Here is a 235976-nt window from a genome sequence, read left to right as displayed (position 1 = left end):
GCTTCAAGGAACAAGGCAGCACGGCCATTAAAAGGCAGGCTTCCTTTGAAAAATTGAACCTCCGGAAGTTTAACGCAGCAGGTTAGCATTGGGTGGGTTGTGTTGGTTCCTTCCCTCAACCCAGCAGCTTGCACAAGGGGAGCCGAATTTTTGTTGTTGTTGTTTAGTCGTGTCCGACTCTTCGTGACCCCATGGACCAGAGCACACCAGGCACTCCTGTCTTCCACTGCCTCCCACAGTTTAGTCAAACTCATGCTGGTAGCTTCGAGAACACTGTCCAACCATCTCGTCCTCTGTCGTCCCCTTCTCCTTGTGCCCTCCATCTTTCCCAGCATCAGGGTCTTTTCCAGGGAGCCTTCTCTTCTGATGAGGTGGCCAAAGTATTGGAACCTCAGCTTCAGGATCTGTCCTTCCAGTGAGCACTCAGGGCTGATTTCCTTCAGAATGGATAGGTTTGATCTTCTTGCAGTCCATGGGACTCTCAAGAGTCTCCTCCAGCACCATAATTCAAAAGCATCAATTCTTCGGCGATCAGCCTTGTTTATGGTCCAGCTCTCACTTCCATACATCACTACTGGGAAAACCATAGCTTTAGTACTCTTTTTGAATCTAGCTGTTGGGGCCATGAGAGGGAAGGGCATGGCAGTGCCAGTCAGTTAGATCAGTTTTGCTACTCAATGGCATACTGAATGCAGGGTTCTGTAGAAGGAATTGGCATTCAAATGCAGCAAAGGAGACTTGGGGACTTAATTGGACAATATGTTGCACATTCTCTCTCATGCACACTTGTTCTGTGCCACCCTCACTGCCAAGTGCCAATGGGGATAACTTCTCCCTTCATTCCATGGCGGTCAGTTTGTTTCCCTTTCCTTCTCACTTGGCCCCTGGGCTGTGAGAGTTTATTCACTTCTGGTCCCTCCAGTGCTGTTCCAAGCCAGCCCATTAACTCCATCTAATGGTTTGTCTGGTTCTGCCAATGTGATGTTGTTAAAAGCTCCAAAAGCCCGAATTAGCCTGATCAGTACTTGGGCACGAGTTCTCCCAGGATGTGTGGCGGTACAGAAATGCACTTTACTGATTCAAAATGCTATCTATGTTTTACCACTTTGCGGCCCCAGCACCGTCTCTCTGGCTCACTTTTTTTAAGAGGATGACTCAGTATCACCTGGGCAACCAGCTTCTACCCACAGCATAATGGCACTAGAGAAACTCAGGGGGACCATAGTCTGGCATGAGACAATTCCAGTTTGAGTGGCTGTCCACCTTGGCTGAGCAAGATCTTCCCACAGACGCGTCAATATCGGTTCTTAATTTCCCAAATGAAAGCAATGTATTTCAAAGCCTCTGAGTTGTTCCAAGCACTCCAGGGCAAAACTTGAAGAGCAGAAAACAACACTGAATCCAGTAAATATACCATGGTGTTGAGGCATTGCACACTGAGCCTGCAATCCTGTGCACAATTAAGTCTCACTAGGATTTAACTTCTGACACTGCCACAGAGCTCTTCTCCAGTGCTGGGTGTGAGACTTCCACAACCCCTGCAATTATCTTTGAATACTTTTAGGATGTTGGGTGAGACATCAGTATAGACCACGTTAATAATAATAATAATAATAATAATAATAATAATAATAATAATAATAATTTATTATTTATACCCCACCCATCAGGCTGAGTTTCCCCAGCCACTCTGGGTGGCTCCTAATCAAGTGTTAAAAACAGTACAGCGTTACATATTAAAAACTTCCCTGAACAGGGCTGCCTTAAGATGTCTTCTGAATGTCAGGTAATTGTTTATCTCTTTGACATCTGATGGGAGGGCATTCCACAGGGCGGGCGCCACTACCAAGAAGGCCCTCTGTCTGGTTCCCTGTAGCCTCACTTCTCGCAATGAGGGAACCGCCAGAAGGCCCTCGGCGCTGGATCTCAGTGTCCGGGCTGAACAATGGGGGTGGAGACATTCCTTCAGGTATACATAAAGTTCATAAGTTTTTGTGTTGTTTGTAGGGACTGAATGTGCTGTGAACTAAAGTTATGAAGTCCATAGAAACCCTCAAACCTAGAAGACCTACATCTTACTCCAGTTAAATTATTATTATTATTATTATTATTATTATTATTATTATTATTACCCCACCCATCTGACTGGGTTCCCCCAGCCACTCTGGGCAGCTTACAACATATCTAAAAACATAATAAAAACACCAGTCCTTTAAAACTTTCCTAAACAGGGCTGCTTTCGGATGTCTTCTAAAAGTCAGACAATTGCTTATTTCCTTGACATTTGAAGGGAGCGTGTTCCATGGGGATGGCGCCACTGCTGAAAAGGCCCTGGGCCTGGTTCCCTGTAACTTTGCTTCTCACAGTGAGGGAACCAGCAGAAGTCCCTCAGAGGAGGACCTCACTGTTTGAGCTGAGTGATGGGGGCATTAAAAAGAAAAGGATTTCCCCACTGTAAGGACTAGCAACTGCAGAATATGCTAGTGTTGCAAAGGAGACAGCTACAAAGTTATATGATCCAGGTTCAGGGAAAGAAAAGCTTTCACAGGGCCCTGAGGCAGAGGTGTCCTAAGAGAGACCAAGGCTGAAATCCAAACTCCACTTACATGGGAGTAACCCCCACTGAATTCAATAATGCTTTCTTTTGAGTAGACGTGGTTAGGATTGCGCTGGAAATTGATCCACTCTGGATTGACATTCATGTCTCAGGCCTCTTCTGCCCACTCACATTCTCCCAAGTCCATCCACATTTCACAGATTCCACTTCATGCTTACCAATAGCCACTCCTAATCTCCCTTATCCAGTCTATGCAGAGGAGTGGTGGGAGGCACCAGCTGAGGAACCTCCAAGGGAGAAGGCCCAGAGCCAGGGCATTGGTGGTGGGATGATGACGAGCGGTCAGAGGGAGAAGAGGGAGCAGACTGGGAGGAGGAGGCGGTGTCGGAAGATGAAGGGGCAACAGGATTTCGTGAGAAGGAAGAGGCTGTGGCAGAAGACAGTCCAGAAGCAGAGGCAGAAGCAGAGGAGGCACAGTGGAGGCAGACTGCTGAAGAATCTAGGGAGTCTTTCCCTCCTGTGGCAACCAGCTACCCTTCCTCCTGGTCTCCCAGAACACGAAGAGAAATGAAGAGGGCAGTACAATGAGAGGCAAGAAAACGAAGCCTTAGGCTGCTAGGGAAAGAACCACCCATGGGAGCAATGGGAAGGCAGGGACCTTCAGCCGTCACAACTACCTCATTGGGGTTCCTCAATGACATCCTTTGCTCTCTTTCTAACCAAGTCCCCTTTGAGCAAATCTCTATTGTGCTGGATGGCAATAATGTATTTATTACTGCACGGGTTGCAAAATGAGCCTTGGCTGCAAGTAAGTTGAGAGCTAGGCACCAAGACAAGTATCATAAGGGGGAGTGCGAGACGGGGAGCGCTTAACTCAGGCATGGCCAAACCTGGCCCTCCAGCTGTTTGCGGACTACAATTCCCATCATCCCTGACCACTGGTCCTGTTAGCTAGGGATGATAGGAGTTGTAGGCCTAAAACAGCTGGAGGGCCAAGTTTGGTCATGCCTGGCTTAACTTATGCAAGAGTGATTTTTGCATTTTTGTATGTTCGCTTTGCTGCTGCTGCCGCTGTTCAGTTTTAAATCAATTACAGTGGTACCTCGGGTTAAGTACTTAATTCATTACAGAGGTCCGTTCTTAACCTGAAACTGTTCTTAACCTGAAGCACCTCCTGCTGCCGCTGCACCGCCGGAGCACGATTTCTGTTCTCATCCTGAAGCAAAGTTCTTAACCTGAGGTAATATTTCTGGGTTAGCGGAGGCTGTAACCTGAAGCGTATGTAACCTGAGGTACCACTGTATTTGTGACCAATTGTGATGGCTCATAGCTTTTAGCAATAAAGATTCATTCATTCATACCTCATTGGGGCAAGACTTGCTGTGATCACAGCACTGTTTTAGTTTCTTTGAACAAAGAGTTAACTTCACTGACACCTGTGTTTTTTATTGCTGACCTACTCCTGACTCCAGCTCCTGAAAGCTAACTTTTTTAAGTATGTGGAATTTTAGTAACAAATCAATATAAGTGGGAAAAAGGGCCCATGCATTAGCTTTGCTGAGACCACTGACATCCCAGAACACTTCTGTCTAGTGACCGTTCCACCTGATTATATAACCATCTGAAACATTTGTTACCTGAACCTATTTTCCTTCCCTTCACACACACACACATATATTCTTTTGTAGCATTATTTTAAACCATAAAACACCTTGAGCTATTTGCCAAGAGGTGACGCAGAAACGTAGTAAACTTTTTACAAAGCCTGACCTCCTAGTTAATTATCAGACGGTCTCCAATTTGCCATTTTGAAGCAAGATAGTTGAGAAAGTGGTGGTGACTCAGCTCCAGGCTTTGTTGGATTTTTTCCCATCTGGCCTGGCTTTGGAGTGGAAACTGCTTAGTTGATGCTCTTCACTGAGAATTGGATGATGGCCTGTTACAGGCACTAGACAGTGCAGAGTCCAAACACAGAGGCAGGGTTTGTGAAAGACTAGGTAGTTTGGGGTTTACATGCATCTGAGAGTTGATACACAGACATTATTCCAGCAGTCTGAGGCTAAAATGGAAGGCTTTGAAGCTTGAGCTTTCAGAACGCCATCTAACTCTGCAGGCTACCAGGACCCCAGCAATTTTCCTTTGAGGAGTGGTTTACTCGTGCTTATCCTTTTATCCCTGCAGGATCCTCATTCCTCAGATAGTCAGTTTTGTGTGTCTAGTGGTTGACAGACCCTGCAAGGTATCTGTACTCTCTGGGGCTAAGTGGCCACTTGTCAGGCTTTGGGGAATTGGCTTCCTCCCCCATGGCAGTAAATAAGAAGATCAAATGAAAGGAACGTCTTACCAGTTAGATTCTTTAATATTCACAGTGAGAGAGAGAAAGAACATGTCTCCCTAGAAATGGCGGTGCTCCCAATTAAGTCTCTCTCCATCCCCTCCATCCCTAGTAATCTACTTCACTCTTACGTCTTGTCATCTAAGTTTGGAGCCTCTGTGTTTTCTGTTCTGACACTTTCTGAGCTCTCCTTGTCCTTGGAGAAGGGGAGTAGAACTATCCAAAGACTGCAAATCTGTTAACTGTCTCTCTTTCCTAGTGTTTCTTCTGCTAGCTGTTCCCCATCCAATATTTCCCAGCTTCTGCCTTCTGAACTGTGTCCCTCTGCAAACCACTGTTCCAAATCTATACTGTCTTCCTGCTCCTGGGAAGATTCAGGATCAGGGGGAGGGGGCGGCTCCCACTATTATTCCTCAGTGCAGCCCTCCTCAGCACGGACCCTGACACCACCTGACCTCCAGTTCAGAAAAGAAGTACCGTAATCCATGGCTTGCAAAGGCTCTTCTTATTTAAAAAAGAAACTTCCCATAAAATAGGGAAGAGGCTGGAAATCTGCAGAAGACCCATGCCTGGCACCTACTAGGCTACCCTCAACGATGTCCTGGGCTGAATTTATTGTTTTGATGTGTTTTAATATATATATATATTAAGTCTCATTGAATTTATTTATAAAGAAAACCAGGCAGAAATTCCTGTGTCAGCTATTTAATAAATATCAGAACCCCTGCTTAAAAACCATTATAACTGTTTGGCACAGTCAAAAGTGTCCTCTAATGTTATCAGCTGAGAGATCAAATGCTTCCATCTACATGGTCTTAGCATCTGTGATCACTATTAGCCTCTGGGTATTAGCTCTCAGATTCCTTCTAGGCAAAGCTCCAAAGTGATTGACATGAAAATCTGACCTCTCTATTCACTCAACTATTCACTAAGCTTCCAAAGCACCCTTTTAAGATCTGATACCTCTCTAAGCTAAGATGCACCAAGGGAGAATAATGTCTTCTGATTGACTTTGATGACAGTCCTCCTCTCTAGCCAGAGTAACTTTATTCCTATGCTTTGACAACTCCATATTTATCCGGGGTGGGGGTGTGGGGGTGTGCATGTGCACACACACACACACACACACACACACACACCCTTTCATATTTTCAGAAAGCACAGTATTACAATAGATATGGAACAAAACCAACCAGAGAGCAAGAAATCCACTTCCCCGACAAAACCAGGATTCATAGAACACTTCAAGATCTTAGTCACATTTTGTTTTAGTCAGAGCTGTCAGTAAATAGACATGGAAGATAATTGCTTCTTATCTGAGCAGTTTATTATAAATATAGGAGCAGAAACCAAAGAAGTGATCGGGTTGAGTCTTTCCTCATATGTTTCTTGTCTTCAAGGCAATTTTGTCCACAGCAAAAAGATCCCAAATTCAAGAAAAGCCCCAGCATATTGAAAAACTCTTCCTGCTCTCTCCCCGCCCCCCTTTCATGTCCAGTTGAAATCAGACAGCTTTTGCTGGTTTGGCAAGCTTGCTCATACACATCCAACCCCCCACCCCCAGTTACAGAATCCCAAGTATTGGAAGGAACTCAGGACATCCTACAGCCTGACTGCCCCCACCTTATAATTTATAACAATACTTGCATTCCACTCTGCAGGCCTGACTGGCTTGCAAAAAATGCTCAAAATAAAATCACACTCAAAGCTCGCACAGGAACAAAAATGGCACAGTGTCCATATGGAACCAGGATAATTCAGGCAGCATTTTCCCCCACCCTCTTCCTAGTTCTTCCCTGGTGTCACACAAGGCAACAGCTTCCACCCAAATCATCTCAGGGATGGGAACCGGGCTGAGCAGTTGAATGGAAAGTCTTCCCTTCCTGGTAGCTGGTAGCCTGAAGGACGGTTCACAAACAATATTATTCTGTCCATGTAACTAAACGTGTAGCTGGGCACTTTATTCACAGATAATTCCCAACATGAAACAGAAGTGCTACTGTCTCTTGTGAGGAATGTGTACCATGTCAAAAGTTTACATATGAATCAAATCTAAATTTATTGAAAGACAGATTGCGGGAGACTCCAAATTTAGACCTGGCTAGTTCTGTTTTTATACAAGATGCCATTCTACTGTTCCCATCCAGCCTCAAACTTTCTCTAATTAAAATTAATACATTGAAAGCAATCAAAGTAATTTTCCAAACTTAGCCTATTTACACAATATGGTTCACACTAGGGGTTCCTAAACTGTGGCCTGCAAGCTTAATTCAGGTGGATTTGTGGTTAAATATGTGAGACGGCACATCCATTGTATTAAATATTCATATTGGGATTTAATTGTATGCTACTGCTGTTTTTATTTATTATATATTGCATTTCATTGTATTATTATTTGAATTCTGTGGTGTTGCAACCATTGGAATTCTGTGTAATACAATAAAATACAATATATAGTAAATAAAGTTTAAGAAATAAGACTTCAATTTAAAAGCTTACAGCATCTAGCACAGCACAATACAATTGCTGCAACTGGTAGAAAAATATTTAAGTGCTCCCCAAGAGCCTCAGCAATCTTTGAGTGGTCCGTGGTTAACCACTTGTTTACATATTACAGAGCAATAAATCCTTTCTATCATTCCAGCGCTTGACAAGAACATATGAATCTACACTGCTCTTGCAAATGTAGCTTTCCAGGCTGACAAGTTCCAAACGTTAGAGGTAGATGAAAAGAGCAGACTTGTATTTTGCTTCTTGCATTTCCATATGCTTGTAGGTGTGCAATATTTATAAACTAGGGTTTCGTTTTCTACAGTTTAGTGAGTGCCTTCATCGCCATCAAAGACGGTTCTTTTTTGGGGATGCCAGCAAAGTAGTCACCTAATGAATGAATTTGTCTGCATGATTATTCCTTCTAGCTCTTTTGGCTTCTAGTTAATTCTATCAATTCTAGAGACAAATAAAAAGAACTGTTGGCTTTCATGTTTTCAAAAGCTTAAAAGCTATGTGTCTTGCTTGGGGGGCAAAGCCCACACAGCACACTGGCTCTAGAAGTTTAAGGATGCTCATGCAAGGATGGCGATCACACAGGGTCCCCAGACGTTTCACCGTCTATTGATCCCTGTGCCACCACTTTATTTCTCACTGCCACCACCCAGGCCCTACCTGGTACAATACTGAGTCCAGTCAGGGTTAAATTGGAACATAAACTTCTGTTTATTTATTGCAGTTTAACAAGTGTGTGGTTTCATAAACGGCATCTGTCAGTTACAATCATGGGGTGCCTACCCAGACCTATAACTTCCGCTACCTGCTCTCACTCACTAAACCACCTCTCAGATATTTACTTGTCTTCCTAGCCCCTAACTGTTCCTGACTCAGCTTATTTCGCTACACTAACTCAACCTACCCACAGACAATATCCCAATTCACTCCCACTCCAACCAACCACCCAACTCCCAATGAACTCCTCCCTTCGCCCCTCCCAGAGCTGGTTTTATAATCCCTCTGACTCCACCCCCCTGGGTTCTGATTGGGTAACCTGTTTAACCTCCAGCACTCTCATATGTTAACGTCACAGATGGTTCCAAGGGTGTGATTTGAGTATACATGTTTATACAAACCCGGAAGTGATTGTTCTGTTTTGCGAACATTCTTTTGGAACCCGAACGTCTGACGGGAGCTTCCTGCAGCCAATCAGAAGCCGTGGTTTGGTTTCTCAATGTTTTAGAAGTTGAACGGACCTCTGGAATGGATTCCATTCAATTTCCAAGGTACGACTGTAGTTTGCTAGTTTATGCAATGACAGAAAGTCTATATTTTGTATATAGTTTTTCTCTGTTCGTTTTTATCACTGTTTTTCCCACTCTGGGATTGGAAATATTTAGTGAAGAGTGTGCTACAAATATTGTAAGTAAGTAAGTAAGTAAGTAAGTAAATAAATAAATAAATAAGCAAGCAAACTTAGTTCCATGGGAGTAACCCCAGTGAAATCAGTTTAACTTCTGAGTAGATCACATGTAGGATTGTACTGTAACCTATAAATTATGTCTGTTTAAGCTACTCTGGGTTAAGCAGGTTGTGGCAGTATTTGTGGCAGGTTTCAAAGACTATTGGAAGAATATTGAGAACATTCTGTGAGTATAAAATGTCCTCCATTTGGTTCTTTTTCTTCTTGCAGCAGAGGAAAGATGTATACCCTTTAAATAATACTCATTTTTTAAAAACTAAGATTAAAACGTATTTTATGTGGGAAGATGTTCTGTAGCTTAGTACAATCTAATTTATTTTCCCGTAAATCATAGCTATTGTTTGCTAGGATTACCATTTACTCAAAGACTAAATGGCAGTAAGGGGAATTCTGTAATGGATTCAAGAAGAGACATTTCATTTGTTATGGCTCACAGAACTTCTACTTGGTATTTTCCATTGTTTGACCTGTAATGCTAAACATTTCTTCATATAATAGTTTCTCCATTACTAATGGATGTTTCATGTCTGTTCTCTGGGACATTTAAAATAAGACTGAGGGAAGAATTTCAATTATAACTCATTTTGAGAGTACGCTATTAGCAGGGTAGAGTATTGGGAACGGGACGTTTTAATATATGAAGTTATCAAAGCTATAGCCTCATCATGCAGCCAATAATCTTTCTGCGAGGCAATTGTTGTCACAGACTGGGATGAATGACTAAGCTTTTGCATACATGAGGCTAAAATAGGCATTTAAGCTTCTCTTGCGCTATTTATGTCAATGTATGATCATTGTGCGTGCAGAAGAGACAGCCAAAGAGAGGCATTTGTAATGCCACGAGCACTCTGACCACTGCAAGTTTTACATTTTCATTATAAGCCAATTGGAGGAGGGGCAGGAAAACCACATTAAGCATCAAAACTGGAAATTCCCCAAGAACCATTATTTATGTCTGCCAATCATATCAATGATTTAGGCTGCAATCCTGTATGTGGTTTCTGAGGTGTAAGCCCCAATGAACTCAATGTACAGGATTAGACAACCATCTTGTTATGCTTTCAGCTTATTACTCTGATACCTGGGGAACAGAGGCAGTGAGCAAGACAGCCAAGAATCAGCCATTAGAGTTCTGTTTTTCTTTTTTTAAAGAGGTGGTGGAATTTTGTACCATTGAGTACCGCTAGAAAAAAAAGCACTGCCATCTACACACAAGCAACTGACTTTATCAACAAATACAGAACACCTTTTTTCAAAAGTCTGTGAAATATTTGAGGCCGACATTCCCCCATTCCACCAAATCCACACGCAATAAGCTCCACATGTTTCAACGTTTCCTTATTGTTCCATGACAATACAGGATTCTTAGGAAGCGTGCCTCATTTCAGAATATTCCTAATCCATATAGTAAACAAATATCACCCAATATGTCCCACAGACCAGGTGGGCTTTATGAAAGCATGCTCTCTTAGTCTTAGAAACTCTGCCCAAAGACCTTTCTTTCACACAAAGATCCAGAGTATTCCACAAAAGCCCTGAATCACTGGTAGTAAATATTAAGGATTAGAATATTAATAAAGGAGAAGAGGTTAGTAAATGAAAGGAGTTAGTACTATTAGTAATATGAACTTGGAGAACTGTTATAAAGGTGATATAATGAAATTCAGTTAGCGGGGATTTGAGGAAGTCAGTCATCAATGTGATGAAAGTTGAATATTTGAAGAGATAATCTCTCTTTTTTTTCTTGTGTGTTTAGTTTATTGCAGTGTGGTGTGTTTTTTTTCTTTTTTTTCTTTCTTTGTTGTGTATTTTGTTATGTTATTGTTGTGATAAATGTTGAAAAGCAGTAAAAAAAAATTGGGGGGGGGGAGCCCTGAATCACTGCAATATTTATTGAAGGTGGCAGCCTGTCCTTACATCTCATTGCAAGGATAGGGTTGCCATATTCTGAAGAGCAAAAAAGAGAGGACACATCTGCCAACTTCTAAACTATGGATCGCTACGACGACTCTACCCATGCAAAAAAGAGGACATGTCCTGGAAAAAGAGGACATATGGCAATCCTAAATGTAGAAAGCTTGCCCCCTAGGTTGCAGCTCTTGGCATGACACATGGCATCAATGTACCCACCGAGAAATTCCGCAAAAGGGGAGGAGTCAAGCTGCAGAAGAAAATTACTAGCTAACATCTTGATGTGTAGGTGGATTGTGTATATAGGTGGATTGTGCAATTTTCAAGCAAACTGCAAACCAAACAAGGCCCTCCTTGTAATCCTTCAAATGCCAGAGAAAGCAAACAATGGTCAACTGTTCCCCTTGGCCTTTTGGCATGTTTGCACGTGCATGCAACATTTTAGCTTGCTTCTTCTCAAACTAAAGAGGCAGACACATATGCAAAGCATGGACATCTGTGCATTTCTTATAGATGACAAACCTCTAATCAGCCAAAGGGCAAAAGTGTGGATAGCCACTAAGAGAGGAATGAGATAGTTGGCACCTGCAGGCCCATTTACCTCAGGCTGGCGATTAAGGTCTACAGGCAGCATGGTGTACATGAGTCAAAGGAGAAAATGCACATTGGTGTGTCTGTTTATGGTAAGTGGTTCCCAGGTCTGTGGCAACTTGGCCGGAGGGAAAAGTGAGTGAGCTGAGCAAGCACATCCCCTGTGGTTTGCACAAAACACCTAATACATTTAGAAATAGCTCAGTTTCATCAAGTTTGATAATAAACCCCTGCAAAAACAAGTGTTTTTTTCCCTTTTTCCCTCTGTAGAAGAGTTTGGATTTGATATCCTGCTTTATCACTACCCAAAGGAGCCTCAAAGTGGCTAACATTCTCCTTTTCCCTTCCTCCCTCACAACAAACACTCTGTGAGGTGAATGGGGCTGAGAGACTTCAGAGAAGTGTGACTGGCCCAAGGTCACCCAGCAGCTGCTCGTGGAGGAGCAGAGACGCAAACCTGGTTCACCAGATTACAAGTCTAACGCTCTTAACCACTATATCACACTGGCTCTCAGACTGGTCTGTAGACTTTGCAATGCTGTGTTTTTATACTATCCACATTCAAAGCATATTTAATGCCAGAGGCATCTTCACCTACCACTTAGGAGCAAGTGTGAGGCCCATGGCCTTTTCGGTTGTGTACTGCTGATGGCAGCTTATGGAAGAACACTTTACAACATGTCCCCCTCCACCATACCCTCCACCATTTCTCCGATAAAAATAGGAACATTCTATTCCATCGTGATAATTTTGCTATTTATACCCACACATCTTACTGGGTTGCCACTCTGGGCAGCTTCCAACATATATAAAAACATAATAAAACATTAAACATAAAAAACTTCCCTATACAGTGGTACCTCAGGTTACAGAACTTCAGGTTACAGATGCTTCAGGTTACAGACTCTGCTAACCTGGAAGTAGTACCTCGGGTTAAGAACTTTACTTCAGGATGAGAACAGAAATCGTGCAGCGGCAGCGGGAGGCCCCATTAGCTAAAGCTGTACCTCAGGTTAAGAACAGTTTCAGCTTAAGAATGGACCTCCATAATGAATTAAGTTCTTAACCCGAGGTACCACTGTACAGGATTGCCTTCAGATTGTTCAGGGGTCAGATAATGCCAACATTCCTCCAACATCTCTCCAATGAAAATAGGGACAGTGGTGTAGTGGTTAAGAGCAGTAGACTCCTAATCTGGGGAACTGGGTTCGCGTCTCTGCTCTTCCACATGCAGCTGCTGGGTGACCTTGGGCTAGTCACACTTCTCTGAAGTCTCTCAGCCCCACTCACCTCACAGAGTGTTTGTTGTGGGGGAGGAGAATGTTAGCTGCTTTGAGACTCCTTCGGGTAGTGATAAAGCAGGATATCAAATCCAAACTCTTCTTCTAAGTCAGGGATGTCCCTGGAAAATAAGGACACTTAGAGGGTCTGCATACACACTACCCAATAAATCGACTGTCTTCTCCTTGGCTGGTATACATACCTACAGCGTGACCAGGAAAAAGTCCCTCTGTCTAGAATCAATACCCACTGTATATATGGCAGACTACATTTATAACAGAGTTTAAAAGCTAGTGATGCATGACTGTTACATTTTTTGCAGTCTAAGCAATGTGAATTGGCAACATGCCCCTTTCATAGCGTATCCTCTGAAGAGGCACACAGGGGAGTCACGCTGTTGAAAGAAAACAATACTAGTTTGTAAGGAGCTATGAAACTTATTATTTTTGCTACAAGAGACTAACACAGCTACTCTTCTGGAAAATGTTCTAACTTAAATGTGGTGGGATTTCTGGTTTGTTTGTTTGTTTGTTTGTTTTTTCTGGTTCTTTCCCATAGGCTGTAGTCCTCAACGTGCTTTAGTTTAGTGAGACTTGCTCCTGAACAAAGATGAATAGGACTGGGTTTCATCTATCCCATCTCTGCGTGGAAGATTGTAATAGTCTTGCTGAGACATTAATTCTGCAAATGGCCTCCACAAATCTAATTAATCCCTTTGGCACTGATTGTAAATGGCACGAAAGTGTTATGTTGCCCTTTTGGACAGATTGGGATTTAATAGTCAATGGCAGCGAGGGAAGCAATGATTAAGCATTACTGGATGTGAGCCAACTAAAGTTAAGCATTGGTAATTTCCATTGATTTGAATGTGAAATCATTGATACTTAGTGGTCCATAGCTTTAGATGGACTATAACTAATGTTAACAAATATTTATTAATCAACTGCATCTCCTGCTGTTGCATGGACCTTCCTGTGGGTCTCTCACCCAGATTACTGATCAGGTCTGATGTTGTTCCCAGATTCTCATGCCCGTGGTTCAGTGCTGGGCAAGACCTTGTACACACTGATTTATTTATTGATTAGCTCAATTTCTAATTGCCATTGGTTGCTTATGATCCCAGGGTGGTTTACCATTCAAACCGACACAATAAAATTAAGTTGCTGAGAATTGCAGGTGGGTAGAGGACAAGGGATGTGGGTGGCGCTGTGGTCTAAACCACTGAGCCTTGGGCTTGCTGATCAAAAGGTCGGTGGTTCAAATTCCAGCGACAGGTTGAGCTCCTGTTGCTCGGTCCCAGCTCCTGCCAACCTAGGAGTTTGAAAGCACACCAAAAGTGCATGTAGATAAATAGGTACCGCTCCAGCAGGAAGGTAAATGGAGTTTCCGTGCGCTGATCTGGTGTCAGTGTTCCGTTGCGCCAGAAGCGGCTTAGTCATGCTGGCCACTTGACCCGGAAAAACTATCTGCAGAAGGGACAAACGCAGGCTCCCTTGACCTGTAAAGTGAGATGAGCCCAAAGTCTTTCGCGACTGGACTTAACTGTCAGGGGTCCCTTTACCTTTACCTAGAGAACAATATATTGGCCTAGATAGGCCATTGGCCTGATGCAGCAGGTTCAATAAGCAATTTAAAATCAATTGCAGCAAGTGGACACCATTTTGAACAACCTCCTCCCAAGCCCTGTGTGCAAAGCTACATTTTTAACTGGCTCCAAAAACCAAATGTTGAAGGTACCAGTTGTACCTCTGAGCAAAGGCAGTATACATGGGGTGCCACCACAGAGAAGGTCCTGTTTTGTGTCATCTTACAGTGGCTGATGTACACAGTCATGAGACAACTACTAACTTTCCTGGTAAATAATATATTGAACATTTAAAGACTCCAGATATTTATGAGTGGAACAGCACTTACACAGTTTCATGAAGCCTCTCAGCTGGTTTCTGGCTGAGGAATGAATGGTAATATATATCTGATAATTTTCAAATTATCAGCCATGTTCTATACCAGATCCATTCTTATTTGCAATTCACAGCCCTCTTTTCTTCTTTTTAAACAATATTTTATTTGGTGTCCACTTTAGGCTGTGTGTGCCCTAAAATTACCCAGTTGTAATTTTCTTACTTAGTAGGGAAAATATATATTGTAATGATTCCATATCTATGCAAAGCGCAAACGGACATAATGAAAAAGAAAAAAATTAAAACAATGAACTATTCATATATCATTTATTGTCATGCTTTGTCCGTAGATTTTAACAAAAACAGAGGAATATATTTATAGAACCCATGAGTCAAATCCTTTAAGCAAATGTTTAAAGATATTTTTTTTTAAAACAATTTGTTACATATAATTTGCTACATCATTATAATTGCACAGGGACTATAATAGAACACCCACATAATATAAGCACAGCACAAACTGAGATAAGGCTTAACTTCACATAATACAACCACTGACTGGGTTACTTTAATAGGGTAAAATTACAATTCCTGACCCCTGTTAGTGGTTCATATTTTAATAAAGTGCTGATTTCCCCCTTTAATCTGAATTTTAATTGTTTTTCTAATATGCCCTGAAGTGATAATGAATAGGTATGATTTAGCCAAATTATAGAGAGTAAAGAATGTGTGAACATGTGAAGAAATATAAGTGCTATGTGAATTATATGCTTAGTCCAAAGAGTGAATTTGCTCAGGACGACAGCAGGAAAGAAAAGAGTTCAGTTCACCCCTCTATGCCTGCTGTGAACATCATAGTTATCTGCCACCCTCAGCTGATTTTACCTGTAGGCTCTTTTTTTTATATTTAAAAAAAGGAGTCCAAGGCACTAAACAGCAAAACAGCCATGCAATACAAATTAAAAGGAATTAAAAGCAATTCGAAACATTTGAAAACAATAGAATAAGGGCAAAATCTGGCATTAAGCCCAAGCGGGAAAAGGGGCAGGTGTCTGACAGTGTGAGGTGGTGGCCTCAGGCAGCGAGCGGTGGAGGGGCAGAAGCAGCAGGGAGGTAAAGGAGCATCTCCACCCCCATCGTTCAACCCGGACACGGAGGTCCAGCTCCAAGGGCCTTTTGGCAGTTCCCTCACTGTGAGAAGCGAAGCTACAGGCAGAGGGCCTTCTTGGTAGCGGTGCCCGCCCTGTGGAACACCCTCCCATCAGATGTCAAAGAGAAAAACAACTATCTGATGTTTAGAAGACATCTGAAGGCAGCCTTGTTTAGGGAAGTTTTTAATGACTGATGTTTTAATGCATTTTTAATCTTTTGTTGGAAGCCGCCCAGAGTGGTTGGGGAAACCCAGCCAGATGGGTGGGGTATAAATACTAAATTATTTGTTTGTTTGTTTGTTTTGAAGAGCAGGGCTGCATGTGTGTGCACCATGTGGCCTCAGGTGAAGGCTGCTGTCATAACACAAATGTTGAAATAAAATTTGACTGCCAGTCCATTTGGAACTGGAACTGTAAGTGGAAATGGGGAGGACCAACTTGTTATTTCCTGCAGGCAGCAAAATGGCTTCTGCTGGCCCTGGGTGGGAAATTGCATTTGACTCCATAATCTTTTGTGGCTGCTGTGTGAGGCAATAGGTACAACAGCATCCTGTCCTCTTTTCTTTTACTAAACAGTTTTCTGACTCAACCGTTTTCCAAGCAGCATGACACCCACTTTGGGTGGACCCACTGAGAGGTTCCAGACAGGCACTGCGCACTCATCCTTTTCATATCACGGTAATTGTATGGGACTTAATATTATTGGGAATAATTCAATGTCACTTTTATAGTCCCATCAATGCAAGCATTTAAACCTGCTAGATCCCCCTCCTCTGGCACACTGTTCTTGGACTTCTCCTGACCCGCCCCCCAAGCTAATTTTGAGGAGTGCTGGAAGTTGGGGGCAGCCCCATTGCTCAAACAGAAGTAATAATAATAATAATAATTTATTATTTATACCCTGCCCATCTGGCTGGGTTTCCCCAGCCACTCTAGGTGGCTTCCAACAAAACACTAAACTAAAATAACCTATTAAACATTAAAAGCTTCCCTAAACAGAGCTGCCTTCAGATGTCTTCTAAAAGTTTGGTAGTTATTTATCTCTTTGACATCTGGTGGGAGCGCGTTCCACAGGGCAGGCGCCACTACCGAGAAGGCCCTCTGCCTGGTTCCCTGTAACTTGGCTTCTCGTAGCGAGGGAACCACCAGAAGGCCCTCGGCGCTGGACCTCAGTGTCCGGGCAGAATGATGGAGGTGGAGACGCTCCTTCAGGTATACTGGACCGAGGCCGTTTAAGGCTTTAAAGGTCAGCACCAACACTTTGAATTGTGCCCAGAAACATACTGGGAGCCAGTGTAGGTCTTTCAAGACCAGTGTTATATGGTCTCGGTGGCCACTCCCAGTCACCAGTCTAGCTGCTGCATTCTGGATTAGTTGTAGTTTCTGGGTCACCTTCAAAGGTAGCCCCACATAGAGTGCATTGCAGTAGTCCAAGCGAGAGATAACCAGACTCAGCATGCACCACTCTGGTGAGTCAGTCTGTGGGCAGGTAGGGTCTTAGCCTGCGTACCAGATGGAGCCGGTAAACAGCTGCCCTGGACACAGAATTGACCTGTGCCTCCATGGGCAGCTGTGAGTCCAGAATGACTCCCAGGCTGTGCACCTGGTCCTTCAGGGGCACAGTTACCCCATTCAGGACCAGGGAATCCTCCACACCTGCCCGCCTCCTGTCCCCCCAAAACAGTACTTCTGTCTTGTCAGGATTCAACCTCAGTCTGTTAGCCGCCATCCACCCTTGCACAGGGCTACCGCTGATGGGATTTATTAGGTCAGCCTCATCCATCATGCCCTTGCTTGAACATGCCTGGACCCTGAGTTCATCATCGGACACCCTTCTCCAAGTACCTCTTGTGAAATACATTTGGAGAGGGGGTGACCAAGGAGAGGGCCTTTTCGATTGCATCCTCAGCAAGGCCTACGTGGTACACTTTGGATGTCAGGTTAAGTTGCACCTCTTCTCCCTGGCTTTGAAGGGATTATAATAATCATGTTTATTGCTGTTTGTGTGTATGGAGTGTGCTGTTTTATTGTTAAACTTGATGGTTGCTTTTATAATTTGTCTATGAGTCATCTAGATATGTTTTGTATTAGGCTACAAATAAAACAACTCCCCCAACCCGCACTTTGACTACTAAGTCTAACAGTTGCATTGCAGTGTAACAAATGACGTTTGCCAGAGTAGGGTTACATGGTTACTACGTATGTCCCTGCAGAGGCTTCCTTGCTACCCACAGTCTTGAAATAATCATTCCTTTGTAGCCTTTTGAATTGGCTGCAATGTGTGTGTGGCCGAAGGGGGTTGTGTACGGTGCTCACAACAGTTTAGCTGGTTTGCAAATGTGTGCCCACTGGCCAGAAAAGCTTGAGGATCTGTGTTAAATAAAAGGAAAATACTTTACAACAGTGGGGAATAGCGAGTCATTGGAATAGGAAAAAGGCATCCACTTAAAAAATAAACAATTCCTTATGGATCGCTGCTATGACGGTTGCAAAAGCACTCACTCCCCAAACTGCTGCTGCTTCCCAATCTATCTGGATGTTGTTAGACTACAACTCACATCAGCCCAACTTTGTTAATGTTGGGGAGGTGGGCTTCTGCTGTCTAACACAAGCAGCGGCCATCAATAACATAATGATAATAATAATTTATTTATTGTACACACAGCTCATCTAACTGGGTTGCCCCAGCCACTCTGGGCAGCTTCCAACAGAATACAACAGAACAAACCTGAGAGACCATAGGAGCCAACTCCTGGGGGCCGAGGTATCTTTGCCCTCCTTAAAATATTTGATGGGCAGGACCCCCCCCCAAAAAAGTTGAAGAGCATTGCCATTCAAATAGTGTGTGTGACCATATCTTGTGATGAATTGTGCAGGGTGGGGCTTACCTGGCCACCCCAATATCTCATTCAAGTTGGCACCCCTGTGACAGGCCCGCCCAAGGAGAAGGAGTGTGAATTTCTCTGAGCCAACACAAGCGGTGGAGGAGCCACAGGGGTGCCAATTTGAATAAAATATTGGGGAGGGGGGGCAGGTTAGCCCCGCCCTGCATAATTGATCACATGGCCGGGCACACCCACACTATTTGAATGGTTGTTGTTATTTAGTCGTTTCTGACTCTTCGTGACCCCATGGACCAGAGCACGCCAGGCACTCCTGTCTTCCACTGTCTCTCGCAGTTTGGTCAAACTCATGCTGGTAGCTTCAAGAACACTATCCAACCATCTCGTCCTCTGTCGTCCCCTTCTCCTTGTGCCCTCCATCTTTCCCAACATCAGGGTCTTTTCCAGGGAGCCTTCTCTTCTCATGAGGTGGCCAAAGTATTGGAGCCTCAGCTTCAGGATCTGTCCTTCCAGTGAGCACTCAGGGCTGATTTCCTTCAGAATGGAGAGGTTTGATCTTCTTGCAGTCCATGGGACTCTCAAGAGTCTCCTCCAGCACCATAATTCAAAAGCATCAATTCTTCGGTGATCAGCCTTTATGGTCCAGCTCTCACTTCCATACATCACTACTGGGAAAACCATAGCTTTTACTATACGGACCTTTGTTGACAAAGTGATGTCTCTGCTTTTTAAGATGCTGTCTAGGTTTGCCATCGCTTTTCTCCCAAGAAGCAGGCGTCTTTTAATTTCGTGGCTGCTGTCACCATCTGCAGTGATCATGGAGCCCAAGAAAGTAAAATCTCTCACTGCCTCCATTTCTCCCCCTTCTATTCAGTGGCGTAGCGTGGGTTGTCAGCACCCGGGGCAAGGCAAGTAATTTGCGCCCCCTAACCCATGGATTTGCGCCCCCTAACCCGTGGATTTGCGCCCCCTAACCCGTGGATTTGCCCTAACCCCAGATGTTGCGCCCGGTGCGGCCGGCCCCCCTTGCACCCCCCCACTATGCCACTGCTTCTATTTGCCAGGAGGTGATGGGCCCAGTGGCCATGACCTTCGGTTTTTTTGATGTTGAGCTTCAGACAATATTTTGCGCTCTCCTCTTTCACCCTCATTAAAAGGTTCTTTAATTCCTCCTCACTTTCTTCCATCAATGTTGTGTCATCTGCATACCTGAAGTTGTTGATATTTCGTCCTGCAATCTTAATTCTGGTTTGGGATTCATCCAGCCCAGACTTTCGCATGATGAATTCATGGTATTGCCCATCAACTGTGGTGGTGGTGGTGAGTTCCAGCCCCCTCAAATATTTTCTGGGGGACGACGAGGAAGGGACCTCGGCGCGTAGGAATTGGCTCCTTTGCTGGGATCTCTGGGCTCCTGCTGGATTTTAGAAGGGAAAAAAGGCCCTTTAGAATTAAGCAAGCTGCGCGCTCTGGGCGCTGCTTTCCCCTATGTAAGAACGGGGATTCCATGCGCGGAGTCTCCTGAGTGAGACTCGCGGCTGCCCTTGTCGACCCAGCGGATTGTTTGCAGTCCCGGCCTTTTTGCTGAGGACCGACTTGTCGGTCCCACCTCGGCTCCTCCTCCCGCCTAGAGACCTTTCTAGACGCGGGAGCAGCGGGGTGTTTTTAGCCGCCTTCGCGTTCAAACTCGGAAAGAGAAACTGTGGCCCGCCGTGTGTGTGTGTGTGTGTGTGTGTGTGTGTGTGTGTGTGTGTGAGGGAGAAGAGGGCGCAGTACTCCGGCTGCTGCCTTTTCTCCGACCCCTTCCGTTCGCCTCAGCCCTGAAGGCGGGAATCCCCGCAGCCCAGTCGCTCCCACCCACGTGAGGAGGGGCCGCCGCCTGGTCGTGTCAGGAACCGGTCTGTCGGTGCCCTGGTCTGAGAGGAAGGAAGGGTGAAGCAACAGGTTCCCGCGCGCCGGGCGGGGGCCGAGTGCTGTTCTCGACGCCGCGCTCAGCGGCAAAGCTGAAGGCAGCTTTGGCTGTGCCAGTGCCACCACCTTCGAGGAACGGCTCCTTGTGCCCCGGCTGGCATTATATCCGGGCATTGCGAGGCGCAGAGGGGTCTCCCCGCAGTCTCGGAAGCGAGGAGCGGAGCTCGCGCGCCAACAAGGCTTGTGCCTCGCTCACGCGAGGCGACGCTTCCTTGCCCGACTCGGTGTGGCAATAGGTATACACGGAGGTGTGGTCCGCGCAACGTGAAAGCTCAATCCCTCGTGGCACGTGAACACGAGTTGGCCAAGGACAGTTCGGAGTCCACCCCGCGGATTTCTCTCCCCTCCCCAGCCTGGCTGGCAAACAATCCCAAACGAAACCGGCTGGAAGCGATGCGTTCCTCCGGGAAGCCGTGGTGGCACCTTTTGGGCCCGATCAGCGCGCTGAGGAGCCGGGAGGGGAGTCGAGAAATGGGCAGGGCGGCGGGCCCATTTCTTTTGAGTGCCTTTCAACGTGAGGGAATAAGGGTCCGGCGCGTGACTTTTTTCTTCTCCACGTGTGGCAAAAAAGTCTCTTAAGCGCCACGTCGACGACGCGCACACACGCAAGCGCGTTATTTTGAAAAACTGAAGCGATCCGAGGTGCGGCTGCTTGAGCGCCGAATGCAACAGGTGCTGAGCAGGGCGCTCGCTCGCAGGGCGCTGCTGAGGGGAGGCGCCGCGCGAAGCAATGAAGAGGGCCCTTTTCGGCGCGCGCCATCCTCCTCCCTCCCCCTCTCTCTCCACCCCTCCTCCTCCTCCCTCCTCCCTCCCCCCCCCCGGAGTTGGGGGAGTCGCCCACACGCCGCCTTGTTGCCCTAGAGACGGGCTTCCCCGGCTCTCGCTCTGTCTCTCCGGCGCTCGCTGGCCCTCCCCCTTCTGGTGGCCCCTCCCCCCCGCCGCAGGGGGTCCAGTGAGCGCGCGGGCGGGCGGAGCCGTCGGGGGCTGGCCCGGGGAAAGGGATCCTCCCCCCCCCCGCCTGCCTGCTGCGCGTGGCTCAGACGTCAGGAGGAGCCCGAGCGGGCAGGAGGCAGCGCCTGTCTCCGCCGCTGCCAGAGTGTCGGCGGCTGCCGGACGGGGCAGAGGGAGAGAAGTGGGAGGGAAGGAGGCGCTTCCTGGCTGAGGCGAAGTCAAAAGTCGACGCGGCGCGGCAAGCAAGGAGCGAAGGAGCGAGCGTGGGGCGGGGGCGCGCGCCATGGCCGACGTCTTCCCCAACCCGGAGCCCGGCGCGGGTCCCGACGCGGCGCGGGGCTTCGCCCGCAAAGGGGCCCTCCGGCAGAAGAACGTGCACGAGGTCCGCGACCACAAATTCATCGCGCGCTTCTTCAAGCAGCCCACCTTCTGCAGCCACTGCACCGACTTCATCTGGTAAGGAGCGAGCGCGGCCTCAACCCCCCACCCCCCCCAACCCCCCGTCCGAGAACCGGGCGCTGCGCTGCGGTGGCTGCAGAGGAGGAACTCCAGCGGCACTCCCTCGCCGCCTTGCCTTTCCTCCAGCCGGGAGCCTCGCAGTCTTCCACTCGCGGAGAGGCGGGCGGGCGGGCGGGCGGGTAGGCAGGCAGGCAGGCTGGCTGGCTCTCTCCCCGCGCCGCCTCAGCGCTGTTAGTCATCTCCTTCCCTTCAGCCGCTCGGCAGACTTCACAGGTGAAGGACTTGGGGCAGCAAGAGAGACACTCTCTCTCTCTCCACCGGCAGGAGGAAGCGCTTGAGGTTCGCCGTCTCTCCGGGGGCTCCGTCGGTTCGATGAGACCCCAGCGCACTCCTTCCCCGCTGACAGGAGCTCGTTTCCCCGCCCCATGCAGTCGCATGTATGGGAGGCGTCTCTCCTTCTTACTTTCCTCCTACGGAGAGGAGAGGGAGGGAGGGAGGGAGGGAGGCACCACCCCTGTGTGGGGTGGTTCATGTGGCGCTGCATTTTTCATCGGGGCACACAAACACTTCTGGGCCAGGCTGACCCAATGGACTTAGTTTTCCTGCACTCCAACTTGCCAGAAAGGATCTTTCTACTTTAAGGCTCTTGGGAGATGTAGTGCGGCACCTTACTCCCTCCCACCCCACAAATACGTCAACCCATTTATGCACATCTGGGAAAAAAACCCCAACACCAGTCCTTCTGTCCATTTCACCGCTCCACTGACCACATCTGGGGGGGATTAGTGCCTTTAGATAGACCTTCTGTACCACACATGCATGCACACCCCATAAAAGCCCATTTGATTTCATACAGTAAAAGACTTCCACCCCCACGCAGTACCGTGCTCTCAGAACCAAAAACTTCTCCTACGACGCAACCCATTTTGCTGGGATCCTGGAACAACACTCTTTTTTAAAGGGAAAGGCTCTGTAGCCCCCTCCTTCTCAGCCGCCACACTTTTGTGCTGAAGAGAGAGCCACACCAGCTGTATCTTCCAGAGGAAGCTGGTTGTATCCAGAACTCCGTTCATCACTCCCACTGATATGAATGCAACTCCAATACAAGTCTTCCTGTGCAGACCAGCACACACACACTCTCTCTCTTCCATCTACAATCCTCTTCTTGCTCCTTGAGCCGGCTTCCTTCTGAAACAGTCTCACCCTGTCCCCCTCTGGACACTTAAAATTCATTTGCACTGATGCAGATGCAGACCAGGCTCTACACCAGCGGTGATAGGAAATGGTTGGCTGTCAGCTTTTGTTAGAGAGCAACTCCCATAATCTCTGGCCATTAGCCATGCTGTTTGGAGTGACCCATCTTTTCCAAGTTGTTTGGGAAGTGCAGATTTTCTCAACTCTAGCATGACAAGCTGCCAATTTTCTCACTCTGCATCTCTCAAAGTTCCCTCTTCTTTGCAACTATTAGAGACACAGAAACCTTGTCCTCTGCATCTCATTGTTGTTTCCATATGAGATCCCGGTTTTTGTTCCTGGCACCTCCAGGTAGCACTTGGAATGTTGCCTGCTTGAGCTCGTAGAGGGCTGCTGCCAGTTAGTGCGGACAGTATTGAGCTAGATGGATCACAAGTCTAACTGTGTAAGGCTGCTCTTTTGCTATTTCATTATTTTGTGTGAGATTCTTTCCCACTGTTGCACCACAATAAGTACTCTTCTATCCTTCACCTCCCACCCCAGATCAGGAAGTCAAGGAACTGGTGCTAACTGGGGAGCAACACCGTCATAGATTGGATTGCACACTGTATAACTCTCCCAACATCACAGCAGAAACATCTGGAGTGATATTTGTCATCCCCACACTGAAAGTGTTATATGCAAACAACACCAACAACATCTGCTTAAGGGATCGTTCTAAATACCATTCCGCCACAGGGGGCAACTTCCGTAAGCAGCTGCATGGTGTAGTGGTTAGAGTGTCAGACTAAGACCTGGGAGTTCAGGGTTCAAATCCCCACTTGGCCGTTAAGCTAACTGGGTGATTTTGGGTCAGTCGCTGCCTCTCAGTGGGGATTAGTTGAGGAGGGGGAGAATTGTGTACTCTGCATTGAGCTGCTTGGACAAAAAGATGGGATATACCATATTTTTCTGTGTATAAGACTAGGTTTCCCCCCTAATTAGGGGGATGTCTTATGCACGGATATATCTCCCCCCCTTTCTTAAATCTGAGTCCCCCCAAATGGGGGGCATTTTATACCTGGGGGTGTCTTATAGAAGGAAAAATATGGTAAATGCAACAACAACAACAACAATACAAAACAGATGCAAGACACCCTCTTCCTCCATCACCCTCAACGGTCCTTTTTCTATGTCTCATCTTTGCAAAACGGCTTTTTGGAGTTTCCTCTTTCCATACACAAAGTTTCTTTGTTGCACAGACCATAGATACAAGATTTTGTATCTTACCATAGGACGTTGTAGGATGCTGCCTTGTACCGAGTTAGACCAATGGTCCATCTAGCTCAGTTTTGTTCATCCTGTCTGCTAGCAGCTCTCCAGGGCTTCAGACAGATTTCTCTCCCATTCCTACCTGGGGATTGAAAAAATCTTATACATTATTGTACTCTGTACTGCACCAGCTTTATCTAGTGAGACTTCCAACTGCATTTCACTTGAGATAAAGAGAACCCTTCTTCAAATTTCTTAAACTCACTGATGGAAATTCCCTGTAGTGATGCTGTGGGCTATCAGTTGCCTTGTGTTTTCCTAACATTAAACTCCAGAAAAGGCTGGAATGCACAAGTAGGCTTTTAAGAAGTGCTAAAATATATTTGCAGTTGTCAGAGCTCTGAGGGGAGGCGATTCTGTAAGAAGGGGGCTACCACTGAGAAGGCCCTTCATGCTAGTTGCCCAACCCAGACAAACTCTGCAGCTGAGCAGAATATTCAGGAAGAGAGAGTGGCTCCTGCAGGTATCCTGGTTGGCAGACATTGAAACCTTGAACTTAGCCCTGTAGTTTATGGGCAGCCCATGCAGCTCCTTAAGTACTGGTGTAATATGTGTGTGGTAGGATACTCCACTGAGGAACCTTGTTACACAGTTGCAGCATTCTGCAGCAGCCCTGGCTTTGGGACCAACCTCAAGCAAAGTCTCAGATGATGGAGCAGATTCACACTATCCAGTCTAGAGGAATGTTCACAGCGGCCAGGCTATTCTGATCCGGAAACAGACATTGTAGGTGTACCTGCCAAAGGTGGCATTCACTTATAGCTACCACTGCCACCTGAGTTTCTGTGGATAAATACGAATCAAAGACTACACCTAAACTGTGCTATTACCTGTTTCTGGAACCAAGAGCCACCCATCTCTCCACAGGACCTCCCAATGCCAGGTCTGAATTACAGTGGTACCTCTGGTTATGTACTTAATTCGTTCCAGAGGTCCATTCTTAACCTCAAACTGTTCTTAACCTGAAGCACCACTTTAGCTAATGGGGCCTCCTACTGCTGCCGCGTGATTTCTGTTCTCATCCTAAAGTAAAGTTCTTAACCCAAGGTACTATTTATGGGTTAGCAGAGTCTGTAACCTGAAGCGTATGCAACCCGAGGTACCACTGTACAGTTTTTGGCCCTCATCTTAGCATCTTCCAACACTCATACACTTGTTCAGGAGCTGCCATAAGATGCCAGTGAACTCATAACAGAGTGCATTCTCTTTAACTGCAGCATAAGTTGTCCTACCCATTGAATTCATTTAGTTTTTCTTTCTCCTATATATATTCCCCTTTAGCACCTGGGTTATGTCATGTACACCGTGCTTGCATGCAGCTGTTCCACTTAACCTTGATTCTGTAACCACTTCATGCGTATAAGCATTTGTGTGCATGCTGCCCTTCTTCTTACACAGCCCTGCCACTTTACAAACTCTTATGATTCTGCAGTTGCTTAGGACGAGATTGCTTGGATCTCTTGCACTGAGTTTGGTGTTTCCCTTTTTTGTGTTTCCTGTTGCTGCCTCTGGTGGGCAAGGGGATTTGAAAATACTTTTGCAGATTGCACCTCTTAGATGTGCATACTCATAAATAAGATTTATGTGCATAGCCGATACGGAGGAAACTAATAAAAACCACTCAGGAGCCACAAGGGGATAAAGCAGTGCTTTCTTTCCTCGAGACAATGCCAGGCTGTTACAATGCCAGCTAGCTGAAGTGGTGTTGTACGTCGTTTGCATGCACATATCTGGCTGTGGTTTAGACTGTGAATGGTTGTGCACCTTGGGCTCATCTTTAATGAAGAAAAACGAGTGTTCATGTTGTCTTATTGTGAATTGCTTGCATCCAAATACATCCATTTTATTCGCATGCTGCAATTTATTTGTCTGAGAGCCCTTGGTATGGACTGGATACTCAACCATTCCCAAAGTATCAGCTATGAGAGAACCTTAGGACTTCTGGGTTGCAGGTCTATCCTCACAGGCAACCCTCCCTTTTACACACATTCAACATGTGTATGCGCATCATGCTGAGCCAGAAGTGAATTTAAAAATGGCCAAAATGGCCCCAGAAGAGGCACGAAGAAGCCAGAAAAGGCGCAGGAACAGCACCTACCAATCCCATGGGCCTTCACAATTGCAGTTCCAAGAGCCCTTGCGCCAAGGATTGAGGAATTGGAAGTTGTGGACTGTTTAGCAGGCAGCATGAGCATGTGTGCTGTGGCATGCAAGTTTGGCAGGAAAGAATCCAGATTAAGTGCCGTTAAGATACGGGAGAAGAAAATCCAGGCATTGGAGGCAGCGAGTGCATGTACAACTACAGCTGCCAAGGTTGCCAGCCATGTGCAGGATGAGGCCCTGTTGAAGGCACACGAGGCACTGAATCTGTGGCTAGAGGCCATGAACCGCCAGCATATCCCCATTGATGGCAGCACCTTGCGCAAGAAGACTCTCATATTGTATATGCACTTCAGGCAGCCTGAGAAGGAGTTCTGAGCCAGTTCTGGCTTGCTGGCCCTCTTCAAACAATGCTTCGATTTGAAGAACATTGGCACCTGTGTTGAAACTGCATCCATGGACCATGAGGCTGCCCAAAAATGTCCTGACCAACTGAAGAGACAGAAGCGCCAGCTGCTCATCATCATGTTCCTCCTCAAGACACCATCAGCTCCACCAAGTGAGTCTCACCCACAGCCAAGCACTTTGGGGGTACCGGTCCACCCTGCTTGTCATTGTTTGCAAATCATCCTTCAGCAATAAGGAAGACAGTGCCTCCATTGCCACCATTCTTACCCTGTCTGGTAGGGCTGCTGGTTTGTAAAAGGGTTTTTCTAGGATTCCCAGAGGTTCAGAGGGTGTTTGCAGGATGCTTAAATTATACGCAAGGTGACTCGGAACGTAACCCCCCCCCAATAAATGGTGGGTTGCCTGTACTTTGGAGGAAGCCCTACTGAAGAAAGCATTCTGCTTGTCAGATGATACTTCGGATCCAGTGTTTGTTACTAAATATTTTTGTATTGCCTTGGTTAGGAAGAGCACAAGAGTAGCTTCCAGTGTCTCCCTTTAAAATACACACAAGCAAAAGCTGAGAACTTTCTGTTGCATGTGCATTAAAGGAAAATGTATGGATTGTGAATGCATGAACCCTTAATACTTTAGATATTTTGTGTTTGTTTTGTGCTGTAGTATCAGACTTTGAGTACTAAGTGTTGTCTAAGAAGTGCCAAAACAAAAGTTTTCTTGGCCTTGACATCCTATCACAGGGGAAAGCCTTTTTCTAAACCTATGCCCACTTACTTGTGGTAAGTTCTGCTTAATACAGTGGGGCTTATTTCCAAGTAAACATATATGTTTGCATTTACAGCCCTTCATGATATTTATCCCAAGGCGGTTTACAATATAATTGAAATAAAACAATAATATACAATAAATAAGTTAAATGATGTGATTACATAATTAATGCAACACACACTTAAAATATCAGTTGAAGCAGTCAAGTTAAGAAGCATTCAATTCCAGTGATTTAAAAGCATCCCAATACTATTTTGGAAGACAAACCCAATTAAAATGGATAGGATTGTCCTATGGGTCTACTGCATATCATTCCACTTCTCTGTACTTGTTGAGAAATTCATCATATTGGCATGCAAAACTTTGGAGAGAGAAATGAGGAGGTGATAAAAGTGATATAGCTGTTTACATTTTAAAAATAATGCTCAATTTACTTAATGTAATTAGAAGAGGAAAATAATTGGGGGGGGGGAAATGAAACAAAAAGAAGAGTAGAGTTATATAGATATAAAATTGAAATTGCTGTAGGCCCCATTTAATCATGTTTATAATGATAGCGAATACAGTTTAAAACTGCATTGATAAAAGGCACTTAATCACAGGGTGTATTTGAATGGGGAAACATATCCTGTGGCTGGCAGGTGACAAGAAAAGTTGTGTTCTACTGCCTTTTCCAGCTAGGAAGGATTTTTAATATTCTTCAGAGACAGCATGCAGTAACCTTTTTCTGCTTCAGAGATAAAATATAGGCGCCTTTTTAATGAGAGTCTGGGAAACTTCAGAAAACCTGTGAATTGTAAATACAAAATTTGGGTAGCTGTTCTCTAAAGGGGCAGCACTGTTAACACCATTGTCACCCAATCAATTCTTTTTTTTTTTAATGTTGCATTTTTTCCCCATACGCTTGTAAGCAGAATCTAAGCTTTAAAAAAATGTTTAATTGTAGAGTGTTTGCAGTGAGAGAGAGAGAGAGCCTAGTGGAGGAACCACCACTTTTTGGTCCCCTTCAATGAAGGATCAGAAAAAAGTCTGTACCACTCAACTTCAATTTATTACTAATATATATATAAAGAGAGGGAGGGAGAAATTGCAGCCTTTACCCTTTCCTGCTTTGCTTCTGTGTTTTCAATACAGTAAGCCCGCAACTTACACAGGGGTTACATTCCAGGAAGAGCACCTAAAGCCAAAATTGTGTATAGTCAAAACACATTGGGTGCAATAGAGGGTGGGATTGCCAAAGTATTTTTTTTTCTGTACACCTGCCTGCTTTCCATTCCATTTTATTTATTTGCCAAGTTCGTAAAATTGAATTAGCACCAGCTAAATGTATGTAGGTTGCAAGTGTACTGCACTTATCTTTAAGTGTGTTAAAAATCAATAAATCAGAGATAAAGTAATCTGTTATGTGGCATCATTTGATTACTCATTTTATTTAGAAGTTAGTTCTGTCAAGTATAGAAACTTTTAAAAACATGAAAAAGGGATGCTCTGATTACGTATTAGTAACTTTCAGTGGCATCAATTTAGTTGTTAATTTAGCATTATTGCTTATATTGCATTTGACCTCAACAATCCGGCTATCTTGAGACAGTTGCAGCAGTGGCATGTATATAAAAAAATGGTGGTTAAAATAAACACCCGTCAATATCAGGACGGTTTTCACAAACAACATTGTTAAGCTTTGTTTGAATTCCTCTGTGTGTTTAATTTTATTCCCACAGATTTCTGCATATAAACAAAGTAAATGTGTGTGTGTGTTTGAAGTCTCCACTTCACTGTGGAAAAAACTTGTGTGTGTGCCATCCTACAGTGTTGCAGGCTGCTCCTAGCAAGTAGATTTGAGTAGTATAAACTAAGTATCTGTATATAAACACCTATGAGGAAAGTATTTGTATATGAGCTCCTTAATGTAGCCCCCCCCCCGAAATGCATGTTAGCAAAATAAATAACAGAGGTTCATGTTTGTGTTTTGTCAACTGGTAGAAATTCCGTCTGTCTTGCATCCTTATATATAAGGCCAAGCTATCTTTTTGTGAGTGTGTATGTGTTAGTTTTTCACTTAGATTCTCTTAAAAGAAGAAAAGGCAGGAACCACAACAAAGGGGGTAGGGGGACTATCAAGGCCATCCAGACAGTTTTGAGAAGGTGAATAACTAGAATCTTGCAGCTCTAGTATTCTCACTGAATCCAACAAATCCTGGGAGATTAGGTGTTTTGGCCCACTTACTAACAAATGTATCTCACTTGCCAGTTTATCACACACACCCCACCTGATATTCTCCTGCATCGCAAGTATATTTTGGACAGTAAAACAAGCCAAGGCAATTTATTCCTTTATTAGTGTTGCTGCATACAAAGTTGTGGGCTGCATCCATCAAGAGCCATAATAGTATTAATGATATGAACCCTTACATTGTGAATATAATGCATAAATTGTATCAGTAGGTAATCTTTGCAAGTTAATTGTTCAGAATTTTTTTTTTGGTTGAGTGTAAAGAGGCTGAGAGCAGAACCCTGTACAGGTCTACTCATAAGTAAGCGCTATTAGAAGAGTTTGGATTTGATATCCCGCCTTTCACTCCCCTTCAGGAGTCTCAAAGCGGCTAACATTCTCCTTTCCCTTCCTCCCCCACAACAAACACTCTGTGAGGTGAGTGGGGCTGAGAGACTTCAAAGAAGTGTGACTGGCCCAAGGTCACCCAGCAGCTGCATGTGGAGGAGTGGAGACACGAACCTGGTTCCCCAGATTACGAGACTACCGCTCTTAACCACTACACCACACTGGCTCTCAATTAAACTCAGTGGGACTTATTAAACTCAGTGGGACTTACTCCATAAGCAGAAGTTAAGAAAACTTATTCCTTTGACAGGAAATAATATTGCTGCTGCATATTACGACAACAAAAAAAGGTAACTTTGTCTTTCTCCCTCTTTTTCCTTGCCTAGGGGGTTTGGAAAACAAGGATTTCAGTGTCAAGGTAAGTAAGTAATAATGGCTTCCATTTCTGCTTTAATCATGAAATCTAGGTGAAATATACCTCAAGAAGGAATTAATTATGCTAGAAAGAAAGAAAAGTATTAAATTATCTAAAAGGATGTGTATTATTTAATCATTTATTATCTCATGAACTGTGAATCATGCACAGAAGAGTTTCATTTCAGCAGAGTTTCCTAAAATTAAATGTCATGTAATCTGCATATAGAGCACTCTTTAATTTTTCATGAAAAGAATCTTTGTGGTTTATTTTTGTAGAGAACATTTTTCTTGTCGGGAGCTGCTGTCTCTGTGTGGGTGTTCTGAATAGTGGATTCGCTCTCCATTGGGCTCCCTTTAATGCTCTAATCCATCTTTTCTCTCCCATAGTAATTTACATGGGTTTCATGAATACATTTAGGTGGACCTTTGGTCTTTATTTTAATCTGTTTATTCAACTGAATGGAGTAAAATACAGTAAACATTTTTATTGTGAATGAACTTCAATTCAATGTCAATTGTTCAGTGTTAAAATCTTGGGACAGGAAGTAACTTTATTTACATGAATTGCCATATTGGATAATATTGCTGTATTTTTGTTCAGTGCTTATTTTCACTAAACTGTAGGATATGTACAGAACACGAAACACTCAAAGCTGTCTTATGTGAAATTAAACTATTGGTCTCCCTAGCCCAGCATAGTCTATGTTGAGACAACAGCTCTCCAATTACTCAAAAGAGATGCACTGCTCCCAGATATTATTTTGATTGGCTATGCCCAGGATTAAACTGGGAACGTCTGCATGGAAAAACCTACAACTGAAATTTGCCCTTTCCTCATATTCTTAGGTCCATAGCCTGATTTTCTAAGGTCTGTAGGTTGATCACCATTTCAGGTTATCAATATATTTCTCACTTCAGCAACCTCCCTCGTCATAACTCATCAGCGTTCTTGTTTGCTAATTGTATATGTTAAGTTTTCCTACCATGGAGACAGGTTTGATTAAGTGAGAATAGCATTTGGTCTGATGATTTCATAGATTTTAGGGCAGCTGACAGTGGCAGCTGGTGAATTTTGGAGTTGATGTGACACTTGCAGGTTAACCCCCCCCAAAAAAAAACCTGTTGTCTTTTGATCTGCTTATACACCGTATAGCAGGGGTCAGCAAACTTTTTCAGCAGGGGGCTGGTCCACTGTCCCTCAGACCTTGGGGGGGGGGGGCGGACTATATGTTGAAAAAATATATATGAATGAATTCCTATGCCCCACAAATAACCCAGAGATACATTTTAAATAAAAGGACACATTCTACCCATGTAAAAACATGCTGATTCCTGAACCATCCGCAGGCCGGATTTAGAAGGCGATTGGGCTGGATCCGGCCCCTGGGCCTTAGTTTGCCTACCCATGCTGTATAGGCATGTTTTGCTAGCATGGCTGGGAGATACACATGAGTTAAGTGTGTTGTGGTGACTAAGATTTTTGTACAGTGAGCCAGGAATTTTTATTTGAGGAAGATGCTAAAGGGGGAATTAGCATATTGGCTACAAAAGGCAAAAAAGCGCACTTCTCCCTATGTTACAGTTTCAAAAGCAGGCATGGTGTGGTGGCTGAGAGTATGCGCTGGGACAACTCTAGTCCACATTGTAGCTCAGCCATGTATCCACTGGGTGACCTAACCCAGCAAACTATTTTTCACTCTCACCTCCCCTGTACCTGTTTCCAGGAGAGGGATGAAGAATACTTTAGAGATAATATATGTGAAGTACTTGGAATTCCTTGAACAACTGTATCAGTGCTGTGTAGTATTTTCTATATACAGTGGTACCTCTGGTTACATACACTTCAGGTTACATACGCTTCAGGTTACAGACTCCGCTAACCCAGAAATATTACCTCGGGTTAAGAACTTTGCTTCAGGATGAGAACAGAAATCGTGTTCTGGTGGCACGGCGGCAGAGGGAGGCCCCATTAGGTAAAGTGGTGCTTCAGGTTAAGAACAGTTTCAGGTTAAGAACGGACCTCCAGAATGAATTAAGTTCTTAACCTGAGGTACTACTGTACTAGCCCAAAATTTGCAAAGATTAAGCTTCTACCCCTCACAATGCCCTGTAATGAGAGCATACTGAAAGCCACATCTTCTCACCTGGTGTTCTTTAGTTTTTCCAGGGATACTAAAATGTGAATACATGCAGAGGCGTAGGAAGGTCAGGTGGTACCTAGTGTGGAAAATTTCTTGTCACCCCCCCCCCATTGATTTATTTATTTTTCGCCTGCAAAAATGGTTTTACCTTATTTCATATTTTCTTACAAAGGAATGTGTATTCTGGGCCCCTGATAACAAGTAGGCGACTGTGGACAGATACTTAAATCTACAGGATGGATTGTGTTTTGGCTCCACTGAATTGAAATTTCAGCCTTCACGACATATGAAAATGGCCAAATAAACAGTTATGTTCATGGAGGAGGGTCAAGATATTAACTGATATGCATGAAATTTCAGATATAGCTATATAATCCCTAGTGTAGTAAGATAAGACTTTTGGAGCAGGCATTTTTTTAAAAAAAAGTTTTTTATGAATCTCCCTAGTAGGGCAGTAATTGTTCATTGATAATTTGTCACCCCCCCTCCATGATGGGACCCAGGGCGGACCGCCCCCCGCCCCCTCGTCCTACACCCCTGAATACATGGCCTCCAACCTCTCGTCAAAGCATGGCGACCACAAGACCAGAGTCTGTGTGCTTGAGGCTGCCTTACCTTTTACAGACACACCTATAGGAAACTCAAGGGATGCAAGAATCTAGAGTGAAAAGCAAGCAGGAGCTATGGTTTTAAAAATTACATAGTTTCCTCCTGTCTTTATACTGGTTTCGCTGAAGGGGATTTATGCTGCTATATGGACTCTTCTCAAAATGGGCTATGGTGGCCTTCCAGAACTTGGTGCCCTCCAGGTATTTCAGGCTGCAACTCCTTGTCACCCCTGACCATTGGCCATGCTGGCTGGAGCCCAACAATACCTGGAGATTAATGGGTTACAGAAGGCCAGCCTTTATATGGCTTTATGGTTGAGTTGTGGCATTCTGCCCTGCCCAGAAATGACCAAGGATTCCACCTTTGTACAGTAATACCTTGGGTTAAGTACTTAATTCGTTTTGGAGGTCCGTTCTTAACCTGAAACTGTTCTTAACCTGAAGCACCACTTTACCTAATGGGGCCTCCCTCTGCCGCTGCGCCGCCGGAACATGATTTCTGTTCTCATCCTGAAGCAAAGTAAGTCTAGGGGTGGCCTTGACTAACAAATTACAATCAAATGGCCATCTGTCATGGATGCCTTAGTTGAGATTCGTGCATTGCAGGGGTTGACCCTCAGGGTCCTTTCCAACTCTACAATTCTTTGAGTCTATGATTCTATGAAGCGTCATCAATAATTGTACAAATCAAGATGTATAACTAGCATCTCTCCTGTCTTGTCTATTAGCCCTCATCCATCCAACTACAGTTGTCCACTGCTGGTTAAAAGGACAGAGATGGCTGCTTCTGGACCATGTCAGACAACATCTTAGGTGTCACAGTTGTTAAAAACAGACCTGGTCTCATCAATTTGTTGATGATAGGTAAAGGTAAAGGGACCCCTGACCATCAGGTCCAGTCGTGGCCGACTCTGGGGTTGTGGCGCTCATCTCGCTTTACTGGCCGAGGGAGCCGGCATACAGCTTCCGGGTCATGTGGCCAGCATGACTAAGCCGCTTCTGGCGAACCAGAGCAGCACATGGAAACACCGTTTACCTTCCCGCTGGAGCGGTACTTATTTATTTACTTGCACTTTGATGTGCTTTTGAACTGCTAGGTTGGCAGGAGCAGGGCCCAAGCAACGGGAGCTCACCCCGTTTCGGGGATTCGAACCGCCGACCTTCTGATCAACAAGCCCTAGGCCCAGTGGTTTAACCCACAGCGCCACCCGCGTTGTGGGTACTAGACTCCCCTAAATTCTTGGATCCAGTAAATGTTAAAATATAAGCCAGGCCAGTTTCCTGACCAGGAAATTGCCTGGGGTGTAGGCTGTTAGGAGAACAAATGGAAGGTGATGAGTCATTAAGAAAGTCATTAAGAAAGCAAAGGCTCTGTGCCAGACTGCAAGTGGGTGGGGCCCCTCCTCCAGATCTGAGTTAGTTAGAACGCAAAGGCAGAGTTTGAGGTAGAGTGTTTTGGGCTGACTGGGATGGAGGGGAAAGGTTTCAGTCTGGTAAAAGTGGTTGGGGAGAAGGCCAGAGTACAAGGGTTGATTTCTGTTTGAATCCATGGCTGCAGCTATGGGAGCAGCAAGACCCACTTGGAGTGTTAATGTTGTGAGCCCCTCCATCCTACGATGGAGGTTGTATATCTGTGTAAATAAACCATATATCATAAAGATACCACACTTTCCACTGTGCCTCATTTCCAAAAGGAAACACAGACCCTGGGCGAGTGCCTGGGACCCCTGGAATCTCACACTGCTCAGACATAGGAGTGGCATGTTACAATATTTTAATAGGTTTTTGTTTATCAGAATATTGTACTTGGCTTATATTCATAACAATGAAAGATTTTTTTTTAATAAGAAATTTTGTTAAATTTCAGTGAGTGGAATTCTGCTGATAGGATGCTGCTAGCTGAAGGGGGAAGCGTTTTTTTGCCCTGCAGCCCCCTCATTCTCCCTGACAAGTTGTGTTGGGAGACCCTCTAGAATAGTGGCAGTGGAGGAAGGCTGCAAGGGAAGGGGGAACTGGCAAGAATTTTCTGCCTTCTTCTGCCAGAGGGAGCTTCTACTGGACCAGAGGCCCACCGGTGAACGTCCAAGTCGAGCTCAATCCAGAAGGTGAATTGATAAAGAGGAAGATACTGCTATGATGCTTAATTAGTCTGTAAAAGAAAAACAAAAAGAGATGTAGTTTGGTGGTGGTGAGTGAGTGAAAAAGAACGCTTAAAACACAGTAGGTGGAAGATAACTAATGAACATCTTATTCAAACTCTTAAAAAAGGAGAGAGGAAAAGGTGGCTGTACAGCTACTTCAATACTATCCTAAATCCAAGCGCCTTCCAACAGTGATTCCCCCCCCCCTTGGGTGTCTTAACTGTCCAGTTCTAAAAATGCTTCCTGGTTAAATATACTTTGGATTGCAGCTCTGGTAAGGTCACTGTGAGGTGATACATTCGAAATAGTGTTAGTAGCAGATAAGAACCGACTTGCAAAGTCATGCATAATACAACTTGAGACAGTTCAAAGCTTTGGGTGGTGTTCAGCTAAGTTTTACTCTGAGGAGACCGCTTAAAATTAATATGGGCCTAACTTGGTCATGGTCATTAATTTCAATGTATCTATTCTGATTAATACGTAGTTGAATGCCACACGTTTTCTTGGAGTGCACATTCTCTCCAGCCACTAGGTAAAGCTGCCGTATTCAGTTTCCATTGATATTTTCCCCCAACCTGGTACACTACCTAAGATTGATCTCTGCTTTGTGCATAGCATATATGCTTATATATATATATATATATATATATATATATATATATATATATATATTGCTGTTTCATACCACCAATAACTTCTGTAGTTTGTATAAGCCTGGAGACAGAGCTAGTGAACTACTGTACTGGGTTTTATATTTTTAAAAAGGGGAATCGGGCACTTCTCCATCCCAGTGCCCCTAGGTGTAACTCGAAACCTAATCTATTATGCCTGATCCCTCTTCCCACTCCCTATCTTAAGAGAGATACTAGTACATTTTATGGCTTCAACCCTCTGCCCCCTGCCCCTCCCACTTCCTGTTTTGCATAACAAACAGGCCTGATGAAGATTTCTGGAGAACTCAGAGACACTTGCTCCCTGTTTTGTGACAGTTTGGTTTTTCTAACGAAAGTATTGTCATACTATGGATTCTAGAAGGCATTTTTTGGGTACATTATCTCTGTAATCCTTGCGGTAATCTGGTAAAAGAGGTCAGCGTTGTTATCATCGTATTGTGGAGGGGGAGGGGGATGGAGGAACTGGGACAGAAAGAGAAATTGAGGGAACCACGCTTAAAGCCATCTGCAGTTCATGGCTGTTTGAACAGGGAACTTTGCAGCTCACACTTGCCCACTAAAACTACATGAGCCGTACATGACATGCTGCCAACAATCAGTACAGGTTGGACTGAACAAATTAATTGTTTTGCTCCTTTCCTTCCCCCGTTCCCATTCCAACGAACTTGGCTTTCTTCAATGGTTTACTTGTCTGCTGCTTTTCTATGGTAGGCTCCCCTCTGCAAAGCACTTCGTAACGATAGGCTTCAATTTCAAGATAATTCACTAAGAATTCGCAAGAGAGCCCAGCAAATTTAAATAGCCATAAAAACAACATTTCCAATAAGCCCCAAACATCTCCTATTAATAGTCACTGTTACACTAAGATTAAACAATCGGCTAATAATTCATACTGAATCCTAACAATAAAAAATAAGGGGGCGGAATCTGTACACTCGCCAAAATAGTGGGCATGCTATGCAAAACTTAATATTGTGTCCATCAGGAACTTCTAAACAAGTCTACTGCTGTCCTAGGCAGGGGGGATTGGACCAAGGAGAAAAACTGGTCAGTGAGCTTTCCTGTTGCTGCTTTTCCTCACACTGGCAGCCCTGTTTTACTACCCCTCCAGAGCTGTAGACCCTTGTTGGGCCAAAGATGGCATTCAGGAGCTGCCAGCAAATCACTTCTACTTTGGACATAGCTATGATTATTTCTGGCTGGCCGGTTATGTTAGACATGGCACCCCACAGAGTACGATCATCAGGGTACTTTTTATTTTAGCTGTGTCTGTTAACAGCATAATTTCCTTTAGGCAGATTTCAATTGCCAACCCATAACACTTCTCTAGGTTCACGGATTATAGACATTACAACATTCTTTAGGTTTGTCTTCCAACAAGTGCAGTTTCTTGTGGAATAATGTTAGAGCAAGCCATAAATTGTTAAGCAAGCTTCTAACAGACTTCTTTGATTAGGCAAGTGGCGGCGGGGGGTGGTCAGGGGAGGGAAGCTACATTTTGTCTGCTTTGAAAAGTAACAATCTTCTTAAAAATAATTAACCTTGCTTAGGTGAATGTTTTGATACCTGAGGGACTGAGGTTGAGCCCTGAGGCTGCATGCTCTGAGCCTTTGTAGCTGGCCAGAAATATCCTCCTTCCCCTTCTCTGCACACTTTCTGTTGCATTATTATAGGCATAGGCAAACTCAGCCCTCCGGATGTTTTTGGCCTGCAACTCCCATGATCCCTAGCTAACAGGACCAGTGGTCAGGGATGGTGGGAATTGTAGTCCCAAAACATCTGAAGGGCCGAGTTTGCCTATGCCTGCATTATTACCAGCCAATCTGCCAATTAATTAAGGAGTTTCTACAATATGGATATCCTTGAACCGCTACAGCTAAAACTGCACAGACTCTAGGAGCACCTCACATTCATACTGCTCTTTAAAAAAAGAAACTGTGAACAGGATATTATAATTCGGTTATAAGGTCATACTTTCAAGATCTAAAATGCTCTTAACTTGCAATAACTTAGGTACTTGAGAGTGACCTATAAATGCATGTCAAGTTTTCATCAGGCAGTTTGTGTCTTCTTTTTCTTTTTCTTTCTGTGGTTTATTTGTCACTTTTGGGCATTCGAAACTGTCGGCCTCATTTGGTCATAAGTCTCCATTTGTGACATTTGCTTCTGTCATGCAGTAAATGCTCAGTTTAAGAGCAGGGTGTATTTAAGAGTCCTTTGAAATTCTCACTTTCTTTATGCAAGTGTTAGGAACTGTTATATTACAGTTTCCTTGCTGGATAGCGTATATTTTCATCGGCTGGTATCCAAAGGCTGTGGATTTTGTGCAAGCCTAGGAAGGCATTTCTGAGGATAGGTGAACCCCTCTGAAATGGTATGTACTGGGATGCAGCAGGATGAAACTGGGGGATAACTTAGCCCCCATTCTCATGTGTAATGAAGTTCTTGTTGCTCATGCATGGGATCTGGGCTATTGTGCTGTGGACACAAATGCTTGTGGCAGGTATTTCCCTGTTTAATGTAACTGTATTGGTGGTCTTTCAGCTGTTGTAAACTAGTATCATTTATGTATACCCAGACTATTTGTTATTAGGGGAAACTTTTTTTTTCTTTGGAAAACCGAAGTTTCTCATTTGTTACGGAAAAAGAAAGAAAGACTCCAACCCTGTTTTTTTGCACTGAAAGCATAAGTTTAAAATTAACACGCATTCTGGCAGTTTATTTTGCAGAGCAAGCAGGAGAACACACTGACTATGAAATTAATGGCATTTATTCTAATACAAATTATGTGAAGGCATGACAAGGAAATTACTGGAAATTAGACAAATCTGTCTGTCTATATATATATTCTCGAATATGAATGCTCCCTGTGTTAAGGAAATTAAGGGAAGATAAGCACCGTGCTTTGCTCCTTTTCATTAACTGTACAAACTATTTCTGTATGAAGCATTGGCCCTTCTTTCTCCTGGCTCTTCCTTTTGAAGAAATTATTTTCTTGAGGAGCAGCTTATAATTACTTCAGGGAAGGAGAGTGGAGCTCGTTGGAGAATTGAGAGGCCAGGAGGCATTCATAGCACACGCTTCTCTGCTTGTAACCTAAATAGTGGTGTTAATGGAATAACTGTTAGGAGCCTTGGTTCCATTAGAGCAAGCATTTTTCACCCACATTAATTATTACATACAGGTACAGGTACCCCTGCCCGTACGGGCCAGTCTTGACAGACTCTGGGGTTGTGCGCCCATCTCACTTAAGAGGCCAGGGGCCAGCGCTGTCCGGAGACACTTCCGGGTCACGTGGCCAGCGTGACATCGCTGCTCTGGCCAGAGCCAGAGCCGCACACGGAAACGCCGTTTACCTTCCCGCTGGTAAGCGGTCCCTATTTATCTACTTGCACCCGGGGGTGCTTTTGAACTGCTAGGTTGGCAGGCGCTGGGACCGAGCAGCGGGAGCGCACCCCGCCGCGGGGATTCGAACCGCCAACCTTCCGATCGGCAAGCCCTAGGCGCTGAGGCTTTTACCCACAGCGCCACCCGCGTCCTAATTATTACATAAACAGTGCTTTATGGTGTGTTCAAACTTTCCTCAACATTTCAGTGCTTAGAATAGGTGATAACCAAGTAGGGTCTCCAACTACATTACTTAAAGTTTGTTTAAATGTGGTTTTGGTTCTTCGTCTTCCATTTGCCAGCTTTCTGGGGGAAGAGTTGTATGGTGGGAGCAGCCCTGTTGTCTTGCTGTGTACACACTATAAGTCTGTGTGCATGGTTGTGCACACATGCTTTGGGGGAGGCCTTGATCTTTGCTTCACTGCCATGGCCAAAAAAGCCAGAATTTGAGTAGACACCAGTCTCAAAGCGAAGTAGTCATTTTTGTCCTAGACTGGAAGATTTGCATGCACTCAAAACGTTCATCAATGACTCTTCATCAAATGTTGAGAAGCTAGATGTGCACAACACTAGCACACGTCTGTGGCAGCGACTGGGAACAGCAGTAAGCAGAAAGTGAAAACTACGCATCCCTTGAAGCTTTTTTTTTTAAAAAAATCAATCTGTTTTGTTTTGTTTTAAAAAGTCATTTAAATTATTTTAAGGTGACTTTTATGGGCAACTGCCTGCCTAAACAAGGAAAACAAAAGACGAAAAACAGTACAGAATGCAAAACATGAGCATACTGCACAGCAGCATTTAAGGTACAAGACACAGAATACACAACCAGAGAGAATGTAATTGAGCAAGACCATCTTCTAGCTAACAAGCTTCATAGCTGGAAGTCCCATTGAAAAATAAGTCTTCAGAGCCTTTCAAAAAGTCTGCAGCATAAAGATTTGTCATGGGCTTAGTGGGAGGGACTTCTGTACCTGTGGGTTCAATACAGAGAAGGAGCTCTCCATGGTCGGCACCCATCCTGAAAGTTGAGTGTCTCTCTGTTGCAGTTCTAGTAGCAAGCACTATATATTTTTGTTTTACTATATTTGGAACGTGAGATCTTTTGAGAACGTTATAGAGACCATTTCAAATTGCTCCATGTAGCATTTCAGTCAGGTGCAACCAGAGGCCGAACTTCATGCTCCAGCACCGGGGTGGGGGTGGAGAGCAGGCGGGGCGGGTGGGCAGGTGGGGCAGCTGCGATGGCACCCCACCGGGATCGCACTGCGGTGCACTCCCCCCGCATTCCTCTTCCTCCGCCACTGTGTGCAGCAGCTCCTCAGTGGACTAAGACAGTTTCTACTGTGCCACAAACATTTTATTTTTATTTCACTTAGTTGAATTTGTGTAGAGAAGGTCACTGAATTTGTCTTCACACAATTTGATTGCCATGCAGAAAGTTTCTGCAGAGAACAGTTTTGAAGTGGCCTTCATGTGGCAACTTTGATTTAGGAACTAGAACTAACAGAAGCAGTTTGTAGCTCAGGGAACAGCATATCCAACAAGACCTAGCCAGGGACTGGTTTTCTGAGCTTTTCCTATTTCAGATTAGTCAGCAAGGCTACAGTCTACCAAAGGGTAACTCCATTTAAAGAGATTTGGGATCTCTTTGTTTCTTTGTGTCCAACGAAGGAACACAATTGTTAAGAATATTTTGGTACATTTTTTGTCAGATAACAGTGCATATTATGCACTTTAATAGTTTAGGGAATTCTTGCCTAACTCACTTAATGGGTACACAAAAGATATTGCTGCAGCCATAACTTAATGTTCCCTTCTCTGCTTCAGGCTTAATGAGAAATGATGTTACTTATTAATTTTGAATGTTTTATTCCTTGATTGTATCTGCCTTTCCTTTGCCCTCCTCAGCCAAGCAGGAATTGCATTGCCAATAAAAGGCCTAAATCCGCTCGCTTCCTTAAGGTTCGCATGAGAATGATGGGCACATTGCTCAATTATGAAAAACACTTTATCATAAATACATCTTTGTGTCAAGCAGAACGAAAATCATTTGCTATTAACAATACTTCGTTCTGTGGATTGCTGTGCAAACTGATCTGTGTGCGGGGCTTTTCTTCCACCACCTCTGCTTAAATTCATTTCAATTCTCACTTTCACCAAATGGTATAAGTTTCTCAACTTACGTTTTCTAATGTGTTTCTAATGTAGCTCGCCACCCTGATTTCTTTTCATAAAGGGCAATATATAAACTGAATAATAATAACAATAATAACTTGGAAGTGGTGTATAGAACCACTTAGGGCTATATAACTTGATATTTTAATTTCCCACAATGCTCTTCCATGATGTTACATCCAGTATATTTTTCTGGGACTTTAACAAGATTCCTAGACCTAACTTGGAGCACTAACTGGATTCCCCCCCCCCTTTTTATAATAAGACACCTCATTCATGGTCACTCTTCTTATTTAACATTAGTAACTCCCATTTTAAATGTCCGGTTTTAAAATAAAGGGGCATATGTAGAAATAGAACAAATTAGGTAGCCTCATCTTGAAGAAATTCAGCAAGGCACCAAAGTCAGTCTAATGTGTTTCTAATACACAGCTTTTCACAGGAAGTTCCAGATGCTGCCAACTGCATAACCCATAAATATTAGCCTCTCCCTTTTCCCTTCTATTTAATTAGGGAAGCTGGACTATGTAGAGGGAAGTTTCAAACCCTAGTTCTGTTTGGGAAAACTTGCTGGATTATGTCAGCCAGGAAGTTGGATTTATTCATGTTTGTTTTTCTAACATTCAAAGGGTGGTGGATACCCCTACAAGTATTCTGAAAAGAAAACCTGGAATCACAATAAGGCAGAGCTTCCTACCTACATTAAAGCTGTCAGAGAGCTAGGGAGAACTTGATAATAATTTTGGTACAAGTTGTTGAGAGGTTTAGCACTACCAGTAAGAGAGGTGCTATATCCTAATCTTCAGGTGCAGCTCACCCATCAGAATGAAGTTCACTTAGATGTGTTTAACATAGACACATGGTAATAGTCACTATTTTCAGAAGCTGCAGAAACAGGAGCCCTTTTGTTCGTATAGAAGTTAAGGCAATTACTATGGGTGTTGATTCAGAAACCAAAATTAAACGACACTGTGCTATTTGTACTAGCATGTGGGTGAATTTAAGACAAGGAAATAGCTGCATTTAGAAAGCAAACACCATATTGAGACACCTCGGTAAAATGCCACATTCCCCCCCCCAAAGTATTTGGTGAAGAATATGATTTACCTAACGTTTTAAGCAGGGCAAAGCTTTCATATTTAACAGGACTTTGAACAATCTCTCCCCCTCCCCCCAAGTTCTAAATCATCTGTGCATGTTACAGGTAACTTTGTAAAATATTTTGGATCATCTTCATAAGTAACAGGTTGCAGCCCATGCTTCAAACCTCTGCATTAGCTATGTTGTAAGTTATCCAAGATGTTGTTAATAATAATAATAATTTATTTTTTATACCCTGGTTTCCACAGCCACTCTGGGCAGCTTCCAACCGAATATTAAAAACAATACAGCATCAGACATTAAAAATTTCCCTAAACAGAGCCGCCTTCAGTTGTCTTTTAAAAGTAAAATAGTTGTTTATTGCCTTGACACCTGCTGGGAGGGCATTTAACAAAGTTGCCTTTTACATATCCTTTGCAACTTTATGGGTGGCTCAATAAACACTCTGGGTTGTGTGCAGCTAAATCATTCTGTGCATGGAATGACTTCTGCGGACTCAGTGGAACTGCCCCCAATCATAGCTGTCAACCTTCCCTTTTTTTTGTGGGAAATTGCCTTATTCCAGCGTCGTTTTACACTGCTTCCTGCTGCTATCCCGGATTGTTAGATATCCCGTAGACTGTCCCTGGGATAGGTGAGGCTGCTGATCCCTTATTTTTGAGGCTGCTGATCCCTTATTTTCAAATCTGAAAGTTGACAGCTATGCCCCCAGTCTTCTGAAGCAGATTTTAGGGTTGTGCAGGGATAGAAGAGAGAGTGCAGTTTTCATTCCTGTTGTGAAAACTGTTCTGCATTCACAGTTATTTAGTTGGAGACAATCTTGTAACTTCGTGATTCTGGTAGCCACTTACAATCTTCTTGAAGGTATTTGAAGATTAATAACCATGCTACTTTAAAAATGTATTAGAGGGCTGAGTTTGGTGCTCTTAGTCTGCAGAGTAGTTGATTCATTTGCCAAACTGGAAAACTCTCGGTCAATTAATTTCTGAATATATGCATCCAGGTGCATTTTTTTCTGTTTCAGCTGTGTTGAAAAGGCCATCAAAATTAGTCAACATTATTTCAGAAGCTGGTACAGAAGCTGGTACAGAAGCTGGTACAGAGTTCCTGTTTTCGGTAGAAAACTCAAAGTAAGGTGAAGAAGTAGAAATTAAACATGAATCCAGAAGTCTTTCACCTCTCTGTACAATGTATGAAAAGCTTCTGTGACACTTTTGGGTACCTAGACTACACCATGGGCATGCAAGCAACACAGATTGACTGCCTTAGTTCTTCAGCTCTCTCAGTACCTCGGTTTCAGGCAAGATCAATGAGGGCGTTTCAGAAAGTGATGGCATTTTGGGGTACTAGAAGCCCTGTTGCCACGATGTTTTAAAATTAAATTGCATATGACTAGGGCCTTCTGACCAGGACATTATATGCTCAAGCTTGGAGTCACCAGACTCCTTTGATATAAGCTTTCTGTGAGGAGGTGGTGTTGTTTTTTAAGTCATAGGTACTACATTGTCACCAATGCAGTACAGCCAGTTTGTACTCAGTTGAACAAAAAACTTTACATCTCATTTCTGAACGAGAAAGATTTTGGATATGAATTCTTGCTAAACATTTTATTTGTGATTCACACAAATATTGTACTTGCCGAAAAATAGCATCCACTAACTTTGTGTTAAGTAGTTATTTTTAGCTGAAAGGTTATGAGCAAAGGCTAAGGCAGTGAACATCTGTGGATTCATAGTTCGTTCTTCCAGATACCAGAAATGGAATTGTCTTTATTAAACATGCATGCATACTGAAAATAGGATAGCTTAACTTAGTTATAAAATCGTGTAAGTACTTGGTTGGAATGTTAAAATGACCACTACAGCTGTATTTTTAAGACAGCATTTTTAGGTCAAAGAGGCAATATGGAAACTGTCTGGTGTGTCGTCGTCCCCCCCAAAAAAATTTTTTTTGATTGGATTGTTCTTCTTTTCAAGACAACCATGAAAAACTGTTCTGGTAAATAATTTGTGCAGACAGCAGAAGAATTTGAAAGAATTGCAAGTAATCTTTGAGATTTCCAGCACATTGCTGTACATATTTGCTTGGTAGTAAGTGCAGCTGAATTCAGTGGATATTACTTCTGAGTAAGTGTATATTGGCTTGCAGCATGAACTAAATTAAATACAGTGGTACCTCAGGTTACAGATGCTTCAGGTTACGCTATTTCGGGTTGTGCACTGCGCCAAACCCAGAAGTGCCGGAATGGGTTACTTCCGGGTTTCGGCGCTCGTGCATTCGCAGAAGCGCCGAATCGCGACTTGCATGTGCGAGTTGTGAACGCTGCAGGTTGCAAATGTGCCTCCGGCACGGATCACGTTCGCAACCCGAGGTTCCACTGCACTGCAAAAAGGGAATAGGGCATCTATTATGTTGTTTCACTTCTACATTTTACCTGGATTTTAAAATCACCAGAACTTTAAAAACAGAGTAGATAGCACTTTTCTGAAATTTTCAAGAAAGTTATTCCTTTTGGAGACATTTTTTGTATTTACATCATGGAAAAATCACATCCGATGTTGTTGCCGTTCAATTTGTGATGCAGTAGATGTTTACGATATGTTTTTCTGCATGATTTATAGTACTACTGTAAATGGAAACATATGGCACATTCTTTGGCCTTCAAGGAATAATGTTTCATGTGTACTAAAAGTTATGGAGAATTCTACCCTGAAGGTGTTTCCATAATTCATTTTTTTTAAAAAATTAAAACCTGTATGCAATCTATTTGATTTTGCTTGTTGGATCTGTTATCATTTGCGGGGTGGGGAAGGTCTAGTTTATTAACTCCAGCTTTATTATTTCAAAGTTAATACAATGTCTAATACCAACAACTCTATGGCAATGCAAATAGCCACATGGATCTACATGTGGGCTGGAGATTTCACACACTCTTCAGTGTAGGAGGAATGTGCATAGTGTGGAAGGCATTCCACCTCATAGAAGAAAATTAGGGACCACCTCCTTGCACAGAGCACCTCATAGAATCATAGAATTGTAGAGTTGGAAGGGACCCACAAGGGTCATCTAGTCCAACTCCTTGCAATGCAGGAATCTCAGCTAAAGTATCCTTGGCATGTGGCTATCCAACCTCTGCTTCCTCTCCAAGGAAGGAGAGTCCACAACCTCCCCAGGGAGGCCATTCCACTGTCAGAAAAGCTCTTTCTGTCAAGAAGGTTTTTTCCTGATGTTTAGTCAGAATCTCCTTTCTTGTAACTTGAAGCCACTGATTCGAGTCCTACCCTCCACAGCAGGAAAAAACAAGCTTGTTCCCTCTTACGTGTGACAACCCTTGAGTTATTTGAAGATAGCTATCATCAGTCTCTTCTTTTCCAGACTAAACACACCCAGCTCCTTCAACTTTTCCTCGTAAGGCTTGGTTTCCATTACCAGTACATTTCCAAGCACAATTCAAAGTGTTGGTGCTGACCTTTAAAGCCCTAAATGGCCTTGGCCCAGTATTCCTGAAGGAGTGTTCCCACCCCCATCGTTCTGCCCGGACACTGAGGTCCAGCTCCAAGGGCCTTCTGGCAGTTCATTCACTGTGAGAAGCGAAGTTACAGGGAACCAGGCAGAGGGCCTTCTCGGTAGTGGCGCCCACCCTGTGGAACGCCATCCAGTCAGATGTCAAAGAAATAAACAACTATTTGACGTTTAGAAAACATCTGAATGCAGCCCTGTTTAGGGAAGTTTTTAATGACTGATGTTTTAATGTGTTTTTAATCTCCTGTTGGAAGCTGCCCAGAGTGGCTGGGGAAACCCAGTCAGATTGGCGGGGTATAAGTAATAAATTATTATTATTAATAATAATTATTATCTTGGTTGCCTTCCTAGGCAACCAGCTTGATCACTCAATCAGTGCTCCTTCAATGCACATTGACTCAGCATAGTCATGGGGGAGTCCCAAAATGTGCAATATTAGTATGATATCTGTGACTGAATATAGATAGATAGATAGATAGATGATAGATAATAATAAAAAAAATAGTTTGAGATCACTTGCTTAACTTATTCCAAGCTAAGTGAAGTCTTTTCTATTTCTTGTGATGATCCATTGCACCGTGCCCAATTCTTGACTCTACTACTGTAAACATGCCCGTTGGAACTGAGGACCAGCTAAACAGATGGAAACCTCCGCTGGATCCAGAAACCTTCCGTCAGTGGAGTGACGCAGCTACATACAGCCCGTTGTTTTGCTATTACAGCAAGTGATGTCTCTTGCCCCAGCGTCAGATGCTGTCAGTGATATAGTGGGAGAGAAATCGGTATGTTCCAAGTCTCAGGGTTATTCACTGGGCCATCTGTTTCCCATATATAACCAGAACATCTCTCACATTCTTATCCTGATACAGTATATCTCATTTATTATGAATGAAAGCTAATTGTCTGGTTAATGCAGGATTCCAGCCAATGCTTAAGTATGTGTACTGCTTTCAATCAAGTATTTGTTTCAGTAATTAAGTTTGTGGGGTTCCCATTGAGCGAGAAATGTAATCTCATGTATTTTATATGCAACAGGCAACACTCATAAATTTTTCATCGCTGTTTTGCTGGTGTGACACATGGAAGGATAAGCTGCATGCTTGTCTAGAGCTATCCTTTGCTGTGGAACAGGACCTTAGTTTTATTTCTCCTCCTCTTCTTCCTCTGGTCCATTGTGCCTATTTTCCCTTTCCTCACGTTATAAAGTGGGTGGAATCATGTCACTTTTACAGTGGAAATATTTCATACAGTGTGAATCACACTGCTGTTTCAATATGCATTGACATTTATCTGTTTAATATAACAGGAACCCTTTAAGGTAGAACCAGTGACAGTATATCACATCTGACTCAAAACCACAGAAGTCAGGGAATTGATTAGTCATCTGAAAGGGATTTTGGCGTTTTCTCCTTCACTCACAAAACTTTAAAGAGTTGCTACTTTCAGATATGGTAGAGAATGTGCCAGCATATATGAAACTCATAATTCTTACAACCTAGCTTGACAAGAAGAGCTTGGTAAATGCAGGCTAACCAAATGGTGTACAGGCTTTGCACCTATTATCTTGATGACCCAAGGGGAGAGACAACAACTAGTTGTATGATATTTTCACTGTGACTTTATTAACCTTGATGTCTACTTTGGCTCCATGACCAGCCTGGGGTAATTAGATCATGCCAGTGGTGGGTGAAACCAGAGAAAATGGTGGATGAAGCACTGGTAAATTTTATATTTGTACAGTAGGCTCATTTCTGCACTCACACACCTTAAAAGGTAAAGGTACCCCTGCCCGTACGGGCCAGTCTTGACAGACTCTGGGGTTGTGCGCCCATCTCACTTAAGAGGCCAGGGGCCAGCGCTGTCCGGAGACACTTCCGGGTCACGTGGCCAGCGTGACATCGCTGCTCTGGCGAGCCAGAGCCGCACACGGAAACGCCGTTTACCTTCCCGCTGGTAAGCGGTCCCTATTTATCTACTTGCACCTGGAGGTGCTTTCGAACTGCTAGGTTGGCAGGCGCTGGGACCGAGCAGCGGGAGCGCACCCCGCCGCAGGGATTCGAACCGCCGACCTTTCGATCGGCAAGTCCTAGGCGCTGAGGCTTTAACCCACAGCGCCACCTGCGTCCCTTTCACACACCTTACTTATCTTCTGTTCAGGTAAGGAAGAGTCATTATCCGAATTCAAGGACATATTCCAGTCAGAGAAAAACATTCATGGTAGTTCTGGAGCAAGGCCTGTGTGTGTGTGTGTGTGTGTGTGTGTGTGTGTGTTCATGTGTTCATTCTGGACCTGCAGAGAATTCCAGGCCAGACAGAGAGGCCCAGAGGACTGCATTTGACTCCAAAGCCTGAGGTTCCCCATTCTTGTTCCAAAGCACAAAGGGGCAAAGGCTTATCTGCCTCCCGCTTTGTCAGTATCTGGGCCTGAGCAGTTTGCACTGTCCCTGTGGCATATAGAATAATAATATAATTTAATAATTTATTATTTATACCCCGCCCATCTGGCTGGGTTTCCCCAGCCACTCTGGGCGGCTTCCAAAAAAGATTAAAAATACATTAACACATCAGTCATTTAAAACTTCCCTAAACAGGGCTGCCTTCAGATGTCTTCTAAATGCCAGATAGTTGTTTATTTCTTTGACATCTGATGGGAGAGCTTTCCACTTCCATGGTATACTAGCCAAATCATTGTTCACGTTATTGTGGAGGTCAGTGGCCTGTGTATATTTGTAGGGCTTCCACCCACAACTAATAATAGTGATCACAACTAATAACGGTGCTTCTCCAGATGGATCACCCTATGATGCTAAGATTAGGTCTCCTCCGAGTTTGCATGCCTTGGTTGAATGTAGTTTAAATGGCATAGTGTATACACTGTCAAAGCGAATTCACCTCAAGCAGATAAGAGGTTCTTAGGATTATAGGTTGTTTCTGTTCAGTTGTGTTAGCAACAAATTATTTGCTTAAAATGTATCATACACAGAGGAGTAGCTCCGTTATTCTGTGTTCTTTTTTTGGATGGTATGCAAATTGCCTATTTTTCTAAGACATTTCCATTATTTCTTAAGGAGGCTTATAAATAATGTGATTTCTCCTTTGGTTCATATTTTATATTCTATAAAATATGTGGCAGGGGATTGTGAAAATGCATATTATTACTGCCATTCACAAGCAATTAACCGGAGACTGTTGATACTACCAGTTTCATCCTGGCACAGAGCAATTGCGTCTTCATTTAGAAGTGTAGCTTATTACCTGTGTAACAATGTACACATGCCTTGGCTTGATTAAAGAGCTGATTTGTCTTAATCTAAATTTGGTAATACTTCTTTTTTGTTCCTCCCGTTAATTTTTTTTAAGATTGAAAATTACATATTTCTGCATGTATGCTGTAATCTTATGACTGCCTAATACTGTTGTTCTTTATATTCCTAGTAACCTGTTAGTAGTAGAAGCTACAAGCACTCCATACATGTCTAATAAATTCCTAGTTCTTAATCTGTTCTGCTAAATATTCCCCTAAAGTTTCTGAAAGGTATTTTTCACATGTTGCAGTTTTCTTAGAACACTCTCCTATTCCTAACAGATGTTGCTAGGATGAAGCACAGGGACATTTGCTACAAGGTCATGGGAGTGTTTCTAGAGACATCTTGGCCTTATAGTGACCTTTTAAAATGTACTGCATCTATCCAGTTGGCTGAAGTTAATGTTGATTTTTTTCCTGTTCTGCCCATTTGCAATACTTTGACGGCAAAGATCTGTTCTGGAAATGTTTGCTGGCTTTTCACCATTGTGTGGTTCGATAAGAGGATAGTAGGACCCTTGTTCACTTTTGTTCTTTTTGGTTGTTGAGGGGGAGATAGTGAAGTAGCTCTTCATTCAACTTTTCTGTGTTGAACAAGCCACACATGTTTAAGGGGAACCTTGTTAGTCTATGTCTATTTTAAGTGCAAGATGATATGTGCAATATTTATAGTTGTGTAGCACATGGAGGAGGGCTTGTGAATTTACTTTGGCAAACTATTCTCTGTCTCAATAATAGGTTTAAGTTCTGCTTGTGTAATTGGCAGCTTAGACATTTAATTTCACTAGAAAACACAGTGTTGCAGGCTCCTAAATTCATTTTAAGGTTCCTTCTACCTCAGGGAGGTATGGTGCCCAGACAGGAGGTAGTCACTTATTGAGTTCCCCACCCACTCCCTATGGCATCCCATTAGATTTGACCTGCGTCCCTTCTCTGCTCCTGGTCATTGGCAGCTGCTGGTGGCAAAATGTGGGGAAATAGCACAGGGAGGTCTGATCAAACATCACTGAGAGACGTCAATGCTCCTTTTTCTGGTGGCAGTGTTCCCATATTCATAATTGGGTGCAGAATTCCCTCACTTATGAGGAACCTTGACTGAACAAAATTAAGGAACTATATTTGTAAAAAGGTAAAGGTAAAGGGACCCCTGACCATTAGGTCCAGTCGTGGCTGACTCTGGGGTTGCGGCACTCATCTCGCTTTATTGTCCGAGGGAGCCGGTGTACAGCTTCTGGGTCATGTGGCTAGCATGACTAAGCCGCTTCTGGTGAACCAGAGCAGCACACGGAAACGCTGTTTACCTTTCCACCGGAGTGGTACCTATTGATCTACTTGCACTTTAACGTGCTTTTGAACTGCTAGGTTGGCAGGAACTGGGACCGAGCAACGGGAGCTTATTTGAACTGCTGACCTTCTGATCGGCAAGTCCTAGGCTCTGTGGTTTAACCCACAGTGCCACCCATGTCCGTGACTGAACAAAATTAAGGAACTATATTTGTACTTGTGCTTTAATAAGGAAGCAATGAAAACTTCGCTTCTAGCTTGCATCCTTTGAGATATCCGGTATGACTCCCAGGTAACCCGACCACTTTAGCACACCCAGCACCCAACCCTAGTTAAGTTCAGCTGCCAAAAGATCTACAGCCTTGTCTTAACTGCATCAGGTCATCCTAACCCCGTCGTAGGGCAGATAATTCAGGGTGTTTGCACTCAGTGTCATTTCCTCACTTTCTCTGACCTACATTGTCACAATCTTCTTAGCATAAAAAAGTTAGCTAATTATAATGAAGCAGTACTAATCCTTCTTTTCCCTAGTGCCTTTGCAGCGATTCGTTAAAAAACACACACGCAGTTGTACAAACTACTAATCTGCCAGACAGACGAATGGTGTCGGGAAGTTTTAGTCTTGTTCTGCTCTCCAAAGGCACTTAGCAGCCAGAAGAACTTCCTAAGCAGTCGTGTTGCGTTGCTTGTGCTGACCTGCATGCAGTTCACAGAACAAGTCAAAAGTCTTTCCTCCCTTCCGGGGGCGGGGGGGGGGGGAGAGGCCTACAGCATTTCTCTTGATTTTCTTTATTGTCTTCTTCTTCTTGTTGTTGTTTAGTCGTTTAGTCGTGTCCTACGCTTCGTGACCCCATGGACCAGAGCACGCCAGGCACTCCTGTCTTCCACTGCCTCCCGCAGCTTGGTCAAACTCATGTTCGTAGGTTTGAGAACACTGTCCAACCATCTGGTCCTCTGTCGTCCCCTTCTCCTTGTGCCCTCCATCTTTCCCAACACCAGGGTCTTTTCCAGGGAGTCTTCTCTTGTCATGAGGTGGCCAAAGTATTGGAGCCTCAGCTTCAGGAACTGTCCTTCCAGAGAGGACTCAGGGCTGATTTCCTTCAGAATGGAGAGGTTTGATCTTCTTGCAGTCCATGGGACTCTCAAGAGTCTCCTCCAGCACCATAATTCAAAAGCATCAATTCTTCGGCGATCAGCCTTCTTTATGGTCCAGCTCTCACTTCCATACATCTTGTAGCCATCCTGAAAGCACACTGGTCCATAGGTCACAGTGTAACACACACACACACACACACACACACACACACAGAGTGTTAACACTGGGACAGGAAAATGCTGCATTCTTTGTAATGGCTATACCGTAATTACAATGATGGGTAAGGATTGCTTTGCGAAATGTTTTCTGATATTGAAAGCTAAGCACACTTTTTAGAATAAGTAAGATAAAAGATGAGGCTGCCATTCTCTTAAATGATAGTTGAATGCACTTGATGGTCAGGTGGACAGTACAGGTTTCCTTCGTTTGATTTTTGCAAGTTTTTCTTCTCTAACACAGCTACTGGATTGAAATATGTTCGGGTATTTTTGTGTTTGCATGATGCATTTCAATAATCTCTTGTAATCTTACGATAAACTGCTTAGTTTGAAAGAGAATATCATGCATCACCGAAGGCATGCTATTGTGGCCGTAAAGTCAGACTTATTTTGTAACATGCTTTCAAAGGATATGCTACAGCAGCTGTGTAGCTATCATTGCATTAACCTAATCAACCCTCCTCTGACAGAGGGGCATGTCCAGGATTATCATTTCTAAAACCTTGCCATTATCAACAATTCCACTGGGTCTGCACATTTGGAAAGATTTTAATCATTTTACAGCTTTGTGTTCTGACAACGCTTTCTCATTTATGTAATTGCTTTTTGTTCGATTCCCGCCCCCCTTTAGAAAGCCTTTCTTTAGACCTTGCTTCCAGTGTTGAGGTGATATGTTCTCCCACAGCAGCCATAGCCTAACCAGAGAGAGTGTGTTGACTCTTTTACTGTACAGTGGTACCTCGGGTTACAAACACCTCGGGTTACAAACACTTCGGGTTACAGACTCTGCTGACCCGGAAGTAGTACCTCGGGTTAAGAACTTTACCTCAGGATGAGAACAGAAATCATGGAGGCAGCAGGAGGCCCCATTAGCTAAAGTGGTACCTCAGGTTAAGAACGGTTTCAGGTTAAGAATGGACCTCCAGAACAAATTAAATTCGTAACCAGAGGAATAATAATAATAATAATAATAATAATAATAATAATAATAATAATTTATTATTTATACCCCACCCATCTGGCTGAGTTTCCCCAGCCACTCTGGGTGGCTCCCATCTAGTTAAAAACAATACAGCATTAAATATTAAAAACTTCCCTAAACAGGGCTGCCTTCAGATGTCTTTTAAAAATAGGATAGCTGCTTATTTCCTTGACATCTGTTGGGAGGGCGTTCCACAGGGCGGGCGCCACTACCGAGAAGGTCCTCTGTCTGGTTCCCTGTAACCTCACTTCTCACAATGAGGGAACTTCCAGAAGGCCCTCGGTGCTGGACCTCAGTGTCCGGGCAGAACAATGGGGGTGGAGACGCTCCTTCAGAGATACTGGGCCGAGGCCGTTTAGGGCTTTAAAGGTCAGCACCAACACTTTGAATTGTGCTCGGAAACGTACTGGCAGCCAATGCAGAGGTACCACTGTAGTTGGTAATTATTAGTGAAACAAGCCAAAGAACCACTGACCATTCCTCCATGTCAGACTTTGGACCCATTACAAAAGGGGAGGGGGAACACACTATTGCTGGTGTTTAAACTCTGACCTTAATATCTCGCTACCATATCTTGATAATATATCTCCCCCATATCCAGGGTAGGAAGAATTTAATGTGGAATAAAACAGAGATGCGCCTGCCTCCTCTGTTCATGACCTCTTCAAAACAAATATTTCCTCCCTTATTATGACAGTCAAAACTTTACTGTTAACGTTTATTATTTATATATTATAACTCTGCTACCTTCCAATTGCTCTTTTGAGTTCGGTGGTTCTGTCTAGCAATAGCATTACAGAAGATGTTCACTGAATTGTGTGTTTAATTTGTATTAGTGCAGCCATCCACAAACATTATAATGCATAAAGACAAATATGGTCTGTGCAATTTTGGGGATTAAATTTCAGGTCCCCTTTCCAATTTAAATAACTTGGAAAACTATTTTTTATGAGTAAGATAGTTCTGTCTTACACATATTAGTTCCTATTTTTTAAAAAACAAACAAACAACAACTAACTTTTGCACTCTTGTATACTTCCGGTTGGAGAAGAGTAGAAAGTGCAAATACCCATTTGGCAGCTGCCTGAATATGGGATTCCTGTCACCATTATAATTGCACCCTTCTTCCCATATCAGCACCAACAGGTATAGTGTTTTCTCTGCATTAACGCTTATCATGGTTGTCTTTTAACTTAGAATTTGAATCCAGAGTTAGGAGTTTGTTTGCAAACCCTGGTGAAAGGTAGTATAGTATAGTATAACTCTAGTGTTGGCATCGTGCTACTGTGTGGTTAAACGTGTTGTAAAATTAAACACTGAAAACAGGTAGAGAAAAATGGGACTCCACAGTGCCTTCTGGTGGCACAATGTACACATAAATCGCTTTTCCTTTACCCATCTAGCTGAGCCCACAGTTTGGCATCCCCCAATGCTCATTTGTGTGCTTGCTCTCTCTCTCTCTCTCTCTCTCTCTCTCTCTCTCTCACACACACACACACACACACACACACACCACACACGAGAGGCTGGGAGCCTCAATGGCACCCTCTGAAGGTTTCATCCAGCTAGCGCCCCCTACCTCCGCTATGGCTCTGGGTTAATGGTGACAAAGAGTGAAATAGAACAAAGAATACAGGTAAAAGGGAAGGGCGAAGGAAGGGCCAATGTCTCTTCTCTCAGCATGCTCTTGATCTGTTATCACACTTGGTTGGTTCCTAGTATTGTGTCTGCTTCAGGCCTAAGTATCCTTTTGCAATTATACTGGCCTACATTGCAAGTGGGTTGTAAGAATGAACTGAGATCTATGTGAACCACTTTGAAAACCCTCTAAGTGGTTTATAAATGCTAACATTATTCCTTGACACAGTGCATCAGACCATAGTATGAAGTGGGGCATTTTTTTTAAAAAAGAAAAATAGTTTAAATGTTTTAATTAATCCTAGTAATCTGGCTTGTGTTAAAAGAGTTATATTTCCAAAGCAATGTGTTGTTGTTTTTGAAGTTACGCAATGCTTTTGAAATCACATTGTGATTTCAACAGACTTCAGGTGCGACTGTGAGAGGGTGACTCGAGGCCGACCTGTTAAGCGGGAAAGCAGAAATGTACTGCTAGATAGTTCGTTATTGTTGGGATAAAAGGTGTGGTTCATGTTTAGTTACACAGTAAGACAACAGCTGAAGTAGCTTCCTATGTGTTAACCTCTGCTGACTTTTCAGGTGAAGAACCTGAAAATCCTGCCACGTTTCTTCAGTAAGTAGTGCCAGTGTGCTCACAGAATTTCATTGTTAAGTTTTGCTTGGAATTATGTTTGTCCCTAACCACGTTTTCCTTCTTTACATGCTCAGTAGTTGCTGCACCCTCTGCTCCGAGGGTGAGGTTCTTAATGAGCAGAGGAATGTTTCAACCAGTGCAACTTCCATGAGCGGTGAAACAAGCACAGTTAACGAGAGTGCTTTTAGGTCCAGTCGCGGACGACTCTGGGGTTGCGGCGCTCATCTCGCTCTATAGGCCGAGGGAGCCGGCGTACAGCTTCCGGGTCATGTGGCCAGCATGACTAAGCCGCTTCTGGCAAACCAGAGTAACACACGGAAACGCCGTTTACCTTCCCACCGGAGCGGTACCTATTTATCTACTAGCACTTTGACGTGCTTTCGAACTGCTAGGTTGGCAGGAGCAGGGACTGAGCAACGGGAGCTCACCCCGTCGCGGGGATTCGAACTGCTGACCTTCTGATCAGCAAGCCCTAGGCTCTGTGGTTTAACCCACAGCGCCACCCGTGTCCCATAAACCAGTGCTAGGCCAGAGCTTTTTGGTGCTTATCTGAAAAGTGTTCCTAGGGATACCTTGCAACCCTTACAGAAGATTGTAAATCACAGCTTTCCCTAGCAATTACTTTGAGCTACTGGTTAGTACTTGGATTGGAAGCTATTCCTACAGCTAGATGCCTCCTGTGCCCTCCCTTTGTTTTAACTTTATGTAATAGTTGCACAGGCTTCTAATTCAGAGGCAGCGCTGTCTGCGTTAATGACTGAAGTGGGAAAGGAAGAGATGTATGGCTCTCCCCCCCCCCCATTTAAATCCAGCTGCAATTTGCACTGCAGCAGGAGAAAGGAAAGTAGTACTAAATAAAAACATAAGATTGTTAAAATCACAGAGGATTGTTGCAGAGAAAAATGTCTTACACTGGTTGGCATTTCGTTTGGAAGGGTGAGGGACTGCTTCTTCTGAAGCTTTTCGTTTTTAAAGAAAATACTTAAGAATGCTGAAAATGTCACAGAACGGCATAGATGTTGGGTGCGCACATGTGTTTCCCTTTGAACAATTCATGCCACACAGTTAAGGGGTGCCTGAGACCCTCATGAAACTGCAATCCGCATAGCAGTTGCAACATAATGAATGTGCAATTTTATTTCCTGAGTATTTAAAAATGAGGAAGCCTAGAGCAGAAACATACCCTTAAGGGTATGCTGAGTTTTCTGTTACACATGGGTGGCAAGTCAGCTTTTTTTTCTTAAAAAAAAAAAAAAGCTAAACACTGATGAACTGGAAAGGCCCAAACAGGTTGCTGAAGTTTGTACAAATGACATCATTATGCTTCTGGTTCGCATATCTTGCGTGGCTAACAGGAATAATCCAATCTCATGAGTTAACACGGCACACAAAGTATTCATTTGAGTTGACTCGAAATCTTGGGATGATCTGCAGTAGAAACTGACTGCAGAGAGTTAAAGGATTGATTGGATGATGTATTAATACTTTTGTTTCCAGGAGTAGTGGCCCCATTCTACCCTCTCAAACTAAACATTATTATGTTAGCATTAGCTGAAAGGGGAGAATTCTTCAAACACACACTGTTTCAATGACACACACACAATCATAATCCCTGTTTAGGGACGCTGTTAATGTTTGATGCATTACTGTATTTTAATATTTTGTTGGAAGCCATCCAGAGTGGCTGGGGAAGCCCAGCCAGATGGGCGGGGTATTAATAATAATAATAATAATAATAATAATAAGAAGAAGAAGAAGAAGAAGAAAGTGTGCAAGGCAGACTGAGGACCACTGACATCCCGTCATTTCCACATTCCTGCAGTTGTTACTGATCCTAAGTTGTTACTGATCAGCAACCCTATGCAGTGTGTGTGTGTGTGTGTGTGTGTGTGTGTATTGTTGCATGCCACTAATCTCTGAGTGGCGTGAGATTCCGGGGTTCCAGGGGCTTGCCCAGGGTTCATGGTTCCTTTTGAAAATGAGGCACAACGTAAACCCTGTTGTCTTTATGATATGTTGCTTATTTACACATATATACACAGCCTGAGCCTACGATGGAGGGGTTCACACCATTAATACCCCAGGAGGGACTTATTTCTCCAATAGCTGCAGCCTTGGGTTCAGTCAGAAATCAGCCATGGCTTTTTCCTCTGCCTTTCCGGTCTGCAGATTCTTCCACAGCAAACTCTGCTCTCAAACTCCAGCTTTGTCCTAGTAACTTATCTGAGAGCTAGAGGAGGAGCCCCACCCATTTGTCATCTGGCACAAAGCCCCCTCTCCTTTGCTCTCTTAATGGCCCATCACTTTTCCTTTGTTCTTCTTAATTACTCATCATCCAGGCTGGCCTGGCTATTCCAGCAATTGAATCCATTCTGGATCCAAGAATTAGAAGGGAGCCCCAGACATTCAGTCTAACCCCTTCCCAAAAAACCCCCTCATATAATATGTGTATACACACATAGAGACACACACTCAACAAGAAGTAGGAAGGCAGGAAATTGGTTAAATATCATAACCAAGGATTCTCTTCAGTCTGCCCCCTGATTTGACAAAATAATAGGTCTCCTGTCAGCATAGTTTGAATGACTTGGTGGTGTGTCTTCGTATATATGTTTGGCATTCTAATAGAGCCGCCTTCAGTTCACGTTTTATTGGCATCATTGTCACTGTGAATAATTGTAATCAAGGTAGACCTCTTGACACCCACCCATGCTGCAGAATGAGTAAAACAGCCCTTGCTATGAGGAATGTATAATCTGTGAGATAATTATAAGCAACACAACAAGACCTTTTAGGCCTATGAAAATGTAGGCTGTTTTCTCATCCATCTTCTAGCTATCTTGCTGGCTGCAATCCATCCCACTTCAGTTACTCCACCCATTGCTTTTTATTCTCTTCCCCTGAGCTGATGGCATATTTTTGATGCCACTCCAGTTCCCATTATTATAAATGCATTTAAATAAAGGACAGAAATAAGCTTTAATAATCTGGATATTTTTTGTTTTGTTTTGCATACAAGACCCACTGGCTAGATTCAGAAGTATATATTGCTTTGAGAAATAACACAGGTATTTTCTAGAATTATGTGGGCTTGAGATGTATTTTTATTTTCATCATCATCATCATCAACCTTTATTACAGTCCAGAGACCCAGCAAATTGTTACAAAGCAATACACAATTCATACAGCCTACCTCCAGGTTAAACAAGCATTTCGTTCAGAATATAGGGATCATTGGTTCTTGCAACCACCGATAAAAATTTGGCCACTAATGTTCTAGCATCTGTCCGGTCTTCCAATAGGAACCTGACATAGTGAGTCTCTGATTTTCCCGGGAAAGGTACCAGCAAGGGTAATATCAGTTCAGCCCTGGCTTGCTCATATTTTGCACAGTGCAACAAAATATGTTTTATGGAATCGAAGTCTTGAGCACACGAGCAAAGTCTGTCCTGGTAGGGAACTCCTCTCAACCTGCCATCCAACACTGCAGAAGGAAAGATGTTTAGTCTGGCTTTGGTGAAAAGCCTTTTTGTTTTAAAGCAAGCAGAAGGTTCTCATTTTACAATTCATTCTACAATTCCATCGTTACTTCTTTATGCAAATGTTGCACCACAGAAGTATTGTGGGAAGGCGCTCCAGAGTCCCGTGAAGCCCACGTACAGAGTCGTAGAGTATGAGACAAACAGCAATATTTCCAAAGCTTTCTTGTATGTGGTTATCATTGTGTTATAAATAGCAGGTCTCATAAACTGCAAAGGTGCCTTCTATCTTTGAACTTAGCAAAGGTTGCAGGAGAGATGATTTGCCTTTGTGACTTGTCACAGTCTTTTTCTCTTGTATTTAACCTCAAGAGCTATTAACTATAACACCCCTCTGAGAAATGGTATTTTAACGTAATATAGTTTGCCATCCTGTAGCTGCCTGGAAAAGCTGCATAAAGTTGATTCTGGTATTCCAAATCGCTTCTAAGGATTATCTATGTTTCTGATGTCCAAATATGATACTGCTGATTTTTCTCTCACATTGAAGGATTGTAAGCTTCTACTTCCTGTGTTTGCTTTTAAAGTGTAATTTGAAATGAAAGACTGAGTATTTTTTCCCTCTACATGTTTGCTTCCTATACTTGTTCCAGGGTTCTGGTTGGAAAGGACCTAAATCTCATAAGCTCATCTAGTACTATGGTTCTTTTGTTTCAAACTGCATTTTCCTAACCTTGGTTTGACCTGCCACTCAACATGACAATACAAAACGGGCTCCCGAGTTTTTCAAGCCCAGGGGACACATTTTGAAATTAAAACAATATCACGGGCATCACAAAATACCCATTTCACAAAAGAAAAACTGGTAATGGTCATAATCCAAACGCCTCCAAACAAAACCAGTCAAAACATAGTCAAAACAAAAAAGCAGCCCCACCCCCAAACCCAAGAAACCTCATTTTAAAAAGAATAAAAATAGGGAAGGGTATGTGCCCTGAGTGGGGACCAAAATCTGAAGAGTTAAGTGCTCTTTGTTTCCTCATGGGATAGGAGTGCTTTTCAGAAGAGAGCTGAGCTTGCATGTAGGTTCAAAGCTCACTTGATCCATTGGCTCTTCACATGACTTTTAATGGGAGGAAGAGGTGGACTCAGTGTGAGCAGTACATATTACCCAAACTTCCACCAAGACCTGGAACCAACACTGTATGACACTCCAAACTCATTCATTCATTAATAAATAAATAAATAAATACAGGGAGAGGACCATAACTTTCACATCCTTTGCCTACAAAAGTCTCAGGTTTAGTTTCCACCTAGAAAAGACGCTGACTAGCTCAGTGGGAAATTTGGAGGTTCTCTTTTAGTTAACTCAACCAGCCCATCTGTATTCAGTGGTACCTTGGTTTCCGAATGGCTTAGTTGACGAAGAAATTACTTCCTGAACGCCGCAAACCCGGAAGTAAGTGTTCCGTTTTGTGAACGTTTTTCGGAAGCCAAATGTCTGTTTCGGCTGTTGGCATTGTTTCCAGGGCCAATCAGCCAGTCAGAAGCCACGCCTTGGTTTTTGAATATTTTGGAAGTTGAATGGACTTCCAGAACGGATTGAGTTCAAGAACCAAGGTACCACTGTATTGGCAAGGTCGTGTTTGGTTTAATGTCAGAGAATATGGGTGTAATGTGTCTGCTTACTGAGAGCTGTTGAAGTGTCATCTCTTCCTTGTATAAACACATTCAGCTGATCTGGCTCATATCAGAGGTGTTAGGACTGTAAAGGAACCTTTAAAGCTGATATCATTTCCTCTGTCTTCCTTTCATCCATTTGGTTTAAAGCAATAGTTAGGGCAGTGTGACATGTGTCTTCCTATGGAGGAGTGCATTGTTGGTGGGGCTGGAACAAACAAATGTTTTCTCTTTCTATGCTCATTCAGGCTGAACTATACAGTGGCACCTCAGGATAAATAAGCTTCCGGTTACAGACTCCACTAACCCAGCAATAGTACCTCGGATTAAGAACTTTGCTTCAGGATGAGAACAGACATTGTGCTCCAGCAGCGTGGCAGCAGTGGGAGACCCCACTAGCTAAAGTGGTGCTTCAGGTTAAGAACTGTTTCAGGTTAAGAATGGACCTCCGGCATGAATTAAGTACTTAACCCGAGATACCACTGCCCTTTATTTCAGAAAAATACTGTCCTGCTGCAGTTTACTTATTCCTATTCCAGTGTTCTATTCCTAACACTGAAGGCTAAGAATGTGTCTGCATTTTCAGAGGTAAGGCATTTGTTGCCTTTCAGGGCTAGCAAGTGGCAATCATCTTCTTCAGTGCTTTTGTAGCATATCAGGAACCAACTGATAAACCGTCACACTTTCTATAAGCATAAGTGCTTCTGTGATGAGTATTAGGGGCTGCCAGATAATAGTTTAAGGACTGGAGTGGGCCATATGATTATGTGTAAATTCTCACCTGCACCATAAAGGTAAAGGTAAAGAGACCCCTGATCATTAGGTCCAGTTGTGGCCGACACTGGGGTTGCGGTGCTCATCTCGCTTTATTGGCCGAGGGAACCAGCATACAGCTTCCAGGTCATGTGGCCAGCATGATTAAGCCGCTTCTGGTGAACCAGAGCAGCGCACGGAAATGCCATTTACCTTCCTGCCGGAGCGCTACCTATTTATCTACTTGCACTTTGACGTGCTTTCGAACTGCTAGGTTGGCAGGAGCAGGGACCGAGCAATGGGAGCTCACCCTGTCGTGGAGGTTCGAACCGCCGACCTTCTGATCGGCAAGTCCTAGGCTCTGTGGTTTAACCCACAGCGCCACCCGTGTCCCTATAGGTCCCACCTGCACTATAGTTAAATATCTATGACCATTGCCAAGCTCTAGTTAATGGTACTGCTATTTTCTGGAGGGGAGCACAAGCACTGGTGATGTTAAATTACAGGAGAGTGTGACATGGGCATTTCACACTTGCAAGTGTAGAAGCCCAAGGGGAAACCTGGAAGATGGAATGTACCCCTCATCACCTGGTTGATAAAGCGTTGATGCTCATTTCTGTTTGCGTTGTTCTGCAAACCATTATTATGACAACATTTTGATTGGTCTGTGTTTTGAGCTTACACCCTGTGATGTCTTGCTGTGGATGTTTGTGGGCAAAATTTAATGTCATTCAGACCTGGTCTACGTAACAACAACAAAACCAATCTTATTTCAAGTAATAGTTTTCCAAATACAGCATGGTGCCCAAATTAAATGTGGAACCTGTCTTCCTCTCTGCTCCCTAAAAACTTGGTGTTACTTTACAGCATGTTTGAATTCAAGGAGAACTTAATTGGACTTAATAAGATTTGGCAGGGAATGATGTAGTTCTGCACAAGTGGTACTGAAACTGAAGCAGTCCGGCTGCTGCTTGCCCAGAGTGCTGTGACTTGGTAAGCAGACTCATATAGAGAATTTATAAAAGAACGCCTAGGGAAATCCCCCAGCATTAATGTACTTGATTGGATTAACCGCAGTTCACCCAAATAAAATTGGAGCCTACCTTTGTATTTAAAAGGAAATAAGGAGTAAGGTTTCCTATTTAAAACCTTTTAAAAGGCTCTCCTGTATTGAATTAACTGTGTAGTTAAGAAGCTAGCAGTGTAATCAACAGTCCTGCTTTTTTGTGGAATGTGGCAAGTGTTACAGAGGGTTTTCTGTAGCAGTGGAAAACCAGGATAAATTGTAAGAAGTTGCTGGTTTTGCAGTCCTCTGTGGAGGCAAAAGAGTGGTACCTCGGGTTACATACGCTTCAGGTTACATACGCTTCAGGTTACAGACTCCGCTAACCCAGAAATAGTACCTCGGGTTAAGAACTTTGCTTCAGGATGAGAACAGAAATCATGCTCCGGCGGCGCAGTGGCAGCAGGAGGCCCCATTAGCTAAAGTGGTGCTTCAGGTTAAAAACAGTTTCAGGTTAAGAATTGACCTCCAGAACGAATTAAGTACTTAACCCGAGGTACCACTCTATTACTGAAGTCTTAATTAGAATTTAGTGTCTGGTTGTTTCTTTGTAAAACAAAACAACTTGGGGGGAATTGCATTAACTACTTGGGAGAATTTGACTTCTTATAGAAGCAAAATTTGGACAAGACTATTTAGAGTGAATCTAATAGGTAAAATTTTCATGCTTAATTCTGTGCTCTGTGTATGTTCTGGAGAAACAAAATATTTTAAAGATGTGCTTGGAGTCTTGAAACCTGAATGTACAGTATTTAAAGACCTAGTACTTGCAAGGATTTCTGAAGCATTCATGTTGTTTGCTTTCAGATTTGGACACCAGCTCATTACTTAGATCTCTTTAATGGCAAGGGTTACTTGGAAATAGCATAATTGGATTTCCTGCTTAATGGTATTAACCACTGCCTTGGCTTTGATGACCTCCTAATGCCTTTCTGATTAAGATACTGTTAACTGAAAAAGAGTGAGTCTTAAGTGAGATTTGGCATGGAAGCAAATAACCCACTTGCCATGTAAACTAAACTGGATTCTAAAGTTAAGAAACTCCTCTCTTACGTATATTTTATTTATTGTTTGTCCTTCAACATCACTTTTCAGTAAATGGTCCAAGGGTCAATTACTCAAAACTGCTGATGCTGATTCAAGAAGATACTGTGGTTAGTGGTGTTGAAAGCTGCTGAGAGGAGAAGGCGAACCATCAAGGTGGCTCTTTCCCTATCCCTCTTCCGATAAAGGTCATCAACTAGGCGCAGTGGTGGCCAAACTTGACCCTCCAGCTGTTTTAGGACTACAACTCCCATCATCCCTAGCTAACAGGACCAGTGGCAAGGGGTGATGGGAACTGTAGTCCCAAAACAGCTGGAGGGCCAAGTTTGGCCACCACTGAACTAGGGTTACCAAGGCTGTTTCAGTGCCATATCCAGGTTTGCAGCTGGATCCAGGTCATCTGCTTCTTCCAAGCAGGCCTGTAACTGCATCACCAATTAAGTATAGTACTTAAATATTTCCATTGGCATATCTGCTTCACTGAATGTCAGTCCACTCATTTCATTATAATTGCAAAGTTTATGCTCAACTTGGGGGCGGGGGGACACACAGCAGCATATTGACAGAAATATACATCGTTCTTGTAACGTAATTCCAACTCCTTCAGCTGCAAGCACTCTGCTTAAATCCACTTTGTTCGGGCCCCTGCTTTGTACTTAAGAAGCAAGAATAAGCAGAAACAAACATTAGGCTACAATACTGACGTTTGTGGTGGGTTCGGGGGATGTGGGCTAAAGTGTTTGGATGATGATTCAAGCCCTGATGCCTGAAGAATTTCGGCTGAACGGTAGAGGTTTACCCAACCACATGAGGTCACATGCGTGCTTTAGCATTCTCCTGCTCTTCAAGTTGTCAACCTATGATTATTATTATTATTACTAACAAGGGTTTCTGTTTAGACCTTCAGTTTGGTCATAATGCTTTGAATCCAGACAACCTCACATTGTTCTTACCAGGTTGCATTTGCTCTTAACTCCGACAGTCACTTATTTCAGTCAAGCTTATTCAGAAACTCTTCCGGATGGACAAATTAATGGGACTTCTAAGGAGACACCAGGCAAAAACTTTCCTCTGTAACCAGACCTTTGGCTTTTAACTATCTGCACCCTTTTAGAAGTGGGTGGGATGTTTTTAAATGTGTTTCTTTTTCCTCTTGGTTTTAATGTATCTATGTGGGTTTTTTTGTTTCGGTCTGTCTGTTTGGCTGCAAGTTGCTTTGAGTTGCCCTGGGCAAAATGAAGCGACTAACAAATTAAACATAAATACATAAATAAAGGTTGTATTTTGTATTCAAGCTGTATTGGCTTGAAATTTGAAGTGCTAAGGAGTTTGGTGCTTTACTACTGAGTGTCATCGGCTCTTGCAACTCCTGATCACTCGTGCTAGGTCACTGAAAGCGATAGCAATCGTTATCTATTTTACTCTATGGGCATTTTGTTCACCCAGTTATTCATTCAGCAGAATTTAATTACGTGAAAGACAGGAAGGATTTATTATTTAATACGTTTCTTGCTTTTGCCTTATTGACAAGTCTTTCCTGCTGCCGCCAAAATGTGCATATAAATGGATTGATTTTAGATAACAAAATTTCAAGAAACAAATGGCTGATTATTTAACGTAGAAGATTATTTTGCTGGTCATACATTTTAGCTCTAAATAAAGATGCAATATAGTTGTAGCATATTAATTTCAATTAAGGTCATGTAATTTGTTTTATAGTTCTATTTTGAGGATCATAAGTTGATCTTGTGCTGTCCTGGTATATTTTCTTTAAAAAATATATCAAAATTGCATTACTTTTAAGCAGCGTATTGATTTCTGTTGCAGTTGATTTCCTGTTGCTTCTAGGCCATACAGACTGACACAGCTTATAAGAGCTAGTTTAAATTTCAGAAGCTTTGTGTGGGTGGAATATGTACAGTATCTAATGATGATTTCCCCTTTCAGTTATTCCTAATAGTATAATGCTAGGCAGTATTAAGAATCTATAGACGGTGCATTTGTGATTTCAGAAATCATTAAATTGATTAGTTCTTCAAAATCACACTGTATTTTAAAATTCAGTCTTGTATTCTTCCTCCTCCTCCTCTTCTTCTTCTTCTTCTTCTTCTTCTTCTTCTTCTTCTTCTTCGCATTGGAACCCAGCTGTATTCTTCTCAGAATGGCTTAGCCATGGCAAGTTCAACATCCACTAAAGGAAAAGTGAGATAGAGAGGCTTTCTAGGAGACTTAAATGTTTCCATACCAAAGTAGGTTTTATACCTTTTATACCAGCCTCACAGAATTTACAATTGGCCTCTGTAGCTGGACGTGATCAGATAACCTGACAGTTAGGGTGTATGTTTTAAAAATAATTATTTTGAGGTAATGAACTCAAAGCTAATGCTTTTAATCTTATGTATACAAAATCCTGGCCTTAATGTAGAATTCAGAAAGTGTGTGTATGCTGTGTAGATGACAGAACATGACAGGTGGACTCATTTATTTATTTTCTTTCAGTGCAAAGTGACTGAGCAAGATCTAGCTTTTATTAGGGGGCTTCATGTAGCCTGTGTGCCAGTCCGGCACTACCAAAATATAGCGTAATCTCAAATATTTGCCAAGGGGGAAAGGCAGGAACTGGCTAGAGTGGCATGTACTGGCAATCCTGAATTCTTGTGCAGGATTCAGAAAGGTTGATTTGCAGGCTCTGGGCAGCTGTAAAGTCTAGAGCTACTTACCATGTGGATTGCCACCATTGCAGTGCAAAGTCCTGTGCCCCATGTCTGCATTGGTTGCTTCAAGTGCATGTGATGTTTCCACTGGATGTAGTAGTCAGTGAAATGCTGACTTGCTAATTTTTACACAAACTGCTCTGTTGATGAAGCATCTGTACCCCGAGAATCTCATCAGGATTAAGACAATATTGACTTTATCGTTCTGGTCTCTCTCTCTCATTTTCCGTTGGCAATATCATCTGAATATCTCTACCTTGATGAAAATGTTTTGTACAAATAAGTCAGGGGAACGAGTGAAGATTCTTCAATAGCTATTAAGCTGTCTGGATTCTTCATTGCTGTAGCTTAGTTCTTCTGTGCTGCAAAGAGATGTCTATGCATGAAGCAATTAAACTATTGTATCCAACACGGCTATAATAGGAAACATGAAACATCAAAATTAGTACTGTGCAGGAGTTTCTAACTACAGACCATAGGTATGCATGGAATCTTTTGAACTGCTCTTTAAACTTCTCTTTAAATTCCTCTAACTGCAAAAAAGAGTTTGTGATTGCCCAGAAATTCCTGTACACTAGTAGCATGCCATATACCTGTTTGGAGTGGGGTGATTATAAATAGATCTGGGTCATGGTATTTAAGGAAGCAGGGCCGTCTTTACCTGGGGGTGCAAGGGGTTACTTGAACTTCATTTGAGGTGTGTTTTGGTCACTGTCATGAATATGTGTGATATTTGTTTGACTGCAGTTTTAAACAGTATTTGAAATTAGCCAGGCACATTTTGTACCTGGCTTTCGACCACTTGCAACCAAGTGACGATGTCTGGGTGCCAGGATGTCACCTGACAACACCACTGGGGGAACACTGAATCTGAACTGTTTGCACACACTAATAACCCACCTGTGGAATTATGTCAGTTCCATTTTATCTGCACAGTCAGAATGAATTTCTGGAACCAAAATGCTTTTCTGTGCAGCCTGAGCAGGAGCAGTCATCATTAAGTAAAAGAGGTAGGAATAGGCCAATTTATATGTAGACTGTCCCTGGTTCAAGTGACTTTTCTTCTTTAAGTTCTCAAAGCTCTTAACGTAGTTCAAGGTTGTTATCTGAACTAGCCAAATATTGAACTGAGAAGCAATCGCAGTCAGTCCATCATTTGAAAAATTATACTTACCCCAAAATGGCAACTAGACATTCCATTTGGGCCATTACAACCTGGGTTTAAGGAGCCATTTGGCTCCTAGCTTATGCATACGTACATTTGGGTTTCTAACACTGGTTTTAAATATCAAGCTGTTACTGCCGGTTTTTCAACAGCCGCTTCCTTCTTTGAACCCACTGAAAATTTGTTGTAAGCCAAATCATTGTAGTATTTTCTGGGCATCCTGATCCTGCCCATGCTGCTGTAGTTAGTTGCCATTCAAGTTCAAGTTGTGATCACACTGCTGTGTTAATCCAGTCTCCAACTCTTCGTTCTTTTGCTATTCTCAGGGAACACTTGAGAGATTTGGATTTGGGGCTCTGGATTGTGTTAACCTTAAAGTTCCCTTGCATAAAGTCCTCTTGCACAGCATCACTGCTGGCCACAAACTCTTGTTGCTGTGGGTTTTCCATGGATAGAAATAGGGTATGCTGCCAAAACACATATCAAAGGAGTGATATGTGCTCCTTTGTGCTGGTACTAGGAGGCCTGCTTTGCTGATTCTGCAGCCGCATAATGGATAATTTCACCAGCCTCTTAGAAATGCACAGTTAATCACCTCTCTCTCTGATTCACATATTAGAAAGGTCATTAAAAGGTTTGTCTACATATTTTTAGGCCTTATATTTCAGGAAAGAAGCTGGGTGTGCAGGACACAATCCACCCTGTACCAGATGGAAGTCCTACAGTCAGTGCACTCTGCCAACCCATGCTGTGTTAATTTTGTGTAAGAGCAAAAAAACGAACAAAAGGGCAATAATAAATACTTGTTGGTTTGGTAGCTATAATATTGGATTTATTTATTTTTTACAAAGAATTTGGACCACTTGCCTAACACTTGCTGGTTTGTGGAAACTGTCTGGTTTGGCATTGTGCAAGCTTTTAACAGTGTGTTCCTGAACCTCTTTGCCTATTTATTTATTTATTTATTTGGTTGGTTGGTTAGTTAGTTCAGGATCACTTCTTGTCAAGTAACTCAGGAGACCTCCCCAAACCCTTTTGATTCTTGCTTTGTGTTAGAACTGGTGACATTATTTGTTAGGACTCAGGAAGGCGACTGGGCTTGGCAAGCTCTATATTTGCAAATGTGCTTAAGAAGTGCGGACTTTAGCTGACATCATAGCGAGGCAAGTGCCACTGAAGGAATGTGGGAGGCAGTGCAGCAATGCACACTTACTGCTTCAGTTACATTGGCACAACTTGCAAGGAACAGGCTGGATACTAGATAGTGCTCCATTTGGTCACCAGTGAAAACCTTTCTGTGAAGGCCAGGGGTAAGCTAAGCATGCCCCGTTAACTCTGTGGATGCGAGCCAGAGTTTTTGACATTTTTGCAAGGCAAAGAATCCTTGCATGTGGTCAGAACAACCAAAAGTACAGGCGGGAAAAAACTGAAAATAGAAGGCAAGCCAGAGGGGTGGTAAGGCCCAGCCCAAATTAGACCCTGGCCTTATTAGTAAGGCTGTCAAAATTTTAGCTGAACCCAAGGTGCTCACATTTAACATGCTGCTGGAAAACTGTTTTGCTTTCTAAAGCACGGAGATTGGTTAGATGCATCCTTTCATGGGTTTTAGGATTAAGAGACTAAGCAGCTTTTGGACACTGCATCAAATGTACACTACTTCATCGGTGGACATTAAAAGCCAAAACGTCTTAGTAGATTTAGCAGATTTAAATTTGGATGCATTTCACTGATGACTTTCTGGCTAATGATTTTTTTAAAAAAAATAATCACTTGAACATTCAGTAGTTTTATTTCTTGAGTTGTCTGCATGTCTTCAATTTATGAATATATTAAGAGCATATTTTAATGTGGATTATATTTTTGTTGGTTCACTCTTGCCGTCCTAAATTCTGTTTTTAAGCAGAGAAGCTATGAAAATGAGTGGGAGTTCAATTGAAATAGTCATGGTATTTAACGTGAGATTATTTATTTTTTTAAAAAAATGACTTCCTGGCTATATTGTTTCTTTATAACCCAGTTCCAATTGGGTCCCCACCACCTTTTACTTCAGATTCAAAAAGAGATGTAGTTGGTGGTGGTTTGGCTGCTTCTGTTCTTCTGAGCACATACAGCTGCTTATTTCAGGAATTGCAACATATCCACAGAAGAGAACACAGAGTGACTCCCTTTTTGTTAAGTTGTGCGTGAACATATCAGACGACAGAGCGATTCTTCAAACAACTCTTGTTTATTCACAGGCCAAAACAGAACTGAACTGAAGGGTTCAGCCAGCCTGCTTATATAGAGCTCCAGTACAACGCAACTGTAACAACTTTCTGTAACTACCCAATCACTGAACATCACTTTCAATCCCTTATTTGTATATGTGGACCTGAGTGAAAACTATCTACAGTATCCCCCTGCTGGCCCAGGGTGAGAACTTCAGTACATAACACTTTTCACTGTGAAGAGTTAGAGGCCATGTTGCTGTGGCTGAATGCTTCTAAGGAGCATTGAGTGCCAACCCACAGAGTGGTCACTTTATTTATTTATTTATTTATTTATTTATTTATTTATTTATTTAAAATGAGTTTATTTGAGAGCAAATAGACTGGGAAAATAGTACTGTATTGGTTTAACTTCTGCTGTTACCCCCGAGAGCTCTGTTTAGTGCACATAAGTATTTCTCCCCTTCTTCTTTTTTCTCTGAGCAAGGATCACCTCTGGTCTCAAAGCCCCACTGCGGAAGGAGTGGAGTGGAACTGAATAATGGAAATGCATGGAGAGTGAGGGGTGGGGAGGGGGGTCTGGAAACCTCCCTCCCATCTGCTGATGTCGAATTTTATGCCATTTCTCTCCTTCACACCCACCAGTTTTATTTGTTGCTTGTACTTATAATTGGCTCTGCACCAGATGGTCCCAGGGTGAGTTGCAAAAATGTCGTAACTAAAACAATAACAGATTATGTTTAAAATTATACAATGAAACTACAGCAGCAGGACATAACTTGCATTATTGCACACATAGGCTCTGCTGCCATAATGCCTGAACCCTAAATGACTGTTGTAGAAAGTGTGAGTTGAAAAGTCATAGAGCAGGGAGCACCCTACAGCAGGGGTGGTTAACCTATTGTCTTTTATACGTAGTTGGACTGCAGTCCCCATCGTTCATGACCATTAGCACTGGTGAGAGCCAGTGTGGTGTAGTGGTTAAAACCAGTGGACTCGTAATCTGGTGAACTGGGTTCGCATCTCTGCTCCTCCACATGCAGCTGCTGGGTGACCTTGGGCTAGTCACACTTCTTTGAAGTCTCTCAGCCCCACTCACCTCACAGAGTGTTTGTTGTGGGGGAGGAAGGGAAAGGAGAATGTTAGCCGCTTTCAGACTTCTTCGGGTAGTGATAAAGCGGGATATCAAATCCAGACTCCTCCTCCTCTTCTTCTTCGTCTTCTTCTTGGCTGGGGCTGATGGGAGTCCAACAATGCCTGAAGGGCCTCATGTTCCCTAGTCTATAGAATCAGGCGACATTATGGAACAGCCTGCTGGATCAGCATCTATCTCTTGAGAGGAGCCAGGATAACACAGAGTTAGTTCACACGTTTACCATATAGAAGTATCATTAGCACAAACTAATGTTGGGTCTATGCGTGATTCCTTGAGCGCACAGGCTACATGTGTTGTTGACTGCATGGTGCTGTCAGTTCAAATTCCTGTGATCCTACTTTGTCAGGAAAGGGAGAGATTGAAAGGTCACCTGAACTGTAGCATTATTTCAGTTGTGCGTATGCTGCATGCTCAAATTAGCCCCTACAACTGTGGCTGCTTCATATCAGAAAAGGGATATTTGTTGGTATTCCATCCCATTTCTTGACTACAAACAGTGTCCCTTGTATATGAGGTCATAGCTGGCTTTAATCAGATAGGTAGTCTTGGTCTACATCAGGGGTCAGCAACCTTTTTCAGCCGTGGGCCAGTCCACCGTCCCTCAGACCATGTGGTGGGCCGGACTGTATTTTTTGGGGGGAAATGAACGAATTCCTATTTCCCACAAATAACCTGTTGTTGTTGTTTAGTCGTTTAGTTGTGTCCGACTCTTTGTGACCCATGGACCAGAGCACGCCAGGCACTTCTGTCTTCCACTGCCTCCCGCAGTTTGGTCAAACTCATGCTGGTAGCTTCGAGAACACTATCCAAACATCTCGTCCTCTGTCGTCCCCTTCATCTTGTGCCCTCCATCTTTCCCAACATCAGGGTCTTTTCCAGGGAGTCTTCTCTTCTCATGAGTATTGGAGTCTCAGCTTCAGGATCTGTCCTTCCAGTGAGCACTCAGGGCTGATTTCCTTAAGAATGGAGAGGTTTGATCTTCTTGCAGTCCATGGGACTCTCAAGAGTCTCCTCCAGGACCATAATTCAAAAGCATCAATTCTTCGGCGATCAGCCCTCTTTATGGTCCAGCTCTCACTTCCATACATTACTACTGGGAAAACCATAGGTTTAATTATACGGACCTTTGTTGGCAAGGTGAGATGCATTTTAAATAAAAGCACACCTTCTATTCATGTAAAAACACCAGGCAGGCCCCACAAGTAACCCAGAGATGCATTTTAAATGAAAGCACACATTCTACTCATGTAAAAACATGCTGATTCCTGGACCGTCAACGGGCCAAATAGAGAAGGCGATTGCTGCATCCGGCCCCCGGGCTTTAGGTTGCCTACCCCTGGTCTACATGATAGGGAGGGACAAGGGAAGAAGGGATAAAACAAATAAGCTGTAAATTTGCAACAAAACTAATAAAACCATCAAACTTATCTTGCACTACTGCTGACTTAGCTGGTTCTGACCATAGATCTCCTTTCTTTCATGTTGTGTTAGTCAGAGGCACTTCTGCCAGTTTCAGCCAAAAAAGAGGTAGGGGAAAACCCTTGAGATTCTGACTCATAAACTCTGTCTAAACACTGTTAGCTATGTATGTGGTGCAAACAAGTGCATCTAGTCTTAAGTGCAAAACAGAATTAGTAGAATGAACATGAATTTCACAGCTGTTTTATGTTTTATCCCTAGCATCTGGTATCTGAAGGTACATAACCTCTAAAATATGGAGGCTCCCTTAGATTTTATGACCAGTGGCTGTTGACAAACTTTAATCTTCCATCACCACACCTTGCAGCAGTGATTTCCACAAGTTGATTGTGTGTTGTATGACTAAATGTGTACAGAACTGTGAGGCTGCTTTTGTTTTCTTTTGTGTCCTCATCAGCTTGTAGCCAATGTGTGGAGCTACATCACAACCCAGCTTTGTTTGTTATTTTTTGGAGGCATTAGCAACTAGTGAGTCATAATAATTTTATCTGTTTCAGACGTAAATCCATAGTGGCTACTGCTCTAAACATGTGGGATCAGAACTCCCCAAGAACCTCTTAGGCCACATTCATATGTCATGATAAGCCAGGGTTGTTGGTTTGATGTGCACTCCTCCCTTGCCGTGAGTCAGAGAAACAAACCAGGAAGCCACAGTTAGGCTTGGGTTCCTGTTATGTGTGGACCCACGGTTGTCACTTTTTTCTGCCTAACTTTTTCCTACCTGTGTTGGCATATGAGTCCTGTCTTCTTAAGAAACAAGCCGCGCCCTTGGGTTGGGTTGTAATGGGAAGCCAAGTTCAGTTCTGGCTTCCTGGTTTGTTTCACCTTCTCATGCCAGGCGAGAAATTAAGCAGGAGTGATTAGGCAGCATGCACAATAATTCTGCAGCTCTAGCTCACTGTCATGTGCAAATGTGGGCTATGCGTTGCATGTTTTGTAATCAGGGCCTTCTTTAGTTTTAAATCTCATTGTCTTGAATTAATAATAGAACTACCGCTTCGTTGTGTTTTTCTAAAGGCACAATTTCATTCAGAGGCAAATGATTTCTTGTTCAAAAGGTTTATTCCATCCTGATGTCTGTGCCTCGCTAGCATTGATTCCAAGATGGACAGGTGCCATCTGCAGCTTAGGATGAAGGTAACGTAGCGTGCTACTGTTATATTGTGTCAGCATTGCAATACCAATGGTGTTTTCATGTTTCAGGCCAGTCATAACACAGCACTAATGTCGCCTTCCTATCATGTTGATAAGCAATCTGTTTCCTAACCCCGTTTTTTCATGTATCAACTTCATTTGCTATTAAAGTGTCACTTAGCAGTAACACAGCACAATCCTTCCCATTTGGCTTTTGTTTTCATTCAGACTCCCAGTATAAGAGTAATTAAGGATTGCAACCTTACTCTCCAAAATGGCTCTTCACACCCTTTAGCTTTGTGTCATATGCATAATTGCAAGCTAATATTAAATGCTATATGGTTGAATCTGTGTGATTTTTGCGCAGTATTTTGTTCCAAACACGCTCACTTTATGTATTCGGTCTACTGACTAATATCTGGCTGCGTAAAGAAGGTTTAAAATAATTTCTTTCTTTCTTTTTTTACTGGAATAGATCATAGTCTCATAATAGTACAGCTAGCGGGGGGGGGGGGGGGCACATAACTTGAAACATATGCCTAGTTGTGTGTTTTAAAAGTACTGTTGAAATGTTCCAGCCACTGTTTTGGAATATAAACATCATTCTTCTAAAGAGGCTAGATGAGCGTTTCCTCCGAATATTAGTATTAAAAACTTACTGCCATTCACAAAGCTTTAATATAGTGCTCATCTGACAGACATTCTTCCTTTTCATTTGTTTTCATTCAGCATTGTCACTAACTCCGGTGGGAAAATGAGCAGGGAATATTTGATAAACAAAAGTGTTTTGAGATGGTTTCTGTATAACACATAGTAAAATAAATCGGCCCTGCTACAAAGGATGCTGCCAAAGTGATTCACTTTGTTTTGAATTTAACTGCAGTGATTCCTCAGATGATAGTTATATGACAAATGGACCTGTTAAGTGGCGGAATTTGCAAGGAAGTGGACATAAAATAAATACAGCAAATAATTAATTTTCAAAACTACACCCCCCCCCCGAGTCTTCTGATCACTCTTATCACTCATTCTTCTGTTTACCTTCCTCACCCTTCTTCAAAATGGTCTGTGTTTCTTTCTGAACTATCCAGAAAGGAAAAAAAAATCTCATTTGCGGAGTGCCCCATTTTTAAAGAGTTGCAGCCTTTAGGCTGCAGTCCTGTGCATAACAACTGAAAGTCATGCAACAGCTTGACAGTACTGTACTGTAGTTGTTGCTGCAAGGAATAAAGGCAAAATACAATAGGGCAGCATTCAAAATTCTCCAGGCGCATTTTGCATCTGACCACCGGCCACTTGCAACCAGGTGAGGGTGCCAGGATGGCGCCTGATGTCTCCACCACCTGGAGGTGCATGCTTGGGGATCTTTGGATCTTGACTCTTTTCACAAACTAGCAACACATCCTGTAGAATTCTACCTGTTATATTTTATCTGCACAATCAGAATGAATTGAAGGAACCAAAATGTCGTATTGAAAAATGTGACTTTTGAGCTGACTACCCCCAAAATAGCAATTTGGCATTCCGTTTTGTTGACTATAACCCTGGTTTAAGGCACCTAGCTTATATATCTGAGTTTCTAACACTGCAATGGGAGGCATTCAGCTCTGTGCTCTTCCAAGCATGATCAATATCAAGCATTTCATCTTGCCTGATAGAATCACATCCCTGTGTGCTTTTCTGGAGTTCTCCAGACCCCTCAGAGCTGATTTGGGGGAACAACCTATTTCACTAGCCGGACTTGTGCTGTTCCTGCTAGCACATCTACTTAGTTGAATCTGGCCATTTGCAGGTAAAGCATAGATATTCTGACCTGTTTTAAAGTCTCGTGATAACCTAACTGAGTAAGCGCTTAATCTTGGTTTGTGTGTCTTGGCTTGGCCTAGCAGTTTTCAGACTTTTGCCATTTCCTCATTGCCATGGCTGCCACGAACGACAAACACTCCCCTGTAGCCGTGTGTAATTTTTTTTTTTTTTGAGATGGTATTTATCAGGGACTTTTTTCTACCACTACATATCTCATTGAGAAAACACTAAAAAGCTTCCACCGGGGGACAGATGGACACAGTCTTCTGATCACTGTATAGCAGGGCAGGGTTCCACTGCCCATTACACCACAAATATTAGCAAATTACTCACAGGATGGCATTTAAAGCATGTTGCTGGCCCCATTCCTGCATGTGTCCCCTCAACTAAGTAGGGCTGGAGGGAGATCTTGTATGCTGCAAATGCCTTGTGTTGTTATTTTTAAATGGAGAGACAGGATAGAAATATTGTAATTAAATCATCTGTGCCACACATTGCAATTCTGATGCCTGCTTTTGTATCTGTGCCTTGGACCCCGAGGCAGAGGGTGGTTGTGTTGACTCGAGACAGACAAATTTCTTCCCCTTGCACTATATGCTGGGATCTATATGCTCGATCCAGTGAACTATCACCTTACACAACATCTTGTGGAGCCCAGTTGATGTCTCATGACAGTGTGGCGGGGATTACAGAACTCCACAACCATTTCTGCCCCTTCCTCATGCCTTTGTGTTCTACTGAAAGGCTGTTCATGATGATCAGGGGATCTTCCAGGCCCGCAAGCTAGGTCTAGTAGTAGGGAATGGTCAAGAAGGGTGCAATGCTTCTGCTTGCACAGCTGGCTCTGTGGATCCCAGCTGCTGTGGCTTTAGTGTGTTCCTGCATGTGTCAGACTCTGCATTTACATTATAAAATTAAATTATTCCAATATTTTGCTTGGCTTTCACTGCCTGCTCTCTTCGGCTCAAATGGCTCTCGGTGCCTTTGAGCTTAATGGCCTAATTAAAATACAGCAATCATAAATGTCTCTTGTTTACCTTTCATAAACACTGAAACACAGCATGAATTTCATTTCCCTAGCCTAAGCCAGTTTATCATGCGAAGATACACACACACACACACACACGGAACTACTACGACTAGTCATATTTATATAGTGACGGTGTTAGGCACTGGAAATAATCAACTTGTGTATCTTTTTTGCAGTGTGTGCATGAGTGTGGAATGCAATTTTTTGAAAGTCTGTGATGTTGCTTAAAACTTTTGGGGGTGGGGAACCTATATTTTACCTTGATTTTGAGGATGTCAGAAACGGAACAGAACTCAGCTTGTTCTGCTCTGGATGCAACCCTTTATCGTTTTCCGCTATGGAAATATGACTGCTATTCCGGGAGTGTCAAGAAATGGAGGTGGTGGACATGTAAATTTGCGAAGGATTTCATTCATATAATGAATGGGGGGGGGGGAGTTTTAAAAGACTTTTAATAAAAATACCAGAAACCTTCTTGTTAGGAACATTAGGAATGGAGGACCCCACAGACCAAAAGAATTTATTTCTCTATGCAGCTACGGCAGCCCGAATGGTATATGCTGAGAAATGGAAATAGAGAACAATGTCAACAAAGGAGGATTAGCAGATAAAATTAATGGAATATGTAGAATTAGCAAATTTAACTAGTAGAATAAGAGATCAGGAAGACAGAGTATTTAAGGAAGAATGAAGAGTGTTTGCGGAATATCTAAAAACTATGTTCACAGGTTAAAATGTTAGCAGGGTTAATGCAAGTTCAGCAGTTTAAAGTATTGAAGATATAGGGGTAAGGGGGAAATTAGAATATTCAGTCTTAATGGATAAATAAATGGAACCATAGAAGGGGGGAGGGAAGTCAATTTTTGAATGTACGGCTATATTTAATGGAAAATTATAAATGAAATTGAAAAAAGAAATACGTTATTCTATTTCCAGGTTTGTTGTTTCCAAAGAATAGTAAATACTTGACATGATTGGCCTTTATTAACTATACTTGAAAATACATAATACGGCACCTGGAGTGCTTTTGAAGCAGAGCTGGTGAGATATAAACTCCAGAATAAATAATAAATATAATTTACAACTAATGAATACACTTAATCATTTCCATTTCTTGCATAGTTTTCAGCTATTCAGCTGGTTTGAAGCTTCATAGTTAAATCATCATTAATCCTTTGGGTAGCTTTGCATTAAATGTTTAGAGCTATCCAATATCTGTAAAGTTTATTTGATTCTAGCAATACTCAAGCCAATTCTATTCTATTTCAGCCACTACTGCTCTTGTTAGTTCAGAAATTTCATCTCATCTTATAAGGCCTTTGGCATGTGCCCTGCGGGGTGACAGCCATAATTAATTTTGCTTTCAGGGAAACTATTTTAAAATGCATTCCTTCTAGGAGTAACTTAATGCCTAATACCCTACAACTAGTTTATATTAGGGCAATAAATTACTATAAGCCCCAAACTTTCTCCAGGTTTTTCCCCTGATGAGACTCAATGTGGCTTACGGATAAAAACAAGAATTGCTAAAAAAAATATAGAAAAATTCAGTCATTAAGAAACAACTAAGGAATAGAATTAAAACTATGTAAACTATATTAAACTATATAATATTATACATATTAAACTATATTAAAACAGATATAAAATCTGTTTAAAACATACACATATAGTGGTACCTCGGGTTAAGAACTTCATTTGTTCTGGAGGTCCGTTCTTGACCTGAAACTGTTCTTAACCTGAAGCACCACTTTAGCTAATGGGGCCTCCCACTGCCACCGCGCAATTTCTGTTCTCATCCTGAAGCAAAGTTCTTAACCTGAGGTACTATTTCTGGGTTAGTGGAGTCTGTAACCTGAAGCGTCTGTAACCTGAAGCGTCTGTAACCCGAGGTACCACTGTAATTGCAATAAAAACAGTACGGAACTAGCCCTTTCATTAAAAGCACCCTTGACCTCAGGAATCCAGAATTTATAGCTGTAGTTCTGAGGGAAGACAGGCAAGGACCCACAGCACAGGTGGGGCTCACCAGTTTGGGGAGCAGGTATGTGATTCCTCAGCTGGAGTAGGCTCAGGTGAGGTTCAGATGCCTTGTCAATCCCAGAAGCTATAACAGGAAAGTCGTCCTGGCCAGTCCATAGCTCTCCTGAGAGAACATTTGGTTGGAGCGACAGTGTGGAAATAAAGGATGAGATTGCCCCAACTACTGTGCCCGGGGTCTCCAATGTGGCGCACTCAGCCCCCACTCACACTACTCCTATGTTGTGAAATTTGGGGGGTTTTGCGGGGGGGGGGGGGAAGACAAACACCTCCCTTGTTGAAAACAATCCCTGTGGTGATATTTGGCTGGGTGCTGTTTCACTCCATGCTCCCTACTTCCATTTTGTTTCCATCAGCCCAAAAGAAAGGCTGCCTTTTCCCACAAGATTTATGGACCTCCCTGCCCTCCCCACTTGGCTACGCCCATGGGTAGAGGAGATGGGGAGGAAATGAAGCAACAGGCAGCCTTTCATGTGAACAACTTCAAATCCTTACATAGTTTGGAGTGAGGCATCGCTTATTTTTATTTTTGGACTGCAAACATGGTAGATCACAAAAGGTGTATGTGCACATGTGAACAAATACCCATGGATCTCTGGTTTCATGACTTGGAGCAACCACCCACCCACCCACCCATACATATGGCTGCTGTTTTGTGCAAAGCTGGTAGATTGAGAAACTTTTATTTTTTTCCTATTCAAATTAGGCCCCAGTATTTTTCTTACAGCAGCACCTTCATGGGTGCCTCCTTTCATGCCCCCACATCTGCTAGAGAAGCGGTGCCAGTATAGGTGCTGATTTCCTGCGATATCTTGCAAGATCTCATCAAAGTCTTGCAAGATGTCAAGGAGAGCAAAAGTTCTCCTGAGATTTGGGTTAGATCTTGCAAGCTCTTTCAGGGCATCGGCACCAAAGCCAGCACTTCAGTGCTGGTACAACAGCCCCTCCAAATGTCCCTATTTTCTAGGGACATCTGTGATTTAGCGAAGCTGTCCCGGTTTCTGATTTCATCCCGGAATGCCCTGCTTTTCCTTAGGATGTTCTTATTTTCATTGGATAAATTTTCGAATGTGTGGGGTATAAATAGTAAAATATCATTATGGAATGGGACGTCCCTATTTTCATTGGAGAAATGTTGAAGGGTATGTGGATCTCCCTCTTTGGGGATGTTTACAGCTGGTCCCTCTGAGATCTTGAGTTTAATCAATTGCTTCCTGTTTGCTGTTCACCTTATTGTGTCTTATGGATCCTGGTTTCGATTGCTATTTACTTTTTTATTGTGTCTTTATGAATACTGTTAGTCGTCTTCTCGTAGCTCTTTTAAAAAACCTTATGGGTGGTATACATGTGTTTTAATTAATCATGTAATGATTCATGAGTATTGGCTTTGGAGCTGTAGTCACGCATGGAGGTGAATGGAAATCTGCAGTGTGAATATGGTAGAGAATATACCTCCTACATTTTATGCTACTAGTGTGTCCAGTGTGTGTGAGAAAAGAACGAGAGAGCGAGCGAGAGGATGCACTAATATAGCAGGATGCGATCTGTAAAAGTGTGTGTGTGTATGTCAGCTTAAATGAATAAATGTTTTCATAAGATGAGGTAAGATCCCTTTCATCTATCATAATGGGACATACAAATAAATAAAGGTTTATTTGCCAAAAGTCTCCCCATATAGAGATGCATTTTATTTCTCCTAGAAACTTGGTCTTTAATGCAGTGCTTTCATTTTTAATGAACGCTAAAGTTGCTTTTTTGCTGCAAATAGGATGCTGTGCAACAGGCTTTTTAAATAGGCGGCATAGGGAAATTTAGAATTGGCTCCAGGTGACCAGGTAGAAAGATTTTCAGTGGACGGCTAATGGCAGAAAACCAGCCAGCCTGCAGGAACAGCCTTTCTGTTGTAATTAGGAAAACTGAACAGTGCTATATCTGCATTGGTCCTCAGTGCAGTTGACTTGCAAGGGACAGCATAATTTCAGTACTTAATTAAACACAGAAGCCATTGATTCAGTCCTTGAATGGTTTTGCTGGCAGAGTCAGAAAAGATGGCATTTTTCTTTACTGACATCACTTTTAATCTTTTCTGTGCTACTGCAAATCACAAATAATGAAATTGATTGCACATGGCTAATCAGCACTCTCTATTTCCCCCCTCTCTCCTTTTTGGCAAATGGAGTTAGCACTAAAATTATCCCTTTTAGATTAATTAAATCACACCAGAAATCCTACTTTTCCAAGTTGAGAGCCATTTGTTTTGAATTTTAACATTTCCAATAATTTTTGCTGGGGGAGTGCTTGTAAATATGTGAGATATATGCAAGTCAGGCTTTAAAAAAACCTAATATACTACTTTTTAATATAAAGAGTATACTATAAAGCAATTTTTATTGTCTCATTTCTTGATTAAATTGGAATTTTTTATGGAAATCTGTATTAAAACCTTCCACTTTTATACACTCTAAGGATTCTCAAACATTTCTTTGGTAAGCCTCCCATAGTTTCAGCATCAAACACTTTCCCCAAACAACAGGGGAACAACTTTGAAATCAGGAGAAGTACATGCCTTCTCCGTTTTCTCATATTCAGCTTCTGAATCCAAAAAAAGAAAGCTCAAAGCAGATAATTTGGTTTAAGAATGGACTTAATCCCATTTTGTGTAATATTGCGAATGAGTGAACCAAAGGTTTAGAACTCCCACTGTGCTTATTCACTCATAATTAATAATTTACCCTGGACAAAACATTTGCACAACATTCCATGCCTTCCAATTTCAACATTTTGTTCCCAGCCTCTGTATTTCTATTGACAGTCAATACTGTTATGTAAAATATTAACCAAATGCATCGAGAAGGATAATGATGAGTGTTGGTGTCCAACAACTTCTAGAGGACATTGCATTGACTACCTCTGTTACAAGCAAACCATGAGTATCTGCTTAGTAGTCCTGTCTCTATGGCTGAGGTGGTGCAATGGCCACAACTAAGGTACTTCAGATATCACACCCGACATAGTTTTTGTGTGTGTTTTTTAAAAAAGGTAAAAACCTCTTAAACCATTAGATTAAAAAATCTGATTTGCTTCCTGATTGCTAACTTGGAATCATCAATTCAGACATGCCAAATCGTAGTGATGGTTCTGTCGTATAGACTTATAGCCATTCAGGACTCGGGTGTTTCCTGATACGTAGGTCACCCTACCAAGGTTGCTGGAGGAAAAAGCTGAGGTAGAACTCCCTTACAGTCACCCCAGACTGAAGTTGATGACAAGTAAGGGGAGGCCAACTTATATGTATTGAAAGGTGGAGAAAGTCTTGAGATAGAGCATCACCGTCCTAGGGTGATGCAGGAACTGGTGGCTAGGCTGGAGGTAAGCAGGTTCTGTAATAATTTTAGATGTCACAATTTATTCAACTTTTCGAGAAGCACAAAATACAACTTTTGATACGAAAATATTCGATAGATCAGCCTTAAATATAGCTGTCAACTTACAGATTTGAAAATAAGGGACCAGCAGCCTCGAAAATAAGGGATCAGCAGCCCAAATAAGGGATTTTAGTCAACCAGCTGAAATACCAAGTTAAAAGGAACCAGATAATTTGGGAGAGCAGCGCCGGTTTTTAGCCCTTCGTTTCCGGAGTTTGCTGCTCAAGACATCAGCTGATGAAACACTGCAATTAAACAACTACAAGCAGCAACCACTTTTCGTGCAAAACGAAGTCCAAGCAACGAAGATGCTGCTGCAGTTCTGTATCTTTTCTCTCGTGCTCCATCTGCAGCTCTCAGTTCCGTCAGGCGGGGCAGGAGGAAGAGGGGGGGGGGCGGGGAAATAGCGTCCGAAGTAAACCCGCAGATCAGACCATCTATGCTAGTCTACCACCACAAATCTATGGGAGAAGCGCTTGCGGTCCTTCCTCCGCTTTCCCCCTCTATGGTTAGCCCTTGGAACACCTGTCCGCGCCTCTGCCTCCTCCTCCTCCTCTCTCTGAACTGCTTTCTCTATGGTTGCCCTCACTCTCCTCTCAAGGCTCCTCAGTCCTGGCGGGGAGGGGCTCCTGGGGGTCCACAAGCAACACAGCTGGAGCCTCCCTCCTCCCTGGCCGGCAGGGAGGGAGGGAGAGGAGCTGCTTCCTTTGAAACCTGGGAAATTTAAGAAACATCATCAATAAGGGACAGCAGTGGGACACAGCGCTGGGATAAGGGAGTTTCCCGCCAAACAAGGGATGGTTGACAGCTTTGGCCTTAAAACTTTCTCTGTGGGCATCTTTTTGCAACGGCGTTTCCGTGTGCGGCTCTGGCTCGCCAGAGCAGCGATGTCACGCTGGCCACGTGACCCGGAAGTGTCTCCGGACAGCGCTGGCCCCTGGCCTATAGAGTGAGATGGGCGCACAACCCCAGAGTCTGTCAAGACTGGCCCGTACGGGCAGGGGTACCTTTACCTTTACCTATCGGTGAAAAGTATTATTACAAATGCCATCACTAGTGATCTCTGCTTCTCAATTTGTATTGTATTATTTTATCTTGTAAACTGCCTTGAGTATTGTAAGATAGAAAGACGGTATACAAATTAAAAATGATGATGATGACGACTATCTCATTCAATTTGCTATGTCCCCCCTTTTAAATTAAACACATTTATGTAGGATCTTGATTTCTTTGTTTTCAGTCCAGTCCTGTGTGGGTCTGTTAAATCCTGCCACGACCTTCCTCCTCCCTGCTGGGAACTTTGAGGATCTCCCTCTTCTTCTGCCACCCACTACATGGCCATGGAAGTATCAACATGTTGTTGTAGCAGCAATGATTTAAGCCGTAGAAGGCAGCAGGAACAGTAATTCAGGATCCAGGACTGCTAGACTTAGTGTTTTCTAATGTTTCTGGGTCTGTAGTCCTGAAAAATTGCAATTACCAGCACTTCTTGTGCTCAGGATTCTGGTGTAAAACATTAATGGTTGTCAAGATGACCAGGAATAGCTGTTTCCTTGGGCCCTTGAATCCTTACTAATTAGTTAGAAACTTTTGGAAGCTACCACACCCACCAGTAATATCAGTTACAGTTAAAGCTTTGGAAATGCTAATCATGGCATAGAGCTCTTTAAAACAGTGACAGCTATTTTATACAATTAATGATAATGAAGAATCAGGCCTTTCTTATCTCCCTCCCCCCCAAATCTGCTGACTTAATAAAGAAATGACTTAAAATGATGTTGATTATGGCTGACACATGTTACCGTTAAATGTGGCTGTCCCTTGCCAGTTTTAGCTTTACTGTTATAGCCTTAGTGATTTAATTTGTGTAGTTTAGAATAGATTTTCGTACTGAAATGTCTCCATGCATGCTGCTGTAGGAGTAAAAGTGTTCCCAATTAGAAATCTGGAGGTGGTATGCCTGGAGAGAGGAAAAACCCAGAATTTGAGATTGAAATAATTCAAGCCCAAACCCTTTCATTTAAACTGCTGTGTTTGTAATGATGATGGGGAGTCGATTGTTGCTCCGTTTATGTTCTTTTCACAGTGAACTGCTTACTAAGAGTTACAAAACTTTCATTTTGGTGGAGAAAGTTATAAATTTGATAAGGAAGTCTTTAAGATATTTATTCATTTAACCATGGTAGTTGTTACTTCTTGCCCTTCTGGTTTCAGGCAGGGGAGCAATTTCTGAAATGTCATTCTCAGACTTTCCCAGTGTGATGGAGATGGAGTCTGTCTGCTAGCACTCTTTGCTGTTACACAAAACAAAAAGGGGGAAAGTATGGCATTCAGGCAAGGGTTTGAAGCAAAACCTCCTTCCTCACACAGCAATTTATTTATTTCAGATTGTTTTTAACCCCCTCATCACCCATCCCACCCAATAAAAATACCTGGGCAAATAAACAGACGTCAAAGGTGCCAGTGCTTGGTGTATTTCCAGGGGGAAGGGACAGTAAGAAGGGAACCCCTTCCCCCAAGATCTAATGATGATCTGGAACTAATAGAATGAATCACCTCGAGAAGCTCTTTCCCCAAAGCCCCACTGTAGTTGCAGTCCTCCTTACTGCTTCGTAAACTGCCCTTGAAACTTTTGGCTGCAGTTCATGGAGGTGTATTGGAAAAAATGGAATTTGGAGAAGCCCCGTGACATGTGCAGAAGCTTCTTTGGAATTTGATAAGACATCTCCTGTGAAGCTGAATGTGAAGTAAAGAGGGCAGTTTATGCTGGGGGTTGTAATTGGGTGAGAGACTGCTCTCTTTTCAGGAAGCTGTGTGTACCTCTGGTCACAGGAACTATCCCTTTGTTTAGGGCTGCCATATGTTCGGAACTTCCCGAACATATCTGGGATTCATCTGCTTGGAAAACCCAGGTGTATGGCCAAAAAAAAAGAGCTCAGTTTTTATCTTATTTTTTTGAGATATTGCAAAAGAAGCTCAACAACGTTGACAAAAAAAGCTCAATAACTTTGCTCAACAACTTTTGTGTCCAGACTTTTTGAAATATACATAAAAGAAACTATACATTTGAATGAACTTTTAATTCACATCATTCCTAGTGAGGTTGGCGGAAAGCCCTTTGCTTTCCAAGCCTCTCTATATTCCTTATTCTGTGAACAAACAACTAGAGCAAACATTGTGATTAGAGTGTTTGGAAAAGAAGAATAAGGAAACTTTAGATCCCTGTAGTTACAGTTTCTCAGTTGTAGAGATAAGGCATGAGGACCAATCCTAGCTGGTCAATATTGACTTCTCAGGATACAATCCACTATCACACACAGGTCTGGGAAATACAGTGGTACCTTGGGTTAAGTTCTTAATTCGTTCCGGAGGTCCGTTCTTAACCTGGAACTGTTCTTAACCTGAAGCACCACTTTAGCTAATGGGGCCTCCCGCCGCCACCGCACGATTTCTCTTCTCATCCTGAAGCAAAGTTCTTAACCCGAGGTACTATTTCTTGGTTAGCAGAGTCTGTAACCTGAAGCGTATGTAACCTGAAGCGTATGTAACCTGAGGTACTACTGTATACCCTGGTGAATTACTTTGTGGTGTTTTTGTTTTTTAAAATAAATGTTCCCTTGCAGTGTTTCAACTTTGCTGTTCCCCCATGGGTATGCATTTGTACATCTGAGTTGGGCAGCTGTTACTACATACGTGCAAACTTGTGTGTGTGTGTGTGTGTGTGTGTGTGTGTATGCTGTTTTACAATTGTAAAGTTACTTATGAAGGAAATCAAACACAACAATCACATTCTTCCTCTGCAGCTGTTGTTTGGTGTAGATGCATGGCAATTTCATTTCTGGCAATTTCTGTGTGGCAGATAGTTCATACACTGTTGAAGAACAAGTTTTTCCTTCTGAGAACTGTGTAGTTCCCGTGATTCATGCATACTGTTTTCAAGCTGCTGCTACTGCTGAAACTTGAAGGCTTACGGAGTGTTTTGGAATGTACTGTTTTGGTTAGGAATGCTGTAGACATCTTGACCCTCATTACCTTTATGCGTTTGGGGGAGGTGGGGAACTCTACCTTCTTGTATGGCTTGTACAACCCTAAATTAATGCTTGACAAACACTCAAAGATTTAACCATGGCATATGTTATCCAGCAAGCTAATTATCTCTTTTTGGGAGCAAAGCCTTCTCTCCTTGCTGATTTGATTAACCAGCCGCAGCAGCAGCTGGCAGATCTGAATAGCCGAGTTGCAGTCAAGAAAGGTCAGAAACGTAAACAATTCTCATGCTCAAAATGTTTTATTACTGAAAGGCTGTAGAACTGCTCGTGAAAGGGCAGAGTAGCAATTCACTGCTACAAAAATACTGGGAGTAGCCTGAAGTCTGAAAAGTTGTACCTGGCGGGTGCTAAGAAATGCCCACTGTTTTTAGCTCAGAAGAAAGTTCAAAACACAAAGCCTGCAGGATCATTCAGTGCAATAAAACACCTACATTGCAACGACACAGAAAATTAAAAAGGAGGTCAACAAAAATGAAATAGTGATAAATGAAAGAATTAGTAGCCTTGGTGTGACCTTCTGTCAAATCTGACCCTGTGGTTCCCCTGTCCAACAGTAGCTGCTCCTCTTCCCCTCTTTGAAGTAGGAATCAGGAAGCGAAGAGTTTGCAGGGCTCAGATCTTTCAAAACCATTTTGGGAAGAAGATACAGTGGAACCTCGGGTTGCGGACGTAATCCATGATGGAGGCACGTCCGCAACCCGCAGAGTTTGCATCCTGAGGAGCTGGTGCTTCTGCACATGCGCAAAGCGCGATTTAGCGCTTCTGCGCATGCACGAGTGGCGAAACCCGGAAGTAACCCGTTCCGGTACTTCCAGGTTTCCCGCGGTCCACAATCCAAAAACATGTAACCTGAAGCGTCCGTAACATGAGGTATGACTGTATAAGGCATGGAAGGGAGAGGGAAACCTGGGGAGCAAAGAGAGTAATTGCGGGAAAAGGCCAATGGACTTCTTGCACCTTATCCCCTATTATAGTGGCCCATTGGCAAAGCCAGGGGCCAAAGGTGATGGTGGAGATTTATAAATTTTCATTCAGGGTTGTTATGAGTTTAACATCTAGTTCAAACTGTTGAGGTTGCGTATGGCTCCGGCGTTTCTGAAAATGTGAAACCTCTACTAATAACAGTTAGGCTGGCCAAGAAGGCAATTACATCGTGCTTGGCCTGTCCTGAAGAAAAACGCTGCATTGTATTCCCTATTCCCATGCTTCCTTCTTCCTAGCAATAAGTCTGTCATTTTCATGTGGAAAATATTTTGAAAGTGCAGCTTCCAAACTGACTGGAACAATGATTCAGCTGTGCCCAAAGGCTGCCTACACAGGAAGCCCTTCTTTCATCACCCCTACACCAGGTGGCAATGGCAAAACGTTCCCCTTGCTGTGTATGAATCTCATCTGCTATGTGAGGACGCAAGTATTTAACTCAGGGTGAAAATTAAAGTCCATCTCAAAAAGTTTACACTGGGTTACAAACTATATTTATCTGGGTTTTTTTTTTCTCATCTTAAGTATTCTGTAAGGCAAAAGCATGATGACTTTACTAAGAATGCCAACTGGAATTCAAAGCGAACTGATACAAAACATAGGAAAACAGAAAGCTGTGTTATAACCAACTCAGGCCATTGGTCTACCTAGCTAAGTATTGTCCACATTGATTGGCAGCCGCTCTTCTGAATTTGAGACAGGATTCTGTTCTATTCCCTACCTGGAGATGCCAGGGACTGAACTCATGCATGCAGTCCTTGTAAGCCACATAGATTTCAAAAGGAGTGCCTTGTCTGTCGCAAATCATAAAGACCCTGCAGTTCTTCTGCATTAGCTTTTTGCTTTTTGCGTTGTTCCTATTATTCCTGAGGACATTGCCCCCAAACCATTGCATTACACCAGAAGGTATAGTGCTGTGGGATTTGCTTAAAAAGCAACAGCTTATTTGGAGATTCTATAGTAGTGGTAGTGCAGTTTTTTCGGGTATGAAATGTCTCACCTGGTTTCGAAGTGTGGTTGTACATGGTTGGTGATCCATTAACTCTGTGTCTTTGTATTTTCTGGTTCGTGACCCAACCTCTGTTTCTTAACTTCCTGTTCCTCTGACATTACATTTCCACATAGCTGTCATGAATTCTAGTAACCCTTCTTCCTTCTCTCAAATGAAAGTTTTTGCTGATATGCACATATGCCCATTATGAAAGAGAAAGAAACTCTTCACCCTCTCTGGAATATATCTATTCTTGAGTGTTATTTCTAAGGTACTAGATTGTGTATAAACAGCACTGAATGCGCTTAGCACTAGGTAAAGGTAAAGGTACCCCAACTATTAGGTCCAGTCACGGATGACTCTGGGGTTGTGCGCTCATCTCACTCTATAGGCCGAGGGAGCCGGCGTTTGTCTGCAGACAGCTTCTGGGTCATGTGGCCAGCATGACTAAACCACTTCTGGTGAACCAGAGCAGCACATGGAAATGCTGATTACCTTCCCGCCGGAGCAGTACCTATTTATCTACTTGCACTTCACGTGCTTTTGAACTGCTAGGTGGGCAGGAGCTGGGACTGAACAACGGGAACTCACCCCGCTGCAGGGATTTGAACCGCCGACCTTCTGATCAGCAAGTTCAGTGGTTTACACCACAGCGCCACCTGCTTAGCACTATTACGTCATTAATAGCAAAAAAGAAAAAAACACTTCCCCCTGCGTTTAGGTTACCGGAAGCATGCTGAGCTGTTAATTTGCTGGATCCTCTTGTTATCTCTACAAGTAGGAACAAATTTGGGAGTGCATGCTAGCTTCACACAACTGGAGGTAAGAATAAATTCTACTTTGTCCCATGAATAGGGCTGGCCCATACATGAGGCAAAGTGAGGCGACCTCCTCAGGCAGCAGCATCCCCAGGGGCAGCAAATCCAGCCTGCAAGAAATATATTGCTTGTTACAGTAATGGCTGTGGCATGCATACCCCATGGAGGCTGGATCTCCCTCTTCCTCGGCAGCCTCCCCAGTGCCACCACTATTGTAGCATCTCGGTGAATGGGAGGCATTGCTGGTCTCTTCCCATCTCCCTAGAGAGGGAATGGTGGGGCTGCTCTCTGGGGTCTCATGCATGATTCAGAGTGGGCCCCTATCTCCCTCTCCCCCATGACAGCCTTTGATTTTCACTTCAACCATTGGGTCATGTTGATTTGATTTCCTGCCTTGTTCCTGATGTAGGTCTCTACTCACTCCTTCCCTGGAGAGAGGGGCATTTTGAGGATTGCCTCAGGTGCTGAAGTGTCTTAGGCTGGTCTGGCCCATGACCCCACTTTCTGGAAGGGCAACATTGTTTTTGGTCATTGAAGTGTAGAACCTGGGTATTCTGGGTGTGTGTTTTGCTATGTAGTACTTGAGAAGATGTTGCAGTGTGTGTGTGTGTGTGTGTGTGTGTGAAAGCACATCTCTCTCTTTCTACATGGCCAGACTTCTTTTTGTTGTTATTTTATTTCAATATTTTGGCTCGTGTTAATGATTGGCTACCAGGCTTTAATTGCGGGGCTCATTAAGGGCTAACTCTTCAACTATAGGCCTGTGTGCTTTCAGAAAACGAGTGATGCCTTTCCAATATAATTAAAAAGTGGTGATTCCAAGATAGTAGTAGATTAGGCTACTGTAAAGTATCTAAAGACCTCTGCTTCAATCTGGTTAATGTCATGCAGAACATGGAAGATAGCTGTTAACAAATCAGATGCTGATTGTAAGTTGCTTAGCAATCTCATTCCCTTTGCAGATTGAGGAAATTGAATGACCAATTTTAAGTCTCACATCTGAAAATGGTCTTATTTGTCAGCTGATTTTTGTGCTTCACATTGTTCGTGAAGCTAGCACACGGCTTGGCCTGTTGTCTCACTCTGTCGTGAAGGAAGTGGGACTGACTGAAGTGGCAACTATAGGAAATGATGCTTTTCTCCTACTACTTGAGAATAACATATGAATCTTAGTCAGTATACATTTCATAAAGATTAATAAGGTAATAATAATTGGACTCTGGAAATGCGAAGTGAAATTCTGCACAGTGCATTCTATTTTATTTGATGGGGTTTCCTTCACAAAAGTGTTGCAGTTTATGGAGGTAATAAGTTAAATGCATTTCAGGTGTCAAGAAGCCTTTCCATTTTATTAACGCTCTGAATGAGCAAGTTAATCCCTATGTCATATTCTTATGAGTATAACATTTTATATCTTTGAAAGAATAGAGATGTAAAAGGGGAGAGGCAGGGAGCCAGAAAGTCCCTCTGCCTTCTCTTTTTTAAAACTTTTGGTCCCACGCTGCTTCTTGTTTTTCTTCCCACATCCTTGTCTCCTCATCCTTTTGACTCCCAGCACCTAGCCAGCTTTCCTGAAGACATAGTAACACCATTTGGCTGACATAGTAACACCATTTGGCTTATCTCATAGGCATCCAATGTTGTTAACTAAAACTCCCACCAGCCAATGGACAGGGATGATGGGAGTTGTAGTCTGGCAACATCTGGAGGGCACCCCGATGGCTACTCCTGGCTTACCAGACTGACTGTAGGATTGCAGTATAAGTGGCTGGTAAAGGTTTTGGCATCATAACCATATGTATTATTGATTTTGTGAATTGACCAGGTAACAAGCTTGATACCTTCATCTGATAAGGGGCTTATCTTGGGGTGGGAAACCTCTGCCCTTGGCCAACCAGGCTGTTTCCTCCAAACCACTTGTCCCATTACTTGATGTCATTTGTGACATCAGCCAACAGTTGGGATGGCGGTGTTTGGTTGTGCATTGGCTGCTGGTGGCTGTTGCCAGCAAGGAAAAGGCACCTGCAGCCAGAGCAGCAAAATACAACCTCAGTGCAGAAGCTGCTGAGCGGAAGTTAAATGCTTCTCAGTTTGTTTGAGTGTGCCTCAAACATAACCAAGGAAACAAGCATCAGCAGTGCTTGAGGTAGCCCCCCCTCTCGCAGCACATCTGCCAAAAGTAGGTTTCTTCTCTCTGATTTTTGGAGATCCACTTCTAGAGGGATTCTCTCTCTCACCCCCCTTTTTTCTCTCAGTTAGGCATAGCAGCATGAATTTGTATATATATTAATGGGGACTCCATGAAATAGGTCCTATATCATGATGTCCCCATGAACAGGAATAGTGACTGAACTGGGCAGATGTTGGTGGATTGCTCATTTTAATGAGAATAAACACAACCAAGATCTGGAAATTTGTCCAGCAAATGCTTTTGTGTTTTACTTAATCTGTTGATTAAATAGATTGCTTTGATATCAAACAGATTGTGTTTTGAACATCTCTGTTGGGGAGATCTGATCTTAAAACATACGTGTTCTGAATGACAAATAAATAGTGCAGTGCAAATCATTACTGTGTAATTGCAAAATACCTCTCTCTTGATTATCCCTCATCATGTAATTTCGGCTTCCTTTTTCGCTTTTTGTTTTGTTACTATGGTTTTTCCAGAAAAAAAGAGGTTTCTTTCTTCAGAGAAATACTTCGTTCAAACTTTAGGTCTAGAAATGATTGGGAGGGACTATAACATTTCTAATCAGAATTTAGCTATGCTTATGTTTCCTCATTCAGTGGTTCCCAAAATTGCTGAGAGACTTGGCACACCTCTTAATGAGTTTTCTACTTGCCACAATTGTAATGCACCGTCCTAAATCTTATATGATTTTTAATTCACAGAATTGTAGGGTTAGAAAGGGATCCCCAGTGCCCATCTAGTCCAACCCCTAGGAAGGCTGGAAACATAGCTAAAAAATCCACCCAACCTTTGCTTAAAAAACAACTTTTTAATCATCTGCTCTAGGACGTTTCCAGGTATTGATGCCAAACTGACAGGTTGGTAGTTGTCTGGATCTGCCCTCTCCCTTTTGAAGATGGGGACAACATTTGCCCACCTCCAGTCTGCAAGGACTTCATCTGTTTTCCAAGAATTATTAAAGATTATAGACACAGGCTCTGATGTTACACCTGCAAGTTCCTTTAGTACCCTTGGAAACAGTTCATCAGGCATGGAGATTTGAATTCATTTAAAGTAGCTAGATGTTCCCTTGCCAACTCTTCTCCTATTTTGGCTTGCACCTCCCTCTCTGCTCCATTTATTCCAGTATCACCAGGTTGGGTGCTGTTTTCCTTTCGGGAGAAGACAGAGACAACCTAGGTGTTGAGCAGTTCTTCCTTCTTTCTGTCACCCAATAGCATTTATTCACCTTCTCCACACAGAGGACTTATTACTTCCTTGTTCTTCCTCTTGATTCAAACATCCTTTTATTATTTTCAACCTCTCTTGCAAGCCTGAGCTCATTCCGAATTTTAGCTTTCTTGTATATTGTATTCTACACATTATGATTTGAATACTGTAGAAATAATAAATAAAAGAAGCAATAAACATAAAGTTAAAATTCAGTATGAATATTTCATCCAGTGGATGTGGTATCTTCCATCTTCAACCACAAATCCACAGATGTTCTGCAGACTGCCTGAATGAAGCTTTCAAACCACAGTTTGGGATCCCCTGCCTAGCCGATACTTGTATATTGCTTTAACTACGTGGGTAGCCGAAGGTAACCAGGACATCTATGAAAATTTCTGTTTGATAACTCCTGGTAAGAAAAGGATGAGCCTGAAAGATAAATGCCTTGCTTTGTATTATAAATTGTACGATCTCTTGTCCTTTTGTCCCCTTTTTAATGCTCTTTTTATGCACTTCTGAAGCCTGGTCCTCATTATGTTTCCTCAAAAGTGTGTTTCGCTTTGTCCAGTGGGACTTAACTCTCAGCTAAATCTGCATACAATCACAATCTTAAATTGTTTTCATTTTCTCCTAGCAAAATGTTAACTTTTCTCATCTTGGGTTAAAATGAAGATGTTTTTGGCATTTGAAATTCCCCTGTGCTTTTCCTTTCTGGCAATTCTCCTTTCCATGACTCAACTGCTGAACTATCATTTTCAAAAGATGGTTAGCCTGATGCAATCAAACTATTTTAGCAGCAACAGTTTGAGCAGTGACTTGCGATGCTCCATGCAGTCTTCCCCTGGCAAGCATAACTTCTCCTACAAGAGAACCCCTCACCCCTGGCATGTGTGCCAATGCCGTGGTTGGTGCTGATTCCCTTTTGTATAGGAGCCACACTTGTGAATGCAGATTCTTAGGCCTTGGCCTCAAATGTTCTGGAATATGACAGGTTACCTGGGCTTGAACTTTGATGTTGCTCTTAGCACATATTCACATATGTTGTCTATTTTTATGCTAACACTTACCTGCTTGGAGAGCCAGTGTGGTGTAGTGGTTAAGAGCGGTGGACTCGTAATATGGTGAACTGGGTTCGCGTCTCCGCTCCTCCGCATTCAGCTGCTGGGGGACCTTGGGCTAGTCACACTTCTTTGAAGTTTCTCAGCCCCACTCACCTCACAGAGTGTTTGTTGTGGGGGAGGAAGGGAAAGGAGAATGTTAACTGCTTTGAGATGCCTTCGGGTAGTGATAAAGCGGGATATCAAATCCAAACTCCTCCTCCTCCTCCTCCTCCTCCTCCTCGTCTTCTTCTCATAACCAGAGCTCACCCCCCAGCTGGAACTCACCAGAACTCAGTTCCAGCACCTCTCAGGTTGATGCCATTGACATTATAAGTTCAGGGTGAGTTCTGGCACCTCTTTTTCTAGAAAAATAGCACTGCTCATAACTGCCATTGTGTTTGCGTGGCCCCTATCCCCAGTTGTATTCTGGAATAATAATAATAATAATTTATTATTTGTACCCCGCCCATCTGGCTGGGTTTCCCCAGCCACTCTGGGCGGCTTCCACAAATACCAAAAATACACTAATATGTCATACATTAAAAACATCCCTGGAAGGGTTAATTGGAAGAGGAGAAGGATAACTGGTGGTTTATAGCTGCTATTTCCTCGTCATAGGACTCCAGGTGTCTGTAGCTTTCTGCAGTATGTTCTTCTCTGTAACTCTTTGCCATTGTTCCCCAATCACTAGCTTTCCTTTTCCTTCTGTGGTCAAGTGAGGCGGGGCACACACGTTGAGCATTTTAAAGGTGACTTGTGTTCCCTTCAGTCTAGACAGGCGTAGGGGTGTGTTTGTGTATGTATGTGAAAGAGATACTGAGATTGTCTAGCTGCTCCAACCCTAACATGCTAACTTGACAATTTTTCTAAGTCTTGTTCAGTATTAGAAACCCAGATAGATAAGAGAAGCACCAATTGGATCCTTAAACCAAGGTTACAGTTGCCAAAAAGGAATGCCTAGTTGCCATTTTTTGGGTCCGATGTCTCAAAAGTGGTATTTTTCAATATGACTTTTTGGTTCCTGAAATCATTCTGTCTGTACGACTAAATAACTGTTGATATATAATTTTTGTACTGTGTCTTTTGGGCCTATGGACCACAATAAAGTTCTCTGTGTGTGATAAAATATAACAGATAGAATTCTACAGGACATGTTCCCAACCAAAGAAGAATGGTAACTTAAGCTGACAGAATAGGCACAACTTGCAGACTTAACATATAGAATAAAGGAACAAGAAGAACATACATTTAAAGAAGATTGGGAAACATTCATTGAATATATGGGAAATAATTGTGAACAGCTGAAAACATTGGCAGCATTAAGATAAATTCAACAGTGTAAACAAGTTTTGATGGATGCAGTAATGGAATACTGAATGGTATAGTTTTTGTAAAATATGCAGGGATTTATGATATGTAAAATGAACCATGGAAAAATAAGGGAAGTCATTGATATCTTAAAATGAGTATTTTAAATTGTAAAACAGGAGCATGTTGCTACTGTGTGAAAACAGTCAAGATCCAGGGATCCCCAGGCATGCACCTCCAGATGGTGGAGATGTCAGGTGACATTCTGGTGCCCAGGAATCTTCACTTGATCACAAGTGGCCGATAGCCAGGTGTATCTGGTGCCTGGCAAATTTCAAATGCTAGTCTTGTGCTGTATAGACTCCTGGTATAAATGGCTTGAAGCGGTACAGTTCTTTAGATGTAATGTAGTGGCTAGATCTGTTGTGCCAGCACTGTTACTTCCCTTGATCTAGATGCTATACTCGTATTGATGCAGCCCAGAATTGCATTGGCTTTTTTAGCTGCCGCGTCACACTGTTGGCTCATGTCAAGTTTGTGGTCAACCAAGACTCCTAGATCCTTTTCACATGTACTGCTCTCAAGCCAGGTGTCACCTATCTTGTATTTGTGCCTCTCATTTTTTTTGCCCAAGTGCAATACTTTACATTTCTCCCTGTTAAAATTCATCTTGTTTGTTTTGGCCCAGTTCTCTAATCTGTCAAGGTCGTTTTGAAGTGTGATCCTGTCCTCTGGGGTGTTAGCCACCCCTCCCAGTTTGGTGTCATCTGAAAATTTGATCAGGATGCCCTTGAGTCCATCATCCAAGTCATTGATAAAGATGTTGAATAAGACCGGGCCCAAGACAGAACCCTGTGGCACCCCACTAGTCACTCTTCTCCAGGATGAAGAGGAACCATTGATGAGCACCCTTTGGGTTCGGTCAGTCAGCCAGTTACAAATCCACTGAGTGGTAGCATAGTCAAGACCGCATTTTACCAGCTTCTTTACAAGAATATCATGGGGTACCTTGTCAAATGCCTTGCTGAAATCAAGGTAGGCTACATCCACTGCGTTCCCTTCATCTACCAGGCTTGTAATTCTGTCAAAAAACGAGATCAGGTTAGTCTGACATGACTTATTTTTCAGAAATCCATGCTGACTATTGGTGATCACAGCATTCCTTTCTAGGTGCTCACAGACTGTTTGCTTAATGATCTGCTCCAGAATCTTCCCTGGTATTGATGTCAGACTGACTGGGCAGTAATTATTTGGGTCCTCTCTTTTCCCCTTTTTGAAAATAGGGACAACATTTGCCCTCCTCCAGTCTGCCGGGACTTCGCCTGTTCTCCAGGAATTCTCAAAGATGACTGCCAGTGGTTCTGAGATCACATCTGCCAGTTCTTTTAATACTCTTGGATGGAGTTCATCTGGCCCTGGAGACTTGAATACATCTAAACTAGCCAAGTATTCTTAGTACTATCTCCTTAGTTATTCTGGGCTGTGTTTCCTCTGCTGAATCATTTGCTCCAAATTCTTCAGGTCGGGCATTGTTTTCTTTATCGGAGAAGACTGAGGCAAAGAAGGCATTGAGGAGTTCAGCCCTTTCTGTGTCCCCTGTTTGCATTTCACCATCTTCTCCTCTGAGTGACCCCACTGTTTCTTTGTTCTTCCTTTTGCTACGAACATACCCATAAAAGCCTTTTTTGTTGCTTTTAACCTCTCTAGCAAGCCTGAGTTCATTCTGTGCTTTAGCTTTTCTGACTTTGTGTCTACACATGCTGGCTATTTGTTTAAATTCCTCTTTGGTGGTTTCCCCCCTTTTCCATTTTTTGTACACATCCTTTTTTAATCTTAACTCAGTTAAAAGTTCTTTAGATAGCCACCCTGGCCACCCTTCCATGTTTCCGTCTCATTGGTATTGCCTGAATTTGTGCTTTTACTATCTCCCTCTTAACAAACTCCCAGCCATAATGAACTCCCTTTCCTTTTAGTATTACTGTCCATGGGATCTCACCCAGCACTTCCCTAAGTTTTATGAAGTTGGCTTTCTTAAAGTCAAGAAATTGAGTCCTAGTATGCTTGGCTGCTCCTTTCCGCTGTATAGTAAACTTCAGAAGAGCATGGTATACACATCCCTGACATATAACGCCACTCCTCCTCCTTTCTTGTCTGGTCTGTTTCTCTGAAATAGATTGTATCCCTCCATTATTACATTCCAATCGTGGGACTTATCCCACCAGGTTTCAGTGATGCCTATTATGTCATATTTAGTTTGCTGTACCAAGAGCTCAAGCTCATCTTGTTTATTTCCCATGCTTTGCGCATTAGTGTACAGACCTTGAAGTCCATTAATCATTCCCCCGTGTCTCTTATTTAAGGATTTTTTCCTCCCACCACTAGGTCTGTGTGCTGTTTGCTCCATTTCGTCTATGACATTTGGATGATCATCTTCATCAATTGATAGACTCCTACCTTCAGGAGCACTGTCTCCCTCCCCCACATTAGTCAGTTTAAAGCCCTCCTGATGAGGTTTCTGACATTCCTCCCAACCGTTGTGAGGTGCAGCCCATCGCTTGCCATCTTCAAGAAACTGCAGTCCGTGATCTAAGAATCCAAACTGTTCCTGTTTACACCATTTGCGAAGCCAGCTGTTCACTTCCACTATTTTTCCCTCTCTCCCTGGGTCACGTCGTTCAACTGGGAGGACAGATGAGATGACAATTTGTGCATTTAATTGCTTCAGTTTCCTGCCCAGAGCCTCGTAGTCTCTTTTGATCTTCTGGAGGCTATTGCTTGCAGTGTCATTGGTTCCCACATGAACCAAGAGGAAGGGGTATTTGTCAGTGGGTTTTATGATTCCTTGCAGTCGTTCAGTTACATCTTGGATCTTAGCCCCGGGGAGACAGCACACTTCCCGAGACATCTTGTCAGGCCCACAGATCACTGCTTCTGTTCCCCTCAGTAGGGAATCCCCTATCACCACTACACGCCTCCTCTTAGGTTTGGTGGGGGTTCTTCTGTGAGCTGTCCGTTCCAAGGTCACCTGCACATTCCCTGAGGACTGACTTTGCTGCTCGTCTTCATATACCTGATCGACTGTAATGAGGGAGAGATCCTCAAATGGAGTCTGCTCTTCGTCTTCCATGCTAGGGGAGAGGACCTCAAAGCGATTGTGTATTTCTAAACAATCAGAGCGAAGCCTGGGCCTCCTACTTCTTTGAGTTACGTTTCTTCATATATCTGGCTCCTGTGTTGGTGAACTAGCCTCCTTCTCAGGGGAGTCCCCTGTCTCTTCCTCGGTGGAGACGGTGTGCTCTGTTGCTTCCAAGAAGAGCTCCAGCTCTCTAATTCTTTGGAGCGTAGCTACACGTTCCTCCAGTTGCTGGACTTTGTCTTCTAAGAGGGCAATCAACATGGAATTGCTGCAGGTAAAGCTGCCTGCAACCTTTGGCAAGATGGCAAACATTGCGCAGGAACCACAGGCAACTGCAGCTGTTCCCTCATCCTCCATCTTGAGAACGTGTCGTTGGGGGTGGCTACAGCGGTCCTCCATCATAAAAAGCGTGAAGACAGGACAAATAACTCCCCCCCAAAAAAACCTAGGTCTCCCCCAACAAACGTTTGAGACTAGCTCCCCTAAATCTAAAAGATGGATCAAACTGCCACAGCTAATCACCTGCCTCAACAGAAATCCTGCCCCCTCTGACTTTTGCACAGGGAGAGCAGCTAATCAGCCACAAAGAAACACACACACCAAACCTGCCTCTTCCACCCTAGGTGAACTTTTGCTTTCATGTCAGGCTGAAACCTCTTAACTTCCCACTGTTCTGTGCAAGGTGAAATCTATTGGCTGCTAAATTAATCTGCGGGTTTCTGGTGTTAATGCTTTTTGTACATCAACACATCAAACATTTGAGATGGCAAAGATTTGAGAACAAATCGTATGTTTGATCTATTTCAGGTGAATCTGCAGCTGGGTATTCCTTGGTATTAAATTAAAATTTGTGTAATGTGCTTTCACAAATATTTATTCATCCCAGAAAAATGCTGGCTTCCTTGGTGCAAAATCTAATCTAACCTTACATAAGAGATAGATGTGATGTTTACTATATAGAACTTTTAAATAGTAATAATACTATTAATTACAATTAAGATTAATAAAGGATTACACCACTATTACTATTACTACTGCTACTGGTCTCTCTTGCAGCCCCTTGTGCACCCTCAAAAATCTGCAGCAGAGGTTTGATGGAACCTCTATAGCAGATTTTGTGGGAGCAGGAAAAATAGAGGAAGGATAAGATCCATTGTGCAAGCAGATCATCACCCGTGCAGCTTTGGATACAACCCTTAGTTATAATGCATGGATCCCTTTAAAGCAAGATAAATGAAACTGAATATATTAGGTAGTAGAAGCTTTCAAGATACTTGACGCTCTTTGACAATGTGCCATTTTAATTGGCGAAATAATGTACTAATGCTGTAAGCAGACTCCCTGTTTGGCTTTGGGGCAATTCATATAACCTTTTTTGAGTTCACACGACCTAGGATAGCTCAGCTGGTAGAGCATGGGACTCTTAATTTCAGGGTTGTGGGTTTGAGTCCCACGTCGGGCAAATGATGTCTGCCTTGCAGGGGATTGTACTAGATGACCCTCGTGGTCCCTTCCAGCTCCACAATTCTATGAGTTTCTAGACTTTCCTTCCAGTATCCTTTATTATTACTTATTATTTATTAAATTTCTATACAGCCCATCATCAGAGGATCTCAGGGTTGTTTACAACATAAGAAACACAAAAATACACACCATAGTAACCAATGAAAACAGAACCCCCCTACAGTTTAAAAAGCTATAGATTATTTAATTAACTAAAGGCCTGGGAGAAGATGAATGTCGTTTTACAGGTTACTGGTTGGATACTGCATGGGGTGTATGGATAACTGTGGAGTCACACAGTGTGGTCAGGTGTTCTTGTTGGCTGTGAGAGCATTTGTTATCCCTATCCATATCCCTACCAGTGTTTGCCTTGTGCTTGTGTTTTTCATCCCTGCTGTTTTCTCTGTAGAATACAATATTTCGACCTCCCTCGGGGTGGCTTTACATATGCTTTTGACAAGGACGGATGCCTTCTGAAGAGTGACACAATCCGCTGGAGATCCATGGAAACAAAACATGAATTGCTGCTACATGAATTTCATCTTGTTGAATAGGGTTTTTTTGTTTTGTTTTTTGGTAGAGCAAGAATTTAAGAGTGGCTTTGGAATTCTTCTAGCTTCTTTCAAAGACACAGGTCCAGTGGCATAGCGTGGGGGGTGCAGGGGGGGCCATCCGCACCGGGCGCAACATTTGGGGGGGGGCGCTCGCACTCGCAGCTCTCTGCCCCTACCTGGCTCACTCACTCTCTCTCACTGCAGTGCTGGCTGTGCGAATCCGATCCGAGCTGCCGGGTCGCCGCCCACTGTGGAGGGGGAGGGTGCCAGGCGTGCGTTGCGTTGCGGAGCGGAGAGAGAGCGAGGGAGGGACTATCTGGGGGAGGGACAGTGCTGCGGCCGCCCAGCGCAGCGCTGAGCGCGGGAGAGAACCACACCCGACCAGCCCAGGCAGCAGCAAGAAGAAGCTGGCAGCGGCGGCAGGTTAGGGGTTAGGGGCGCAAATTACTTGCCTTGCCCCAGGTTAGGGGGCGCAAATTACTTGCCTTCCCTGGGTGCTGACAACCCACGCTACGCCGCTGTACAGGTCTATTATATTTTAGAGTTCACTGGATATTGAAAGGCTGGCTGACACTAAATTCAAATCCTCACTAAGCTATAACGCTTTTAATTGTGCAGGCTTGCACTAACTAGTCAGTTTCAGCAATGCCTACCTCACAAGCTTATTGTGAACAGAAAATGGTATAACTACAGTGGTACCTCTGGTTACATACTTAATTCGTTCCGGAGGTCTGTTCTAAACCTGAAACTGTTCTTAACCTGAAGCACCACTTTAGCTAATGGGGCCTCCCGCTGCTGCCACGCCACTGCCGCACAATTTCTGTTCTCATCCTGAAGCAAAGTTCTTAACCTGAGGTACTATTTCTGGGTTAGCAGAGTATGTAACCTGAAGCATATGTAACCTGATGTGTATGTAACCCGAGGTACCACTGTACATGTACGTAGCTCTTGGTTTTTTGGAGGAGTGGTGGGATGTAAATGAGATAATATAGACAGACGGATGTGCATATTCACATCAGTAAAGCTGATTTTATCAGTAAGGTTATATCTGCGCTGCCAAATTGACCATGCACCCTAGTTAATTGGTCTCTCTCCGTTGACTTAATCTCAAATCCTGCACTGAATTGATCATAAGAGGGTCATAGGAGAGCCATTTTCATTAGCTATCTCACTTCGTAAAGGAAGTGGCATTTTGAATTATGCATTTGAAAAGTGAGTTTAAGAAAGAAAGCCGTTAATTCATTGATTTGACATTTATATAGGTTCCAATACTGATTCGGAAGGCAGGGAAAAGAAGTACAGTAGTGATCAGTAGTGATTTCAGCCTGCTTTAAAAGCCCCCCCCCCCGTCACCATTCACAACACTTTTCCACATGAAACATTGAGATAATCAAAGGTTTTTGTGACTGTGCATTTGCATTTTTTCTTTTGACTTCCTTAGGAAACAGTCTTTCAGTGCTGGCATCTTACCTTAGTTGTCTCATGTATTCTTCCACTCGTTTTATACAGATGTGTTTGGAGCACCATTCCTAAGTGTTGACTGAGAAAGAGGTTTATAAAAGAGTGTATTTCAGCAACCTGGAATGCGTGTGATTGTGTTGCAGTTTTCTGATTAAAGATGGTTGCCCCTATTTCTAGCAAAGTCTAAATCAGGCTTCCTCAGCCTCGGCCCTCCAGATGTTTTTGGCCTACAACTCCCATGATCCCTAGCTAGCAGGACCAGTGGTCAGGGATGATGGGAATTGTAGTATCAAAACATCTGGAGGGCTGAGGTTGAGGAAGCCTGGTCTAAATCCTTTCCACATCAGAATTCACAAAACAATGCCCAGACTCTTCGTTTTCCTCCTCTCAAATAAGGACACCCTTCCTCATAGACCAGAGCTGGCTTACCTGTCGCCCTCCATATGTTGAAGGACTCTAACTCCCATCAACCTCATCTGGTATAATCAGCTGTCAGGTTTGATAGGAGTTTGAAGACAGCAACATCTGGCTGGCAAAAGGTCCGCTGCATAGATTCTCACATTATCTTTCAGGAAGTCATTATCATCAAAAGCATTTTTTAAAAAAGAAAAATATAGAGAGAAATGAGAGGAGAGAGATTCATAAGCAGTGACCCAGAAGCTGTTTTTGCTCTGACCTCCATCCACATTCTGCAGGGTGTTCCTTGTAGTACATTCTCCCCTCCCCCCCCCCTTGGTACAATAAGTCACCATATATTTCAGTTTTAGGGTGACCTTGAATGTTAAAATGACTTTAGGCCAGTTCTTAAATAGAAAAGTATTCTTTGCATTTCCAGGAAGGTGCTAACTTTGTATGGAATCTTAAGTTGCAATCCTGTGCAGTTAAGCTGAGACAAGGGATGTGTATCTTTCTTTCTGCGTGCCTGACTTGAGTCCTGATTCGAAAGCTCATACAAATGACTCATGTAGAATGCAACATGTGGCCCTAGAAACTGTAATTTTGCTGCATTTTTGAATTGGGAGTGATTGCGCAACCAAAATCTGATGCAGCACACCTCCAATCGAATCCGACTGAAAATGAAGTATAAGACCAGAGCAAAGAGTCTATCAGCATAATCTCAGAAGAAAACTTTTCCTATGTAGATGTTTCCTTTGGTCTCCCAAGAACCTTATTTAATTGTTTGTTGTGATCCACTAGCCATTTATTTTATGTCACAGTTCAGGTTTAGAATTAATGTAGATATAACAGTCGTTGCAATAGGGCTCCATAGGCCAAGGCTGATCTTAAGCCTTTAGCTAGGGCAATAAACTTATGAACTGAATACGTACAGTTGTTTTACAATCCACCATCTTGTTCTGACAGGTGTCTATGGGAAGCCTGTAAGCAGGACTGGAGTGCAACAGCACACTCTCCCCTCCTGTGGTTTCAGATAACTGATATTTAGAAGCTTACTACCCCTGACAGAAGGGACGCGGGTGGCGCTGTGGGTTAAACCACAAAGTGTAGGACTTGCTGATCAGAAGGTTGGCGGTTCGAATCCCCATGACGGGGTGAGCTCCCGTTGCTCGGTCCCTGCTCCTGCCAACCTAGCAGTTCGGAAGCATGTCAAAGTGCAAGTAGATAAATAGGTACCACTGCGGCGGGAAGGTAAACAGCGTTTCTGTACACTGCTCTGGTTCACCAGAAGCGGCTTAGTCATGCTGGCCACACGACCCGGAAGCTGTACGCCGGCTCCCTCGGCCAATAAAGCGAGATGAGTGCCGCAACCCCAGAGTCGGCCACGACTGGACCTAATGGTCAGGGGTCCCTTTACCTTTACCCCGACAGTGTGATAGAGAATGTAGCCATCAGGATTAGGAGCCATTGATGGCCTTTTGATGATGGTTTTCTACATGCTAAGCAACTAATACCCAGGGTTAACATTTGGCCATGTTGCCTTTCTATCATCATAACAGCAATGTTTTTCAGTAGTTAGATATGCACCGATAGTATGTTAACATGTTATTCAATTACTCTTAAGGATAGAGCCCACCCTAACTTAAGGTTTTGCGGAATGCATCCTGATGTCTGTATTTTGCAAATGTAATTTTATCAATTACACATCATTGCCCAAGAGCATTGGAGAATTGGCAGTAATTGATTTATGTCTATCCTGCCTTTCTACCAAGGTACACAAGATGGCTTCCAACTTGCACAGAGCAATGTATAAAGTCCTACTAAAACAATAAAGCACGGCTAAAGTAACTAAGTAGTGTATACTTTTATAGATATAGCAAAATTGTATCAGAAATAAAAATTCTCCAAAAACCCCCTATCAAATAAATGCTTCTTTTTCATCCTCTGTTGAAGAATGTGGGATACTGTTGCCTGCATGAAAAGTGGTAACTGTAAAATCTCAGGCAAAATAATAATGGGGAATTACTCTGTCTTGTATCTTAATGGGCCATGAGTTAAATGTTTTGGAGTCCTTTGATTGTTTGTTTTGACCACAGCTTGTGTTAAAAAAACAACGAGCAAAATTAGATATACTGTCATTTTACAATATGTGGACATCATGTGTTAGAAGCAATTGCCTGTGCTGAAAGAAGGCTGTGTTTCTTGAAGACTTGAGAATTAATTTTCCCATGATTTGAATGTCTATCAACACTATTCACAAGGCAGCTTATTTCAATTCACTTCAGTAGATTGGCAGTAAACTTGTTAACAAATCTGCAATTGCTTTTTTTCTTCTTTTCCTAGTTTGCTGCTTTGTGGTTCACAAGAGGTGCCATGAATTCGTTACCTTTTCTTGTCCTGGGGCAGACAAGGGGCCGGACACGGATGTAAGTACATTGTACTTTGCTCTCTGATCTGTGTTGATTCATTGCTCTGTTGATGCGTTTTGTTGATGCACGGATGGTAGATATTGGCAGCTTAGAGGTCAGTTAATATGTTCTTTAATAGGTTGCGCTTATTAAGTTTATTCTGTCACAGTCTGTCTTCTCCATGATCACAGGCAATTGCAACGATGAAGCCAATGAGAGACAAGTAAGAGAAAAGCAGAGTTTTGAAGCAAAAAAAAATAAAAGGGAAGGAGAGACTATATGAAAGACAACATATATTATAAAGTCACTTTTATTAATATTGAGAGCAAGTTATAGTCAGCTTTTAGCCATGTCAGACTTCCAACTACTGCACTATTGCATATTTCCAATAATGTGTAACACTATATTCTTCATTCATTCTGAGCCACTATTTTTATTATTATTATTTGGCCAGTCACTGACTTCAGGTAGACACTGTAGCATTCATTGATTTCACAATTTTGTTTTTCAGTGGGGAATAGAAGGTTGATTAACCTCTGTACATCTGACTCTGGAGCTTACACAACAATTTTGATAGCCTGTCTGTTAGAGTAAATGTCTTTGACCTCAGGCTTTTGGGCTTTTCAATCCAGATTTCAATTCTGCATGCACTCAATCCTAAATCTGTTCCATACTGTTTTCTACAAAAAATTTAAACAATACACAATTATTATTATTATTATTATTATTATTATTTAAAAAAGTACACAAGTATTATTATTATTATTTTTATATATATTTATTAAAATTTTTAAACATAATTGCAGAAATAAAAAACAATGAAACATATATCATAACATATTTTCTTAGCTTCATTGGACTCCCTCACATCTCCCGCTCCCACTTGCATCATTGTCAATTCTTACCCGCAATTTATCATCTTGTTTACATTCTTGTATCACATTCATTTAAAATATAATCTAATAATTCTCCCAAAGGTTTATATTTTTTCCTCAATCTCACTTGTCATCCTAATTCCATCTAGTTTAGTGGTGCTCAATTATTTATGATCTAGCATCCTTCTTAACATTCAACCAAATTACAATGCTTTTTAAAATAAATCTTAAATTTCTTCCAGTCTTCTTCAACTTTCTCTTCTCCCAGGTCTCGGATTCTGCCGGTCATCTCGGCTAGTTCCATATAGTCTATCAGCTGCATCTGCCACTCTTCCAGTGTGGGTAGATCTTGGGTTTTCCAGTGCTTAGCGATAAGTATCCTTGCTGCTGTTGTTGCATACATAAAAAATGTTCGGTCCTTCCTTAACACCTTCTGGCCGACAATACCCAAAAGGAAGGCCTCTGGTTTCTTAGTGAAGGTATACTTAAATACCTTTTTCAGCTCATTATATATCATTTCCCAGAAAGCCTTCACTCTAGGGCAAGTCCACCAGAGGTGAAAGAATGTTCCTTCATTTTCTTTACATTTCCAACATTTATTATCAGACAAATGGTATATTTTGGCAAGTTTAACTGGGGTCATGTACCATCTATATATCATTTTCATTACATTTTCCTTCAAAGCATTACATGCAGTGAAGTTCAACCCAATGGTCCACAACCTTTCCCAGTCCTCAAACATAATGTGCCCAATGTCCTGTGCCCACTTTATCATAGCCGATTTAACCATTTCATCTTGTGTATTCCATTTTAACAGCAAGTTATACATTCTTGAAAGTACCTTAGTCTTAGGCTCTAACAGTTCTGTTTCCAACTTCGATTTCTCCACCTGGAACCCTAACTTTTTGTCATTTTTAAAGACTTCTTTAATCTGAGCGTAGTGTAACCAGTCTCGCACTTTATCCTTCATTTTCTCCAAACTCTGCAATTTCCAATTGTCTCCATCTTTTTCTAGTATTTCCCCATATTTTGGCCATTTGGCCTCCATATTGGGTCTTTTTCGGGCCTTAGCTTCCAGAGGTGAAAGCCACCTTGGAGTTTTATTTTCCAATAAAAAGTACACAAGTATTATATACACTTCTGTACATACTTTCTCAAAAACTTGCATTTTGTATGCATTTCCCCCGATCTGCATTCTTATGCCTTCCTATGCATTGCCCTATTTTTGTACATTTTGTGTGTGTGTGTAACATACATTTTTGGACACATTTTTGAACAAAACCCTCATTGCAAAATTTAGGAACATGTGCAATCTGATTGTGAACTGTGTTCTATTTTGTGTCTATGTCTGCATCTTATCTATCTTATCTTTTTGTCTAAGTCTTGGAACTTAGGTCAGTTTGCTTTAAAAAGTGGAATCAACTTTGCCTGATTCATGCTGCAGAATGGAGGGTTGCCTATGTAAATATCCCCCCCCCCACCTAACAGGAGCTTCTGGAGAACAACCAATTAGCATGTCAGAGAGGGGAGCTATATATTCTTTTCCCGTTTGTATGGCACATTTTTGTGCAATAGCATTCATATATACAATCTCACCTGTCCAATTGCTGGTAGAAGTGCCGGTGTCTCAAAAAATAATAATTCATGGCTTGATTCCTTTGCACGTATAAACTGGCAGTGTGTTTCCTTACTATGCAACCTTTGTGGTAGGGACCATTTTGTTTTGCCTGTCTGGATTGGATTGCATGGTTAGAGTGTCTTTGATAATCACATGCTCCTAAAGAACTGAGGTTCCTCTGTGTGTTTTGTAATTACTTTTTGTTTTTATTTTATGTAAACAAAGTGCAGACATATATTTGATTTCAAAATGAAGACAGGCTAAGGAAGGGACAACAATTTGCTGCTCATAATGATATCCATTGAAGATTATCTAATGCTGAGATCTTCTTTTTAAAATCCCCTAGTAGTGTTAAGTTTCATTACTTTCTGACTTTTATTTTATTTTATTTTCTGCTTTCATTCTAAGGTGTCCTGAGAATTTACTGGAAAGGCTTGCTGAAAATAATCTCTAATAATTGAATAGATGTGTGGCTTCTAAAGTTGTTTTCAAACTGCATCTCCTCACTCAGCAATACGCTTTTGAAACATTAGAGTTTCAAAAGCAGTTTAAAATAATGTGAGGACTGCTATATCGACACTCATATCTCAAGAGGCCCTCTGAATCATGGCTAAAGAGATTTTGGTATTCGGATATATTTTTCTGGGATGACTTTATAAAGCTCCCTTGTGTGAATGAGTTCAAATGGTAACAAATAGACCTAAAATTAAGCACATTATTCTATATTTTCTGTTCAAAAGTGCCTTTTGGCAAGTAGTTTCATTACAGGACACTCGTTGTAGAAGTTACAAAGATAATCTTAGATACATTTGTTGAAATTAAAAATGCCATGGAAAAGGAGGGTGGATGGATGTATACGACATATATAATTTTAGCTCAGCTGCAGTTAGTAGAATGACTCCAATCTCCTCAGCAATTCATTACTGTAGTCTTCAAGTTGTGAATTGGATCAACTGATTACCTCCCATTGTAAGGGATGCTATGTTCTATATAATTCTGGCCTAAGAAATGGTATTTATAACTGAAAGACACATTTAAAACTGATCATTTCAATCCCCTTCAACAGACTTCTGATGAACAAAGACTAGAAAGAACCATTTGCCCTTTGGAAATTAGAGAGACTAGTTATTTCTCAACTTAAAAAAAAAAAATTGGAAATGATTCTTCATTTCAGAGTCATTTCAGAGGAGTATAACTATGTATAACTCTTCATACTCTTGGAGATAATGTTGGCTTGCCAGGTTTTCTCTCCAGTTATTGAATACCCTTACTTTTTGTTACCAGTTTTTCAGCTGAAAACTAGCAGGGACAGTTCTTTCATGCCAGTAGCTAAATGGTTGGCATGTGAAAAGCAACGTTGGAATGGATGCAACACCAGTACATTCATTCCAACATTTTTCCATCCTAAGGAAGTGTATATTTTATATGCATGGCATATCAAATATACATCACATATACATATGTTTACAGTTTTCACTGCTCTCATTTTGGTTCTCAGAATTTAAGGAATGCATGGGAACTGTGTGCTATTGGCTTGTCATGCCTATTTACATGTAACAATAATAATTTTATCCTCAAGTAAACTACACTAAGTGTGCTTTATTAGATTTAGCTTCCTTGATCAAGTACTTCACTTCAAACACTTTTGAAATTTTGTAAAATTAGCACTGTATATATATTTTTTAAAGTTTCATTCTTTAAATATAATATAAAACCAGATCTCCATATAGGGCAGCAAAAATGTTTCTTGAAATTCCCTCCCAGAAAACTTATGTTACAAGTGGTGTGGCAAGTTATTAGCTTTTCACACGGCTGCAGCAGATTCAGTGATGTCACACATCTTGAGGTAGCTTCTATCACAGTTGCAAGAGATTCACGTATGTCACAAATCTTGTTTCTTAGAGGGTTGTGATGGCATGTTGAAGATGACTACAACCACAAGGAAAGCTTTCACAAGTGACTTGCCTCCACATAGTTCCATTTCAAGTGCATATTTGCATATTCATATTTTCCATCAAGAATTGGCCCCGATGGGAATTCTGTCATGGACCAGTTCATGTCTCATAAGCATTGTTTTGAAATCATGGCCACATCTTTCCTCTTTGACATTTTAAATTAGTAGTTCTGTATGCAAACGCTTTCTAGTTTTAAAGTTGGGGGTTTGCAAAGTGTCTCTAAAATTTGCCTCAGTTCCTTTTTAAGTAGCATTTAAAGAATTAGTTGTTGTTGTTTCATAAAGTTATAAAAGGCATCGTGCAGTTGATTAACTTTATAGCTGTTTAAAGAGGTGGGGGGAATCCTGAATGTACCTTCAGGTGAGCCACACTGCAATCTGCTGTGGTCCTAGATTGTAGAGAATTTTTTATTTCCTGTGCCAAAACATATTTTCAGGTCTGTAGGGGGGTTGCTTGCAAGTAAACAGCCAGGACTCCGACCTGTCTTTTCCAGCTTTTATTCAGTGCAACTATGCACAGTTCAGAGTTCCAAAGTTCATGACTGTCAGTCACTCACAGATTCCGTGAGTGGGTTCTTCCTGTCCCCCCCCCCAGCATAAGAACTCTGACACCCCCAGTCTCCTCCTCCTTTCCTTACATTTGACTCCCTGGCAAAAACTAGGCGACGGAAGCTGCACGTCTGTTTCCCTATCAGCCTGGCTGGGAGTGGTGCTTGGGCTCACAGTATCCTCTGTGAGCCTTTGCCTCCCTTCGCCCCTCCTTTCCCCCTCTGTTTCACCCGGAGTCTTCGCTCTCACCAGTCCCCGATGTGGTGTTACTGCTCAGCAAAGTCAGAGGCTCCCTGTACGCTTCTGCCTCCCTCCCCCATTTCGATGGCAGTACTCTGACACATATCAACAGATCATCTTGTATACTAATGTCATATGAGTATTTGTGCATATATTTAGCACTGTATACATAAGGACTACGGGACGCGGGTGGCGCTGTGGGTTAAACCACAGAGCCTAGGACTTGCCGATCAGAAGGTCGGCGGTTCGAATCCCTGCGATCTGGTGAGCTCCCATTGCTCGGTCCCTGCTCCTGCCAACCTAGCAGTTCGAAAGCATGTCAAAGTGCAAGTAAATAAATAGGTACTGCTCCGGCGGGAAGGTAAACGGCGTTTCCGTGCGCTGCTCTGGTTTGCCAGAAGCGGCTTAGTCATGCTGACCACATGAACCAGAAGCTGTACGCCGGCTCCCTCGGCCAATAAAGCGAGATGAGCGCCGCAACCCCAGAGTCAGCCACAACTGGACCTAATAGTCAGAGGTCCCTTTACCTTTACCTTTACATAAAGACTATGACTAGATACAATTTATATGGAATTCCTAGAATATCAGTTTTTGGCTTTCTTGAATCCTGCTGAAGATCAAATGGAAATTTTGTAACTGTGGAATGAGCCCGGGGGTTGCATAACCCTTTCCCTGTCCTTCTCAGGCACAGCCATGAGGAAGAGACTGGAAGCTTCCACTTTTGGTTTCAGTTAACCACAATTTAGTACTGCATATGCAATTAGTGTTAAAGTTTGTTGAAACAAGCCTGTTTCTTAACCTGTGGTTTGAAGTTGGCTTTTTCCAAAGAAAGCATTGTTAAGATAAGTCAGAGTTTACTTGGTTCATCAAATAGAGCAAATGTGATCAATCAAATGCTGTTTCACACTCTTTTTCGGGGGGGGGGGGGGTGTACAAATTAACCCTAGACTTGCTTAGGCTTTTTTCTGTCATGATAAACAATGCATTGCTTCCAAAAGCAGACTGACAGGTTCAGAAACTGTTAGTTTCCCCATCAAGGCACTTGTACAAACGCAAGTTATATGATTTATACCGCCAAATATTTTAATGTCCCTTTATTTCTCTACCGTACAATAAGAATAAATGAAGGGGAAAGAGCTGGGAACGACTGCTTTTACTTCAGCAAAATTTGTGACTTTGTGGAAAATGCACTTATTTATGTATGCTAATTTATGCATGAATTTATTTCTGGGTACCATCAACATTAAAGAGAATAGAATGTCTGTGCCTATTTCCCTGCACTAGCCTCAGCACTAGCTCATACTTTCTAATGGATCCCTTTGGGGGTTGGAGAGTTTCAAATGTGAAATTCAAAATTACTGTTAGCTACCAGCAACACTTGGGGTTAAATATATATATGCATATATATTGATTGCAACATTGCTATAACATGGTTTTAGGACTCTGAGGACACATGGCAACTTGTGGAAAGATGCATTTGTTTAAAAACCGAATGTTTAATGTAATTAAACAGACATTTGGTGCTTATGTTGTGGTGGTGGGGGGATCGTTGAATGTTTGTTGCTCCTTGTATAAATAAGTGAAAACAATGAAATACTTTGAAGTGGGAAAGGAGTAGCCTAAACTGTGTGGGAGGGTCTACTTGGTTATTTCAGTACTGTCTATGGATTTCTGGATTCTATACACTCCGAACCAATAAAATATATATCTACACACACACACACACACACACAGAGAGAGAGAGAGAGAGAGAGAGAAGTTTCCAGAAAAGGAGAGGAATGAGGGACATTTTGTAAGATGCTTGTCCTTCATTTTTTTCTGTGTGAGAATGCACATACTGGCTTCTGGTGAATGGAAACTCACTTAAAATAATGCTGGACAAGTGAGATCTGCCCATTAAGAAAGCTGTCTCCAATAAGTCATTTTTAGTGGGAAGCTTTCCAAACTCTGTTGAAATTCAGCTGTAACGGTAAGCCTGTGGGAATTGAACTGTAAAAGGTTACAAGGATCAACAGGCAATAAGAATTCATACACATCTTGCCCATTTGCCCGGGCATTTTTACAAAAGAAATATTAGTTTCATCCTAGGCACCAGAAAAATATGCCATATTAAAGTCAGAAACCTTTGCTAAACTGTCCTTAATATTAATGGAACAGTCTAGTATCCATGCCGTAATCCTGCCTACCTGTCTTCAGAAACATGCTGAAATTCTATGGCATTGGGGTCTCCTTTTGGAAAGGAACAAATCTAAAAGTCCTTTAGCACATAACTAGTTCCACAATTCTGTGGGTCTTGTCTCTTAATTCCATGGGAATGATAAATCCATGTAAGAATATGCACCATTATTTGTTTCCAGTATTGCCTCTTATCTTTGTCACAGGAAGTTGCCAGTTCAGCTTTTTGTTCTGAGCCCTTACAGAGAACCGTTTGGCAAAACAACAAATCAATACTATACCATACATTTGCATTTTGACCTGTATGAACATTATTGCCTGTTATTGTATCCAAAAATCTAAATCAGGGGTGGTCAGCATGGTCCCCTGCCCTCCTGTTTCTATTGGACTGCAGCTCTCATCATCTTCAACCAGATTGGCCCATGGTTCAGGATAATGGGAGCTGTAATTCAACATGTGACGGGCGTTGTGATAGTTACCCCTATCTAAATGATGACCTGCTTTCATTGAGTGCAGATATTTTCAGTGCAGCACAGAAGCAAGAACATCTATCAAGTTACACACATGGTTGTCTTAGTAAAGGTATTGAGAGAAAGGACTTAGCAAAGGCATGCTTAAGCTTCACTGAAATGAAGAATGCTTAATTGTATGCTAGAAATACATCCCAGTGTCAGGAGGGATATTTGTTCATAGTACACTGCTGTGAAAAAGAAAACTCATCCTGACATTGGAACACAGTCTAGCATACAATTAAGTATTCTTAAATCCCACTAATTTCTGAAAGATTTCGGTACACCTAATTATGAGGTGGATTGGCCCTATAATCAGTTGGAGGTAAGGGCAATGCAGAATATGGAGCCCTTAATAGTGTAACTGAGTAAGTGTAATCCTCCTTGAGGAAATATAGCTAGGTTTTTTATATATTAGCAGTGCAAAATACTTTAAAGAACTCTTCAGGAGAGTTCTGGCCACTTCACTATAACTGCTAACATTATTTGTCATTTATAGTTTTCAATGTGTAAAAAAACCTGCAGTGTTGGGAATACATCTTGATTTGCAGAGTGATATAGTGGTTAGTCTTGCCAACAAAGGTCCATATAGTAAAAGCTATGGTTTTCCCAGTAGTGATGTATGGAAGTGAAAGCTGGACCATAAAGAAGGCTGATTGCCAAAGAATTGATGCTTTTGAATTATGGTGCTGGAGGAGACTCTTGAGAGTCCCATGGACTGCAAGAAGATCAAACCGAAGGAAATCAGCCCTGAGTGCTCACTGGAAGGACAGATCCTGAAGCTGAGGCTCCAATACTTTGGCCACCTCATGAGAAGAGAAGACTCCCTGGAAAAGACCCTGATGTTGGGAAAGATGGAGGGCACAAGGAGAAGGGGACGACAGAGGACGAGATGGTTGGAGAGTGTTCTGGAAACTACCAGCATGAGTTTGACCAAACTGCGTGAGGCAGTGGAAGACAGAAGTGCCTGGCATGCTCTGGTCCATGGTGTCACGAAGAGTTGGACACGACTAAACGACTAAACAACAACAACATAGTGATTAGGGTACTGGTTTAAAGGTGGGGCGATTGGGGCTCACAACTCGTCAGCCTTTAAGCTTACTGTAGATCAGGGTTTCCCAAACTTGGGTCTCCAACTGTTTTTGGATTACAGTTCCCATCATCCCTGAATACTGATCTTGCTAGCTAGGGATGATGGGAGTTGTAGTCCAAAAACAGCTGGAGACCCAAGTTTGGGAAACACTGCTACAGATGATCATAGAATCATAGAGTTGGAAGAGACCACAAGGGCCATCGAGTCCAACTGTTGAGGGGATGAAAGTGGCAGAGAGGGGAAAGCATGATAATCTCATGAGGTCCTTGGTGGAAGGGCAGAGGGCTTCCTCAAAGCTGAGGAAATGTGAAGAGAGTTTTAACAGCACTTCTTCTACTTCAGTTGGGTGTCTAAATATTTGGGTATGTAGTAGAACAAGAATGTGTTAAGGCATAAAACACAGCTCATTAAAAACCAGCAATAAGAAATTTAAAACTGCAGAAATCAAGTATAAAATGCATACATCTCCTTTCATCTGCAGATGCCTATACTGTATTGAATCAAAGTCCTTCCATGTTTTCAGTGTCCAGTCAAGTTGGAACTTTATAGTGTTTGAGTTATAGCTTATTTTCATTGTTGAAAATATAGGAAGACTATTGAGTTTCTTCCTAGCAGAACTTGGAGAGGACACGTTTCCCCCCCCCCCCCATGACTTGATATTGTGTAACCATTTTATACTTTCCCACAAAGAGTTCAAAATACATTGGGCATTTGTGGAAATACAAAACCAGTTTTTCGATAAATATTCAATAAATAAATAAATTTCCCCCTTTTATCATTTTTCCGCTATGTAGTACAGCCCCCGCGTCTGCAGTCTGTGGGTTTATGTGAAATTATATGGCTTCCCCAAACCACTGAGAACCGGGCTAAGTTTATGTAAACAAACTTGAAATAAACATATATCATAGAAGAGGGAAAGAGACACATAAAATTCCTTTCACATGAATCCTGTTCTTATACTGATGCCGTTAAACGTGTCAGATTTTAATGTAGTGGGCGTCTTATGACACATGAACAAATCTTCCAGATTAAAACAAGCCCACTAAATCAAGATTTGGCGGTGATGATATGTTGAAGTGAATGAAATATGTTCTAAATATTTTTGCAGGGGTCCAAATTTTAAAACTGTATTCTGCGTACCAACTCAATTTTGGCTGATTGATTCCTGTACCAACTGAAATGGGCTATGAAAAAAGGAAAGAAAGAAAAAGCTTTAAATATTGGAGGATTCCACAGACCTATTTATAAAACAACAGTTATGCCTTCTTCCTGTTGCGTGCCATGATTGCATGGCTCAAATATCTATAATTTAATTTCAACCCTCTCTTTATTTTCCCAGGAAGCAATAGTAATTTAGGATAATCCCAGATTTAAATGTGATTGAAATGTATGATCTGTTAAATTGGAGTGTAGGCGTTTTCTATTGGTCTTTAAAATTCATTATTTGTATTTGCACTTCTGAATGTATTTTCTATGCACCTCTTGCCCCCTGCCCCAAACACTCCATGCCCTATAGATTTATTTGTACACAAAAAATATTGGAATAAAATTGTGGTTCAGTTAGTGATAACTGGCAGTCATGTGAACAATGGTTGTGATGAAGATAGGAAACATCTTTTCGGCAAGAAACATATTCTCATGATTTAAGGTAAAGGTGAAGGGACCCCTGACCATTAGGTCCAGTCGTGGCCGACTCTGGGGTTGCGGCGCTCATCTCACTTCCGGGTCATGTGGCCAGCGTGACTAAGCCGCTTCTGGCGAACCAGAGCAGCGCACGGAAACGCCTTTTACCTTCCCGCCAGAGTGGTTCCTATTTATCTACTTGCACTTTGACGTGCTATCGAACTGCTAGGTTGGCAGGAGCAGGGACTGAGCAACGGGAGCTCACCCCATTGCGGGGATTCGAACCACCGACCTTCTGATCGGCAAGTCCTAGGCTCTGTGGTTTAACCCACAGCACCACCCGCATCCCATATACTCATGATTTAGCCATAGGATAATGGAACCTATGGAAGGGTAATGGGATGAAGCTGGCTTGGCCTGATGCTTCCCCATCCCCAGTCTTTATTCTCAGTGTAAGGGCTCTGTATCCCTATTGTTGTACATGTGTTCACAAACCCAAATGTTCCTGAATGTGCATTCAAGCCTTTCTCACTTTACACTGACTTCACGGATGATGAATGTAGCACCAATGAACACATGCAGGTTGGAGGTCAATGCAGGCACAACAGTCCTGCTCTCTTTGACATGCTCATTGTGCATTTGACTGGATCATGAGAAGAGGACATCAGCTGTATCTGTCAGCTGGCCCGTGGGCCACCTATTTCTAAACAAGGTTATGCATAGAATTGAATTCAGTTTGGTAGTGCCCAGTATTTTTCCAAAATGACAAATACAGTGGTACCTCGGGTTAAGTACTTAATTTGTTCCGGAGGTCCGTTCTTAACCTGAAACTGTTCTTAACCTAAAGCACCACTTTAGCTAATGGAGGCCTCCTGCTGCTGCTGCGCCGCTAGAGCACGATTTCTGTTCTCATCCTGAAGCAAAGTTCTTAACCCGAGGTACTAGTTTCTGGGTTAGCAGAGTCTGTAAGCTGAAGCGTATGTAACCTGAAGCGTATGTAACCCGAGGTACCACTGTATGTCAGAGAGAGGGCTGAGTGGGCCTCTTGGGGTGAGGGAGTTCCATAGATTGGGCACAGCCACTAACAAGGTCATCACCACAGATTTCTCATGGGTTTCTGTCTAATCCTTGTCACCCTCCCTAGCCTGTGCCCTTCACTTCCCAGGCTTCACCCCGTACTCAAACACTTTTGCCTGCCTGAATCGAGTTTTTCAACTGTGATTATGCTTCTTAGAATCATAGAATTATACGATACGATACGATATCTTTATTGTCATTGTCCCTTGCGGAACAATGAAATTGAAAAACTACATAAAAACTACATAAAACTACCATGAAACTACATCAAACTACATAAAAACTACATAAAACTACATAAAACATTCAAAAACCTCTAAAAACTCTAAAACCCCATTTTAAAATACACTATACTACAGAGACCCCTTATGCTGCGTTTAGAACCAGAATTGCATTAGTGTAGAAACTGTTTTTCAGGCGGCTAGTCCTGGCCTTTATAACCCTATTCCTTCTTCCAGAAGGCAGAAGCTGAAAGAGATCATTTCCGGGGTGCGTACTATCATGTGCTATCTCTGCCGCTTTCTTATGGCACCTGGCAGCATAGATTTGATCTAAGGTGGGAAGAGTGCACCCAATAATTCTCTCTGCAGTCTTTACAACCCTGGATATCATTGTTTTTTCCCTGGCCGTGCAGCTCCCAAACCACACGCACAGACCATAAGTTAGTACGCTCTCCACAGTGCAATGGTAGAATGCCATCAACAGGTCCTTTGAGAGATTGTTTTTCTGGAGGATTCTCAGAAAATATAACCTCTGCTGTGCTCTCTTCACCAGGTCTTTGCTGTTCTCTCCCCAGGTTAGGTCGTCTCTCAACTCCATTCCCAGAAAACGAAACACTGAGACCTGTTCCACGCACTTCCCCTCAATAATAAGTGGCTGAATATTCAATTTACATTTCCTAAAATCCACAATGATCTCTTTTGTTTTCTTTAAGTTAAGTTAAGTTTTTCCTGCACCACTCCCCCAACTGCTCAACTTCCATCCTATAAGCCGTCTCCTCCTCTCCAGCCGTAATTAAACCAACCACCATTGTATCATCTGCGAACTTAATGATCTTATTACTGGGGTATTTGGGGGCACAGTCAGCTGTATAGAGCGTGTATAAAAGCGGGCTCAACACACACCCCTGCGGTGTCCCCGTATTTGTGATGAGATCCGCAGAGACGTGGGAACCCAACCTGACCCTTTGGGAACGGTTTGATAGAAAGTCTAATATCCACCTGCACAAACATGGTGGAAGTCCCAGGTCTAATAATTTGGGCACCAATCTATGCAGAAGAATAGTATTAAATGCAGAACTAAAGTCTACAAATAACAATCTCGTGTAGTTCCCTTGCTTCTCCAAATGAGTCAGGACAGCATGTAAAGCCATTGCCACAGAATCCTCTGTGGATCTCTTTGCCTTGTACGCAAACTGGTAAGGGTCAAGTCCCACTGGCAGACAAGATAAGATGCGCTTCCGCACCAGTTTTTCGAAACATTTCATTATAATGGGTGTCAGCACCACAGGGCGAAAATCATTCAGACTGTCTATGATGTTTTTGGCAGGGGTATAATGGTAGCGGATTTCAGACAGGGTGGAACAGTGGCTTGGACCAGAGACTGGTTAAAAACCTTCGTAAAGATTATTTACGGAAGGGACCCCCCCCCCCCAACCTCCTGCAATTGTCTGCCTGGATGGAGAGCTATGTAGGTATATGTAGAAACATGACATGCACATGGCTGAAATGAAGTCTTCTACTGTACAAAGCTGAGAGTTGCAGCTACCCTTCTGCCTTCATTTGCCTCTGTCCACCATCACCACTAGCATGCAGTTCCTGGAAGGCTGCCTATTATGGTGTATACTTTTGGGGTTGAAAAAAGGCTCCTCAGGTCCTGCTCCAGAGATTGTGGAAACCCTTCATGATGCAGTGGCAGCAAGGGAATGAAATCAGTGCATCCTCCAGAAACACCACAGAGGTAATAAGAGTTCAGGCTTCAATGCAAGAATTAAATCTTCCACAAGGATCTCTTGAATTTCTCATGCTTTACATCTTCTAAAGTCAATAATTGTGTTACACATTTCTGAAGGGAGTGAGTCAGAGGAAATATTTGTCATTCATTTACTTATTTAGATATTCAGATTAGAGAATAATCTTTGTACTAAACTAGGAATGATAAAAGCAGAATAACATGCTGATCCATGCTAAGCTTTATGTGTGGGTACATATCCCCCCCATTAATCCTTATTGAAGCATTAATTTGAATTAGTTATGTTTAATTTATTTCTACTTTGCTATAAATACCCTAAAACTAAACAATCTCACCTACCATCTTGTCCAAAGACCCTAATGAACCCATTCATATGTCATGAATTTTAATACACTGCAGAGAGCTATGCTACTGTGTTTGTTCAGGACACCTATCTAAAATGTCTGGCATGCAATGTTTAGGGAGTAAGCCCTCTCCAAATGCAAATGACTAAGAGGGAATTAACTATGGAGTTAGGGCAGCCTTTTCCCTCTCTGTTCCCTGGCTCTGTTCTGCTGGAGGACACAATGCTGTCAGCACACTGAAGCTGTCCCGCCAGCAGATTTACTAAGATACACAGAAGCACGGTATGCATAATTTAAGAAACTTTAATCTAGGTAGCAGATTGCCCTTGTAAGGTATTCAGGAGGGAGAAACAGATGGAAGTGAGTACTCTTCAAGAAAATGGGTTTTGTTGAAATAGAATACTGAACAATTTATAGGTTAACTCTTGAAGATTATCTTGTATAGAAAGAGGAGGTAGAGGAGTGAGTAGTGAGTTGGCAATGAGCACAAGGCTGCACTGGGGTGATAGTGAATGCTGGCAAGCGGTAAATAGGGAAAGAATAAGTTCCTCTAGGTGGCGCTGTGGGTTAAAGCCTCAGCGCCTAGGACTTGCCGATTGAAAGGTCGGCGGTTCGAATCCCCGCGGCGGGGTGCGCTCCCGCTGCTCGGTCCCAGCGCCTGCCAACCTAGCAGTTCGAAAGCACCTCCGGGTGCAAGTAGATAAATAGGGACCGCTTACCAGCGGGAAGGTAAACGGCGTTTCCGTGTGCGGCTCTGGCTCGCCAGAGCAGCGATGTCACGCTGGCCACGTGACCCAGAAGTGTCTCCGGACAGCGCTGGCCCCCGGCCTCTTGAGTGAGATGGGCGCACAACCCCAGAGTCTGTCAAGACTGGCCCGTATGGGCAGGGGTACCTTTACCTTTACCTAAGTTCCTCTATGATGTGTCTGAAAATACACCAAAGACAGAGGGAGCAAAGGCCCTTAGGGTTGAATAATTTAAAAACAAGGCAGGAGGAGTCAGCATTCCTGGACCAAGGCAAGGCGCTACTGTGTAAGGATATCTGAATGAAGGAATGCAGGGAATGAAGATTGAAGTTGCAAGAGTCAGCGTGCCCCAGCAAGACTGTTATGCTCATGGGGTATATCAGGGATCTTGAATGAAGGTGGTTGTGCTTCAATGCTAATGGGAAAGTCACACAAGAACTCAGGGCTCCAAGTATCCAGTTGATGTGATATAAGCCCCCTTCATGCATTAAATGCATGGAGGAATCACGCAACTAGCTGCAGGGTTGAACTAGACGTTTCTGAAAGAGAAAATGCAAAACTCCAAGGAGAAAGATCTATCAGTCTAACATACAGGCTATCCTAAATTCTGTCCAGCATGATTTTCAAAAGGATGTGCTTTGTTTATGCTTATGAGTTCAGACTGTTCCTTAGAATTCTGATTTAGCTTCAAGGCCATTTCTCACTGAAATATAGCTCATTATAATAAGCTAAACATCATGATCGGATATTCAGTTACTTCTTTGCCTTAGAAATTCAGAGTATGGCAACGGAAACCCGGGGTTATTAATCTCCGTGAACTAGGGAAAATTGTGTCCTGTACAGTATTTGGATTGGAATTCTTGTAACAAAGATGTGTTTTCTAAGAAAATAGAGGGAACAAAGGCATCAGCAGCTATGCAAAAATAGATTTTGGCTGAACGTGAACATCACCTTTCAAGAAAGATCCCTAAAAGTGCCAGAACTATAATTAACTCCAGATGTGACTATACAATTGTATGGGACCTTCAGTTGCTCTGAGATGCTACAGATGCTGCAGCTGTATTCAGTAGTTTAAATCTGTGTTTGTGTGGGAAGGGAAATGCCCCTTTTGGTAAATTAAGGATGGTATTTTTAAAAAGTAAGCTCTTTTTTGGCAGGGGGTGCTGCCGGTCTTCTGTCTGGTGTGAAGTTAAAGTTAACAGACTTTATAACAAAAACAGAAATAAAATATCATCTATACTAGTAACTGGGTCGCGGGTGGTGCTGTGGGTTAAACTACAGAGCCTAGGATTTGCCGATCAGAAGGTTGGTGGTTCGAATCCCCACGATGGGGTGAGCTCCCGTTGCTCAGTCCCTGCTCCTGCCAACCTAGCAGTTCGAAAGCACGTCATGTGCAAGTAGATAAATAGGTACCACTCTGGTGGGAAGGTAAACGGCGTTTCCGTGCACTGCTCTGGTTTGCCAGAAGCTGCTTAGTCATGCTGGTCACATGACCCGAAAGCTGTACGCCGGCTCCCTCAGCCAATAAAGCGAGATGAGCGCCACAACCCCAGAGTCAGTCACGACTGGACCTAATGGTTCAGGACCCCCTTTAGGGGTCCCTGAGTGTATACTCAGTTATTAGTATAGTTGAAAAGTTGGTTTTTGCAGTTTGAATTAATTTTAAGACCCTAGTAACTGTCCTGCTGGTTCAGATCTGTTTACCTAATCCAGGAGTCACCAATCTTTTTAGGTTAGTGGGCACACTTTGAAATTTATTTGTGGTTACTTTTTTTAAAAAATACTGTGTTTTTCTGTGTATAACATGTACCCATGAATAAGTCAACCCCTATTGAGCCAATCACTCTACAGCCTGCCCACCACTGCAAATAACACACATCGCCGCGGCCACCAATTGTCTGCACACTTGCCACAAAAGGCTCGCCACAAGAACGCTCGCCACAAAAGCACTCGACGCAACCACACCAGATTGCACGTATGCCTCGTCACTGCTGTCAATTGACTGCCCAGTTGCCACAGCCAATCGTCAGTTGTCCTTGCCACAGCAACCAATCATATGCCGAATCGCCACTGCCGATTTCCTACTGGATGCTGCCACCAATTGCCTGTCTCCCCCCTCTCCCTGCTGTCCGTGTATAAGATGACCCACAATTTTTGCCTATTATTTCTAAGGAAAAAATAGCAGTTTATACACTGAAAAATATGGTGTATCTCGCTTTATAGCCGTAAGAGAAAGTAGAAAAAGTGTTGTGAGAGTCAACTGCTAAATGGCTGCAGAACACTAAATGGCTGTTTTGGAGCTGTGGCTTAACACTTCTCAAAAAACAAAAAAAGAGTCAGCATCACAAAATGGTGCTAGCGTTCCATTTGGGAGGGGGAAGAAGGATCTACTTACCTACCACTCACTCACAGAGAGAGTAGTTATTTGCAGCTCTTCTCTGTTTAGAATGGAAGGGAGAATAGTTGACCACTCCTGGCAACCAGTGAAATGTGGCCATGTTTAAGGGGGTGTGTTTAGCTTCAGAGATGCAATGCCAGGGCAGGTGGGAGTAGATAATGGTAGCATGTTCTGTAGATGCTTGTAGAGCATGCAGAAAAATATATTTGCAGCCAATGTTTTGCTCTCCATCTTGAAGTATGGGCTAATAGTTTGTAGTTTGTCATTTCCGCTCTATAAGCTACCTGTTGACCTTCAGACCGTCTTACTATGTATACTTTTTTAAAAAAATAACAACCAGCATTATAACTTAAATGGAATACCTCTTCAACACTGTTGTCTTAATAAATGTTGAACCCTTACAATAATTTAAGAAAAATGTGCATTTAAATACATTTAAAATGATCATTGCACATCAAAATTAAGGTGAAAAAGAGCCCTTTAATGTTCAAGATAGGAAAGCATGCACACTCCTTTCTGCTAACCGTACAGTGTTTTATCTCTCCTGAATCTCTGCCTATGTCATGCTGTTGTTGCCAAGGAAACTGATCTGTGACAAGCTTTATTATGCAGTATAACAGACTTCCTGAGATGGAGAAATCTTTCAGATCTTAATACTGCTAGCAGAGCTTCCTATAGAGACCCCACACCCTCCAGATAAGCCCTCTAAAACTTTTGCCTAATGGTTCTTGTTAGGGCAATCTAGCACCCTTGTCGACATATAAGGTTGTAATAGTCCATTGACGCATTTAGTATCTACAGCATTAATATGTATGACTTACATTCTCCTACTACCGACTGAGTAGTATGGAATTGGAAAAAAACAGTTTGATATAGTTTGAATATTCCACACACTTTTTTCTTCTTCCAATTTTCCTGAAAAAAAACAGCTTTGGGGTGGAAATGGAAAAACCCCTGGGTTTCTCCCCAATTTTTCCAGTTTTTTTCCAGGTCTTCCCATCTCTAGTCCCTGTTGAAATTCATTTTGTTAGCTTGGGCCCAATTGTCCAATCTGTTAAAGTTACTCTGAATACCGATTCTGTGTCATCTGCTAATTTAATGAGCATTCCCTCAATTCCTTCATTCAAGTCATTTATAAAGACGTTGAACAACAACGGACCCAGGACAGAACCCTGCAACACCTCACTTGTCACTTTTCCCCAGGATGACAAGGAACCATTAATGACTACTCTTTTGGTACTCAAATCCACCTAACAGTTACCTCTTTCAACCCACATTGTACCAGCTTCGTCGTGAGAATATCATGGGGGACTTTGTCAAAAGCCTTAATGAAATCAAGATAAACTATGTCCACAGCATTCCCCTGATCCATCAAACTTGTAACTCCATTAAAAAAAGAAAAAAATAGATTTCTCTGGCTTGATGAATTCTTTTATGTGAACTTTTAGCCCACTTTATTTTCAGCTATTGCGTGCCTTTTTCTCTTAGGAGGGTGCTGAATTGTCCTGACATTCTAAGATCCTGTAATATCTTGTATTTATCCAGTCATCTGCATTTTTTGTTGTTTTCTCTTCTTGAGAAAGTGATTCTTAGAACTCAGTTTGTGATTCCTTGTCATTTGGATTCATTCATATTTATACTGTGTTCATTCCATATTATCCTTTGATGCCCTTGTATTCTTCTGCGTGTTCTCTACCACTGCAATACATTCCCTTCCCTGTACAGATACCATTCTACAATAACGAATTGGCTAAAAATACCATGTGGAGTGTCTCTTTTAATGTGTGGATACTAAATAACTGAACATAATCAATACTTGACTCTGTTGCCATCCTGACTTATTAAAACGATACCAAGGAAAGAAAGAAAAGCAAGAATTAGCCATATTGTAACAGATACAGTGGAACCTTGGTTTTCGAACATAATCCATTCCAGAAGTCCATTCAACTTCCAAAACGTTCGAAAACCAAGGATCAAAGGGCTATCAGCAAGTTCAATGGTGGAAATGGAGAAACATGCCTTGGAAGCCGTTTGACTTCCGAGGCGCATTCAAAAATGGAAGCATTCATTTCCAGGTTTTCTGCGTTAAGTTTATGAAACGTTCGGCAGCTGAGACTTTTGGAAACCAAGGTTTGTGTGTATAGGAGGGAAATATCAATGTCAACGAAAATTAATTTATTTTTTAAACTTACTTTGTATCTGACCTTCTACCCAAAGGGGCCAGGGTGGCAAAAACTTCTGTGTTTAAAAATAAAGCAATTAGAAATAAATAAATGAAAATGAAAATTTTTTAAAACTGTTAAAAACATCCAAAAACAATTAAAGACAACAGAATATTCAAAACAAGTTAGGGGAAAAATAAGATTAAAGCTCATAATAATAAGCAGGTATACAACTTCAGCTCAAGATGTTAGAGGGGAAAAGGGCTTGTTGGCACACTATTTATTGTTGCCTGGACTTTGCTCCTTGTAAAACCACTTCAACCTTCTTGTTCAAAGAAGGAGTTGGCATCATAAATCATGTTCCAGGAAAAGTTTGTTGATCTGTTTATATACTCTTCTGTCTGGGTCAGGAATATATTGAGAAAGAAATGGAGATAAAAGGAACAATTTGATTAGTTATGCTCCTCAACTTTATGTGAGAGGTCCTTTAGAAAGGATAAGGAAACTTTTATCATATCACTACATATCAAGCATCTGCAATAAACTGAACTCTTACAGTTGCCTTGACTGTTGAGCAAGAAAGGGGAAGCAGCTGTAAAAACAGTTCTAGGTCACTTAGGGATTTCCTTAAGAATGAAGCTTGAACCACTGCCAACAATAATCTCTAAGATTAAAGACGAGTCAAGATAGCATCTATTTGCTTGATTTTTTTTTTTTTCATATTAAAAACCACTTCCTGTACTTGGCCAAACTAATTTTGGTTGGAAATTGCCTTTTGTGTTTTTATACTGTAAGCTGCTCTGTGATCCTCGGTTGAAGGGCGGTGTAGAAATTTAATAAATAAATAGTAAAACTTACGCTGTTTATTCAAATAGTGAAGTGAGCCGGAAATAGAAGAATGAAACCTGGTGGATGAGGAGAATGGAAGAACTGTAGGCACACAAGGCTTTGCCTTCCTTCCAGATTTAACTTTTCTCCAGTTGATAGGATATGAAAATGGAAGGGAGAAAGATACCAGTATTTATCATACTCATTTATCATACTCATTTCCCATGAAACACAAGGCTCCAATCCTCCTTTTCTTGCATGTATACCCCATTTTCTTTCTTCATCATCACCATCATTTTATTTGTTTGCCGCCTTTCCACGGTTAAAACAATGCCACATGATAAAATTCCCTTTAGGGATGGTGCTCGTTTGAAAATAATTATTACTGGAGATAATAGCACAATCACATCTTTCACAACAGCAGCTTCTTAATCCACATAGAACAACTCTAAACAAAGGTTAAGTAATTTGCAGTTTGTTGTACTTATTCCTCTTCATTTTGATTTCGATCTGAGGAGATTGAAGAATCCAAAGGGATGTGTGTGTGCTTTGACTTTCTAAAAGCTCTTGACTTTCTAAAACGTATTGCTCACAAGTTTTCACCTTCATGGACATTCTTTACAGTAAAATGTCTTGTATTCTTACTAAGATCTGTGCCTAGTTACACTGGAATGCATTTGATAGACGGATGGTTTAAATATTTTTCAGGTCGTGACACCACTCATAGTATAATGCTGTCTGTAAATTAAGGTTGCTAAGGATGAGAATCTGTCTAGTAATCAGTTGCATTCTATTAGCTCCTGTCTGCAACATGTGGGGAAATATAGCACTCGCAAACCTGATTTTTTAAAGGTATATGATTACTGAAGTGTACTTCAGGTTACCACTTTCCATGTTGCATTCAGAGTCTTCATTTTCTTAATTATTTAATTCATTCATACACCATATTTTATCTAAAAATAAGGTCAAAGCAGTTCACAATACAAGAGATGGAAGATAGTGGCAGACCTGCACGAATTATGTAAATTGTGACTGTGTGCAAAATTTTTAACCCAGGAGAAACCCCTCCATGTTGCAAGGTAAAGCCACCTGCTTAAGGCAGCATCAGGGAGGATGTTTATGCAAGTCCCTGAATGTTTACGTGATCACCCATATCTCCAGTACAGTGCTTCCTTGTCAGACATGGTGCCCCCATGCCTGTAATTCTCAATAGCCTGCTTCACATATAACACAAAACCATTGTTTGTTTGATCATCCAAACCCTTCCCTGCAGCTTATCTATGGTTTGTTTACTGCCAACAAAGCACGATCTGAAGCCGTGTTTTGTTGACTTACAAATTTTGATTTGTTTTTAACTATGTGTGAACCAGCCACCCTTCCTTAGCAATGATTTGTTTGGCCATCGTACCCCAGATGCTTATCAAGCTACAAAGGCATCGTGCAAGAGCAGGTGGAAAACAAAACCAAGCTTTGAAAAAAGGAAGCCATGGTTGGTAGATTTGTCTGTGAGACAACTTGTGTTTTGTTAAACATAAAAAGGTAAAGGGACCCCTGACCATTAGGTCCAGTCGTTTTATTGGCCGAGGGAGCCGGCGTACAGCTTCCAGGTCATGTGGCCAGCATGACTAAGCAGCTTCTGGCGAACCAGAGCAGCACATGGAAACGCCGTTTACCTTCTCGCTGGAGTGGTACCTATTTATCTACTTGCACTTTGACGTGCTTTCGAACTGCTAGGTTGGCAGGAGCTAGGACTGAACAACGGGAGCTCACCCCGTTGCGGGGATTCGAACCGCCAACCTTTTGATCGGCAAGTACTAGGCTCTGTGGTTTAACCTACAGCGCCACCCGCGTCCCATGTTCGTTAAACATAAACATAGTAGACCTTTAAACAATCCATTGCTTAGGGTTGGGTGCAAACCTAAATCTGGAAATGAATAAAGAACTGGACGGGCATCCCACAAGGAACTTTGTGCTTAACCAAATCCTACATTCATATCCTGGATGTAGTGTCTGCCAGCACTTGAGACCATGCTTGGTCTACTTGTCTACAGTTTCACCAAGAAGTACACAATGCCAATGAAATGTCTGCTTTAAATGCATTGATATGTGCAAACACCAACATGCTGAAAGTCAGGCATTGGTTTCAGAGAATGTTGACCATCAAACTAAGGATAAATAGTTTATTTTATTTTAATTTTATTAAATTTATATATTTCCCTTTATCCGAGGATCACAGGGGTGTTTGCAGTATATAAACACAAAAATACATAACATAACAACAAAGAAAATGATACCCCTTCCCCTAGTATAAAAGGCTATAGATTGTTTAAATAACCAAAGGCCTGGGAGAAGAGAAATATTTTCGCCTGGTGCCTAATGATATGTAATGAAGGTGCCAAGCAAGCCTCCCTTTTGAGAACATTCCACAAATGGGGAGCCGCCACAGAAAAGGCCCTTTCTCATGTTGCCACCCTCTGGATGGTTATTGTTAACAACTAATTTGAAAAGGAACATGTAAGACCACATGTGCTCAGGACAAAGTAGATGATGAAGATGAATAAATAAACATGTATATCAACATATACATTGAACATTTCATTGATGTCTTAATTAATGTTTGGCCTTTAGGAAACGATAGCTACAAACAATTTGTAATTGCACAAACTAAATAAGCATCAAACACATATATTTTAACAAGTTCTCATTTATTTTCTTTGCAGAGCCAAATGTGCACATCTGGTTACCTTTTGTCAAAAATTCATCTCCACATCTTTCTAAAATATTTATTAACAAGTGTTTCACATTAAATAAATCTTGACAAAACATAATGCATAGGGGGAAGGGGGTGGTTCACATTTAAATTACATGTACAGAACCATATGTTTACTACAGCTGTGCCACCTATTTTCCAACTCTTGAGACATAGATTTTTCTAGAAATCAAGTTTAGCATTATATATGGCAAGAATTCGTGAATTAATTCTCATCGTGGCTCTGAGATGAATTTTCTCCAAACAGTGGCCTCAAAGGTCTGTTTTCCTGCAGTGGTGAAGAAGGCTTGTTACACATTTGTAACTGACAGTTCCATTTTCAGCAGACAAGTTTAGTGATTTGAAGGCAGTCATGTGAAACAGGTAGAGAAAACTTGGATACGAAGAAGTAAAACGCATGTAAAGAGTGTGTTCAAGCACTTGTTATGCAGCTGCTATCTTGTTTTCTGCATTTTATTGAAGCTTTGACTTACCCAGCTGCACAAGAAATGCAAAATCAGTGCAGTAGCAAGTTTTGTGGTCTGACTTTTTATGTCCTAGTTTGCATTTCATTTGCTAGTATGTAATATTCTTTGAGATAATAAATGCTAGGAGTATGCATGGATCACAGCTTTTAGTTCTGGGGCTGCCCAGTTTGCTCTGAGGCAGTGTCTGCAGAGGTATCATTTCCTCCCAATTTTCAACAGGAAAATTTTAAAAATCAATATAACATCCCCCCCCCCGAACATAAGTGGATGAAATTTGCAGGCATAGTAGCCCCTCCTTGAATGGATTTAGAAAAAAGTTTAAGCAAATAGGCCCAGCAGTTTTTGTGCTAGACATCTTTAACATGTGCTTATTTATCTTTGTTTACTAAACCTTTTATATCCCCCACTTTTGGAAGAATTGTTTATTCTCTCTTCCAGTATGTCTACTGAACCTCCTGTATCTTCCTAAGTGGTACTTGACATCTTTTATTTCCAAAGTTCTACCATGTAGATTGTTGAAGAACGTTGTTTTGAGAGACTTTAAACTTTTTTTTAAACACCTATATAAATGTAGAGCACCATGAAAATTAATCACATTTTGCAGTCTGTGGGTGGAAGGCTTTGGAATTGATTCACCTTTTGGTTCGTTTCAGATGTAATCATTGCTAGAAGAAAAATGATTTATAGATGCTTAAGGAAATCAATGGTAGAGTTTATTTGGATTTTTTCCTTGTACAGAATCCTTCTTAGTCAGCTATTCATAAATTTACTCTTGCCACTTGTATTTAAATTAATCATTTTAATAGGCAATGTTTTCTCATGGGTCTGGGAACCAAGTTTCATTGTTATATATCCAACCACTGTCTACAGTAAACTGTCTGGAGATAGATTAGTCAGCCAAACAGCTCTTGACAACTTAGTCATACAGCCAATCTGCGTTTATGGAAAGAGAAGTTCTCGTTAATGTTCTTTTCTTTTCTCTGTTCAGAAATATATTTTAATTGCCATATAATGCTTGTTTGAGAACTATAGGAATTTCAGAAGAGGAAGCTTGATGTAAATTCAGTCATCAGTAGAAACCATCAAACTTAGTTCATGTTTCCCCATTTTTAAATGCAAATATGTTCCTGAACAATCATGCCTACTACCTGGTTGCTATAACAAAACTTCCTGGTTTGCAACTAAATACAACCTAGTAACTTAATTCAAATCCTTTGCTGATGTGGCTAATATGCATGGAAGAATTTTATCTCCTTTGCGACAAGAGGCAAATAAGGTGAGGGAGGTTCTGTGTGCATGAAAGAATATTAAACAAGATCAGTTCACACACTTGGAACCCAAGTTTGCTATCCTAAGCAATCTTATTTTGAAGTCAGCAGAAATGAATAATGTGGGAGTAAATAAATGTATGCACGTGAATACAGAAAGATTGGGAGTTAATTGGGCAAAATAGTGTTTTGTCACAAGGTAGAAAGCTAGCTGGGTTATAATAAATACTCACAGCTTTAGAACTACTTATATTGCAGAGTTCATGCCACAATGAGCAAAGAGGAGGAGAACAAAATCATCCATATATGCTCTGTTGAAAATCCTGGTGAAATACTGAATGGCATTTCCTGTCAGAAATCTGAAACCTCTCTACTCTGTGCCACAGTTCTTATTTTACACCAAAAAGCAACCATTAACTCAATATGTTTGATGGTCACGACTCATTTTAAGTGATGATGTGTAGACTTGAAATGAGTTGTATTAGATTTCAGTTTCGTTTTAAACCAGGTTGTTTTTAAGAGGAACCTTTTATTGAAATTTCAAAAATAAAAAGTTATTTAAAAATCCTACTTGGTGGTCTGTTTTTAATTACATACAACTGTTGGTGTTTTCCTCCAGTATTGCATTGGGAAAGCACTGGTGTCCTATGGAGTATGCTGCTCAAATGGGCATGGGGAATGACTCAATATCTGTCTCGCATAGTCTTGCCCCATAAAACCCACAGAAGAGGGATGAGGAGCCTGTGGCCCTCCAGATGTTGCTGGAGTCCAAATCTCATCATCCCCAGCCAGTATGAACAATAGTCAGGGATGATGGGAGCTGGACCGTGAGTAGGACCACAGCTTCTCCATTCCTGCAATATATATCCCTTGAAATTCACTTCTGAAGCTTCCTTAGTCAAAACTAATATTAGGCAAAGGAATAACCTTTCATTGGGAAGAATAGAATGCCAACTACATCAACTTCCCACACGAAAGACTGTACTTTAGTTTCAGCAGCTTAAGTACATATACCGTATTTTTTGCACCATAACACTCACTTTTTTCCTCCTAGAAAGTAAGGGGAAATGTCTGTGTGTGTTATGGAGGGAATGCCTACGGGTGGCATGCCTACGGATTTTCCTCCTCTAAAAACTATGTGCGTGTTATGGTCGGGTGCGTGTTATAGAGCGAAAAATACGGTAAATTGTGTCATGTTGTCCGAGGGCTACACAGTTTTTGTCTTGAGCAGTGACTGGACTGGAGTGTCCAGTTTGTGCTCTTCTGTTTGTTTACTTTTACTGAAGCTGATAAGTTGCCTTGTGGGCCCAGAGGGCTTTAGAGCAAAACTTGTTAATACTCTGTATTAACTCTTATCTCATATCAATACACAACAACACTATGTTTACAGGAGAAAGTGTATTCTTTCGCTTAACGTTCAATGAGCATTTCTATCCTTAACCATATGCTGTCACAAGACATGAGCTACATAGGGCTATCTTAGTAGGTGGCTTTCACTGGCTGTTTTTTTAGCTTCAGGGTTCCCAATATGTCCTTTTGCTGGCACTAGAAATTCAAAAGAGAAGCTTTGTATCAGCATGAGCTACCAAATCAGAAATGCTGTTGTGTTGTGTCAGCAGAGTTGCAAAAATAGGAGATGTTTTTAATGGTAAGGCTGAAGTCTTTTCTTACTTTTCAGAAGCTAAAAAGTGTCCAGTGATATAAGGGAATGCTCTGTAGATATTCCTTACTGTTTCATGCTTTTTATTTCTTTGGGATAAATAATAGAATGATTTCAAGAACTAAGGGTATGGGGTTTCTAAGTGTTGGCTCAATAATTGACAAGAGCTCTTAACTGAGGGTGTCCCCTGGATTTTTCAAAATGCAAAGTTCTAGATTCATGCTTTCAAATTATGCTGCAAATTATGGGCCTATATAATTGCATCTGGGTGATCAGATCGCTTCCATTGGTCATCAGGATGAGCCGGCTCTGCCATTGAGCAAACTGAGGTGGCTGAAGCCCTAAACAGCAGCCCTGCCTGTCCTGCTGCCTGCACAGAAGTGCTGCTGAAATCACCCAAAATTGCAGAAGTGGCAGGGCGGTTGGAGAAGCAGTGCCAGCGGCAACTGGCATTGTGATAGGGGCATAGCTGGCATGGCAAGGTAAGGCAGCACTTCCCATTTTGTTTCAAGCAGAGAAATGGGACATGCCACCTCTGCCATCAGGTAACATTGCATGCTGAGGTGTTTTGTTTTTAGCTCAGCAAATATATTTCTTCACCTGCTTCCACCACACTTCTGAATTCACTTGATATTCTTTTCGGGTGCTTCCAAGCAATCAAAATCTTTAGAGCAGCAAAAAACGAATAACAATATATATATGGGCAGACTTGCAGCGACTGAGTTTGCAGAAAGCGTTTGGAACAAATTCAAATTTTGACTGGGTTTTGACCAGACAGGTGGAGTCAACTGGGGGAAAGATCAAGAATGTACAGCAGTTGGGTTCAGTAATAAGTTAATGTTTAAAAAACCAAAACCACCCAGAGAGACTCACATGACGCCCTCATTACATATCTTTAGGCATCAGGTGAAGATGTTTCTCTATAACCAGGCCTTTGGCTGATTAACATTCTATCGCCTTTTAAATGTGTTTGTAGGAGGGGGATTATTGGTTTGGTTTTATCTTATTGTGTGTTTTGTGTTCTCATTTTGCATTTTTATGTTGTGAACTTCGCTGTGACCTGCCCTGTTTGGTTTCAAAAACAACAGTGTGGTAAATTAATATTTCCATAAGAACTGGGTAGATTGCCATACATTACCATAAAGTGGCAGAAGGGACGATTTGCTCTTAAAGAGTGTGACAGCACATTCCTGTGGGAACAGCCTTTTGGATAAACTTAAGCCATTTTGGGGTTCAGCGATTGAGCTGCAAAATGATTGACTCACATGGAAAGCAGCAATACAAGAAACATATTGTTTATTGTAACGTGAAATAAATGTTACCAGAAAAGCTGATGTTCTGGCTCAGTAAATGGCTTATTCGGTTTAAGCTACATTGTGATTTTTTTCATGTACTCTGAGCAATATTTTTATGATACTATCTAAGTGTTCAGTTAAGTGAAGGAACTTCACTGTTTTCTTATTTGCTTCTAGTGGTGAGAAAGAATAACCAGGAGGAAGCTAATTTCTCCTGAGAGCACTGGAAACTATGTCGTTTTTGGCTGCTAATTTCATAAATATTTACTCTGTGTTTTAAGATCTGTGTCTCTCAGTTGTATGGCCTGGATGAAAGGTTTTTGTCCGTTATTTTCTTTACATCCTGAAACAGAACTTATGGTCAGAATATATGTTCTTTAGATGCAACTATGTCACAGACTTACAAAAGATACCATGATGGTATAACCTAACCTATTAAATCATAGAAGAATGTTTATTGTTTTCAGTTCAGAAAATGAATGGTTTCCTTACAAACACTCTCCCCCTTCCACCTCCCCTTAAAGAGTGTTTAGTATATTGAAAACTTGAATGCTGCCCCATGTTAGCTTGCCAAAGAATTATTTTGTTTCTTAGTAAAGGTCATTCTGCATTTTTAAAATACCACAGACTCTTACAGTTGGTCAAGTACTGCAAATTCCACTTACGCTTATGGATTAGTTGCGTTTGTTCCTTTTCATGGAGCCTTACGTAAGGTTCACCAGACGACAAAGTAATCTTTTGACCTGCATATTACGATTTTGGATTTTGTACCTCCAGCAGGGCATTTGGGGATGCTTCTGGAAATGAAAATCTAATGTTTTGTATTCAGAACAATAATGAATTTTGCAGTTGCCCATTAAAATATCCAATTGCCCATTAAATACCCAATTGCTCATTAAAATACCAGCCCATTATAAACCAAAAGTATTCTAGAGGGTGGTTTCCATGTGAGGGAAAAAAGAATATGGGTTCACTATGAGGAAACAGCTGCCATGATGCTCTGTGGGTAATATAAATGGGAACTGTTCCAGAGGGTGTCACATGCATTGGAATGAAAAGCTCCACAAGACTAAATTGTCTAGTCTTTGGATCCTAGTTGAAAACTTTTTTCACAATCCCCATTCACTGTGATCTATCTCAGTGGAGATCAAAACGACTGAGAAACAGCTAGTTCCAGAGAATGCGAATTGCTACATAAAAATGCTGTTTGTTGCCTTTCTTCTTCTCTTTCTAAGTTCATGAGTTCTGCCTTGAGTACATGATAACTTAGTTACAGCTTTAAATTGCCTGTTAGAGCAGAAGTTGCACTGATTCTCTCTGTGCCTTAAGGTCACAAGTTTTCACATTGAAACTTGGCAGATGTAAAATTGGGTAGTACTTTTATATGTCCATGTGGAGAAAGGAGTTTTTAAAATGTGTTTAGTAGAACTGGGTTTGGTTTGTAAAATTGCACCTCCGAATGGCTTATTTGGGTAAAAATTCTTGATCACTTATTGGATGAGAAAAGTGGTCTGATGAGGGGGAGGGTTTTGTGCCCCTAAAAGCTGATTGGCTGAAGGATAGGCTGGCTGAAACATAAACAGGCCTATTCTACTGCTGTTCAGAGGAAAGAGATGCTCAGAGCTGAAAAAGAAGAGGCAACAACAAAAAAGACAGTGAGACTGGCTGAGGGAGAAGTCTGAAGTATTGATCTGAAGCAGAAGCAGGTGGATGACAGGCAAGGGACTATGCAGGCTACAGAAAACTAGAATCAGTCTGCCTCAAAATAGCTGAATCACTGGCTTAAGCCAAATATTGACCGTGAGGTCATATAAGTGATTTGCATAGTGAGGAGAATTCCACAAGGAGCTTCTGGAGCTGACCAGAGTGAGAACTGCCTGCAAACCTAGCTCAAAGTTCACCAACTAAAATTCACAGTACCTAGTGGCAGGATTGACTGGAAAATAGAGATTAAGGGTATTGGCGTATAAGTTAAACAGGGTTGGAATGGCACATTAATTATAAAAGTGTGCTTGGCTGGTTTTGCTAAACTAGCACATCTAAACTAGCACAGCTACCATGTTATAGATAAAGGCCTGTTTAATTGTAAATACATGGTGGTAGTGGTTAGACAGTTTTGAATATATGTACAGGGAGTGAGATCAAAGCAGGAACCCCTGCACACACACTGGTGAAATAAGAGAGTATAAATAGAAAGTGAACTCCTCATATATAAATTATCAAGAAAAGGTGGGACTCCCCATAGTCCAGTTTTTCAAGCTGGAGAAAGTTGTGGTGTGTTCAGACACAGCAATCCCACAGAAACAGAACTTGTTATACTTGGAAACAGAACAAGTTATACAAAGTGAGCAATTGTATAAGGCCATAGTATATTGGCACATGATGTGTGTGTGTGTGTGTATAAATGGAAAGTGTTTGTTTAAAGTGGTGTGAGCAGCCCTAATCCACAACTATGTATACTAACAAAACTGATCCCAGTATTCAGATTCCAGAGAAATCAGGATTACATTGCATATACAACTAAAGATAGGCTCTTCTTGTTAGAGCATGCAACGTAAATCTTACCCAGAGGCCTTGATGATAATACAGTGGTGCCCCGCAAGACGAATGCCTCGCAAGACAAAAAACTCGCTAGACGAAAGAGTTTTCCGTCTTTTGAGGTGCTTCGCAAGACAAATTTCCCTATGGGCTTGCTTCGCAAGACGAAACGTCTTGCGAGTTCTTGCGAGTTTTTTCCCTTCCCCCCCTTTTTCTAAGCCGCTAAGCCGCTAATAGCCACGAAGCCGCTAAACCGCTAATAGCGCTAATCCGCTAATCCGCTAATAGCCGTGCTTCGCAAGACGAAAAAACCTCAAGACGAAGAGACTCGCGGAACGGATTAATTTCGTCTTGCGAGGCACCACTGTATGCTTCGTGGAGAGGGCAGCAGGATTGTTTTTGCATTCTGGTTTCTTATTAAATGCTCTTCTGCCCTATCTATACATTAAAGGCAGTTGTAAACAGTCCAAATAGTAGTATGGCAAGGAAACAAAGAAGTCGGTAGTTGACAAACTGATGTGAAACAGAAGTGGAAAAATTAAGTGAGGAGGGGTCATTAGAAAAGTAATGAAGAAATGTCAAGCTATTAGAAAGGAGCTGGACAGAGTTTCCCAAACTTGCGTCTCCTGCTGTTTCTGGGCTACAATTCCCAGATCATCTCTGACCGCTGCTCCTGATAGCTAGGGAGATGGGAGTTGTAGTCCAAAAACAGCTGGAGACCTAAGTTTGGGAAACTCTGGACCTGGACATAGGAAATAAGGCAGCAAACCAAACAACAAAGGGAATGACAAGGAATAACTTGAATTAAAAAGTTGATGATCATGCGTGGCAGACCAGAATGTAAAGATAGTCTGCAAATATTTATTATGAGGGGCAAATGTGGCCTGTGATTCAGGGATTTAAGAGGTGAAGGGAAGCAAAATGGTCTGTAGGGAAAGAAAATGGGTTTAGGGGAGTGCTATTTGAGGTTGAAGGGACGCGGGTGGCGCTGTGGTGTAAACCACAGAAGGTTGGCGGTTCGAATCCTCACAACGGGGTGCGCTCCCTTTGCTCGGTCCCTGCTGCCAACCTAGCAGTTCAAAAGCACATCAAAGTGCAAGTAGATAAATAGGTACCGCTCTGGTGGGAAGGTAAACAGCGTTTCCGTGCGCTGTTCTGGTTTGCCAAGTGGCTAAGTCATGCTGGCCACATGACCCGGAAACTGTACGCTGGCTCCCTCGGCCAATAAAGTGAGATAAGCGTCGCAACCCCAGAGTCGGTCACGACTGGACCTAATGGTCAGGGGCCCCTTTACCTTTACCTTTATTTGAGGTTGAGATTTGATCTTCCCCAGGAGACAAAGCAAGCAAAAACATTTTAAAGAGAAGACGGTACATGAGAGAAGGTGGGTGGGGTGAAAGAGGAGAAGAAAAAGTTAGAATAGGCAGAAGAAGAAAATAATGAGTTAAATATGGTATGTGGACATTCAGTTGGGTCTTGTAAATATTCTTCTTGAATATAATAGATGAGAAAAGGGGCAGGCAGTGAGGAGAACTGATATGATAGCAATTTACTATATGGTATATAATGTTATTAAATGAATGTTAATAATTACACCTCCAAGGAAAGAAAAATGTGTGTAGCTGTTACTGAATTCATCACTGTTGCCTCTGCATTTTCAGTTTTAAATGAGTAAGTGCTAAGAAACTGCTGACTCATAGGGCCTATCGCTGTTTCTCAAGCCAAGATAAAGCTTGTGTTTTTGACCATAAGGATTTTCTTTCTTTCTCTCAAGATGACTAATGAATCCAGACTCCGAGTTTGGATGGCTTAACAGCTGGAAAGCTTCATAGGTTTAAGAGTGTTTAGAAATCATTTTAAAAGCACCATTGTATTGCATTTTTATTTGTAAAACAAAGTTATGAAAGGGAGAAGACCTGGATTAATATGCTTGCCACATTTCAATTTTATGATATTTGATCTTAAAACATTTATGTTCCCCTCTTGGCCTGGATTTACCCAGAACAGTAAATTGACTCCTCACAAGATTCCTTGTTTATGTGTTGCCTCTAATTAAGTTGCAGTTCCTTCATTAAAAACAGTGTACAAAATATAGTGAGTTTAGTAAATACTGAGTGCATTCCAAATTTAACAGCCCATATTGTAATTAGGAAATGAGAAACCCCTGTGGGTGCCGGCACATAGCTCTTTCTGTGCTTGCCAGCTAAATCAGTACTATTATAAACAACAAGAACATTAATAGCAGGCAGCAATCAAACCCAGGAGGCTCAGAGATTATCTTGCGTTTTTGTGTTACAAGCAATAGCATTCATTAATGTAAAATATGAACTTAAAATTACAGCATGAAACAGATGTTCTCTCCTGACTAGTATGTGCATCTCAAAATGTGTTTTGTCAGTGAAAAATGATTTACCAAATGCTAGGTGAGCTGCTTTTCTTCGATAATACTGTTAATTTATTTCATTTATTAATCTGTTAAGCATCTCGGAGTGATTTCACAATATAATAAAACATGTATAAAACAATTACTTTAAATTGCATGTATAATTTTTAATTGAATAGTTTACATAACAAAATCAGTAATGATGTTCTTCAAATGGGGGTGTCTTGTAGATACCATATGACTTTTCAGACTGGTCACAACCTCTAAAGGGCTTCGTACAGCAGGAATTAGCACCAACAGAGCTGTTTATTAATACTGTATAGGAAATTGCATAGCATAACGGTTATACTGTAGCTGTACTTTATAGGTTAAAGTTGTTTCTATTTTTTTGCTAGTAGTATTTATACAAAGGGATAAAACTAGCAACTTATTTCATAACATGAAAACTGACCTTATTTTAGGTCATGAGTATGTTCAGAGTTAGGCAGAGTAGCAATTAATTAAAAACTCTTTATATAATTTATATATCACTTAATACTGTAGTTTCTGTGGTGTACTATAAGGATGCAAGAGGGATACATAAAATCAATTAAAATTAACAATAAAGTTAGAAAAAGTTACCTAAAATTGCTGATGAAATCAAAGCCTTCTCCAAGCACTGGCAGTTCTCCTGATCTGTGTGATCTTGCCTGAAAAGGAGTTCTACAGACTTGGATCTGTAATACTGATTGTTAAGTTGTGGGTTGACATAGCAGACGACACAGCGATTTCTCCAAGCAGCTCTTTATTTTGTAAGCTGGAATAGAACTGACTAGCAAACAGCTCAGCCGGCCTGCTTTTATAGGCAGCCGGCTGTCAACATTGTAGCAACAACAACCCAGAGTTTCCCGGCTAAAATAACTGACGTGGACCTGAGTGAAAACTATCTACAGACCTGAGTGAAAACTATCTACAGTATCCCCCTGCTGGCCCAGGGTGAAACTTCACTACATAACACTGATCACCACTGCTTCTGAGGCACATGAGTCATTTGTCTGAGCTGTGGGCAGTGCTTTTTTTCTGGGGGTACGCGGGGGGATGCATACCCCTAAATATTTTGTGAATCTAAGTTTGGCCTCATTGAGGGGCAGTATTTCAGTATGAGTAGGAAAATGAGAGTACCCCTAAACTTTTTTACAGAGAAAAAAAGCACTGGCCATGGGGAACTAGAAACAGTCACTTTCCAAAGATCTCAGTGATTGAGCGGAGATATAAAGTATCAGGCAGCCCTCAATGTATGCTGAGACCCACTAAGGCCCTTGTCAATTAATATAAAAGAAACTTTAACTTGGCTTGATAGTATATGGGCAGCCAGTGCAAGCTTTTAAGTCCTTGTGGTAGTTAGTCTAAGGTTACCAGATTTTTTTCAAAGAATCCGGGAAAACCTCCCCTTTTTTTAAAGAAAAAAAATTATTAAAAAAAGCTCAGCCACATGTCCTCGCCCTCACCCTCCCTGTGCAATCCTACCACTCCTCCTCAGCGGCAGCGGTGTGGCAAGGTTGGGGCTCCCCTCTTTTTTCTCCTTTCTCTTTCTCTCTCTTCCTTTTCTTTCTCCTCTCCTCCTTCTCCCTGCATCGGCTCCAGGGTTTTCCTGGCCCCGGAGCGTCGCTTGGCAGTCGGCCAGGTGCTCTCGCTCCCGGCTCAATTTGGGTTGTGGGGTGTGTGTGTCAGCGGTTCCCCTAATTGACGTGCCGGGTGTCCCCGGTTCCCCCTCGGCAGTGGCGGCAGCAGCAGCAGTCTCAGCAGCCCGGAGCCAGCCTGGTAGCACTGATGGCTCTGGCTGGCTTCAGGAGCTGCTCGCTGCCGTGGCGCCCGCCATTTTGCATTGCCAGAAGTCCCCATATGATGTGTCTTGTGCCGTTGAACCATTCATGCAATATTCATTCCCTACTAGTAAATCTACAACACTTAAAATATAAATTTGGGGACATTAAATGAAATGCAGGGACATTCCAGGGACGGATTTTGTCCGGGGACAGATTTGTAAATCTGGGGACTGTCCCTGGGAAACGGGGACGTCTGGTAACCATAAGTTAGTCATCACCAGCATTCTAGCAGCAGCATGAAAACCTCCCGGAATGAAACCATTTTAACCAGTTGTCTGAAACTTTGCGATGACTGATTTCTGCTGGGAGGGAGTTCCATAGGGTTGAGCCCACTACATGGAAGGCATGATTCCTCATTGATACAAATTGTGCATCTGGTTGGTGGGGGCCAATGCACGTCCTATGTGATCTCAGTGATTGACTTGGGACATTTTGCTGGAGTGTCCAGACCAGGTGGTAATCCCACATTGAGTGCATTGCAGTGATCAAGAGTTGAGGGTACGTGTCCATGAATCAATATGGCCAAGCTATCTCCGTTCAAGTAAAAGCCATAGTTTACACGTGAGCTGTAGGTGGTAAAAAGCACTTCTAAACTGCTAAGGCCACCTGAGTTTCTAATACCAAAGATGGACCCAAGAGTCCTGTTCTTTTATAGGAAATAGAACCCCATGCAGAACAGGCAACTGCCCAGTCTTGTAGACATGAGAGTGTGTTTTTAGCTTTTTGGAATCATTTGTTTAAGTTATGGACTGTTTCGAGGACCTCATGACTACTCATCCAGACAGATTGTAAGGCAAGTTCTTTTTACAGCCTATAGGCTTAGAGATATGTGGATGAGCCGGAACAAGCCTGAGTGTTGGGCTTGCACATTCTGCCTCCCCTCTCCTACAGCTGTGTGGCAGAGAGGAAGGCTTCATAAGAGTTTGTTTCATTTTAACTAAATACTGGTTTTAGTGTTATCTTTGAACAGGGTCCTCAGTTTAGAGCAAACTTTGGTTAGTTTCATAACAAGTAAGCTCTGGAATATTAAACTAATCATAGTTCCTTTTAAACTAGGATCTATTGCTTTATTAGAATCTATGACCAGGTTCTTCAAAACTTAGCCAAAATCCTCCTCCAGTTCATATGCTTCTCTCAGGGTTGCCCTTATAGTGCTAATCTTTGGTTTAGCATCATGTGCCATAGAATTGTGCAGCCGTAGAGTCAGAAGGCTGAAACCTGCACATTACTCAAGTGACAGGCTGTATCTCTGACAGTGTTCTAAATACTGAACACGATAAATTGAGACTACAATTTTAGATCTCAGACTAAACAAAAAACCCATTGTTAAATAAAACACGATAATTAATCAGCTGTATTTAAATCATCTTCTAAGATCAAAACTTCAGTGCTGTCATTTTAGTTTTTGAAAGTATCCTTGGAATCAAAGCTATATTTTCAGGAACAACATCATGGGGAAGATGTTTCTAGGACAAGAGTTATTTTTGTTACTGTTGTTGTTGTTGTTGTTGTTGTTGTTGTTGTTGTTATTGCTATTGTCAGGAATTATAATGTTCTTAGCATGATCCCATTAAATTCCTAGTACTAAAATGCTGTTTTTTGTATGTTAAATTTGGTATTACGTTGTTGTTGCATAATTATGAAATTGTTTCTGCAATGGCTGATTTTGATTTTGTATTCCTTTTCTCTCAATTGAAAGCTGCTTTGAGCTTGATTGTTTTTGTAGAAAGGTGGCATATGAATAAAATTATGCTGATGCTGAGGTTTGTATGTAACAATCGCTGTGCCCTAAACAATGCTTTTAAAAGCCTTGGAAACACTGAATGTATTATTTTTCTCAGAAATAGATTGTATGTTAGGTGTTCATATTAGTTGTAGCTGCATTGTAGAGCTCCAGCTTTTGAGTTGCTTAATTTTGGATTTGTGCATTAAATTGCCATTATGTTGGTTGTTGTTGTTTTTTTAATGATAATTAGAAAGTGGCATGTTTCTGTTGTACCAACTGCTGGCAAGCTCTGTATAAATCAGAGATGGATAGACTTCAGGGTTGTAAGAATTAGGTTTTGTGTTGTTTTATTAAACTGCCAGAATTTGGTTTCCGGTAGCAAGATGGAAACTGAGCTCATTGTCTTTTCACACAGAAGCTGGCCCTTGCTTAGCACTTGATTACCAACAGAGCGGAAGAGAAGTGTATGCATAGCTTTTACGAGGGGTGTAAAACATTATCCTCCTTGGGTTGTCTTCTCTCTGCTGGTTGTATTTCCATTTCACTGCTGGTTTTCTCACACCCTTGTCCCGGGTGTAGATCTTCACTCACCCCTTCTTCCCTAGTGGTGGTGGGACAGCCACCATTTTGTGGTTCACCTCAGGTGCCAAAATGTCTGGGGCGAACCCTGCTGTTGGTGTGAAGAATCTGTGGGAATAGAGGAAGGTTGTCCAGTGTGTTGCCCAAGGGCCACATGTGGCCCTCAGTGCCTTTATCTGTGTCCCACAGCAACATTTGATGCCTCCCAGCCCTTGCACTGCTACCCCAAAGCTGCTCTTTGGCAAGGAGGTGCAAGACTCTGACAGGGTCCTATATTCCTTCCACCTTCTTCCCAAAGCCTAGTTAGTGTTCTCCAAGCTTTGGGGAGGAGGTGGAAGGGCCTTTGCTCCTCCTTCCAAATCCAAGTGCCTTGCTTACCTGGCTTTGGGAAGGTAGTGCCAGGGCTGGTGTGTGTGTGTGTGTGTGTCAAATTTTGACACCCACCCTCCCACCCTGTGTGACAAGGCAGTGTGTGACCCATGGGTTCCGTGTTGAAGTACTCTCGCAGCACACTTGGTATGAAAAGTTGGGCTGCCCTGGAATAGAGTAAATACAATTTTGCAAGTTTCAAAGGTGGGTAAGCTAATACACTTAGTCCTCTGTATAATTTTCAGTAATGCAACCCTTGCCTCTTACTAAATGGTAAACAAACAAAAAACCGCTTAATCTTGGTATTTTAAGTTTATTTCATATGGTCATTGTTTTCCCTCTCACTGGGAAAAAAATGTTGTTTTTTACTTTTTCATTTAAATTATCTTGCCCTCAAGGAGCCCATTTTTTAGGGTTCCTAAAATGCTTCCTGTTTTTGTTTTTTCTTCAACATGTTCATTAAAGTGTAAAGTGTTGCTTTCAACAAACCGTTACATCTAATACAAACATATATCTATATACAGTGGTATCTCGGGTTACATACGCTTCAGGTTACATACGCTTCAGGTTACAGACTCCGCTAACCCAGAAATATTACCTCGGGTTAAGAACTTTGCTTCAGGATGAGAACAGAAATCGTGCTCTAGCGGCGCAGTGGCAGCAGGAGGCCCCATTAGCTAAAGTGGTCTTCAGGTTAAGAACAGTTTCAGGTTAAGAAGAGACCTCCAGAACAAATTAAGTACTTAACCCAAGTTACCACTGTATAGATATTAATTTTTCTTCCTATAGTTTTCCAGTAAATAGTTGTGTGCTGTTTTTATATCCTTAATAAGGGTAAATCTATGATTGTCTACATTATCTTTCTTCCGTCTATGCTTTTGAGCAACTGTCATAGAAGCCATATGTCAAGCTTTAGAAGTTACTTTTTTTCCGTGGCAGCATCTGCCATCTTGGCACCGTCCACAGAACTTTCAGGCAATTCTGGAAATGTCTGGAGATCTGCTGTGTCTCTGCTTCCTGATAGGTGGCTGCCCTGGCATTTTATCTGCTGCTCTTTCCTTGGCCAGAAAAGTATCAACACTGAGGGATTGAGTCAATAGAAAAAGAGAGAGGATACACCTAAGGTCTTAGTTCAAACTAACCTTTTAAATAGCAGCTATGTAGAGTTAATATGAAACAGGTTTTTTATTTTATTTTTGTAAGCTGTGCTTTAGGAAATAATAACTGGAGAGGAAGTTATTATAAGCTTTGACCCTGGCACCAAAATGCCGCAAGCAATCCTTTCAGTAATAGTAGTGTTGCAGAAGAGACTTGCTGTGTTAACGTTCTGCTGCCCCAGTCTTTTTCACCTCTTCATATGGTAATGACACTCTTCTTTAAAAAAATTAATTAATTAAAAAATAAAACAACCGGTAGAAATGTGTTACCACATACCCTTTTGTGTGTTTCCATGAAGTTTCAACATCATTATTGCTAAATAGTTTCTCCTAATTAAGGAAGTATGCACTGTGACTTCTTTGAAATTGAGAATATGGGCCAATCACTTCCTTTACCAATGCAGGGCACCTTCCCTTTTTTATAAGCTTCCATCTTTAGAACGAAAAATAATATTCAATATAAATCTGTTAAATGTCTAACACTGTATCATACCGGATTTCTAAAACGAGTGCAAATTGAAATGATAGCCAAGCGTCCTTTGAGTACACCATCAAATCTGTGGTCATGTACATAATATCTGTGCTTCAAGAGGAAAGTCTGATAAGCGCCTAGGCCCCAGGCAGCCCTTGAAGACATGTTGATACCTGTTCTAAGATTGTTCTCACTTGCATATCAACAGTTTCCCACACCCCTGCATGGTGGTGATTTCCAGTGCATCAAGGAGGAGCCGGCTAAAGGAGGAATTGGCGGCTAAACCCAATTCCTGTTTCATGAATGAATAAGTAGCTGTGACACATAAACAAAAAGCAAACAAACCCATTTTATGAGGCCTTGGTGACTTCACCGTTCACCTTATAGGGCATGGGAATTGCTTTAGGCCCTGTGGAATTGCTAGCACCCACAAGGGCATTGCTGGAGAACATTGCCAATTATTAAGAAGCGAGTAGAAATACAAGACATTTTGTATAGCTTTTTGGAGACGCCTTCTTGTACCTTTTAAGCAATTGACCGTATTCAGTGGTTGAATGGGGATTATTAAGGAAGGTCTAATGAAAGGATTCTGCATTAGAAATTTAGGAGCCTACCTTGGATGGCTCTTTTCCAGATGTGAAGTTCTTGTCCTTCCCTGATGCCAGATGTTCAGAGGAGAGTGAAGGGGAGAACTTAACAAGGAGACCACTGCTGGATGAGCTACAGTGGCTTCCTTACATTTGTCAGTGCTATCCTTGTTCCCTCTGGGAGTTTTTGGGAGGGTTGCTTATGAACATTTACATTATTACAGTTACAGAAAGTTCTGGACCAGAGAAAACAGTGAAGTGTAGCTTGCCCTCATTATAAGTGCAGAGATCTCAGCACTGACGTGCTGGTTGCCATATGCCTCAGACATCTGTTTGGCAATTTTTGTTCAAAGAAATATCATTTGTACCCACTTATTATTCACTTGTTTAGGTTAGGGATGGAGAACCTGCTGCCCTCCAGATGATGGTGGACTACAGCTCCCATCATCCCTGATCATTGGCAATTTTGACTAGGACTGATAGGAATTAGAGTCCATGTCGACCAAAGGTTCCACATGCATACCTCATGTTTTATTGTTGTGAGTCATCTTGTGAATCCCCTGGGGGTAAAGGTGAACTACATGAAAGTCACATGTTGAAAAATGATAGAAGATGCTACCTGTTGAGAACAAGTTGGACAGACACCAATGCAAAAAATAATTGTTTTGATTAGACTTCCCTATATGTTGTTCTGCCTCCCTCTAGAGGGGCATGTAGGTATTTTAGACACTTCTCAGTTTAGATATTCTTCAATGTTTTGAAGATTAAAAGAATGATTCACTGAAAGATCTGCACCTTTAGTGGCATGAAAAAACATATACAACATATCCCCTCTCTAGGGACTATTGTTGCATGTGTATAGGGCAGCTTTGGGGTGTGGCCTGTATGTGGTATGGGACTTAAAGGAATAAGTGGTCTTTTGTTATTGGGCAATTGAATTCGGCTTCAAGGAGCTAATTGACAAGGGTTTAAATATCACATCTAATTTATCTTGCATCTATTTTGATGTTGTTACAACAATGCAAAAACACAATATTAAAATCAGTTTTAGGGTGGATTCTAAAAGCATTCATCTCAGGTGTTAAATCCCAGTGTTAAAGAGATACAGCCTTCAGCATATGATGAAAGCTGTATGATGGCAGTGTCATAAGCCTCTCTTCTTGCAGGGAGGGAATGCCACAGAGAATCCGTTCTCCTGGGCTGCCATCTCCCAAGTCTCTGATGTGGAGCCACCTGAGAGATTCTGTAGGGAAGGAGGTGGTCTTTTTGGTATTTCAGGTAGTTATTTAGGGCGATAAGCAGTGATGTGAGCACCTTGAATTGGGCAGGTGTTGTAAAACAAGAGTTATGTGAGTTCTAAATAATCATCAGTTTCAAGTTGTCTTCAGGGGCAACCTCGTAGAGAGTGCATTGCAATAACCTGGTCTGGAAGTTACAAAAGCCTGGGGTACATTGACGAGGTTATCTCTATCCAAAAGGGGCTGTAGATGGCAGACCAGCTGTACCTGAAAATAGGCACTCCTAGCCATCAAGGCCACTTATTTATGTATGTATTTATTTCATGAAATTTAAGCACTGCTCGATTGTAAACCCTCAAAGTGGTTTACAAATTGATCCCGTGACAATGTTGGACCCAGGAGTGCCTCCAAGCAATGGAAGAAATGAAGTAGATTATTGCACACCAGAGCTTTCGGCACAGTAAATTAATGTCCAAGCCTCTAGAGACCTCTCTGTTCTTTTGCTGCTGCAAATAAATTTGGGAGCTCTTCTGGAACTTCACTGGTCTGAAGGGGAAATGTTTCTGTCCCACGGTAGAGAAATGAGGTCTCTGTCCCTAATAATGCTCCAGATCGGATGCATAAGACTCGCTTACCAGTGCATGCATGTGAGGTTGTATTTGCCTCCTCCATTTTGCCTCCATATTATATTGTTATACTTAATTTGGACCTGCGTTATAACATCGTGGGGCATTTTATTGTTTGTTCCTGCAAAATGACCTTCTGCTTTTGTAAATAGAGCTGCACAAAACCTGCTACTTTATGATCCTGTAATAGTACTTAAAATATAACTCAATATAAATATTTGCAAATGAATTCATGGTCCAACTGAGATGCATCTTGTTGCTAAGGAGCTACCTTCCAGATTTCAAACTTTTCTTTCCGGCCTTGGCTGAGAGAGAGCTGCTAGATTTCTCTTCCTTTGACTCTCTGTTCTCTTCTATCCTTATATATTGCTAAAAACAACAACAACAATAATAACAATAAAATAAGAAAATAAGGCAGATGAAACTGCTACTATAGTATCTTTAAGAAGCTGCCTTATACCAGGTCAGCATATTTGTCTATTTCATCCAGGGTTGTCCTTTTTGTCTGTGACTATCTCCAGGCACTTGGGCAAAGTCTTTTTCATCTCCTGCTAGGTGACACTGCAGGAGATGCCAGAGATTTGTATCTGGATCCTTCTATGCACAAAGTTACCACTGAGCTACAGATTCTGCTGTATATAAATGCACCCCTGTAGGTCAGCTAATGGAAGGGAACATGATGTCTCTTATTCTGTGTCCGCCAGCTATATGTCAGATTCCTAGACTGTTTGGGGAGGGGTCTTGTCCCATGAGGGACCACACTAGCTTTCCTTCTCCTGCTGCCAACTATAGGGCAGTTGAAAGCTGATGGAGCCAAGCTGTGCTGCTTGTTCTGGAATGTGTTTCTCTTCCTGTGACTGGTTCAAATGCTGAGCAAAAGAATGGAGGCAATAACTATATACTTCTCTTTCTCCCTCTTGCACACACACAAAATCTAAAGCAGGATCTTAGCTTTTATCTTGAAAAAAATGTAAAGCACAGTTCACACATGTAGGCAAACATACAGGTAGCTGATTGAATGAAGCAGAACTATACGGGAGCCGTTCTGCATAGTTACGCTCACAAGTGGGGATTGGCTCCCCATGTGGTTCTGGCTATTTCCACCATGATACCAAAAGTTGTTAAAGGAGGGTTCCAAGGTCCACATTGCAGGAGTCACATGCCACAGTGCCACAATGTCATAATGTTCAATTTCAGGTGGCCACCCAGGTGCCAGATTTCGGTTATTGCTATGTTGTATGATGAGATTTAAATGAACTTTTCAGCACTATGTGAAGAGTTATATGCTTTTATTTCTGAAATATGATTTGACATCTGATTTCTGCCTTCTTCCTTAGGACCCCAGAAGCAAGCACAAATTCAAAATCCACACGTATGGAAGCCCAACATTTTGCGACCATTGCGGGTCATTGCTTTATGGACTTCTACACCAAGGGATGAAATGCGACAGTAAGCGAAAACACCATTCACCTCATGCTATTAAGAAAGATTTTTTTTAAAAAATGAATGAAACCATTAGGCATTGACCAACTTCTTGGCAGGAAAATATTGCTTCAGTTACTGTTAATTGCAAGCATGACTGTCCATTTCAAATTAATATTTGAGCACATCTAGCAAAATACCGTATATGAAAGGAGCTGTCTCCAATGTGGATTTTGCTGTTGCAATATTTTAATGGAAACTTACTGGAAGAAAGAGCCACTACTTTCAATCAGCGGTTGAGTTGGAACACTGTGGTCAAAAACCCAAGCATTAAAAAAAAATTAAATGCAATTTGTGGCTTCATAGTTCTTTTCTGTACTGTCTGCTCAACCATTCTGCTGTCTTCATTACTTCTAACTTCAGTCTTCCTTAAACCACGATCGTGGAGACTAGGACAGTGTTTCATGTGGCATGTCCCTTCTTGGATGGGTGGTGGGAAACGATTTGCGACGCCCTCTAATGGAGGAGCAGTACCCATTCCCAAAATTTGGGCCTCAACCTCAGTTTCTTCTGGGGAGAGCAAACTCTTGCCAGAGGAGTCACCATTCTTTAGTCTATTTCACTCAATGGTTCCTAGCACCAGGCTTTGGCTGGATGCAGAAGATGAGTATATGATCCTAGGGTCAGAGGTACCAACCATGGTTCAAAAGAAAACTGGAGTCGTGCCCAAGCATTTCAAAGAACCTGGCTTGTCAAGCGCTTCGGAAGTCATTCCTTTGAAAGAAGCTTTCAGTCAGTGTCCCAACACGACTATTGCAGAAGAAGAGTTACTCTGAAGAAGAAGCAGATGCAGGCATGTACCTGTCATTATGAAGACATAGAGAAAGGCATAAATGTAAGAGGAATCACCTTCCAAAGCACCAGTGATTGGGAAACCACTAAGAGAAATTCTGCAGTTCCAATGTGCCTTTGTTGTCTCCACCACTGTGGTAGCTTGAAGTGGAGGGCAATGCTGACCTGCTCTCTACAGCCCCAACACTGCATATAACACTCATGGGCACACCATTTACTCATAGCATTTTAATACCCAGAAATAGGGCTCAAGGTATTGATCATTTTGTCTAAAGGCCCATGTTTCTTTTACCTGTAGCAATCTAGTAGGGATCCAGTTCTCCTAGAGTCATCTCCACTGTTCAGAATCAGGCTAATACTATAGGAATAGGAATTTCACTACTGTACCTCAAATTGGTCTGGGGGGGGGTCTCAAGAGGAATTTCACCTTATTGGGACCAGGCATTGAAGGTCTGAATGGCATTAGCCATGGTAGTCTAGTTCTACCTCTTAGAATGCTTTGTACATTATCTAAAATAGTTTTCCCCCAACTCAGTGCCCTCCAGATGTTGTTGGACTACAACTAACATTAGTCCCAGTCAGCATGACTAATAGTTGGGGATCTCAAATATTATTGTAGCATGTCAGGTTGTAGCACAAGCTAATTTGCTGTTCCTTTTGGAGATGCAAGACTAGTTATAACAGTTTTTTAAACTAAAAGCAGCTGTTGCCAGGAAATGCACAAACATTTGTTTTTGAGTTGCACTCCTCTTCAGTAGCTTTAAAAATAGTAAGCTCTCACATATGACTAATGATGGCTTACAAGCTATTTGGGGATTCCTTCGAAGTCAGTATTTACTGAGACCAGTGATAAGATTAGCGTCTGAAGAGGAGTCAGAGGCTCTCATCCAATATATTCCTGTCTGGGAGCCTCCCCTTTTCTTCTGATATTTGACATTACTATTCATTCCATTTTCTGCCTTAGATGTATACACATCACAAAGATCCCTGCACCTCCAAGTATTCTTCTCCATCATTGTCTGGTGTACATCATGGCAAACCAGGACATCAACTGTAATTTAAAGTCCTCAAGATCTTTCTTTCTTTCTCCTTTACTTACTAGCCAGCTTTGAAAGAAGCTATTTAGGTCCATCTCACTCTTCTTCATATGGGTGTAAACCAGAGCAGGGACTGAAGAGTACTGGAATCTAGCAACAACTGGAGGGCCACAGATTCTGCACCACTGCATTAGAAATTCCTGTTGGTCCCCACTTGTGTGTGTACCTGTATGAAAGAGTTTCGGATATGCCTGGGCTTGTTTCCACACCATGCATGGCAATGGTGTCTGAAGAGTTGTCAGCGGTGGAGATGAATCTCTGGAGGTGCAGGGATCTCTGTGATGTGTATACCTCTAAGGTGGAAAATGGGATGAATAGTAATGTCAAATATCAGAAGAAAAGGTGAGAGGGTCTTCACAGACAGGAATATATTGGATGAGAGCCTCTTACTCCTCTTCAGACACTGGTCTTATCCCTGTTCTCAGTAAAAACCAACTTCTAAAGGAAAAGGTAAAGGGACCCCTGACCATTAGGTCCAGTCGTGGCCGACTCTGGGGTTGCGGTGCTCATCTCGCTTTATTGACCGAGGGAGCTGACGTACAGCTTCTGGATCATGTGGCCAGCATGACAAAGCCGCTTCTGGCGAACCAGAGCAGTGCACGGAAACGCTGTTTACCTTCCCGTCGGAGCAGTCCCTATTTATCTACTTGCACTTTGATGTGCTTTCGAGCTGCTAGGTTGGCAGGAGCAAGGACCAAGCAACGGGAGCTCACCCCGTCGCGGGGATTTGAACTGCCAACCTTCTGATCGGCAAGTCCTAGGCTCTGTGGTTTAACCCACAGCGCCACCCACGTCCCACACCGACTTCTAAGGAATCTCCAAATAGCTTGTAAGCTATCATTAATCATATGTGAGAGCTTACTATTTTAAAAGCCACTGAAGAGGAGTGCAACTCAAAAAAAAAAAATCAAGAAAAAGAAATCGTATGGAAATTGTTTCTGTGAATATTTGGCTGCTCCCCACCCCACCCACCCACCCCCGTGATGGGAACAGGGAGTGTTTTTCCCTCCTTGGATTCTGCCAGAAACTTATTCCTGCCCCAGCACCAAGTCAGAGAGATGAACCATGTTGGATGAGAATGAAATCTTACTGTCTTGTTCTTTGCTAGGAAGCCATTGTTCTTTCCTATCCATCCTAGTTCCTATCTGATACAGGGCTTTTTTTCCATACACGCAAGTTACTCTTATAAATTGTCTTAATGATATTTCTATGTATCATGTAGTCATAGTTCTTCTGCCAGACACTTTCTTCATCCCTTTCCTTGTTCTTGACATTCTCAATTGCATTTCTCTTGATATTCTGCCCTTTCTAATCTTCTCTGTCCTTTTTAAGATCTCCTGGCAGATGTCTGATCAACTTAAGTTTTGCCACATCTTACGCAGAGTTTGTTGTCTTCAGTTCAAATCCATACCAGTTTTTGATGCCACCTCTGACACTAAAGTCTTTTCCAATCAGCTTGGTGAATTGGAATGTTGTTTTTGGTTCTGAGCCCATCTGCATTTTACACACTGCCTTGTAGTTCCAACACAGAGAGACAGACAGACACACACACACACACACAGAGAGAGAGAGAGAGAGAGAGAGAGAGAGAGAGAGAGAGAGAGAAAGAAACATATCTCTAAGGCTACATGTTTCAGTGGATGTGCAAAGTGGGAGGAAGGAATTGCTCTATCCTTTCACTTCTGGATGTTCCTCCACTTAAAACTGTCTTTCCACAAACTGCTTATTTTGCCTATATGGAAAGGATACAGGATCTTGTCAGCACAGGATCTTGTCTTAATTTTAAAAATTATTAACACCTTACCTTGTTTTTTTACCGTTTTAATATAATTATTCTATATCTTCCATTGTTTCTACATATTTTACATTGTTTTTAACTCTGCATTTAATAGTATACTTAATGTTGTGTTTTCTTTACTTCTTAACTTCTTTACTGGTCATTGACCAAATTTTTGCCGTAATTCATATGGAACATATGGGTCCTGCCATAGGGGCTATGAACTCACAGATTTCCAGTACTCACCTAAAGAAGTAGTTTGGATAGATCTGCTGTTTGCTGTGATTGGCTTTTGTAATGCAGTACAGTTGCAATCCTTTTACCCATCGCCAATGTTACGTAATGTAAGATGTCGAATTGTCTCCTTTCTGATCTGCAGCCTGTGATATGAATGTTCACAAGCAGTGCGTAATAAATGTACCCAGTCTTTGTGGAATGGATCACACAGAAAAAAGAGGAAGGCTCTATCTGAAGGCTGAAGTGAATGGTGAAAAGCTTGAAGTCACAGGTAAGGAAGCTGCAAGCCTCATTATGGAACTCCTATTGGTTTGGTAGTATGTCTGCTCATTTGCATTTAATAGCTTACGTCAGCACAATAATAACATTTTCTAGCATTGCTTTTGTCTGGTCAGTAAGCCCAATAGCTTGTGCGTGGCTACACACAGTTGGCTGCACACAGTTAAAATTGTATATTCTCGCAATCAGCATTACAGCCTAGTAGGTTTTTCATCACATAGATAAATGATTTCAGATGCTGAACACACATTAAGAAACCACTGGAATTCTGCACCATCCACCACCCCTGAAGACAGCCATTTCCTCTTGCCGCTGTGCCGTTTGCTGGTGATTTGGCTTGAGACATTTCACCGAGGCAGCATATAAAGTACAATTGGTATAGTACAGTGGTACCTCGGGTTACATATGCTTCTGGTTACATACACTTCAGGTTAGAGACTCTGCTAACCCAGAAATAGTGCTTCAGGTTAAGAACTTTGCTTCAGGATGAGAACAGAAATCGTGCTCTGGCGGCGCAGCAGCAGCAGCAGGAGGCCCCATGAGCTAAAGTGGTGCTTCAGGTTAAGAACAGTTTCAGGTTAAGAACGGACCTCCGGAACGAATTAAGTACTTAACCCAAGGTACCACTGTGTGTGTGTGTGTGTGTGTGTGTGTGTGTGTGTGTGTGTATACATATGTCACTTCTAGGCCATTTTTCGATATCAGGCCTCAGAATAAGCAACAGATTTAGCAGAGGAAAATAGTGTGTCTCCTGACTTTCATAGTTCCCGCTTTAGATTTCCATTTGCTCTTCTTTTTTAAATTAATCTTCCTTGTTGTATTGCTAAAGCTTCGTGAGTTGGGAGAAACAAACGCAAGCGCTGGTTCACACATAATGCCTGTGTCTTATTTCCTTCCAATTTGTCAAAGGGAAAGGTGGGGCAGGCACAGTTTGAGCCACATGCACCAATCGCAGCGAGCATTGGCTTATTCCTGATCATGGCCTACTCGAGGGGTCATGCACTAGACATGTTACACATGAGAATAAATGTTCTCTTTAAATAACCAATTTGAGACCTCCCCTTTTTTTCTGCTTTGTTTCTCTGTATGCCTCATATGCCATCCATATATTGAAACCTTGACCACAATTTTAGTTTGGTACTCCTTTTTATTTTTTTAAGTGGAACATTGTCCTCTTTTTTTTCTTTTCTTTTTTCTTTCTTTTGCACCCAAGTCCTCTGGAGAACTGCTTTGAAATCAGGACACGCGTTATACAGTGGTACCTCTGGTTGCGAACGGGATCTGTTCCAGAGCCCCGTTCGCAACATGAAAAGAACGCAACCTGCAGCGGCGCATCTGTGCACACGCAGGTTGCGATTTGCCGCTTCTGCGCATGCACATGACATCATTTTGTGCATCTGCGCATGCGCAAGCGGCAAAACCTGGAAGTAAACCTTTCCAGTATTTCCGGGTCGCTGCAGGACGTAACCTAAAAGAACGTAACATGAAGCGGACATATCATGAGGTATGACTGTAAATAGTTTTGAAAACTCCCCATGTTTCTTGTAGATCTCAAAATCACAAATAATCAATAAATGTAAACTAATGGTGGGAGTCACCAGGCAAGCCTTCTCGGTGGAAGCTCTACTCGACGGCTTCCACTTGCGCAATGTGGCTTTCCTCCCTCCCCTCCCTCGTTGGCTTCCTGCACCCCTCAAAATTGGTGAGGGGTGTGTGAGAGAACTCCAAGTGGGAGGAGGAAAGGGATGAAGGTTCCATCTGACAAACTTATAGGAATTCGACATAGCGCAGCAATGAATTCCACCCCAAATTTTTCGCTCTATAAGAATTCCACCCCGTATTTTTCGCTCTATAAGACTCACCAGACCACAAGATGCACCTAGTTTTTGGAGGAGAAAAACAAGAAAAAAAAATATTCTGAAGCTCAGAAGCCAGAACAGCAAGAGGGATTGCTGCTTTCACTGCGCAGCAATCCCTCTTGCTGTTCTGGCTTCTGGGATAGCTGCGCAGCCTGCATTCGCTCCATAAGACGCACACACATTTCCCCTTACTTTTTAGGAGGGAAAAAGTGAGTCTTATAGAGCAAAAAATACGATAATTATTTTTGGAAATCCTGGAATTATGTCTTGCCGTTCTGAATGTTTTACTACATCTATCATTGGATTCTTACACAAACGTTAAACTTGAGATAATATATATATATATTTAACTTCTTACTTGCGCAACCGCTTGCTTTCGCTGGGGCTTATATCTCTTCTCTTGCCTGTACTGTAGCTTCACCATCAAGAAGAACTGAGAGTAGTTATTTGTTATTAAGGCTTGGATCCAAAACAAAGGCTTACAATTAAAAAAACACTTAAAATATTTATGGTTTAGTAACTTTTTATTTTGGCACTCTTCTCCAAAACAAACGTGCTGTGGAAGGGTTATAAAATATTCTTAATACTTACAAATCTGGCAACTTGTCATCTCACCCACACTGACCTTTACTGGACTGTATTTCAAATAGAGTTAAAAAAAATTAAATAAACACAATTCTTGTGACAGCAGTTGGTACACCCAGTTATTTAATGTGTTTACAGGGAAGAATTTCTAGCTTGAAATTAATTGCTCTCTGTACTTTGCAATGGATGTTTGTTGTGCTTATACAGCGTATATAACTTTGTCTACTTTCATGGCATGTTTTCGTTATGGATGTGCCAGCAGTCTGATTTTCAAAAGCACAGGGTGGCACTCAGCGTAGCCATAAGTCGGTATAAACCTGGGGGTTGAGGTCCACTTGTGCCGTGAGACTTTTCCACCCCTTTCTACCCCCTAAACCCATTACAGGTGTTGCCCTAACCCTCCATAGAAGATTTAGGGGGCACAGAGGTGGGGAGGAGAGGGAAACAGGTTTTCTTGTGCAACTGGACCTCATTCTGCACACACAACAACTTAGTTGAATCTTGCTCTTAGACAATAAATGCCAGTAAAAAAATAGAAACAGAGGGTAAGGTAAAGGTACCCCTGCCTGAAGGCCAGTCGTGTCCGACTCTAGGATTGTGTGCCCATCTCACTTAAGAGGCCGGGGGCTAGCGCTGTCCGGAGACACATCCGGGTCACGTGGCCAGCGTGACAAAGCTGCTCTGGCGAGCTGGCACCAGCACATGGAAACGCCGTTTACCTTCCCGCTATAAGCGGTACCTATTTATCTACTTGCACTTAAGGGTGCTTTCGAACTGCTAGGTGGGCAGGAGCAGGGACTGATCAACGGGAGCTCACCCCGCCGCGGGGATTCGAAGCGCCGACCATGCAATCGGCAAGCCCTAGTTTGCAGCAAATGAGATTAGATGCTTTTTCTGTGGAGACCTAAGGAGCTGCCAGAGCTGGTGACTTGGATTCAGAGTTCCATACTACTTATGGAATGCTCTCACTCGAGGAAGTGGGAAAAGGTGGTTTCTCCAGTTTATTTGTGCTCCTTATAGTTCCCTGCAAATCTGCTTGGGACTATTGGAGACCATCTAGAATTATGTGGGATGTTCTGTTAGGGGCTGCAGGGGTAAGGAGGAACTAGGAGAAATTTCCTTCCTCCCACTTGCCTTCAGCTGTCAACTTTTCCCTTTTCTTGCGAGGAATCCTATTCGGAATAAGGGAATTTCCCTTTAAAAAAGGGAAACGTTGACAGCTATGGCTGAAGGGATCTACTGGATCTTCCATGACTGGAAGCAATCCATCCGTTTGTGGAATGACCGTCGGAGGGCCTTAGTAGATGTGTGACCACATTTAACGTGTGCAAGTTCTTTCCTTCCAAATCTTTACCACAAAATACATAATTCTACTCTCTGATCTAAGTCTGGTATTAAATCTAATACATCACACCAGCTCTCAGCTTTGTAGAAAGCTACAGCCTTGGACCCCACTATAGGAAAGCCTGTTATTTTGACTAGCCTCTCTCTTTAATTAGGGTATTGGATTCTGTCATTTCCACCTCACATATACACCTCTAGAATTAAAGACCAGCTCTGGCCAGATATGTGAATTCCTTTTTCTCGCCCTTTCTCTCCCCTTTACGTTCGGTTGTTTTCTTGAAGCTGTTTCTTTGCTTTTGTAATTATTCTTAATACCAGGAAATGTTTTTGTTTATTTTTTAAAAAGTGAACAGATATTTTTTTTTTGCCCTTTTTGTTCTAAAAATGCATGCTGTTAAATATTACTGCTGGGTGGTACTCAGGCTAATAAAAATGCTTTCTCTTCGGCTGTATTGGCATATCTGAAGCAATAGCCCATGAAAATGCAAAGCATGTTTTCTGCATTCTCTGTGAAATAGCATCATTTATCAGCTTAGTGAGAGCAAAGCATTATTAGGGTCTGTTTCTGTTAATGCACCAGTCAGAAGTTGAATCTGCGCTGAGCTAGCAGGCTGTTTTCTATGGTCCATCTATTGCTTTCAGTTCCAAGGTTATTATTTCCAAGGCAATAGTAAAATAATAAAAATGTGTCATATATATACACAATTTGTGTGATGTGTGTATGTATATAAAATAAAGCATTTATTTCTGATTTATTGTGTGTTTGTATATATACACATGCACGCCCCTTGAGTCTGGCAGAGTTATCTGTGGCGTGCTTTTGTTCAATTATAATTATGATGTTTCAGCAGTTATTTTGAGAAGGAGTTGCACCCTTATTGGATAAACTGCATTGAATCCCTAAATTTGATTTGTCCTGTGCCTCGGGTTACAGATTCTTCAGGTTGCATTTTTTCAGGTTATGGACTGCTGAAACCTGGTCACGCATGCGCAGAAGCGCCAAATCGCAACCTGCGTGTGCACAGACGCGCAGAAGTGGGTTGCGAATGCTGCGGGTTGTGAACGTGCATCCCACATGGATCATGTTCGCAACCCGAGTGTCCACTGTATAGGGAAAAGAGAATCCTTACTAGCTTGTTTCTCTAGAATCAATGGCGCCCAGCGCAGGTGGGGGAGCAGTCGCAATAGCACCCCACCGGGATCGCGCTGCCGGGGGCGGTGCGCTCCCCTCCCCACTCCTCTTCCTCCGCCAATGTCTAGAATTGCCACCCTTTGTTCACGCACTTTTAATTGGTAAGCCAAATAATGCCATTGACAGATTATTGATCCCAGTCGTCCTCGTGTTTTTCCACAGTCTTAACTTGTAGCCATTTCAAGATAATTAAAACCTAGAATCAGCGAAGGACTACTTATTTACCCATATGTAAATGGGGATCAATGCTGGTTCAAGCAGCTGAAAAATGGAAAATCCACAATGGGGGAGGGGTTGGATTTGGCTGATTTTGAACAGTCAAGCAACTCAGTATCCCCCTTTCCCCCAAATCTTCTCACTGTTTTTGCTCAGTGTCCTTTGCACCTACTTTTCTGCTGGGCCCCCAAACCCCATAATTTCTGTGACTACCTCTCCCAACGTATTGCAGGATTCAATGCTTAGGTTTCACTTTTTCTTTTTATATGGTGATATTTTGCTAGATGAAATAGAAAATATGTATTATAAGGGGTGGGGGACTGCTCCATTTCCCTTGTGGGGGATCCAAGAGCCCGTATACTGTCCTTAAGTAGGTTCCCTATCAGAAGGAGAAAATAACAGAGGCCAACCAGAGAATATTGAGAAGCAAGGCAGCTAGTAAGGCTGATCTTTATTAACTGTTGCAACAGGGTGCTCACTGCCACACGCAGAAGGCAGGATGGACCGAGAACAATGGTGTGCAAGCCCTTATATAGACTTTTGAAATTTCCCACCCTGTAGCTCAAGGCCACCCCCCCAAAACATCATACATACATCACAGAAGGAGGTGGGCTAGAGCAGAAATATAACGGGCTATAGCGGTCTACAACAGAAATCCTATCTGGCAGGATACTGATAATGGTCACTTGATTGCTTTACCTGGGCAGCCTGGCCATTCCTTTTGAGATGCTAAATACTTAGTTCCTGAATCCAGGTCACAGGCTCACCCTATTCATATACAAACACACCCTTAAGACAGGTAAGCAAAAGACAATGGAGAGGCTTTCCCATTTCCTTCCTCCTTGCAGAGGAATATTTGAGGTCAGTTTGGGAGAGTCAAATTGGTTTCAGGATTTCTCTTTTGTACTATTTCAGACACGTGGTTTATATACTTATGTGTGTGTTTGCCTTGTAAATTTATGAACATGTGATATATATATATATATATATATATATATATATATATATATATATATATGAGAGACCTTAGAATTCCTATGACATATGAAAATAATGAAAGTTCTCTTAACCTACCCCCCGCAGTGTATGCACTAAGAGGAAATTAAGAGAGGGCTTTTGAGTGTCAATTAGCAGACTTTGCAACATTCTCACTTCTCTGCTTGAGAAGAAGCAATAAAGAATCCAGAACCTGCAAGCAGGAAGGTTTTAATTAAAATTTGAAGGAGCCTTTATTAATGAAGCCTCTTGAAATGGGTTTATCTCAGAGAAATGGCAAGTAGTTGGGGATAATGAAGTGAGAGGTAGGCTATTCACTTCTGTGAAATGGGGTTTGCTTCTGAGTAAACATTACAGAAGGCTGATGACCATGAGGCAGGGTAACACTGGTAAATATTGCATTACATTGTGCTGTTTAGAACCTCCATTTTAATTATGTTTCCAGCTTATGGGTAACAATGCTAGGGGAGCTAAAGGACTCTAGTGTGAAAGCTACATAAAATGGATTAAGCATCTTTTTAATTTTCTTCGTTAAACTTTTTGCTGTTTTCTACACACACACACACACACCCCTTTCATTTTCCTTTTTGCTGATCTTGGATTTTAATTTAGTGTTATGCAGTGCAAAAATTCTGTAGGAGGCTGAATCAGAGTTCCATTTGCTCTTAAAATGCTCCGTGCAAAAGGTCTTACCTTGCCTGATGCCCTGAAGCAAGAAGAGCTAGTTATTTCGGAATTTTAATGTTTTAGGTTAAAATAAGTTGAATACAAAATTGACACTGTTGCACCATCTCTAGTTACTGAGGAGGCAGCTATGCTTGCCTCAGCTGCTCATACTTCATCTCCCCCTTGGAGGTACACTTTGTCGTGTGTGTGTGTGTGTTAAAAAACCATAGTTATTTCAGGCTGAAAGAAAGGAAGTGTAGCATATACAGCTACCATAGTAAATATAGGCCTGGACCCAAATGGGCTACTTTGAAAAGCAGCTCAGGAGCTTCAAGTGGTACAAAATGCAGCCACTCAACTGCTAAGACCATACAGTCAAGCCCTTGTAAAAGGTAAAGGTAAAGGGACCCTTGACCATTAGGTCCAGTCGTGACCGACTCTGGGGTTGCGGCGCTCATCTCGCTTTATTGGCCGAGGGAGCTAGTGTACAGCTTCCGGGTCATGTGGCCAGCATGACTAAGCCGCTTCTGGCGAACCAGAGCAGCGCAGGGAAATGCTGTTTACCTTCCCGCCAGAACGGTACCTATTTATCTACTTGCACTTTGACGTGCTTTCGAACTGCTAGGTTGGCAGGAGCAGGGACCGAGCAACGGGAGCTCACCCCGTAGCGGGGATTCGAACCGCCGACCTTCTGATCAGCAAGTCCTAGGCTCTGTGGTTTAACCCACAGTGCCACCCACATCCCTTTAACCTACAGTGCCACCCGCGTCCCAAGCGCTTGAGTATATTGCAAATATTGTTCTGGTTACCAGTAGGTTTCTGAGGCCAGTTGAAAGCACAGGTGATTACCTTGAAAGTCATGAATGGTTTTGGACTGGTCACGTAAGGGGCCACCTACATCTGTATCAACCTGCTTAGATGCTCAACTGCAAAGATAATTTGGTCGGCAGGCAAACAGAATAGGGTCCTCTTAGTGGCAACTATCCTCCATCTTGTTCCGGGTTGATGGTCAGCTGCAGGTGTCAGACCAGGGAAAAGAGTTATGTTGGCTTTATTATAGAGAACTCAATGAAAATGTCAACCTAGCATATTGTGGCTGTAAAAAAGTCAAATTCTTGATTAAGACCTTCAGACTCATGGAGGGCTCTCATCTAAGTAGGAATGATGGGCCTGGGGAGATAAGGCTTCACAATGTGCCACTGCTTCTCCTTGCGAGCTTGTTTACAGATACAGATAAAGCCAAGGTATAAAGCCAAAGTTCTTAACCCGAGGTACTATTTCTGGGTTAGCGGAGTCTGTAACCTGAAGCGTATGTAACCCGAGGTACCACTGTATTGTTAGGAGGGGGGAGGCAAAACAAGTCAGTCTGCATATGAGGTAGAATGTTGGACTGTGGGTGTTCTGTTGCCTCTTCGCACACAGGAATCGGACTTGGATTGGGAAGATAATATTTCCAGTATGAGTCAAGAACTTGTTTGCAGGATGCAAGCTTCATTTACATCGTATGTGTTTTATGTCATAATACTTGGTGAAGAGGCTCGAGGCCTTGGCCTTGTTTAAGTTTTCAGGGTATGAGAGTTCCACAATTGTGGGGCAATGACTAAGAAGGTATATCCATGCATCCTTATAGTCGTCATCATAGTTTTATTATTTATACTCCAGTGTTAGATGGTGCTTGGAGATCACCGTGACTAGAGTGTAGAAGATTCTTAAAAACTAGACTTGAGCTGTTTACACTATGCTAACATTTCAAAGGCATATTGTATAAGCCACTGTTCTATTTTCACGTACACGCTTTCCTCCACTATGGAATATATATGGAAGTGTTTTCTTCCTTAGTTTAAGGAGAGTTCTGCGAAAGACCTTTTGGCTTCCAATGAGAATGGCACTCTGTGAAACTGAGAATTTACGGGATTTGAACTCAGGAGCAAGAATAATGGCTAGTCATCACATTCTTTATTTAGGCAGCTTGTGAAAGAAGGTAATTTTCATATTTAAAAAGGCACTCATATTTTGCTGATTGAACATCCTGCTGAATGACTTCAGCCGTGACTTCTGTGTGATAATGAACACCAGAGTTTTAGATAGGATTGGACTGAAGCAACCTACCCACCCCGAGTTTGTTACTGCGATTCCAAAGCTTCACTGAAGCACTTCCCCCCCTACTGGTAAAGGTAAAGGTACCCCTGCCCATACGGGCCAGTCTTGACAGACTCTGGGGTTGTGCGCCCATCTCACTTAAGAGGCCAGGGGCCAGCGCTGTCCGGAGACACTTCCGGGTCACGTGGCCAGCGTGACATCGCTGCTCTGGCCAGAGCCAGAGCCAGAGCCGCACACGGAAACGCCGTTTACCTTCCCGCTGGTAAGCGGTCCCTATTTATCTACTTGCACCCGGAGGTGCTTTCGAACTGCTAGGTTGGCAGGCGCTGGGATCGAGCAGCGGGAGCGCACCCCGCCGCAGGGATTCGAACCGCCGACCTTTCAATCGGCAAGCCCTAGGCGCTGAGGCTTTAACCCACAGCGCCACCTGCGTCCCCACAGCGCTACCTGCGTCCCCACAGCGCCACCTGCGTCCCCCCTACTGTTAACACATATTTATTAATTTAGAAGATTTCTAAGTCACTTTACGTTCAGAAGACTTGTCAAATCAATGAACAGGAGATAGAAATCAAATACAATTTAACCGAGTTTCAGAGCGTTAAATAAAGTAGAGATCTAATGGTGCACAGAAGAGTAACAGAACCATGTATAAAATAGAGATAAAATAAAATAGAGATCAAACAAAAACTCGGATTTTACAACAATGTAACAGTCAAGTACACTGTGAAGAGATCTCAAAACAATGATACAACACATAGGTCAAATACAATTAAAAGAAATCAAGCAACATACTAAACAGAACTTGAAGACAAAAAATAAATAAATCTCAAAATGGTATACAGTATAAAAACCAAATGCAGTATAAAGTATTAATAATCAAATAAAACTTTTAAAAATAACCTTATACTATTAAATCAGTAACATCTACAAAGACATGTGACAGATAACATCAGATATAATAAAGCATCACAATATTTTTTATGTTATATATTAACATTATTTTCTCCCCAGTCCCCACACTCAAATAGAGACTTTTTAATGCTCTGTGATTATTATAGACTTACCTTTCAGAAGTTAGACCTGTGAATGTAATGAAGAGTCATTGCCCTCATGAGGCATATTAAAATAGTTTTGCTGAACTGAGAATAGTAGTGTGTTACAGAGCCTCATAATGCAGAGGGGCATAATGAAGATGATAACGGGAATGAAATTTGATGCCATAAGGAAAACACAGTCCTCATAATTTATTTTGGTGCTTAGACCAACAGCTCCACTGCAAAAATAAAAATGCAAAAATCTAATGTTTCATTTATTGTGTCATTTGACAACTCAGTAGAATAATATTTGATGTGTGTGTGTGTTTCATGTGGGCAATGTGTTTCGTACTCTCTAAGAGCATATTATTGCCATCAAAAGTAATATAATTTGGGAAAGGTTGGCTTCTGGTATCTGTAATATTGATTGCATTGGAGATTAGATTCACTCTCTAATATTTATTGCACTGGAGATTAGATTCAGTCTCAACCTATCAAGCAGATGTGATTGAGGCACAGACTAATTTCCATTTGGCACGTAGGGGAGTGAAATTCTCAACAGAATAGGAGAAAGGGAGAGGTCTAAGCATTTGCAGTACCAAATATATGTAATAAATCATTAAACATACCCTGTTGTAGATTTTACTGTCAGCAAGTCCCTGCCTCCATTGTTGTTTAAAACAGAACACAAATCCTAAAAAAACCCCCACTACATTATTTCAGTGTAACGTTTCAGCTCTTGGTCATAATTGAGAACTAATGACTCTTCAGGTTCAGTGTATTTATTATTTGTATTTTGTCTGAGGTTTAATCTCTTGCCCTCCTTATTCCAGAGATTGGGGTATGCAGCATTAAATTAACAAGCAGGTTAACACAGAATAAAACTGATAACATTTAAAAGATTTTAAAAGGCAATCCCCACCTCCCGGATTTAAAGTAATATGAAAGGGGAAGGGATTTGTGTCAAAAGACACTGGATTTTTAGGGGGAAAGTATTCTCCTGAAACAGCTGCTGGGTTCTTTCTGTTACCCTCAGTGATGTCAGACCCTCCAAATATCCCCATTTTCCAGGAACAGTCCCAGATTTACAGAAGCTGTCCCGGTTCTGATTAGATCCCAGAATGCCTCGCTTATCCTTAAAGGTAAAGGTAAAGGGACCCCTGACCATTAGGTCCAGTCATGACTGACTCTGCGGTTGCGGCGCTCATCTCGCTTTATTGGCCATCCCTATTTTCACTGGAGAAATATTGGAGGGTATGGAGTTCTGCGACCCCCCAAGCCAATGAGATTAGCAACCTTCAGAAGACAACTGAATGCAGCCCTCTATAGGGAAGTTTAAAAAAAAAGTTTAATGTTTTATTGTGTTTTTAAATATGCTGGAAGCCAGTTAGATGGGTGTCGTATTAATAACAATAACAATACAGTGGTACCTCGGGTTAAGTACTTAATTCGTTCTGGAGGTCCGTACTTAACCTGAAACTGTTCTTAACCTGAAGCACCACTTTAGCTAATGGGGCCTCCTGCTGCTGCTGCTGCGCCGCCGGAGCACGATTTCTGTTCTCAACCTGAAGCAAAGTTCTTAACCTGAAGCACTATTTCTGGGTTAGCGGAGTATGTAACCTGAAGCGTATGTAAACTGAAGCATATGTAACCTGAGGTACCACTGTAATAATAATTGAAGAAGATGTACCTATTTTCATCAGATAAATATTGGAGGGTATGCGGAGTGGGTTTTATGGGAACTTTAAAATTGGAAATATTTTCCTATGCAAATTAGAGTAATAGAGGTCTTCAGCAGACTGAGTCATATATAGAAGCAGTTGGAATATACCGGTACCCACATGATGTTTTCTCCCTGTGGGGCTCTCACAAGAAACTGTAACTTTTGGTTGCCTTATTCTCCCTAGAAGCTATTGGGATCTCTAAGTAGGGTTTCTATTTAGGAACTTAGCAATACCTTGCAAATTGAACTCTTGTGACTCTTTTTCTTCAAGGTTTTAAAAGCCTTTATATTCTTCAATATTATAAAAGCTTCATAAAAGGCAGAGAAACAGTTCTACATGGAATAAGCATGGGGGAGGGAGAGCTTTCTGGAGAAGGGGAGGGCTTCTAATTTACTTCCCAAGGCTATTTTTTTTTATTTAGTGTGTCTGTGTTAACATCAAACCTCTCATTTGGGGAGTAAAGAGCTGCTCCTTTCAGCTATGCCTGACCCTGTCTCATTAAAAATAGGCTGCCATCAAAGAGGTGGACTACAGAGACAGTATTTCTCTCCGAATACCATCATCATCCTGCTCTTTTGAAAAAGAAGCACTCGTTCAACGGAGGGGGGAGGCAAAATCAGAGTGCTAATTATGCAGACAAAAATACAAATAGGCCAGAAAACAAAAAAGCGAGCAAAATAATGACCTTTTTCTTTAGCAACCTGTGTTTAATGTGAACTTTGCTAACAATTCTCCTTTGAGCATTCTCCCTTTGTTTTGTGCCATTCAGTAGACTCATTCGCACAACGTGCTAATGCAATATTTGCACATAATACGATGCCAAGGTGCATGGCTTGCTTTAGCCGTAATATACGTGTGTTTCACCCTCAGACCTTCTGTAGTTGGCAGTGAAACAAACCCCAGAGTGCCAGGCTTAGCATTACACCTGAATCGGTGCTTGTAACATGTTTCTCCAAAAGAAACCATTATTGGGAAGCCAGTAACAAACCTTGGCTTCACGTTGTGGGTTGTTTAGAGAGGGTTATGCTCTCCCATGAGGCTTATGTAGCTTAGCCCCTGGGTAGTATATAGTGGCAGGACCATGGCAGAAGCTCAACAGCTGTGATCACTCTGGAGACCTGCACCTGTTTAGACTAAGCCATGGTTTGCACTACATCCAAGCCAGTTAGAGTAAACCATGGTAGCACACTACATGCAATCAGGTAATTGTGCCACCCTAGCTTTCTAATTAGGGATTTGTTTCCCAGGATTTTTATTCAGTTTAAGCTAAGTGCTGCTTTTCTGCAAATTTAAATGATCATTTGTATTCTGGAAAGGAGTATAGATTTACCTATATCTAATACTACACTTTTAATGAGGGTGAAAGAGGAGAGCGCAAAATATAGTCTGAAGCTCAACATCAAAAAAAAACAAAAAAAAAAACCAAGATCATGGCCACTGGGCCCATCACCTCCTAGCAAATACAAGGGGAAGAAATGGAGGCAGTGAGAGATTTTACTTTCTTGGGCTCCATGATCACTGCAGATGGTGACAGCAGCCACGAAATTAAAAGACGCCTGCTTCTTGGGAGAAAAGCAATGACAAGCCTAGACAGCATCTTAAAAAGCAGAGACATCACCTTGCCAACAAAGGTCCGTATAGTTAAAGCCATGGTTTTCCCAGTAGTGATGTATGGAAGTGAGAGCTGGACCATAAAGAAGGCTGATCGCCGAAGAATTGATGCTTTTGAATTATGGTGCTGGAGGAGACTCTTGAGAGTCCCATGGACTGCAAGAAGATCAAACCTCTCCATTCTGAAGGAAATCAGCCCTGAGTGCTCACTGGAAGGACAGATTGTGAAGCTGAGGCTCCAATACTTTGGCCACCTCATGAGAAGAGAAGACTCCCTGGAAAAGACCCTGATGTTGGGAAAGATGGAGGGCACAAGGAGAAGGGGACAACAGAGGATGAGATGGTTGGACAGTGTTCTCGAAGCTACCAGCATGAGTTTGACCAAACTGTGGGAGGCAGTGGAAGACAGGAGTGCCTGGCGTGCTCTGGTCCATGGGGTCACGAAGAGTCGGACACGACTAAATGACTAAACAACAACAACAATACTACTACACTGAGCTGTTTTCCTCTCCCTGCAATGCATATAGTATGTAATGGTGCAGCAAGCAGTTCATTTGATTTCATTTTGAAGCTTACAAAACATTTCAAGTAAAATGATGCAACCTGTACATGTTGCTTTCCTTACTTGGCATTATATTTTTAATGTTGGGTTTCATAGTGTAGAACAATAATTTAAGAAATGTTTCTTCTGGCCTTTTATTGAACAAATATACCCTTTGCTGTGTGCTTTTGTGACATGGCTAGAGATTCTCGGCCCTTTGCTTTTCATTGTTTATTGTTTCTGTTAGACAAAAGCTCTAGTGTGCCGCTGTAACTCCCACCACAGTCACGCTTTTATTTTCAGAAAGGAAAATGGGTCATTTTCTCAAAAGCTGGTTGGGGAGAGATGTTCCAAGTTGTGATTTTTCCATGGAGCTGTTTCTGCACACAATTAAAGTTTACAGAATATTAGACACTGGTTTATCCAACACCTAAGTTAATTATTCAGATACTTTCTACCTTCAGAAATCAAGTGAAAGCTGCAGCAGTGACCCAAATCACCTGCCTCAAATGTCTGCAAGTTGTTGTTTTATTGTGGTAATAGAAATTAAGCTGGGAGACAGTTTAAAAACAAATCGCGTTGCTTGAATCCAGGGTTCCTACACTTGCAGGACGTTCCTGCTGGAAAAGTGGTGGAGAAGTCATCTTCCACTGATATTTCTTTCCCTCCTGTAGCCCTTTTACTCATTGAAAATCTCTTCTGGTGGACTGGATGCCCCTCTAGGACTGTGTGGGTGAGAGAGTAGGGGGCTGCAGCGGGGAGAGAAAATGGGCAAAAATCACCTGCCTACTTTCTCTCATGGGAGCCTACACTGGATTGCCGTCCCCTTCCGCAAATGAAAGGACAGCTCCCCCTCCCCAACTTCTTTAATAGCTTTTGTCTCTTTTTAGCAACTGTTAATTTTTAACATCTTCTGAAAGTTTTTAATACCTGTTTTTAACTGTTATTTAATGAGAACTTTAATGTTTTGTTTTATATTTTTGTGGACGTCTTAGAGGGTTTTGTGGGTTTTTTTTGCAATCAAGCAGTATATAAATTTTGTTAAATAAATATAAATTAAAAATAAAGGATTTGGTTTTCTGCAGATGCATTTATGTGTCTGTATGAAGCCAGACAGTGAACTGGTAGGACTAGAAAGTACAAAACATAATGGTATTGAATTTAACTATGGCTTTCTGCTTTCTACACTTCTCAGTGCAGAATTGATACCTGCTTTCAGTTTCACTGTGAAGTTTCCACCATCTCTTCTTCTTTTCTATGCAGAGACTGTGGAAAACAAAAGTGTTTTATCTGCTAGGGTGTGTGTGTGTGTGTGTGTGTGTGTGTGAGAGAGAGAGAGAGAGAGAGAGAGAGAGAGAGAGAGAGATTATCACAAGAATAAGGTGATTATTATAATATTACTTTCCATATGTATGGAGACATGTACATAAACCATAACTTATCGGTAATTCTTTTGGGCAACTTGTGGTTACAGTTTCATCTTAAAGCCACCCCAGCAGTTCTGAAAGGTAGGTAATGTTTTGAGCCCAGAATTATTAGATACAGTCATTCTTAATACATAATGATGCCTCTGGCTGCTTCTAAAACTTCACCAAATGTTTGACTTCATTGGAAATTTTGGTGAAATTTGCTGTTTGTTTGTTTATTGCAAATGAATGTGAACCAAATGTTCTAAGCTGAAAGCAGGTGGGTTTAAGGTCAGCAATACAAAACCCAGACGTTGATAGTTAATATTTCTAAAGCAGAACTTTCCGTGACATATTCCCTTTATTGCCCATCACACAAATGATCACATGGGCATCTTACAGTCTTCAGTTCAGCATGGGAGAAATTGTATATTGCCACTAAATATATCTATTGACATCTCTGTCTCTTGTCTTTGGGCAGTAAAATCACAGAGGGGGGGGGCAGCAAACTAAGTGCCATCTAACTTCGTTAATTTTACCTGTGATTCCTAGCATGAGACATACTGGCATGGTTTTTATTATGTCATTAGCAAAAAGTTGCTAAATGCCACAGGTAGAGCAGAATAAGTATGAACAAGAGTGCATTAATAGGATACAGTATTCCTCCTATTATTCTCCCAGCCATGCTCTGAGCAGAGTTGTTATGGAATCCAGAAATGCTCCACACTTACTTCTCTAGGTGTTATTTGCACTAGCCTGAATCTAGTGCTTGCATCATGGCCCTCCATTCCAGTGAAAAGGAGTGAAGTGAGGTGGTCATTCTGGAAGAGGTGTGGGCAACCTTTGGCCCTCCAGATGTTGCTGAACTGTAACTCACATTATCCCTGGCCAGTGGCCATACTAGCTGGGGCTGATGGGAGTTGTAGTTAGAATCACAGAATTGTAGAGTTGGAAGGGACCCCAAGGTCCAGCCCCCTGAGATGCAGGAATCTCAGCCAAAGCATCCATGACAGATGGCCATCCAACCTCTGCTTAAAAACCTCCCAAGGATAGAGAGTCCACAACTTCCTGAGAGAGACTGTTCCATCTATAGTGGGGCTGCAGATTGCTCACCTATGCTCTGTTAGATCAGCACCAGGTTCACTTGTTGTTGTTGTTGTTGTTGTTGTTGTTGTTGTTGTTGTTGTTGTGTTGTTCTGCAGGGGAACACAAAGTCAGTTAAGAGAAAATTCATTGTTGGATAGAGTAGTGTGAGGCTTCCTTTTCATAACTGAATGGGAATTTCAGGGCTGAATAAAGAAAACACACAAGGATGCAGACAGCGCAGTGGGGCTATTGTATCATATGGGCAATATAACTTGTGCTAAAAATTTGCAACGCAGAAAAGTCTCTCAACATTGCCTAGGAATGGTTTTAAAAATAGTTTTGCTCATCTCACAATAGAGTATAGACCGATAAACTAAAATGTGAGCAGGCATGCCAGTTAATTGTTATATAATTTTTAAAAACCAACTTACAATAACATTGTTTTTTGACATGGGCTCTGCGGATTTGTGTGATTACCATTGTTCAAAAGGAATTTTAATCCGTAGGGAGCATACTCCCTTATACTGAGTCAGGCCATTGATCCATTCAGCTCAGTACTGCCTGCACTGACTGGTAGCAGCTCTCTAGGGTTTCAGACTTTCTCAGTGCTGCCTGGATATTCTGGGATTGAACCAGTGCCTTCTACATTGAGAGCAGATGGTCTATTGATGAGCAACAGGCATTCCCCAAACTGTTTCTGTGTGGTTGAGAAAAATACAAGTGCATTAGACAATTTACACAATAAGACACTGTCGACGATCCTGCTTTATCAGATCAGCTTAAGTTTCTTTTCTTCTTGCTGTGGGAGATTGATTTTTTTAAATAAGCACATCCCATTAATATTTGTGGGCTAGGATGTGCTGAATGAGAAACTGAGTGCAGGTGTTATTGACTTCCCCAAAAAAATATGTATGAGGGTTTGAGGACACAACAGTACTGTTGTTGTCCTTACTAATAATCAAATAATCTCCCCCAGTCAACCCACACCCGCATACCTAATGCAGAATTTAGCATTCCAAGCAGTCGGTTCTTTTGCTTGCCCTTCTACTGTTGTTTTTCTCCAGATCTAGCTCCAAATCGCATGCATTTAAATTGTTCTTGGCCCAGTGGGGCTGAAAACTATGTCTGATTTGACCTTATCTTTTAAAAGGGTATCTGTATTGACACTTCATTATCCAACACATTGATAATTGCTAGAAATCCAATCCTGTTTCCTCCTGCTGCGGGAAAAGGCATGGGTGCTCTTTTCCTACCTCTGGTACAAAGGGATCCCTAATCTCCTTGCTTCTAAACTGGGGAGACATCAAAGAACTGTATCAGGGATCCTCCTCATCTGTATTTATCAACACATCGGATGGAACTATCCAGTGCTGTCCAACTTGAGTCATATAGGATACTACTTTAGATCTTGTTACAGATAACTTTAGCTGCTGTCACCAAGGATAGGAGTGGGCGGTCCACTTCTTGGGTGTTCGTACTGGGGGTAAAAAGAACTGCGCTATTCCAATGAATAGAGGTGGCAAAGAGGTGTGTTGTTTTTTTACTTTCGTCACATTAACAACAGTTTTCATAGGCTTCTGCAGGGGTTTCCATTACCCCACACAAACCTATAGAATAATAATAATAATAATAATTTATTATTTATACCCCGCCCATCTGGCTGGGCCTCCCCAGCCACTCTGGGCGGCTTCCAAAAGAATATTAAAATACTATGATACATCAAACATTAAAAGCATCCCTGAACAGGGCTGCCTTCAGATGTCTTCTAAAAGTCTGGTAGTTGTTGTTCTCTTTGACATCTGGTGGGAGGGCATTCCACAAGGAGGGCGCCACTACCGAAAAGGCCCTCTGCCTGGTTCCCTGTAACTTGGCTTCTCGCAGTGAGGGAACCGCCAGAAGGCCCTTGGTGCTGGACCTCAGTGTCCGGGTAGAACGATGGGGGTGGAGACGCTCCTTCAGGTATACTTCAGGTATAGAAAGCTTATCGGTGCAGGCAATATCACTTACATAAGGGTTTTTTGGGATGCAGGAAAACATTTTCTTTCCCTTTGAATCTTTGTCTAATCCTTATTGTTCGTCTATATATTTTCAGTACGAGATGCAAGAAATCTGATTCCTATGGATCCAAATGGACTTTCAGATCCTTACGTGAAGCTGAAACTTATTCCAGATCCTAAGAATGAAAGTAAACAAAAAACAAAAACCATCCGTTCCACACTTAATCCACAATGGGGTGAGACATTCACATTGTAAGTTGAAATTTGATACTTTTCCTAGTGATATTTCTGATTGCATACGTCATCGTGTGTTTTAATAAATTAACAGAACGGCACCTATTTTTTTCTCTTCATTCTTTTTGTAGTAAGTTAAAGCCTACAGACAAAGACAGAAGATTATCCGTGGAAGTCTGGGATTGGGATCGGACAACTCGGAATGATTTCATGGGCTCTCTTTCTTTTGGAGTGTCGGAACTCATGAAATCACCTGCATGTGGATGGTAAAAAGCTCTTTGTTATGAATATGTTACTAATGCATTGCTATAATTATGGGTAATAAATCCTATTGACATATTTAAATATTTCCTAAACGTATCACCTGTGTCTTCACAGAATGCAGTGTTGAAAACCTCAGTCAATAGATATTGAGGACAAAAATCACACAGAAACTAACTATTCTTTTTCGTTGGTTTTTAAAATATCAAAGCAATCATGTAACATGTCTCACTGTTTCCCTGGAAGGGCAGAAACAGTCAGACACTCACTGCATGTTGTGTTAAGTTTCTTATCTCAGGCTATTGCTGCAAACTTAAGCACACTTGCTAAGGAGAGAGTCTCTTTAACCTGACAGTAGTTATGTTGGCCCATAAGAAAAAAAACCTGAGATCTGTAGTTGGCCAATACCTTTTTTTAAGGCCAGCTGAAATAAGAAAAAGATGCAAAATCAGTCTCTCCTTTCAATACACTGAATGCAGGTACAAACTACTTAACCAGGAAGAAGGCGAGTATTACAATGTTCCGATACCAGAAGCAGATGACGATGGGAATGTAGAACTGAGACAGAAGTTTGAGGTGAGAATATTAGCATACATTGTATGGCAAATCCCATGTTGAGCCTGATTCTGTGCTTCTGCTGCTTGCAGTGCTTACTATAACAGACAGGAGCGACTTCCTGTCTCTTGCTTACTGTACAATTCTTTCTCTTGCCAGTTTACGGATCGTCAATAATCACTAACTCTGAACTTGGTTTGCATAATTTTTGGCCAGTGTTAATGGTACGAATCTACTTTCACAATGGAATTTGGGACTGTAATTCGTTGCTATCGAACCAACATAGCAAGTGGACTGTGAGTTTCTGTGACTTTGAGGGCTCCATCCTTTCCTCACATGAAAGTTTTCCAGTAGACTGCATTACCATTAAGTAAATGAAAATGAAGGAGGACCCAGTTACTATCTTCTTGCCACTTTCCACAGGCAAGTTGTTGATTGTCCCATTGACAGCTGGGGTCTCCCTTTGCCTCTGCTCCAATGTAGCTCTATCTGTATGATTAAGTTTCATCATTTGACTAGTAGCCTCATCTACTTCGTTTAGATTTTACGTGTGCTGACTCCAAGGGTGGCACAGTGTTTCTTTGTCTGTTTCTGCTTGAAAGAGAGAAACTGAGAGAAGTATTTGACAGAGTGAGAGAGGGGAAGAAAGGTGAATTTTGAGGAGGAGGGTGGAGTAAGAAAATGGAATCAGGAGGCCTGAGAAAAGTGGTTTGGGGAGATTAGGGACTAGAAGTGAATGGTGAAAATGGCAGGGGAAGGTAACTGGGGACAGAAGGAAGTTAGGTACAGAGAAGGGATGAAAATGGTTGAATTTAGGAAACGCTTCTAGTGAATATTAACATCATCTTGATGCTGACAACACCATGAAGCTGACAGTATTGTGAAAATCATTAATTCCACTGTAGGGAGTTGCTTCCATAGAAAATCAAGAGCTTCCAGACTTGGCTCTAATACATTTCTAGCACATCTTTCCTTTTACAGTTATTCTCACACCATAATTGGCCTCTAAGCTTCTTTTCCTGCTTCATCAAATGTTTGGGGGTCTTTTGGACAGTTTAGTAACATGATGTAAAATAAAATATCTCATTTGATCATCTTAATCTGATAGGTTTTCGGGTACAGGGTATATAAAGTAATGCAACTAATTACGCAAATGTTGTAGAATCCTTAATTATTTTGCTTTTGCTTTGGTGTGAATATGGCACTGAAAAGATTTTAGGTTGTATCCAATGCTGTGTTCATATAGATCATATTGATCATATCTGTGGAACAAATTTTGATTGTCCATAGTAGTTAGGAGTGTAGGGGAATTCTGTTGTGCTAGCAGAATGACATCATTGGAGACAACGCTTTATTTTCATGTTACATTCTGAACTGCCTCTGGCAGGCACAAAAAGTGAACTGCACTTCAGTAATGTTAGCAATATACAATTCCAGCAGTGGAAGTGTCAATATACTTTTGAAGTTCTGGACACTTTAAAAAATGCCAATAGTACCAATGTAATAGGGACGCAGGTGGCACTGTGGTCTAAACCACTGAGCCTTGGGCTTGCTGATCAGAAGGTTAGCGGTTCAAATCCCCACGACGGGGTGAGCTCCCGTTGCTCGGTCCCTGCTCCTGCCAACCTAGCAGTTTGAAAGCATGTCAAAGTGCAAGTAGATAAATAGGTACCGCTCTGGCAGGAAGGTAAATGGCGTTTGCCAGAAGCAGCTTAGTCATGCTGGCCACATGACCAACTGTACGCTGGCTCCATCGGCCAGTAAAGCGAGATGAGCACCGCAACCCCAGAGTTGTCCGTGACTGGACCTAAAGGTCAGGGGTCCCTTTACCTTTACCAATGTAATATTAAGGCGTATTTTTTACATTTTCTGCAGATGCAATACTTTGCAACTGTATATAAAGCCGTTGTATCTATTGAAATAATAGATGTGTTTTTGGACATTGACATATTGTTCCTTGTTTCTGATCTGTAGACCAAATGAGCTGAATATTGCAACTCTTCCTACAGTTAATGGAGTGCACAGCGGAAAATTTAAGTAGCTTAAACCATGGGTAGGCAAACTAAGGCCCGGGGGCCGGATCCGGCCAAATCGCCTTCTAAATCTGGTCCGGGAATCAGCGTGTTTTTACATGAGTAGAACATGCCCTTTTATTTAAAATGCATCTCTGGATTATTTGTGGGGCCTGCCTGGTGTTTTTACATGAGTAGAATGTGTGCTTTTATTTAAAATGCATCTCTGGGTTATTTGTGGGACATAGGAATTCATTCTCCCCCCCCCCAAAAAAAAATATATAGTCTGGCCCCCCACAAGGTCTGAAGAACAGTGGACCGGCCCCCTGCTGAAAAAGTTTGCTGACCCCTGTAAACCAAGTTCCTTTTTCTTCTTTTTTTTAGTTTTCAGACATCTCAGAGTACATATCATGCAAGTGGTATTAAACCGCAACGTCTCTCCATTTTTTTATTGGCTCACATTAGTCTTAGTCATATTTTTTCAGTTAATTACACAGAGTAATAAAAACCACACTACTGCTAGTAGTCCTCCTGAAGTCACTGTTCTGTTGTTTGTGTTCCCATTTTATGCCTGAGAGCCTTTCAGTGCTTCTGATCTGAGGAGCCATTTTCCTGGACATAATTTCCTGAATAAGCTCATTCCTTATCGCTAGCAATCAGCACCGTCAGATCTCTTTCAGGCAGGGCTCCACAACAGCAACAGCAAGGGCACACCCTTTTGACATGTCGCTAGATCTCACATGCACTAGCCCAGGGGTCAGCAAACTTTTTCAGCAGGGGCCAGTCCACTGTCCCTCAGACCTTGTGGGGGGGGGCAGACTATATTTTGAAAAGAAGAAAAAAAAGAACAAATTCCTATGCCCCACAAATAATCCAGAGATGCGTTTTAAATAAAAGGACAAATTCTACTCATGTAAAAACATGCAGATTCCTGGACCATCCGCAGGCCAGATTTAGAAGGCGATTGGGCAGGATCCGGCCCCCAGGCCTTAGTTTGCCTACCCATGCACTAGCCTGTATATGGAATCTTGCTCCCCACAACAACCCTCTTGTTTGCTGTGCAGTGTGTGGGTGCTGCCCTGTTCTCTGTGAGGCTTACAATAAATGAGAAAACAATTTGAATATAAAATAAGAGATTAAAATATAATGTAAAAAGCCCCATTGCACCCCCAGAGTTAAAACATGGGCCTCCAGGGGATATTGGGGTGGGTGGAAATCAGCCAGTAATATATATTTCTGCATACTGGCTGCAGGCTTCGAGGCCTGGCCTAAACGGCCTTTTCAAAATTACCTGGTGCAGGCACAAATGTTCCAGGTGAGAGAACAGAACCCAGCAGAGAAGTCACAGCTGATTAGAAGAGTAAGCTGCAGCTGGTATTGAACATGTTGAAATCATTATTCCTTTATGGCGCCTAGCCTATTTCCAATGCACACGCAATTTAGTTTATTTTGGCAGGTTCTGTGCATAACTATTAGTAATTTAGGATCCATGAGAGATTTAAAAATAAGTCTGAAAGCCTCATTGCTCTCCTGCAGGACCAAGAAACAGCTCAGAAGAGCAAGTTACCTGGACCCTGAGACCATCCTCTGAGGCCCTTCTTTGTGTGCCTCCCCCATGAGAGGTCCGGAGGGTGGCAACACGAGAACAGGCCTTTTCTGCAATGGCTCCCCGTTTGTGGAATGCTCTCCCCAGGGTGATTTGCCTGGTGCCTTCATTATATACCTTTAGGCGCCAGGCAGAAACGTTCCTCTCAAACCAGGCCTTTGGCTGATGACATCTGATACCCTTTTAATTATGTTGTGAGGGTGGGCTTATTGACTCGCTAATCTTCTTATTTTTACTATGTATCTTGTGGCTTTTATATTGTAATTTTGTGTTGTGAACTGCCCAGAGTTCTATGGATGAAGGGCAGTGTTAAGTTGTGGGTGAACATATCAGACGGCACAGTGATTCTTCAAACAGCTCTTGTTTACTCACTGGCCAGAACAGAACTGAACTGAAGGGTTCAGCCAGCCTGCTTATATAGAGCTCCACTAGAACGCAACAGTAACCATTTTCTGTAACTATCCAATCACTGAACGTCACTTTCAATCCCTTATTTGCATATGTGGACCTGAGTAAAAACTATCTACAGTATCCCCCTGCTGGCCCAGGGTGAGAACTTCAGTACATAACAGGCAGTATACAAATTTAATGAATGAATGAATGAATGAATGAATTATAATAATGGTCAGGCAGCATGGATGGAAGTGGCCTCAGCTCAGTGATTCCAATACACTGAATGGGATACAGTTCGTCAACTTTTTTGCATTGATGCTTCCATTTCCCAAGAAACTGGCATCATGAAAGGGAACTTAAGTAGTGTGGAGGATCACTTTTTATTATTATTTACTTATCCCATAGCATTGATTGTTGAGTGTTTGTTGGTACTGGGGAGGGGAAAGCTGGGCAGGTAAAAAAAAATAATGTAATGACTAGCTGGCTTCCTGATTCCACACTTAGTTGTTTTTTAAAATCAAATGTTATTTGCAGGTTTGCAAGAACGTTCTGGGCAGTATCTAACTGTCTCCCTCCACTTATTGAAGGCTCTTTACACCAGCCAAGGCTTTTGTGAAAGAAAAGTAGGAAGGGTGATCTTAGCAAACAACCCTCTTTATCCTGCAACCTTCCATGAGTGGTATTCAAACAAGTTTTACTCAGAGTAGAACAAATGAATTTAACTAACTTGGACTAGATCTACACTGACCTGTTTAACATTATTTCCCCAATTAGAACGCTATTAGATATGTCATTCTAAAATGTCAAAGGGCATACTTAATTAAAACTTTTTTTTTTTACCTTTCTCTTTGACAAATGTAAGTAATATCAGGCCACACCATTTTCCAAAACACTGTTTTCCCCCCTGCTGCTGGTCGCTGGTCGCTCTGCTCTGCCTCTGTGGTGTCACATTTTAATTCTTCCTCCCACCTTCTGTGTCCTTTGTTATCTGCCACTTGAATACCACTGGAGGGGAATCAGGGTTTGAATGCAGTCAAAAAGGTAAAACACTGCATTAGGGACATATGAGCAGTGTTCTACCGATATAGCAGCATAAAATATTTTTTTTAATTAAGCAATAAAAGGGATAAGGTAATAACACATAATGAACATAAAAAGTAGGGTGTCCTGTTGTCCATCCACGTTATCAAACCATTCCTTAACCCTTCCTTAAGATTAAAAACCATGAATGTAGATACGCCCTTGGTCATGTTCTTTAATTCCAGTCGTTCTACTTGGGAGTAAAACCTCTTTGAATACCACCCCATGTCTCAACCCTCTGGAGCAGATTGGAGGGGGATGTCAGGGAGCTGAAGAGAGATGCTGGAATTCTGACTCAGGCATTGAACTGCTATCAGAAGATTCTAAGTTGCTGTCTGATGTCTGATGTCAAGGACCGTGGCTTAGATAGCTTTTAACAGGGATTAGACAAGTTTGTAGAGGATAGATAAGTTGAATGTGCCATGTTCAGAAGCAAAGTACCCTTGAATATCTGATGTCCCTGAAGGAATCGGAACGCTGGGTTAAATTGGACCTTTGGTCACATCCAGCAGGGCTCGTCTTGTGTTAAGTCCCTTCCACTGCATCTTTTTTGAATTTAGCTTTTAGGAATGTGTGTGAGAATCTAAGTATGTATGTATAATACACACATGCATTCATACAGACTCTCTCTCCCACCCTGCTACAGATGCTACCTGAGATCTGCAGCCTGTCACTTATTTTTTTAATGTACACAAATTAATAGAAGATTAGAACCTTGCACAGCAAAAAAATTTCACACATTTGCATTAACTGAGTTTATCCTTACCTATTTTCAGATAATCCAATAAAGCTGTGACTTAATAATCGTCAGTTCTTGACAATATTATCCTCTTATTTTTCTTCTATGTAATTTCTTGACGGGTAAACACAAGAAAATAAACCCACCCACTTCGTATGGTGTTTTGCAGCTTAAGAGCTTTCACGGAAACTATGTTGCTGCAAAGAGTGGATTTCATAGAATCATAGAATTGTAGAGTTGGAAGGGACCCTGAGGATCATCTAGTCCAACCCCCTGAAATGCAGGAATATTCAGCTGTCTCATACCTGCAGCCTTTGCATTCTTAGCACCATGCTCTAACTGACTGAGCTGTCCAGGCTGTTTCTGAGAATTAAGCCTTTTTGGTAGTGTCTGTGAAATTCAGTTTTGAAAAAGAAAAGGTTCTGACCTCCTTTTTACTCCTTTGCCTAGTCTTTAGTTGGCACAAAAGAGTCTTTGAGAAAGAGTATTCTTGCAGAGTACAGTGGTACCTCAGGTTAAGTACTTAATTCGTTCCGGAGGTCCGTTCTTAACCTGAAACTGTTCTTAACTTGAAGCACCACTTTAGCTAATGGGGCTCCCTGCTGCTGCCGCGCGGCCGGAGCACGATTTCTGTTCTCAACCTAAAGCAAAGTTGGTAACCCGAGGTAAAATTTCTGGAGCATATGTAACATGAAGCGTATGTAACATGAAGCGTATGTAACCCGAGGTGCCACTGTATTGCTGCTTTTATTCTTAAAAAGTCTTCTTCTCCAACCACGACTGACAGCTTTTACACACACCAAACGCAACCAGCTTTCTACCATCCAACCAACCCATACCCAACACTAACATTGACCACTCTATATATGCAGGTACCATTTGGTGAAAGGTTGCATGAGTCATTGTAGGCCGCTGACTCATGCTGACTTAGTTCTTTTAGCATTAAAGAAACAGCGGCCAATTTTTAGCTGTGACAATTCTGAACGACTTTGTTTCTCTGACTTTATTGCAAACCTACAGTTTGCTACAAAAAAAAAACCCTGGACTCTCTGGCCTGTAAAAATTATAGGGTCTGTGTAAATTTGTATATATCCAAATATAGTCATAAGAAGAGGCAAAGAGCTATATAGAACATGGGAAACAGTGCCACCAACTCTGAGTGCTGCAGATACCATTCATCCTTTTCTTGTGGGTTCTGTGAGTTTGTAATTACAGTTCCAAGCCTATATTCCCCTCCAGCTTTAAGAGCTTGAGACTGGCTTTTTTCCCTAATGAAAACTAGAGTTCTCCAGAAAATGACCTTAATTTCAGAACCTGCCCAGTGCAATCACAGCATACACACAACCCTGATTAAATGCTTTCTCAATTTATCGTTCAAATCATGTATCTGAACACAGTCACACTAGAATGCCTAACCACCAGAGAAGATGCCAACTGGCTTGTGCAGTGAAAAGAATAATGAACCCAAATCACTGCTCAAATCTTAAGCAGAACTGATAAAAAAATCTTTTCCAGGCTTCAAGCTGTTGTCTTAGGGGTGCTCAGATGGCTAGACAGGAGGAGGCAAAATTGCATCCAGGGAATTTCTTTCTCTTATGATAGTAATGATCTGTCCTAGGCAGCAAGTGCCAGCAAAGAATTGTTTTTTCAAGTGCCTTCACCTTGATGACTTGTTTTCTATTTACCTTAAACATACCAAGCAAAGAATGCAGAAGATGCTTCTTAAATTCTCCATTAGAAAATATTTTACTTCAAATCCTGCTTGAGGGATGGTCCTGATTACTTCTAGGAAACAATTAATCCAACTCTACAATATATTTTTTGAGCCAAGGCAACCAGAACTGTACACCATATTCTGAGTCTCGTTGCACCATAGATTCCCAACTCTTTAAGTCATTTATGAATAAGTTAAAAAGCACAGTCCTTACCTCCCTCCATCAGACAAAAATGTTTGTTTATAACCATGCTTTTGGCTGATTAAACATTCTATGGCCTTTTAAATGTTTTTTTTGTGGGGAGGGGGGATATTTGTTTGCGTTTGTTTGTTTGTATTTTGTGTTCTCATTTTGAATTTTTATGTTGTAAACCACCCTGTGATCTTCAGATGAAGGGCAATATACAAATTTAATAAATGGTAAGAAGAAGAAGAAGAAGAACTGTCCATTTATTCTTACTCTGTGCTTCTTTAGAAAAGTCTGTGTTAGAATCTTGTGCTAATGGACTAAACTGAAAATACAAGAAGTCAAATATCTCAACAATGATGGTCTCTTAGCTCATGGGCTGCAAAGAGGATGTTTCATTCATCATGGCATGGTGATCTCCTTGAGAAGCAGGTGGTTTACCTCTTCCAGTGGTGCATCTCTTCAGAAATAATTGGCTTTTATTGCATAATACACAATTGTGTCATCTTGCTTGCACAATAACTTTCCACTTGTGCAAATGAGACTCCTTGTCCTCTCCCCCAGAGACCCCAGCATAATTTGAGAAGGTTGGGGGACCCTCAAGAGCAGGCCTAGGAGAGGAAAGAGGGGAGTCCCATCGTGTCTACTGGCGCAACACTGGATCTTGCACATTTAGTGAATAACCAGTGCTTAGTACAGTGTTCTCAGCCATGTGATGAACATCATAATGAGACGGATACACAATCATGAATGTGGAAAAACCGGGGCGTGGGTGTACACACAGTAATGTGAATCTAGCTGCATACATTATTATGGCCCTCCTGAATCATGAAATGGATGGAGCAGCTCACAGTGGGCAAAATAACAAACGGTTTGCATTTGTTGCACTGAAGCAATGCATTAAAACCCCTAAATAAGAACTATGGTGATATGTTCATACAATTGGTGGTAGTGATATATAAGTAATTTTACTGCAGCCTGCAAGGAAAGCAAGGACCATGGAGGAGCATTTGCATACATCACTCTCTCCCTGTCGCCGAGGTTCTGCACTGAAGTTCTTTCAGAATCTGGTGCTACTCTTTCTCTTGCCAATGCTGCCCTCGGGTTATTCAGGAACCTTGGAACAGAACAAGATTGGCTTCAGGCCGAAGCATCGGAAAAGGTGGTGGTTTGTGGGGGGAAGGGTTAACTGTTACGGTCTTGTTCATCACGGGTGATGTGCTTCTGTGTTGTCTAATTTTAAACTATCTTTACCACAGTTTCATGTTAAAGGCCAGCAGAATGTATCAGTACAAGTCTTGGCTATAAATAAGACTCCTCAGTTTTCACCTCGCAAGAGGTAGGTGACTCAGAGCTGCCATAAATAACTCTTTATGATGATTCCCTTGCCCTTTAGCAAGCAAGCAGTGTAGTACACGGCTGTGCCACATATAAGATGATGGATCACATAGTGTGTGCTAACTAGCAGGAATGAGTCTGTGAACAAGAAGCACAAATATTTTTTTTAAAAAAAAAGGCACAAAGAGTCAATGTATAACATGGCCTTTTATGAAATTGGCATGGCTGTTGCTGAGTCAGTTCTGGCATTGTCCTGCTCAGAACTTACAAAGTTCAAGTTTCAGAAGGGACCTCGCCCATCTACTCTCTGCCCTGCTGTGCTTTGTCATTCACGAACAATTGCTGTTTCCTAAATTAAGTAAAAATATATATATACAGATTTAAGAAAAATGAAATGCTGCATGGCAGTGTGAGAGGGGCATTCAGGCAAAAGTACCAAAGGGCATGAATGAGTGGGAGATAATTTTTGAGGGGAGAACCCATCACGATTCAAACTGGAAGCACTCTATGTTAATAGGGATGAATATATATGTTTGCAGGGACGTGGGTGGCGCTGTGGGTAAAACCTCAGTACCTAGGACTTGCCGATCGCATGGTCGGCGGTTCGAATCCCCGTGGCGGGGTGAGCTCCCATTGCTCGGTCCCAGCTCCTGCCCACCTAGCAGTTCGAAAGCACCCTTAAGTGCAAGTAGATAAATAGGTACCGCTTTATAGCGGGAAGGTAACGGCATTTCCGTGCGCTGCGCTGGTGCTGGCTTGCCAGAGCAGCTTCGTCACGCTGGCCACGTGACCCGGAAGTGTCTCCGGACAGCGCTGGCTCCCGGCCTCTTAAGCGAGATGAGCACGCAACCCCAGAGTCGGTCACAACTGGCCCGTACAGGCAGGCGTACCTTTACCTTTACCTTTATATATGTTTGCAGGTGGAGATTTACACAGTTCTACCTCACTGCATGAGAAACATGGTGCTCCCTCTTAAGGCTTCTCTCATTGCCACACCTCCATAGAATTACAGCGCTACTATAATTGCACTATATCATTATTTTATTCATATTTTCTTCCTCCCCCAGAGATCAGCAAGTTATCCTTGCATGCAAGCCTCATTAAACTTATTGCTGTTCTCAAATGGATACCTTTAACAGGCAAATGGTAGGCTGGGAACGCTGTCTTGGTCAATGATTCCATCTGTCAAATGGTGCTGTGTATTGAGGTAAATGACAATTTATGCAGATAGGGGTATGTTTTGCTTCCTTCATTAATGATGTACTTTTCCCTTTTTGCTTAAGGGCAATGCCATGCATTGTGTCTGCTGTTGGAGGTGAAGTTACTGATTTTTACTGGGCTCTCAGCTATCCCTTCAAAAATAAGTGGTGTTTCCTACATTGCTGCTGCCATAAATCTGTTGCAACTTATTATTATTGTTTTGGTTAACTCTCCCATTTTTAACAAGGCAGGCTCCCTCCATCCTTTTCTGTCGTTTTCAGTACTCCAAGTACATATTGCCTTCTTCAAGGTAGTTTTCTCCTTTTGAATTGTTTCATTTGCATCCACAACATTTCTTTCCAGGGTTATTTTTCGCTTTCCAAAATTCAGATCCCAGTTCATATGTGCCACCTCTTTAGGATGCATTGAATCTGCTAATATTAGTTATCGCTGCTCATCCACTTAAATCAGGCATAGGCAAACTCCAGCCCTCCAGGTGTTTGGGACTACAATTCCCACCATCCCTGACCACTGGTCTTGTTAGCTAGGGATGATGGGAATTGTAGTCCCAAACATCTGGAGAACCAGGGTTTGCCTGTGCCTGACTTAAAAGCTTTAGAAAGTTGCTTGTTCACTATGCATTTCAACACCTCTTAAGATACCATAACCAAATTTTGCACAGTGGTCCCTGAGATCAAGTTGCAGGTTTTTGTCTGCTTAGATACACTTGGATACCATTTTGAATCAAGATGGCAGACCAAAGCATTCAAACCTGCACTGATTTTAACCACTGATTTCGCAACTGCCCTTATTTTTGTTTTTTGTTTTTGTTTCATAGAATTCCTGAGCAACACTAGGTAGTGAAGCTGCTAGTTTAATAAAAGGTACCACTGCCCATACGGGCCAGTCGTGTCCGACTCTAGGGTTGTGTGCCCATCTCACTCTAGAGGCCGGGGGCCAGCGCTGTCCGGAGACACTTCCGGGTAACGTGGCCAGTGTGACGAAGCTGCTCTGGCGAGCCTGCACCACCGCAGCACATGGAAACGCCGTTTACCTTCCCGCTATAAAGTGGTACCTATTTATCTACTTGCACTTAAGGGTGCTTTCGAACTGCTAGGTGGGCAGGAGCTGGGACCGAACAACGGGAGCTCACCCCACCGCAGGGATTCGAACCGCCGACCATACGATCGGCAAGCCCTAGGCGCTGAGGTTTTACCCACAGCACCACCCACTAGTTTAATATAGGTAGGCAAAAAATATAACCTATTAGAAGAATAACGTCTCATAAAATAGAAATTATTTGCAAAGTTCACTTACAAAAGCTAGCTAGATGCATCTAGTAAAATCTTATCTTTTAATTTGTTTCAATTCCTGAAATTGAAGGAGTACATCTTTGACTAAATGATACTGGTTTAATTAATCCCCCCCCCGGCCCCAGAAGTACTTGCAGTGCATTCTCTAGAACTAGCTATAGAGCCAGTTTGCTTGCTTGCTTGCTAAATAAATAAATAAATAAATGCTTAGTTAAGTTCTCACACATCTTTCCAAACATTCCATTTCATCTGTTCACATGTGCTCTGGCCAGTTGGAGCTGGGGGGGGAGCGTGGGGGGAGGGGAGAGAGATCCTATTGCATGAGTAGAACTTCACTCACACAACATTGGATTCAATTTTACTTTTTAAACGGTCTGTGTGTGCAGTGCCAGATTTACGTATAAACTAAACAAGCAATAGCTTAGGGCCGCACTCTCTTGGGGCCCCCCAAAAAATTTAAAGGGGAAAAAACTGGATGTGCATTTCCAAAATATAAGATAAAAAACAAATAAAATGGCTTTAGATACCTACTAGGCCCATAAATTACCATATAGCATATATTCAACACAAAAAAAGTGACATTTGTTGTTGACAAAGGACAGCTGGACATATAAGGGGCCCCATTACCTTCAGTAGCTTGGGGCCTCATCAAACCTAAATCCGGCCCTGTGTGTGTGTGTGTGTGTATTAAAAAGCAGGTCTTTGCTATAGAAAAGTATCTTCAGAAGAGGACTTCGTTTTTTATATATAATAGGGTCATTTCCCCCCTCCAGTTACAGTGTTAAAACCCCAAAGCCTATCTATAAATATATGATGAAGCATCATACATAAGTGACTTGAAATTGCTAACAAGCTGTCCATTACAACATATTTATCCCCCCCCCCCCGCATTTATAGATATTTCTCACCTATGTTGCACTTGATGTGGAATATAATTTATTCATTTATTTTATTTTACTTAAAATGGTGCTGAGGGTCACAGGGAGAAGAAGTTTGCAAAATTCACCTTCCTTCACTTTATGCTGATGTCAGTGGAGGGAAATCAATGGGCACAACCTGAAGCAACTTAGCCTCAGAATAAAATGAATATCCAGGCTAAAATAAGTCTAAATATAAACACTAAAAGAACAGGGGAAATAAAAGGGGCTTAATCTGGTGCTAGAAGATAGGAAGTCATTTCCCGTGAGATTACAGCTATTGTGAGTACTTCTGTGTGTGTGCATGCTTTAAAATATACTGGAAAAATCTGTTCCATGCAGAACTGCATTTCTGAAAGAAGGTTGCCTATGCTTTAAAACTGTAGTCCTACAAACAGGCAGCTAAATTTAAAATATGTTAGCTGCTTCCCTTAGATCCTGAATATTAGCTTGTAATTTCATACTCGTTTTGTTCTTTGCATAATAACAAAGAATTTCTGTGTCTAAACCATGCCAAACATTCTGTATTGTTCAAATGAACAGTATTCTTCATTGGAAGGATTTTGTGTTGCTTTTAAAAGTGATAGCTGTGGTAGAAAGCTTTAAAAACAACAACAAAAAGTCCCTGGCATTCGTCTTCCCATGACATTTTCTACCATTACATTTTTGCTTTCAGTAACCTCCACTTTTAAAAGAGTAAATAAAGACTAAAGACTAGAAGCTTCAATTGGTTACAAGTTTATGAAAAAGGTTGAAATACATCAGAGGGATTTTGGATAATTAACTTGAGGAAATTAAAACCCTTTACTCCGCATTCAAGGCTTCTGCCTTCACAGTTTAATTAAAAATCCTAAGGTCTTTTGATGCAATCCTGCTGACCAGCATTCCTGCTTAGCAGAATAAATTGATGAAACACAAAGATTATATATATGAATCTTGCTTAGATCAATCTCAAAATAATGCAGATCTGAGTAAAAAATAAATACAGAAAAACAGTGCAGCTTTGAATCTATATCACTTGTGGGACTCAGGCTTTGGCCCTGAGTCTTGAAATAGTTCAGACAAGAGATGGAAATAGAACTTATCAAAAGCCCTGTTAGTCAAGGAAGGTAGACAAGACACCCTACCTTTTGGGGGTGGATAATGATGATGTTGAAAGGGACGCAGGTGGCGCTGTGGGTTAAAGCCTCAGCGCCTAGGACTTGCCGATCGAAAGGTCGGCGGTTCGAATCCCTGCGGCGGGGTGCGCTCCCGCTGCTCGGTCCCAGCGCCTGCCAACCTAGCAGTTTGAAAGCACCTCCGGGTGCAAGTAGATAAATAGGGACCGCTTACCAGCGGGAAGGTAAACGGCGTTTCCGTATGCGGCTCTGGCTCGCCAGAGCAGCGATGTCACGCTGGCCACGTGACCCGGAAGTGTCTCCGGACAGCGCTGGCCCCTGGCCTCTTAAGTGAGATGGGCGCACAACCCCAGAGTCTGTCAAGACTGGCCCGTACGGGCAGGGGTACCTTTACCTTTACCTTTTTAATGATGATGTTGATGACGACAACAACAACAACAACAACAACAACAACAACAACAACAACAACAACTTTCTTATTATTTACATGCCGCTCCATATGACTGGTTTGCCCCAGGTACTATGGGCAGCTTCCAGCAAAATATTAAAACTTTAAACATTAAAAACTTCCCTGTACAGGGCTGCCTTCAGATGTCTTCTAAACGTCATATAGTTGTTTATCTGTTTGACATCTGATGGGAGGGCGTTCACAGAGTGGGCATCACTACCGAGAAGGCCCTCTGCCTGGTTCCCTGTAACCTCACTTGTTACAGTGAGGGAACCGCCAGAAAGCCCTCAGAGCTGGACCTCAGTGTCTGGGCTGTGAATGATGGGAGTGGAGATGCTCCTCATGGGAGCTAGAAAGAAATAGTTCACAATAGTTTTGATAAGACTTTTGTTCTGTCTGTTCATGTTTAATCTCCCTTGAGGTTTTTTTATTTTATAAGTGGTGTTTTCATGGGGAATGTACATTGGTTGAATTTTTTTCTCTTTAGCTGTAACTTTGGCAGAAGGACCACTGCAGGTTTGGGAAAATCTAAGTGTTAGGGGGAGAATAGGAATGTTATACTTACCAAGAAGGCAAACCAGAGAGTAGGAATAAGTGAAGATTCTGTGCAAAAGAGAGGTGTAAACAGTGGGGTCCCACAAAGAACTGTATTGATATCAATGCTTTTTAACTAGTTCATAAATGATTTGGAGTTAGGGTTTTGAACAGTGGGGTGGCCAGGTTTGCAGGTGGCACTAAATCTTTTAGTTTGGTGAAAACGTAGACCTAGTCCACATGTTAAAGGTAAAGGTAAAGGTACCCCTGCCCGTACGGGCCAGTCTTGACAGACTCTGGGGTTGTGCGCCCATCTCACTCAAGAGGCCAGGGGCCAGCGCTGTCCGGAGACACTTCCGGGTCACGTGGCCAGCGTGACATTGCTGCTCTGGCAAGCCAGAGCCGCACACGGAAACGCCGTTTACCTTCCCGCTGGTAAGCGGTCCCTATTTATCTACTTGCACCCGGAGGTGCTTTCGAACTGCTAGGTTGGCAGGCGCTGGGACCGAGCAGCGGGAGCGCACCCCGCCACAGGTATTCGAACCCTGTGGCGGGGTGCGCTCCCGCTGCTCGGTCCCAGCGCCTGCCAACCTAGCAGTTCGAAAGCACCTCCGGGTGCAAGTAGATAAATAGGGACCGCTTACCAGCGGGAAGGTAAAGCTAAGCTAAATCATGGCTTGGGAAAAGAGGGCGGTGCCCAGTTAGCGGTGAGGTGGCTGCCCAAGGGAGGGTGGGAAGCAGGAGGGGAGGGGTGTCAACTTGCAGAAAATATTGGGGGGGCAGCATCCCTACATATTTTATTGAGGGAGGGCCAAAGGAACCAGGGCCCCATAGAGTTGGCACCTTTGCCCACAAGGGAGACCAGTTATCTTATACAATTGCTGGGCAATCAATAGGCAACTTTTCCATGGCAGTCTCCCTGGATGAGGGGTCAAAAGACATTTGAACTATCCTATCCACGCTGGTTTTATGAGATACATGGTAGGCCATGCTCCTTTCAAAAGAAGTTGCAGCCTTTCACAGATTGCTGGTTCTTTATTTGTTCTCCCCCACCTCCAATCAACTTTCAGTCATCCATGAATGTGGGTGACCCATTACATTGTAAGTAGCAAGGTAAGTAGACGCGGGTGGTGCTGTGGTCTAAAACACTGAGCCTCTTGGGCTTGCCGACCGGAAGGTTGGAGGTTTGAATCCATGCGACAGGGTGTGCGCCTGTTGCTCTGTCCCAGCTTCTGCCGACCTAGCAGTTCGAAAGCGCACCAGTGCAAGTAGATAAATAGGTACCACTGTGGCAGGAAGGTAAACAACGTTTCCATGCACTCTGGCACTCATCACAGTGTCCTTTGCGCCAGTAGCAGTTTAGTCATGCTGTCCACATGACCCGGAAAGCTCTCTTGGCCTGAAAAGTGAGATGAGTGCCATACCTCATAGTTGCCTTTGACTGGACTTAACCGTCCAGGGGTCCTTTACCTTTATCTTTTTTTACCTAAGTAGTCAGTGAATTGCTTCTGAAGATTGACTTTTGCAAATACTTTTGCAGGAAGTAATATGAAACAACTTTGTCTACAGGTTTCCTTGGCATGATGGATTCTACAGCTATGATCCTTCAGATATACAATATACAAAAGTGTGTTTGTTTGTGTGTGCACACGTCTGTAATTTTAAACTGAGTATGATAAGTTTTCTTTAAATTTGCAAACCACAGGAGGGCAGTAGTGCATTACTATAACAAAGCAAATGCGCAGCAAGTCCTTTTAAACATCTCTTAAGAATTAAATCAGGTTGTTGGGATCCTAATGTAAGAAATTAGAACTGCATACATTTATTTATGTGTTTGTTTGTTTGTTTATTTCTGCGGACCACATAATTGTGATTTCATGCCATTATTTTTATATGTAGCATATAATGCTGCAGGTAGTCTCTGTTCTGCTTTAAGCTATAATTAAGCTATCATTTGTCTTCTTACTCTGTGGTAGAAGCAGCAATATAGTGAGTGAAGCATTCTGAGAGACTCATTAATCTGATTCGGGAACATTTCTCTTCCTAATGCTTAAAGGCACAGTATGCAATCCAGGCAAAAGGAATTGATTTTCTTAAAGTTCCGCTTTTAATGTCAATGGGGAAATGTTTAACACATATTCTATCTCTCCCTCCATATACATTAAAGCATAGCTGGAAAATAACATAGACTGCTGCTTTAATACTTAAACTGGTATTATCCTGGGTGTCCAGGGAGATACACAGGCTTGATCGGAGGCTTCTGGGTAGGGAAGATCTGTGAACTTAAAATAAAAACTTGCCTAATTTCCAATGATTACGTAGGATAGCAGTTCCTAGCTGCAAGCGCTTAATCCCTATGGACTCCTCCTTGTCATGTGAACAACTCCACTCTCTCCCGGTAGAGCAGGGTTGGGCAACCTGCTCACTCCCTCGGTGTATTTGTCCTGATTTTATGGGGGTGGCAAGAAAGGGCAGCAGAAAGAAAAAAAAGGGGGTGGCAGAAAGACAGACAGACAGACAGACAGACAGACAGACAGACAGGGACACACCTTTGGTTCCAGCCCTGCTCACTTTTTGCTCTGCTCCCGACTGGTGAGCAGCCCCTGAACCAATGACTTTCAACAGGGACTGAAGTCCTCAACATGATAATGCCTATCCCTGCCATTCATCATTTTACACCAGGGATAGCAAACGTGGATCGCGGGCATTGAAATTCCCAACTCCCCTCAGCCCCAGCCAGCACAGCTCGGTGGTCAGAGGTCATGGGAGTTGTAGTCCAGCAACATCTGGAGGGCACCATGTTGGCCACCCCTGTTTTGCATCCTTTTATCCCCTCCCGGTGCCGAAGATAGAGCTCAGTTGTATTCCTAGACTGCTGTGGGGAACAGGTGGAATTCTGGGAGTGCTACACCTCATGATCTCCTTCCTCACTTGGTGGTTTCAACCAGAAACTTGTTATTTTACTCATTTCCTATGGCATTCCTCCTGTTACTCCATCTAGCCCAGTCCTTCTCCCTTCAGCTCATCTTTACCAAGTAGCAGCCATTGCCTTCTTTTTGTTGTCTTGGCTCCTAGGCTGAACACACGTGCACACACACACACACACAGAGAGAGAGGGGGGGGGGCTGTTTACCTCACCTCTAATTAGTAAGAAAATAGTTAAGGCACCCATCCCGGGGCTACCTTTGAAGGTGACCTGGAAACTGCAATTAATCCAGAATGTGGCAGCTAGACTGGTGACTGGGAGCGGCTGCTGAGACCACATAACACCAGTCCTGGGAGATCTGCATTGGCTGCCAGTATGTTTCTGAGCACAATTCAAAGTGTTGGTGTTGGCCTCAGTCCTGTATACCTGAAGGAGCGTCTCCACCTCCATCGTTCTGCCTGGACACTGAGGTCCAGCACCGAGGGCCTTCTGGCGGTTCCCTCATTGCGAGAAGTGAGGTTACAGGGAACCAGACAGAGGGCCTTCTTGGTAGTGGCGCCCGCCCTGTGGAATGCCCTCCCTTCAGATGTGAAGGAAATAAGTAGCTATCTTATCTTTAAAAGACATCTGAAGGCAGCCCTGTTTAGGGAAGTTTTTAATATTTAATGCTGTATTGTTTTCAACATTCAATTGGAAGCCGCCCAGAGTGGCTGGGGAAACTCAGCCAGATGGGCGGGGTATAAATAATAATAATATATTATTATTATTATTATTATTATTATTATTATTATTATTATTATCCCTCGCTCTGTTTGTAAATCAACAGCAGGGACATAAACAAACTCTGATTTCTCTTCCTCAAAGCTCAATAACATTTTGGGGAATCTGCATGGGCTCTGCTGCATTGGTCACATACTGTTTATATCTCCTAAGCCTTCCTGAGCTCAGAGTAGCAATTTGTAGTGAGTCGCAGAGATGTATGTCACATAAGTCTAGAATCATTGTACTGTAGAGTTGGAAGGGACCCCGAGGGTCATCTAGCCCAACCCCCTGCAATGCAGGGATCAACTGCAGGATGACGTTGAAGTGATTGTTCGCCAAAAAGAAACTACAGAAAACATAGGTTCGTATTTCAGTGTATTAGATGAAAACACACACATAAACCATTTTTCATGTTTTCTGTGTACTGAAGAGAAGGCAGGCAAGAGATTGTCTTAAACATGTTGCTATGACAACAGGCATACTGTGCCTTCTCAAATGGACCAGATAGTAGTCCTGCTACTATTTGCAGTTAGTTGTAGTGTGACTCATAGGTTTAATTAAAATGTAGCACAAAAGCAAAGTGCTTTCCCATTCTTGTCCATGGGTTCCTTCTTCCACTTCCTGGGTTTATTATTATTATTTGTATAGAAATATACAAGATTTTGTATAGAAATAAACAAGGGTGTGTGTGAGACGTTTTGGAACAATGGATAACGTGTGATTGCCACTGAAGTTAATAGTTCAATTTTGAACTCTTTGCAACTGTTAACAGTCATGGCTCTTCCTCCCCAAAAAATCCTGGGTTCTGCAGTGTGTCTCCAAGCTATTATTCCCAACACCTTAAACAAACTACAGTTCCCAGGATTCTTTGGGTGAAGCCATAACTTTGAAAAGTGCTTTAAATGTATGGTATGGATGCAGCCATGGTTACTTCTCTGCTTGAGTATAACAGATTGGCTTTTGAATTCAGGAAAGCTCCTGCTCAGCCTCCCTCTAGTCTGTAATGAATCTGCAGACACAATTCTTGAAATTGTGAAATCCACAAATTAGGAAAAAACATATCAGTTTCTGAAGATATACTTCTGAAGATACCCATTCCTGGTTTTTTTCATGAAGGCAAGCTAACATGTTTTGTGGCAGTGCTATTGGTACATGCCCTTCTAAGGATTAAATTGCTGGCATGAGGACTGGGCTATGATCACTTTTCTCCTCCTGTTGAGTTGGGAGGGTATGTTCTTGCTAGTTCTCTGTGAAGGAATGCTTTCCATAAAGTACTTGCAGGTAAAACCCAAAGAGAGTTGTGGAGTAGACAGTGAATGGAACCCCCTATAATTGTACCAGGTGGGACTGGGGTTTGTTTGTTTGTTGCTTATAGAATTATAGTGGTTTCGTTCAATGCCCAAAAGTAATAACTTGCCTGTGGTTACAGGGTAAAAGAAAGGTCCAAGATAAGGTGCGTCCAAACCAAAGAAAGTAAGACTACGTGCATGTCTTGGGATTTTTCTACCCTCTTTGTGGTGCAACTAATTTTCATTTGAAATCTGCATCTGAAGTTTGTGGGTTTTTCGTTTAGTTTTACTAAGAGATATTAACATGTGTAGTGTCAATATGCAAGATGAGTTTCTAATAATGACAAATCATCAAAAAAGAGATTCCGATAGTTATCTCCTGGGCAGCTTTATGTATAGTTTTAACCTGCTTTGGCTTGCACTTAAAGTAGGATCCTATGTGCAATGAAAAGCTCCCCAGCCAATTTGCACAGGTCTTGCATGCCTGAAAGGAGACCAGAACGGTCTTTGCTCCTTCTGTGCTCTTGGCTTAAAATTTGAAAGCCCAGTTGTGTTATGCAGAGGAATGAGGAAATCAGCGATCCTAATAAGTGCTGCTGAACCAGGGGAGGACTATGAATGTACCCCACCATTAGCAGAAATGGTATCAGACTGTAAAGTGTATATTTTCCAGTGGTATTTTGCTTCTTCAGAGAGCACTGGTTTCTGAAACATTAACATGAAAATCCAAAGGGCAAAAGCAGTGTTCTGAGTTTTATACTGAACACAACTTTTTTCTCCTTGTTTAAATGTCTACCTATAGCACCTTCTCTGGCTAAGGCAGAGTAAGTCCATTGCATGGTATTCTGCCTGAAGTCTATTCAGCATGCATTGCATATTGCATGGTGAGATTTGGCTTGTGATACAGTGTGACAGAATAATGTGATTCAGAGGCTTAAAAGCTCTCTGAGTTCTTCATAACCAATACCACAAAAAGTTTGTGTTATATATAAAATAAATCTGAAAAAGGCCCTTCATTTTATCATTAAGATATACATTAAAATATTTTGACCTTTATAGATTTTTGTGCTGGGCTAAAAATATGTTTCATATATTGATTTCTTATTAAAAAAGGAGGACGGCTATGAAAAATATTCAAGTGAAGGCTCTTATCCTAATAAATTATGTTGAACTCAATTAAAACCCCTTGGGATTATTCCCCATCTGATGGATGTACTGCGTCAGGTTTGATAGACTGATAGGATGCTTGCTTCCTTTCAACCTCAGTTCAAAGCTCAGGAGCCAGCCTTGGGATACACACTATAAATAATATTTTCTGCCTGGAGTAATATGAGGCATATGCTATAATGCAGTAATTATCATACTCTGTGTCCTAAAAATGGAGGCATGTAATTAATTTTAGGTATTGTGATATTTCATATTCTGCAATTTGGCTCCAATGTGTAAAAAAAAATAGCTAGCACTTGCTTCAGGCAAGAACCTAGTGTTTGGAGAATGATGATTGGTCGTCCCCAATAATTGGGAGTGGGTTGTCTAGATGGAAATTAAAGCTTCCTACCTCCTTTTGTAGATCTTCTAGCAATGTAAGACATGTCCCCCAGTATTACCTGTTGTCTTGTCAGTTACCTTTACAAATTCCTCCAGATTTTGTATCCAGTCCTGGTTCCACTGAACTCTGTAGCAAAAATAAGTGGGTCAGGATTACACTCTTTCTTATCGTTGTGTTCTTACCGATATCTGGACCCATTTTGATCTGGTTTCAGGCCAGGGTTTAGCGCTGAAACAGACTTGATCACCCTGGTTGATTCCTTATATCAGGGGAATGATAACTGTTTATTCATCTTGACCTCTGAATGGCTTTTGATACTATGATATTCTCCTGGAACGGCTCTGTTACACTCCTACCTGCAGGATCATTGCCAGAGCATAGCACTGGGACACAGCTGCTCAACCTTGTGATGATTATGCTGTGGGGGTTTGCAGGGTTCAGTATTGTCCCTTATGCCTTTTAACATCTGTACAACGCCTCTGTAAGGGGTCATCCAGAGATTTGGATGATGGTATATGGATAACACCATAATTGCCATTATGACATGGTGTGAGGATTCACTGACTTAGTGTATTGGTTGTGGCTTTAAACACAACCTTTTATTCAAGTAATAGGGGCTACTCTTTACTTACTGTTGTTGTTGTTTTTATTATTATTTTAAGCCCCTGTATAAATCTATCTATCATCTTAATTTGACTTGGGCATAAAACACTCAAATCTGAGTTTACAGTTCTAAGAATTTTCTGTTCTGGTAAAAGTCTTGTCTCAGTTGATTTTCTGTATGCCACTTATGAGGAGTATACTACATTTAACCAATTGATGTTGCCAGTGAAGTTATTACTGAAATGATACAGTGAAAATTTGTTGAAGCATTTCTGACTCTACACATCACCTTCGGCTGTAATTTTTTTGCGGAGGGTGGGGTGGGGCGGGACTTTTTGAAGCAGCTAGAAAACCCCAGTATTCATGCTTCTTTATTAAAATGATTGGATGTTAATTTTAGGCACAAAAATGACAAGGAAGATCTGGGGAAATTTCCTAGGGGTTTTGTAGGGTTTCTCTAACCCTTTGGAGCAGGTTTGTGGGGTACAGGGGGCACAGACTGAGAGAAGAGACTGTTCCATTGTGCAGGTGCAAATTTTGGTGCTAACAAAATGAATTCATTGACTGTAGCCCAAGCTAGTTATATTTTAGGGAGAGATTTTCCTTAAGAGATAAGTCTTTGAATTCTCCTTGTCTTAACATTCTGTGGTTTGGAAAGCAGCTTATACAAAGAACTGTTCATTGCTGCTTTTAAATTTTATTTACCCTAAAGGATGCATTTGCAAATCATAAACATCTCATGACAAATGCTTTGAGTGCAACAATATTTTTCCCACTGAGAACAATGTTTTGATTGAAAATCAAATTTGTTGGTGGTAATTGGTCAGAAAGTAATGTGGGTTGCTATAATATGCTGTCCGTTGAGAGTAAAGACTTTCTTTCCAAAAAAGCATGTCACATGTTGTGAAAAACATCACTATGAAGAGCATATTTCAACTGAAACATTTCAAAATGTTTTGTATACCCTGCAACATATTAAATGCATAAATTTTATTAAGGACACTCTTCATGTTTTGAAAGGGAAGCTCTCAAATCAATTGATTTGAGGGATTTTGGCATGAAGGTAATAATTTATTTTGATGTTCTCTTGGGTGTTCTTAACCAGGTGAGAGAAGTTGCTTCTATCTAGTCGCACAGATTATTGCCACCTATAACAATACCCACAATATTGTTGGAATGGGTCTTTTGAATTTGTGCTTATGCAATATTTTGCGCAGTTCCTTCTCTGAGAACAAACCTTCAGATTAATCCCATGCAGGCATTTGCCTGGTTCAGGCTCTGTCCCAGTTGCTCTGTTCCAGCTCCTGCCAACCTAGCAGTTCAAAAGCACACCAGTACAAGTAGATAAATAGGTACCATTGCAGCGGAAAGGTAAACAACATTTCTGTGTGCTCTGGTTTCCATCACAGTGTTCCATTGTGCCAGAAGCAGTTTAGTCATGCTGGACACATGACCTGGAAAGCTATCTGTGAACAAACCTCAACTCCCTCAACCCGAAAGCGAGATGAGTGCTGCAACCCCATAGTCACCTTTGACTGGACTTAACCATCCAGGGGTCCTTTACCTATGAGTAGAAAAGACTCCCACTTCAGAAGTTAGCCCTCCAACTCATGGAGTGTGATGAGGATGTAGCTAGTACTCTCATTCCTACTCCCTCTCTCATTGCACAAGGGTCAGAATCATAGCTTTGAAAGCAAAGTGCAAACCTTACAGCTATATTCTTTATTTCTTTAGAAAGCCAGACTTGGACCTTCAGCTAACAAAGTCATATCTCCAATTGAAGACCGGAGCTGTAGTTTACCATCCAATAACCTTGATCAGGTTAAGCTGACAGATTTCAACTTTCTCATGGTGCTTGGAAAGGGGAGTTTTGGGAAGGTAGGAAGCCTTGATGATTTCTTCTCATGTGCCTTATTTTAATGGGGTTTTGTGTTTTACTCAAATGAATAATACACAGGGGGTGGGGAGCAACAACTATTAAAATAAAAGGAGGAATACTGAATGTATGAAGGAAGAGAGTCAGTGTTCCCAATCCTTGATAAAGGGAAGAACTGTGCTAAACAGAATTAGTAACTACTGGGCATGTGTCTCCAGAAAGGCAGACTTAATATCCTCGTAGGTGTGCTGTTGTGCTCAGAGTGAGTATAAAATAGGGAATGCGAGTTCTTAATCCATTATTGTATTGGATGGTGAAGAATTCAATAACTGCTCTTAACTGCACCGAGTGCCCTCACATGTCGTAATTCCTTGCCTGGTGCCCGATTCCAAATAACATCTGTATTCAAGACCTCACCTAAGAAAAGTAAGATTAGTGAACAGCTCAACATCATGCATATGGGAGTCCACACTGCCAACATTTGAGAAAGATAATAGCTCAACCCCCTTTTTTTCATTTCTGAATGAGATGCATCTTTAATTGCTTAATGGCTGAAAATGCTGCAGACCATTCCTTAAGTCATAAGAGGCATTCTAGAGATGGCCATGCGACTTTATGATTAAAATTTGAATTTACAAGAGTAGGAAGGTCTTCTAGTTCAGCTATTAGCCACTAAGCAACCTGCTATTGTTCTGTTACTTTAATGGTGTTTAATAAAAGAAGATGTAATCTCTACATCAAAAAATATGTACATATTCCTGTAATTGGCTGTTGAGATCTGATGCAGTTCCTTATATATATATATATATATTTACAAAACTGATTGTGTAGCATAGCTTCATTGTAGAACAGTAAGATTTTAATAAGAATTTGACTGCACTTCCTTAGAGCAGGAGACAAATCACCAGGGCTGCTTGTCTATAGATTTTTATAAGAAATAACCTGTCTCTTGTGGCCATCAAATTTTTCACCCTCTCCTTTGTGCAGGTGATGCTGGCAGAACGAAAAGGGACAGAAGAACTGTATGCAGTCAAAATTTTGAAAAAAGATGTGGTGATTCAGGATGATGATGTAGAGTGTACCATGGTTGAAAAGAGAGTTCTAGCCTTGCAGGACAAGCCTCCCTTCCTAACCCAGCTTCATTCTTGCTTCCAGACTGTGGTACGTCACATGTTCACGGGTGACCCTGATTTCTTCTGACTCCTGCGGCTATTCAGTTGTCTGCCAAGGTCACCACTCTTGGCACTGTCTTTCAGTAACATTCGCAACAAACTTCTGAGCTCTTTGAGATTTAGATGGTAATGATAATTTTGTTAACAAATTGTTTAAATAAGGACAGAGTTTTGAATATACAGGCTCTAGGTGGAATTCTGCATACCACAAGGTGCTGTATGCATGCATGGAACAGGGGCTACTCACACAACAAGACTTTCCCGCCCCCCTCCACCACCCCCTGCACACACCCTAGACCTGTTCTGGGGTTCCCCAACCAGCCAGAGCAGATTTAGGGGTGTGGGGTGCACAGGGGATTAGAGAGGTGGAAGCCTCATTGTGTGAGAAGACTCTGGTCCATGCATGGAACAATTTGGTTGAATCCCATCCTCTTCATTTTGTCATTGAACTAGGCTTGCCATATGTCAAGTGTTTTCCTGACATCAGCCTTAAGCAACAACTAACAACTTTGCTTAGAAATGACTGCCTCTAGAACCTTTGCAGTAGATATTTCAAACTTTAAAAACTCATCATTGGCTTTCTCATGCATTTCAGTTTAACTTGAACTGATGATGCGCAAGAAAACTAGTCAGTTCATCCATGCACACACTCATTACATGATGGGTGTCAATGGGTGATCAGCATGTGTGAAATGGCTGTTCCAGAACTAATAGCACAGCCAGAGTTTTTATAATGTTTTTCAGTGAAGACAGTTCACAGGCTGAGCTTACAAGTGACCATGCACCAGACTTCAGTGAACTCTGTCACTTTATTCTCTGAGCAATTTCTCTTTTTTTAAAAAAAAAGTTTTTATTAAATTTTTCCATAGAAACTCCAATCATACAAATTTCCACATCACATATTTTAGCTTATTGGACCTCCCTCAACTTCTCTGACAATCATTCGTAATTAAATTCCTGTCTTCACATTCCTTAATTTTAGTATTGCCTTTAAATACCATATTTCTATCCTTTAAAGCACACTAGCGTTGTATGTTCCTCACAAACAGTTTTCAAATACTCTGTAAATTTTCCCCAGTCCGCAAAAAACTTGTGGTCCTTTTGAAATCTAATTTTCCCAGTTAGTTTGTCCAGTTCTGCGTAGTCTGTTAATTTTGTTCTCCATTCTTCCAAGGTCGGTACTTCTTCTTGTTTCCATTTTTGAGCCATCAGTATTCTTGCTGCGGTTATTGCATATTGAAAAAGTTTACAGTCCCTCCTATTTATATCCATTCTTGTTATTCCCAGCAAAAAGGTTTCCGGTTTCTTAACAAAGCTATATTTCAGCATTTTCTTTAGTTCATTGTATATCAACTCCCAGAACCCCTTTACTTTCTTACAATCCCACCACATATGCATAAATGTACCTTCTTTCTCCTTACATTTCCAACATTTATTACAGGTTTTGTACATTTTTGCCAATTTTACTGGTGTCATATACCACCTATATACCATTTTCATAACATTTTCTTTTAGTGTGGTGCATGCTGTAAACTTCAAATTTTCATTCCATATTTTTTGCCAATCATCCATATCTATGTTATATCCTAAATCTCTGGCCCATTGTATCATTACCGCTTTTACTTCCTCATCCATTGTATGCCATTCCAATAAGATTTTGTACATTTTTGAAATTATCTTACAATCATTATTAACAATTTCTGTTTGAAATTTCGACTCTTTTTCTTTATATCCTTTTTCTTTCACATCCTTTTTAAACATTTCGCTAATCTGATAGTAATGCAACCAATCATACACATATTCTTTTACTTGTTCATATGGTTTCAATCTCCATTTCCCTCCTTCTTTCACCACCAAATCTCCATAAGTAATCCATTCACTTCTCATATTAGTTTTTTTTACACCTATAACCTCTAGTGGGGATAACCAATGTGGGACCCCCGTTTCTAATATATTTTTATATCTGTCCCAAATTTCAATTTCTCTGAGCAATTTCTCAGATGCCGTTCTGAGCTACAACCTTGAATGAATTACGGTTTCATTCTGTTTTTCATTCCATATTCTCCCGGATGGAATTGGTTCTGTAATAAAGGAAATAAGCATTATAGAATTAAGAATGGGAGGGGAACCCTATTTCTGCACAAAAGATTTGAACATGTCATTGAGTAAGCATATGCAGTAAAGCAGTGTAATGCTTATTTAAAATTTTAATTTAATAGCGAGTTTTGTAAGAGATATATCTCTATCACACAACCCCAAAATAAATATTGAAAGCTGTGATTTGCCCACATTAATTAAAATAATGAAATTTGCTGGGGGCATCCACTTCAAACCAATGAAAAGAAATTTCTTTTTCTAAAAAAAGAAAAAAGAAAAATAATAAGCTACTGGACAGTAAATTAATGATGCTGTGGCAAAGGAATAAAAATGAATGTATAAATCCTACAATAGGAATGCTAAATTACCGGTAATGAGTTTCTGGTACAGTGTGTTCTAAATATACTTCAAACTGTTTGACTGTTGATGAAGCAATTAATAGACATAAGGAAAAGAAGTCATACAGCTCTGTAATTGGGAAGTAAATTTAACCATTTCTATATGGCACTAAATTGGATCTTCTCTCCCTCCCCCAGCTGGGCACCTTGTGTGGGTGAACCGCTCTCCCTGCCCTATATCGGGCACTGGTTCCATTTATTTTTCTGTAAAAAAACAGAAATTTAGGGAAATTAAAGTCAACACTGCAATATCAATTTATTTGTTCCTTATTCTGTCTCAGAAATAATGATTGGGAGGGGAAGGCTCCCACCCACCCCCTCAGTGACAGGCTCAATAATCAAATATCATTATGAAAAGCCAATATGAGTTTGTCTACCAAACAGAAGACGTTATTATAGCTATACATTATTGTTACATGACTTGTCTGTGCAGCTGTGTTATAATAATACAGATTTGTGTTCAGTGTAGATCTGCTTAAGATTTCTCTTAACAATTTCATAGTGACGGGTCTCTGTTGCCTGATATATATTTTTGCTTTCACGTTGTATGCTAGGATCGCCTATATTTTGTCATGGAGTACGTGAATGGCGGTGACCTCATGTATCATATCCAGCAAGTAGGAAAATTCAAGGAGCCTCAAGCCGTGTGAGTGTCTCTTTCTCTGTTCATTTTCAAATCAGAGTTGTCATTTAATATTTTGTTCTAGGGCTATATTTGTCCTCTCTCCTTCCCATCCCCACCCTGCCCCCTTTACTAGGGTGTGTCGTTGGCAACCCTCCGCAGTAACTCTGGCTTCCAAAAGCTCGTCAGTATTACGCAGATTTGTGAACTGCTCAGAACAATTACATTCTAGGCGCCAGTCATTTCCGTTATCTTCATGTAATTAAGTCACTGAGCATTTGGCAAGGAAATGTATTTCTTGGATCTCTGTATCCTGTGCGACTCTTAAACAAGCTAAGCAACAGTGGCAGACACAAAAATTAGATATCGTCTGATATGACATATGCTATCTCCTGTTCACACAGCTTTTGTCAGGTTGTATTATATTTCTTTTAAGCTTTGTGTAACATTCTGGGCTGATACCGATAACTCTCCTTCAGGAGAGAAAGGGACATAGGCCCCTCCAGGATGAGGCGCCTGGTAACCAGCCAGAGAGCCCTGAGGGATCGAAAAGAGCAAGGAAGGACATAAAACAGAGGTCTGGAACCTTAAGCTCAGGCCCAAATGCAGACCTCTCTATCTGGCCCATAGAACACTCTCCAGGCCACATTCCTTTCTTGACACATTCCTTGAGTTATTTTGCTGGTTGTAATAAAGCCCAACAACAACAGCAACAACGACAACAAGCAGCCTCCCATACATGCACACAAACAGCCAAAAAAAAAAAACCCCTAAAAGCCAGAACAATTTTTAAAATAGTGGTTCCTTGGCAAGTGCCACAATGGAAGCTCCAAAACATATTCCTGTATCTAATGCGGTGTCCTTTTCTTGCAGGTTCTATGCTTCAGAGATCTCAGTGGGGCTGTTCTTCCTGCATAAAAAAGGAATCATTTATCGGTGAGTATTCAAGTCGCACCCAGAAGCACTTTTGTTTGCTCTGCAGAAAAACAAAGTTTGTCACCACCGGCGGAAAAATAGTTATGAGGGCGGGAGGAAGTTGGCTGCATGCATTCTCAGGAAGGAATAGGTTAGGCTGATAAATGGTAACTGGCCCAAGGCCCAACTAGTGAGTTTCATGGCTAAGTGGGAATTTGAACCCTGAATTGCTTGATTATGTGGTCTATTCTGGCCACCTTAGAGCATAAAACTAAGTACCTGGAAACTGAACAATAACCACAGCAGTTGCCACAATTCAGACTGAAGAAACAAATGTATTCCAATTTCCAAAATGAGAGTATACATACTGCATAAGTGGAAACTTCTGAACTCCCTTTGAGGGCAGAATACTTTAGGCAGAGTACAATACATGTTACAGTAGTTAGTTCTTGGAGTTTCACAGTATCTGACCACCTGAGATTCTCACACCTAACCCATGAGCACTCCCAGACTATGAACCTGTGTCACTGGAATTGAAATCTCCATTGGAGTCCATGGAGAGGAGCATTTTCGCCTCTTGTTTGGATTCAGACTTTTAATTTCTGTGTGATTTCTCATAGGGATCTGAAATTAGATAACGTAATGTTGGATCATGAAGGGCACATTAAGATTGCAGATTTTGGGATGTGCAAGGAGAATATGGCTGATGGAGTGTCAACGAGGACCTTCTGTGGGACTCCTGATTACATTGCACCTGAGGTACTTACTATCTGAGACGCGAAACACCATACAACCATTTCCCCAAGGCAACTGTGAAATGCATGTTTAAGCATCCTGTCCAGTACCAGATTCCTTTCACTGATAATCACATGATGATAAAAATGGTGACAAACTGGGGGAAACCACACCCTCCTCTTGGGCCTTCCTGAAGCACTGCAAGCCCAATTTGGATGGGTAGTTACAAAGTAAGTACAGTGAAGGAAAACTTTGCCAAGCAGTTACCGTATTTTTCGCCCTATAGGACACACTTTTCCCCCTCCAAAAATGAAGGGGAAATGTGTGTGTGTGTGTCCTATGGGGCGTGTGAGGCTTTCGCTGAAGCTTGGAGAGCGAGAGGGGTCGGTGTGCACCGACCCCTCTCGCTCTCCAGGCTTCAGGAAGCTATCCACAAGCCCCGGGAGCCCGTGGGAGTTCCGGGCTCCCAAGGCTTGCGGATAGCAGCCTGTTCTGGGGGCTGGGGTCAGGGGAAGCTCGGGTTTCCCTGGGAGGGAAATAATTTTTCCCCCTTTATCCCCCCCCCCAAAAAAACTAGGTGCGCCCTATGGGCCGGTGCACCCTATAGGTCGAAAAATATGGTAATTTGTCTTTTAGGCCCAGTGCTACCCAACTGTGTTTATCCAAAAGGAAATCATTGACACAGCCAGTTTCTTTGAGTTTTATAGGTTATACAGCCATAAAAGTCTGAATTTACCACACAGTTATATCTTGAATTAGTGTCAGTTAGGACTGGCTTGTTATTTACAGGCAGATAAATCCTTACTTGAATTAATATATATTCATATTTTGTGTATCTAGACGTCATCTCTGTCAGTGAAGCAAGTGAGCCGAATGTTTTTTTTTTTATTTGGCTCTCACCTTTCTGCTCACTTTCCTTTTATATCATGAAAGGGAATAATTCAGCTTCCCAATTACTTATGTCTTTGAAGTGCACATTCTCCCAATTAGTGCCTCAGACAGCACCTGTTTGTTAAGTGTGAACACAGTTTCCACTCTCATTTTATGTGACGTGCATTAGCACAGTAAGGCTGCCTTCCTGCATTTTATTTATACTGTAGAAATTGAAATGGAATAGAATTCAATTGATGATTCAACTAGTATGTCTTTAACAAGGGTTTGCAGATTTTAAAAAATGCCTTTAAAGCCCCAGAATAAAGCAATAATTGGTTCAATGTTAGTGTTGACTTCCTATGAAGTTCTGTCACTACAGCAGAGCAAAAGGATCTTGGTCTCTTCCATTAAAACCAGTGTTTACTAACATTTATTTTTGAAGTAGCATGTAATAGATCTGGTCTGCAATGTGAATTTCCACTGAAACACCTTGTTTAACATACTCAACTACTTCACCAAGCAAATAACTGATGTTCAGTAGTCCTTGTGCAGATACAGCACTTAGGGTAGGTTTACACATAATGCTTAAATAGGTGTTATGTGTACAAGTGTCAGACTTTCACACTCCCTCTTTCTCCCCTGTGGCCAGAATACTGACTTCTGCTTAGCTTGTGTACAAAAATGTAATCTTGGTTTGAAACAGGCAATGGCTAAACAACCTAGCTTCATAACTCCTGATTCGAAGTTGGCTTACTGAGAATCATCCATGTGCTGCTAAACCATGGTTTAGCATTAAGTGCAAACATACCTTTAATTCTGGTTAGCACTCACTATGATTTGTTTCCTTAGCCCCTGTTAAAATCAGAATGTTTTACCTTGCCTTCCCTCTGGAGTTGATTCATAGGAAGATACTGTCAGCATCAGTTTCTCCCCTTAACAAACATAGAGACTGGAGAGTTGAGAATATTGCCTTAACCATGGTTTGCTTGTTGCAGCTTTAAAACTTCATGCAAACCATGGTTGTAAACCCCTGATTGCACACTGTGGCCATTTCTTGCCCTTTTCAGTTTGCCACAGTTACAGATGTCTGTAGCCAGGCCCATGCAGAGCTTGTCTGAGGTCTTGCTCTTGGCATGCCAACATAAATCTGGCGGGTCTCCACACCCCCACCCCACCCCCACCCCACCCCCACCCCACTGGCTCAGCCCTCTGAGGCCTGTGGCTACTCCCTGTTCTGCATGGGCCTGCCTGTAGCTGTTCCTGTGAAATGCATGGATATACAAATGTTAATTACATGAAGCTGAATCAACCAATTGTTCCAACTGTGTCCCTCCATAGCATGACTTCAGTATTTTCCCATTATCTTGATTTTGTTTCTAAAATTATTTCTACAGAATATTTCAGTTAGACGTTTGATTAAAAAATAATAAAATCAACCTTAAAACATAGGTTTCTTCATTACAATTCACAGATTATTGCCTATCAGCCATATGGAAGGTCAGTCGACTGGTGGGCCTATGGCGTACTGTTATACGAGATGCTAGCTGGTCAGGTAAGGATGTTTGTGCTTCTGCATTTAATACTTCAGTGAGTGAGCATTGATGCCAGGTGAATGATTAAATGTGAAAGATGCCTTATTAGTAGAGAAATTAACAGCAGGGTTGTTGGATTCAGTTGGTTCAATCCATATTACCCCCCCCCCCCCCCGCAACGCTCTATGAAAGTTAAATCAAGTCACGAGATTATAATATGCACATTGTCTGCATAGCTAACAGCTCATCAGCCTTAATAACCAACTGTTCCTGTGTGCACACAAACTGATAGCGTTTAAGTATGCAATGAGAAATGCAAACACAGAGTGGCTGAGTTCAGTTGAAGGCAAGATATCAGTTAGGTTTAATTTTGTTCTGCTGGCTCATGGAAGAGGTGATCCAGTAACCCATTAAGAGCTAGCCTTCCCATTGAAAGCGGTGCTGTTTTCCATCGCTGGGAGTGAAGGAGCAAAACTGCACATAAAGTGCGGTTTATAGTTATATAGTTCTGCTTCTTTTGTCTCCAATACTTCGGGATTTCTGGAGAATCATTGGCCACTTTCAGATTGAAAATAGTTTGTCACCTTCCCTTATGTAAAGGTAAAGGTAAAAGGGACCACTGACCATTAGGTCTAGTCATGACCGACTCTGGGGTTGCGGCGCTCATCTCGCTTTATTGGCCAAGGGAGCCGGCATACAGCTTCTGGATCATGTGGCCAGCATGACTAAGCTGCTTCTGGCGAACCAGAGCAGCACACGGAAACGCCATTTACCTTCCCGCTGGAGCGGTACCTATTTATCTACTTGCACTTTGACGTGCTTTCGAACTGCTAGGTGGGCAGGAGCAGGGACCGAGCGACGGGTGCTCACCTTGTCGTGGGGATTCGAACCGCCAACCTTCTGATCGGCAAGTCCTAGGCTCTGTGGTTTAACCCACAGCGCCACCCGCGTCCCTTCCCTTATGTAATGCAGCACAAACTAAAGCCTCATTCGGATGATCAAATCTTGGTTTAGTAAGCTGAAGTGTGAATGAGTTTTATGTACCTGGACAGAGTCCTTTTGCTCCTCCCTTCATGTGAGCATGGAAACAAGCCAGGAAGCTATGGCTAACCATGCCTTCATGTTATGTCCAAACCAGGAAACTATGGTTAATACCATCCAAACCATCCACAACATAAACCCATGGAACTTGTCTTCCATGACTGTGGTTTTCAGTCTGGATATAAAAGAAAGCTGTATCTAACTGTGTCCTCCTGATTTGTTTCCCAGCTTGTTCAGAGGAAGGAGCAAAATAAGTGTGTGTGCAGTAAGCTCACTCCTATCTTGATTTATTAAGCCAAGATTTGAACATCTAAACTTGAGGTGTGCACACAAACAAAAATCTTCAGATCCTGATTGGGTGCTTCATATAGAAGGCCTACGGACCTTGGAGTGCTTCAGACAACACCTTTGCTCTGTAAACACTGTTACTTTGTTTCTCTCCCTTGATTATAATGTCTCTCCATTGATTATAATGGGGAAATCAACAAATCGCTGTAACGTTTTGTTTGTCAGAATTGGATTACATTTGTAGGCATAGCAGACACATCTGAGGGGACAAAGCCTTCTAAATTCAGGTAGATTAGGCACAGGCAGTTAGGTGTCTTTAAATCTGATTTGGGGATGAGAACAAGTCTTGCTGCTTCTGCCTCTCTTCCAAAAAACTGCTGGGGGTGGGGAAGAAACTCAAGCTTTTACATGCTCTTGTTCCATCCCTGACACTTTAAATTGGAAAGTGTATGCAAATATAATACTATGAAATGGATGCCAGGAGCAGCATAAATGGCAGGGTTTTGTGACACTCAGGGAGAGGAATCGGAAGGCATATGTGCTGAACTATGGCACTGAGGCTGGTCTGCTGCCCTGTTTGCCTCTCTAGGATAACAGCGCTGGCTGCTCCTTCATTTGGTGGAGTAGAAGCAAAGCCTTAGCAATGTATAGCTGTCACACAGTAGTGTGCACAGAATAGCGCATTATCTCATACTTCAGGGTTGACCTTGGCCATGTTTTTGTTATTAAATGTATCTCACCTTTCCATAAAGTTGTGATCAAGGCACCTAACAGCATAGATATTCATCTGAAGGTAATTAAAACTGCCTTCCTCAATCTGGTGCCTCCCAGATGTTTTAGACTCCATCTCCCATCATCCCTGACCATTGGCAGTGCTGGCTGGGGAAGATGGCAATTGGAGTCCAAAACATATGGAGAGTAACAAGTTGGGGGAGGCTGACCTATGCTCAATAGATTAATCTGCGTTTGAGTAAATATTCTGTGTTGACATTAACTCTGAATTACCCATTTAACATTTAATTTAACAATTACCCCACATTTTAACAGCCTCCATTTGATGGCGAAGATGAAGATGAGCTCTTTCAATCAATAATGGAACATAATGTTTCGTACCCCAAAGCAATGTCCAAAGAAGCTGTGTCCATTTGCAAGGGGGTAAGAAAGTTTGCTGCAATTATCTGTTTTGCTGTTCAGGTTAATTACTGTATTTTACTGTTGAGATTATTGATTTTACTATTTTCTGTGCTTTATTTAAATATAGTGGTTTGAGATGCATCATCAGCCATGTGTAACGGTTTTATACTTGGAGCTACTCCATGGTTCAGGTGGTTTTGCCTGTTCATACTGATGAATATCTTGGAACTTCTGCCTTCCCCATAAGTTTCTGCTTTAATGTTTCCCGTCTCATCGGTTTCAACTACAACCTGGTTATTCCTGGAGGTCCCTTTCATAGCCACACAGTTTCATAGAACCTAGGAGGCACAAATTCACTTTCATAGGCATTAGAAACTGAAGAGGGAGCTCCCAGATCTTGCACTGGTTCTAAAGATAGAAGCTGGTGGCAATATAAAGTAATTTTTCTATCCTTATGGTGCTTGAATGTAAAGGAGATGCTCAATATCCTAGGGAGGATTCTAAAATTTGATTTTGTCCTCCTCGGGTCTGCATTCTTCCTGTTCTTTGATTAGTTTTGTTTTTGTTTTGTTTCGTGCCTTCAGAGTACAAATGGCTGCTATACTTTAGGGCACCCTGCCCCAACCTGGTTGCCCTCTAAATGTTCTGACCTACACATGTGGAAGTCCTTTGTGGGGCACCAGGTTTGGGAAGGTTGCTTTAGGAGGAGGGAGTTGCTTGTTGTATTTCTCTCTGTTTTCAGGATGATGATGATGATACCACTGATATTATTACTAAACATTTTATTAAGCTCTGTTAATAAAAAACAAAACAAAAAAATCATTGGGTCCTTTGGTTGTTCACTAGACACTTCTGAACCAAAACTTCCTTGTTCTATTAATACAGAAAGAATTTTGTGTTTGAATTGTTTACTTGCATTCCTGAGTATTCTGAAGGCTTCTTCGCTCATAGAAGGCTGCCTTCCTCCATAGAAGAAAATGGTCACATCTTTCTTTGTGTTTAAGTTTATCTTCTGTCCACCCTTGAAATTAATTTTCAGTTGTGCAGCCACAAAAGGTCACTGCCCTTATGGTAAAGGGTGCGTAAGAAATCTAACAAAGGAGCTTCATTTATTGCTCACCTGCACCGCTAGGTGGCATATGCATCGTGTCTTGCAAATTGAGCAGACACCTCCCACAGCAATATCTGCTTCAACTCATGCTTTTAGGAGGGCATACTGTCCATAAATTAAGGGGGGGGGGAGAAACAGCTTATTTACTCCCCGATGCAGAAATCTTTTCTGAAACACAGATGGATTTTCCTTCTTCTTCCTAGCAATTCAACCTGATCCATCAGCAGGAGAGCAGTTATGCACCTGTTCCTAACAGAGGAGTTTATTTCACTGTAGAGTAGGGGGAACCTATACAGTACTTATGATAAGAAACCATTTCTGGAGCCAGCTGCTCCTCAAACAAATGCTTTAGATGTGCTCTGGTTATTTTATATCCAGAAACAAGCCTGACATTTCCTTAGATCTCTGGTGCTCAACCTGCACAGTCCTTCTTTCCATTTTGTAATAGTGACAAAGTGATAATCTGCATTTGGCTTCTGTCCAAAGATTCAGAAACTCTGCAATTAACAGTGCAGTCCTAAGCATGCATATTAAGAAGTCCTATGTAGCTTTGGTAAGTGGGCTTAAAGGTAAAGGTGTAGCACCCTGCTTGTGGTTAACGCTTAGCTGGAATGAAATATTCAACGCAGCAATAGAGAAATTAAAATAGTAATTTATTTGTCAGACAAATAAATATGAGGCACAGTGGTATATGGTTACCAAGCTCTGGCCTGGCCTCTTGCCATTCTGGCCAGCACTTATATTTCCTTAATCCAGCCCCCTTGCTCCTCCTGTGGCTGCCTCTGTCCAATCAGCCTGGTTAAAATTCCTATTGGCTGTTTGCTAGAACCAATCACAAAAGATACACCCATTTCCTCTTGCCCTTTTATGGAAAATAAAAAGCTATATATTCTTCTATCTATAAATGACAAATAAGTAGTAATATATCTTACATGTGTCTCAACAAGGAATCTTAATTACCAGCTCACCTCTTGCCCTCCTTGCCCTATTGCCTTCCAAAACAGATAATTAATCTTGAATTTTTATCTTATGCATATGTCAAGGATTGAGTTCACATCAACATTGAGAGATCTCCTTCATTTGAAGGTTTCTAAACAAAAGGCCTGACAACCATATATCAGGAGTGCTCGATTGGCGTCTTCTGTCTGGCAAGGGGCTTGGCTGGTGGCTGACTTAATTTCAGGATAGTTACAACTCTTACAACTATATGAAATAAGAATCTAGCATTTCTTAAATCCTTTGCATAATTATATTTAAACTAATATATTTAATACATAAACAACCTTTTAAAAGGAAAAGAAATCTTAAAAGGATCTTAGTTTAAGAAACAAACAGCTTTAGAAAAGACTTCCCAGAAAATGTTCTCTTTCTGCCAGCTAGATGCTTTTTCACTGCTCTTGACCTTCTTAACCTTAGGAAGAAGATATGGCTCATTTTACTATTTATCCACCCTTAATTTGTAGGGTCAGTGTAACCTTGGCTGTCAGCCTGTAATTCCCTTTTTACGACTTTGAGAATTGTTTTCTGCTATAAATCAGGGGGGCCCCTTGTCTAGGAGTAAAAATATCTTGCCAAGGTTTTTAGGCAACTGGTCTTCTGCCTGGCATAAAATATTTGAAAATCATTAAGCTTTTTAAGATACAGGCCCTGATCAAACATATAAGCTTTAATAAAAATGCAGGCTTATGATTAGATGCCTCAAAGGTACCCCTGACTGTTAGGTCCAGTCGCGAATGACTCTGGGGTTGCAGCGCTCATCTCACTTTACTGCCCAAGGGAGCCACCGTTTGTCCGCAGACAGTTTTTCCGGGTCATGTGGCCAGCATGACTAAGCCGCTTTTGGCAAAACCAGAAGGTTGGCAGGACCTGGGATCAAACAACGGGGGCACACCCCGTCATGGGGATTCGAACCGCCGACCTTCCGATCGGCAAGCCCTAGGCTCAGTGGTTTACACCACAGCACCACCTGTGTCCCAGTAGGCTTAGGATTCCCCTATAAGACACTTTAAGTGTTACAGAAAAACAGGTCTGCTTTATTGACTTTAGTGGTCTTAATAAGGAGATGCTGCAGAAGTGAATGGAGACATTAATCTACCTTGCCCTCTTCCTCTCTTAAGTACCCAGGGTGGCATACAGATAAGCAAAGAATACAAAGGAAACATTTAAAAACCACACAAAATTAGACCTAATTCACACATTCCTATACTGTATATAAGTTGCTATCCTGTTAAAAATGGTGCAGACTTGAAAGTGATTTCTCCATGTGGGTTTTTTTTTGCTGTCTGTTTCAAAGTTTGAATTGTTTTGATTTCTGCTTATTCTAACTCCACATTTATTCATATTGAACACATAACTAGAGATGAACATTAAAGAAATCGCTGAGGTGTTGAAGCCGGTAGACAGACCACAGAATTCATTGAAACCGTACTCCCTGCAACTATCCATTTGCCCTCCTTTTTAAGAGAGCCATTCAAGTTACAAATATAAAGGCTTTCTCCTTTTCCAAGATCATGCTTCCTCCACGCAGATGGTATTGATCAGATAAGTAGTAAATACACAAACGAAAAAGAGGCATACTAGTTGCCATTGGGTTAAATTGCTTAGTGGCCTGGTTTGCATGTCATGCTATGCCAAACTCTGGCTTAATGCGAGCTTGTGGACTCCCAGGAAAGAGATTGTGGCTGCTTTGTGTCACCCTGGTCATTTTCCTGCCTAGCCAATGGTTTGGCTTAGCATGTTGTTGAACCATGGCTCTAACAACAAGGTATAATGAAGACTTGCTCTTGGTTTTACATCTCTTGGGTTGTCCAGGAGCTGAAGTTCAGGTGATATGCTAAGCCACGGCGTGACCTAGCTTGGTTTGGTGCAGCAGCAAAATGTCCAAGGAGGAGCAAAGAGGCCACAATCTGCTCCCAACAAACCAGTATTTGACTTAGCATGATGTATGAGCCAGGCCAGTGGGATGGCTAGAGTGTGCCCAAAGGATAAAGGGTAAATTGCATTTCTTTACAGTTTCAGCATAATGGAATTTATCAAGTTTAATTGGCTTTTTTTTTAAAAAAAAAAAAAAAGGACAACAAAGTAAAGGCTGTTTCCAGAGATAAAAACACGACCAGGTTTGCAACAATTAAAGGACATTTTCAAATATCCTATTCCCAGGCACAGCTCTACTTTGTTGCTCCCATTCTGGAAACCTCTCTTCATCGGTTTTGTGCTTGATTTCCAGCTAATGACTAAACATCCTGGAAAGCGTCTTGGCTGTGGGCCTGAGGGGGAGAGAGACATCCGAGAGCATGCCTTCTTCAGGAGAATTGACTGGGAGAGACTGGAAAACCGAGAGATCCAGCCTCCCTTCAAACCTAAAGTGGTAAGTGACACAAACAAACACTTCCTTTCCCCAATGAACTGTTTCTGGAGTTGTTGTTTTTTAAAAAAGAAATATTTAAAACTTGTTTTGTTTTTCATAATTTAAGTACACAGACTACAAAAAAACCCCATTGAGCTTCCTTAAATACACATTTTCAATCCAAATTATCTCAATGATCATAACAAGTATGCTGAAATATGCTCAGGTTTGAAACAGCAAAGAGAACAATAGAATAACTCAAGTAGCCTTTGCAGCATTCAATAAAACAGAAGCCAGAAATGGGACTACATCATTCTAAGATTAAACATCAAGCACATTAGCCCTTACACTTTTGAGCATGGGGTGAGAATATACTCACATCATTCAATGGAATAGGCAGGTACCCTGTAATCTGTTTTTATATCAGCCACCTGTTTTTAGCACTTAAAACTAAAGTAGCAGCTGAAGTTGATAGATACAATTGGATCCAGTCACTGTAAAGTGTGTGAAGCATGTCAGTTTCAATGGTAGTTCAGTGGAGTGACAGTCTTATACAGTCTGCATTTTTCTCTTTTTTCCTTTCCCATGCTCTTATACTTTTGCCCTTCCGGCTTATCGCTTCTTCACTTCTCTGAGTAAGAATCCCAATCTGGAATACCTGTGGTTTTTTTAATTCCATGTGTGCCTGGAAGTTTGATATTAATAATCATAATAAGCAGCAGCATATCACAAAGTAAGGTAGTGCTGGTTTTTCACCTCATGGGAATTCATCAGAGTTTCATTAATATTTCTTGAATTTTGTATTTCATTTCCTTTTTCACAAAAAAAAAAAAAACCAACCACCACCCAAAACTTTGGCTCTCAATGTCAGTTGAAATAACAGTAATACTTTTTAATGTGTTTGGTAATGCTTGCTATGCATACTTAGATAATGGAAAGCTGTTTTTCAGCTTTGGTGTGGGCAGCTGAAGGCTTTGAAATGCTTCATAGTTTATGAACATTACATTTGATGGAACAATTAATTGCAGTCACATGCTGCTTAGTACAGAATAAACTGGGGACCTGGAAAGAGTATTCTCTAAAACGTCTATTTTTGGTTTGTGGGCTGGAATGCCACCAAAAGACCCACCAAGCTAAAGGCCTTTGTGATTGTCACAGCGTTGCTTGGTTTAAAAACAAAAAAAAAACCCACAGCAAAAGGGTAAGAGTGTATCATTTGAAACACTTTCCCATTTATAGCAAACCAGACCTTAAGGTGGTGCATGTTGGCAGAATAGTGACAGACTAATGACAAATCCCACTGTAGGGCAATTATGAGTCATAGCCATGGCCACATAATGTTGAGATTTTAAAGAATGTAATATAGAACTTGTGCCTCTCTAATAGCAGTGTAAGCATTTGAGCTTCAGGATGCTGCAGCAAAAACCGAGGTTAAATACATGGGAGGGGGCTGAGCAGCTAGCGGGACATTATTACTCGTGCTATTCTACAGTTTAGCTGCTGCAGATGAAATGGGAGTTCCTTGACTAATTATTGCTCCCAGTCCTGTTAGGCATACATCTACAGAAGCAGGCTCCTGCACACATACTGAATTATGAGCCTTGTAGATATTATCTACACATTTCCTCCCCAAATCTTCCCACTCACTGGTTAGGCAGGATCATGTGAGCAAAAGGCCCTTACTGGAGGAGGAGTCATCTCATGCTCTCCAGTTCAGAAGGTCAAGCAAGAAAGAGGATAGCTCAGTTGGTTAGAGCAGGGTTTTGATAAGACCAAGGTTGCAGGTTTGATCCCTTTGTGGGACAGCTGCATATTTCTGCATTGCAAGGGGGTTGGACTAGATTATTCTCAGAGTCACTTCCAATTCTATGATTCCATGTATATTTCTATGTATACTTCTGGCTCACAGGACTAGAGTCATAGTACACCAGTCAACAGTTGGTTATGAGGTGGTGTGGGGAGATGAATTTATTCCTCTACCTGAGTCCTTGATAAATGCTATTGTCAATTATCTGACCAAGGAGTTGCATGTGCACAATTCCAGACTATGTTTCTCTGGCTCAAGAGTTATGATTGTGATTTTTTTTTTTAACACTTCATGACCATCAGATATCTATGTCTGTATGTGTGAGATTTTTTTCTGGCCGTCTGTACCATATATTTGAGGCATGTTCCTCAAGCCTTCTTAGTTAGTTCATTGCAGAAATGATCATACATGATATTCTGTTGTAGGACTATTTTATATGTAGCTCAGATAATCTGAAATAAGGAAGAATCTGGGTAGCTAATATATTAGTCCTTAATTAAATTGTAAAGGTAAAGGGACCCTCTGACCATTAGGTCCAGTCATGACCGACTCTGGGGTTGCGGCGCTCATCTCGCTTTATTGGCCGAGGGAGCCGGCATACAGCTTCCGGGTCATGTGGCCAGCATGACTAAGCCGCTTCTGGCGAACCAGAGCAGCACACAGAAACGCCATTTACCTTCCCGCCGGAGCGGTACCTATTTATCTACTTGCACTTTGACATGCTTTTGAACTGCTAGGTTGGCAGGACCTGGGACCGAGCAATGGGAGCTCACCCCGTCATGGGGATTCGAACCGCTGACCTTCTGATCGGCAAGTCCTAGGCTCTGTGGTTTAACCCACAGCGCCACCCGCGTTCCTAATTAAATTGTAGCATGTATTAAAACTTCTGCCTTTCACTCGAGAGCAGTCAGTTAGGAGCTCGTGTGAAGTACATATATTGGACATTTGTGGTAATTGCAATAGCATTTCATGATTTTTAAGAGGAAAATTCCAAATCAAATGTTTCCGAAGTACAATACATTTAATTCAATATTAAATAATGAGAATACCATAGTTGAATTTGCCCATTCAGTTCTCTTCTAACGTTGTGGACTACAGCTCCGATCATTCTTGACAAGTAGACATGCTAGCTGGGGCTGATAGGAGTTGTAGTCCAAAACATCTGAAGAGCACCCTGTTGGCTACTCCTGATCCAGCAACTCAATCTTTTTTTTTAGTGCAACTGTTGGAAGTGTTTTCCCATGGCTGTTGTCTGATGGAATATGCCAGCGACAAAACTGCCTGCCACGTCCCTTTCAAAAGCTGCTTGTGGCATTTGGAAACCCCCCCACCCCCATTTCCCTTGGTTTTTCATCTTTATTTTACAGCTGTCTAGAGTCTGAGTACATACATCCTTCAAGAAAGAAAGAAAAGAATACTTAACATTAAAACTCGTGCAGCTCTCCTTTTCAGTTATAACAACAATAGACTGGGTTGTAAACTAGCTTTCAGGGGGAATCAGTACAAAAAACAAAAAATTCATAAGCTGCCCTGACCACTCCTAGATTCTCATGAACAAATGCTCATGTAAGATCCGAATTATTGCAGATTATTCAACTGGAATGAGCACTAAAGTGCTGCTCATGCAAAGTGCCACCACAACAACTGGAATCCTTGCTTTGTTTCATTTCATGTATTATATTTCTATGCTACTTTTTGTTCACACCAATTACAAAGCACTATGGCACTCATAACCCACAAGGCAGTATTAACAACATTAACAAACTAACAGTCAAAAACAGACTAAGCACCACTTAATTAATACTGTTGAATAGCTTTATTATTACTTACTTCACTTGAATGCATGCCCTAAGATAGTTGGAACTGTTTGTATGGAACAAAACAATATGTGTACTGCGCTTCATTCATCGCTTGTGTCGAAAAGAAATGGTACAAATTCGCGAGGTCCAGTGCAATTAGACACTTTCAGAACACTGTAGTGCCTTTGTGGGGAACCTCTGGCCCTTCAGATGTTGCTGAACTTCAACTCTCATCAGCCCCAGCCAGTGTGGCCCTAGGCATGGCGGGACTTGGAGTCTAGCAACATCTGGAGGGCCACAGCTTCTCCATACCTTGTGCAATGTTTTAAATTACTTCAGAACTTACAGCAAGATTCTCTTTTTCTGACTGGTTTTTTTCTTCTTCCCACCTTACAGTGTGGCAAGGGTGCCGAAAACTTCGACAAGTTCTTTACCAGAGGACAGCCAGTGTTAACACCGCCTGATCAGCTGGTCATTTCTAACATAGACCAAGCAGATTTCGAAGGGTTCTCCTATGTCAACCCACAGTTTGTACATCCCCTGTTGCAGAGCTCAGTATGAACACGATAGACGCGAAGAAGCCACACAGTGGAAAATTGTCCTTAGCCCTGGAGTTTTTAGACCTTTGCCTTGTTGATTCCATTTGGGTCTGAAAATTGTAGGGGTAAGAAGCGGGGGAAGATGCCAAGGTTTACAGCAAAGATCGTGTGGTCTCAGGAGATCACCACATACTACCCATTGTATTCATCTAGGAATCACTGCTGCTTTTAGGTTACTCTTACGAAGCTAGCCTTTGTCATTTTTTTTTTAATAACTTCTGTTGTTTCCCGTTGTACCCTGCACCTCTGGGATTCTTTCCTTTCAGGGGGTTAATTAAGAGTATCATGTAGACTTGGGGGGGGGGGATAATCATAATAAGCAAATCTGAATTATTGCATGTAGAACCCTGTGGGACCAGGTCTTTCTTTGGTCTGCTTGGTGTCACATGACAGGATGAATGGCTGGGTAATAGGCCCGGAAATGTAAAATAATTGAAACAGAGAGAAAACAAGAGCAGAGTGGGGGGAAATGCTTCAATGTTAAAAATTGAGCATGTATACCTATTACAGCAAACAAATGAACAAATCAGATCCATGAGAACTTTGTAAAATCAGTTGATCAAAGTAGCGGCAAACGTATGAAAATATGAAATGGAAAAGATAAGATACGTAAGATTACTATTAACTGAACCTATGATGAACTATCTGAAAGGTAAAACTGCATCATGCTGATAATGTGTGTTAACTTTAATCTCCATGAGATTACACTGTGATCCAGGGTGCCATTTGTACTGCTTAATTTTTGCCACTACTCAACGTTTATCATTAAGCCAAGTTCTAATACTGTGATCTAAAATTTTTTTCTTAGCTCAGCTCTGAGACAAACCTGCAAAGCCCCAAGTCCCCAGTTTATACTTATTTATTTAGCAAACTGCATGATAGGAAGGTGTTTGTACAGTGAATTAACAGAAATGTAGAATTCAGAGTCAGTCCCTGCTTTTCCCAATAAAAGTAAGGTTTTAAAAAATTAAAAGCTTAGGGTGGAATTCAGCATTGTGTTAGGATTAAAGTTCCATCCGTAAAAGCATTTCAGCTTGCCAGACAGAATGATCACCCTCTCTTCTCCCCACGGGCTGTTCTGGGGGGATCTCTAGGCACAAGGAGAAGTCCTTGCACAGGACTTCTGCAGATGGGGCTCATTAGATGAATCCCTTCCCTCAGTATTTCACATGATTTAAGAGCCCTGGAGCCACAGAAAAACAAAACGAGAATTGAAAAGCAGCTGAAGATGTTGTCTTTGGCTGCAGTTGTCCTGGCTGAAGACGTTGAATACATTTTTGCATATGCATCATGCAATGAATTTTACATGTTTAATAATAAGCATTAAGTGAATCTATATTACGGATGATTGTTATCAAGTATGAAGAAGATATATACATTTTTTATAAGACACAGCTGTGCTATCTTTGTGAAGGTTATTGTTCTGAATGACTCTTTATTTAGATTTAGCTTAATGTTTTATTATTACTAGTTTTGGAGGTTTTTTTTTTTTAAGTTTTGCATAACGTGGATAGTTTAGGGAAATCTATGCCTTGTTCTTACGTAGGCCTAATGCTAAATTATAACAGCCACCTGCAGCTTTTCTGCAAGGCTCTGACCACCATCAAAAAACTTTTAACCACTGCCCTCTGAGCCCCCAGGCTGCTGAAGAAAAATTCTGTTGGTGCATGTAGATAATTTCTCTACCCACCTCACCCAAGGTTTCCCTTTGCACCAAATCCCTAAAAGACATTTTGATCGCTGGCAGTTTTAAGAGCAGCTTTCATGTGTATGGGAAAAGAGGACTGGAACAGAAAAAATTGAAAAGAACTGACTGCATGCTCAGAACATGTTCATATCCTCTTTGAGACATGGTTGAAGTTGAGTGGCTATTACACATCAATTAGATTTTCAAAACAGGAAAATAATAATAGGCCATTGCTATAATTGATAGATGCTTCCTCTAGAGTTCTAGCCCCCATGTTTTAAATTGTGTAAGCTCCCCCCACCTTATTTTTATTATTATTATTATTAGAATATGTTGATTTTAAAAATCAGTTTGTATTTGATTTGCACTTTCGGCATGCGGTATGGTACACTCCTCTCCATTTGTTAACATTCCCCCTTTTAATATTTGCAAACCTAGATGCTGAATATGCACTCCAGTGCCAGTATCTTGTCATGCCTTTTCCTTCATGGAGGGCAATGCGCCTGCTGTTTTGGCCGCACGAATGTGCTTCCTAGAAATGGGATGAGTTCCACAAGATTACTGTGAAGGAAAGAGAGGTCTCCACTTTTATGAAACTGTTACATAGTACACTATAGCTCCAAACAGTGCCAAAATATTTAATCTCTCCTCTTCCTGAAAGCACTTGCCGAACGGCCCCACTATTCTCTGAAGGTACCTTAACACAGAGTGTTTTACCTTCACGTGTGCTCACTGGTGTAGAGGCACCTACGCCAACTCACGAAGCACACTAGTGGCCCCAGGGTCACGTGTGTGCATGTGGAACATCACATAAGCATGCCACTTGAAATCTGCAGCAAATAACCGATACTGTGTATAAGAGGCATATGAACTTTATACTATAAAAATAGTATAACAATGAAAAATGTGGTCAGTGTGGGTGGACTATCTTTACGCATAAAAGTATCAAAGCTATCAGACATTGGTACCTTTACTTTACAATAAAGGTGTTCTGAGCTGAATTCTGGCACCATATCTCCTTCACATTTGCCTCTTTTTCTAAACAGTTGTCACAGTTTGAGAGAAAATTAAGCATATTTTATCATAATTGGGCAGATAATTTTTAATTCCCAGACTTAACGCTTAGTGGTTTATCTATAATTGGCACAGCCTAGCTAGCAAAATTGAACTTTCATTTGATAAAGAAACAAACGCTAGCGTTCCACTTACTTGATATGTTTTTGCCACTGGGGCGAGGGAACACAATATATTCGGTGATGACACTTTTGGGACTATATTGAGGCTCAAAATCCGCCCATCAGCATGCTGAGAAGGGAACGTTATTTTAGGACATGTTCTTTTCCCATGAAATCCCCACTTTCTGCAGCCATGGACACAGACAGGGGATTGCAATATATACGTTGAGTGTGCATGGATTGCAATAACGTGGAGGTGGTGGTGCAATTTATAGACTTGTATCTGCCCTGAGGAGCTTACAGTCTAAAAAGCAAGATGCAAGACTGCTTTGCCCCCATTGGGAAAGGAGGCCTAGCTCCACGGTAGAGCCCATGTTTTTCTTGTGCAAAGTACCAGTTCAATTCCTGACATCTCCCGTTTAAAAAGATAAGGGAGGGGTGTTGTGAAAGGCCTCTTCCTGCCCTTAGACTATGAAGAACTGCTGCCATTCATAGGTGATAGCACTGGGGTAAATAGACCAATAGTCTAACCAGGTATATGACGCTACCCTATGTTCCTTTGGCTCTGAGTGCTAGATAATGTGGAGTTGAACTGAGCAAAGGAATGCTTCTAAAATTATCACCCAACGAAAGCTAGTGAAATAATGGCAAATAGATGGTAACGACAGGAACTTGTATTTATAGCACATATATGGAAAAGTGTGATACTGAGCAGTAACCGGCCCTGACTAGGTTTTGTTTCCAGGCCCTGTGTCTCAGCTGTTCAGTGTGCATACAGCTGCTTAAAACGCAGGTGGAGCATTGCACTACAAAGTACAATAATTTGCTTTTCCTTCCTTTCCCAGAAGACAAACATACCAGCACTTTCATAAGCTGTTTCAATTGCTCTGGAACTTGCCTGTTCAATAGCAGACAGTAGTCTCTGTTCTTGCTCTTTTGAAATCCCAGCATTGGTCTAATGCGGTATATGCTCAATGCTTTTAAGCCATTAGTTACCTTTTACATAACTGGGAAAATCACCAGTTACAGAAACACAGAGACTCCCCTCGCCTTTTTTAGTATAGCAAAATGGCAGGCGTTAAGAGGGTGCCGCAAGGGTTTAACAGCGAAGTATTTGGCGACTGTTTTTTTTAGCACAAAGCAAGCTAGTTTCCCCTAGAATCTCCGAGAGCAGGTATTCTTAACCAGGACCAGCTGTAGACACTTGTGCATCTGATACAGAATATTAAAATGGCACAAGCCTCTACACACCAGCTCCTACAACGGTTCATCCATAATAGCTGGACTTCTATTTCTAATAGTGGAAATAAATGCATGCTCAAGAAGCCACGGTCCTCTGAAAGTCAACATTTCATTTTACGCAGACTTAATGAACACCGGAGACATAGCTTATTTAATCTTCTGTGAAATTAAAAGCAATTCTTATTGGCCCGGGGGGGAGGGGTTAAGGTTGCATATGAAAATTTTAGCAAGTCTAGTATCCACAGAACAGAGTTCTTTCCCGACTTTTAGAATTATTTTTGCAATAGGAGACAAATGGAGGACAAAAAGGATCTTCTAGGAATATGAAGCTGAAGGTTGCATTATTTTATTTTTATTTTTGTATATTCAGGACACAACCCCACCTTTTTTGCTTCCTTCCCATCACATTAGCAGCATCCTGTAAGTTGAAAGCTGTGCTCACAGGACCAACTGAAATGGGCCCTCAGTGCCTCAGTGCATATTGGTTCACGGTTATCAAAATACAAGCAATTTCCTCATGGCCAAATTCAACATAGTGTGGGAAATGTATTTATAGTGTTCAGTTTATAATGTTTATGCCCATTAAGGAATTTGGTAGGGTTTTTTTAAAAATAATAATCATGTGATTTGTTATCTTTGTTGTCTAGGCCATTAGAATGTAATGGTTGTCGCTTTTATTTCATTTTTTAATCTGTTTGCATCTGTAAAAATGTGTCAAATATTAAAAATTTGGATGTAGCAAGGTTTGATTCAAAGGAAAAAAAAATGTTTACTTGCAAGACAACAAAATGGTTAAACCTCGCATCTTTGCCAACAAAATGGATCTGAAATATTTAAAGTAAATTGGGAATGATTTAGCACTGATAATTACATATCACTTCATATCATCAGCTGATAACTGTGCCAGTGAGAGCTGGCATCTATACAGCCTTATAGTGAATCTGTAAGCATGCAGCAAAGTCATAAAAAAATCTGGGGAGGGGGGGTATTGCTATAATGTTGTCATAGTTGTACCACAGGTCTGGGATCTAGGAACAGGGGGCTTCTTTCTCAGCTCTACCGATGACTCCCTTGGTGGCCTTTGGCATGGTACTAAACCTCTCTGCCTCAGTTTCCCCATCTGTAAAATGGGGACAATAATACTACTTACGTCCCTCGCAGGCTGCTGTGAGAGCTGTTTAGTTGTTGTTCCTGGTACACTTCTAATATGAAATATATATATTAAAAGTATTATACTTTTTAATAAGGAATCCATTTGTTCAATTTACATGGTTTGCTGAAAAAACCAATGCTATTTATACTTTTTATACAACTGTAATAGTACGGGGGGGGGGAGTACTGAACTTATCCTAATCAATGTCTTACGGGAGTATGGAATACAACTTCGCTCTTGCCAGGCAAAGTCTTATATAGTACTATCAAGTGCTGCTTTTGCAAAAAACAAAAAAACCATGTAGACAGTTTTCCTATTGAAGAGATTCAAATCCTGTATAAATAAAGCATCACTGATTACTGTAGAATGAAATGTTAAGGAAATTTGACACCATATTTTCAGTGTACCCCAAAGCACCAGAAAATAAAATAAGTTATCCTTATGAAGGCAACCAATCCCATCAGCAAAAAATCTATTTCAGTTTGACTGAGGCTTGCTGGCCTTGACTGCTACAACTATTTGTAGAAGAGAGATTTGATCTTTATTGGTGGGTGCCATGAAGAAATGGATGCCAGAAAGAAATAATAAAGGTTTCAGATCATGTAGCAGGCCACAGTCTGATTCCATTGGATACATCTTTTGTACCACATCGGACATTAAAAGCTCACAAATTCCACTGGGAATGTCTCCTATGCAAACCCCATTGAAACCTATGTGTGGTATTTTCACACAAGCGCATTGGGCAAGATTGGGCAAAGCACTTGAGTCCACCACCCCCACCCATTTTCCAGCAAAGGTTAAAAATTCACCTCTCCAATGTCCTTGAGTGTTCCCTAGATTTTCAGTGCAATGCACATCTTGCCCCTGAGCTTTCCCATTCATTGCCAGGCAGCCCCATAGCTCTCTGTCCTATTAAAGTGAATTGGGAGGCCCTTGAAAGGAGAGGAGCCTATCTCTGTGCCATGCAAGTACCTTACAGGTACATCAGTACCAATCAGAAATGGCTGGGCCAGGATGGATGGATTTTTAACCAACCTATAATTAATTTCATCAGAGTCCTTGATTGTGTGTGTTTATCTGCGTGCTATGCAGGGTTTCAGGCCTAGGGTTTAAATGGTTCTTTTCTTTGGTATGATACTATAGCTGATCTCCCAGTAAGTAATACCCAAAGTGAACCCCTTTAAATCAGTGGGAAAGTCTATTTATTTCAGAGGGTCTGCTCTATTACTTAGCTGGAAGATCACTGCCTAAACTGTTTCATGGAAATAACTTAAGAGCTGTTCCTTTCCTTTTGTTATTTATATGAATGCAAGCCAATCTTAACATAAAATGTGATTTTATTGTTATTTTATTTTATTTGCTTAATGTAAAGCCTACAAATATGCAGGTCAACACACTATGGTCAGGTTTCAACCCTGGAATGTGTCAACACGGGACCTTATAACATCATGGTATTTGCTATGTTAACCCTTATCTTTTCTTTTGACAAAGGATAGAATCAATAAAAGTTACCTTGTATGTATGATACCACTTTTAAGGCTCAACATTTATATTATGGACAGAAGGGAACCTTTTCTAATTATTTAATGGCGATAAGGTACTGTAGGAATAATGGGAGAAGCCATTCGTTTGCAGGGGGAAATCTAAAAAAAATAGCAGGCAAGATTAATGTACAAATTGTTGCATTTCTTCCCCACACCCCTTAATATTAATATTTAATCTTTGTTTGCATGACATTTTCTTTTGTTAAATATTAATGGTAGTTTGAAAGCAAGTGAATATGAATAAAGATACTGATAATTATTTTGTGGAGGAGTGTCTTCCTTACACTGCAAGTTTTTGACTTGTTAAGAGTTTGAATGTATTGCTTTTTATCCCTGATGGTACTCCAGTTGAAGTACAGTTCTTACAGTTCGCGGTGTGAACTGCCCTTCCTTTCTTTAAGCTCAACTCAAGGAAATTTTGCATTTGATTCTGAATTGTCCCCATCCAAGAGTGTTCTAGTCCATGCACATATCAGCTGTAGTGGGGCTGAAAATAAGTTGTTGGAAAGGGGGGTCCTTAGCTGTCTTTTCTTCATACTTCATTCTAGGTTTTTTCCTTTTTTCCAGTTGTCCACTACCTAAGGTTGCATTGGAACAGCTGCTTCCAAGTTTATAGCCTTCAACGTTCATTAGAGGCTTGCTGGGAGGGACCTCTGGGGGAAGTTATTTATTAGGCCCTAGCAGGGGGAAGAAAGAGGGTCTCTGAACATGTCCATTGTCTCTTTTTCCCCTTCACTGGGTGACTGGCATTAAGAGGGATTTCACTAAGCACTATCGCACTATCACCATTACCACACACCCTTTTTTATGGTGAGCATGTTAAGTATGGTAATTTAATTCACCAAAATTGTAAATGCTTCTGAGCATTACCACATGTTTAAATTTGATTAGTTGGTAACTGAATTCTTCCCCCCCCCTAATTTTTTTTATTAATTTTCCAAAATTTTAAATTAACAAACAAACAAACACACATCATAACTGTACTTAATCTAATCTTAATAACATTGTTAAGTGACTTCCTCAAATTCCCTTGACTGAATTTCAATATATATCATTGTAATGGTTTTCCAAAACAAAATCTCATAAAGTTTACTTAATCCTCTTAACATCTTTGTTTCCTTTCATCTTTGCTTTAAACATAGTATTCTATCACTTCACATATTTAAATCCTTAGCCTATCTATTTTATTTTTTTTGCAAGTATTTCTAATTAATTTATCTTAGCATATTTAAGTAAATAATATTTGAAGTTCTTCCATTCTTCCTGATGCTCCTCCTCCATCTGGTCACGGACTCTTCCGGTCAGGTCGGCTAGCTCCGAAAAGTCCATCATCTTCATCTGCCATTCCTCCACTGTTGGTACTTCTTGTGTTTTCCAATTCTTGGCCAGTAAAGTTTGAGCTGCAGTTGTGGCATATAAAAACAATCTAACATATTTTTTTGGCAATTACAAACCTGTTATTCCAAGGAGAAAGGCCTCTGGTTTTTTAACAAATGTATATTTCAACATTTTTTTCAATTCATTATAAATCTTCTACCAGAAGGACAGGTCCACCACATATGGTAAAAGGTACCCTCCTTTTCTTTACATTTCCAGCATAGATTATCACTGTTGTGATAAATCCTTGCTAAGTTTACAGGAGTTAAGTACCATCTATACATCATTTTCGTAATATTTTCCTTTAACATTGTACATGCGGTGAACTTGACCCCTTTCCTCCACAACTTTTCCCAATCTTCAAACATTATGTTATGTCCCACATCTCTTGCCCAGTCTATCATGGTTGGTAACTGAATTCTAGAGAGTTCTCTAGTAGTACTCATGGGGTTGGCTAACGTTTGTCACAAGAGAGGTATCTAGTGAAGGAGAGACTCTATTTTATGTGATTTGAGATGACTTGTTTTAGAATCCACTGTGAACACTGCTAAGTTGAATAGACTGGTGGGGTGCTTCTTCTCTGCTTGAAAGGAAAAGAGCAAAGCAGCAGGAGAAGGTAAAAGTGGAAATCTCTCATAGGAGCTGCAAGGGATGGCCTAACTCAGATACAGAAGACTGACTGCTTAGAGGAAAATACATTTGTTTGGAAGTTAGCAGAAGAGACTGCGGGCCCTTGCTTGGAGAAGCACATGGCTGTAAAAATAATGTTTTAATTCATCTATCAGTTTCCGCAGGTAAAGTTTTTGAATGTTAAAGTCTTGATGTTGGTTTAATTTCCAAGGAAGGGTGTCCATCATATATATGATTTGAGCGACTTACCGTATTTTTCGCTCTATAGGACACACTTTTTACCCTCCAAAAATGAAAGGGAAATGTGTGTGCGTCCTATGGAGTGAATGCAGGCTTTCGCTGAAGCCTGGAGAGTGAGAGGGGTTGGTGCGCACCGACCTCTCTCGCTCTTCAGGCAGCTATCCGCAAGCCTTCGGAGCGCGGCGGGAGTTCCCCCCATGCTCCGAAGGCTTGTGGATAGCAGCCTGTTCTGGGGGCTGGGGTCAGGGGAAGCTCGGGCTTCCCCAGCCCCGCAAGCTCTGGGAGCGGCGGCAAGGTTGCGCGCAATCTTGCCGCCGCTCCTGGACCTGTTTGGGGGGCTGGGGTCGGGGGAAGCTCGAGCTTCCCCCGCCCCAGCCCCGCGGCTAAAAACGAAGCCAAGACAGCAAGCGGGATCCATCCCGCTCGCTGTCTTGGCTTCTGCCAAAGCCGCGCGCAGCCTCTCCCGGCTGGAGAGGTTGCGCGTGGCTAAAGAGGAAGCCAAGACAGCCAGCAGGTTGGATCCCACTCGCTGTCTTGGCTTCTTTGCTCTTTGGGGCTGGGGGGGGGATTTTTTTTTTTTCTTTATTCCCCCCCCCCCTAAAAACTAGGTGCGCCCTATGGTCCGGTGCGCCCTATGGAGCGAAAAATATGGTAGCTGCATTTTTGCTGCCATTACTTCAAAAGAGCAATCATCATTTGATTGTGCCTGGTTTATTATTAGTAGTAGTAGTATTTGATTGTGCCTTTGAAGGACGTTAACCTTAAGAACCAGGGGTGAAGAACCTGTAGCTCTCCAGATGTTGCTGGAGTCCAGCTCACATCATCCCAGACTAATAGCTATGTCAGCTGAGGCTGGTGGGAGTTGTAGTCCAACACCATCTCAAAGGTCACAGGTTCCCCCACAATAATGCATCCTTGAAGTTTGAGAACTACTCTTGCTTGCCTGAGTGGGTGATGGACCGAGGTGTGGGTGGGAATGTAGAGATTTCTGGCTTTTGCATGGCTGGAATGGTATCTACTGGATAAATGCTTGCTGGGGGGCCCACTTAATGCCTCTGCCCCTGCCTTCTGCTGGTATGCAGTCCACCCTCGGGCTGAAAACAGTCCCCCACCCCTTATCTAAAGCAGCATTTGGGCTGTGTGTAAGGGCTAACAACTAGCGTTTTTTCACTTCACACATTACTTAGCATTTCTGGGTTCTGGAGGCATTGAAATGACATTCTGAAATACTTCTAAGGCCCAGCTCATTGTTGAAACAAACCAGAGAGCAATTTATGTTTGTTTTTCTTTTGTTTTCATTTCATTCTTGTCTGCCGCTGCTCCCCCCCCTCCAGTTCTTCAGCTGCCTAATTACTTCTATTGCAGATGAATTCTTTACCTGTGATTGTTAACAGTCATTTGCAAAATTGCCACCAAAGCGAAAAGGGGGCTTCTCTTAAGTTATTGCTAAAACCTGAGAAGAACATGACTGAGTTTTAAGAAAGAAAAGAAAGCCATTTTTAGCACCATCTCTGCATATTTAAATTGTTCTGCCTGACAAAACCCGCAAAGAGTTGTGTGCGCTTCAGAGAGCAGATTGATTTTGTGCTTTAAATGTGGGCAAGGCTTGGCAGGAATGAACTCTGTGAACCGTTGGACTGGCAAAGCTGTAATCTGGCAACACATGAAAGATGTTTCCCACTATATGCAGTATTTCTAGAGATATATAGATAGATGATAGATAGATAGATAGATAGATGATAGATAGATAGATAGATAGATAGATAGATAGATAGATAGACACACACACACACACCCTGCATTGCTAATGTGGTCCATTTTTATGTACAGCTTCTAGTACAGGTCTGGGCACCTCTTGTGACAGTTACATAAAAGGGAGATGTAGAAGAAGCCATGCTTGGAAAAACTACCTCCTTACCCTGGTGGGAGTGGCTGTAGGTTTCCTCCTGAATACACAGGAACCACTGCATACACAAGACCCCTGCCAGGTCTCTAATTCAACAGTTGCCTCCTGTGCTCTTTTATCGAAGGCCAGAGTTTTTCTTCTCTTGCACACAACTTGCACACACATTTCTATTTATCTACACACATACACATGCATACACACACATACACACAATAAACAATAACATAAACTATTCTAAGAAGCAGCTGTCTGTTCCCACCTCCCCTTTAATAGGCAACCAAAGTACATCACGTTTGTGTTTCTTGCAAAACTCAAGGTGGCCAGTGCATATATGTTGCCTTGTTTTCACTCTATGCTGCGGGATTGTGCTGCGAATTGGGTCAAAGCTATCCAGTAAACTTCACAGCTGACAATTTGAATCAGGTGTCCTGTGCTGGCTGTCACATAGGAGATTCTATAAGAACAAAGAGAATGTACAAGCAAAGCTTCATCTTAACGTGTTTGTTTGTTTGTTTTTAAATCTACTTTCCTTGTCTAAAAGCCCTCTTCCCCTTTGCACCTTTGTGAAAAATATCATATAACTTTGACATTCAATTTTCACATCTACTCCATTCCAAACCACTGCCGCTTAAATTTTTTTTTCTGTTCTCACTGAGAAAACCTAGGGTACATTTTCACTCAACTTCCTCCATGGCACCTGCTTGGGTTGAAAATTTGCTTTTGTTTCACATTGGAAATGACTATGGACGCAATTTATCTCCTCCTGTGCTTTAGCTGTGATTCAGCATCCAAAGGTGTAATAATACATCAAGGCCTCTGCACCTCTGACTAACTGGACCACTAACTAGTTATTTGTAACAGAGCTGGACCATAAAGAAGGCTGGTCGCCGAAGAATTGATGCTTTTGAATTATGGTGCTGGAGGAGACTCTTGAGAGTCCCATGGACTGCAAGAAGATCAAAGCTATCCATTCTTAAGGTAATCAGCCTGAGTGCTCACTGGAAGGACAGATCCTGAAGCTGAGGCTCCAATACTTTGGCCACCTCGTGAGAAGAGAAGACTCCCTGGAGAAGACCCTGATGTTGGGAAAAATGGAGGGCACAAGGAGAAGGGGACGGCAGAGGACGAGATGGTTGGACAGTGTTCTCGAAGCTACCAGCATGAGTTTGACCAAACTGCGGGAGGCAGTGGAAGACTGGAGTGCCTGGCGTGCTCTGGTCCATGGGGTCACGAAGAGTCGGACACGACTAAACAACAACAACAGAAGTTCACAGGAGAACTAAAATTTCTGCAAGGCACCCGGGCAAAATCACTTTGCTCTAATCCACACTATGAGTTGCTCTAACCATGACAATTCTTTTCAAATGTTGCTCAGTTCCTCTCTGTAACCATGTCAGCAGAATGCAGAAAAGGAAATAAGCTGATAGAACATAAATATCTCATACTTGCAAAGCAGGCACCTGCTCTAGCAGAAGGGGAGAGTCACAGCGCTGCTAGAATTTCAGGTCAGATGGAGCTCATTAGAAATCGGTTGCTGAAATACCCTGGTGGATTAAATCCTCCGCGAGGGAACAGTTAGTGCTTTTAGACTGAGATGCATGCAGAGGGATTGTTATTTTGGACCTTGGCTTATGTAGAAGACAAACTGTCAGACCCATAAACAGATATATGAAAACTCTTAATAGTCATGTTGACCTGACACTCTCAGCAAGCAAATGTCAGCTGCATTTATAAAAAATAATTGTAAATGGCCAATACAAAATATATCCTTCAGAACCCCCAGAACAGAAGCCTGGGAGCAATTCCATGTCCATGGCAGGACCACACACTTGTGACACAAATCTCACAAGGAATATAAATAAACGCAACTAAAGGCACCTAATGATATTTACCATGCGGCAGTGGTAAAGAAGGGATATTATTTCTCTGCCACCATTGCATTCTCAGTGTCGAACCAGCATCCCAGTCACTGAGAGGAAGTTCTTCATTACTGTGTTGATAACTACATGATCCCTCTATTCGACATGATCCCTCTATTCGACCAGCTAAAATAAATCCAGCAAATACTTTTATAGGACCTCAACAGTGTACATTTAGGTTGCTTATATTTTATATTTTTATATTTTATTTCCAATGCGAAATTATAACAAAAATTACAAACATTGAATCCAAAATAATACTGTACAAAAAAGAAAGAAAAACAGAACACAAAAAAGAAAACAAAAAACAAAAGAAAAAGCACACATCTACAAATAAAACCATATTTTATCATATTTCATCACTGTAATCTAGTCATTACAGTGGTACCTCGGGTTACACACACTTCAGGTTACAGACTTCGCTAACCCAGAAACAGTGCTTCAGGTTAAGAACTTTGCTTCAGGATGAGAACAGAAATTGTGCTCCGGCTGCGCGGCAGCAGCAGGAGGCCCCATTAGCTAAAGTGGTGCTTCAGGTTAAGAACAGTTTCAGGTTAAGAACGGACCTCCAGAACGAATTAAGTACTTAACCCGAGGTACCACTGTACATACATATACACACATTGACTTCCTTCCTTTGTTCTAAGACCTCAAATTTTTTACTTTTACTAAGTTGTTGTGTCTAATGTAGATTACTTCTATCTTTATACTTTTCTATATAAAATATAAATATAAAAAAGAAAAAAAAGTACAGTTAGGTTGTTTAAATCCCACTGAAGTCAGTGCAATGTAAGCAACCTAACTGAGTTCAGGCTTTACAGTCTATGACTCTTAATCTGAAGTTAATTTATGAGCAATTTATTTTTAGGATTGGGCAGCTTTCCTGAGACACGCTCCTCTGCTGTTCACCATTCCTCACATTTTTGCAATCTTAGAAATAATACCATATTGCCGGCAATATTCTAGGAAAAGCCGTGTGTGCCAGAGGATTTTGTGCTTCCACACACCTGTGACACCAACCTGATTTAAGAATGCAAAACTCTGGCGGCTTAGAGGTGTTTTCAACCCACTTCTCTTGCTTCTCACAGCCAGCAAAAATGAAGAAGAAAAGAACTTCTTGCTACTGTGAGGGAATGTCGTGAAGCGAGCCAACCAACCCCAATATGTTTTGATTCCAGCCTGTGGGCAACATTTCACAGAGTCTGATAATATTTATTTGTTAAAACTATTTATATACTGCCTATAATACAATATAAAGGTGGTTTAAATGAAGCAAAAACGTAAAATCTCTTAAAATACAACAGCAATAAAATAAAATGTGTACTGACAATGCTGCTTGGTTTAGCAAAAACGTTATGACAAATGGCTGGCAATCAATAGCCAGCAAAAGCCTCAGCATAAACAGGTAAGTTCTCCTATTTTTCCTAACACTAGTACCCCAATATCCTGGAATGTTTTTGCAATTTCAGATCTTTTAATTGGGAGTGGGTGGGTTGGGTATCCTTCCAATCCTCGCTGAGAGAAATGAAGTTACAGGGAACCAGGTAGAGGGCCTTCTCAGTAGTGGCACCCACCCTGTGGGACACCCTCCCCTCAGATGTCAAGGAGATTAGTAAATTTGTTGTTGTTTAGTCGTTTAGTCATGTCCGACTCTTCGTGAGCCCATGGACCAGAGCACGCCAGGCACTCCTGTCTTCCACTGCTTCTCGCAGTTTGGTCAGACTCAAGTTTGTAGCTTCGAGAACATGTCCAACCATCTCGTCCTCTTTCGTCCCCTTCTCCTTGTGCCCTCCATCTTTCTCAACATCAGGGTCTTTTCCAGGGAGTCTTCTCTTCTCATGAGGTGGCCAAAGTATTGGAGCCTCAGCTTCAGGATCTGTCCTTCCAGTGAGCACCCAGGGCTGATTTCCTTAAGAATGGAGAGGTTTGATCTTCTTGCAGTCCATGGGACTCTCAAGAGTCTCCTCCAGCATCATAGTTCAAAAGCATCAATTCTTCGGCGATCAGCCTTCTTTATGGTCCAGCTCTCACTTCCATACATCACTACTGGGAAAACCATGGCTTTAACTATACGGACCTTTGCTGGCAGGGTGATGTCTCTGCTTTTTAAGATGCTGTCTAAGTTTGCCATCGCCTTTCTCCCAAGGAGCAGGCGTCTTTTAATTTTGTGACTGCTGTCACCATCTGCAGTGATCATGGAGCCCAAGAAAGTAAAATCTCTCACTGCCTCCATTTCTTCCCCTTTCTATTTGCCAGGAGGTGATGGGCCCAGTGGCCATGATCTTCTTTTTTTGATGTTGAGCTTCAGACCATATTTTGTGCTCTCCTCTTTCATCCTCATTAAAAGGTTCTTTAATTCCTCCTCACTTTCTGCCATCAAGGTTGTGTCATCTGCATACCTGAAGTTGTTGATTTTTCTTCCAGCGATCTTAATTCCGGCTTGGGATTCATCCAGCCCAGCCTTTCGCATGATGAATTCTGCATATAAGTTAAATAAGCAGGGTAACTATACAACCTTTAGAAGACATCTGAAGGCATCCCTGCATAGGGAAGTTTTTAATCTTTATAATGTTTCATTATGTTTTTATATGTGCTGGAAGCCACCCAGAGTGGCTGGGGCAACCCGGTCAGATAGGCAGGGTACAAATTATTATTATTATTATTATTATTATTATTATTATTATTATTATTACCAACAGGACCACTATCCTGTCCATTTCACCCAGATCTCTTGTACTTCTGATCACACTTCTAATTTTGTTAGGTACATTCTACAATGAGCAATGTTTGTACCCTTCATCATCCGCATCTGTGAAATCTGGCCTTTCCTGTTTCTGCCAGCAGCTATGAATAATGTTCCATTTATCTTTTGGATCTTGATATTGGAATAATTTCAATCAGTAATTGGTGTGTGTGTGTGAATGTGTGTCCTACAATGGCCATGTCCAATATCTCCCTCTTTCCCTCTCTCTCCCTTTTTGATAGAGCCATGTCTGGAAGCATTCTTCCTCTAATCACTGATGTAGCAACCCTGCTTTTTCCTTGTGAGGGAGGAGATGAATTATCATTACTATTTTTAAAAAATGGTCCTCCAGTTTCTTGCCATAATTGGCTGCAAAGTACACTACTTCAAAACCCCACCTTGTTTGCCTAACTAAATTGGTGCAGGTGCCACCAGCCCGGAGAGCTTTTCAGCCACCGATTGCTATGGCAACCCTTCGTTTCAGCTGTTGCCTTTGCCAGGAGCACAGCTATTTATCTCCCCCTGAAGAAAAAGAGGCATGAAGTGTATTGAACTCTCCGTTTACCGTGGGATGTAGCTCAGGTCTAAATTGGGAACAGCCTGCATCTCAGGAAGGCTGTCTCGCTGCCCATGTTCAAAGGACGATGAGCTCCATAGTGGTTCATCAACTGAACAGTGCCACCTTAACTGCTGTGGGAATAATACTGTAAATATCTAGGGATCCATGTTGTGTGTGTGTGTGTGTGTGCTTTCTTGTTGTCCCTGCTTCTTTAAACATCAGCCTGAAGCTCAAATAAAACGTGGCATGCAACCATGGGTGATAGTTTCCTTGCAGAGCAAGGGAAGTCACCTCTGATGGGGGCAGTTGGAAGCAGATGGAAGCAGACAACACTCAGGTCTTATGCTGCTCCACAATGTACTCTCTTGCCCACACCCCTTGGGATTTCAAATAAGCACGTGCTGTGGGGAATTTCAGCTGGAAGATTTGGAATGGAGAAATGACACAAAGGGAAAGCCTGCATGCCCACACACTTTTTGACATGCAGAAGTGACTTTGTTTAATTTCTATACCAGCCTTTATCTGAGGATCACAGAGCTGTTTAGAACATGGATAGGCAAACTTAGGCCTGGGGGCCAGATCCGGCCCAATCGCCTTCTCAATCCGGCCCGTGGACAGTCCAGAATTCAGCGTGTTTTTACATGAGTAGAATGTGCCCTTTTATTTAAAATGCATCTCTGGGTTATTTGTGGGGCATAGGAATTCATTCATTCCCCCCCCCCAATATAGTCCACCCCCCCCACAAGGTCTGAGGGACAGTGGACCGGCCCCCTGCTGAAAAGGTTTGCTGACCCCTTGGTTTAGAATATAAAAAACACAAAAATGCATACAATAGAAACAAAAAGAACCCCAATTACCCCAGTTTAAAAGGATATTGAATGTTTAATTAGCCAAAGGCCTGGGAGAAGAGGAATATTTTTGTCTTGGGCTTAAAGAGATGTAACGAAGGCGCCAGGCAAGCTTTCCTGAGGAGAGCTTTCCATAAGTGGGAAGCCACCATAGAAAAGGCCGGTTCTCATGTTGCCACTCGCCGGACCTTTTGCAGAGACAGCACTTGAGGAAGGGCCTCAGGTGATAATGGCAAGGGCTGGCTTAGTTTATATGGGGAGAGGCAGACCTTGAGGTGTTGAGGTCCTGAGCTGTTTCAGGCTTTATAGGTCAAACCAGCACTTTGAACTGGACCTGGAAACTAATTGGCAGCCAATGCAGTTGGGCCAGGATGTTCAAACCATCTTTTCCTGGTGAGCAACCTGAAGTTTCTAAACCATCAGAGGCAGCCCCACATATAACACATTGCAGTAATCTAACTTAGAAGTTATCAAAGCATAGGTGACAAAAGTTAGGCTATCCATGTCCAGATAGGGGCACTTGCTATCAACATGTCTCTGAGTCAAGCAGGCTTCTGTCAGTCACAGAAATAGGACCAGCAAGGAAGTGCCAATTCTATAGGGATGCCATTAACAGATATGGTGGGCAGGATATTTCTCAACCTGTAGCAGAAGACTTCGGAGAGCATAGCCCAAGGGGCCTTGAGCCCCACCTTTAAAAACCACCTGGACCTCCTTTTTTTGAACAACTTGTTTTCCTTTGCTTATAGGGCGGCTTTCCCTTTTAAAGGTGGCCTAAATATACATCTACGCCCATATACAGTGGTACCTCTGGTTACATACGCTTCAGGTTACATACACTTCAGGTTACAGACTCTGCTAACCCAGAAATAGTGCTTCAGGTTAAGAACTTTGCTTCAGGATGAGAACAGAAATCATGTGGCGGTGGTGCGGCAGCAGCGGGAGGCCCCATTAGCTAAAGTGGTGCTTCAGGTTAAGAACAGACCTCCGGTACGAATTAAGCACTTAACCCGAGGTACCACTGTATTAGCATATGCATATTTATGTCACGGTCCTGTGCCCTGAGTGTTTTAGGGTCTAGCAAAGCTCCTGGGCTGCCAGCTAGCTTCACCACACCAACTTAGAAGAAGGAAAAGCTTCCCCCCCCTCTATCTTGTGGCTTCCTTCTCAATAGAAGATAAAGCTTGAGGTATTATGGAAAGGACCCCTCAAGACGATGAGGGTCAAGGTATTATGGATGCTTCAGATTTGCACCAGCACAGGATACATATGTAGTGCTAGGAAACTCTGAGTGGCTTTGGTAAGTTCCAGTATTTCACCTCCATCAAAGCAAAATTGCAACTTGGTTCCAAATAGATGCTAGCTGCCAGGTACTTATAGATGCCACCTCCTCACACAGCTGTCTAAAATTAGGCAATTTCCGGAAATGCTGAGGCACCAACCCTTAATTTAGCATTCTGGTGCCTTTGTTATGAGAGTGAAGCACAGGAGAGTGAAAAGTGTTCTATTTTAACAGGGCATAGTATGACTTCCTGTCACACGTTGGCCTTTGTTATCTTTGTGACTCAGGCCCAAACCAGATGTGATGGCTGAAGGCCCATCTCTGTAAATGCAGGTTTGTCCCCGTTACGTATAAAGCAAAGGGCATGAGCTCAATTTATATGTGTAAAAGGCTGTGCGTGGTTATGAAGTGCAAGGCCACCCCACAATTCACCTCCCTGTAGTCTCTCCATCCAAGCACTTCCCTCACAACCAGGACACCTTTGTGAGAAGGTACCATGTGGGCTGTGGGTTAAACCACAGAGCCTAGGACTTGCCGATCAGAAGGTTGGCAGTTCGAATCCCCGCGATGGGGTGAGCTCCCATTGCTTGGTCCCTGCTCTGCCAACCTAGCAGTTCGAAAGCACAAAGTGCAAGTAGATAAAGAGGTACTGCTCTGGCGGGAAGGTAAACAGCGTTTCCGTGCGCTGCTCTGGTTCACCAGAAGCGACTTAGTCATGCTGGCCACATGACCTGGAAGCTGTATGCCGGCTCCCTCGGCCAGTAAAGCAAGATGAGTGCTGCAACCCCAGAGTCGGCCACGACTGGACCTAATGGTCAGGGGTCCCTTTACCTTTACCGTGTGGGCAAAGAGAAGGTTCAGAACCTCTGAGGCCCAAGTCCCTTTTGTCCTTGAAACAGGACCTTCCACCTTTTCATCTGATGTGAATGAGCCTTGCTTTTTCCTTGGCCAATTAAATAAATGCTCATTTATTAACTATATAAGTTCTGGTTGGTTAACCCATTAACCTGCCCATTAAATTTGCATCTGAGTAACAACATGGGTGGCATCCAAAAAAATACAAAAAAATCCATTAGCAGAAGGACTGCTGTCTGCACAACAGAACTCCCCCTCCTTCTCCTCTGACCTGAGGGTTTCCACAACCTCCTGGAGCAGATTTGGGGAGGGTGCAGAACCACAAAGAGAAAAGATAAGAGCATAGCTGTCAACTTTCCCCCTTTTTAAAGGGAAATTCCCTTATTCCGAATAGGATTCCTCACAAGAAAAGGGAAAAGTTGACAGTTATGGACAAGAGGATGTTCCATTGCATGGAAATCCTTGAGCTAATGGAACCCGCCTGAGGCAAGGCACCTATTTGATTAAACATTTCCCCTAAATAAGAATGGGTGAGGTATATGCAGCCTGGCCCACCAGATTCCCTAATTTGCCCTGTGAAGCAATTTTCCCAGCTACACCTACCTCTCACTCGCCTGCTATCCTACGCTCAGCTGTGAGACTGGTAAAGCCATGACTTTGGCCCTCTAGATGTGGCTGAACTACAACTCCCATCAGCCCTTGCAATCACGGCCATTGGCCAGGGATGATGGGAAATCAACAACACCTGGAGAGCCAGCGATTCCCCACACCTGCTGTGGAGGAACAACTACATTCCTGACCCTTGGTTTGGAAGTGCAGCTTGCATCTGGCCTTGTTCGCATTTGGTGCTAAATGTAAACGGTGCTGCTTTTGGCTCAAGGCAGATCCACTCCATGTTGTTGATATGTCACCATAGAAAGATCTCTTCAGCAACAGGTACTTTTCACTCCTATTGGCTTCCATCTTTGCTCCTCAATCTCACTCTGTTGCGTTCTCACATCCCTTTTCCCTGAGTCCAGTGTAGTTATTTGTGTTTGTCAGCTGGTCCAGGCAACTTTGCTTAGACCTTGCTATGTCTGCTGCCGCCTGCTTCCCAGTGCCCTTGGTATTTTTGGGAACTGGCAGCAAGCCCAGCCAGTTATTGGCTCTCATTAATTCCACTCAGAATCATATGGTTGACTTGGGACTCCTTCAAACGTGCAGTTTAGGCCCATGTAGTTTAGCCATCTTTTTGTCCACTTCTTACCAGCCATACCTCAAGCTGTTATCCAGTCATACAAATGGCACTCAGCTGCAACCATTTGAAGAGCTGCTGTTGCATTTTAGTGCCAGAATCTAAAGAGCCTTCAGGTCAGAATGTGGTGGCTGGTACTAACTTAGGTGTGTTTTAAGGCTACCATGACGAAAAACCACATCCTCTGTGAGCTGCTTGAGGCTGAGATTCATTCTCATAGACCTTTCCTGCTTTAAACAAACTTGTTTCTATGCAGACAGCGATGGACAAATCAATCAGTTTTGGACAAATCTCTCAGTTCCTTATTTTTCCAGAGGTTCAGTTTTCCACATTTTTGTACACCAGTTTCCAATATATATTGTCCTCATGAAAATTCATTATTATTTTAAGGCATCCCCCCCCCAATCCACCCATGTTCATATGCAATATGAAATGTGTTGATTTTACTAATATTTGCATTTTATGAACCCTTTCTCTGAGAGTGTGTGCGTGTTATCTGGTAAGACAGCTGTGTCACAAAATTTAAAGAAGTGTGAATTTCCAAGGATAGCTGCAAGTTGGTTCTCGGGTTGTTTCAAGAAAGTGTGAATTGGGTAGGTTTACATTAACACAGTGTATTGTTGCCATGGTCTCAGGGAAGTACAGGATCAGAGTCTTCAACTCAAATGAAAGCATTTCTTATGCTTTCCACCCAACCATTTTTGTTTTCAACTCGAGTATTTGAGTATAAAGTACACAGAGTGGATCTGAGTCACCGTTAGCCTTTCCTACCCTCAAGTATATATATATACTGCATATATCTTAGATCCATTTTACACCTTCCACAGGGCAAAGCTAGGTTTGGCACCAATCCCGGCTCCCTGATAAGTGTACCTGGCATGATACAAGGGTTTGCAAATTTGTCTTCATTGCATTCACACTTCAGAACATTTCTAGATGTACACTCTAAAACCCAATATGTGAAGAGTGACCTGACTTCAGTTTCCAATTTGCACTCATGTTCTGACTCCCCTCTCCACATGCACTCCAAGTTAACAGACTCTTTGTGGGTTATTGAATTTTGTCTGCTGGGCAGATTTTATGTATGGGAAGGAGAAGAATATAGCCAATGCAGTTCCTTCTTTTCCCAAACATCCTCTGCTAAATGGGCTCTCAACAGAGAAAAATCCAGCTGTTTTCCACCACAGGGCCTGCAGAAATCTCTGCAATTAATGATTCTGAGACTGTTTAAGTGTCCTTTCTTTATATGCAGTCGGGTGGGATTAATGTAATTTATTTTTTGCGCGCAAGTGGTACCCCCCAACCAGCCTCCCCCAGGAGAGGAGTCTGAAATGGAGCTATTACTGCACAAATGTGCAAAGACACAATGCCACTGATGTCCTCCCTGGCTTTCCTCTCGCCCCTGTTTTTTGAACGCAATGCAGCAAGGGACAGAAGTGAAAGACGTTGGATGGCAATGTTCTTTTTGCTGGCAATAATGCAGCATCCCTTAGGAAAGCTGGCATCTGCTGACAGCTGCTCTGAAGTGCTTATGCTGCAAACCTATCTGACCTGAGCTGCGTGGAGAACCTCCAGCTTAGCTCGGATGGGTACATTCCCAGACGTGCGCCTCGTGGCACGCTGACTTCAGAAAACCCCACGCATGCACGCACCTTGGAACTGAGCGCCGCTTTAAAGTAAGCCACCTCAGGCAAATGTGGGGGTGGGGGACAGAGAGTTGAATATGTATTGGCAGGGATTGCGGAGAGAGGGAGAGCCCATTCCAGACAGTTATTGGGAGGAGAGGGAGAGTTCCCAGGGACAGAGAGGGCAAGGACAGGAGAGGTTCTCATCAGTGAATGCACGAAAGCCCTGCTGCACGGAGGAAATTGAACCTCTTTGAACCTAGTGACACCCCCCCATGCCTGTACAATACCCTGGGATCACCACGTAACAGCTTATGTGCAATAGGAATTCTGCATAGCATTTGTCCTGCTGCTGCTGCCTTCTGTAGTTTTCTGGTTCAGCAGCCAGGCAGACCATTGACTTGCTGCGGATTTGACATGCCAGCAGGTCACAAACTGCTAATATTGAAGTTGTTTTATAGGTTACAGTGGTACCTCAGGTTACATACGCTTCAGGTTACATACTCCGCTAACCCAGAAATAGTGCTTCAGGTTGAGAACAGAAATCGTGCTCCGGCGGTGCAGCAGCAGCAGGAGGCCCCATTAGCTAAAGTGGTGCTTCAGGTTAAGAACAGTTTCAGGTTAAGTACAGACCTCCAGAACAAATTAAGTACTTAGCCCGAGGTACCACTGTATTGTTTTCTTAACTTCTGATTCTCTTAAATAACCCCCCACCCCCATACAGCATGCAGGCAAGCTGTTGAGAGGTTGGTTTTTTGTATTGCTTTTTTAAAAAGTTAATTATTCA

The 235976-nt window shown here is 42.0% G+C and overlaps 1 protein-coding gene and 1 long non-coding RNA gene across 4 annotated transcripts; one reads left to right on the top strand and one right to left on the bottom strand.

The window, feature by feature from the left end:
- The first annotated feature begins 21541 nt into the window (after positions 1-21541).
- Positions 21542-220230, top strand: PRKCA (protein kinase C alpha). 3 transcript variants are annotated; one of them, XM_079965445.1, is made up of 18 exons: positions 21542-21918; positions 30646-30677; positions 103800-103882; positions 146364-146475; positions 150554-150682; positions 169143-169299; positions 169413-169547; positions 170022-170118; positions 189814-189837; positions 193560-193703; positions 194689-194862; positions 197923-198014; positions 198864-198926; positions 199526-199664; positions 201985-202065; positions 204422-204529; positions 208846-208986; positions 212968-220230. In XM_079965445.1, the coding sequence occupies exons 1-18, from the start codon at positions 21746-21748 to the stop codon at positions 213130-213132; spliced, it is 2049 nt and encodes a 682-aa protein (XP_079821571.1). In that variant the 5' UTR covers positions 21542-21745; the 3' UTR covers positions 213133-220230. The 3 variants fall into 3 exon arrangements, with proteins under 3 accessions (XP_079821571.1, XP_079821572.1, XP_079821573.1); XM_079965446.1 differs by lacking the exon at positions 189814-189837; XM_079965447.1 differs by lacking the exons at positions 208846-208986; positions 212968-220230 and adding an exon at positions 207977-208672.
- LOC307210151 lies at positions 78022-191777 on the bottom strand. The gene is made up of 4 exons (XR_013835878.1): positions 191579-191777; positions 191232-191348; positions 176650-178945; positions 78022-78162 (listed from the first exon to the last, which is right to left on the bottom strand). It is a non-coding gene; the product is annotated as an uncharacterized lncRNA (long non-coding RNA).
- Positions 220231-235976: the final 15746 nt, after the last annotated feature.

This window comes from Podarcis cretensis (genome assembly GCF_951804945.1).
Source record: "Podarcis cretensis genome assembly, chromosome: 2".
In the NCBI taxonomy this organism is placed as follows: Eukaryota; Metazoa; Chordata; class Lepidosauria; order Squamata; family Lacertidae; genus Podarcis; species Podarcis cretensis.
The sequence above is the reverse complement of the archived record's forward strand: the minus strand, read 5'-3'. Positions and strand labels throughout refer to the sequence as shown.

Bases quoted from the DNA above. Each gene is read 5' to 3' on its own strand.
- PRKCA (XM_079965445.1), top strand. From the start codon at position 21,746: ATGGCCGACGTCTTCCCCAACCCGGAGCCCGGCGCGGGTCCCGACGCG. The intron at 170,119-189,813 runs GTGAGAATATTA...CTGTGGTTACAG, and splicing joins AACTGAGACAGAAGTTTGAG to GGTAAAAGAAAGGTCCAAGA. The intron at 202,066-204,421 runs GTAAGGATGTTT...ACATTTTAACAG, and splicing joins ACGAGATGCTAGCTGGTCAG to CCTCCATTTGATGGCGAAGA.